Source organism: Bubalus kerabau, chromosome 3, assembly GCF_029407905.1.
Source record: "Bubalus kerabau isolate K-KA32 ecotype Philippines breed swamp buffalo chromosome 3, PCC_UOA_SB_1v2, whole genome shotgun sequence".
NCBI classification, from domain to species: domain Eukaryota; kingdom Metazoa; phylum Chordata; class Mammalia; order Artiodactyla; family Bovidae; genus Bubalus; species Bubalus kerabau.
The window spans coordinates 187,306,295-187,562,518 of NC_073626.1; the positions used below are offsets into that span (position 1 = coordinate 187,306,295).

At 50.3% G+C, this 256,224-nt stretch overlaps 2 protein-coding genes, 1 long non-coding RNA gene and 1 other non-coding gene across 9 annotated transcripts; all 4 read left to right on the forward strand.

Annotated features, from left to right (window-relative positions):
• Positions 1-2,203: 2,203 nt before the first annotated feature.
• Positions 2,204-140,436, forward strand: UBR4 (ubiquitin protein ligase E3 component n-recognin 4). 6 transcript variants are annotated; one of them, XM_055574305.1, is made up of 108 exons: positions 2,204-2,439; positions 12,116-12,213; positions 13,404-13,507; positions 14,542-14,671; positions 14,784-14,923; positions 15,689-15,791; positions 15,904-16,045; positions 16,197-16,321; positions 19,617-19,741; positions 20,339-20,398; positions 20,496-20,686; positions 26,713-26,812; positions 26,941-27,078; positions 27,862-27,979; positions 29,080-29,267; positions 30,728-30,887; positions 31,005-31,090; positions 37,798-37,967; positions 39,243-39,525; positions 40,227-40,362; positions 41,218-41,297; positions 41,791-41,919; positions 42,643-42,825; positions 42,966-43,088; positions 43,185-43,414; positions 44,816-44,937; positions 45,923-46,020; positions 47,987-48,144; positions 48,890-49,099; positions 51,315-51,416; positions 51,722-51,822; positions 52,077-52,275; positions 52,653-52,841; positions 53,262-53,325; positions 55,025-55,216; positions 55,760-55,830; positions 55,917-56,064; positions 56,502-56,729; positions 57,380-57,550; positions 59,192-59,374; positions 60,221-60,379; positions 60,714-60,866; positions 61,306-61,533; positions 62,128-62,285; positions 63,207-63,378; positions 63,635-63,836; positions 65,010-65,173; positions 65,606-65,822; positions 66,653-66,869; positions 67,631-67,663; positions 68,773-68,836; positions 69,261-69,395; positions 70,376-70,550; positions 71,257-71,340; positions 71,432-71,572; positions 72,352-72,473; positions 73,135-73,246; positions 74,984-75,114; positions 75,230-75,407; positions 75,868-75,972; positions 77,482-77,619; positions 78,324-78,498; positions 86,319-86,415; positions 87,062-87,169; positions 87,887-88,003; positions 88,959-89,168; positions 90,945-91,094; positions 92,274-92,501; positions 93,472-93,550; positions 94,043-94,288; positions 95,279-95,447; positions 95,963-96,107; positions 96,692-96,777; positions 97,306-97,393; positions 97,648-97,841; positions 99,453-99,692; positions 100,133-100,271; positions 100,830-100,955; positions 101,067-101,195; positions 102,041-102,384; positions 103,997-104,087; positions 104,440-104,524; positions 104,680-104,807; positions 107,354-107,483; positions 107,587-107,744; positions 108,790-108,899; positions 109,562-109,703; positions 110,338-110,419; positions 110,749-110,922; positions 113,104-113,225; positions 114,090-114,287; positions 115,174-115,254; positions 118,817-118,904; positions 119,371-119,498; positions 120,355-120,462; positions 121,384-121,503; positions 122,213-122,403; positions 122,834-123,007; positions 123,510-123,609; positions 127,089-127,307; positions 128,090-128,203; positions 129,091-129,233; positions 129,596-129,721; positions 130,821-131,015; positions 133,376-133,600; positions 136,649-136,739; positions 137,462-137,624; positions 139,849-140,436. In XM_055574305.1, exons 1-108 carry the CDS (start codon positions 2,264-2,266, stop codon positions 139,911-139,913), a joined length of 15,663 nt encoding a protein of 5,220 aa, XP_055430280.1. In that variant the 5' UTR covers positions 2,204-2,263; the 3' UTR covers positions 139,914-140,436. The 6 variants fall into 6 exon arrangements, with proteins under 6 accessions (XP_055430280.1, XP_055430282.1, XP_055430281.1 ...); XM_055574307.1 differs by having other exon boundaries at positions 137,465-137,624; XM_055574306.1 differs by having other exon boundaries at positions 74,987-75,114.
• On the forward strand, positions 83,751-86,302 carry LOC129647121 (60S ribosomal protein L30-like). The gene has a single exon (XM_055574312.1). It carries the CDS (start codon positions 85,513-85,515, stop codon positions 85,858-85,860), a length of 348 nt encoding a protein of 115 aa, XP_055430287.1. The 5' UTR covers positions 83,751-85,512; the 3' UTR covers positions 85,861-86,302.
• A 21,397-nt stretch (positions 140,437-161,833) lies between the features above and the next one.
• LOC129647970 (uncharacterized) lies at positions 161,834-162,391 on the forward strand. The gene is made up of 3 exons (XR_008712596.1): positions 161,834-161,876; positions 161,996-162,128; positions 162,327-162,391. It is a non-coding gene; the product is annotated as an uncharacterized LOC129647970 (long non-coding RNA).
• A 62,491-nt stretch (positions 162,392-224,882) lies between these two features.
• LOC129648145 (small nucleolar RNA U3) lies at positions 224,883-225,096 on the forward strand. Its single transcript, XR_008712728.1, has one exon. It is a non-coding gene; the product is annotated as a small nucleolar RNA U3 (small nucleolar RNA).
• Positions 225,097-256,224: the final 31,128 nt, after the last annotated feature.

The window sequence follows — 256,224 nt, forward strand, 5'->3', positions numbered from 1 at the left end:
AGGAGAAGGGGACAACAGAGGATGAGATGGTTGGATGGCATCGTCAACTAGATGGACATGAGCTTGAGGAAGCTCCGGGAGTTGGTGATGGACAGGGAAGCGTGGCGTGATGCAGTCCATGTGGTAGCAAAAAGTTGGACACAACTGATCGACTGAACTGATTATTTATTTATTTTTGGCTGTTCTGAGCGGTATGTGGGATCTTAGTTCTCCAACCAAGGATCAAGCCCCCCACCCCCTTGCATTGGGAACACAGTCTTAACCAATGGACTGCCAGGGAAGCCTGTATGTCATATTTTAGATTCCCCATGTAAGTGATATCATATGGTATTTGGTTTTTTCCTTCTGACTTACTTCACTTAGTACGATCATCTCTTGGTCCATCCATGTTGTTGCAAAAATATTCGCATTATAGGAGTCCCAGAAGAAGAGAGAGAAAGGGCCCGAGAAAAATATTTGAAGAGGTAATAGCTGAAAAGTTCCCTAACCTGGTTAAGGAAATAGTCACACAAGTCTGGAAGTGCTGTCCAGGAGATTAACCCACAGATATCCACCAAGATACAATGTAACCAAAAGGACAAAAATTGAAGATTGAGAATATTAAAAGCAACAAATAATATACAAAGGAATTCCCATAAGGATATCAGCTGATTTTACAGCAGAAACTCTGCAGGTCAGGAAAAGAGGGGCACAATACTTAAAGGAGAAAAACCTACAGCAAAGCATGCTCTATCCAGAAGACTCTTATTCAGATTTGATAGAGGAAAAAAACCTTACAGATAAGCAAAAAGAATTCAGCACCACCAAACCAGCTACAGTAGAGGAAGTTCTGTACCCAAAGGGATCTAATGTAATCCCTAGTAGCTGCTATTAACATAAGGGCATTTTGCATAATGGTTTATTTGTCTCTAAAAACGTGTGCATAAACGATCTCCTTGATGTTTGCAACAGCCTAGTGAACTTGGTAGGGCCCTGCATCCTCTCCACTGGGCAAACAAGGAAACTGCGACACAAGGAAACATATCCACCATCATTACTGTTCTATAAGACACATAGATACGCAGAAGATACATCCTGTTTTACAGAGAAATTTTGAGGAACACAAATTTTTATTTTTCATCACAGCTATCTGAAGGTTTAAAAGGAAAATGTTTTGTTTTGGTAATACATATATGATATCCTATATACTGGAAGGCAGTAGGTTATCATAGGGGTTCTCTGGTGGCTCAGATGGTAAAGCGTCTGCCTGCAATGCGGGACACCCGGGTGCGATCCCTGGGTGGGGAAGATTCCCTGGAGAAGGAAATGGCAACCCACTCCAGTACGCTTGCCTGGAAAATCCCACGGAGGAGCCTAGTGGGCTGCAGCCCATGGGGTCGCAAAGAGTCGGACACGGCCGAGCGATAGGTTCTAAACCAGCTTTACCACAAAAGCTAAAGGAACTTGTCTAGGTGGAGAAGAAAAGGCCACAACTAGAAACAAAATTATGAGAGGGAAAGTTTATATTCTTGCTTTGCTGGTAGAAAAAGGTGGGGAAGGGGGCCTTACACGGTAAATCAGAGAGTGATGCAAAGGCGAGCTGGTAATCTTACTTATGAGGGTAATCAAAACATAGAAGAGGGTTCAGTGCAAAAAGCAGTAAGGCCTGGTGATTGCAACGATAGCAGGAGGCGATGCGAGGAGAAAGAGCTAGGCGAGCTGTGCCGCACTGTGCTGCAACGACTGGGGGCCATCCGGGGGGTGAAGCCGGTGAGCTTGATTAGGCTACGACCTCCTCTTCGTGTTGGCTGTCTTGAGCCCGGGGCGTCATACTCGCCGAATGCAGGTCTACTTCGAAGCCTCGGTCTAGCCAACTGATAACCATGCTCCAAACTCACCTCCCTGGGGTGCCCACCGAAACCACGCAGTCCCCTACTTCAGGCAGGACTTCCAGCGCGCAGGCCCAGAGCTTAACACTGCCACCGCCTTCCGGAGCGCTGCGTCCTGCGCATGCGCAGCCCCTCGACACCTCCCCCCTCCCCGCGCCCTTCCCTACGACCTACCCCGCCCCTCTCCCCGCCCTCTGCCCCTCCCCGCGGCCTCCCGGGCGCGCCACGCTTCCCTTGCGAGAACGGAGGGAAGCCGGCCTCCCGCGTTGCGTATTTTGGTCGGCGACCGCGTCGCGCCCTCTGACGCGCATGTCGCGTCATTTCCGCCCCCTCCCGGGAGGCGGTGCTGGGCCGGTGGCAAGCTCCCGGAGGGAGCCGCAGGAGTACGACGGAAGATGGCGACGAGCGGCGGCGAAGAGGCGGCGGCTGTGGCGCCGGCGGCTGGCGCCCCAGCCCCGGCGGGAGACACGACCCCGGGCTGGGAGGTGGCGGTGCGGCCCTTGCTGTCCGCGTCCTATTCCGCCTTCGAGATGAAGGAGTTGCCGCAGCTGGTGGCCTCAGTCATCGAGAGGTACCGGGCGGCGGCGCCGGCGGGGCGGGTGCCGGGAGGGGGATGGGAGGTCGTGCCGGAGGGTGCGGGCCCACCGCTTCCCGACTGCCTCCTGCGGCTCGGGGACGCCCCGGCCGCGGCCCCGACATCGGGGCTCCCCGGCCCCGCGAGTCGAAGGCTTGTCCGGCATTCCTTCCGCCAGCCCGGGCGAGTACTCCGTGCCTCAGTTTCCCCCCCGAGCAAAACTTCTGAGGACGACTTCTCGGGAGGGCGCGGCCGGCCGGGCTGGGAGTAATTTTGCGGGACGTGTCGCCCTGTGAGGGGTCTGCCTTCGGGGCTGCCCGCTCTGTTAAGGTCAAAGCTCCGATGAGTTTGCATTTCTCGTCCGCGCTCATCCCCCTGGCCTGGCTGGAGCGGAGCCGCGGGGTTTCAATCCGGGACCTACCACACAATTTAGTAACGGTCTCCGTGCTGCGGTAATCCCTCGGGGCACGTGCTGTTTGTGCTCTAGGTATTCATGACTCTTTTTTTTTTCCAGGTTGCATTTATGGTATATTACTACTGTAACGGCCTTTGATTAAAGCCATGTTAGGGTTATTCTCAGAGGTCATTTCCTCCCTGACACCGCATACTCTCACTGCCTCTCAACTAAAGGATGTTCAGGCTCTTACCATCAGGACTGTTTATTGGTTAGCTGTTAACATGTTTTGCCCTTTTGAGATTCTTAGATTATGCGAGTTGTGTCATACAAGGCCAGGAATAACCAGAGTGCCTGGCTTTTCCTTTCTTAACCTTGCTCAGAGCGGTCTCTCGTTAGTTTAGTGGTAGCCTTTAAAGCCAGTCTCACTTTCATTTTTCTAGCCAAATGTGACTTCAGCAACTTTCCGCAGTTGCTTGCTGGCTCATTTTAGCTTCCTGCCAACAAGAGTATTACCCACATGTTATCTAGAAGGTTAGAAATTGCTATTTATTTCTCAGGGGAGGCCCATGATTTGACAGATGGTCTATTGCAGTGTTTGTTGTTACCTTTGTGCTACTTTGGATGTGGTATAAAAAATAAATTAGATTAAAATAATGGTTTGGTTTAGTAACTTCACAGTTACCTTTCAGATGGATTTTCCTGTCTAATTATTAAGCCAAGAAGGTTCAGAAGATGTAAACAGATATCAAAGATACTGCTCTCAAATTATGTAGCCTCTTTATATAACTGTTTTCAACATTTGGATTAATGGTATTTTCACAAATTATACTTGTCATGTTACTTAAAATGGACAGTGTTCCACTCTTTTTAGAGCACTTACTCTTATGTTTTTATGGACATAAGCTGTAAGTTATAAAGTCATTTGTTGACACACTCCCATACATCCAGTATTCGGGGCCTGTGTGTTTTAAACTGTAATAGTTAAGCAACTCCCTTCCACCTGTAGAAGAAGCCAAAACGAAACACATCAAGGTATGTTTGAATTTTGCCAAATAAGTGACAGGGGCCTCTCTTGCACCTGTGTAGCTGAGATAATCAAGAATTGCCTGTGTTTGCAGATGCTAGTGAGACCTCTTTTCATGGTTTAGTAGAGAAGTCCAAACTGATTGCTGTCGAATAGCACATCTTTTTATTGGAAGGTGAGACCCTTGAAGTCTCTGTGCTGGTTTTTGTGGCTCAGTCAGCTTTGGAGCACAGCAGTGTGTCCTCTTCAGGCTCTCTGAGAGCGATATGATCTTAAGGTTGCACTTATTGTCTGAGAGGTCATTTTTCCACAGAAGGCAGTTTCTCTCTCTCTTCCCCTCCCTCCCTCTATCTTTTCAGACTCTTGCACATGGGAGTGTTGATTGGTTTGCTGTCACATGGTTATGTAATTTCCAGAAGAAATATGTGGCTTACAGGTTCTTTACGGTTAAACACAGCCTAAACGTATCAAGTGCTCAGTTTGGTGTAGAGCAGAGATCAGCACACTTTTTCTGTAAAGAGTCAGAGTAAATTTAATTTGTGGGCCATAAGAGGGATGTGTGCACTAGTCCAACTGAGTCCTTGTGTGGCGAAAGCTGCCATATGCATATGTAAATAAATGGGCGTGGCTGTGTCCAAAGTTTTATTTATGGGCTCACCTGTGAATTTCATATGATATTTACATATCACAAAATATTCTTTTCATTTTTTTTCCCCCCAGCCATAAAGACACATGTAAAACTATTCTTAAATATGGCCTGAACAGAGTGGGGTGACTGGCTAGATTTGACCTGCGGGTCATAGTTTGCCAACCCCTGGTTTAGAGCATAAAGATTAATACCCTGCTATCAGTATCCTGTTTCTCAAAGGTTTTATTTGCCTTTCCAAAATAAAAAGGTCAGAATTGTGGAATTATTTCTTGAATGCCAAGGTACGGCTACTGAGTGTAGGACCAGGTCAGAGCCAGCCCTGCGCAGACACCGTGGGGCCCTTCCCTGGCTGCCTGGAGGTTTCAGCGCTGGTTGCTGCTTTGCTTTCACATCTGTGGTCCCTGCTCCCCCACAGTCCTGTGTTCCTTTCTATTGTTATGCCTCCCGAGTTTTTCTTGGTTGCCTCCAGGGACCTTCTATTTTCTGTTACAGCGCCTACTACTCTCTGCTTCTCTCTCCACACCCCGCCCCCCCTCTTCCCTTTTGGTGTCCTACCTCCATCATGTCAGCTCTTACTTCCTATCTGGTGGCTTGCTCATTCACTGAATTCCTCCCTTTTTAACTTTTGGGGATGATGAAACATGTTCTGAGATTCCTCAGTACTCCGCCATTCTACTTTCTGTCTTTATTTTTTCATACCTTTATAGTTGGAATTGGAGAAGTCAATGGCACCCCACTCCAGTACTCTTGCCTGGAAAATCCCATGGACGGAGGAGCCTGGTAGGCTGCAGACCATGGGGTCGCTAAGAGTCCGACACGACTAAGTGACTTCACTTTCACTTTTCACTTCCATGCATTGGAGAAAGAAATGGCAGCCCACTCCAGTGTTCTTGCCTGGAGAATCCCAGGGATGGGGGAGCCTGGTGGGCCGCCGTCTATGGGGTCGCACAGAGTTGGACAGGACTGAAGAGACTTAGCATAGTTGGAATTGACCTTTGGTTTGAAGAGAAGGCAGATGAACTATTTTGAGGTCCAGACCCTGTTTTGTTTTTGTTGTTTGGCTGCACCACACAAGTGAACCTGGGTCCTTGGCGGTGAAGTCACGGAGTCCTAACCACTGGACCTCCAGGGAATTCCCTGAACCCTGTTTGTTAAGTTTGACTTTGTAACCAAACTGAAACAAAGGAGGGATTCGCATGGATAAATTGGAAGGCATAAGTTCATTGCAAATAGATGGGGAAACAATGGAAACAGTGACAGACTTTATTTTCTTGGGCTCCAAAATCACTGCAGATGGTGACTGCAGCCATGAAATTAAAGGAGCTTGCTCCTTGGAAGAAAAGCTATGACAAACCTAGATAGCGTATTATAAAGCTGAGACATTACTTTGCCAACAAAGGTCTGTCTAGTCAAAGCTATGGTTTTTCCAGTAGTCATGTATGGATGTGAGAGTTGGACTGTGAAGAAAACTGAGCACCAAAGAATTGATTCTTTTGAACCGTGGTGTTGGAGTAGACTCTTCAGAGTCCCTTGGACTGCAAGGAGATCAAACCAGTTAATCCTAAAGGAAATCAATCCTGAATATTCATTGCAAGGTCTGATGCTGAAGCTGAAGTCTGATACTTTGGCCACCTGATGCAAAGATCTGATTCATTAGAAAAGACCCCGAAGCTGGAAAAGACTGAAGGCAGGAAGAGCAGGGGACAACAGAGGATGAGATGGTTGGATGACATCACCAATTCAATGGACATGAGTTTGAGCAAACTCATGGTGATGATGGTGGACAGGTGATGGTGATGGACAGGTGATGGTGATGGACAGGGAAGGCTGGCGTGCTACAGTCCATGGGGTCACAAAGAGTCGGACATGACTGAGCGACTGGACAACAACTCTATAAGTAATTTTTTTAAAAGAAAAAGATAATCTGAGTTTACTTAAAGCGGACTTCATTTCTGCTGCTTGTTGATAGCATGTCTTTTAGTAGTAAAGATTAAAAATCTTTTAAATACCTTTACTTTTCTAGACCAGAAATAAAACTAGTTTAATGGAGCACATGCTGTATGTAGGCTTAATTAGTGTAATTAAAAATGTAACTGTTCAGTTCAGTCGCTCAGTCCTGTCCGACTCTTTGCGACCCCATGAATCGCAGCACACCAGGCCTCCCTGTCCATCACCAACTCCCGGAGTTCACCCAGACTCACGTCCATCGAGTCAGTGATGCCATCCAGCCATCTCATCCTCTGTCGTCCCCTTCTCCTGCCCCCAATCCCTCCCAGCATCAGAGTCTTTTCCAATGAGTCAACTCTTCGCATGAGGTGGCCAAAGTACTGGAGTTTCAGCTTTAGCATCATTCCTTCCAAAGAAATCCCAGGGCTAATCTCCTTCAGAATGGACTGGTTGGATCTCCTTGCAGTCCAAGGGACTCTCAAGAGTCTTCTCCAACACCACAGTTCAAAAGCATCAATTCTTCCGTGCTCAGCCTTCTTCACAGTCCAACTCTCACATCCATACATGACCCCGGGAAAAACCATAGCCTTGACTAGACGGACCTTTGTTGGCAAAGTAATGTCTCTGCTTTTGAATATGCTATCTAGGTTGGTCATAACTTTTCTTCCAAGGAGTAAGTGTCTTTTAATTTCATGGCTGCAGTCACCATCTGCAGTGATTTTTTGGAGCCCCCCAAAATAAAGTCTGACACTGTTTCCACTGTTTCCCCATCTATTTCCCATGAAGTTATGGGACCGGATGACATGATCTTAGTTTTCTGAATGTTGAGTTTTAAGCCAACTTTTTCACTCTCTACTATCACTTTCATCAAGAGGCTTTTTAGTTCCTCTTCACTTTCTGCCATAAGGGTGGTGTCATCTGCATATCTGAGGTTATTGATATTTCTCTTGGCAATCTTGATTCCAGCTTGTGTTTCTTGCAGTCCAGCGTTTCTCATGATGTACTCTGCATATAAGTTAAATAAGCAGGGTGACAATATACAGCCTTGATGTACTCCTTTTCCTATTTGGAACCAGTCTGTTGTTCCATGTCCAGTTCTAACTGTTGCTTCCTGACCTTCATACAGATTTCTCAAGAGGCAGGTCAGGTGGTCTGGTATTGCCATCTCTTTCAGAATTTTCCACAGTTTATTGTGATCCACACAGTCAAAGGCTTTGACATAGTCAATAAAGCAGAAATAGATGTTTTTCTGGAACTCTCTTGCTTTTTCCATGATCCAGCGGATGTTGGCAATTTGATCTCTGGTTCCTCTGCCTCTTCCAAAACCATCTTGAACATCAGGAAGTTCACGGTTCACGTATTGCAGAAGCCTGGCTTGGAGAATTTTGAGCATTACTTTACTAGCATGTGAGATGAGTGCAATTGTGCGGTAGTTTCTGCATTCTTTGGCATTGCCTTTCTTTGGGATTGGAATGAAAACTGACCTTTTCCAGTCCTGTGGCCACTGCTGAGTCTTCCAAATTTGCTGGCATATTGAGTACAGCACTTTCACAGCATCATCTTTGATGATTTGAAATAGCTCAACTGGAATTCCATCACGTCCCCTAGCTTTGTTCGTAGTGATGCTTTCTGAGGCCCACTTGACTTCACATTCCAGGATGTCTTGCTCTAGGTGAGTGATCACACCATCATGATTATCTGGGTCGTGAAGATCTTTTTGTACAGTTCTTCTGTGTATTCTTGCCATCTCTTCTTAATATCTTCTGCTTCTGTTAGGTCAATACCATTTCTGTCCTTTATTGAGCCCATCCTTGCATGAAATGTTCCCTTGGTATCTCTAATTTTCCTGAAGAGATCTCTAGTCTTTCCCATTCTGTTGTTTTCCTCTATTTCTTTGCATTGATCGCTGAGGAAGGCTTTCATATCTCTTCTTGCTATTCTCTGGAACTCTGCATTCAGATGCATATGTCTTTCCTTTTCTCCTTTGCTTTTCGCTTCTCTTTTAACAGCTATTTGTAAGGCCTCCCCAGAGGGTCATTTTGCTTTTTTGTAACTGTATGTGCTATCAAATACAGAATTCCTTTTTTAACTCTGTGCAGGATATGCTGGTGAGCATGGTTGTCATTGAATAATTTTATGAGTCTTTGTAGATTTAAAAAGAAAAGTCCCTTTCTCTTGTGCTTCCCTTGTGGCTCAGCTGGTAAAGAATATGCCTTCAATGCAGGAGACCTGGGTTTGATCCCAGGGTTGGGAAATCCCCCGGAGAAGGGAAAGGCTACCCACTTAGATATTGTGGCCTGGAGCATTCCATGGACTCTATAGTCCATGGGGATGCAGAGAGTCAGACATGAATTAGCGACTTTCACTCACTTCCCTGAGCCAGTCCTTCCTAGGCTGTCCTGCCTTTCTTAATGATAAGCCTCCTCGAGTCTCTGCCTCCCAGCTATTTGATGAAACTTAGACCAAGGAGACCTACTTGGGAAGGCAGAAGCTGTTAGTAACATCCCCATTAGATAATGCACAGTCATTTTCTAAAAATCTTGAGAGGGAGAAAGGGGTACATTGGTGCCATCATCAGCTGAGTTTGTGATTGACCTACAGAAGACAAGCCAGCTCCCGAGTGAGAAGCCTGTAGGTGGTTGTGAGACAGTATCACGTTCGCCACAGGTTTGCTGAGTGAGAGAGGCATGTGAAAGCTTCACTTGTGTGACACACAGTAGATGTTCATTAAACATATATCTAAAAAATGTTTTCTGTATCTCAGTAATATGTTGTGCTTGTTTTTATAAGTGTGTCTTGAAACAAACCCAGTGGACTCGATGCTTGGGAGTTGGTGCTTCTGGTGAGGGGAAAGGGCTCCGAGTATCCCCCGTTGACGGCAGAGATACACCCAGCGGTGGCTCAGTGGCGAGGAAGCCGCCCGCCAGTGCGGGAGACGTGGGGAAGACCCCCGGGAAGGAAACGGCAGCCCATTCTAATAGTGTTGCCTGGGAAAATCGCAGAGGAGCCTGACAGGCTACAGTCCATGGGGTCACAGAGTCAGACACAGCTTAGTGACGAAACAGCAAGAGGGAGAGCGGCAGTGAGCCCGCAGTCTGTATTTTGCCCATCACACTTTTCACTCTTCCTGGAGAAACCCAGATATTTCCAGACCCTGGTTAGTTCTTTTTCACTTACACGTCAAGTTGGGTTTTTCCGACCCGGCTGCTCAAGTGCTGTTTTCCTTTGTACTCTTCATTGCATTTATTTTTAATTGGTATGTAATTTTACTTTAAAATGGAATATAATTGCTTCAGATTCCTTGTCCTTTCAGCAGTTTTCAGGCTCTGTGGTACTTTGTTGCAGAGTTTGTTAGGCGAGGCACATGTTTAAGGAAAGTAGCTTGACTGCCTGGAGGAGAAATATTTTCACCTTCATGTCCCTTGATTTTCTTTTGTGTCATAGTTGCCTTCAATTTCTGCATTCTTTGCCTTTCTTCTTTTTTTTTTTAATTTTATTTTATTTTTAAACTTTACAATATTGTATTAGTTTTGCCAAATGCCTTTCTTCTGAATGTCTCGCTCTCTGTTCCATTTTTGCATTTCTTTGCCTCCTCCGGTGACCTGGTGTCTGTCAGGCGCTCGCTCGGGGAATGAGGGTGGGGTCAAAAGGGCGGTGGCACTTCTGTGTAGGCTCCTCACGCGCGTCTCTTCAGGGTCAGAAGGTAGGACGACGGCCTTTGGGCCACATGGCCACCTGCCTACTCCCCCCTTTAAGTCTTTTAAAAACGAGTTTTCCCAGGTTTATCCTTCCTTGCCCTAAGCACATTGTGAGTGGAGCTCAAGACCCCTCTGCTCGTTTTTTTTCCTGTTGTCCACCTCCATCTTTCCCTAGAGGGTATTATTGTTTCTTGATTGGAATAAGGCAGTTGTATATATCTAGGGCAGGAAGAAGTGAAGTGAAGTCGCTCAGTCATGTCCGACTCTTTGCGACCCCGTGGACTGTAGCCCGCCAGGCTCCTCTGTCCATGGGATTCTCCAGGCAAGAATACTGGAGTGGGTTACCATTTCCTTCTCCAGGGGATCTTCCCGACCCAGGGATCGAACCCGGGTCTCCCGCATTGCGGGCAGACGCTTTAACCTCTGAGCCACCAGGGAAACCCTTGGTGGCAAAAAGAAGGGTTTGTTTAATCATAATGTGGCAGCCTTGAGCCACACAATTCATGTGTTGGCGCCTGTGTTTTGGGTGTGTTTTATCATCAGAATGAGAAGGGAAGCGGCAGAGTGAGTTCCTGCTTTGGCTCGGCAGTGATTCTCTTGGTCGTGGTAAACCTGTCCAGTTGAAAAACATGGGGGGCAGAGGGTGGCAGTAAGCAGCTCTGAAGTTCTGAAGTAAAGCAGAGAAGGGAAGTACTTCATAAAATCCATCAAATTACAGGGTGGGGGAACCTTAGAACTATGAATGCAGGGTGTCAGGATGGGAGTGAAGGAACAGCTCTTCCTAGGAGGTAGAAGCAGGGGTGGGGAGCTCTCTTCTGGGTGTGGTGGGATGCCCCCTGCTCCCACCAGTGTGATGGCCCCGTGAACTTTGAGTGTTGCTTGATGTTTTAAGGATTTTGTTTCTTTTGTCCATCCAACAAGTAGGGAGAAATGATCCTTGCTGGGCAGGAAGATTTTTGCACATCATAGGTACACCATATATGTTTTTCTTAGTGAGGGAGTTATTCCAAGATAAGGAACCTATCTTTGATAATACCTATTTTTCCTTGATGAATTCCCAAATAGGGAAGTGCTGTTTGAGGTGATTGATCACTCACATTAGCACCTTCAAGACGTGGAACTTGCTTTTTGGCTCCCATGTTGATTTGGCAAGTGAACTGAATCTAGACTCTGTTTCCGTTTCCCTTCCTAGGCTGATAGTTCTTGTTGGAGAATTAACTGTGGAAACTTTTAAAGCACATTGCTCTCTTTTTTCCATTTAAGAACATACATTTTAGTGTTTTTCTTTGCCGCCTTGTTTCATGGGTTGTGATTAGCGTCTAATGCAGTAAAGAGAATGACATTAATGTATCCAGCTTTTAGACATAGCTGGGCTCCAGATTTTCACTGAAGAAGCCATTTCTTCTGGTAAAGATAAGGGATGTGGTTAAAAATCACTTTGTCGTGATCTAACTATATATCCTGTGGATGTGGCGAGTGGGGTGGAGGACTGTGGTACCTGAAGAATTTTGGATTTTAGCACCCATCAGATGATTTCTTCCCTTGAAACGTTTATTCTTTTTAAGTTGCTGTGTTGTGGACTGGCCTTGTTTGGTCTTCAAAAGGTGTTATTCCCACTAACAGTGTTTTGAGTACTCTGCTCTCCCCTCTGTTGACCGGCTTGTGGCATTGTTAGCTTTTCGTCTTTGTTAATTATCAATACAGGACACAATGGTATCCTATTGGATTTTTACTTGTATTTCTTTAATTCTAAGTGAGTTGTAAAGTGTTTCCTGTTTGTTAGCCTTTGCCACTTACTAAGCCTGGTACCTCTAAGCTCCACTTTCTCAGTTTGAATATAGGGATGGTAACAGGCCTACCAAGTACATTGCTACGAGGAGTAAGTCAGGTAAGGCCTGTAGAGGGGTAGAGCATCCGGCCTGTAGTAAGCACTAAGTAAACGTTGGTTTTCGTTGCAGTGAATCCGAAATCCTGCACCATGAGAAGCAGTACGAGCCCTTCTACTCCTCCTTTGTTGCACTTTCCACGCACTATATCACGACAGTTTGTAGCCTCAGTAAGTATTGCACTCTTGCCACTCCCTTTTAAGGGCTCATGAACGGGAAATTGTGTGTCCTCTCGTCTGAACAAGCTGTTAATGACGCCTGTATTTCAGTTCTAACCTGTTCACCCAAGAGTGGAGACAACTGTCAGTTTGATAAGGCTTTGGGAGTTCCTTTACCGAGGCCAGCCAAAAGGGATTTAAAAACTGTTTGGTTTGGACTTCTATTTCATAACCATTAAGTTAACTTCCCTTGCCTTCTTATCGATTTTACACATGTAATTACTAATGTGCTAATTTGAGGGGGATGGATGGGATTGGAAGGTTAGGTGGGTATGCTGAGCTGGGGTTAGCAGCCACTGACTAAGGCTCTCTTCCTTATTTGGTTTTGGTGAGAGATTAAATTCTCCTTTTGTGTTCTCTGGTATATGAAGGGATTTCAACTTCAGTTCCCCATCTTTTAAGCTTTTCTCCCCCTAAAGTAACCAGTCCCTTACTTTGCACTATTTCTGATACTTAGCATTTTCATTTTTTCCCCCAAGCCTGATTCATGCAGTTCTGAAGAATTCGAATTATTTGTTTACTTAAGTAGTTTGCTAAGCAAGCAAAGTGAAAGGAAGTTGGAGGGCTGCTGAGGAAGCTCCCGGTGTCCAGTGCTGCTCGTCGAGGCGCTGGCGCCAGTGTGAGAGGCACTTCCGGCCTGGAGAGCCTTGGAGCGGGAAGCCCGCTGCAGGGACAGAGGGAGAGGCAGCACATTCTAGTGGGTAGCAGCGTGAGCTTCAGAGCCAGGCATCTGGATGTGATTCTAGCTGCGTGACTTGGGCAAATCATTTAACCTTTCTATGGTTTACTTTTCTTATCTTTTTTTTTTTTTTTTTTTTTAAAGAGAAGAGGTTAACAATATCTATCTCATAGCATCAGTTTGAGGATTAAATGGATTAACATATTTGAAGTGCTTGTTTACTTTCTGTGATGTATTTCCTATTATAATTCTTAATTTCTAGTAAATATAGAATAAATTGATCTAGAAACGATTCATGATTATCAGTCCAGGTTGCCTTTGTTTGCCTCATGGTTGTTGATTCTGACAGAAGGATACTGGGAATGTTGGACATACGGAGCTCAACACTTATTTGGTACATTGACTGTGAGGCTGAAGTGCGCTATAGCAGTCTGAGGTTGAGTAAAGCTTATTCCTTTCTCAGTTCCCCGGAACCAACTTCAGTCTGTGGCGGCAGCCTGTAAAGTCCTGATTGAATTTTCTCTCCTGCGTTTGGAGAATCCAGATGAGGCGTGCGCTGTGTCCCAGGTAAGAGTGGTGGGCCTGTTTCTGGCCCTTATTTTGAGGTAGGCTTGTGACTGACCCGTGGAATGATGGAGAAGGGATGGCATAGAGCAGGGATTGGTGACTTTCTCTGTAACAGGCTACACGGGAGATAATTTGCTGACCGTCCAGTCTCTGTTAAACTCTGACTTTGCAGTGTGAAAGCAGCCACAGACAGTATGTGAATGGATGCGCACAGCTGTGGTCCAGTCAGATTTATTCACAAAAACAGTGGGCTGAATTGGGGCTATGGTTTATCAGCCTTTGGTATAGAGAGCTGCAGAGGTCTTTTCTAGGATTACAAAGATACATGACCATGGGGGCCAGGCAAGTAACATAAAATGAGTCAAGTATGCTGGTTGAGAAGGGTGTGTGACCCAGCTATAAAGGGATCAATCACTGGCTCCAGCTGATCTTGTGCATTATTGAAAGAGGTAGGAAATCTGGATTTGTATGATAAACCTTCCATGTTTTAAAAAGTTAGCCATGACTTCCAATGTAAACAACAACAACATCACTGTGAGACCTGTGAGATGCCTGCAAGCGGGTGTGGCCTGAGGGTCATCAGCTTGTGATCTCTGCTTCCTGAGTTTGCCGTTCTTGGTTTGAACCTAAATTGGGTTTTGTGCCAGCTGCTGCTGCTACTGCTGCTGCTAAGTCGCTTCAGTCGTGTCCGACTCTGTGCGACCCCATAGACGGCAGCCCACCAGGCTCCCCCGTCCCTGGGATTCTCCAGGCAAGAACGCTGGAGTGGGTTGCCATTTCCTTCTCCAATAAAAGTGAAAAGTGAAAGTGAAGTTGCTCAGTCGTGCCCGACTCCTAGCGACCCCATGGACTGCAGCCTACCAGGCTCCTCCATCCATGGGATTTTCCAGGCAAGAGCACTGGAGTGGGGTGCCATTGCCTTCTCCGTTGTGCCAGCTAGAAGTCCCTAAAGAATAGAATCCCTAAAAGGCATATTTGATGTAATCCAGAGGAGGCCTCTCTAAAAGGCATATTGGAATTTGTTTTCTTTGCAGAAACACTTGATTCTCCTCATCAAGGGCCTGTGCACTGGCTGCAGCCGACTAGACAGGACTGAAATCATCACGTTCACAGCGATGATGAAGTCGGCCAAGCTGCCCCAGACAGTGAAGACGCTCTCAGATGGTGAGTGCGCCTTCACCAGACTTGGTTTCTTGGCCACTCCCCTCGCCAGCTATTTCCTCTTTTGTCTGCAGGTGACACTCCCCTCATCGCTCTCTTGTTTCATATTTTATAGTGGAAGATCAGAAAGAACTGGCCTCACCAGTAAGCCCAGAGCTGAAGCAGAAGGAGGTCCAGATGAATTTTTTGAACCAGCTAACGTCAGTTTTCAACCCTAGAACTGTAGCATCATCACCTGTAGGTCCACAGACTCAGGTGAGTTACTTCAGTCAGAGGACCTTGTCCTATAGGATTTGTTAAGATGATAATACTAGAAAAAACAGCTAACAAATGCATTTTATATTTGTGATATAAAATGATGTACCTGCCAAGGGTAGAAAGAATGTTGAAGAATACTAACTGAAAATGAGTAGCGTTCACCCCGATCCCTTCTGTTCACAGTTATTACTATTTGTTTTAATAATACATTTATTTATATTTGTATTTTTGACCATGCCTAATAGCATGTGGAATCTTAGTTCCCTGACCAGGGATCGAACCCATGCCCCTTGCATTGGAAGCATGGAATCTTAATCACTGGACCACCAGGGAAGTCTCTAGTGGTTACTATTTTGATGACCATTCTTCTGACAATTTCTCAGTGCAAGTAGACACAGAGCCTGTACTCGTACTGTAAAAGGCATCGCTCTGTGCTGGTTATAGAACATGTTTAAAGCTGTATATCCCACCACCTCCCACCCCCGCTGGGAGTCTGACGAGTGTCCTCGGAGCAGCTCTAGCTTGTACAGTTGGTTCTACTCTGAACTTGAGGACGACAATCAACAGATGACAGTATCTTGTTGTTCTTTAATTTATTTTTTGGTCACATCACCCATGGCATGTAGGATCTTAGTTCCCTGAATAGGGATTGAACTTGGGGCCCTTGCCTTGGGAACATGGAGTCTTAACCACTGGACCGCCAGGTCAGTCCCGGGGTGCTAGTATCTTCAGAGGCCTTTCACAGCCTTTGTTTCTCTTCAGGCGGAAGGAGAAAGTGAAGAGCAGTCATCCACAGATCAAGCTTCTGCTATCAAAACCAAGAATGTGTTCATAGCTCAGAATGTGGCTAGTCTTCAGGAACTTGGTAAGACTCTGTTGTCAAAAAGCTAGTTTCTCTGCTTTCAAAAATTCCTTAAGTGGAAAAGAATCAAGCAGCAGAAGCCTGTTTGTAAGGCTGAGCCTTTTCGTTAATTCAGGTGGCTCAGAGAAGCTCCTGCGTGTGTGTCTGAACCTGCCCTACTTCCTGCGCTACATCAATCGGTTTCAAGATGCGGTGCTGGCCAATTCTTTCTTTATCATGCCTGCCACAGTAGCAGACGCCACCGCTGTTCGTAATGGGTAAGGTACTCCAGGGTGCGCATGCTCTATGTTTTAAAACTGTTCTCCAGAAGAGAGAACCCGGTTAGTTTTTATGGCATGCCCACTTTCTTTAACAGATTACAGAAGCAAGTGAGTCAGAGACACTTGTGTTAATCTTGTTATGTTCCAGTTTTCATTCTCTGGTGATTGACGTAACCATGGCATTGGACACCCTTTCGCTACCTGTGCTGGAGCCTCTCAACCCTTCGCGTCTGCAGGATGTGACAGTGCTCAGCCTGAGCTGTCTGTATGCAGGTGAGACGTTGCATCTGATCATTTCCTCAGCCGCACAGACTTCCTGGAAACCGTGAGACCCTTCTGCGTGCTCTCTCCCTCTTTGCTTAGTTCCTTCCCCAAGGACCATCTAGCGTCTCATCTAGATGGAACAAGGTCTAAGTAGGAGTTCTATAAATTCCCTTATTGCTCAACTGCTGCTGTTGTGTTATGTGGATATTTGATTTCATAGTGTGTGCACATGTGAGTAAGTGTCTGCTGTGTGAGAAGCAAAATGCTAAGTGCTTTGGGGATATTACAATGAGCAACATGTAATCCTTGCTCTCAAGGAGCCTGTACCTGAGCAATGGAGGACAGATTGGACCACAGAGCGTATGTAATATGAAACAGGAGATGCTAAAGGCAGTAGAGATTCTAGGATATTACGGGCATGCGGAGAAGGGAGCGATGGCGCTGTGCTGTGGGAGCAGATTTGAGGACACCTCCTGGAACAGGTGGTATCTGTTTATATTGATAAATACAATGAGTGTTTTTCTCCATGCTCCCACAAAATCCCCTCCCTTCCTGTTGATTATGCTGCCTTAGAAGTGGGGCCTGACAGCTGGTGTTTATGCTTTTTTAAGTTATTGTTTCGGTGACTTTTTAACCCAAATCACTGATCCTGGTTTTAAATACCATAGTCCTGGTATGTCTTGGGAGGCCTAACAATTTCCGATGTTTACTGGGTTCTGTGAGTGAGGGTTTGAACAGTCTTAGAAACCTGACCTTGGGAGCATTAAGAAATTGCTGAGGTTATCTCCCTACATTCTTTGAATGGCTTTATTATAAACATTTCTGTGTAAATAGGCATGTAAAGATAAAGGTACGTTCATTGGGGAAGGCAGTAGTCACAAAGGGGTTCTGTCGACGTATCTTGCAGGGCAGGTAGGATTTCAGCTTGGCTATCCCTCGGCCAGAGGCAAAAGCAGGACCAAAAGTATCCTGGTATTTGGGGAAACATTTTGAGAGAGAGAGAGAGAGAGAGAGAGAGAGAGAGTGTGTGTGTGTGTGTGTGTGTGTGTGTGTGTGTGTGTGACTAGTTGGTGTTGTACAGCCGGTAAGAAGGTACAGCCTCCTCAAAGAGGGCTTCAAAATGCAGTCTCAGTCATTTGGACCATACCCTACAGACAGCGGAGGCGTTGGAGATTTTGGAGAGTGGTGTGGTCTGAGCTGTGCTCTGGAGAGCACTGGAGCAGCAGAGCGCAGGTGTCTGCCGCGGGGAGACCGGGGAGGCTGGGAGACCTGCTGGAGGGAGTTCCGGTCGTTTGGGCCTGAGCGAGAGCAGAGCTGTGGGGGGAGCGCCAAGGCTGCCTAGGAGCAGGCGTGCTCTCCAAGCCCATTCCCAGTGTTCACTCTCACTTCTCGGGCTTTGATTTTTGCATTTTTAAGTTTGGGGTTCATGAAGTTCAATTTTCAAGGAGTTTCTGAATATCCTGTGCATCTCATTATGCTTCGTTGGTAAGAATTAAGAGTCCTTAAAAATTCTTAGTTGTTAAGGTGGTCTAGTGGTTAAGACTCTGTGCTTTCACTGTCCGGGCGCTGGTTCAGTCCCTGGTTGGGGAACTAAGATCCCACATGCCTTGTGGGCATGGCCAAAAAAAAGTTCTTCATTGTTTTAAAGAGCCCCCAGATTTGGTTTGTTACTGAAATTCAATCACTTAGGATTTGAAGTAAAGAAAGGGATTTGGCCTAGATGTTTTTGAGAAATACTAAGTGTGAGATTATTTTTTTAATCATTGTAAAGTTTTTAAAAAATATTTTAAAAGTAATTTCAGTTTTAAAAACTTACTTGTTTGTTTATTTACTTTTGACTGTGCTGGGTCTTGGTTGCCGTGCAGGCTTTTTCTCTAGTTATGGGGAGCGTGCTTCTCCTGGTGTCTCTCGTGGAGTGTGGCTTCAATAGTTGTGGCTCCTGGGCTCAGTAGCTGCAGCTCCCGGGCTCTTGGAGAACAGGCTCGGTGACTGTGGGGCACAGGCTTAGTTGCTCTGCAGCATGTGGGATCTTCCGGACCAGGGATTGAACCCGGGAACCTGCACTGGAAGGCATATTCTTAACCATTGAGCCACCAGGGACGTCCTAGATATTTCATTTTTAAAGCAGCTTTAGGTTTGCAGAAAAATGCAGCGTTCCAGCCTCGGCATCTGGAACAGTACAGAGCTCTGTCCCCGTGCGCTGTCTCACCCCCGTGTACAGTGCCCTTGTTCACATACTGCATTCCCAGGCTGCCTTCGTTGTGATTGATGATCCAGTACTGACGCATAATTAACTGAAGCCTGTGGTTCACTACATTAGGGCTTCTTTCTCACATACAGCTCTGTGGTTTTTGACGTTGATACAGAATCTTTTCACTGCCTTCCAGATCCCCGATGTTCCACCTGGCAGTCCCTCCCTCTGCCTCTCCCCTAACCCCGGCCCCTAGAAACCACTGATCTTTTACTGTCTCCATAGTTCCCTTTTCCAGAAAGTCTATTGTTAGAATCATCGCCTTTTCAGACTGGCTTCTTTTGCTTGCGGGTGGGGCAGGGGGTTTCAGGACCTCCCCGTGGGTACCAAAATCCATGAATGCTCAAGTCCCGTGTGTGAAATGGTGTATACAGTTGGCCTTAGCATTTGCAGACGGTCCATCCACAGATTCCGCCAGCTGCATCTCCGGATGCAGGACCTGCAGGTGTGGAGGGCCTGCTGTGTGCAGTTAAGCTTCCTCTTTGTCTTTTTGTGCCTTGGTAGCTATTGCTTGAACTGTTGTTCAGTCGCTAAGGCGTGTCTGATTCTGCGACCCCATGGACTGCAGCATGCCAGGCCTCCCTGTCCCTTACTGTCTCTTGGAGTTTGCTCAAACTCTTGTCCATTGAGTCAGTGATGCCATTCCTTGTATGGCTACACCACGGTTTATTGATTAATTTATTGATTTATTATTGATTATTAGAGGACATCTTGATTGTTTCCATTTGTTGACAGTTGTGACTAAAGGTACCATAAATATTTGCATACAGGTGTTTGGGTGGATGGAAGTTTTCAGCTCATTTGGGTAAATATATCTAGGAGTGTGCTTGTTGGATCATATGGTCGCACATTTTTTTGTTATTTAGTTGCACAGTCGTGTCCGACTCTTTTCGACCCCATGTCCTTCACTATCTCCCGGAATTTGCTCAAAACTCACGTCCATTGAGTCGATCCCTGATGGGATTTCAGTCATCAGATCATGGAATTGCTTGTGGGTGGGTTATGTTCCTGTGTTTCAGTTTCTTGGAATGTGTGTCTCTTTTTTTTTCTCAGGTGTGAGTGTGGCAACTTGCATGGCCATCCTTCATGTGGGTAGTGCCCAGCAAGTGCGGACAGGCTCCACGAGCTCCAAAGAGGACGACTACGAGAGTGACGCTGCCACAATCGTTCAGAAATGTGTAAGCTCTGCCTCTGGGGATGGGGAGCCCTGAGGATTCAGTTGAGGGAATATGGCGGCTTCCACCTTGTTGCTCATTAGAGGGAAGGGCATGGAGTGCTCTCCATACCCTCCCCCTTGAGTAGTTGGCCTGGGACGTAGGCGTCTGGCTCGTTTGGCAGTTTGGCTAGCTGTGCCGGAAGCACTGCGACTTTGTAGTGCGGTGAACTTGGTGCAAGATGAGCCGTTGAGTCAGCGCACGCACAGGAGGCTTACCGTACGGCGCCAGTGTGCTCTCAGTGGGGCGGGTGTTGGAGACAAGGGCTTCTGAAGTGGCAAGTGCATTGGATGAAAGGCTGCGATAGAAAGTGATTTGACATGTCCTGGGTGTGTTGCTTTAGATGGGGTGGAGGGGACATGTTTGAGAAGGTGTCGTGAGCGGAATGAAAAGACAGAGTCAGCGTCACGTGAGGATCAAGGAAATTGTGATGAATCGTACCATTGGAAGAGGCTTGAGGACATTGAAGTCTTCACGCTAAAGTGTTTTGGGTCGGATTTAGCATTTATAATGAACTGTGTCACCTTGCTCAGATTTTTGTGCATGTTTACTTTTGGACAGCTTGAAATCTATGACATGATTGGTCAAGCAATCAGCAGTTCCCGCCGTGCTGGTGGTGAGGTAAGACGTCACTGCCTCCGTTTTGCCTGTAGTCTCTAAGATGTGTAGCCTGCAGACTCTCTGTCTGTGTATTTACATTTCATGCCTTTTTCAACAGCACTATCAGAACTTCCAATTGCTGGGTGCCTGGTGTTTGTTGAACAGCCTTTTCCTCATACTGAACCTCAGTCCTACTGCCTTGGCTGATAAGGGGAAAGAGAAAGATCCACTGGCTGCTCTCCGAGTCAGAGACATCCTTTCTCGTACCAAAGAGGGAGTGGGCTCTCCGAAGCTGGGGCCTGGAAAAGGGTATGTGTCCATTCGATGCCGCTCGTGTTGGTTTTCCTGCCATTTGCTATTGGTGGGGAGCCGGTCTCACGCCTCTCGTCTCCATAGCAATAGCAAAGTTTGCCTCCATCCAGTACCTGTGAACAACGAAGATGATGATCGTAGCTCACTGTCTCTGTGGCATAGCTATGTGATTTTGAGTAAATTGCTCATTCTTTCCAATCTTGTTTCCTTCTCTGTAAGAGGGAGAAAATACCTGTGTAATACACATTTTAGGACTTCTGTGAGGTTCATGTTAGGGCAGAAAAGTGCTTCTATTTTGTAAAATGGACTTGTTTGACTTGGACTTGGTCATGCACTTGCACGTTCAACCTGTAACATGAGGATTCTGTCTGGGCTCATGGCTTGCTTCCTGAAACATTTGCTGCTGTTTTGATGAAGTCTGGACAGAAAGCCTTGCTTGTCAGGAAAAAGTTAGAGATGTGATTTCTGTGTTGTTGAGGTTTTATTTTTGAAGCCCAGGCTTATTTCTGGATTTCATGTATTTTTTTCAGTGCTCTATCCAGGCATTGAGGTACTAATCAAAGCAGTCTCCTTGACTTTATAGAATTTGTATTCTTTTTTTAAAAATAACATTATTTATCTGAGGCTGCGCTGGGTCTCCGCTGCTGTGGTGTGCAGTGTTCTCGTTGCTGTGGCTTCTCTTTTTGCAGAGCACAGGCTCAGGAGTTGTGGTGCATGGGCTTAGTTTCCCCCCGGCATGTGGGATCTTCCTGAATCAGGGATCAAACCCATGTCTCCTGAACTGGCAGGCACATTCTTTACCACTAAGTCACCAGGGAAGCCCTGGAGTTTATTCTTTAACTGGAGCAACAGTGAGCAAACAGTAGTTTTATAACAAACAGCAGGTTTATAATCAATTATCGTGTATGAGTGCTGGGAAGAAAAATAAGCCAGAACAAGGGGTTAGAGACTGTCAGGGCCAGTTAGTTTAGTTAGCATAGTCGGGAAAGGGCTCTGAAAACAGGATGTAGATGTGAAGTGACAGATGAACCTCGAAAACACTTGAGGTAGAATTGTTCAGGTCTCGAGCTGCAAGTATGATTGGCATGTCTAAGGATCAGCAAGGTCATTGTGTCTAGAGCAGAGAAATTGAGGAGGAGAGTGGTAGAAAATCCAGTCAGAGAGGTTGCCAGGGCCAGATCACCTTAGGCCAAGTGTAAGCTGAAGATACCAGAGGGTTTGCAAGACCGGAGTGATAAGATCTGAATTGTTAGTGACGGAGAACCCAGCCCCCTGCGGAGAATAGTCTGTACGTAGGGTTGTAAGGCAAGAGGGAGCCAGAACAGGTGGAAGGCTCACGCCTTCCTCTGAGCGATCGAGGTGGGGTTTGGAGTCTGGTGGTGCTGGGAAAGGCAGGGAGAACGAGTCATGTTGGAAAATGATAGGAGTAATCCAAGTCTATGCCCCAGCCAGCAATGCTGAAGAAGTGGAAGCTGAATGGTTCTGTGAAGACCTACAAGACCGTCTAGAACTAACACCCCAAAAAAGATGTCCTTTTCATTATAGGGGACTGGAATGCAAAAGTAGGAAGTCAAGAAACACCTGGAGTAACAGGCAAAATTGGCCTTGGGGTACGGAATGAAGCAGGGCAAAGGCTAATAGAGTTTTGCCAAGAGAACGCACTGGTCATAGCAAACACCCTCTTTCAACAACACGAGAGAAGACTGTCCACATGGACATCACCAGATGGTCAGCACCGAAATCAGATTGATTATAGTCTTCGCAGCCAAAGATGGAGAAGTTCTATACAGTCAGCAAAAACAAGACCGGGAGCTAACTGTGGCTCAGACCATGAGCTCCTTATTGCCAAGTTCAGACTTAAATTGAAGAAAGTAGGGAAAACCACTAGACCATTCAGGTATGACCTAAATCAAATCCCTTATGATTATTATACAGTGGAAGTGAGAAATAGATTTAAGGGACTAGATCTGATACACAGAGTGCCTGATGAACTATGGAAAGAAGTTCATGACATTGTACAGGAGACAGGGATCAAGACCATCCCCATGGAAAAGAAATGTAAAAAAACAAAATGGCTGTCTGAGGAGGTCTTACAAATAGCTGTGAAAAGAAAAGAAGCGAAAAGCAAAGGAGAAAAGCAACGATATAAGCATCTGAATGCAGAGTTCCAAAGAATACCAAGGAGATAAGAAAGCCTTCCTCAGCAATCAATGCAAAGAAATAGAGGAAAACAACAGAATGGGAAAGACTAGAGATCTGTTCAAGAAAATTAGAGATACCAAGGGAACATTTCATGCAAAGATGGGCTCGATAAAGGACAGAAATGGTATGGACCTAACAGAAGCAGAAGATATTAAGAAGAGATGGCAAGAATACACAAAACTTAAAAAAAAAAAAAAAATACACAGAACTGTACAAAAAAGATCTTCACGACCCAGATAATCACGATGGTGTGATCACTCACCTAGAGCAAGACATCCTGGAATGTGAAGTCAAGTGGGCCTCAGAAAGCATCACTACGAACAAAGCTAGGGGACGTGATGGAATTCCAGTTGAGCTATTTCAAATCCTACAAGATGATGCTGTGAAAGTCCTGCACTCAATATGCCAGCAAATTTGGAAAACTCAGCAGTGGCCACAGGACTGGAAAAGGTCAGTTTTCATTCCAATCCCAAAGAAAGGCAATGCCAAAGAATGCTCAAACTACCGCACAATTGCACTCATCTCACACGCTAGTAAAGTAATGCTCAAAATTCTCCAAGCCAGGCTTCAGTAATATATGAACCATGAACTTCCAGATGTTCAAGCTGGTTTTAGAAAAGGCAGAGGAACCAGAGATCAAATTGCCAACATCCGCTGGATCATTGAAAAAGCAAGAGAGTTCCAGAAAAACATCTATTTCTGCTTTATTGACTATGCCAAAGCCTTTGACTGTGTGGATCACAATAAACTGTGGAAAATTCTAAAAGAGATGGGAATACCAGTCCACCTGACCTGCCTCTTGAGAAACCTATATGCAGGTCGGGAAGCAACAGTTAGAACTGGACACAGAACAACAGACTGATTTCAAATAGGAAAAGGAGTACGTCAAGGCTGTATATTGTCACCCTGCTTATTTAACTTATATGCAGAGTACATCATGAGAAATGCTGGGCTGGAAGAAGCACAAGCTGGAATCAAGATTGCCAGGAGAAATATCATTAACCTCAGATATGCAGATGACACCACCTTTATGGCAGAAAGTGAGGAGGAACTCAAAAGCCTCTTGATGAAAGTGAAAGAGGAGAGTGAAAAAGTTGGCTTAAAGCTCAACATTCAGAAAACTAAGACCATGTCATCCGGTCCCATCACTTCATGGGAAATAGATGGGTAAACAGTGGACACAGTGTCAGACTTTATTTTTCTGGGCTCCGAAATCAGTGCAGATGGTGACTGCAGCCATGAAATTAAAAGACGCTTACTCCTTGGAAGGAAAGTTATGACCAACCTAGATAGCATATTCAAAAGCAGAGACATTACTTTGCCAACAAAGGTCCGTCTAGTCAAGGCTATAGTTTTTCCTGTGGTCATGTATGGATGTGAGAGTTGGACTGTGAAGAAAGCTGAGCGCCGAAGAATTGATGCTTTTGAACTGTGGTGTTGGAGAAGACTCTTGAGAGTCCCTTGGACTGCAAGGAGATCCAACCAGTCCAGTCTAAAGGAGATTAGTCCTGGGTGTTCATTGGAAGACTGATGTTGAAGCTGAAACTCCAATCCTTTGGCCACCTTATGCGAAGAGCTGACTCATTTGAAAAGACCCTGCTGCTGGGAAAGATTGAGGGCAGGAGGAGAAGGGGACGACAGGATGAGATGGCTGTATGGCATCACTCGATGGACGTGAGTCTGGGTGAACTCCGGGAGTTGGTGATGGACAGGGAGGCCTGGCATGCTTCGATTCATGGGGTCGCAAAGAGTCGGACACGACTGAGTAACTGAACTGAACTGAAGTGAATGTTGAGTGTGAAAAATATATCAGAAGTTTCTGGCATGAGCATCTGGATTTGCGTAATTTACTGAGAGAGGGCACACCAGTTTAGGAATAGATTGAGGGACAGGAAGGGGAAGAAATGAAGGATTTCACCTGGGCTACGCTGCTTTTGAGAGGACCGGTAGGCCCCCTGTGAGATGCTGGGTAGGCACTTGGGTGTGTGAGTCTCGAGTTCAAGGAGGAAGTCGAATTCTGGACCTTAGCAAATTATTCACTGCCTTCTGTCCCAGGCTGTGTATGAGTTGTGGAATGCTGTAGTGGACAAACAAAATAGACGTTCTGAAGAGAGAAGAAGTTGATATTCATGCAAATATATGTCAGATTGTGTCTAGAGAGTATTATAATAAGGGCATTTGACCTGGCTAGAGATATCAAGGCAGGCTTCCCTGAGGACGTGTACTGAGCTGAGATCTGAAATAGGCATTGAGGTAGTAGGCCGTAGACACCAGGCAACGTAGGGAGGTAAGCATGTTCAGAGAGAACAACGGTTTGTGGTTTTTGAGTGTCTGTTGTTATACTTGACATTGTAAAGGGAATAGACTGCCAATAGGTATATCCTTTGAAGTTGAAGAAACATATAAAAACTGGTTGTAGTTTCCTGAGATTTAAAAGGAATGTATATGCATTGTGTAGGTAGAAAGTCATAAGAAAGCAAAAAAAGAAATCATCAAAAAATCATCTACCACCCAAATTGGTAAACATTTTTCCAGACATTTTTCTGTGCACATATGTTAAATAGATATCTTTAAGAAAATAGGATCACTGTTATTACATATTGTAGACATTTTCAGTGACACAATTACAGTTCTATGTTTTTAATGACTGATAGTATACCATTATATAAATATGCCATAGTTAACCAATTAACTTTTCAAACACTTATTTAGGTTGTTCCGTATAGCTTGTTTTGGTAAAGTGCACTTTAATAATCCTTCTGAAACAAATCTCTGTGCACTTGTTTAGTTGTCCCCTTGGGGTCAGTTCTAGAAGTATGATTGTGCGGACAAAGGGCATGCTTATTTGGTAACTGCACTCTGGCGTGCGCCCCTGGCTGTGGCGTGCTGTGCCGTCGCCCCTCCCCGTCCTCGCTGGTGGTGGGTGGCTTTAGCCCTCCTGTGTGCTGGTCTCACAGGAGAGAGAGGTTCCTGCAGGGCTCTCACTTGTATTGCGTTGAGTCCTCCTGTGATTGTGGTCATTTTCATACTGCCTGGATCATTTGCTCCAGTTTTCCCTTTGGTGTTTATACTTTCTTCTTACTGATTTACGGGAGCTCTTTGCATATTAGATATACTGACCCTTTGTCGTGTGGTCATTTGGACATCAAGAGAAAGTTCTACTCAGATTTAATGTAAACCTTTGTTTTTATTCTCTCCTGTCCAGATATTTTGTTTGAGTTGCTACTTTTTAGCCTTTTCTTCTCAAAAGAATGACTTTGTAAAAGAGACTCAGTTATGTGTTTCTTTTCGGCTGTGCTGGATCTCCTTGCTGTGGGCTTCGTCCAGCTGTGGCAGCCAGGGCTTCTCATTGGGTGGCGCCTCTCGTCGCAGAGCTTGGGCTCTAGGCCACAGGCTCACTAGCCGTGGCACACAGACTCAGCTGCCCTTCGGCACATGGGTCTTCCTGGACCAGGGGTCTAACACGTGTCCCCTGCTTTGGCAGGTGGGTTCTTACCCACTGTACCACCAGAGAAGTTCCCAAAAGAATGAGTTTTAAATGACAGTGTTTTTTCACGTGACTCAGTAGCTTGAATTGACAGTTTAAATTCCAGAGTTTCTTCTAGTCCAGGAGTTCTTAGCCTGAGGCTCTCTAGGCAGTCTGTAGGTGGGCTTCAGGGAGAGTGAACTTCTGAAATTATATGTAGATTTTATGTTCTTGCAATTTTTTCACCCCCTGGGGAAAGGTCAGTAGATTCTTAAAGGGCCTCAAAATGGCAAAATCCATGATTGTAATTTGTTGTGAGTTGTCTTAAAGTTTGTGTTTCCCTTTTGCTTTGTAGGCATCAGGGCTTTGGGGTACTCTCAGTGATACTGGCAAACCATGCCGTCAAGCTGTTGACATCTCTTTTTCAAGACCTGCAAGTGGAGGCTCTGCATAAGGTGAGGGCTGGTCCTCAGAATCAGCACGGTGGCTGCGGGCCCGTCTTCTGGCTTACGTGCGCTTGAGCCATCGGACTGGGTGCTTACTTCCTGTTGAGACCTAATGTTAACTCTCTCTTTACCATCAGGGTTGGGAAGCAGATGGTCCCCCTGCAGTCCTGAGCATCATGGCCCAGAGTACCTCCATACAGAGGATTCAGCGGCTGATCGACTCTGTCCCACTGACGAACCTGCTGTTGACACTGCTCTCCACTTCCTACAGAAAGGTGGGTGGGGTCATGCCGCTGAGAATCTGTAAGGTCTTCTTACGTAGCCTTCTTAAAACAAATGGGACGGACTGCATGCCTTACTCTTTGTAAACGTATCATTTGTGGTAATGGTTTTGAAGATGAGGAAAGCTCTTAATGATTCCAGAGATTTGAATTAGCTATTGATTATCAGGACTTTCCTGGTGGCTCAGACAGTAAAGCGTCTGTCTACAATGCGGGAGACCTGGGTTCAATCCCTGGGTTGGGAAGATCCCCTGGAGAAGGAAATGGCAATCCAGTACCATTGCCTGGAAAATCCCATGGTGGGCACTGGGCACTTTGTGACAGTTGGCGTGCTGAAGCCTTTCCAGCTCTTGTCCACGGTTAAGGTTTTGGAGTGCTTTCATAGCAGTGGTGCCCAGACTTTTGATCACCAGGGACCTGTTTTGTGGAGGACAGTTTTTCCACAGATCACGCTGGTGTTGAGGGTGGGGTGGTGTTGAGGGTGTGGTGGGATCTTAGTTTGAGGATGATTCAAGCGCGTTACACTTATTGTGCATTTTATTTCTATTACTATTATGTCACCTCCATCTCAGATCATCAGGCTTTTAGATCCTGGGGGCTGGAGACTCCTGTTTTAGGATAAAGCTATGAGAGTCCTGAAGGGAGCTATTAGGAGAAATACTTCACTTGGATTTAGAAAAAAGAGATGCAGAGAAGACTCTTCACATGGTGAAAGGGCTGAAGTAGGATGGCTCATTTTTGGGGTCACTGACTACAGACGCCTCGCTTGTTCCCCAGGCGTGTGTCCTGCAGCGTCAGAGGAAGGGCTCCATGAGCAGTGACGCCAGCGCCTCTACTGACTCCAACACCTACTACGAGGACGACTTCAGCAGCACGGAGGAGGACAGCAGCCAAGGTGGGCACCCTGCCCTCCCCCGGGGGCCCAGAGCACGGCAGGGCGCGCCCCCAGGAGCTGCCTGGCCACCGTCTTCTCTCACTGGCCCAGCCTGGGTCTTGACCGCCTGTGCCCTTAAAGGTGACCTGGTGGAGTAAGTGGAGGTTGACGACTGAGTGAGTGAAGCCACCGTCAGCAAAGCTCAGATGCTTTGGTTTCTTTTCCTCCACAGTCAGGATACTTATCACTTGTTTTTGTTTCTTTCTACACTGACTCATGTGGTGAACTCCCTCCTGCTCGCTGGTTCCTAGGAACAGGCTGTTCAGTTCAGTTCAGTTCTGTTCAGTCGTGTCTGACTCTGTGACCCCATGGACTGCAGCACGCCAGGCCTCCCTGTCCATCACCAACTCCTGGAGTTCACTCAAGCTCATGGCCATCGAGTCGGTGATGCCATCCAGCCATCTCATCCTGTGTCGACCCCTTCTCTTCCTACCCTCAAACTTTCCCAGCATTGGGGTCTTTTCCAATGAGTCAGTTCTTTGCATCAGGTGGCCAGAGTATTGGAGCTTCAGCTTCAGCATCAGTCCTTCCAAAGGACACCCAGGGCTCATCTCCTTTAGAATGGACTGGTTGGATCTCCTGGCCATTAGTAACTAGTAATTAGACCAGATTACTAGTAACATTCCCTCCTGCCTTGGTTTGGAGAGAGAGTAAATAAAATAACCACATCAGATTGTTTCTATCCAGGTGTATGTAGTATTGCAAAAAAGTGCGATTCTTATCTGGGGGCTTACAATTGATGACAAGTAAAAGTTTGCACTTGAGAACATTTGGCTTGTTGCCAGTAAAATAAAGTGAGGTGATTTCTATTCCTTCCTGGGGTTCTTTTAAAAAAATGTTGGTCTTGTTGAGGTATAACTTAGCACAATAAAGCACTTCATGTGCTTGCTGTATACATTTGTATCAGTTTTGACAAGTTTATGCCACTATGTATCTTCCACCATAATTTAGATACCTTGTATTCTTTTTGACTCAGGCACTTTTCCAAGGCAGGTGTACAGAAACAATTTGAAAATTGGATAACTTTTGTTACTTTGTTAATTTTTCTCTTTCCCTGTTAGATGAGGACAGTGAACCTATCTTGGGGCAGTGGTTTGAAGAGACCATCTCTCCCAGCAAAGAGAAGGTGGCTCCTCCGCCTCCTCCCCCATCCCCTCCCCTGGAAAGCTCGCCTCGTGTCAAGAGCCCCAGCAAGCAGGCTCCTGGTGAGAAGGGCAACATCTTGGCCAGTCGCAAAGATCCTGAGTTGGTAAGAGTGGATTTCTGAGTGGGGAAGGAGAAATGGGGCGAAGGCGTGTGAAAAGCAGATCATTGGAATAAAACCATTTTGTATGTTGAATCATTAATTTTCTGAAATTAATTTATTTTAATTGCAGGATAATTGCTTTACAATGTTGTGATGGTTTTTGCCATTCATCAGTGTGGATCATTAATGTTTAAAGACATTTTTACTTAGGGCTTAAGTATATTGATTATGTTTCATTAATTAACTCTTGTACTCCTGATGATGTTTCTCTGAGGGTTAGTAACATAGCGTTTCAGGTTAGATAGAAGTGAATTGAATCCTACTTCTGCATTTACTGACTTTATGACTTCAGGCAAGAACCTGAATTTCTCTGAGCCTGTTTTGTCTCCTGTTGTATGGGAGTGATTGTGCCTCCTGAGAGTGTTGTGAAGAATTAATGGGCCCGTCGCCTATGTCCAGTGTGTCATGATTGGTTGCTAACTATCCGTGCAGCCAGTATTTGTGGGTGGCACATTGCGTGTTATTCCCTCTCCCGAAGCCCTATCGGTAATCAGGTCAGATACGATCTTGGCTTTTACACAGCTTCGTGTAGTCAAGGATATGGATTTAAAACATTTACATAATAATTCAGCTTGATTAAGTTCACTCTAGTTAAATTATTACTATTCTTTTGGTCACTGCTGTGCAGCTTATCGGAGAAGGCAATGGCACCCCACTCCAGTACTCTTGCCTGGAAAATCCTATGGACGGAGGAGCCTGGTGGGCTGCAGTCCATGGGGTCGCGAAGAGTCAGACATGACTGAGCGACTTCACTTTCACTTTTCACTTTCATGCATTGGAGGAGGAAACGGCAACCCACTCCAGTGTTCTTGCCTGGAGAATCCCAGGGACGGGGGAGGCTGGTGGGCTGCCGTCTATGGGGTCGCACAGAGTCAGACGCGACTGAAGAGACTCAGCAGTGCAGCTTATGGTATCTTAGTTCCCTGACCAGGGATAGAACCCAGGCCCTTGGCAGTGAAAGTGCGCAGTCCTCACCACTGGACCGTCAGGCAATTCCCCACCTGAATTTTAATAGAGAAGTGAAGAACTGGGCATTCTAAATGTGTATAGTGATAATATAGGCTTCAGAATTGAATATATCAGTAATATCTTAGAGCTGGACAAATACAGAACCTTAGAGGAATGAAGGAAATGAGTCTGTTTGCAAATCCTGTCTTCGTACAGTACTCCGTGAAGTCTGTTGTATTAAATTGATACACCGTTGTTTGTAATTGATACAATCACATGAGAAAGCCTGTCATAATTAAACTTAGTCATATTGTCAGTGATTGAAAATCTGAGTCTTTGAGTCATTGTGTTTTTCTCATGAGATCTATGGACGTATTTTACTTTGTGTTTGTGTTTAGGGTTTGTGGGAGCTCTGGGCTTATGAACCTGGTATAACCTTTTTGTGTTCTTTTTAGTTCTTAGGCCTGGCTTCCAACATTTTGAACTTCATCACCTCTTCCATGCTGAACTCCCGGAACAATTTTATCCGAAACTATCTGAGTGTATCTCTTTCAGAGCACCATATGGCCACATTGGCCAGTATCATTAAGGAGGTGGACAAGGATGGGCTCAAGGGTCAGTAGACAGGATATGTGCCTGGCGGGTGTTTTTCTAGCAGCGTTTGGCTGCTGAAGGGTGGTGCACTGCATCAGGCAGGTGCTTGAGTAATTGGTCTTCCCGTGTGTCTTCAAGGTGCATCAGATGAAGAGTTTGCGGCCGCCCTCTACCACTTCAACCACTCGCTGGTGACCTCGGACCTCCAGCCGCCTAACCTGCAGGTGTGCGCTGCGACTGTTCGGGCCGGGAGCTCTCTGCGTCTGCACTCAGTAGGCTGTGCTTGTTTCTGTAGCTAGGGAACAGTTTGTCTTGGGATCCCCTCCCTGGAAAGAGTGTTGAGAGACTACTCTAGGATGTCCCTCTGCCTTAATTAAGATCATTTCAAGAATATGTGTCCTTGAGCCCCAACTCACTCAGTAAGTTTAAAGAAAAGGAAAAGCTACCAAACCCACTTCTGATAACTGTCCTAGTATAAAAGTAAATAGACAAGAGGACGTTTTATTAAAAAACAATAAATGGCCAACAATGTAGGAAATGTTAAGCGCCATTAGTAATCTGAGAAATATAAATTAAAACGCTTGTCTTAAAAGAATCAGGCAAATTATAGGAGGTGGATGTTCTTTTAGTTCTTAGGCCTAGCGTCCAACATGTTAAACTTTATCACCTCTTCCATGCTGAGCTATCGGCACAGTTTTGTCTGAAACTATCCAAGTGTATCCCTTTCAGAGCACTGTATGGCCGTGTTGGCCAGTATCATCCAGGAGGTGAACAAGGATGGAATCAAGGTCCATGATATGCTCCCATAGACAACCCACCACTGAAATCAAGTCTAGGATCTTGATTGTGGACTTCTAAACTTTGTAGCTTTCTTTCCTCAGTGAAGTAGCTGATATCTGGAATCCTAAATCTTAAATTCCTCATTTCATTAGTTTCATGTATGTATTTGCTTTTGGATTTAAGGAATATTTTAAAATTTAAACTTATTTGATTGCTTTTAGCAATGACATCACATTCTGTGCAGTTTTGTAGGCATTTTCCACTTAACATTATTTAGTACTTTACTATCAGAATTCATCTATGCGTTTGCACATTTCTGTAGCTTTTGTTTTGACTGCTGTGTGTATTTCACTGTGTTTGTGACTGAACCAGTTTATTCGTGTCCCTTCTGCTCCAACTAATGAACATTTGGGTTGTGTCAGATACCATTGTTATTCCAGGTGTTGTATGATCTCTTTTTTAAAAAGGTTAATTGCTTTGGCTGCACTGACTCGTGCGAGTGGGGGCTGCTCTGGTTGCCGCGCGCAGGCTGCTCATTGCGACCGCTTCTCTTGTGGTGGAGCAAGCGCTCCTGGCGCGCGGGCTCAGTTGCTGTGCAGCACGTGGCATCTTCCTGGACCAGGGATCGAACCCATGTCCCCTGCAGTGGCAGGAGGATTCTTAACCACTGGACCCCCAGGTGTCCTCCTGTGCTCGCTCCTGTGCGTGTCCCCTGTATGTCCCCTGTTGCAAGTGAGTCTCTTGGGAATATAAGCTGAAGTAGGATCGACAGGTTATGGAGCCCGTGACCTTGAGCAGATAACGCAGTGCTCTGTGTTGTGGCACCGAGGACTGCTCTCACCAGCAGTGTGCCAGGGGCATGGGGATTCACATTCTCTCCCAAGATTTGGCAATGTCATGTCCTGATAATAACTTTATTAGCATAGTTAGAGTTAGTGTTTCTCAGTCTTTAGTGTGCATAAGGATTCCTGGGGAATTTGTTAAAAATTCAGATTCTCAGTTAATGTGACCCCCCCCCAATATTCGCCACCAACTTTCCCCAACCAGCCCCAGTAGAATTTAATTTAGGAGATCTCCAGTAATTAGCTCTAAGCTTGGTTTTTTTTTTTTTTAATCACTCATAATTTTATTTTATTTTTTAACTTTACAATATTGTATTGGTTTTGCTGTATATCAACATGAATCCGCCACAAGTATACATGTGCTCCCCATCCTGAACCCTCCTCCCTCCTCCCTCCCCACACCATGCCTCTGGGTCGTCCCAATGCATGAGCCCCAAGCATCCAGCATCGTGCATCGAACCTGGACTGGCAACTCGTTTCATATATGATATTATACATGTTTCAATGCCAATCTTCCAAGTCATCCCACCCTCTCCCTCTCCCACAGAGTCCAAAAGACTGTTCTATACATCAGTGTCTCTTTTGCTGTCTTGTATACAGGGTTATTGTTACCATCTTTCTAAATTCCAGATATATGCGTTAGTATACTGTATTGGTGTTTTTCTTTCTGGCTTACTTCACTCTGTATAATAGGCTCCAGTTTCATCGACCTCATTAGAACTGATTCAAATGTATTCTTTTTAATGGCTGAGTAATATTCCATTGTGTATATGTACCACAGCTTTCTTATCCATTCATCTGCTGATGGACATCTAGGTTGCTTCCATGTCCTGGCTTCTAAGGTTGTTAATGAAAATATTTTTATTTCAGTGGTTTCTCAGAATCAAAACACAATTTAAGGACTTGTACTTGCCCCCAAAGGGGCAAAATCCAGGAACCTATTTCATGAAGTTAAAAAATTGATTCTCACAGGGAATTGGTCCACTGGCTGGGACTCCACGCTTGCCCTCAAGGGGCCTGGGTCCCCTGATCGGGGAGCTAAGATGCCGCATTGTGCAGCCAAAACAAAAAAATTCTCACAATCTCAAGCTATTTGAGAAATCCTGAGGCATTTCTTTTGTTGTTTAAAAAGGTAATTGTAAAACCTATTTATGCTTACTTAGTGGTACATGGGAAAAATTTTTTTAGCAGGAAAGAGACTATATCAATAAATAGAGTAGAAAAGCTATTGACCTGTTTAAGGTAAAGAGCAGAAAATGCTTCAGTTATGATATTGCCTGCAGTAACTTCTCAGAGTGAAGTTATTGCCAAAATTATCAGCTCCTTGCCCAGATCTGACTTTATCGAGAGGTTTCAAAGGTCATAGATTTGCACTTTTCTTGGCTAAACCTTTATGTCCAAATAATGGGGAAGAAATACTTTTCTTTAGAGAATATGGGTTCTTAAGACTCCTGTGATGATACTGCTCTCTTAGCATTTTAAAAATAATTACAGACCTCGTGTGGATGTGTAGCTGGGCTGCCCATAGCTGCTGACGCTGCAAAGGACGCCCTCAGATCGCCATTTTTCATTCCAGCTCCAGGCATGGAATTGTAAACTGTTTCCCATATTTCACTACTTTGAAGGATAGTCATTGTAGTCTGCTGTGGAGTGCCCTTCCCTTGGATATTATTTCTTTGGAGTAATGTGCAAAGCTGTCTTACTCAAGATGCCTGATTTAAGTTGCCATATACACAGTGTCTTGTAAGGGACGTTAATAAAATGTATTGTTACTGTTACTGTTTAATACTATATTTAATATTGCATGTAAAATTATCATAAGTGAATAACATTGTTACTATGGTGATCTGGGTTCATTTATAAGTATTCGTTGAAACTTATCCATGTTTCAGGTACTGTTACAGGAACTGAAGAAATAAAAATGAGTTAGTGTGGCTTCATGAGAAAGGGGAGACAGGGTAATTAAAGGACCTAGTGTAGAGATCTGGAGAAGGCAGTGGCACCCCACTCCAGTACTCTTGCCTGGAAAGTCCCATGGACGGAGGAGCCTGGTAAGCTGCAGTCCGTGGGGTCGCTAAGAGTCGGACACGACTGAGCGACTTCACTTTCACTTTTCACTTTCATGCATTGGAGAAGGAAATGGCAACCCACTCCAGTGTTCTTGCCTGGAGAGTCCCAGGGACGGGGCAGCCTGGTGGGCTGCCATCTATGGGGTCACACAGGGTCGGACACGACTGAAGCGACTTAGCGGTGTAGAGATCATGGGAAGTTGTTTGAATGAGGTGAGAGACAAGGAGAGTTTAAGAATCTAAGATGCTGCCAAATTTAAAACCCTTAAAACCCAAATGAGACAAGCAGGATGCTCTTGTCTTAATAGAAATAGGGAAATCAGGAAAGAGAGTTGGTTTGGGGGTAAAAGGAGTGATATTGAGAACTCCGTGGCACGTTCTTGGGGTTTAAGTCGACTCAGATTGTATTTCCTCATGCGTCACTTGTTTTTTCAGATTTCTGTTCAACATTCTTTTATTGAGGTGCAGTTGATTTACAGTGTTGTGTTAAGTACTGCTGTGCAGCCGAGTGGTTCCGTCTCGCGTATACATTCTTTTTTAGTGTGTTCTTTTGCATTACAGTTTATCACAGGATGTTGAGGATAGTTTCCCGTTCTGTACAGTAGGACCTTGTCTGTCCATCCTCTGTTAAAGCTTGCGTCCGGCAGCCCCAGCCTCGCACTCCACCCGTCCTCCAGCCCTCTCCACCTTGGCAACCGCCAGTCTGTCTGCTGTGTCGTGATTCTGTTTCTGCTTCATAGACAGGTTCATTTTTGTCATGTTTTAGATTCTCCATGAAAGCGGTACCGTGGGGCATTGGCCGCTCTCTTTCTGGCCTCGCTTGGCACGGTGATCCCTGGTCGCGTCCCCGTCGCTGCAGGTGGCACTGCTCCGTTCCTGCTTGCGGCTGAGCAGCGCCCCTGCGCACGTGCGCTGCTCTTGTTTTAGCCGTCTGCCGACGGGCGTTGAGGTTGCTTCCATGTCTCGGCTGTTGTGATGCTGCTGCTGGGAGCCTAGGGCTGCGTGCGTCTTTTTGAGTTGTGTCTTGTCTGGATGTATGCGCAGGAGTGGGGTTGTTGGGTCCTAGTTCTGCTTGTAGTGTCCTGGGAAGCTCCATGCTGTTTCCCACAGGGACTGCACCGACTTGCGTGCTCACGGGTCACTTAGTCACAATCACTCAGATGATCCTTTGGGTTCTTTAGGTACAGGAGGCACGATTTGCCATTTTCTGTTTTTAAAAATGAGTCAATGTCAGCCCTCCAAAGTGACTTTTAGGTCCTTGCAGTCGGCGAGCCTTGGAGTTGTTTTCAGTCAAGAAAATTGAATAGCTAAGGTGAAGCTCTCCTTTACCAAAGGAGTAAGCTGAAGACAGCTAGCGGGGGCATCGCCTATGTGGTTGTATTATTTCCTTTGCTAGTATGTTACATTCTGTAGCCCTTCTCAATCAAATGAGAAAAACTGTATTATCAGTATTTTAAACTTGAATAAAATAGTCACCATTACTGCTTTTGAAAAAAAAAAAAAAACAACACCACTTTAAATAGTGAAATTTTGAAGTGCCAGAGGGATGACGATGTCTTAGAAAATAGTGGGAAATGTGAGTCTGAAATTCAGGAGTTAGAAAATGAAGACTGATGCTGCAGCTTTGGGGATGGCCCACTGGGTGGCCGTCGGTGAAGTGTGAGAAACAGGGAGACGGTGGGCCCAGCAGGAGCGATGAGGCCGAGGCTCCCCTCGGGTACAGCGGGAGCGGCGGGGAAGGGCGCTTGGAGGGTGTCCAGGGGTGCGTCGGGCTGGGCTCTGCTCTGTCCTGACTCAGACTTGCTCCTTAGGAAGTCAGGTCTTCCTTGCTTATCAGTGCGAGGGGTGGGGAAAGCCGGTTCCTGAGGAGCGTCAGCTTGTACCGGCTCTGAGCCCTAACCCATCTGACACGAGGCAGACAAGCTCACTTAGCGGTGGTGAGCGGCAGAGTAGACGCAGCCACAGTCCTCTCGCTGAGCTCCTGGTTTCGGTGTTGCCGTGCTTCCTCTTGTCGTCCACAGAGGCACAGCTTTACAGCCATCAGAACGTCGATGTGTCCCTTGTTTCTGCTTTTTCAACTTTGTGATTTTGTATCTATGTGTGACATAACATATACAGAGCATGTTTTTATGTTCACTTGGTCTCTGCTTACTGCCACCATGGCTGCACGTGCCTTGATTTTACTTTTTATTACCAGCAGTGCTCCAGTGAAGACTTTGGCCATAGATCAGACATGTTTATTTATTTTTTGAATTGTTTTCTTGAGTCAGGAATGGAGAAGTTGGTCTTCATGTCTTTGTTGAGCATAATGATTAAGAATGTGGGTTTTAGAGAGAAACTTGGCTTGTCGCTTGGTGATCCTCTGGCTTTGGTCATGTCGCTAAGCCACCCTGAGCTGTGTGCCTCAGCAGTGCAGCGGGGCACCCCGGTTCTGGCGTCACAGCACAGCCTCCATACAGCACTTAGCCCACGTAACCCGCCAGTACATGGGAGCTACGCTCGATGTCCATGACTTTTTGAACATTATCGAGGAATAGGGTCCTCTCGGATGTTTTTTTACAAGAGTATAATTTAGTTTGGCAGACTTCAAAATGTATCCTATGTCCTGAGGTAACCGTGATTTGTGTTTTCTAAAGCCAGATGAGAAAGCAGGCATTTGTCTGGTTTTCCCACTGGCATCCTGCTCAGTTTGTGTGTGTGTTTGAGGAGATAAATTGCAGCTTAGATAACTGAGCTGAAAGTAAAGCTCATTTGAAAGACATGCTACAACTGGAGGCAGAGACAGCGACCTGATTAATTCTAGATGCCGTGACATCTTAGAGGCAGAATTTCTCTGCTAATGCTATTAATACAAGTTGTTGGCCCTCTTAAGTTGTTGGAGCTCCCCCTTTGGAGTGTTATTTGTAGTACATAACTAACTTGAAAGGAAAACTGTTAGCTATTACAGTTGAAGTTTTTTTTCAAAGACACTGTCCGTTGAAACTGACCCTGATTCTGCTGCCTCCGCGCACGTCTCCTTTTTGGGGGCCTGATTGCCGACACTAGTTAACTGTTGTTAGTGGGGTTAGATTAGTACTTTTGCCTTTGTATTTTTCTCATGTGTGGAATGACCTTTTGGGGCTGCTTCTGAATCTGAATTTCTGTGTCCTCCTTTCTCTAAAGGACTCTTTGTCAGTGTTAAAAAGCAACCTCCTTCCCTGCCGTTTTCCCTAATGGCCTCTTGTATGTCTTTCTTGTTAGAACACACTGCTGCAGCAGCTGGGAGTTGCTCCTTTCTCGGAGGGCCCATGGCCCTTGTACATTCACCCTCAGAGCCTCTCTGTGCTTTCACGCCTCCTGCTCATCTGGCAACATAAAGCCAGCGCTCAAGGTGACCCTGACGTCCCTGAATGTCTCAAAGTTTGGGACAGGTAAGATAACTCCAACAGAAGCCCTACGGAGAAGGCTGGTATTTAAAATTTGTTTCACTGATTTGTAATTCATCTGTGGCCCTGAGATGGTACTCTGATGATAGGCTTAAAGTGGCAAGGGTGGAGGAGTATGTTTCTGATGGGGGGATTTGGAAGGAGCTGGGGGGCTGTTTAAAAAACAAATATACATAAACTAGGGTCTGGAAACAGAATCTTCCCTTTAGCACATGGAGGATTTGATTGCAGTTATGAGAAAGAACCTGAATCTGGAACATAAACCAGTTTCATCCTGATCTGGTTTTTTTGAAAGAGAGGGAGCGGGGACGCCAGCTCTGTCTTGGTTATTTTGCTTTCGATGCAAAACCACTTAGAGTGACTTGCAGTCTTTTTTGGACAACTTTTAAAGAACATTTTTACTTGGGGGAAGCTCAGATTAATCATCTAAATCCTCTTTAGATGGACCTGTATTTGCCATTTTTGTTTACATGGTTGGGAGTCTTCAAAGCAGTTAGTTTTCCTAAAAGGCTTTGTTTTCCTCTTTCCCAGTCCATGATCAAATAGCTCTACTGATGGATTTGAGAAATCATAAACCCCCGTGAATGCCAGACATGCACTCTATTTTTCCTGGTGGAATCTTGCAAGAAGGCCAGAAGGTGGAGGGTAGGGAAGTGGTGAGGGAGACCCTTATTAGAATACAAGCCTCTCTCCTGATGGCCAAAGGCAGGGAAAATAGCTGGCACATTTATTCCTTTTTTGCATGAAAGGTTTTCTCACAAGTTCTCTAAATAGTGTAAATTATGTGTTGCTTTTTAATGCATTGAGTTATGTTCAACTATTACCATGTTGTGATTTTTAACCTGTAGTATGAATTCTCAAAATGAGAATTAATCTGTAGAATCAGATGACAGAGAAAAAGGTAGTTGAATTGTTTCTGTCTACCCGGATTTATTAATTAAAGAAAAAAAAAAGCCGCCTTTTGGAGAGCTTGTAGTTCTTTTTCATTGTCAGAAATGGCAGCGTGGGAGTTAACACTGCTGTGGCCACAGTTAATGTTGTTGAAGGGTTGTTGAAAATGCTTTTGTGGCCAAATCTAGCTTTTTTGTAGCCAAGATTTAATTTTTATCTTCTCATTACATGTAGCTTCTTGTCTCCCTTAATTTGTTCTCTTCATGCCTGGGTCTAAGAAATCTGCCTTTTCTGGCACTGGACACTGTAACTTTTGGGGGGTGTTCTGACTTTTCCCCACCAGACATATTCTCCTCTCCTCTGTGGTAGGTTTTTGTCGACCATGAAGCAGAATGCCCTGCAAGGGGTGGTGCCTGCTGAGACGGAGGATTTGAACGTGGAGCACTTGCAGCTGCTGCTCCTCATCTTCCACAACTTCTCTGAGAAAGGCCGGCGGGACATCCTGACGCTCTCAGTGCAGATCATCCAGGAGCTGAGTGCCAGCATGGACGCCCAGATGCGCTCTGTGCCTCTCATCCTGGCCCGCCTGCTTCTGATCTTTGATTATCTGCTTCATCAGTACTCCAAAGCCCCCATATATCTATTTGAGCAGGTACAGAGGAACACGTTCTTTTTGCTTTACAGCTGTTCCTGAGATCTTTGTTATTCTCAAATTATCATGTCCCAAACCAAAGTGACCTGTTCACTTGAGGTTTCGGGTGTCAATTGTGGTGTGTTTAAGTACCCTGAGGAGGACGCCTGGGACTTTGTCTCTCTAAACACTTTATGTTCAGCCAGAAGCGATACACATGCATTTATTTCATTGGTTGCGTTTGTTGAAATTGGATCATAGGCTCTGTTCACAGGTGTCCTTCTTCGAGCTGCCCCACTGTGTGTGTGTCGCGCGCAGCGCTGTGCGTGTCGGGCCCCACTGTGTGTGTGTCGCGCCCCACTGTGTGTGTGTCGCGCGCAGCGCTGTGCGTGTCGGGCCTCAGTTGGTTTACTAGTGGTTCAGTGATGGCCGAGCAGCACATTTGATGATTAGTACATTGCTTTGTTTCAGGGAACCAAAATGAGAACGGGAGGCCGTTTAAGGGTTGTTGCCGGCAGAGTTTCTGACCGTGCTTCATTACACACTGTTCCCTTTATACTCTGGCAAAAAGGTGCTTCCCAAAAGAAGTCACAGAAAAATCTAAAATTTTATTTTGGTTAAGTTTCCCAGACTTTGCTGTGTCAATCTGATATCATGCCTGGAGTGAGAAGCAGAATGTTGACTGTGTCTCTTTCTTAATTTGAATCTTTGTGTTTTAAAAGGTGCAGCATAACCTGCTTAGTCCTCCTTTTGGGTGGGCAAGTGGATCCCAGGACAGCAGCAGCCGCCGGACGACCACCCCTCTCTATCATGGGTTCAAAGAAGTAGAAGAAAACTGGTCTAAGCATTTTTCATCAGGTCAGAAAGAAGAGTGTCGATAAGAAACTCCCTGATTCTCATGGGAGGGGCTGAATTTGGAGCTTGGGGCATCCTTGAGAACTTTTGGCCATTGGTATAGTCTCAGATGCCTATGGATTCAAAACTCTTGGTGGAAACAGACCCTCACATATCCGACGTTTTTTAAAAAGCAAAAAACATCTGAGATGTGAGGAGTTGGAATCCTCTGCTCCTAGTGTGCAGTATGTATATTCTTGCCACTCTGGGTGATTGAGTTTAAATTTCTCTTAGGGACATGGTTCTCACCGAGAGGCTGGTTTCTTTGGGTCATGGTCTTCAGACAGCGGGAGCTGTGGTTTCTCCCCAGTGTTTCACACATGGCAGTGGTCCATGCTTTTGATAAGGCTCCTCTTATGTGCGTTGCACGTGTTTGCTTTCATCTGAGGGTTGTTAAATATAAAGTGTATTTGGTGGACATGTTCATCAAGCCCTAACTGAGTTTATCATCACTGGTATCTCTTAGTGGTTGGCCCCTTTGATATGGGGGAGTCAGCATTTAAGACTACCAGTCTCATGATAGTTCTGTCGATTCATGTGATGATCATAGAACAGAAGTTAACTCCTGGAACAGAAGTTGTCAACTGGGGGAGACATATTTGGTTGTCACAGCTGGGAGGCCGCTGCTGGCCATCGGGGGATGGCGCTCGGCGTTGTGCTGTGCAGAGGGTAGTTCCCCTCAGCAGAGAGTCCTCTGGCCCATAGTGGCAGTGGGTCATGCCAAGCGTGGGAAACCCTGGTCCAAAGTGTCTTTTTACTTTTCGTACTTGTTTGACTTAAGAGTGGAACCGTTCTTTCAGTAAGCACATTGCTTTTCAGATGCCGTCCCGCAACCCAGATTCTACTGTGTCCTGTCCCCAGAAGCCTCAGAGGATGATTTGAACCGACTTGATTCTGTGGTACCCAGAATTTAAAAATCCCATTTTGCATGTGGGTTAGGTGGTGTCCATCAAAATCAGGCTATCAGGAGGAAAGGGAATGATGTAACTTTCTGTAAGGAGTGAATTTAGTCTGTATTAGGATTTGAGCTTTTTCTAAAAGGAAAATGTTATCTTGAGATTTATTTGCTGGGCTCCAATTTGGCAGTAGGGGATGTCCTTCCTGGCAGTTGACATCTCTGACAGATTATTTCTAAAGCTGTCTGTGTTAGCGTTTTCACAGGCAGCTATTTTAATGGACAGAATAGTTGTTTCACTCTAATGCCTGCGCTTGTGTGCTCACAATATAATCCATAAGCTGCGTTGGTCCATGAGGGGGACTCGAGCTGCAGTGAGACATTAATAACTGTTTGGAATGAGCTGTTTGTCAATCCTGAGGTTAAGTGGTAGTGTATGGGTAGGGGAAAAAATATTTCACAAAATAAGAGAAAACGATTGTCTGTCTTGATATTAGGCCTGCGATGTCCTCTTCTCCAAGCTCGTCAAGTATGATGAGCTGTACACTGCATTGACGTCCCTGCTGGCAGCTGGGTCCCAGCTTGATACAGTCAGGAGGAAGGAAAACAAGAATGTAACAGCCCTGGTAAGACCATGGCAACCTGGGCTAATTATGAAGAGCTGGGCATGTGTCTGACTATTGGGGAGCAGTCTACCAGGAATTTCCCTCTGGGATCTAGTCAGCCTTTTTGGCTTTTCTTTTTGGTTAACATTGAGAGAAATGTGACTGAGAGGAAGGGTCACCTCAGTTCTTATCTCCTGATGTACCTCCTGAGTGCTGGTTGATATATGATATTGGAAGCCACACACCTGAGCTTTTTCTGTGGCCCCATGAATGTGTCTCGTACCTGTAGGGTTCATAACAGCAGTTAAGACCACAGAAAGGGCCTGCTGAAGGCAGTGTCTTGCTCTCTTTCAGTCACTTGGTAAATTACTGGGGAGCCAGGGACTCAGAATTGCTTTCTTGGCCTGTGAAATGTACAGAATGTGGGACAGATTTTATATGTATGTAAAAGGTGTGTTTTACCATTTTCTGCTTGGGGTGTATTCCCTGGGAAGACCCAGTGAGCTGACTTAAGCGCCAAATCTCAGTTGACAATTGGGACTGCACCCTGTTCTGCTTTAAAAATTATATTGATATTTGGATCAGTTTTTATTGTTAGGGAGATGTTGAAAGAGTGCAGTCGCTTAGTCGTGTCCGCATCTTTGCAACCCCGTGGGCTGCAGCCTAGCAGGCTCCCCCGCCCACGGGAGATCTTGCGGCGGTGCGGAAGCTCCTGCCTCGAAGCTGCTGCGTTGCTCCCTGCAGGAAGCCTGCGCCCGGCAGTATTGCTTCCTGACGCTGTGGAGGCTCCTGGGCGTTTTGCCACCATCGAAAACTTACATGAACCAGCTGGCCATGAACTCGCCAGAGATGAGTGAGCGTGACATCCTGCACACCCTGCGCTGGTCGTCCCGCCTCCGCGTCAGCTCCTATGTCGACTGGATAAAGGTGCCGCTGAGCCTGCTGCTGCGGGGTGGTCAGTCGGCAGGCTCTAATTCGGGAAACTTAATTTAAGTTTAAGGCTGAGGGGGATGCCTCAGACCCTGCCTGTTTTGCTCTCCTGAACACTTTTTTCTTGCTGTAAATAGGACCACCTTATCAAACAGGGAATGAAGGCTGAACATGCTGGTTCTCTCCTAGAACTGGCATCCAGCAAGTGCAGCTCCGTGAAATATGACGTTGACATTGTAGAGGAGTACTTTGCCCGACAGGTATGTGAGTTTGGGGTCCGTAACGACAGAACTTGGCCAATGCTGTGGGGTTTTTTTTTTGCCACAACTAACTAAGATCTTGGGTGTCTTTTAAAGATCTCGTCCTTCTGTAGCATCGACTGTACCACCATCTTGCAGCTGCATGAAATTCCCAGCCTGCAGTCCATCTACACCCTGGATGCTGCTGTCTCCAAGGTCCAGGTCTCTCTGGACGAGCACTTCTCTAAGGTGGCCGCCGAGACCGACCCGCAGAAGTCCTCTGAGGTCACCAAGAACCTGCTGCCCGCCACGCTGCAGCTCATTGACACCTACGCCTCTTTCACCAGGTGGGCAGGCCGTCTGCCCAGAGATGTCGGAGATGGGGAAAGTAAATGCTTGGGTGGTTTACTTCCCTGTGTAAATATTTTCTAGCATTTTTCTTGTATGGTGCAGAGAGGTAATGCAGTTTTTCCAAACACTATATTTCCTGTTATTCACTGAGGTGAAGCTCTTTAAACCTCATGGGACATAGGCAGAGAAGACATTTTCTTACTTATTTATCTGTTTGGCTGGGTCGGGTCTTAGTTGCAGCCCTTGGGGTCGTCCTCTGTCATGGGGGGTCTTTTGTTGCGGCCTGCGGGCTCCTTACTTGCAGCGTATGGGCTCTCTGGTTGTGGTGCAGGGCTCAGTTGCCCTTTGCCATGTGGGGTCTTAGTTCCCCGACTAGGGATCAAACCCTCGTCTCTTGCATTGCCAGGCAGATTCTTAACCACTAGACCACCAGGGACTTTGAAATCCTGAGAAAAACCTTTTCTTAATGAGTTAGAGAGTATTTTGAAACCCAGTCCTTCTATAATAAACATTGCAAATTGCACACCCTGTAGACTTCCTTTGTTTATTTTGCATAGTGTTTAAATATTTTAGAATTCACTTTCAGTGCATAAAAATTGGTAGTTTATTCACCATTCACAAGATGTCTGGCTTTTCTTCCATTGGAAGGACTGGAAAAACTGTGCCTGTCTTCGCATGTGACGGAGCACAGCGCTGCTAAGGACTGGCTCCTTCTCCTTTGCTGTCCTGACCTGGCCCCTTTTCGCTCGTTTACTTGTCTGGTCCCTGTAGGATTTCACTCTTCAGTTCCTGTTTTATGGGACGTTGTTGCTGAAAGGGACTTGGATCACTGTAAAAGTTAACGTGTCTTTTAGTGTGAATGCCTTGCAGTAGACAGAAGACTGTTGCTTGAGGCAAAACTTTTGGACGATGTGAGCAGTAAACCTGAGTAGCAACCATGAGCGCGCGCTGTGGGCCAGTTAGGTTTTCGGGCACGGTGGGTCCAGCGATTAGCAACGCTGTGAGTCACTGCCCTCTGAGAGTGTCTAGGATGTACTTGGCCCGTTGCTGATATTACGCATTCCTGGGCAGATAACTTTGGGAAGTGTTGTTTGTTTGTTTGTTTTTTAAAGAAAAAATAATACTTCTCAGAGCCTGTGATATGTACAGTGCCTGAGGCCAGGACAAGTAGGGTAGATAATGTTTTGTGAGCATTTCCAAGGATGGCATGTTCTTTGGGAAGTAATTAGCATTGGCATTCTTAGGAGACCCAAAGGGGCAGGCACTGGCAGCTGCACTTAGAGGATCAGGAAACGGAGCTGCAGGTCTTCCATTTGTCTGGGGTTGCTTTTTTTTTCCTAACCATTATGTCACTAGGTTCCTTCAGCTTTGACATAGTTCCTTCTTTTTTCCTCCAGAGCCTATTTGCTACAGAACTTTAATGAGGAGGGATCCACTGAAAAGCCTCCCCAGGAGAAACTGCACGGCTTTGCTGCTGTTTTGGCTATTGGCTCCAGTAGGTGCAAGGCGAACACTCTGGGTGAGTGGACGTGCTTCTGAACAAGACTGCAGACCGCTGTGGCTAGTAGTGCTGTTCTCTCCCGTGCCACCTGTTTCTACATTTACCATTTATTGGGATCTTCCTGTGTGTCGAGCACTGACATAGGTTTATCTGTTTTGATCTTTGCAATAATCCTATGAGGTAAGTTTTATTATCATCCTCCATTCTCATTAGGAAACTGAGACTTAGGTTATTTGCCCATATCCTACATTTTGCAAGGGGCAGAGCTGGAATCCAAGCCAAGATCAGTTGGTTCCAAGGCGTTAAGCTCTTTGACTGTTGCAAAGATCTTTGTTCTCCTTTCCATTTATAGAGATTAGGAAGACTATTGAGCTACTGCTTCGTGCTTGGGAAAACTTCTTCCTTGTGTTAGGAATGGTCTGGTAGAAATTTGGGATGGGAAAGCAGAAGGACTTGAGCAGGATTGGCGTTAAGTGCAATAGTTATCCTTTAAAATGTACAGGCATTTGTATATTCCTGTATTTCATGGTTTAAGTACCCTTTTAATGTTCAGATAGTCTCACTTTTAGAAATTTAATTTCATTACTTCATTGACTACTGTTCTTGATGTGCATTAATGTTCCCTGCCCTTAAGATCTGTTTCGGAGAAAAGAGATGGAAGTGCTACCTGTCCGTAGAGGGTCTAGATGTTGAATAGTGACTTGCAGTGACTTGCTGTCACTTTGCATCTTGTATTCAGTTGTCTTCTTTACTCGAAAAGTTAGAAAGTGAATATGATGGGGAGTGAAAGTCTTATAATTGAGATTGTTAGTTGTTAAGCAGTTAGTAGTTTCTTGGACATGGTGCTGCTATTTAAATATGCTTCTAAGCTCTCTTACTAATTACTTTGACAACCTGGGCTGTAGTGTGTTTCTCTCTGCATTGGGGTTGGCTTTTAAAATGCTGTGTGTTCTCTCTCTCTCTCTTTCTTGTGGTGATTCCTTGTCCTTTCTGTTGCCTCCAGGTCCAACGCTGGTTCAGAATCTGCCATCATCAGTTCAGACGGTGTGTGAATCCTGGAACAACATCAGCACCAACGAGTTTCCCAACATTGGGTCCTGGGTGAGTGTCCATCTGCCCGGGAGTAGAACTGTGGAGCCCTGTTTGGTTTCTGTGTTCTGTTCTTATTCTTTAGGCTTAAACTGGCTGCCAAGAGATCTTAACCTGCTGCAGTGGTATTTGCTGTGGCTGAACCCATAGTCAAGTCCTTGAATTACCCAAATGGCACTCGTGATCATTTTGCCAAGAATAAGAAGTATGTTATTGTGTTACAGGATAACCAGTTTATTACAGTGGAGTCTTGAGCAGTACAGGGCTGGGAACGGCGTGTGCCCGTTTACACACTATTGTCTTCACTAAGTCTGGGCTGCAGTACTAAATAATCTGTGGTTGGTTGAATCCACGGATGTGGAACTGCACGTATGGAGGGCTGATTGTAATGTTATACATGGATTTTCGACTGCATGGACGGTCAACACCCCAACCCCTGTGGTATTCGAGGGTCAACTGCTAGGACCTTCAGGTTCTTCATCTGTTAAATACTGGGAGGTGAAGATCAAGGATATTAAATGTAAAGTGCCTAGCACATTCTCTGGCACATGAATTGTCAGTAAATGTTAACTGTTTCCTTTCCCTTTTAGGTTATATGTCAAGAACCTGCTCCTTCTGTCATCATTTTATGGGGTAGCATTTAAGTTCTCTAGGCTTTCAGAAGACTGTTGTGTCTTCTGTCAGTTCCCTTGATCTTCCCATGTGCTGTCCTCAGGTTAACCTCTGTTAACAGATTATTGTCTTATTACAGTTCTTTGGAAAAACAAGTGTTGTAATCTTATTATCCTTGCTTTGTAATTGTGACCTCTATTTACATCACCCGGAGCTGTAGTGCAAGGATAATTAAGATATTTGTAATGGGGAACCAGATGCATTGTGAGATCCTGATCTTTCCAGTTATTAGAGGCAAACAAGCATAGTTTTAATATTTAATATATCCTAATTATTTGAAAAGTGGTATTGGGTGTCTTAACTTTGTAGTAACTAAATTTTAGCTCAACTTTAACTTTTCTGTTTAAAAGATCTTATCTCCTTGTGGCCGTGCCGGCTGCTCCTTGCTGTGTGGGCTTCCCTCTAGCTGCAGCGAGGGGGACAGCCCTTTGTTGCGGCGTGCAGGCTCCTCATTGCGGTCACTTCTCTGATGGAGCTCGGGCTCTAGGGCACGCAGGCCTCAGGAGTTGGGGCTCCCGGGCTCTCGAGCACAGGCTCCTCATTGCGGTCACTTCTCTGATGGAGCTCGGGCTCTAGGGCACGCAGGCCTCAGGAGTTGGGGCTCCCGGGCTCTCGAGCACAGGCTCCTCATTGCGGTCACTTCTCTGATGGAGCTCGGGCTCTAGGGCACGCGGGCCTCAGGAGTTGGGGCTCCCGGGCTCTCGAGCACAGGCTCCTCATTGCGGTCACTTCTCTGATGGAGCTCGGGCTCTAGGGCACGCGGGCCTCAGGAGTTGGGGCTCCCGGGCTCTCGAGCACAGGCTCCTCATTGCGGTCACTTCTCTGATGGAGCTCGGGCTCTAGGGCACGCGGGCCTCAGGAGTTGGGGCTCCCGGGCTCTCGAGCACAGGCTCCTCATTGCGGTCACTTCTCTGATGGAGCTCGGGCTCTAGGGCACGCGGGCCTCAGGAGTTGGGGCTCCCGGGCTCTCGAGCACAGGCTCAGTAGTGGCAGCACATGGGCGAGTTGCTCCCGGGCGTGTGGGCTCCTTCTGGACCAGGGGTCGAACCAGTGTGCGCCGCGCCGCGAGGCGGACCCTAAACCGCTGAGCCGCCGATGGTTTAAAATTTTAACTCAACTTGTACTAACTAAAATTTGCTAACTGCTTCCTTCACTCCACTCCACTCTCCTTCCCGGGGTGACTCAGTGTATACTGAATAGAGTCCTAGTCTATGAACCCCAGTGGGGTCTTGGATTTTCTCTTTGCTCGTGTAAGCATCTGGAGACGGGTGCTCTCTCCATTCATGTCTGCTTTGCCTCCTTGCAGCGCAACGCTTTCGCCAATGACACCGTCCCTTCCGAGAGCTACATCAGTGCTGTGCAGGCTGCCCACCTGGGGACGCTCTGTGGCCAGAGTCTGCCCCTGGCTGCGTCCCTGAAGCACACCCTCCTCTCCCTGGTCAGGCTGACTGGAGACCTCATCGTGTGAGTACCAGCTGCGTAGCCCTGCGTGCTCTCCAGGCCCGTGCTCTGTCATAGCCGCGGGAAGATGGTGCGGGTTACAGTAACTGCGGGATAGCGCTGCTGGTGCCTGCTTCTGCAGCAGAGCGCCTGGGCTGCAGAGTGTGGTGTCTCCCTGGAAGGGTTTTGAATGTAGATGTGGAGGGCTCCAGAGGACCTCCCCCTCTTTATTTGTAGTGTGTTTCAGAAAAAGCACGCTGGCTTTAAATCATATCGTGACGTGGAGGTGCTCTGGGTTTAAGCTTCCAGATGACGATGACGTATTTGAAGTCATGCTTCTCCGGGTTCATTGTGGAACTTAGATACTGCCAGCGTGGGGACTAGGGCAGGCTTCCTGTACATAGATCACGAGTAAAGTCCTGTATCTCATTGCCTTAAAAGTGATCCAGATTCTTGCCAGTTCTAGAAAGGTTGTCTTAGAGGGTTACTAGCTCAGGTTGCAGTAAATTTTCTTTTCTGAATATTACAGAATACATCTTATGTAATTAATTTAACATTTTAATAAGTTGATTTTTCAATTGGAAATGATTTTAACTTCTGATACAGTGATGAGAAAGGAGACCATGAAGTTGCATGACTGGGCCTGTTTAAAAAACAACTGTCCAAGGAAAAAAGCCCTTCTCAATAAATGATTGGCTTGCCCTCTCCTCCCCTTGAAGCTGTTCAGAGGAGTATATTCACTGATTTGATTCTGTTTTCTTTACTGAAGTTGGTCCGATGAGATGAACCCACCACAGGTAATCCGGACACTGCTCCCCCTTCTTCTGGAGTCGAGCACTGAGAGTGTGGCTGAGATCAGTAGCAACTCCCTGGAGCGCGTCCTGGGCCCCGCGGAGTCTGATGAGTTCTTGGCTCGTGTGTATGAGAAGCTCATCACCGGCTGCTACAACATTCTGGCCAACCACGCGGATCCCAATAGGTGAGCCTGCCTGGGGAGCAGCGTCCGCTTCCTGTGACCGCCTGCTGCTCTCAGTGAGATACACCAGCACTTGCTTCTCTCTCATTCATTAACAGCCTACGATTGTGCCTTTTTAAAAAATTTAATTCTGGTTCTGCTGGTTGCATTGGGTCTTCGCTGTTGCACACGGGCTTTGGTGTGAGGACTTCTGTCACAGTGACTTCTCATTGTGGAGCACGGGCTCTAGGGCACGGGGATTTCAGTAGCTGCGTCTCTCAGGCTTAGTTGGCCCAAGGGATGTGGGATCTTAGTTCCCAGACCAGGGATTGAGCTCGTGTCCCCTGCATTGGCAGGTGCATCCTTAACCCCTGGGCCACCACTGAAGTCCCTGGTTGCGCTTTTTAACAGAAACTTCGGTGCTTGTGTGCATTTTGCATTCTTGAGGACACATAGGAAGACTTATTTGGAATCCTCTTCTGTGATTCATTCTTAGGAATGAGCGTGCTGTACTAGATGTGGTACTGTCTGCAAAGGAGCTTGATACAGTTTCTAACATCTTTGTGACTGTGCGTGTGAGATAGATGTTCTGTGGCGTAAAGGTGATCTCATTGTGTTGTTTGACCATGCTGGTGTAGGCCATGTTGATGTAGGCGAGTCTTAAAAGAGCAGTTGAGTAAGTTAGTTTTATCCTACTGAGAACTATAAAGATGAAGGGTTCCAGGTATTGTGATTTCCTGCCTTCTTCTTGTCCAGCAGTCCAGGTTTTCGTGAGGGACTGGTTTTTTTTCCTCTCTCCCCACTTCTCTTTTGTCACCCCTCCCCGCCTGCCAAGGTGGGAGACATGGGTTCGATCTCTGGGTCAGGAAGATCCCCTGGAGGAGGACATGGCAACCCACTCCAGTGCTCTTGCCTGGAGAATCCCCTGGACAGAGGAGCCCGGCGGGCCGCAGCCCATGGACTCACGGAGAAGAGTGACGTGGCATGGCTGCACGTCACGCTTCCGTTATGCCCTCTCTCCCCCTCCAGTCCCGCCCTCCTTTCCCTCCTCTTCCTGATAGTTTGAGATAACAGCTCTGCTTCTTTGAACTCTTAGCTACTGACTGCGTCACTCATCTTAGATTTTAGGAATTTTTTGTTTTATTGCAGTTTTAATTCCTCATTTATTTAGCACCTGCTGTATGCTTACTCCTTGGAAGGAAAGTTATGACCAGCCTAGATAGCATATTCAAAAGCATATTCAAAAGACATTACTTTGTCAACAAAGGTCCGTCTAGTCAAGGCTATGGTTTTTCCTGTGGTCACATATGGATGTGAGAGTTGGACTGTGAAGAAGGCTGAGCGCCGAAGAATTGATGCTTTTGAACTGTGGTGTTGGAGACTCTTGAGAGTCCCTTGGACTGCAAGGAGATCTAACCAGTCCATTCTGAAGGAGATCAGTCCTGGGATTTCTTTGGAAGGAATGATGCTAAAGCTGAAACTCCAGTACTTTGGCCACCTCATGTGAAGAGGTGACTCATTGGAAAAGACCCTGATGCTGGGAGGGATTGGGGGCAGGAGGAGAAGGGGACGACAGAGGATGAGATGGCTGGGTGGCATCACCGACTCGATGGACCTGAGTTTGAGTGAACTCCGGGAATTGGTGATGGACAGGGAGGCCTGGCATGCTGCGGTTCATGGGGTCACAAAGAGTCGGACACGACTGAGCAACTGAACTGAACTGTATGCCAGGGTTTATGCCAAGCTTTGACAAAACAAAACTAAATATTGCCCTCAAGGTGTAGCCGTAAATAGACTTAGGATTTTTTTTTAATAGTTTAAAATTGGGTTTTTAAAAATATATTTTAAAACTTTATTTTCGGCTTTGCTGGGTCTTTGTCACTTCGTGGACTTTCTCTGGTTGCGGGGAGTGGGGGCTGCTCTCTCCTTGTGGTGACTTCTCCTGTTGGGGGCACAGGATCCAGGGTCCTCGGGCTTCAGCACTTGCGGCCTGTGGGCTTAGGAGTCGCACAAGCCAGGCTCCTGAGCACAAGCTCAGTGGTTGTTGCACATGGGCTGAGTTGTCCCATGGCAGGTGGGGTCTTCCCGGACCAGGGATTGAACCCGTGTCCCCTGCATTGGCAGGCGGGTTCTTTATCACTGAGCCACCAGGGAAAGCCGTAGACTTCTGAATTGTTAAAGGATTAGGACATCGAACTAGCCCTTGTTTCTATAGTTGATTTTTCTTTTGGATTTTCAGTGGACTCGATGAATCCATCTTAGAGGAATGTCTCCAGTATTTGGAAAAGCAACTGGAAAGCAGCCAGGCTCGGAAAGCTATGGAGGACTTTTTCTCTGACAGGTGAGCTGTGTTGTGTTCTCCTCAGTGCAGGTTTCTGAATGCCTTCCAGAAGCAAGGACTGTGTTGACCTGGTTGTTCTCCCAGGAAATACAAAAGCTTGCTTTGATGTTTGTACTTCCGGGAGGACTGGTTAACTGCTGGCACCTTGAAGTTATTGGTGAAGGGGGTTGTTTTTGATTCACTGGCATTGTTGACTCACAGGTGATCAGTTCTAGAGGGGATGAGATTGTGAGGAAATAGAAAAGTTCGCTTTTTATGTGACACTTAACATGATTCTTCCATTTTTTTCCCCTCCTGCCTTTCAGTGGAGAACTCGTGCAGATCATGATGGCAACAGCCAATGAGAACCTCTCTGCTAAATTCTGTAACCGAGTTTTGAAATTCTTCACCAAACTCTTCCAGCTGAGTGAGTGACAGCTTTTAATAATCTTCTTAGGGGAACTTTGTTGTCCAGCTAATGACTGTGCCTATCTTCTGCATGAGTGTAACTACAGCAGAAGAATGCTAACAAGTGGAGAGAATTCCTCAGAGAAAGTTTGGAAGGAAGTCGAAGGCTTGCTTGGAGCCTTTCCCCTTTCCCTGGCTCATGGTCTGGGCCTATTCCCTTCCCCCCCCCCCCCCCCCCCCTTCACTGACCGTCGCCTCTCGCTCTGTCCCCAGCTGAGAAGAGCCCTAACCCGAGCCTCCTGCATCTCTGCGGCTCCCTGGCCCAGCTGGCTTGCGTGGAGCCTGCGCGTCTCCAGGCATGGCTCACCCGCATGACTGCATCGCCCCCCAAAGATTCCGATCAGCTGGACGTGATCCAAGAGAACAGGCAGCTGCTGCAGTTGCTGACCACCTACATTGTTCGGGAAAACAGGTAGAGCACCTGTGTTCATATCACGTGTTCCGACAGCCCCAGCAACAGGGCAAGAGCGTTTGCAGCTGTGTTTCCTTCAGCCTCAGTCCTGAAGCATTTGCAGCGATCCCGTAGCTCCCTCTCAACAGACTTAAGGAATCTAGCATATCTCCTTGATGTTTCCCCTGAAAAAACTTTTGCAGTGGCTCCGTCTGTCAGTTGTAACACGTGTGGTTGTTTTATGGTCTAGTGGTCCAAGTGCACAGCTTGGCTTAGTGTGTATGGTCCTGCATTTAATGTTTAATTTTAAAGGCCTCTTAGAAATTCTAAATTCTTACAAATTTAATACTGCTGATTCTTACTGAATATTTACCAGTGTGATGTTTCTTGTCTACCAGTCAAGTTGGGGAAGGTGTGTGTGCTGTGCTTTTGGGCACCTTGATCCCCATGGCAACAGAGATGCTGGCCAACGGCGATGGGACCGGTTTCCCTGAACTCATGGTTGTCATGGCTACCCTGGCTGGTGCAGGCCAAGGCGCTGGCCATCTTCAGCTTCATAATGCTGCTGTGGACTGGCTGAGTAGATGGTAAGAGGATGAAATGGGAGGATCGCATCTGTAGTTTACACCATTGCTCTTAAGGGGGATAATTAATTGCAGGCTATTTTTTTGTAGCTCAGAGTAAGTTTAAAAGAAACTTGAAGCTCTATCTTTTTATTGGGGATTATTCACTGTAGATTCAATCAGTTCAAGTTCAGTTTGGATTTAATCTCTACTCTTTTATTAGTAGGGTTTCTTGTTCATTATTCCTAGGACAAGTCTTGGGAAAGTGTACCAACTATCTCTGATAGGAACAGAACCCCCTGATCGCTGATGACTCACATGATTTCCAAAGAATGCCTTTAGTTCACTTTGTCTACAAATTGATGCAGGAGACATGGAAATGCTTCCCTTCTTTGGTTCCTTAGATGATTTTGTGTCCCATCCCCCCCCTTTTTTATTTGGCAGCAAGAAGTATCTGTCACAGAAGAATGTGGTTGAAAAACTGAATGCCAATGTAATGCATGGAAAGGTAAGGAGAGGGAGGGGTGACAGCGGCCAGGGAGCGCTGGCTCCTGTCTGTGTGGCCGGGTGGAGGGGCGCCCGTCCTGTTGGTCTCTGCCCCGGCGCCTGCAGACGGGAAGGCCTGGTCTCTCAAGACCTCGGAGTGTGCCATCGTAGGTGCGTGCCCGCAGGCCTCTTCCTGGGGCAAGGAGTGATCTGGAGGAAGTGTTCTGCTAAACAGACATCCAGCAGAATCCTTCTGAAAACAGTGAATTACTGCTGTGTTTAGATATTGGTATTCTCTGGGAAATTGTCCGCTGCTCCTGCATTGGGATTGTGTGCTCTGAGTGTCAGACACGGGTTACCGTTTACCTCCTCAGCGCCAGTCCAGATGCTAGAATCGTTTACGTTATCTGGAGGTTCAGGCCACTGTGCTGAGAAAAAGGGTGGCAACTGGCAGAAATCTTGCATTTGAACATTTTCTGCCTCTACCCAACCTGCGAGCCTGTCACTGTGGCTAATTTAAATGTTTTTCACTAATGGTTAAAAAAATGATTATGGCAGGGAAAAAAGCCAATGAGAGGTTACTCATACTTTAATATAATCTTTTTATCTTTTTTCTTGAGGTATAATTGACATAGATATTAGTTTCAGGTTTGTATATATTGCAAAATGATCACAGTCTAGTTAATATCCATCACCATACGTAGTTAAATTTTTTTTCTTGTAATGAGGACTTTTAAGACCTACTCTCTTGGCGACTTTCAGATGTGCATACATTAGTATTAACTCTGGTCACCATGCTTGACATTTCATCTCCATGGCTTACTTATTTTATAACTGGAAGTTTGTATCTTTTGACTCACATCACCCACTTCACTGAATCACCCTCCTACCCCCTGCCTCTGGTACCACCACTCTGTTCTCTGTATCAATCTAGTTTTTTCTTGAGTGATTTTTCTGTCTATCTCAACTTTATTTTCCTGGTTTACATTGTACTTCATTTTCTAAGATTTTTTAAAAAATACATATTTATTTATTTAGCTGTGCTGGGTCCTTGTTGCTGCTTGGGCTTTCTCTAGTTACTGCAAGCAGGGACTGCTCTCTAGTATCGTTGGCCTCTCTTGTTGTGGAACCTGGGCCCCAGGGCTCGAGGGCTTCAGTAACTGCAGCTCCCAGGCTCTAGAGCACAGGCTCAGTAGTTGTGGCCCATGGGCTTTATTGCCCCGTGGCTTGTGGGATCTTCCTGGATCAGGGATCAAACCCATGTCTGCTGTGTTGGCAGGTGGATTCTTTACCACTGAACCACCAGGGAAGCCCTATTTTATGATTTTTTACAGAGTTGTCTTTGTGCTTAAGGGATGAATCATACTGATTCAGTACAGTTTAATTTTTAAAGTTTTTAAATTTTTTGGTCACCCCATGCAGCACATGGACTCTTAGTTCCCTGACCAGAGGTCAGACCTGCGTCCCTTGCATTGGACGTGCTGAATCGTAGACCGCTGGCCCCCCAGGGAAGTCCCAGTGCAGTTTATTGACCAGCCACTTGCTGTTGTAGTGCGAAGAGCTAAGGAAATAGATAATTAAAACGTGTTATTTTTCTTCTCTGCTTTTTGTGCTGTTCCTTTGATCTTGAGCTTTATCGGGAAAAGCATGAGAAAACACAATTTGCATGATAATGGAATATGGAGAACTGACCTTTCATGGTGTGGTGGTCTTCTTTATAGCATGTGATGGTCCTAGAGTGCACCTGCCATATTATGTCTTACTTGGCTGATGTCACCAATGCCCTGAGCCAGAGTAACGGGCAAGGCCCGAGTCACCTGTCCGTGGATGGGGAAGAGCGGGCGATCGAGGTGGACTCTGACTGGGTGGAGGAGCTGGCAGTGGAAGAGGAAGACTCCCAGGCCGAGGACTCAGTAAGTGAGGTCACCACCGCAGTCATGGCTGACCACCACTGGCAGAGCTCACGTTAACAGGCCTTTGGCCTTCTTTTTTAGCCCCTGTGAGCTTCAGGACTTTCCCCAGTCCTTGTTGCTTATTCATAGCTTTCATGATTAATGCCAGGCTGATTCTCCAGGCCTGCAGAACAAGTGGTAGGACTCTACCTCCTAGAGGAAGGACCCTTAAATAAGCCTGGGCCTTCTCCCATCTAGAGGCACGTGTCCTGCAGTTCCAACTGGCCGTTGCATCCAAAATGGAGTTTCAGAGACGAGTTTTTCAGGGGGATGGTGTGAGCTGCGTTGTAGAGAAAGCCTAAGGTTTATTTTTTTTCTTAGCCACAAAATCTTAAGGTCTAATTGGAAATTACATCACATTTATAGCCTGCAAGCTCTCTCCAACTGGAATAGGTTTCTACTCGTCATTTATGAAGTCAGCGGTTTATTTTCCATAGACTGTTTTTGTGGGTGCCTGTGTGGAAGGATGTATTCCTGATTAAAAAAAATTTATTATCTTTGAAGGATGAAGATTCCCTTTGCAATAAACTCTGCACTTTTACCATCACTCAGAAAGAATTCATGAACCAGCATTGGTAAGAGGAGTTTTTCCTTTCTGGCGGGGCTTCCAGGCCGTTGGTGTTGGGGACTTCCGGACTCACTGCCTGGCTCCTCTTTCCAGGTACCACTGCCACACTTGCAAAATGGTCGATGGCGTGGGCGTGTGCACAGTGTGTGCCAAGGTGTGCCACAAGGACCATGAGATTTCCTATGCCAAATACGGATCCTTCTTCTGTGACTGTGGAGCCAAAGAAGATGGCAGCTGTTTGGTGAGAGATTAGAACATTCTTTTGGCTCTAAAGGGTGACTTGTTAGGGATACAGATGTGTAAGCCAAACTGGGAACTTCCCACGTCACCCTCATGGTGTCCTGGGTCAAGGACCAAGTTCTGATTCTGTCAATGATCAGTTGCATAGTCATGGCCTAAACACTTCACTTAGAACAGTGGAACTTGCAGTATCCTTAGAGATCTTGCAGTTTTTTCGAAGACCTTACCCCTACCCCAGTTTTAAGACCTGTCGTTATGAGTGGGTAAAGTGTTAGCTATTAGGTGAATACCACAAAAATTAGAATTCAGGCTTTTGGATATTCTTTAAATGGTTAGCCAGTCTCCGCTTTGAGTCACATTTTTCCTCTGAGATCTTAGGCAGTATTTCATCTGTGCTTGTGACAAGAAATTGGGGGCCTCTGACATTTCTGTCCCTAGGCTTTGGTGAAGCGAACTCCCAGCAGTGGCATGGGCTCCACCATGAAGGAGTCAGCATTTCAGACCGAACCCAGGGTTTCAGAGAGTCTCGTGCGCCACACCAGCACCTCCCCGGCGGACAAGGCCAAGGTCACCATCAGCGACGGAAAGGTTGCTGACGAAGAGAAGCCCAAGAAGAGCAGCCTGTGCCGCACTGTGGAGGGCTGCCGGGAGGAGCTGCAGAACCAGGTGGGCCCTGGTGGAGGAGCTGCAGAACCGGGTGGGCCCTGGTGGAGGAGCCGCAGAGCTGGGTGGGCTCCGGCGGCGCACAGCGTGGGGGCAGAGCGTGGAGCCTGGCGCGGCGCCCTCCTTCCCGCCACACCAGTGGTGGTTTTGTCCTCCAAGGTTGCTGATGTCCAGCACGTGACTAGCAGGCGTGTGTGTGGTCCACCACTGCTTCATAGGGAGTGTGTGGCCGAGGAGTGTTTGGAGGGTTTGTGTGAAGGTGGGTTTTAGTTGTGTGATGCCCCGGGGCAGCCTTTCTTGGTGCAGGCCCCTCATCTGCAGCACAGGGCACAGAAAGCGGCGGGTGGTCGTTGGGTGGTGGTCGTCTCAGCCTCCCGAGGGGTGCGTGCCTGGACGCGCTCTAGACGTCTCACTGTGCGCGGTGGGTGTGTGGAAGCAGTGCTTACCAGCAGGGGGCCCCTGGTTTAGTGACCCAGTCGCATGCTGACTGGAACCAAATCCAGCGCTCAGACAGAGTGAAGTGAGGGCTGGAACACACACTTGAAGTGAGGAAGCTGGGTCCTGGGTTCTGTAGGTTGTTACTGGCAAGATGATGACGAGTGTGATCCGTTCTTTTTCTTTTTTTTTCACTTGTGTATTTGGATTTTTCTCAGGCCAATTTCTCCTTCGCTCCTCTCGTGTTAGACATGCTCAGTTTCCTCATGGATGCCATTCAGACCAACTTCCAGCAGGCGTCCGCAGTGGGGAGTAGCAGCCGGGCCCAGCAGGCCCTCCGGGAGCTGCACACGGTGGACAAGGTGGTCGAGATGACAGACCAGCTGATGGTGAGTGGTCAGCGTCGGGGCCAGGGGCACGCGGGAGCCAGCACATCCCCTGGGAAGCCAGAGGGCGCTCGATGCTCTGAGATGCAGCCTTAGAAAGTCACCTGTGGGCGCTCAGAGCCTAGACTGTAAGAACCCGTGACATCCAATGTGAAAAACACAGGTGAGGTATGTCTTCTAACGGAGGGAATCGGAGGTCACTTGGACTAACAGCGAATAAGTCTCCTTTTCAGGTCACGTAAATCTGTGAACCCCTGTGGGTGAGGAGTGACGTTTGGGGGCAACTTTAATAGCTAGGAAGGCCTTCTGTATGGAAAATAGAAGAGCTCCTTGTTGTGTCTTCTCCCTCGAGGTTGACATTGCATGCAGAAGTAATGCTGTCCTCTTGGGCTTGGAGCCTGTTAGGTGTCTTCCTTTAGTTCTTGCTGTGACGTGGGCGCTGAGTTCTAAGTCGTTGTCCACCGTACGCCTGCTGCCCAGCACTGACTGTAGGACTCCTGGGGTGGTCTGCTCGGCCTCTCGAGCAGCTGTGTAAAATCAAACAGTAGGACTTCTCTGGTGGGCCGGGGGGTGGGGGAACCCGCCTGCCAAGGCAGTGAACGTGGCTTTGATCCCTGGTCTGGGAACTGCCATGCCCCATGTGGGAGCAACTAAGCCCGTGTGCTGCGATTACCGAAGCCTGCAAGCCTAGAGCCCGTGGTCCAGAGCAGGAGAAGCCCTGGGGTGAGAAGCCCAAGCACTGCAGCGGGAAGTAGCCCCTGTTCACAACTGGGGAAAGCCTGTGTGTGGCAGAGAAGATCCAGGGCAGCCAGCGTTAAAGGAGAAAGGAAACTCGCGCACTTCTGGAAGGATAGTGTAACAATGAGCGAGGCGCACGGACGGGCCTCACAGGGTGGCTGCTGCTGGGGGAGACATGGGCGCGTGGTAGCACACACACAGACAGACACACAGACGTTCTGACGTTTTATTGAAAATCGGTCACCGTTGGGAATTCCCTAGGTTCCAGTCAATCGGACTCTGTGCTTCCACCGCAGGGGGCCTGCGTTTAATCCCTGGTCAGGGAGCTAAGATCCTGCAATGGCCAACCTCCCTCCCCTAAAAATCAGTCACAGTTTTAGAGCAGTGGTTTTAGACTTGCAGATATTAAAGATGAAGCTAGAAAGATATTGGGATGTGTTGGTGATCCATAAGGTTGCTGACTTTTAATTTTATTGGGGTAAATCAATGAAAAAAAAAACACTATCATCATTATCATTTTATTTTTTAAAGGGCATTTTGGAATTCCGTGGTGGTCCAGTGGTTAGGATTCAGTGCTCTCACTGTTGAGGGCCTGGGTTCGATCCCCGGTTGGGGAACCGAGATCCCACAAACCGTGTGGCTTGGCCTAAAAAGAAAGAGGTGCTTTTTAACACATAAAAAAAACCCAGCACTTAGGTTAATTTAGTTCTGTGCAGCGCTTACTGCATTGTTCTTATTGCACTGACGGTAATTGTGATGGATTCACTCTCCATGGATCAGAAATCGGAAACCGTTGCTCTTGAGTGAGTAAATTGCACAGTATTTCAGTCATACGAATAGTGTGTGTATGAATCCACTTGGTCTATTTTGCCTTATTACTGCCTACTCTGCGTCCGTCTTTGCCAGGTTCCCACATTAGGCTCCCAGGAAGGTGCCTTTGAGAACGTTCGGATGAATTACAGCGGAGACCAGGGTCAGACCATTCGCCAGCTGATTAGCGCCCACGTGCTCAGGAGGGTGGCCATGTGTGTGCTCTCCTCCCCGCACGGGCGCCGCCAGCACTTGGCTGTCAGCCACGAGAAAGGCAAGGTGGGTCCCCCAGCCCCCTCCCTCTCGTTGAGATCGTGCTTGTCTTAGGTGCCGAGTAGAACACATAGGGGGCAACACTCGGATGGCCTGCCAGGAAGACGTCTGTTTCTCTGAATTCTAGCAAAGCTTCAGGGACAATCTCAACAAGCTTTTCTACTGGAACCCTGAGTTACTTTATTAGACTCAGAACCAGTATGACTGGAACAGAGACTAAGAAGTCAATTCCCACTCTGTGAGTCAAACCCCTAGGCCAAGGTAAGGACTGGAGGTTTCGTAGGACAGTGTGGCTTGCAGTCTTTCTCAGGTTAGCCACGCTGGAGGACGCAGTGGAGAGAGGAGAGTCTTCCTAGGAGGGCTCGCTGGTCCTTACTTAGTTCTTCCCTGTGCTCCCAGCCCTCCTGAAGACCCAAGGAAGTTTATGGAATTTTATAGAACAGGAGAAGTTAGAGGAGAGTGTCTTAAGCTGTTCTGTTTTCTGGCGTCTTCATTTGTTTTATCTTTACATTAAGTGAAAAAGAAACTAGAGATAAAAGTAGCTCTAACAGACTTTCAAAAACATTTTTATAGAAAAACGAGAAGGGACAGTAGTATACGGGACCATTGAGTGTTTTATGGACAGACTGTGTGGAGTTGGCTTCTTTGGTCACCTCTAGAAAGAAGAAATGAAAGGCTTGCCATTCTTTAAGCCAGAGAAAATAGAGGCTGATACTGGTCTTGGGTTTTTGAAGAGACTTGCTCACAAAAACAGCCTCCAGATCAGTAGCTCTAGTGAAGGAGCTTTTGTTACTGCTGGTATTCTCTGAGAGGAAGAGGGTTGAGAATAAATTGGTAATTATTCCCTGGCAGATCACTGTCCTCCAGCTCTCAGCTCTCCTGAAGCAAGCAGATTCCAGCAAAAGGAAGCTGACTCTGACCCGCCTGGCTTCTGCCCCAGTGCCCTTCACTGTGCTGAGCCTCACAGGGAATCCTTGCAAAGAGGACTACCTGGCCGTTTGTGGGCTGAAGGTAATCCTGATCCAGTTTGGTTCTGTTGAGCTATAGGTCACTGTGACCTTTTCTCCTGATCTTAGCTCCACTTTCTCTTACTCATTGTTGAGATTGGAACTTAAAAGCCATTGGGAACACGAAAGAAGTCTCTGAATTTCTTCCACGTCATCCAGATTTCTCTTCTATTGGAAATAAGCTTTGTGTGTTGACAGCTGAACGTGTTACTCGACAGTCTGAGTACTGTCTGGAGGCGGGGAATGCCGGGGAAGAAAAGGCAGTGTTAAACTCTGAAATGAGTTAGCCTACTTTCCAGATCGCCTTTTAACCATTCTGTTCCTCCACCCATGTCCAGGACTGCCACGTGCTGACCTTCAGTAGCTCAGGCTCTGTTTCGGATCACTTGGTTTTGCACCCCCAGTTGGCCACAGGGAACTTCATCATCAAAGCCGTGTGGTTACCTGGTTCACAGACCGAGTTAGCGATCGTCACTGCAGACTTTGTCAAGGTATAGGTACAGCTCTTTGATCGTCTGGTCTTACAGTGGTTTTGCTTTTAAATTCAGAGGTCTCCATTACGTGTGCTAGCTTCTTTTAGACATTAAAAATAAAAAATCCTAACGTTTCGTTACTTTCTGTCCTGTTGCTGAGCAGGAGCTATGCGTGTATAGGTAATAGAGAATTGATTCTGGTTCAGTCTCTGCTGTACTCAGTGCACTGCTCTTAATTGCTGTTCTTGGTATAGAGTTTGTTTATGTGTCTCCTGTGCTCATTCCTTAAGAGAGAGTGGAGAGGGACCTTGTTTGTGCGCTCAGCACCTAGCACTGACGGGCGTGTGCTGAGTGGAGGAGCGCCCTCCCTCACCCCTGCCGCTCCCTGCACGCACCGGGAGCGTGTGGGCCTGGGGCTGAGGTCGACCTCCCTCATCTGACCTCTCTTCTCTCGCAGGTTTATGACCTGTCGGTGGATGCCTTGAGTCCAGCCTTCTACTTTCTCCTGCCTAGCTCAAAGATAAGAGACGTTACCTTCCTCTTCAACGAGGAGGGGAAGAACATCATTGTTATAATGTCCTCGGCGGGGTACATCTATACGCAGCTCATGGAGGAGGCCAGCAGTGCGCAGCAGGGGCCCTTCTATGTCACCAACGTGCTGGAAGTCAACCACGAGGACCTGAAGGTTAGAGCGTGCGGCGCCCCTTCCTCCCGGGCCAGGGCTCATCAGCCTAGCGGCTCTTTTAGTGTCTCTCCTTTAACTTTTACGTGACAGCAAAACTCTAGTTCTTAAGGGTTAAACTTGACGTTCCTTTATTCTCATAGTGTTTTTAAGATTTACCACGGGGGTCTCACGCTTAGAGAATGAGAGCCCTTAATCACGGTCTAGAGTGAATGACCAGGGGCATCCTGGTGGTCCAGTGGTTGAGAATCCACCTGCCTGTGCAGGGGGCATGGGTTTGATCCCCGTCTGGAAAGATTCACACGCCGTGGGGCAGCCAAGCCCACGAGCCGCAATACTGAGCCTGCCGCTGCAGCTACTGAAGCCCGAGTGTCCAGAGCCTGTGGTCTGCAGCGAGACCTCACACTGCAGCTAGAGAGCAGCCCATGTTCGCAGTTAGAGGAAGCCTGCATGTATCATTGAGGACCCAGCGCAGCTGGAAATCAAGAAAAGCACCTGAATACATTAAAAACAAACAAAATGAATGGCCCGTCATGGTGAGTGCCAGGGCCCAGGCGGCCCGAGGACTTAACGCGAGTGTTGTGTGTGTTGTGACAGGACAGTAACAGCCAGGTGGCAGGCGGCGGGGTGTCCGTCTACTACTCGCACGTGTTGCAGATGCTGTTCTTCAGCTACTGCCAAGGCAGGTCGTTTGCGGCCACCATCAGCAGGACGACTCTGGAGGTGTTGCAGCTCTTCTCCATCAACATCAAAAGGTGGGGCTCGGCACTTACCCTTGAACTTCCACAGCGCCCGTGTTCAACAGGGAAGCTCCGCGCCCTCCCGGGGCCTCTCCCCTCCCTGCCTGGGTCTCTACACTGGGCAGCATCCGGCGTCGCTGGGTTGGCCAGTCTGCATGGTTGGTCCCCCCAGGCTGTTGGAGGTAGTTTGTGGGGACCACTGTCACTCAGAAGGAAAAGCTGTAGTCAAGGTAGCAAATGTGATTTTAATTTGATGAGAGAGTTTTCAGAAGGGAATGTCAGTTTCTTTCTCCTAGACATTCCTGCTGCCCTTGACGTTTCCCTCCTGGTTGGGGTGGGGGTGGGGACTGATCAGTAAACAGAACACGCCGGCAGCACACGGGGCGTGCTGGGAGTCTGGGGAAGCGGGGGCTGCCATCAGGCTGCCAGAAGATAGGGGTATGTGAGGTAGAGGGTGTTTTATTTAAGGAGGAGGCAGAAAAGGTTTAAGGTTTCTTCCCCTTTTTTTCTTTTCTGCCACCGAAAAGCCATTACAGCACTCTCTCTCCACCCTCTATTTTGTGCATCAGCCGGTTTGGGGTGAAATAAAATGGATGCCAATCATTCATAGCTTGATATGCTTGGAAACTCTTAGAAGGACAATGGGTTGTCAGCCTTTGGCACCTCCGTGGGCCTGTGCAGTTGTTAGCCTTAGGCACACAGGGCCACCGATCCCCTCAGGCAGGGGAGAGCCTGAACCAGGACTCCCGCGGGGGCGTGCGTTGTGTGTGCGACTGCATGTGGCTCAGACTAAAACTGGGGCTCCTGGGTAATTTGAGCCCTCGGGTGGGTATGTTTCTCTGAGAGTCCAGTAGGTAGTGAGGATGTCCTTCGGGTCAACAAAAGAGCTGTTAGACGGTGAGTGACACCCTAACTGGCCACTTCTGTTGTCTGCAGTTCCAACGGTGGTAGTAAGACGTCTCCTGCTCTGTGTCAGTGGTCTGAGGTGATGAACCACCCTGGCCTGGTGTGTTGTGTCCAGCAGACTACAGGCGTGCCCCTGGTGGTGATGGTGAAACCAGACACTTTTCTCATCCAGGAGATTAAGACTCTTCCTGCCAAAGCAAAGGTGAGTGCCACGTTCCCCCATCGCTTGAGTAGACCGTGACCCTGCCCTATTTTTGTATTTGTATGTCCTGTCCCTTTCCCAGCTCTCCTGATGGAGGCCTACAGAAGAATCTGCTCCTGGACGCCTTTTCTTTGCCGGCCTTTTGCACTCCCCCCGTTGACCGTGAAACCAGTGGCTTCTCTGCCTTGTCTGTGTAGGTCTTGGGAACTTAGTTCCGTAGGTGTGGGAACTAACACAGCCTGTCCCCTCCTCCTAGATCCAAGACATGGTGGCCATCAGGCACACGGCCTGCAACGAGCAGCAGCGGACGACGATGATCCTGCTGTGTGAGGACGGCAGCCTGCGCATCTACATGGCCAACGTGGAGAACACCTCCTACTGGCTGCAGCCCTCCCTGCAGCCCAGCAGCGTCATCAGCATCATGAAGCCTGTGCGCAAGCGCAAGACAGCCACCATCAGTAAGGCCCTGCCGCCGAGGCGTGCCTGGGGAGGGGACTCGGGGTAGATGGTCATGGTACCCGTGAGCAGCGGGGCTGGGCCTTCTTCAGTGCTAAGGGTCTGCACTTCCAGGGCAGGGGGCGTGAGTTCAGGCTCTGGTCGGCTAAGATCGCAGATGCCTTGTGGCATGACAGAAGAAAGAAACGGGGACTGCCTTGCTTGTGTGGCTTATAAAGGTAGAGCTGGTGCTGGCTAGCTCCCCAGAAGCAGCGTCGAGGCTCCTGCAGCCACCCCCTTTCTGTGCAGGGCAAGCATTTGTTGGCGCTCCTCTGCAGACAGTAGTTCCTAGGTGCCCAGGAAAAAGGATGCTCTCTTGCATCTGGTTTCAGATAGTTTTCTCTGGGTTTAGGGAAAGTGGCTTACCTGATGCAGCGGGCAGGACGGAACTGGCGGAGGAGTAGATCATTCAGTTGGTTCATTCTCACCAAGTAGTGTAGAAGCCAGGTCTTCCCTGGTGGCTCAGCTTAAGAATCCACCTGCAATGCAGGAGACATCAGTTCGATCCCTGGATTGAGAAGATCCCCTGGAAGGGAGGGCATGGCAACCCACTCCAGTACTCTTGCCAGAAAAATCCCATGGACAGAGCCTGGCGGGCTAGAGTCCATGGGGTCGCAGAGTGAAGAGACTGAGAGGCACGACTGAAGAGACTGAGCACGCATGCATGCCGTGCAGAAGCCATCATAGGTGTCCGAGCTGGGAGTCTTGCTCCTGAGTGGTGAAGCAGGACTCTTGCAGGAGTGAACGCTTGAATTTAGGTCTGAGCGAAAAGATCATTACAGCGTTCTTCCCACTCCCTGGAGTCTGTTCTAGAGCCTGTGTTTTAGAAAATTGTGCAGCTCATCCTTTATAAAGAAATAGTTTCTCTTGTTTATTTTAGATAAGCCAGCTCTGAGAGAGCCTGTTGTGAGTGAGTGTTCTGGATCCTGACCCCAGATCTCTTTGCCCTGCAGGGTCATGTTGTGGTTGGGGGTGGTGACTGTTGGGCAGCTGACCACATGTAGGCATCATAGTGATGCCAACTGTGTGATCCCGAGTTGGCCTGAGGTTGGGACGCACGTGTGTGAGCTCGGGCAGAGTTGGTGGGGCCGCATTAATGATGATGCTCTCTGGCCCCCCGGCACTGCCCTCCACAGCAACCCGCACCTCCAGCCAGGTGACCTTCCCCATTGACTTCTTTGAGCACAACCAGCAGCTGACCGACGTGGAGTTTGGTGGGAATGACCTCCTGCAGGTATACAACGCACAGCAGATAAAGCACCGGCTGAATTCCACTGGCATGTATGTGGCCAACACCAAGGTGAGGGCCGGCTGCACAGCCCTGGGTGCAGTCCCTGGGAGGCAGGGCTCGAGAGCAGTGTGGTTTAAGGAACACATCTCCTGTCAGGGTGCGAGACTCACAGTCACTAACCCTTGACTCTAGTCTAACGGTCCCAGAATAAACAGATACTCTCAGCTCCATGCAGAAGGGGTCCTGCTCCCATGTTACCAGCAGGGTTACCGTACACAGGGCTCAGGAGGCAGTTAATGCCGGGGAGAAAAGGAGCCTGAAATGGAAGGGTCTCCTCCCTGCCTGTGTTTCCCGTCCTTGGAAGCCAGGCGTCATTGCCAAGGAACTAGAGGATAAAGGTGTTGTGCAGGGTCGCACGTGTGTCACTGTCTTAGGAAGGCCGGGAAGTTGGCCCTTCAGAGCTTGTGTTCATTTTGCCATGTGCGCCTCTCCCCGCTCCAGCCCGGTGGCTTCACCATTGAGATCAGTAACAACAACAGCACCATGGTGATGACAGGCATGCGCATCCAGATTGGCACCCAGGCAATTGAGCGGGCCCCGTCGTACATTGAGATCTTCGGCAGAACCATGCAGCTTAACCTCAGTCGCTCACGCTGGTTCGACTTCCCCTTCACCAGAGAAGAAGCCCTGCAGGCGGATAAGAAGCTGAACCTCTTCAGTGAGTCCCCAGCTCCTGGCACAGATTGTATCCGTCTCGCGATTAATTCTGACCGAGGGGCCACTTCTCTGTGGCTCTCCAGGATTCTGGGGTTCCCCCGCTCTACCGATAGCTCTGTGATCTCTGCCATCAGGAAGCGTTGAGCTTCATTTGAGATATAAAGGAGGCAAGGGATATACTTGAGAACGGGAGGGGTAGAGACGGGGCAGCTGCTTCAGGGCTCCCTTCTGTAGGCTTGGGTGACCTTGCCGATGGGGCTGCCTGCCTGTCTAGGCAGAAAGGCGGCGAGACTAACGCCTGACATCACAAAGCGCTCTGAAGGTGCAGTTGAGGGCCTCAGGGCACACGTCACCGAGAGGTGTTTAGCAGTGCCCTTAAAAGCTCAGAGTAGACATCCCTGGGCCTTCCATGAGGTTGACAACTTTCCCTACCATTTACTGGCCGGCCACCTGTCTGATACTCTTTCTTCCAGAAACAGTTGCTGTTAGTAGGAATGAAGATGATCTGTGCTTTGAACAAAAGGAGTGTTCCCTGGGGGTGGAGTTGGGAGACACGGTATTCTGATAGCACCAGAGGATCCCTGCACTGGTATTTGGGGTCTCTTCTTCGGAGAGACTTCACAGACTTTTGGTTCATGGAACTGTGTCTACATGTATTCAGCATCTGTACCAGGTGAAAGTGCTGCTGAAGTCTCAGGAGATAAAGTTCCTCTCTGACCGTGACCTGGATGTGGCTCAGCACGTGGTCCACACCAGTCTGGTCTGCTCTGGAGGGGGTGGTGTCGCCCGTCAGAGAGCGTGCTTCCTAACGGCTTCTCGTGCCTGTTGTAGTTGGGGCCTCGGTGGATCCAGCAGGCGTCACCATGATCGATGCCGTGAAAATTTATGGCAAGACTAAGGAGCAGTTTGGCTGGCCTGATGAGCCTCCGGAAGAATTCCCTGCTGCCTCCGTCAGCAACATCTGTCCTTCGAACCTGACCCAGAGCAACGGCACTGGAGACAGCGACTCGGCGGCCCCAGCCGTCACGGGTGGCACCGTTCTGGAGAGGTACCGCGCTGGCGGGGCAGCCCTTTGTTCTTGCTGGCTCCGCTCTCCCGGCGGAACCTGAGTCTTGAGAGACCCAGCCCCTCCTAAGTGTCCCAGGCCTGGCCTGTGATTTTCAGGATTTCACACCGCCCCCGCACGCAGGGTCTCCTGATGAGCAGACCGGGCTTGGCGGTGTGCTCAGAGCCGGCTGACTCCCAGGGCTCTGCCCAGGGGCTGCTGTCCCTTCCTTTCTCTTACTGCTCAGGTGCCCTTGGGAGCAGTCAGAGGCTGCTGACCAGACTACGCTTGAGCCAGAATTAGAGATTAGGATCCAGTCTTGCTGAAATTATAGGGAACATCTTCCCTTTCATTCCGATCCCATCCTCTTTCCATCTCTCTCTGCAGCAGGTACTCCTGTGGTAAGAGCACTGCTGCCCGGAGGCTGCCCCGGGCCTCTTGGAGCAGAGTCTACAGCCCCCTGCGGCGCCCCCCAGCGGCCTTCTTAAGCACTGCGCTTGGCTTCTTTGTGCTGGGGAGCTGCTGGTTTGCCGCGGTAGATGCGGTGATGCAGAATGTAAGATGTTCAGTGCTTACATTGAAGGTGTAAAAGTAGCCTGGCTTGGAATCACTGCCTCCCACCAGCAGCCTCCCCGCCCCTCCTTTTCTCTGTCTCCCCACGCCCTTCCCACTCTATTCTTATATTGTTTGCTTAGGATGTGTTTCCAGGTTTCTCTGAGCTTCACATTTTTTTCCTTTTTTTTTTCTTTTGCTTCTCCCCCAAGTTCTGAAACTGAGTCCCTAACCAAGCTGGACCGGTTAGTATGCCCTCTTTGATTTCTTTGCACGAGCGAGTGTGTGTTAGAGAGCCGTGTAACTGATGACGTGGCTTTGCGTTGATTCCGCTTCTGTGGACGAGTCCTGCTGCTGCTTTCTGTCCCCATCGTTGCATGGCTGCAGAGCTGTCCCGCGTCCCCGTGGAGAATGCGGGGGGTTGGACGTGCGCGCCTGGTGTCGGCCGCCCCGCCTTCCCCCACCGCCCTCTGCAGGGGTGAGGAGGGCGTGGGGCGCGAGTCAGTGGAGAAGGTCTGTCATCGGAACAGCCAGGGAGCTTGTTCTGTCCTCCTAGGTCTTATGCCCCAGGTCCCTCCCTACTGCTGCCCTCTGCCCCTTGACCTTTTTCTCACCAGCTGCCTCCTCCACACTTTGCCCTGTCTGTCCAGAGCCTCAGCCCTCACAACGTTGGTCTTGACTGTGCTGCCTTAAACGCACACGAGGGGGCCCTGGGGAGTGTTTCCCTTGGTACCCTTCAGTGGTTGGGTTTCTCATCCTTCCCTTAGAGAAAATTGCCCAGTTTCCTAAAGGGGCTTCATCGTACCCTTTGAATGTTCGTGATTGGCATGAACCTAAAAATCCAGTTGGTTCTCTTCCCCATACTGGGCGACTCCTGGGAAGTGCTTTTGTGCATTTTCTTGGAGGTGTAAGTCAAGTGTAACCATAGCTCTCCCAGTGTAGGAAGATGGCTTGAACCTTTCCCTTTGTGTATCCCCTTTGCCCACTGATCTCGGGGCACCTGAGCTTCGGGGCCTGTCACATCGAGACTGTTAAGCCTGTCTCCGTGATCCCTGCCACAGGCAGCAGAAGGAAGCGCCCTTATCCTCTTTGAGGAAGGAAAGCCCTGTCTTTGAGTCACGGATTATGAGCGTGGCCTCAGGTTGATCTGCAAGCAGGAGCCAGGTTCCTTCCGGCCTGTGACACAGGGAGCCACACGTGTGGTGCCTGTGGCAGGTCTTACCGTGCTTTGATTTCGTGTTTGGCATTCACTAGCTGTCCCTCAAGGCCTCGGGACTGTAGTCTGCGCAGGCTAAAGCACCAGGCGGAGGGAAGGGGGGCGCTTGTACTCAAGCCAGCTTTTCTGTCTCCCCAGGCTTGTTGTGAGTTCTTTAGAAGCCCTGGAAAGCTGCTTTGCTGTTGGCCCAATCATTGAGAAGGCAAGTCACTTTTTAAGCACATGGAAGCTTTCTGAAGAGGCAGGAGGTCAGTGGAGTGGTCAGAGGCCCCAAAGCCTTTCAGCTCAAGTACATTTATAGCATGATCTTGATTTGCAAAGGTGATCCAGAGGAGTCTTCAGCTTAAGGCTTTATGTCCTACTTCCAGGGGACCCATGGAGAGAGTGTTCTGTAAAACAGGACGAGTGCTAATTAAAGAGCACTGTTGCAGGAGTCCTGATCTTGGTCTCGACTGCTGGTGATGTCGTGGGAGGGTTGTAATCTCTGGAGTTCTTTGTTTTGTTCCCTGTGGCCCATGGAGCCCATGCTAGTCCTGGTAGCCGGGAAGGGGGAGGGCAGAGTGTGGGCAGCTCATCCTGCATGGACGGTGTGGGGTCAGTGGCAACCCTGCTGTCTTCTGCGTCAGGAGAGAAACAAGAACGCAGCTCAGGAGCTGGCCACGCTGCTGCTGTCCCTGCCCGCCCCTGCCAGCGTCCAGCAGCAGTCCAAGAGCCTTCTGGCGAGCCTGCACACCAGCCGCTCGGCCTACCACAGCCACAAGGTAATCAGGGCATCTTCTGTCGAGGTGGACGTGGTGGCACTGGCGGGAGAGCAAGTAAGTTGGCCTTTTGGACGCAGCAAGGGTGGCGCGGAGTCAGGCGGGGAGAGGAGAGCATTGAGGTCAGACCCACATAGCCTCTAGTTTCTCCTGAGAAATGAGTACCACTGAGAATGAGGACAGGCCTCTAACAGGCCCCTGGTTCGCGTTCTTTTTTTTTTTTTTCCTGTTAGATTAGTAGAATCGACAAGATCTAAGGAAGGGAGAGGGGGACATTTGAGTCAGGCTTCTCACTGGAGGACGGGGGAGGGGTGTCTCAGGTCAGGACTGCTGGCGTCGTCCCTCCTGCGGTCCCGTGCGGGCCTCAGGGAGGAGGGCTTACTTGTTTGGGAAGAATTTAGTGGTGAGTTGGTGAAAGAGACTCGGGGAAGTCTGGGGAGAGGGACTCTCACCTATTAAAGTAAGTAGCAATGGAAGACAGTAAGTTTGGCCAGTTTCTATGAATAGAAAAGAGTGTTAGCATTTCAGATCCATGAGGAGGGAGCCACCGGCCTGAATGCCTTGGTTAGCTTTTCTGCCTCCAATGCAGAGAATTGACAAATGTGAGTTTAACTTGCTGAACCTCTCAAGGAAAGGCAGTTTTGGAAATAGTTTTGGTATGAATCTGCAGAGAAATGACTTTGTAGGAAAGAAATCTGGGATGTTGCCATTCTGGAGAATTGGCTGGTTCTGGTTTTCCAGTCAGACTTTGATACTGATTTCATGGCTTTCAAATATTTTTAAGTGGCTTTAACATTTTATGTTTAAGAAATAGAACTGTGTTGGGCTGCCCTGAAGGTTTCTTTCAGGTAGTCGGTGGTAATTAACCTGTTCCCTTGAGAGGAAGTCGCCAGCCTGACAATCTGCAGTTCCTGTCTCCTCTGGGCTTTAGTACCCAGGCCTTCTTTGCCTTTGGCTCATCCTCTGTGATTCTTTGGTTGTAGGATCAGGCCTTGCTGAGCAAAGCTGTGCAGTGTCTCAACACATCGAGCAAAGAAGGCAAGGATCTGGACCCTGAGGTCTTCCAGAGGCTGGTGGTCACGGCGCGCTCCATTGCCATCATGCGCCCTAACAACCTGGTGCACTTTACGGAGTCAAAGCTGCCCCAGATGGAAACAGGTGAACTTGGCCTGTGTGGCCGCGGTCCTGAAGCCTGCCTACTCATCTTCTTTACTCTCTCACCTTCTCGTAGTTCTCTCTGGCCTCTGATGGACTTCGTGCTCTGAGATAGGGATCTCACTGGCTCGTCTTTATAGCTTGTAGGGCTTCTGACATTAGAGTTATACCATTTTAATAAATAGATACTCTTTCCAGTGCTTACCCCTTGGGTTACTCTTGAGTTTACTTAGTGTTCTGGACATCGGATGTAATCGGGCTCTGAAGTTACTGTCTCTTTAAAATCTTCAGGGGAAGGTTAAGCTTGTGCCCTGGTTGCTTTAAAGTAAGAGAATCAGTCATATCTTCTGCTTTGGCGCTGTTCTTTTGCCAGTATTTTGTTAACATGAGTAGCAGCCTGCCTCAGCGCTTGATGCTGTTTCCTCCTCTCCTCGTGCTGGCTGGGTACCGCACCTGCTTGGCTTTCATCAAATAGAGCTTATCGACGCCTTTAGGGTTCTGTCATTCACGTGCTCCCATAGGTTGTCATCGTCCTGTTCTTCCTCTAATACTATAATCTAGGAATCTTTTTAGAAAATCTTAGATGTTCCCCTAGGTTTTAGAAGTCGAACAGTTGGACCTCAGATCTCTGACTCTGCTGTAAGATCCTGAATGCTCCCCCTGCTACTTAATTCTAACATCACTGTTTTCTGTGATATTCCTTTCCCAGACTGTTTTTTTCCTAGATGTGCCTGCTGGAATCTAGGGATAGTTGGCATATTGATTGGGGCCCCACTTGAAACTCCCTCCCCAGGCAAGCTTCCTTGACCTGAGTTAACCTTAAAACAAATTAAATTCCATCTTCAATTTACCGTCGTTAATCATTTTTTTTTTCTCCTGCTTAGAAGGAGCAGATGAGGGGCGAGAACCTCAGAAGCAGTTGGAGGGAGACTCCTGTAGTTTCATCACGCAGCTGGTGAACCACTTCTGGAAACTCCACGCCTCCAAACCCAAGAATGCCTTCTTGGCGCCTGCCTGCCTGCCAGGTATCATGTTAAAAGGGACATTTGATAGTGAAACCTGATGTAAGTTCTTTCTTTGAACAGATTGTACTCTTCACCTTGAGCCTTCATCATCCATCTCTTCCAGACTGAATATTTAGGAAATACAAGTCTGTGAGATCAGTGTTCCTGATGGAGGAATTTAGCAGTGTAGCAGAGGAATGGAACTTTCTTGATCTCTCCATGTCGGGTTGCATACTTCACATAAAGACGTGTGTGTGTGTGTGTGTGCGTGCGTGCGTGCATGCCTCCTTAGTGGTGTTTATGATTGTTTTAAAAAATCTTGGAAAGCTTGATTCAAAGCCAGTTAAAAAGGTAAAAGTTAAACATCATCCTAGAGAATTACTGTATTTCTAAGCCATTGCTGCCTTTAGTGTCTAAGTCTTCACACTATCCCAGGGTTAGGTGGAAGGGCCAGCTCTGAATAGCTGGAAAAGTAGAAGGGCCCCTGCTGCTCACTTGTGTTTGGGTGTTGCTTGGGCAGTAAACCTCAAACGCGTGTTCAGGACGTCTTATCACCTGAGGTCTGGGGATCATTGGGAACATTTGGACTCGGCTCACCTCTTCACACTTGTCTGCTTTGTGTTTTGATATCTATAGAGAGTAGATCTATTTATTTCTGTGATGCAGGGTATCTGGAAAAGCTTTTGGGGCAATTGGAGAGACTTAGGAGACTGTTAATGGAACAGATCATAAATAATGCTGACGGCCTGCATTCTGTGTGTGTGTTTCGTTTGTTTCTCCCTGTATGTGCTCTCCTTTAGGCCTGACTCACATTGAAGCTACCGTCAATGCTCTGGTGGACATTATCCACGGCTACTGTACCTGTGAGCTGGACTGCATTAACACAGCATCCAGGATCTACATGCAGATGCTCTTGTGTCCCGTACGTATCCTTACCACCCCTGATAATCGTAACTAACCAGCCTAATGTCTGGAAAAAAATTTTTTTATAAGTTTGCTATCTAATGAAATGAAATAGACTTAAGGGAAGGCAGTGGGAATTAAGAATTTTGAAGATCAGTAAAACCTGTAACATCTTACTCATTCCATGGAAAGAAAGGTTGGAAAAGGGAATGGACTAGGTCTTGCTCATCCAGTTGCTGAGGAATATACTGATGGTTGTTTCGCAGTTCGTGCTAAGTGAGTCCTGATTAAATGGCCGCCTGGATGAGCAGCATCAGGGTCTGCTTGCAGCGGCTCGAGCGCAGAAGCCAGTGTTGAAAGGACTGGTTTTAGCACAGAGTTACGGTGAGCCTGGTCCCCTGAGGAAAAGGCAAACCTCGTGCGTGCAGAGCCGAGGGACTTCAGGGACAAGTGACCTGCCAGTCTCTTACCAGGAGCTAAGAGCAGGACGCAGTGTACAGGTCTTCTCTATGCCATGTCGGGGAGTGGACTTGGCTGCTGACCTGATGCAGCAGGTTGCAGGTGAGAGTAGGCAGATTTTCCACATGCGTGTAAGCAATGGTCCAAGAATGCAAAGTGTTTTATAGACAGTGTCATAAATAACATTAAAACCTAAGAATGATGGTTTTTTTCAACCTCAGGACCCTGCTGTGAGCTTCTCTTGTAAACAAGCTCTAATTCGCGTCCTCAGACCAAGGAACAAAAGGAGACATGTGACATTGCCCTCCTCCCCTCGAAGCAACACTCCAATGGGTAATGTGAGGTCTGAGTTTGGGCTCGTGTGAGCGTGGTGGGTGGGGGAGAAGGCAGACACAGCTTTAGGACATGCTGCTTGTGTGACCGAGGTCCTGGAGACTTCTGTTTCCGTGTCCATGGGCTCACTCTGCCTTATGCCTTGAAGGATTAAAGGTGGCGTGTAAAAAGCTTACGGCAAGTAGAATGAGAGAAAGGAAAGTTGAAGCCGAGGGAAGATAAAGGTGCAATAGTAAAATCAAGCCGAGGACATAAAATCTACACCACGGAGTCCTGTGTGGTAGTTGATGAAGTGCTTGTATTTGGCAGAAAGCTTCTAAAAAGCCATAGCAAAAACGAAATGAGAACAGTTCAAAAATCATAGTGACTAAAAAAACCCCGCATTTTTCAGGAACTGAAAAATTTCCTGGTATGAATGCTCTTATGTTAAGGGTCCATTTTGTCGCCTAATGGGTAGTATGCTCAATGAAAGTTTTGCCTCGTAAGATTGAAGGTAAATTTCACAAGAAAGTTCCCTCTTCATACACTTGCATACAAGTCAAGGACATACATTTAACATTTTAGTAAAAGCAGTTCTAAAAATTGTCCAAATCGTAGCCTTAGTATCTTGTGTAACTCTGGTTACTTGGTTTAGCTCAGGAGTAAAACTCCAGCGAGAGTCACATAGGCAGTTTAAGGTTTTATATTAGCCACTTGATAAAGAGTAAAAAGAAATACGTGACATGAACTTACTAATAATTCAGTATATAAAAAATATCATTTTAACGTGTTAATCTAAAAAATTAGTAGTAGTAAAACATTCTCCATTCCTAAAACAATTTTTGGAAGAGTTTTAAGCGGCTGGTGCGTGCCGTGTCCGTCAGCACCCCGTCCCACGGGGGCGCGCCGCGCTGTAGCTCGTGGCCACGGCTGCTTCGGTGCACTGCAGGCCTGGAGGCGCTCGCGCCGCTTCACGGCCTCCAGATGGCTCTCCTTGACCATCATTCACCTTACCTAAGTCTTTACTGCATCAGGCAATGATTTGTGCATCTTTTGTCTGAGGAGAATCTCGAGTGCGTCAACAGTTTGTTTCCGGTTAAGGCACATCCACGTGTGTTTTCAGCCCTTCAAGCAGAAGGCGAGGTCTCCGTCCTCTTCCGACAGTTAGGGGTCTAACCTAGGCGTCTCCGTTTCCAGGAGGCCTCTCCCCTCCACACCGGAGCTGGCTGGGGCAGTGCTGTCCTCAGTCTCATCCAGTGGTTTCACAGTTCAGTTGGCTCTTCTCATAAGAATTATGCAGTGTGAAAACCTCACGGACGCAATTGTTTTTGGGGAGGAAAAAAGTATAATACTCCAAGCTGCCATGAACGATAGCAGATAGGCAATCTCAATTGTAGTATTTTCCGTCTTGCCCAAGGACTCCTGAGGGTTGATGGGAGCTCTTGGGGTCTGCTGGTCTTAGATTTTTCTGCTTTATGGAATCCAAAATTCCACAAAGGATTTTGTTTTCCTTCATCGGCCAGAAAAGACTTATCCTAAGTGGGGCCAGCTGTCACTGCCAGCCCCCGCTTCCCAGATCCTGCGGGGTCCAGGAAGCAAGAGGACAAGGCCAGACATGGCCCCCTGGAATTTACCCTTGAGGCACAGGGTGCTAGCTGGTAGCTTGTCTTGGCTTTTGTTTGCTCTGTAGCTTGTCTTCCCACGTCCCGGGGGAGGATCACGCGAGTGCCTTCAGGTGACGGGGTTTCTCTGACTCAGGAGACAAGGATGATGACGACGATGATGACGCAGATGAGAAAATGCAGTCATCGGGGATCCCGAATGGTGGGCACATCCGTCAGGAAAGCCAGGAGCAGAGTGAGGTGGACCACGGAGATTTTGAGATGGTGGTGAGTCTGGCAGCAGGCGGGGAGGAGGAGCCTCGGCACACTCCTCCAGCTCTCGTTCGGGGCCTTGCACAAGCTCCCGTAGCCACGGGACACTGACAGAGCTCTCTCTCTGCAGTCTGAGTCGATGGTCCTGGAGACGGCGGAAAACGTCAACAATGGCAACCCCTCTCCCCTGGAGGCCCTGCTGGCAGGTGCAGAGGGCTTCCCCCCCATGCTGGACATCCCGCCGGACGCAGACGACGAGACCATGGTTGAGCTAGCCATCGCCCTGAGCCTGCAGCAGGACCAGCAAGGTAGAAGGCAGTGTCAGGAGCACAGCGGCCCCTTGGCCTGGCACAGGAAAGAGGGTCTGGCAGTTACTGATAACCAGCTGACCTAGCTTATCCCCAGACGTGGGGAGAGGGCGATCTGGGTGAGAGCTGTGCAGAGACACAGGTGGAGAGTGAGAGAGACTGAGCCGGGCTTCTCAGCGTGGGGGCCGATCTCATAGTGCTGGTGGTTTGGTCTTTAGGCTTGTTTCCTCCTGAATTGGAGAGATTCCTCCAGCCTGTGTCCTGCCTGAGCTGAAGGAAGCTTCCGCCATCTCTGTAACTGATTTGGTGGGTGGACAGCAGTGGCTGTTGAGTAGCTTCCTCTAGGCCAGAGTGGGTCACATGCTGGCGAGTGAAGGCTCTGAGGGCGGCAGGCGGCCGAGGCAGCGCTGTGGACGGGGTCTGGCGGGGACGCCGTGCTCACTCTCCACTTGTTTCCCAGGCAGCAGCAGCAGTGCCCTGGGCCTGCAGAGCCTGGGGCTGTCCGGCCAGGCACCCAGCTCTTCCTCTCTGGACGCAGGAACCCTCTCTGACACCACAGCATCAGGTAACTGTCCGCAGCAAGGAGTGCGGCTCAGGGCCCCAGGACCCTCGGGCCTCGTCTCCAGTGCTGTGAGAGTGTCATGGGCAGCTGCTTTGACAGGCCATTCTGGACTTCCTGCTTCTGCCGTGGCTTTAGAAATGCGGGCGCGGAAGGCCCAGCGCTGCAGCTCGGCAAAGTCGCTATGGCTCTGCTTCCCTCCACTTTGCATGCTGCCTGGCTTCAGCTGATTCCCCCAGAAGGGCCAGGAGAGCATCTTGCAGGTTAACCAGCTTTAGGGCTGAAAGCGCAGCTTTCAGGCTTCTTCACCAGAGTTCTAACATTTTAGACGAGATCAAAAGGGAGACAAGAAACAGAGCGCATACCTTTTAACTTCTTTCTCTTGATCTACAAGAAGCGGAGTGAACGCTTCAGGTCAGCGTGGGTCACCACCAGGGATCTGAGCTTGGGGGGGTAGGGTTTTTATGGACAATTCAAACGCATAGGAAATCTTCAGACTTCATTTTGTGTTTACTTTCAATGTCTTTCCTAATTTGATTAAAAAAACCCTCAACATCCTGAGTGGAGAGTTGGACCGAATAGAGGAGGATGGAGCATCTCAACAGTCTCCTGGAAAGTCAGCCCCTGAGTAATCGAAGGGTTGATGGAGAGTCTTCAGACTGACATGTCCTGTGTGTGTGTGTGTGTTTTCCTTTCTTTCCTGTTTGGCCTCTCATCCTCCGTAGTTGAGAAAGGGAGAAGCTGGCTGCCCCTCACCTGCTGCCGTGCCTTGCTGCTTCCCTGGGGCTCTTGAGTTGCAGTCACTTCAGGCTTGGCGGTCGCTGTTGTGCGGTGCGGTTATGTTCCTGCTGTGCTCTGTGGCTGTCTTGGCTTTCCTCCCCCGTGTATCTCATCCAGCATTATCCTCCTGTCTCAGCTCCGCCCTGATCCTGGATGCTGTGGCTGTCTCTGGGGAATTTCCTTGCTTCATTATTAGCATCTGATGAGGAAGTTTGAAATTTCCCAGTGAGCTCCCCTCTGAACCATCTGATTGAAAAAAAAAAACCAAACAACCAGGGTTGATTCAAGAGCTCATGATAAGTGATTTCCTAGCATTAGCGTAAATTGATTACAAAACGAATCTCCTGAAAATTCAGAATCTATGCTTTTGAGTGGTACTGGCTAGTTTCTGATCTCAGCAGGTGTCAGTAACACCTAGACGAAGGTGACCATGAAGCATTTTAGCTAGAACACTGTCCGCGTCACAGATTCTTGACTCTCTGCGCTGTTTCACTCACACTGTGACGTGGCAGCGAAGGAAATGCCCGGTGAGCTGGGTTTTCGCGTCTGTCTAAGAACCGTGTGCGACGCACCACGTAGTGTCTGTTCCTGTTAGTGAGTAATCAGCAAAGCAGACCTTTCCCTTTTTCCTCGGACGACAGGGTGTCTAAACTGCATTGTGTCCACCACGCTGCGTGGTCTGCTGCCTTCGCCCTGAGAAGGGTTTCCCTGTAACGGCTCTCGTTACTCTCTCAGCTCCAGCCTCGGACGATGAGGGCAGCACGGCTGCGACGGACGGCTCCACCCTGCGGACCTCCCCTGCCGAGCACGGGGGCAGTGTGGGCTCGGAGAGCGGGGGCAGTGCCGTGGACTCGGTGGCTGGCGAGCACAGCGGTAATGTGGCTGGAGGCCCTGACCTCCTTGGGCAGAGGGTGGGGGCAAAGTAGGCACCCTGCCTGGGCCCTGGGGTTGGTCTCAGCAGAGGGAAGTTTAACAGTCTGTTAGTGGAAGAAAGCAATGATGTACGTAATTCCAAATCATGATTCCTTTAAGACAACTATGGTATGACTTTGAAATCAGTCATGCTGTGGTTTTTTGCTTCTCTCGTTGCGGGGAGAGATTTGGGGCAGTCCTGCTGTTCACAGCCTGGTGTGTTAATAGAGCAGGCCATCTGTGCTCGCTGGTGGGGACGGGGCTCGAAAATGAGGAAGCATGACAGAGCCATTTTGGTTTGATCTTAAAAAATCAGTCTTTGTTTAAAAATTGGATATGAACTTTTTTTTGTGAAAGAGATACAGAGTAGCTGATAATTTTCTAGAGTCCCAAATCAGTATACGCTTCCTCTGAAATACGAGATGGAAATATATCAGCAGCTGAGATTAAGATTAGTCTTGTGGGTGGATCTTACATTCTTTGGGTACCCAGAAAGTCATTTTAGTCATCAAGTGTCACAGGGCCGAAATCGTGATTTCAATCCTTATTGAGCTTTACATAAAAGAAACCATTTTTCTAAAGCTACCACTCAGATAGCTTCGGAATGCACTGGATTTCACCAGGCTCTGCGAGTTTATTAGCTGTTTTTAAACCATTCCCTCTAGTGTCTGGCCGGAGCAGTGCTTACGGCGATGCCACGGCGGAGGGGCATCCGGCGGGACCAGGAAGCGTCAGTTCAAGCACTGGCGCCATCAGCACCACCACCGGGCACCAGGAAGGAGACGGCTCCGAGGGCGAAGGAGAGGGGGACGGGGAAGCAGACGTCCACGCTAGCAACAGGTCAGGGCCGGGCCGCCGGCGCGCAGGGGTCTTTGCTGGGGGCGCGTGTTTGGGGTTCGGCTGATACGCCAGTTGCTGGAGGTGGAGAGGTGACAGTAGCGTGTTTCTTTTGAAGTAAAGGTTACAGACTCAGAAACGGTTTAGAAATGGTGAGAAGCGCCCTAGGCCTGTCTCCTGGTCGTGACTGCAGTTGTATCAAGTCAGCTGCAGAGAAAGTATAAAGTGGTTTTTCTCATGAGGCCTGCCTGTGTCCCTTAACGTGATTGTCATAAAACCATGTGTCCTTATGCAAATGTTTCTTCTTTCGTCATTAACCGTAGACTCATCTTGTACCGTTCTCCTTATAAATGGCACTGTTCTAGGCTCAACAGTGACAGGTATGAAGTGATACGAGCAGTAACTCCTTGTTCAGTGTGTTAGGTGATAGAGAATTAAGACAGCAACTGTCAGTTTACGTCTAGAAATACCCCTGATGCGGCATTTGGCAATTTGAAAGTAATCCATAGAATTCCTAATCCAGCCCCTTTAGAAAATTTTGGTGGTATTTGGTACTGGGTTGGCGGGGTGAATGTATTCTTAACCAAGAGGAGATTAGAGAAATAGAAGAGAAGGAAGGAAAAACCCCAAGAACATACCCAGGTGGCAGTAGTGGTAAAGAGCCCACCCGCCAGGGCAGGAGGCGCAGGACAAGCGGTTTGGTCTCTGGTGAGGAAGATCTCCGGGAGGAGGAAAAGGCAGCCCGCTCCAGTATTCTCGTCTGGAAAACTGCAGGGACGGGGGAGCCTGGCTGGCTACAGTCCATGGATTTGCAAAGAGTTGGATCCAACTGAGCACACACACTTGTGACACGGCGTTTGTTAGCTGCTGCTGCGGCCCAGAGTGACCACCTTAGTGCAGGAGTCAGCGTTTTGAACTGAATGATTTCTATCAGGAAAAGAGTAACTGGAGCAGTCAGGTGTTGGAGGCGTTTTGAGAGGGCATCAAAGAGTATCTCCTCCCTCCCTGTATCCTGCGCTTCCACTTAACTCCTGCAGCACCCCTTTGGGGACGATGACCTCTGGTGGTTAACTGGGGTTAACCCCGTCCCAGCCCTTGAGGCTGTTGCAGAGCCCCAGTGTGAGTTCCCTGAGTCATGCAGCAGACCCCCACCGGCCGGCTGTTCCACATAAAGGGGTGTGTGTGTCTCCATGTTACTCTGCATCCCCCCCACCCTCTCCCCCACTCCCACCCCTGCCTCCACAGTCTCTTCTGTGCGTCTCCACTGCTGCCCCGCACGTAGGTTCATCAGTACTGTCTTTCTAGCTGCCATATATAAGTGTTAATAGATGATATTTGTTTTTCTTTTTCTGACTGACTTCACTCTGTATAAGAGGCTCTAGGTTCAGCCACCTCATTAAAGCTGACTCAGTTGCGTTCATTTTTATGGCCGAGTAATACTCCATCGTATTTATGTACACAGCTTCTCCATCTGCTCGTCTGCCAGTGGACATCCAGGCTGCGTCCGAGTCCTAGCTGGTGTGAACCGTGCTGCAGTGGGCATTGGGATGCGTGGGTCTTTTTGGTTACGGTTCCCGCAGGCTGTATGCCCCATAGTGGCTTACTGTGTTGTATGGTGGTAGTATTCCTACTTTTTTAAGGAGTCTCCATACTGTCTTCCGCAGTGGCTGTATCAATTTACATTCTCACCAACAGTGCAGGAGAGTTCCCTTTTGCCCACATCCTCTCCGGCATTTATTGTTTGTAGATTTTTCTGATGAGGGCCATTCTGACTGGTGTGAGGTGATAGTGACTGGTTTTGACTTCGTTTCTCTAAGAATGAGTGATGTTGAGCGTCTTTTCCCTGTTTATTAGCCGCGTGTATTCTTCTTTGAAGGAGTGTCTGTTTAAGTTTTTTGCCCACTTTTTGACTGGATTGTTTGTTTTTCTGGGATTTGTTTTTTAACTGCTTCACCTAAAAGGCATTTTCTATTTAATCTTTTGTTTTCCTCTTAATGTGATTTCTAGGTTAATTACGTGTGTTCAGATAATGTAATCTTTGTGATTTTTGGTTCTTTGAAGTTTATTTCTTTGAAATATTTTAAATCTAGTCTATTGTTGCTTTTTATCGTTGCTTAACTTTTGAACAGTTAAGTTCGCTTTTAAGTAATGTTAATCACTGATCTACTTGTGTTTGTTTTGCGCTTGTTTCTGTGTTTCTGTTTGTGGTCTTTGTAGCCCTCTTCTGGTTAATTTGCTCTCCAGCCCCACCTCCCCACCTCTGCAAGTTTGGAAGTTGTTCGCTCAGTTTCCAGTCTTGTAATAGTTGTGCTAATCATTTCAATATGCATACTTAACCCAAAACTCAAGTTAACAAGAGCTGTATATTCTTGTAGAAAATATATAAGACTTCTGCATTGAAGACTTTGAAAACTAGTTGAGAGAAAATAAATGAGCGGATATACTGTATTTATGGATAGAAAGATTCATTGTATAAAGATAACAATGTCTCTAAATTGATACATGTTCAGTATAGTCCCAGTCAAAGATCTCAGCTGGCTTTATTGTACGTGTAAGAATCGACAAGCTGATGCTCAAGTTTATTTGGAAGAGTAAAAGACTAAGGTCAACCAAGGCGGTATCGAAGAAAACCCACAGGATTATGAGGACTGCATAGCCGTAGCCTGTTGTAAAGCTGCGTGTTCAGTAAGACAGTGGGATTTTGGTTCAAGGATAGACAAAACAGATTAGTGAAACAGACTGGAATTCAGAAACGGAGTCACACATACACGGCCACCTGATTTATGGCACAGGTGACTCTCCTGTGCGGTGGAGGAAAGGGCGGTCTTTCAGTCAGTGGCAGCGGGTTGGTTGGAAATTAATCTGGAATAAAATGAGTCTTTTTTTCGTTTTATGACCTGATCGTAAACAAAAATCAGTTTCACTGTGGATTTAACCGCATAAGATAGCGCTTCCTGGGTGTCATGTTTTCACTACTGTGCGTTTTTCTTGCGGCGCAGCGGCTTTGCAGTGCTGAGTTAGTTTCTTGCGGCGCAGCGGCTTTGCAGTGCTGTGTTAGTTTTGCTGCACAATGAAGTGAGTCAGTTACACGCATGTGTCTCCTCCCTCTTGACCCCTCGCCCCAAATCTCATCCATCTAGGTCACCACAGAAAACATACTGGTTTTAGAAGACAAAATGTCCTCATAACTTAGGGTTGGCAAAGATTTCTTAAATAAGACACAAAAAGTATTAACTAAAAGGAAAAATAAACAGGACTGTGTTTCAGCAGCTAATGATTTTTTCCTTCTTCTCTCAGCTACTTTTTCCCACAGGCTCCTGGGAGAGGTGGTGTATTTCTGTTACTTTTAGACTCAGGCTGCTGCTTCTGTGGATTTTCCCTGAGGTTCTCACAGAGGACCCTCCCCACTTGCGGCAGAGTCTGGCTGGCCTTTCCCTATTCCAGATGCCTTGTAAAGTCCTAGCAGCCTAGTGCCCAAATTGCTTTCAGAACATCATAGCCTCAACTTTTCAGATGTCCTAAAATCAGTGTCAGGGCTCTCTGCTTACTGTTTTGGATTTTTCTCTTTACTCACCCCTGACCTAATAATTTCTTCATTGCTGGTAATGTCTTTATTGCTTTTATTTTAATTTTGTTTTCAGTGATCTTTCTAAATTCACTTAAATTCTAATTATAGATTTTGATAATTAGACTAATCCTAATTATGAGTTTGGTTATTAGATTAATTCTTATCACAAATTCTGCCTGAATAATCCTGTCTTCTCTAAATAATGACATTTAACTTTTTTCTCTCCAATCTTTATACCTTTTAATTGCCTTTTCTTGCTTTATTGTTTTGGGTCGGACAGAAGTACTGATGTGGAAAACCCTATCTCATTCCCAGAAAAAAGGTTTACCATTTTACTGTTAAGTATGATGTTAACTGGAGGGTTTTCTAGGATATTATCTATCAAATTTTGTTTCTAGTTTGCTGGGAGATATTTTACCTTGGAGATAGTGAAGGACAGGGAAGCCTAGCGTGTTGCATTCCTTGGGGTCACAAAGCGTCAGATACAACTTAGTTGACTGAACAAACACAGTTTTATCTCAAATTGGTTTTTGAAGCTTTCCAGTTGCTTTTGTTCAGAGAAGGCAATGGCACCCCACTCCAGGACTCTTGCCTGGAAAATCCCATGGACGGAGGAGCCTGGTGGGCTGCAGTCCATGGGGTCGCACAGAGTCAGACACGACTGAGCGACTTCCCTTTCACTTTTCACTTTCATGCATTGGAGAAAGAAATGGCAACCCACTCCAGTGTCCTTGCCTGGAGAATCCCAGGGACGGGGGAGCCTGGTGGGCTGCCGTCTCTGGGGTCGCACAGAGTCGGACACGACTGAAGCGACTTAGCAGCAGCAGCAGTTGCTTTTGTTGCACTTAGTTGATTATATGTCTTTTCTCCTTTATTCTTTTTAAGGTTGTAAATTACAGTAATTGATATTTTCCATTATTAAACCAACATTCTGGGGACACCTAATCATGGTATCTTATCCTTTGTATCACTGGATTTGATTTGCTAATATTTTATTTAGGCCTGTTCTTTTTCTTCTTTGAAACATTTTTGTCAGGTGTCGATATTCATGTTATTCTGGCCTCATAAAGTAAGTGAGGATATGTTTCCCCTTTTCTGTTCTCCACAAAATGTTGTATAAGATTGGTTTTATTTCCTCTATAAATTCTTAGAAAAATTGATCTGTGGAATCATCTGCATCTAGACTTCCTTTAAGAGAAGACTTAACTGTAGATTCATTCTTTAAATGATACAGAAGTATTTTTGTTCCTTCATGTGTCAATTTTTGTATATTGTGCATTTCAAGGAGTTTGTTCATTTTATTGTCATGAAGTTGTTCATAATATATTTTATTATCCTTTTAATGCTTTTAGGAATTGTGATGATACCCCTTTTTTTCATTTTGGGCACTGGTAACATTTTTTTCCCCCCAAAGTCAGTCTTGCTAGAAATTACCAACTTTATAAAGTACCAGTTTTTCTTAAGTTTTTGGCTTAGATTGTTCTCTGTTGTATACCTGCTTTCTGTTTCATTTCTACTCTTTATTGTTTCCTTTTTCTCTTACTAGCTTTTTCATTTTATTATCTTTTTTTTGGTGGTGGGTTAACTTTCCTTTTTTTTTTAAGCTTTTTAAGATGGTTAAATCATCCATTTTTAACCTTTCTTTTTCTATATTTATTTGAAGTTATATATTTCTTTCTAAAATTCCCTTTAAATATTATTTTGATGTGTTGTATTTTCATTGCTATTCAGTTCAAAATGGTCTCGAAATTCTTTTGTGATTAAAGTTTTGATCCATGGGGTATTTAGAAATATGTTGCCGAATTTCCAAACATTTGAGGGTTTTCTAATTATTTTTTTGTTATTGATGTATAGTTTAATTTACTGTGGCTGGGGAATATACTGTGTAATTGTGATCATTTGAAATTTCTTGAGACTCATCACGTATACAATGATGTTACGTATTTTTACTGTTTTCAGTTACGTTTAGCTAGAGGGTCAATTTAGGTAACTTCCCCATATTGCTAATGGAATTTGCTAAAGTTGTTTTAAATTAACGTTATATTTCAGGAATAAGTTAATTAGGGAATTGTTAAGTGACGTTTAAAAATAATATAATAACTGAGTTGCTTTTACTTGAAGTTGTGAGGAGGAAATTGTAATTTTTGGTACAGTGTGTAATTTTTTTTTCGTGAAAAAGCTCCATCTTAAGAGTTTGAAAAGTCAGTAGTCTGGCATGATCTTGGTCCAGGTCAAGACTCTGCTCGTTATGTTGACTTTTTCCTCTGTGTGTATATTTACATGCACACTTTCCAAACCTGAGGATTTTAACCTTTCTCAAAACTTGTGGCTTCACCCTAAAATATCGAGCTCTTGCTGTCATCTCACCTTCTGTCACTGGCGCCTCACTGGTTCCTTAGCAGTTTTTATTCATTTGTCTTCCCCGCCGAGCTGGTCTAATTATTCAAAGATGCATGCACGGGCTTTTGTGTATTACTGTATTCTGAAGGTCGTTTGGCTCATTCTTTCACGTTCTTTTTAGGATGATTGCCATTTATTATTCAAGTCTCTATTTTTATTCAGGCTTTTATTATTTTGAAAATATTTTGGATACCGGTTAGGGTATGTCATACATGATAATCACACTTTAAAAAAAATGTAGGCACATGGCTTCTTACGCACAGTCCGTAAAGTAAAACGAAGCAAAATGGTTAAATGAGAGTAAATCCATTAATTGATTCAGCAAATGCACTGTTGATCTGTGTAAGATTGTGTTAGGTGAGACGGCCACCCAGCTTGTTCACAACCCCCTGATTGATTTTCATGGTGGTCCTCTTCACTCTTTTTTAAGGATCTGTGTCTTTCCGGCTGAGCTGGGTCTTCGTTGCTGTGCATGAGCCCTCTCTAGCTGTGGCCAGTGGGGCTGTGCTCCAGTTGTGGCCTGCTGGCTTCTCGTTGGAGGGCGGCTTCTCTTGCTGCCAAGCGCTGGCCTTGGGGCCCATGGGCTCAGTGGTTGGAGTGCTCGGGCTTAGTTGCCACACAGCATATGGGGTCTTCCCAAACGAGGGACCACGCTGCTGTGGCCCGCGTTACAAGGTGAGTTCTTAGCAGATGGACCAGCAGGACCGGCCCGTATCGGCCCTCGTGAGCCGGCGTATTCACTGGAGCTGCCCACACACCCACCGCAGGAGCCCAGGTGTGTGTTGGCGCAGGAAGAGGCAGGGTCGTGGCCCGCTGTGTATGTGGGACGGCTCACGTTTCTTGTACTAATGTTGAGATTGAAGTTTACACTAGGAAAAGGATGGCTACGCTGTGAGAGGGCAGAGCAGTGACTAGCCTTCCTAATGACTTGGGAAGCAAGAGGAAAGGGTGGGTCACTGTGCAGCTGAGTGACATGAAATGTGTCGATGGGCCCCCGGCCATCTTGGCGGCGGCTCTTGGGTGGGGCGTCCCGCATCTAAGGCAGGAAGATGGTGGCCGCAAAGAAGACGAAAAAGTCACTGGAGTCGATCAACTCTAGGCTCCAGCTGGTTATGAAAAGTGGAAAGTACGTGCTGGGGTACAGACAGACTCTGAAAATGATCAGACAAGGCAAAGCGAAACTGGTCATCCTCGCCAACAACTGCCCAGCCTTGAGGAAATCTGAAATAGAGTATTATGCCATGTTGGCCAAAACTGGTGTCCATCACTACAGTGGCAATAATATTGAATTGGGCACAGCATGTGGAAAATACTACCGAGTATGCACACTGGCTATCATTGATCCAGGTGATTCTGATATTATTAGAAGCATGCCAGAACAGACGGGTGAAAAGTAAATCATGTACAATTTTTCTTTAATAAAACTGGCCAGAGCTTGTTTTAAAAAAAAAAAAGAAAAAAAAGAAATGTGTCGATGGGAGGATTCCAGAAAATGATGGCTGGAGGCAGAATAGGGCCACCCGTTGAAAAAAGCCATAAAGCCTACTGTGGAAGGTTTAAGTAGTGAGAACAACAAGGACCTGATTGCTTGAGCAATATTTTTTGGCTTTCCTGTACGTAAGTTTTCAGTACCATCAGTTGTATCTTGAAACAGTTTGGCTGCACTCTAGCAAAGTGAGGTTTTTCCTTCTGAGTTGCTGTTAATAGTATTCCAAAGGCTTGTCTTAAATGCTAGGATTGTACCTAAGAAGTAGGTTCTTTGTTTACCTTGCTGGCAGGAAGAAAGAACTATATATTCAGCTGCCTAGTGTTTGTGTATTAGCTCATGTTTTGTGTATCTTCCCTGGTCTTTTAGGCTGCACATGGTCCGTCTGATGCTGTTGGAGAGACTACTGCAAACTCTGCCCCAGTTACGAAGTGTTGGAGGTGTCCGGGCCATCCCGTACATGCAGGTATCCCGCAGTTCACCTGGGTCTGTCACATCATAGGTGGATATCGTTAAGCATGCTCACACTTCTCCCGCCGAGCCTCTGAGAGACTTTGTTTGGTATTAGGTCCTAGAATAATGGAATATAATTTTGAATTGCAGGTTACAGCCCTTCATTTTATAAATGAGAAGACCAAGGATCAGAGAATTAAAAATAATGTCTACAGCCACCCAGCTAGTTACTGACAGAGCCGGGAACAAAAGTCTGCTCCAGAGAGCCTTAGTGTCTGTCTAGTATGTCTTTCTTGATGTTAGTGTTAGAGCGAGGTCTGCTAGCTGCCTTGCTCTGAGGCAGAATTGTTCTTTAGCACAGCACAGTGCTGTATCTTAAGCCACTTGGATTGGATATAATGTCGGCTAGTCAGTCAGTTGTGCAGACTTCTTGCAGAACGTTTTCTGCGTTGCCAAGGGTAGCATATACCATCATTTGATTTCTCTGACTCTGGACCCTTCACCTTGGTTACCTTAGGATTTCAAACCTTTCCATGGACTGTAGTTCCAGTTGACAGGGCAGGCAGGAGGATTGGGATTCCATGTGAAACACTTGGTGTTTAGAGTTGTTGCTCTTTAGGGAATTGGCTTTCACGTTTTGCCTCTCTCTTGACCCGCAGGTCATTCTGATGCTCACTACAGATCTGGATGGGGAAGACGAGAAAGACAAGGGGGCCCTGGACAACCTGCTCTCCCAGCTGATTGCCGAACTGGGCATGGACAAGAAGGTGACATTTGAGAGTCATTGTTTGAGGAGCAGTAACTGAGATCAGTTTTTTTTCTTCCTCTCTCAGAGAAACTTCACCAAGTCACAGGGGGTGACTCTCCACTGAGGCCCCCAGTTTGCAGATCCATTAGAAATGTTTTCCGTGTGTACTTTGGCCCAGGCATACTTTTGTGGATCTGGCTATAAATGAGGAGCAAGGCCAGGTCATGGCCCTTGTGGCCCTTTTGTAGCTCCACGAGGTGAAAATGATAAATAGATTGTTTGTATCTTGGCCTCAGGCAGTGGCACCCCACTCCAGTACTCTTGCCTGGAAAATCCCATGGATGGAGGAGCCTGGTGGGCTGCAGTCCATGGGGTCGCGAAGAGTCAGACACGACTGAGCGACTTCCCTTTCACTTTCCACTTTCGTGCATTGGAGAAGGAAATGGCAACCCACTCCAGTGTTCTTGCCTGGAGAATCCCAGGGACGGGGGAGCCTGGTGGGCTGCCGTCTCTAGGGTCGCACAGAGTTGGACACGACTGAAGCGACTCAGCAGCAGCAGCAGCTGCAAGGTGTGTCAGGCTCCAGGGTGGCCAGGTACCTAGACCGCAGGTGCATTGGAGCATGTTTGGTCTGATTCCACGTGAGAACCATTTAGCGCTGATAGGAGGGCGGGCATCTCGTTGAGAGGGTGCCTCAGGTCAACGCCATCGTGGGCCCCTGGCCCCCCGCTTGCAGGACGTCTCCAGGAAGAGCGAGCGCAGTGCCCCGAACGAGGTGCACTTGGTGCTGATGCGGCTCCTGAGCGTCTTCATGTCCAGGACCAAGTCCGGATCCAAGGCTTCCGTATGCGAGGTGTGTTGCTCTGGGCTAATGGCTGCGGGGAAGCAAAGGGGATTGTGTGTTTGGTGCCAGGGCAGCGGGCAGAGGCGACCTCTCTCACCGAGTAAGGGTGTTGGCACTCGGGAGGAGTGAGAGTCTAAGCTGTCACCTCTTCAGGAGCAAAGCTTCCACCTTTTTCAGAATCCCTTCCAAGCTCTGATCTTTTCCAACAATCCCTCCAATGGAGGGGGTTAAAGGGTTTGGAAGTTCCATTATTGAAAAGCAGGAGACTGTTCTGCAAGCTGCAGAGTGGCTAAGAGGATTCCTCTGCTGTATGTTGCTATAAGGTATGGTAATAAAGCAGAGAGAAAGCAGTGCGTGCGTGGTGGAAAGGAGATTAACACAAAGCAGAGAAGGTAGAAATGGAGGCTGAACTGCATCCAATCTTAATGAGCTTATGAGCTGTGGGGGCTGCTGGGATTTGCAAGGCTCTCCTAATGGTTTTATTTACAGTAGCTTTTCCCCTGCCTTTTTATTTGTGTGATCACTCACCCCATCTCCTTTGGAAGGTAGTTCTGTGGGAAGAGCCCCTACTGGGAGGGTGGGGTTGCTGAGAAATGCCTATAGTGGAAAGTTTTCTCTCTTCTTAAAATAAATAGGCTTCTTTTCTAGGTGCCCAAGGAGCAAGAGAAAACCTCTCCCCTCCAGGTGGAAGGGTTATCTAATTCTTGCCTCCTTGGCCTCTGGCACATATGTGTTCGGAGATTAGATTTGGGAACTGGTGTGTCTTTATTTTCTCTTACCATGCTGTTGTGCAGAAGACTTGGGGAAATGTTTGAGCTCGTTGGGAAATTTTTAAATTAAGAGATGGACTCACTTTCACGACAGCTAGTTCTCAGAGTGTCGTGAGCGCGTTCCTGCTCTCAGGCTCAGCTGGACTGCACTCTGGTCTGCTGGCCGTTCTTACCTTCTCCCTGCTTCTCTGCAGTCGTCTTCCCTCATCTCGAGCGCCACGGCCGCCGCCCTGCTGAGCTCCGGGGCTGTGGACTACTGCCTGCACGTGCTCAAGTCCCTGCTGGAGCACTGGAAGAGCCAGCAGAGCGACGAGGAGCCCGTGGCCACCAGCCAGTTGCTGAAACCACACACCACATCGTCCCCGCCTGACATGAGCCCGTTCTTCCTCCGCCAGTATGTGAAGGTGAGGGCCATGCCTGGGCAGGGAGCCCCTCCTCTCCCTCCCCTGGGCTCCGTGTCATCACTCCCCCGGAGTGGCGCCAAAGGAGCCCAGGATGTCCCTCACTCCCCTGCTGTCACCACAGACGCTTTAGCACTCTGGTTTAGAAGACGGGCTTTTTCTGGTCGGATGAGTCTGGGAACACATCCCTGGGAATATGCGTTCCCACCTACCACTGTGAAACTTCCAGAAGTCCTGTCTAACTTTTACTAAGCCTCAGTTTGTACTTCTGGAAGATGAGCACACACAGAGTATCTGCTTTATAGAGCTGTTGGGAGCCTCGGATGTTTGGAAAGCACAGGGCCCAGCACATCCCAGAGCTCGCTAGATGTTAATTATCATCCCCATTCTGTCCCATTGAAATCCACACAGCAGAGCAGGATGGCCTGGGCTGGGTGTGCTGCTCACTGCATGCTCAGAACTGCCTTAAAGAGTACGGAAGTAAAACAGGACAGAAAATGTGAACCTGAGCACGTCCTTCTCTTTTTGTGTAATCCTTTGATGGTTTTCCGTAGCTCTTTGGCCAAAAAGTTCTTGGTAGATCCAGCTGTCTGCTTAACTCTTTGTCGTCTGCAACACTCCTGCATGCGGCGCCGCTGGTCTCTGCGCCTCCCCCAGGGTATATGCCCTTCTGAAGTTCTTTCCTCTCCTTCTGCATCCCTTCTGTCCCTCGTCAGTTCCAAGGCGTTCCCTGGTGGCTCAGGTGGTAAAGAATCTGCCTGCCATGCAAGAGACGTCGGTTTGATACCTGAGTCGGGAAGACCCCCTGGAGAAGGCATAGGCTACCCACTCCAGTATTCTTGGGCTTCCCTGGTAGCTCAGCTGGTAAAGAATCCGCCTCCAATGCGGGAGACCTGAGTTTGATCCCTGGGTTGGGAAGATCCTCTGGAGAAGGGAACAGCTACCCACTCCAGTATTCTGGCCTGGAGAATTCCATGGACTGTGTATGGTCCATGGGGCCGCAAAGAGTCGGACACGACTGAGTGACATTCACTTTTCACTTTTTAAGACGCAGCTCACACACTGGGTCCTTCCACAGCATACACTTTGCCACGCTCCAGTCTGAGCCTTTCCCTGGGTCCCAGAGCACCCTGACCACACATGTGGGGTCTTCCCCTCCAGGCTCACATCACGCCCCTGTTTTATTCCTCTTCACACTTCCAGTGTTTGGTACAGATCTGATAGCAACTGGGGATTGACTGCAGGGCACAGTGACTCTGCAGACTCTCAGGGAGCACACGGTTTGTAGGGTAGCCATGGTTCCCCCGTCCACGAGTCTCCCAGTGATCCTTGACACCCTGTTTCTTACAGAAGTACGATCATCATCGTATTTGGTTCGTATTTGGAAAGCTTTGGTTCTAGGGAATGGAATACATCTCTCATAGAAAGTCAGACATCCTTTTCCTTTACTCTTTCTTCAGTTTTTTCCTGTTCTAGCTCTGATTTTTGTGTAAGCAGAGTAAAATCAATCCAGTGTCAAAAACCAGAGTGCAATGTTAGAACTTTTAAGCGTGGTGAGATCTGTTGCCACTCTAAGCTCTGCATGTGATGGAATTGCCCCAGAGCCCAGGGTCTTCCGGGTTTGGGAACTAAACTGTCAGTCAGCGACGGCTCCAGCTTTGGAGGCCGCCATTTACTGTCTCCATCATAACGTGTTCCTGTGGAGCAGACCAGCCTTTCTCCTGGCTGCAGTCACGGAAGAGCCTCAGTCATGGCTTTTCCACACGTGTTCTTCCCCAGGGCCATGCTGCTGATGTGTTCGAGGCCTATACTCAGCTTCTGACGGAGATGGTGCTGAGACTGCCGTACCAAATCAAAAAGATCGCCGACACCAACTCGCGAATCCCACCTCCTGTCTTTGATCACTCATGGTTTTACTTTCTCTCAGAGGTAAGTGAGGGTCCCAGTCGAGGAGAGGACATGGACTATGACTGCCTCTGTGGGCCCCTTGCACCCCAACTCGCACGTGGTATTTCCCCCAGCAGAGCCCCTCCCACCACTGAGGTCGTGCTCCTCCTGAGCGTACCATATGGTGACGCCGTGGGAGCTGTGTGTCAGAACAGGCCATCCACTTTAGCGTCTGATTCTGTACCTTTAACATCCCCCACACGTGGTGACGATGGCCATGTTTAATAGCTGGGACTCTGTCTGGAAAACAGAAGGTATACTAGTTAAGTGAACTGAGAGATTTTAATATACAGAGTTGGTTAAACAGCCACTGAAGAACCAAGAAGATAACAAGGGAACACTGAGGTAACACAAAGGTAGTAACTGTGGGAAGCAGCTGCCGCAATCCTGCCAGGGAAGAGGAGAGCCCTGGTGCATCTGGCGGGGGCTGCTGTGGGACTGCAGGAGCTCTGAAGGGGAGTGAGGTGGCTGACTCTGGGAGTTCTGGAAGAAGCCCAGGAGCAGGACCGCCTGGACTTGGCCAGTCCTTGGCTGTGGAGACGCTGGAGGCTGCAGGGTGCAGGGCTGCCGCGGGGACAGCGGGTGGACGGGCAGGCGCAGGCGCAGGCGCCTTCTCTCCTCCCGCTCCCTGGTGTCCTCATCCCGTGCTCCCCGCCGGCAGGGCGTCAGAGGGGGCTGCTGCAGAGCAGCGGCACGGGCAGCCTGGTTCTGGACCGCACACCGCAGAGCAGGCTGGAGCCTGGAGGAACGTGGCTAAGTAACCCACAGAGCCCGCCTGGGGTTAACTCCACAAGAATAATGTTAGCAAACCCCAAATGACCAGTTCAAATTGTAGAGGTACAACAACCCAACTTTTTTCCCCTCTATTTAACCTGAAAGATTCTGAAAGTTTTTTCCTTGTAGTTTCACTCTGGGCGGACTGGAGTGGAGACCAGCTTCCTTGTAGATTCCTAAGTACTACCACGAGGAATAGCAGGAATATTGCCGTTTTTCCCTTTTTAATGTTTTTCTTTCTCCTGGTCCTTGTAAGGAATACAAAAGCTAGCTCAACTGTGAGGAAGTAGCTTGGTTCATGGTTTTTTTCTTTTGAAGTCCAGGGTGCCATGGCCGGTATGGATACAGTCCCTGAGTCCCTGACTCTGTGTTGTCTCTCCTCTCAAGTACCTGATGATCCAGCAGACTCCATTTGTGCGCCGGCAAGTCCGCAAACTTCTGCTCTTCATCTGTGGGTCAAAGGAGAAGTACCGCCAGCTCCGCGATCTGCACACCCTGGACTCCCACGTGCGAGGGATCAAGAAGCTGCTCGAGGAGCAGGGCATCTTCCTCCGGGCGAGTGTGGTCACGGCCAGCTCCGGCTCCGCCCTGCAGTATGACACACTCATCAGCCTGGTACGGCCGTGCCGGGGGTGGGGGGACAGGGAGAGGCTTGGCCAGGTGGTCAAAGGATGGAGCCGTGCACACAGGGCTTCCCGGATCAGGGTCGATCCATCGTACCCGACTGCTGTACCACACGTAATTGGCTTCAGGGTCTGCAGTTTCCCCTCCCTGTGTCCGCCCTCGCTGGGCAGTGGTTCCTCTGTCATGAGAAGGGTTGACTAACTGTGTCATTTGCTCACATTGTGGGCAGGATCAACCCATGGTTTGTGCATCTCTCGTTTTTGTCCTGGAATACTACAGAAATGATGTATTACCACCTAATACCAGTTGTTTGACTTTGGGGTATAGATTGCATGATTGCATAGGAAAATCTAGAAAGAACGTCTTCAGTATTAAAGACTCCTAAGGCAATGGCAACCCACTCCAGTACTCTTTGCCTGGAAAATCCCATGGACGGAGGAGCCTGGTAGGCTGTAGTCCATGGGGTCATGAAGAGTCGGACACTTACTGAATGACTTCACTTTCACTTTTCACTTTCATGCATTGGAGAAGGAGATGGCAACCCACTCCAGTGTCCTTGCCTGGAGAATCCCAGGGACGGGGGAGCCTGGTGGGCTGCCGTCTCTGGGGTCGCACAGAGTCGGACACGACTGAAGCAACTTAGCAGCAGCAGCAGTTCAGGGCTCTTACTATAGTGCTCTTAGCAAAAAAAAAAATAAACTAGATTATAGTGTTTGTGGTCCAAGCCTACCTTTGCTGCTGCATTATTTCAGGGGTTGAAGGACCCCTGAAAACAAAGGGCCTTTGTGAGGTGGGGCGGTAAATGAAGGGGGCTCAGTAGGGGCCGGAACGTGCGGGCCTCGGTCCTAGGTTTACTAGGGTCAACCTCGCACAGAGGACAAGGGTCTATAACCCAAAGCCGGGGAGAGGACCCTGAAGGCAGCAGGTGTGGGTCATTGCTTCTGCTCGGTTTCTGTTGCAGATGGAACACCTGAAGGCCTGTGCGGAGATTGCTGCCCAGCGCACCGTCAACTGGCAGAAGTTCTGCATCAAGGACGACTGTAAGCAATGCCTCTCCACTTGGTTGCTCTTCATTCGTTCATTGCTTCAAGAACTATTCATCGAGGCCCCTGTAGGCCAAGCATTAAACTGGGTGTTAGAGATAGAGCCATGAGCAAGCTAGACAGACAGCACTCTGCCCAGCAAAGAAGACAAGACCTCCAAGACTGAGAAGGGCCCGTAGAGAGAATGGGGGTGCTGTGGGGGCACAGGGTAGGTATCTGCTGGAAGGTCAGCAGTATCTGCTGTAGGTATCCGGTGATCCGCTGATGAGGAGAGTCACTGTCTTCGTAGAAGTTGGGGCTGGGAGCCAGTCTCTGAGTCGTTGCTGCAGGACTCGTCAGGGTCTCCACAGTTGTGAACCCTTCTGGGTGACCCCCCGTGCAGCCCTTGGGCAGGCAGCCAGGAGGAGGGGGGCAGCCTGGTGTCTGGAGCAGCCGCCCCGTGCCTGTGTGAGCCGCGTGGAGCTGAGCCCCCCTCTCCTCTGCCCGCAGCTGTCCTGTACTTCCTCCTGCAAGTCAGCTTCCTGGTGGACGAGGGGGTGTCCCCCGTGCTGCTACAGCTGCTCTCCTGTGCCCTGTGTGGCAGCAAGGTGCTTGCTGCGCTGGCGGCCTCAGCAGGCTCCTCCAGCACCTCCTCGTCCTCTGCCCCCGCGGCCGCCAGCTCTGGACAAGCCGCGGCTCAGCCCAAGTCGTCCACGAAGAAGAGCAAGAAGGAGGAGAAGGAGAAGGAGAAAGAGGGTAAGGACCACCTCCTTGGTGATGAGGGTGATGTGTTCTCATCTCTCTGGGAGCACACCGTTTATCCCCTTCCTCTGAAAGGGTTTTCACCCTCATCTGTAGAGACCTAAGACCCAGGTGCCCCCCGGGGCCTGCTCTTGGTCTCATTTTGAGTTAGGTTCAAGGTGACCCCGTAAAGAGTGTGACTTCCCATGGCAAGTGTGTGTAACGGGAAAGGCCAGAGGTGCGCTGAATATTTTCACCAGCCCCGGGTGGAGCGATTGTCAGCATTAAATGGAGCTGTGTCAGTTAGTAACTGTGCCTCGTAAGCTGCCAGGTGCTTTATAGATGGATGCTGTAGTCATCTTTAGCTGACTCCTTGCCATCAGAAAGGTGAAAGCTTTGCTGTGTCCCTGCTTTTCATGATCCTTGGAGGCCTGAGACAGGTGTGGAGATGGTGCACATTCCCCCGTTAATTATTCAGATGCCTCTGCGCAGGTCTGTAGGAATGTTGACTGCATTAGGTGGCAGGCTTTTGAAAGGAAAGTCCTTCAGCGTGACTGCCTTTGTTCAGGGCCAGGTTTATCCTCTGCTTTGATTGGTGGCATTATTTTATTTGGGGCTGACTGTTTGTCCCCTAGTAAACAACTGAAAAGTGAAAGTCTCTCAGTTGTGTCCGACTCTTTGTTGCCTCATGGAGTATACAGTCCATGGAATTCTCCAGGCCCGGATACTGGAGTGGGTAGCCTTTCCCTTCTCCAGGAGATCTTCCCAACCCAGGGATCGAACCCAGGTCTCCCGCATTGCAGGTGGATTCTTTATCAGCTGAGCTACCAGGGAAGCCCAAGAATACTGGAGTGGGTAGCCTGTCCCTTCTCCAGGGGATCCAAAGTTGTTTTCAAATTATAACCGTTTTGGCGAAAACTTTTAAGAGACCGCATCCGCTCTCACTCCACTTGAGGACCCTAGACCACTTCTTCCTCAGCCCTCAGCCCTGCTCTCATCTTGCAGGTGAGAGCTCAGGCAGCCAAGAGGACCAGCTGTGCACAGCTTTGGTGAACCAGCTGAACAAATTTGCGGACAAGGAGACCCTGGTCCAGTTCCTGCGTTGCTTCCTCCTGGAGTCTAACTCCTCCTCGGTGCGCTGGCAGGCCCACTGCCTGACTCTGCACATCTACAGGTGGGCCTGGGGCTTGGCTTCGGCAGGCCGCGTGGGGCTGGGCCAGAGCGCGTGGTGCGCTTCTGTCTTGTCTCCATGGCGCGCGCCTGCGGTGCCGTGTCAGCATTTACACCAGTCGGAATCCTCTTGACTATTGCAGATTTCTTCATCAAGTTGTCTGCTTCTTAGCTATTAAACTGATGTCAGAAGGAAGAGGTGAACTGTTGTCCACCAAGAAGACTATGTTTAAAAGTCTGTTAAAAGACCAGACTTGAGTCTTTAGGCTAACAGTACTCAGTTTTTGCCCTTGAGTAATGTCGGAAAATGGGAGTAAACCACCTTCTGAAGACAGGAAAGGATTGTGCTGGATCTGTTTGGGTGGATTGTCCAAAGAGCGGTAGCGCCATTCAGACTTAACCCATAGCTGTGGGGAAAGAGGTACATCACCAAAACAGTGCTTGGGCCTTGTTGATTAAAATGAAGGAACCCCTCGGGCTTTTTTGCTACTGATAAAATGAACTGTCATTTATCTCCAGAAACTCTAGCAAATCTCAACAGGAGCTGCTGCTAGACCTGATGTGGTCCATATGGCCAGAACTCCCAGCCTATGGTCGCAAGGCTGCCCAGTTTGTGGACCTACTGGGATATTTCTCCCTGAAAACCCCACAGACAGAGAAGAAGGTAACAGATAATTGATGGTCAAAAAGGCTTACTTGCCACATTTAACTTTCTTTTCTCTTGAATTAAGAATGTTAGGACTAACCTACATGGGGGTATATGGGTGAAATCTCTTTTTAAGTATGTATTGAGCACTCCCAATATGTATGTCACCTAGAAGATACACACTAGTAAAAAAGCACAATCTGAATTTGGCTTAGCCAGTAGACGTAGATAAAGTGGGGAAGAAAATGCATCTCATTAAAGTTGCTTGGGGAGAAAAGTGGTCCTCTGGTTGTCCTGGCTATCCTGATCACACACCCAAAAGCATTTCTGCAACGAGATAATCATTTCATAGCTTCTCCATAATAACAACATTTCTCTTTCTCCACAAGCTGTAAAAAGATGGCTGCTACTAAGACTGTGGAAACGTCTAAAGGAGATAGAATCCTTTAAACGATTAGGAATTAGGCTCAGCTTTGCGTGATTCTGAATGAGGGCTGGTACTTCCAGGGCAGTAGCAGCTGGAAAGCAGAGGAGAAAAGTCTTTTCTAGTAAGACTTCCCCTTGGGCTTTAACTCTGGTCCTCTGTTGACTTCTGTTTTCAGTTGAAAGAATATTCACAGAAAGCTGTGGAGATTCTTCGGACTCAAAACCATATTCTTACCAACCATCCCAACTCCAACATTTACAAGTGAGTTCTCTTCTGCTTTCTTTCTGTTTGAGGCTCAGTCAACAGTGCAATTGCTGTTTCCACGCTGATTGGCTTGTTACGAAGGTCTCTAGTTTCAAGGGTCTAAGTCTGAATCACATGGTTTACAGGAAATAGCTGCATTTAAAAGAAAAAAAAACCTTTGGAAGACAGTGTTGATTAAAATCTTTTATTGTTTCCCTGGTGTATTAGCAACTGTTCTTTTTTTTCCCCCTCTAAACTTTATTGAGATATAATTTACACACAACAATATGTACGCTTTTCAAGTATACAATTTAATGATTTTTAGTAAATTTAGTTGTGACTCTTGAGTCAAATTTTAATGTAACATTTAGGATTCCCCTGACCTCAGAACAGATCAGAAATAGGGATATCTCACATTTCCTTGTGTTTTCACTGGGGTGGGGCTTGCCTTGGGGAATAGTGAGCCATGATTTTCTTTTGACTTCTTTGTGAAGCTCCATGCTTTCTAAAATGAAAATTTAATGCTGAGACTGCTTTCTTCCTTAGCACCTTGTCTGGCCTGGTGGAGTTTGATGGCTATTACCTGGAGAGTGATCCCTGCCTGGTGTGTAATAATCCAGAAGTGCCGTTTTGTGTAAGTGATATCTCTCACGTGGATAGTCCTGGCTTCTGGGGCCGGGGGGTCTCTGGTTTCTAGAGACTGATGTTACTGCTTGGGTGTCCCTCTCCCAGTGGTGGGTCAGAGTGGTGTGAATTCTTACCTGACCAGCTACCTTAAATCAGAATTTCATCCATGGACAAAGAGTGGGTTACATGGATAGTTTTGAAGAGGACAGATGAGCTGTTACTTGCACTAACGCAGTGTTCTGTGCATGCCTTTACGTTTAGTACATCAAGCTGTCTTCCATTAAAGTGGACACGCGGTACACCACCACCCAGCAGGTCGTGAAGCTCATCGGCAGCCACACCATCAGCAAAGTGACGGTGAAAATTGGGGACCTGAAACGGACCAAGATGGTGCGCACTATCAACCTCTACTACAACAACCGGACCGTGCAGGCCATTGTGGAGCTGAAAAACAAGTACGGGCTTTTCAGTCTTGGAGAGGGGCAGCAGGCCCGTGAGGCTCGGCGCCTGGTCTCGGCGCTGATGGCCGGGGTCCCGTCAGGCGGCACATTCCCGGGAGCCTAGTGTGTGCTCTTGCGGCTCTGGTCGTGGCTGGGGACAAGTGCAGTGCCAGCTCTTAAGGGTGCTGGCGGGGGCTGTTTTGAAATCGTGTCCGTGGAGCCCTCGACGTCTGAGCTCTGCAGCAGCCTGAAGGGATGTTGAGCGCTGGGGCTCCAGGCTTCTCACACCCGTGCTAGCAGAGCGGCTCTGCTTTCACGTAGACTCTGCTGCAGGGAAGTAGTTGTTTGTTAGATTGAGACACTGTTCTCTTGCTCACCGAGCGGGCAGCAGTTCTCAAGGACCTTCTGTAGTATGAAGTCCTTCCGTTTCTGCGTGGTGCCTTTTGTCTACATATGCTGACACTGTAGACATATGTAGCTACGTATGCTACCTATCTTTCTAGCTTATCTGTCCTGACGTCTGAAACGAGGCCTGGTGTGTATGGGCCAAAGAAGGCACTAGCTTGGGTTCGTGTCGACTTTTACTGAGACAGACCACTTGAAGACTCAGGCGTTGCTCTTGGGCAGAGAATATGGGTAGAGACTGCTGGAATGCCAGGACTTGCAGTGAGTGCTGCTCCGTGCTCAGCATGGAAGTATTAGTATTACTCTGAAGGCGAAATAAAGCTAGCATGTACCGCGTGAGCAAACGGCCTCCGGGAGCTCTGCTTTTTAAAGCAGGTTTTGTCCTTTGAAAAGCATGGTTAACACTGGTGACCTGCAGGTAGAAGCTGCTCACCGGGATGACCCAGTCCCCTCTGGAGCAGGTGGATTTGGTTTGTGTTGTGCAGAGTTAGCTCAGCTGCTAGTAAAGCCCTCACACTCTGGAATGAGACTGTGGTTCACATCCCTTGGAGAATTTGTATAGCCTCTCTTTCCTTATTTGTAAAATGCAGAGAAGTCTACTTTCAGGGTGTTCTTTTAAGGATTAAATGTGTTAGCATATGTGAAATGCTGAGAACAGAGCCTGACACATAGTAAAATTTCAGTAAACATTAGCTCTTAACTGTATTAATATAATTACCTCTAAATTATCACACGCCTTTACTCTTTCTGACTCTTCTTGGCACGTGGTCTGGATCCTGGTGTGTCCCTCTGCCTCTCTGAAGCAACCTGAGCTTTATCCTTCCAAGGTAGTTGCCATGATAGGAACTTATAGCAGTCAACTTCTGGCATCATGGAGCCTCTTGGGAGTCCAGGCTCCAGCGTGGCATACTTTCAGAGTAAGGTCTTCCCTTGATGTACATTCCCTTGTTTTTCTGGAATCTCAGAAATTATCATATATAATGTCTTAAAACGCCTGTATGTTCTACCCTTTTTTTCAAGAGAGAAAGAATAGTGGAGACGTATCTTTAAAATTAAGTTGCTTTTATTTGTCAGAGTCCCTTTCCTTGGAATAACCATTTCACTGTCTCGGGAGAGCACGAAGGCACAGTCTTCTTTCCGTCTCATCAGACTGTCGTTGCTGCGGGTCTTGTGAGAGTCTCTCGGGCCCTCTCCCCGTCTGTCTGACACCGTCTCTCCTAGGCCGGCGCGCTGGCACAAAGCCAAGAAGGCTCAGCTGACGCCTGGGCAGACAGAGGTGAAGATCGACCTGCCTTTGCCCATCGTGGCCTCCAACCTGATGATTGAGTTCGCAGACTTCTACGAGAACTACCAGGCCTCCACGGAGACCCTGCAGTGCCCGCGCTGCAGTGCCTCGGTGCCCGCCAACCCCGGGGTCTGCGGCAACTGTGGGGAGAACGTCTACCAGTGTCACAAATGCAGGTGAGTGAGCCCTTGTCTCCCAGGTCAGGTGCATCCCTTGTATGTTTCAGGAAGAGTCTCAGTGTGGGCAGTTCCGCCGTGTGGTGCCCTCACGGTGGAGGATCATGGGCATCTAGAGCGTGGAGTTCACAGATAGAGGAGGCCAGGGCCGGGGAGAGTGGTGGGTGGCGGGTGGGGGTAGGCTCCCGAGTTTGGCTCCGGGCTCTGTTTCGGCGCCTGGTCGCCTGGTCGCCCGAGTCGTGCCCGCCCGTTTGCTGCTGCCCCTGCGAGAGCCTGAGGGTTCCCAGCGTCTGCAGACCTGGCGCGTGTGTTGCCTCTCTCCTCCGCCCTCTGCTGCCCCTGTGAGAGCCTGAGGGTTCCCAGCGTCTGCAGACCTGGCGCGTGTGTTCCCTCTCCCCTCCGCCCTCTGCTGCCCCCTGACCTGTACTCTGGGGTTTCAGATCCATCAACTATGACGAAAAGGACCCCTTCCTGTGCAACGCCTGTGGCTTCTGTAAATACGCTCGCTTCGACTTCATGCTCTACGCCAAGCCCTGCTGCGCAGTGGACCCCATTGAGAATGAGGAAGACCGGAAGAAGGTGAGGCCACGTCTGTGCGAGGCCCATGCCGGGCTCTGTTCGGAGCTTGGGGGCCGAGCTGGTGTGGGCAGCATGCTTTTCCTTCTCGCCCAAGTCTTCTTGGCTCAGCGTGTTTTCAGGGCTAAGCTTTTGAGTGGCAACAAATAAGATGGATTGGAACACGTGTTTCGGGTACAATTTTGGAGACATGTTGGTAATGGAAGTAGAGTGCCTCAAGCGGCACGTGGCGTGGCGGGGCTGCGGGTGGGAGGGCAGGGCAGGGGGCTGTCAGCACAGTCAGCAGCAGCGGCAGCCGGGCAAAGCGGAGTGGCGTCTAGCTCCAGAGTCAGAAGGAGGAACGTTCCGTTCCCCCTGTGCTTTTAACACTGTGTGACCTGGCGGAAGTCCCTGCCCTCAGCGTGGTTTATTTGGATGTGTGTCATACACCTTGCGTGCCCACCTCACAGGATTATTGCCATGAGTAGAAATACCGCGTGAAACACGGTGCTCGACCGGGTCACTGAGGGGAACCTTCAGTGTTGACGAGCCCGCGTGCACTCCCCGCCTCTTCCTGTCTAGGCCGTGTCCAACATCAACACGCTTCTGGACAAAGCTGACCGAGTGTATCACCAGCTGATGGGACATCGGCCGCAGCTGGAGAACCTGCTGTGCAAAGTGAACGAAGCAGCTCCTGAGAAGCCGCAGGTAATCCGGGTGACAGGGGCGTTGGGAGAGCGTTCTGGGTCAGAGGCAGAGACTGGCCCCGGGCGAGGCCATCTCCCGGGGGAAGGCTGACCGCCTCCCTCTGGGTTGCAGGACGACTCGGGAACCTCCGGGGGTATCAGCTCCACTTCGGCCAGCGTGAACCGCTACATCCTGCAGCTGGCGCAGGAGTACTGCGGAGACTGCAAGAGCTCTTTTGACGAACTCTCCAAAATCATCCAGGTACAGGCGGGAGTGGCTGGAGTGCGTTTTGCTGTGTGTTATCGACATTGTTTTCAAAGCAGTTCTTTGCTCTCCCCCTGCGGTTAAGCGCCAGCCACACAGCTGCTCACCTACTGCAGTTTCGGGTGCTTGGTAGAAAGCTGAGTTCTTACCAGAACGCTGAGAATCAAATGGAGATTATTGTAGATCAGGTTTTCTTGATCAGTCACATCGGTGGGTGGTATGTTACAGACCTCACCCCCATGGGATGGAAGACTGGCTGCAGACAAGAGCAGCCAGGGTCCTTGTCCCCGAAGTGGCTGGTAGGCCATCTTCACTCCATGTGCCTGTATTCCTGACTTTATTCTTTAAAGAAAGCATTATGTGGGTGTTAAGGACGTATGCCTGTGATCAGACGCTGAGGTCTAGAGTGCCCCTTACCTTGGTCAAGCCAGCCTCTCTAAGCTGTTTCCTCCTCTGTAAAACGGGGACAAAGTATCTTAGCTGCTAAGGTCATTGAAAAAAAGTTAGTTGCACAGTCGTGTCCAGTGCTTTGTGATCCCATAGACTGTAGCCCACCAGGCTCCTCTGTCCATGGAACTCTCCAGGCGAGAGTAATGGAGTGGGCTGCCATTGCCTTCTGCAGGGCACTTCCCGACCCAGGGATCGAACTCAGGTCTCCTGCACTGCAGGCACATACTTCACCAACTGAGCTGCCAGGCTAAGGTCACTGAGAGGGTTAAATTAGATAATACTGGTAAAGTGCTCTTCAAACCAAAGCTGATTTCTAATTAGCTTCCTTTTTCTTCCTCCTCGTTTTAATTGCTGAATTTTTTTTCTCCTTTGTCTTTTTTTTTCCCCCTCAGAAAGTTTTCGCTTCACGAAAAGAGTTGTTGGAATACGACCTGCAGCAGAGGGAAGCGGCCACCAAGTCCTCCCGGAGCTCGGTGCAGCCCACCTTCACGGCCAGCCAGTACCGCGCCTTGTCCGTGCTGGGCTGCGGCCACACGTCCTCCACCAAGTGCTACGGCTGCGCCTCGGCCGTCACGGAGCACTGCATCACCCTGCTCCGGGCCCTGGCCACCAACCCCGCCCTGCGCCACATCCTCGTCTCCCAGGGCCTCATCCGGGAGCTCTTTGACTACAACCTCCGCCGAGGCTCTGCGGCCATGCGGGAGGAGGTCCGCCAGCTCATGTGCCTCCTGACTCGGTCAGAGCCTGCGCCAGGGGCATGGGCCGGGGGCCGGGGGGCGGGGCGGTGCTGGGAGCGCTGGAGGGTGCAGGGGACTGTCCAGGGTGCAGCTGAGCGGACGGAGGAGCACGTGAAGCCCAGGTTCCCTTGTATCAATAGGCCGTGTGTTTGGCTTGTACCTGGTTGGTTCCAGGGGGGTTTCCTGAGGAAGCGGTTTTTGAGTTCCAGTGCTGGGAGAAGGGAGTGACCGGGCGCTTGGACTCAGGACTCCCTCAGAAGAAGACAGCTGGAGCAGTGGAGCCTAGGGCTTCGGAGCTTAGGTCTGGCTCAGAAGGACCCCGGTGTCTGATCCTCTGTGCCGTGTGCTGTGGACACATTTCTCAATGTGCTCTGAGCATAAGGTCTCCTCACCTGAGAAATAAGGGTGGTAGCCGACACTGTGACGGCTTGTGGCAAGAATGCAGCCACATAGTTCACGTGAGCAGCGGCTCGTACTTGCGGCGTCCTCAGTCCCTGCTCACACAGCACCCACAGCTGGGCTTCATTGTTTCCCGAGCGTGGGCCTAAGTCCTAGAACATGTTAGCTGGGTGCCAAATATGACTTGCTGTACAATGTATTCACTCATTTAACAAGTACTTACGGAGCATCGGCTAAATGCTAGGCTTTGTTCTGGACTCTGAGGATGCAGTGCGCGATGAAGCAGCATCCCTGCACTCGTGTGGCCTTCGCTCTAGAGCAGAGAAGAGCAGTGAGCAGATGAACGTGGCCTTCGCTCTGGCCTTCACTCTAGAGGGGAGAAGGGCAGTGAGCGGATGAATGTGGCCTACAGTCTAGAGGGGAGAAGGGCAGTGAGCGGATTATGGCCCAGTACAGCATCAGGAGGTCAGGTGTGAAGAGCAGTGCAGCTGGGAATGCAGCTCTGATTGCAGGCAGGGTCGCTGCAGAGGACAGGGTGGGCAGGGGCGACTGCTGAGGAGGTCAGGGAGTGAGGCAGGCAGGTGTGGAGGGCGTGGGCCGCACGCCGATACTAATAGCAGGTGGTGGGCAGAGAGGTGGGATGTGCCAGCTGTGTGAGGCCAGGGCCACGGGGAAGCCCGTGTGGCTGGAGTGGAGGACGCAGTGGGGACAAAGCGGAGGGGTTCAGTGAGACCAGGGGCCAGGTGCCGTAGGGCCTTTAGGGCACTGCGAGGTTGGGAAGCCTGAGACTGACGACGCGATTCGTGGTTTTTAAATTATTAATATGTACATTAATACAAAGGGACACGGATGGGAAATGTGGATGCCTTGTGGGAAATGAAGCGGGGGCAGTTGGAGAAGCTGAGGAAGGAGACCGAGAGTGGACCCCTGGGTTCTGGAGACTGACATACCGGGCGGGGTCCGGGGGCCTGGCAGCCCGGGCTGTGGAGGAACCCCGCATACCGTCTTCCCTCCGTCAGCCTCTCCTCCCCAGGAAGGCGGCTGGGCAGGCCCTTCTCATCACACAGCAGGGTTCTGTGGGGCTCGTGAGTCATCTTGCCCCTGGGAAGGCCGGTAGCCCTAGACGTGGATTTCCTTTTACCTGGGCTTTCTTGCGTGCAGAGGAGGGACACACCCAGCGGTGTAACAGGACTCTCTTGTCTGCCTCCCTAGGGACAATCCAGAGGCCACCCAGCAAATGAACGATCTGATTATTGGCAAAGTCTCCACAGCCCTGAAGGGCCACTGGGCCAACCCTGATCTGGTGAGCAGGCCGCCTGCCCTCTGACTGCCCCCTTCTCCCTTTTCCTTCGTTCCCTCGGCTCCCCCGCCGGCGTCGTGTTGTGATGACCAGGGCAGGCGGCGGTGGGGGTGGGGAGCGCGGCACGTCAGCAGGGCTCACATCCCAGGAGGACCTTGCTGAGTCAGCGTCAGGCTCAGAGAGCAGAAATGGGCAGTGGCCGTGCTGAGGGGCTCTGTCTCCCTTCTCTCTGACGGTCCGCTTGACCACACGGGTTAGCTCTGAGTTTCTGGGCCAGAGCATGGATGTGCGCCCTTGTCCGGGACTGACCCTGCAGACCCTCCTCTTCTCACATCTCTTCCTGTTGGCCCTCCAGGCAAGTAGCCTTCAGTACGAAATGCTGTTGCTGACAGACTCCATCTCCAAGGAGGACAGCTGCTGGGAGCTCCGCTTGCGCTGTGGTGAGTTTGGGGGATGTCTGGTTGGCAGCCGGCCAGCGAGAGGAAGGCAGCTCGGCGCGGGGCCTGTGAGGCCAGGGAAGCTGCCCTCGGGTGGTCACACAGCGGCTGGCGAGGCACATTTGGGACTGTGCCTCCACCCTGCCTTCCTCTCCCAGCGCTCAGCCTTTTCCTCATGGCCGTGAACATCAAGACCCCCGTGGTGGTTGAGAACATCACCCTCATGTGCCTGCGGATCTTGCAGAAGCTGATTAAGCCACCTGCTCCCACCAGCAAGAAGAACAAGGTACAGGCCTGAGAATGAGGTCGGGGGCAGGCTCCAGCCAGCGCCCACCCTGCTCTAAGGCCTCTGCTCACCTGAGCTCGCTCTCCCTGGGGCACCAGTGCTTCCTTGGTGGCACTCAGCGAGATGGGTTAGGGTTTCTGAGAAGGAAGGTTTCTCAGAGGCCCTCGAGCACCACAGGCAGGCAGGGCAAGCGCCTGCAGCAGTGGCCGTCCAGTCCCCTCGGACGGCTCGCGGCCCCCGGAGGCGCTGGCGCTCTTCCCTACCCGTGCCTTTGCACAGTGCTGGAAGCTCTTCCATTCCCTTGCACCGTGACTTGGGCAGGGATCGAACCCGTGTCCCCTGCGTTGGCAGGTGAATTTTCACCATTGAGCCCCCTGGGAGGCCCCTGGCCTTCAGCAGTCCTTTGTAAATGTGTGTGGCTGTGCGGTGTCTCCTCTGCCTGCCATGCCTGCCTCCCCTTTGTCAGCTGCTTCTTCAGTGATCCAGTTCTCTGCCAGGCTGGCCATGAGCTCCTCCAATCCAGGGACTGTTTTATGTTTTACTAAGGTTTTTTTTGGTCCAGTACATAGCGTGGTATCTCGTGTTATAATGAGTGAGTAGAGCCGAGTTTCTAGTTCTGAAGGTGGCCTAGCCGCAGATGGACTTGCTCATGCTGCTGTGAGAGCGTGTGGGCCATAGTGCTTTCCCTCGGCCCTGCCAGAGGCCGCCGTCTTTGTAGTCCTGGGGCCCTTCTGATGCCTGCTTCATCCTGGTGGAGTCTCTTGGTGGGAAACGCGGTCTTTGCAGGACGCTGAGTGGCAGGCACTACAGGGGAAGCTGGACAGGGAACAGTTTATGCTGTTTCCCTTTCTTGGTCTGCCCCGACCGTCCTCAGAAAAGACCCCCCTTCCTTCGCTTTGATGAAGGCTTTCTTCCCCTCAGAGCACATTCTCAGCAAATGAAAATTGGCTCTTGATTGAAAAGAGGAACTTCATCCCCACATAACTGTCATTTTTCCCACAGCGTGAGGTCACAGATTCCACCCGAGAGGGCTCTTAGCCTCTGAGCACTGAAGCCTCACATTTTGCTGAGTTTTAGCCTAGAGAGAGCAGCAGTTCTCAGAGTTTGGCTCATAGATCTGTGGGTGTTCCCAAGATGACTAGGATATCTGCGAGGTCGACATTCTTTTCGTAATTATCCTGAGACATGATTTGCCCTTTTCTTCTTTTGTGGCACTTGTGCAGATGGTACAAAGTCAATGATGGCGAGACTGACCAGGCCTCTGCACCACGAGGCATGCTCTTCCCTTGCAGCTTCACCCAGGAGCGTCCCGGGTGAAGCCCTGCAGAGGAGTTTAGTAAAGCACAACTCTGGACTAGCAGTCGTCTCATATTCAGTGAGGCAGCGCGGGAGGGAGGCGCACCGCAGGGCGGAGGTCTCCGGGGAGAAGCACTGGTGATGCTGAACCCGCTGCTTTTTTCACGGAACCTCATTTGTGCTTGAAAGGAGGGCAAATGAGCCAATTGTGGTTCTTCAGAATCGGGTGTTTAGCAGACGATTTTCTTGAAAAGTGAATAAAACGAGCCTGTCCCTTAAAGAGGAGGGGGGCCTGTCTGTGAACCAGCGTTGCCCAGCTGACCAGTGCGTGCTCACGTGCGAGTAGCAGATGGATTTTAGTGGAATGGGATAAGAAATGGTTTTGATTGGTTTCCACGTTACAACCAATCTTTAAGAACCTGTTATCCATTGAATTTTGGTTTAGTATTAATGTAAAATCCACGATTAATCGAAAAAGCTATTAAAATATTTTTTCTTTCCAACTATATACATCTGAGTGCTTCAACAAAACAACATACTGCAACAGTTTGAACTTAGAAGCAGTATAAGAATCTAGCTGTCTTATTAAGGTAGCCATTAAACAATTTAAAAAATGTATAGCAGTATAGCTCCTTTGTCTAGTTTATTTTTGTTTTGGGAAATAAAAAATGCTGTTTAGGTTGACAGATAATGTATTTATTTTTATTTGTAAGTGAGTTAATATTTTAAGAATTGCTAAACTTTAATTTTTAATAGATCCATATCGATGGATAGAGCTACATCATACACAAGAACTCTTTGAAGTCAGTAATTTTCAAGAGTGTAATGGGGTCCTGTGACTGAAAAGTTTGAGAATTGCTGGCTTAGAATCCTACTGGGGGCTCCCCTATGCAGGCCACTTGGGATTAGTAATGGTTCTGTAAATTTTAGAGTCTGTTTAGTGACCCCTTGAAGATTTATGTTTGGGGAAACTACAGATCAGCCTTGGGATAGGAATTGGTGTATGTAGCTGTAGGAGTGTCTGTAGGAAGCCAGTCACACACAGGCAACGTCAGCGACCCTAAGCTCAGCGTGGGGATGCTCCTGCTGAACTGAATCGAATGCTTGACAGGAACGCAGACGGGGCACAGAAGACGTGAGCGCTGGCCTTCTGATCTTGCCTGCGCTCGTCCCCGGGGCAGTCCCGCTGTGCTGCAGCGGCAGCTCAGGCGTGCCCTCGGCCCGCTCACCCGTCTGCCTTCCTCCTGCAGGACGTCCCTGTCGAGGCCCTCACCACCGTGAGGCCGTACTGCAATGAGATCCACGCCCAGGCCCAGCTCTGGCTCAAGAGGGACCCCAAGGCATCCTATGACGCCTGGAAGAAGTGTCTTCCCATCCGAGGTGTGTGTGTGTCTTTCGGGACTTGAGAAGCGGGCCCTTCCTGCCCTGGCCGACTGCCCCACCGTCTCCCCCTTACCTCTCCCTGCACCCCTCTGCCTGCCAGGGGTCGATGGCAACGGGAAGTCTCCCAGCAAGGCGGAGCTCCGCCACCTCTATTTGACCGAGAAGTACGTGTGGCGGTGGAAGCAGTTCCTGAGTCGGCGGGGGAAGCGGACCTCCCCGCTGGACCTCAAGTTGGGCCACAACAACTGGCTGCGGCAAGTGAGTGGCCGGCCGTCTCCTGGGCTCCTCGCATTGCGCTGGCCCCAGGTCCCAGGCGGGGTGTTTCCGCTCCTCACTGCATGTCTCCTCTGCTTTCTCTTTGTTAGCCTTGCTTCCTTTCTAATAGGTGGAGGCTCTCGGTTGCAGCCACCCGCGTGGTGGGTGGGCCACATCAGAACTCATTCTGCCCTTTGATCCCGCTCGTGCTCTCTGCCCTCCTCCCTGACCACTGAGCAGGGCGGAGCCTCAGTGCCTGCACTACTTTTACCGTCCACTTTTCATGTCTTCTGTCCTTTTCCTTTTTCTGGCTAATGCTTTTAAAGATTAGAGCAATGATATTTTAGAGAATTCATTTGTCCGTTGGTTATAACGTGAGCACTTGGTCTACATTTAACATAAGTGCTCAGCCTGTCGTTATTGTTCGGTTGCTAAGTTGTGTCGGACTCTTTGGGACACCGTGGACTGCAGCACACCAGGCCTCCCTGTCCTTCCCTATCTCCCAGAGTTTGCTCAAACCCATGTCCATTGAGTCGGTGATGCCATCCAACCATCTCATCCTCTATCGTCCCCTTCTCCTGCCCCCAATCCCCTCCCAGCATCAGGGTCTTTTCCAGTGAGTCAGCTCTTCACATCAGGTGGCCAAAGTATTGGAGCTTCAGTATCAGTCCTTCCACTGAATATTTAGGGTTAGTTTCCTTTAGGATTGACTGGTTTGATCTCCTTGCTGTCCAAGGTAGCTATCTCCAAAATAGAATCATAGACGTCTTTGCTAAGGAGAATACCTGCCTGTCTTTTTTCCTGGTTCTGTTGTCTTAGTGTGTCCTCCAAAGTACTTGTTGGAGAAAAGCTCCATGAAGATGGGACTCTTAGCCTTTTTGCCCGTCTGCAGCAGCCGGATCTTGAGTTAGCTGGTGATTTTTCCTTTACCCTTTTGCTTGTGAGGAGCTCAGAGCATTTCCCCTCGATGGGTGGCAGTGGACTGTGCCTGGCGGGGCCGGATGAGAGGCTGTCCGCTGAGCCAGGCGCTTCTCCCCACCCCCTGCAGGTGCTCTTTACTCCGGCCACGCAGGCTGCACGGCAGGCGGCCTGCACCATCGTGGAGGCGCTGGCCACCATCCCCAGCCGCAAGCAGCAGGTCCTGGACCTCCTCACCAGGTACCATCTGAGAGCGGGGTGGGCGGGGTGGCGGGACTTCATCCAGGGAGCCCTCCCGCTCTCCCGGGGGAGTCCTCAGGCCAGGGCGGCGGGAGGCACGCCTGTGCTGCAGCCACCTTGTTCCTTGTGGAAGGCCACAGAATCCAGGAAGCGCCGAGCAGCCGCGTGCAGTGGTCATACCAGCAGCGGTGGTCCCAGAGCCGGCAGCTAATGTCTTTTGAGGTCTTACAGAGCTTACAGAAACTTGCATGCATTATTGCATTTAATGTTCACCCGGGCTTTCAGTGCTTAGTTAACTTGTCCCCAGGAAGGCAAGGTTTCAGTCCAGGCAGTCTAATTCCAAAGTTATTGGCCACTGGACTCTGGTAAACTCGCCTTGTGAGCGATTCAGTCACAACACTCTCTCTCTGCCCCAGTAACCACCATTCATGTATTGGCGCTTTATTGTCCAAATGTGTACAGTGTGAGGCAGTGCATTACCTGCTGGGTGCTCTCGAGCTTTTCCCAGGTCTGAGGAGTTCCCAAGTGGGGGTCTGGGGTGTTCTCAGCCCTGGTCCTCTGCAGCGAGGCAGGGGGAGTGGGGGACCGCAGAGGGGCAGAGCCGGGGGGCCGTCGGGGCTGTGGGGTGGTGTGGGCTCGCTCATTGCCCGGCTCTGCGGCAGTTACCTGGACGAGCTGAGTGTTGCCGGCGAGTGTGCTGCCGAGTACCTGGCTCTCTACCAGAAGCTCATCACTTCAGCTCACTGGAAAGTCTACCTGGCAGCCCGAGGAGTCCTGCCCTACGTGGGCAACCTCATCACCAAGGTATGTCGTCCCGGCCCAGCCTAGGGGAGCCCCTTTGCCGAGCCCCGCTCTCCTTGTTCTCTTTCTCTAGATAAACTTTGTGGTGGTCTTTTGCGCCAGGAAGAAATATTTGTTCAAAATGCAGGCATACTTCGCTTTATTGTGCTTTTCTTTAAAAATAAAGGTTGTGGCAACCCTGTGTCAAGTAAGCCATTTTTCCAACAGCATTATTTTTTAAATGAAGTGTATATACATTGTTTTCTAGACATAATGCTACTGTACACTTACTGAATTACAAGAGAGTGTGGACATAAGTTTTACATTCATGGGAAAAAATGGATTTGTGTGGCTCGCTTTATTGTGATGACCACTTTATTACAGCGGTCTGAGACTGAGCCTGCAGTACTCCTGAAGTCTGCCGGGGGCACTTCTGTGACTTCACTGTGCTCCTCATGAGGGTATAGCAGTCTGTTGGGGACATTTAAACTGTCCTCCATTTCTAAGCAGTCCCTTAAGGTCTTTATAGCTCTCCTTGGCTTCTTAGAAAGGAGTTCTGCAAGGGTTCAGGGTGAGAGGGCATCCCTGGGCCAGTGGGGGAGCTGACCGGTGTCGCTGGCCGTGCCGTCACACTGACCTTGCTTGTCTTCCTGTTTAGGAAATAGCCCGCTTGCTGGCCCTGGAGGAGGCCACCCTGAGCACCGATCTGCAGCAGGGCTATGCCCTCAAGAGTCTCACAGGTAGAGGGAGCCTCCTGGCCCTTCCATTGGACACCCTGGGGATAGTTTGGGGGCTGCCCTTTGGTTCCCTGGGTGCTGAGGCTGACCTCCTCTCTCGTGCTGACCACACCGCGCTTTTTAAGCTCTGTGTGTTTTCCCTTGAGGAAGGGTTTCCATCTCTGAGCACCTGTTGTCTGTTGACCAGTTCACGTCGTGGAGCACGTGCTGCATGTCAGGCGCAAACGTGGCGTTTCCCTGCTTTTGAGTTGCTCATCGTCTTTTGAAAACATGGACCTTCTTTGCTTAATTCTCGTTCTGAACTCATGTGCAACTTTCTCCTGTCCCCACAGGCCTACTTTCCTCCTTTGTGGAGGTGGAGTCCATCAAAAGGCACTTTAAGAGCCGCCTGGTGGGTACCGTGCTGAACGGGTACCTGTGCTTGCGGAAGCTGGTGGTGCAGAGGACCAAGCTGATCGATGAGACGCAGGACATGCTGCTGGAGATGCTGGAGGACATGACCACAGGTAGCCCTGGCCAGCGGCCCGCAGCCCACAGGCCTGTGTCCCTTCTGGCTCCACTTAGGTGCATGGTCTGAGTTCCCCGGGTTCCTTAGACCCAGATCACAGGCAGCAAACATCTCCTCACGTTTGAGTAAAGGAGAAGACATTTCTCTCAAGACTGTTGGTGCTTAGAGTTGTAAAATTCCAGATCTGGCCTCAGTAAATTTGGACTTGTTTTTTTTTAATATTTTACTTATTTATTTTTGGCTGTGCTGGTTCTTTGTTAGTGCACACAGGCTTCAGTAGTTGGGGCACGTGGGCTAAGCCCTGTGGCATGTGGAGTCTTCCAGACCAGGGATTGAACCCTTGACCCCTGCCCTGTCCGTCAGATTCCTAACCACTGGACTACCAGGAAGGTCCTGGACTTTCTGTGTTGAGCTCACAGGGCAGGAAGAGGTCAAGAGTTCTCAGACTGGTGTCCTTCATTGGTTCTAAAAAATTCTCAGCCATTGTGGCTTCGGTTGCCTCTACTCTGTTCTCGCTCCTTGTCCCGGTGGGACTCCACCTCTCACTGTCCTCCGTGTCTCCACCTCCCTCTTTTGTAGTGTCCGTCTCATTGTATCTTTATGTTGATTTTGGATAATTTCTTCCATCCTTTATTTTTCTTCACTCTGTGTTATCTGTTTAATATACCCATCAAATTCTTGAAATTTTATGTAGACTTTATCGTCTCTAGTCTTTTGCAGACATTCTGTATCTGCTAACTCTAAAACTTGAAATATCTATTAATGTGATTCTGTTGTTATTCTGGCTCTTGCCTTTGGTGCTTTGCTTTAAATCTTGCATTTTATGTTTTTTCGTTTTTTGGTACTGCGAGCTTGTGTTTTGGGAGTTTTTTTGTGGAAACTCTTCGGGACCTGAGTCAAAGATGGGTTTTTCCGGAGATGATTTGTAGCTGCCTCTGTGAAGCAGCTCAGGGCATGGCCATCCCAGGGCCACCTTCAACAGAGTTCTGAACTTGAGCTTTCAGCTCTCCTAGGTAGTTTGAGCCACAGACCTCTGTGAGGGACAGCTTGTTATGAGTGCTCAGAGAAGACTTTTCTTCCCCTCTATTCAGTGCTGCATTTTAAGGGGAGACAGTGTGCTTTCATTGATTTGCTTCGGGGAAAGGAATAGTTGTTTCTAATTGATGCTTATACCAAAGAGGACTTCCCAGGTGGCATAGTGGTAAAGAATCTGCCTGCCATTGCAGGAGATGCGGGTTCCATCCTTGGCTTGAAAAGATCCCCTGGATTGGGGTGTTCTTGCCTGGAAAATCCCATGGACAGGGGAGCCTGGTGGGGCTATACTCCGTGGGGTCACAGAGAGTCAGGCGCAACTGGACACACCATACCTATACCAAGGATGTAGCTCTTGGGGGTACCAGATTTGTGTGTGTGTGTAGGTGGTGGTTCCTGCCAGATTCTCCCTCTTGGGAGATTTGGGGCTTTGTATCCAGCTCTCAAATCCTGGCAGGTTTTGGAAACCAAAGCTCATGGCAAAAGATAGCCTGAGTGCTTTGCTGCCCCCGGGTCCCTGATTCCCCGAGTTTGGAGCTGTGGCTTTCTTTGCCAGTGCAGCAGTCCACTGAGGCCTTTCCCCACTATCTTAGGTTGTTTTAAGTGAAGGAGTGGAAAGTAGGTCAGGGGACACAGTCTGCTTCATTGCCAGACGTGGACGTCCTTCTGGTGCCATTTTTAGCTGCCGTGCTGAGCTGGTTTGTGACCTTGTCAGCTGGACCCTTTGCAGGAATGTATGGCTTGAAGTTATCTGTTTGGCTTCTGGAGGGCCGTCTACCTAATCTTTTTGAAACGGAAAACTATAGCTTCCTTTTGCTTTGACAGAGTGCAGTTAGGATCACTGTTTCACGTTCTTGAGTACCTATTTTGGGCAAGAGGATGCAAGATTATAATTCTCAGAGGGAGGGAGACATGTGCACAACGAAGTGTGGTGTTCTGTGTCGCCTTGGGTGTGAAGGCCTTCAGATGGAATGCAGTCTCCATGTAGGAATCCATCAGCTTCAGGTTTCCAGTTGAAATATTGATGTTGCCACGTAGGATATTATAGACTCACCAGGCAGAGAGGATCTGCCAGTGATGAGTCTCATCTCAGCTTCTGTGTGTGCAGCTCCTTCCTGACTGACTTGGCCACATTGACTTCCGGCAGGTACAGAATCGGAAACCAAGGCCTTTATGGCCGTGTGCATTGAGACAGCCAAGCGCTACAATCTGGACGACTCCCGGACCCCTGTCTTCATCTTCGAGAGGCTCTGCAGCATCATCTACCCCGTGAGCACAAGCCGTGGTGCCTCACCGTAGTCGTGGGTCATCGTCCCAGCGGTGGCCCGTTCAGTCGATGTTTTAGGAATCTCCACACGTAAAGCAGAAGCAACCTCATGAGTTTCCCATTCCTAATGACGGGAAGAAACCTAAAACCCTTCCTTGTCCCATTTCCTAGATTGAAAGTCAAAATCAATCTTTTTCTTTTGAGCCAGGTCTAACCTCCCGTTACCCAAATCCTGGTGTTTGTCAGTCCACGATCCTGTGAAAGAAGCAGCCCTGAGCGGGCAGATGGACCTTTTCACTCTCTTCCTTTTTTCCCTGCCTGCGTTTTGTGCATGCCTGCACGCATGAAGGTGTATCTGTAGCCTGAACTGCATAGATCCCCTTCTGTTACTGAGGAAGGGTAGAGAGCATCAGTCTCATCAGTTAACAGTGAGAGACCCCTGAGTATCATGTGATACACAGAAGACCGTTTTCTTGACCAGAGGGCCACCAGTCACAGAGTCATCTGGCCCCAGACTGGTTAGCGTCACGTGGGACAAGCAGGAGGGGAGCCCCTCTCCCCTCATGTCAGTGATCCAGCTTTCGTGGGGCACTCCTCATCTGCGTATTTGGTTAGGCTTTCTCTCTCCTAACCCACCCTTGAGTTTCAGAGAAGATGCCTGCTCTTTAAGGCTATTTGAATTATATTTGGGGTTTTTGAATCACCTCTGAGCTTCCTTTAATCTTTAATCTTTAAGTGTATAAGGGGCTGGATGAGTCTGGTGTGTCTCCCTGAGTGTCCGTGAACAAGGCAGTGCGGTCTGAATGTAAGCGGTCTCTGCACACATACTCATGCCATCCCTCTGCTTCCTTCTCTCTGTCCTTCAGGAAGAGAATGAAGTCACTGAGTTCTTTGTGACCCTGGAGAAGGATCCCCAGCAGGAAGACTTCTTACAGGGCAGAATGCCTGGGAACCCATATAGCAGCAACGAGCCAGGCATCGGGCCTCTCATGAGGGACATAAAGAACAAGATCTGCCAGGACTGTGACTTGGTGGCTCTGCTGGAGGATGACAGCGGGATGGAGGTAATGAGCGCAGCACAGCCCTGCCGGGGTTAGGCTTCCTGTCCCGTAGGGGCTGGTCCACCCTGGGCATCTTTCAAGGCAGCTCCGTGATTCCCGCCTGCCTGCCTCACCTGCCAAGGGGTCTGCCCCCTGCCTGGCATGTGGTAATAAGCAGATGGCCGTAGCTTGTCAGGGCACAGGCTTTCCTTGTTCTTGTTGCTGTGGCAGAGGCCTCCAGTGATTCCGGGCTAATCAAGCTCCCTGCTGCTGCTAAGTTGCTGCAGTCGTGTCCGACTCTGTGCGACCCCATAGACGGCAGCCCAGAAGGCTGCCCTGTCCCTGGGATTCTCCAGGCAAGAACACTGGAGTGGGTTGCAATTTCCTTCTCCAGTGCATGAAAGTGAAAAGTGAAAGTGAAGTCTCTCAGTCGTGTCTGACTCTTAGCGACCCCATGGACCGCAGCCTACCAGGCTCCTCTGTCCTTGGGATTTTCCAGGCAAGAGTACTGGAGTGGGGTGCCATTAGCCCTGGTGCAGGTTTCTGGCCCTGTATCTGGTACCTTCTGGCAGACCACGCTAGGATCTGCTGTTACCATATACATGGTGAAAAACGCGTTGGGTGAAACAGAGAAAACTGCCCTTTTCGGTGCTGAGCTGAAATGGACTTGGGATAGAAGGTACCCAGCAGGGCTTTTAAACCTGGGAGTCCATGGTTTGGGTTAAAGCTATTTGGAACCCCTGAAATTGTGCACAAAATTCTGTGTTTTGTTCACACACGTGCATTTTTTAGAGAGGGAGAGTCAGTAGGTCCGTAACGCATAGACAATATGTGGTAAGGCACCCTTTGATCTTAAAATGTGCTTGCATGATGATTCTTTGGAGTAACAGCCTCATCTTTTTCTGTTCAGCTTCTAGTGAACAATAAAATCATTAGTTTGGACCTCCCTGTGGCTGAGGTTTACAAGAAGGTCTGGTGTGCCACAAACGAGGTACGTGCTTGCTTTCTCGCCTGAGGTGCGGGTGGACTTCCGGGCTTGTTGGCGGTCGCGCGCCCAGCTTGTAGCAGCACTGAAGGGCCTGAGCCTCCTGGTCGTGTGAGCGGGAAACGCCGTCGCCTGCCCTCCTCCTGCGGCCGCTGCCTGCGGAAGGCAAGGAGCTGCAGGAAGCGCTGGGCAGCCCTGGCTTCACAGCCGGGCGGCCAGCAGAGTGCGGAAGCCCTGTGATGCGGAGCGCCTGCTGTTGGGTTCCCTTTCCATGTGGGCACTAAGGTTGATTCTCAGCTTTTGATGGACTTGCTCACCTTTCAGAACATGTTTCAGTGTGGTGTCGAGGAGCATAGTTTCTGTTTTACCAGGAATTGAGACTCGAAAGGCGGTTGTTGTGAAGGAGTGAGAACGGGAAATGAAGGGAGCACAGCACGTTGGCCCTTCCGACCCCTCGGTTCTGTCTGTCCAATCGGAACAGTCAGATGGTCCTCTTCCCCACTCCCGCCTCTTTTCTTAGTCTCATCTCTACTTCCTGTCTCGCTCCTCCTCTTTTCTTTATTCTCTTTTCTTCTCTTAGGGAGATATTTAATAAATGAATCATGTAATTGAATTACAGCAAACTAGTGTGCCAGTGAAGTACAGTGAATTTTTCCTGCCCTTAGTCCTGAACATTTCTGTAGAATCTAAGAAGCTAAATCGGTAGCACTAACAGTATCCTTGGGCCTTCCACTTGTTACATGCTTGGCTTTCCTCTCTTCTGTTCTCCCACTGTGCTGGGGTCCTGGTCATTGTGTCCTGCTGGTCCACTGCCCATTGGGTTGATGCAGCACAGGAAAATACACAGAAGACTGCTCCATCCACCGCATCATGCCGTGACATGTCAGCCTCAAAACAGAATGGGACAGCTTTAGTCCCTGGCGCGCCTAAAAATTAAGACCAAGCTTCTACGGGCACCCTTGTAAATGGTGTATAGGACTGAAAGAATGCACATGGGCAGCCTCCCATTTTGAACCAGGAGGCAAGAAGTTGGGGATCATTTGTTTCTCATATTAATGCTTCATCCACCAAGGGTTTCTTGTGGCGAAGTCCAGAGTTGGGAGCATGCTTTTTATCCTGGCTTTGATCAGTTTCTCTTCTTACTTTATCCCTTATTTCCTGATAAATAGTCCACCTCTTCAGCTGCTGACCGGGGCCTGTTTCACGTATTTCTCTCTCTTTCTGTCCATGGTCTGTGGCTGTTCCCTCTCTTAGTTCTCACTGTGCTTCCACAGCTAGAAATGCTCTGAGACCTGGCCCGACAAGTTCTTTCCCTCCAAGATTTTCTCTCCTGAGGCTGAGCATGGCTTAGCGGCAGGCAGCGTGGATTAGTGTGGTACCTGCTCGCCCTTAATTTCCTGGAGTGTGACTTCAGTCCCCCATTTCTCACCTCCAAAATGAGGGTAATTCCTAAGAGCGTATAGGCTGGAGTGCCTACTCAGTACCTGGCGGATAGTGAAGTCTCACGATCCCTCAGTTCAGGAAGGTTGCTGTAATCTTGTAATTCACGACTTATTTCCAATCATTCTATTAAGCTGTAGGTTTTAGCTTGAGATTTGGATGAATCCAGCCCTTGTTGTGTGGTTATAGGTCTCAGGATCTCCATAGGCAAAGATGGATGTATTATGTTTTCTTGTTTTGATTTCTGAGACTTGAGTCAAAGCCTTTTGATCTTATTGACTTCCTTTGACCTGATTCTTTGAGTAGTGGTCCCTGTTGATCAGAGAGATTTTATAATTCTGAAGGAGGCACAGGCTTGGAATTAGTACCTGGCTTATAGCTGAATAACTTTGAACAAGCCGTGTAACCTTGTGTAAAAGAATAATATGAAGTGCCTAATTAGTATAGGCCTTGCGTGGGTGTCTACTGGCTAAGCTGCTTCAGTCATGTCCGGCTCTTTGTGATTGCAGCCTGCCAGACTCCCATGTCCATGGGATTCTCCAGGCAAGAATACTAGAGTGGGTTGCCATGCCCTTCTCCAGGGGATCTTCCTGACCCAGGGATTGAACCCTGTCTCTTATGTCTCCTGCTCTGGCAGGCAGGTTCTTTACCACTAGCACCACCTGGGAAGCCTTAGCATAGGGCTTCAATTCAGTTCAGTTCCGTCGCTCAGTCATGTCCGACTCTTTGCAATCCCATGAACTGCAGCACGCCAGGCCTCCATGTCCATCACCAACTCCCAGAGTTCACGCAGACTTATGTCCATCGAGTCAGTGATACCATCCAGCTATCTCATCCTCTGTCGTCCCCTTCTCCTCCTGCCCCCAATCCCTCCCAGCATCAGAGTCTTTTCCAATGAGTCAACTCTTCTCATGAGGTGGCCAAAGTACTGGAGTTTCAGCTGTAGCACCATTCCTTCCAAAGAAATCCCAGGGCTGATTTTCAGAATGGACTGGTTGGATCTCCTTGCAGACCAAGGGACTCTCAAGAGTCTTCTCCAACACCACAGTTCAAAAGCATCAATTCTTTGGCGCTCAGCTTTCTTCACAGCCCAACTCTCACATCCATACATGACCACTGGAAAAACCATAGCCTTGACTAGACGGACCTTTGTTGGCAAAGTAATGTCTCTGCTTTTGAATATGCTATCTAGGGTGGTCATAACTTTCCTTGCAAGGAGTAAGCGTCTTTTAATTTCATGGCTGCAGTCACCATCAACAGTGATTTTGGAGCCAAAAAAAAATAAAGTCTGACACTGTTTCTACTGTTTTCCCATCTATTTCCCATGAAGTGATGGGACTGGATGCCATGATCTTAGTTTTCTGAATGTTGAGCTTTAAGCCAACTTTTTCACTCTCCTTTTTCACTTTCATCAAGAGACTTTTTAGTTCCTCTTCACTTTCTGCCATTAGGGTGGTGCCATGTGCATATCTGAGGTTATTGATATTTCTCCTGGCAATCTTGAGTCTAGCTTGTGTTTCTTCCAGCCCAGCATTTCTCATGATGTACTCTGCATATAAGTTAAATAAGCAGGGTGACAATATACAGCCTTGATGTACTCCTTTTCCTATATTGGAACCAGTCTGTTGTTCCATGTCCAGTTCTAACTGTTGCTTCCTGACCTGCATATAGGTTTCTCAAGAGGCAGGTCAGGTGGTCTGGTATTCCCATCTCTTTCAGAATTTCCCACAGTTGATTGTGATCCACACAGTCAAAGGCTTTGGCATAGTCAATAAAGCAGAAATAGATGTTTTTCTGGGGCTTAGCACAGAGTAAGACAATAAATCACAGTTGTTAACGGCTGTTACATATATTTAATGAAACTAGGTGAAGTAGTGTCTATAAAGTGCTTCACACAATTCCGGGCTTCACACAATTCCGGGCCTATGGTAGACCCTACATAAAATGAGCTTCCTTTCCCCTAAGTGAGTTGTAGGGCATTTGGATTCTATATTCTGTGGTTAAGACCTCTCGAAGAATAGAAGTTGTCTACACTGCTGAAGTGTTCGTTAAATTAAGCAGACCAGGTGTCGGATCCTTTGCATTTTCTGGGCCCGTTTACAAGTCTTTCTCCAACCTCCTGCCCTAGGGAGAGCCCATGAGGATTGTTTATCGGATGCGGGGGCTGCTGGGGGACGCCACCGAGGAGTTCATTGAGTGCCTGGACTCCACCGCAGGTACAGCCTTGCCCAGACGCCTGAGGCGGGGGGCCAGTGGCAGCTCACGTTCTGAGGCTTCAGAGGTGCTCGGGGCAGGTACTCCAGGAATTCTCTTCAGAAGTGGGCATTGTTTCTTCTCTGAGGAGAAATACAGTCATTTACAGCCTCGTTTGGATACTTCTGGTATTGAGGGTGGGTGGGAACTTAGGGAGGAAATGAAATTAGCACCAAACAAGCTCAGGTTTATTTATTTAGGGCTTTTTTTTTTTTTTTAAGGTGGTTGTCGTGCTTATTTTCACATATTTGAATAAGCAATTTTAATTAACTTGGAATTTAAAAAAGAGCTATCAGGAGTAAGACAGTGTAGTTTAATACCCAGTATTGACCCCCTTTATTGAAAAGGAGAACAGCTGTCAGCCTGGCTGAGGGCTGTGCTTTTTCCGGGCTTCACCTCCATTTTCACTTGGCTTCCCTTCTCTCTCAGATGAAGAAGAGGATGAAGAAGAAGTGTACAAGATGGCTGGTGTGATGGCCCAGTGTGGGGGCCTGGAGTGCATGCTTAACAGGCTGGCAGGGATCAAAGATTTCAAGCAGGGACGCCATCTTCTAACGGTGAGTCGGAGGCAGCAAGACGGGACCAGCCCTCCTCTTCTGGAGGGGCCCGGCCGCTGCCGTGTAGCCCTAGGGGGCAGCATGGCACTGCGGACCCGTGCACGCCAGGGACCGACCTGGCCGTTGCCCTGGCCCTCCGTACCTCAGGCTCCTTCCCCCAGTGCTCTCTTCCCGACCACTCCCCCCGAACACCAGTGTGATAGCAGGCCTCTGCTGTGCCTCTCCAGTCACCTGTGGACACCAGTGTCTAATTGTCTGTCCACCCAAAATTGCACTGTGTCAGTTATTGTTATCATTATTTAAGTGGATTTTGTAAGTAACTGTAGTTTTTGGTAGGATTTTGTTCGGTCATTCATCCAGCTGTCTCGTGAGTGAGAAGTAGATGATTCTGAAGGCACCGTGCATATTGCACTGTTATTTTCCACCTCCAGGGGCCGTGAGAACATGTATTAACTGTTATACCCATGCCTTAGACGCCGTACATGGTTGTGAGCTCCCGTGGGTCATGAGCTTTGGGATCTGTTTGCTTACTGTTGGTTCAGGGTCTGAGTTAGTACTGGAGTTTCCCCCGAGGCAACAGGAATTGGTGTCACTGCCCTGTCTGAGAGGTGGTAGAGACAGACCCAGCCCACAGGAGCTACTGCTGGAGAACACTGCCGTTTAAATGCCAGCCCCATAGGCGACTGCAGCCACCGTATCGTATCTCCCTCCAGAAACGTCACCTTCCTGTGTACTTCAGGAGGAGTGTCTGCTGATGGGGACACGGCCCCTCCGCCCTTCTTAGGGTATTTCTCTCCCGCTTGTCCCCACCCCTTCATTGTCGGGAGGTCTCATGGACTTGGGCTTTTCTTGTCAGGTACTGCTGAAATTGTTCAGTTACTGCGTGAAGGTGAAGGTCAACCGGCAACAGCTGGTCAAGCTGGAGATGAACACTTTGAACGTCATGCTGGGGACTCTCAACCTGGTAAGGAGTGTGGGCTGCAAAAGCTGGGGAATGCGCAGGGCTGGGGGAGACAGCTCACCTCCGCCCCAGATGAAGTGGGTTTGTGACCTTTGCAAACCTCTCATCTGTCTGACTGATGGGCACAGAGGCTTGAATCATGCAGGCTGCCCCAGATCCCCCTGCTGGCTCACCCCTGCTGCTGCCACAGCGCACGGGGGCACCTTGTTTCTTTCCTGAGCTCAGAGGCAGGAGGCAGTTCGTCCCTGCCGCAGTCCCGACTGCACCGCAGTGGGGAATTGGTGCCACTCACCTCGGGGCAGCCAGAGAGAGACCAACCACACACACACACACACACACACACACACACTCTCTCGGGGTGACCAGAGAGGCCAAAATGTTTCCACTGTCCTCAAAAACCCACACGCTGTCTCTCTCTCCACGCGTGCCCATGCATGCACACCACACACACACACACACACACACACACACACACACACAGCAACACACACGCAGCAACACACAGCAACACACGCAGCGACACACATGCAGCGACCCATACACACATGCGCAGACACACACATGCAGCAACACACCCACACCCACGACACACACACCCACACACGCAGACACACGCAGCGACACAAATGCACGCAGTGACACACACAGCGACACACACACCCATGCATGCATACCACACACACACGCAGCGACACGCACACACACCCCCACACCCCCACAGCGACACACATGCGCACACACAGACCCCCCCCCCCCACACACACACACACAGTGACACATACACACGCAGCGACACACAGGCGCGCGCTGTGTGTGCACAGATTGCCGGGAACACGAGGTCACAAGGAGCGCCCTGGAGGAGGAGGCCGCGCTAGCAGCGCGTGGGCGCGGCCGCCGCCTCCGTGTGACTGGCCCCTCCCGCAGGCGCTGGTGGCCGAGCAGGAGAGCAAGGACAGCGGTGGTGCCGCAGTGGCCGAGCAGGTGCTGAGCATCATGGAGATCATCCTGGACGAGTCCAACGCTGAGCCCCTGAGCGAGGACAAGGTGGGTGGGGCCGGCCTGTGCATCCACAGGCACCGTCTTGTGGCCAGCCACTGGCTTACTTGGGTCCAGCTGTGTCAGCCAGGAATGATCGAACCTTCTCAGCTGGTAGGAATGGCAACCATTCCTGATGGTGACGTCATTGCATCGAAGCCTGAAATCCACAGATTCAGAGGAAACAAAGCGGCAGGCCCAGCTCACAGACGGGGCCTTAGTGCAGCCCTCGCTTCGCAGCCGAGGATGCTCCAAGCCCAGAGGAACGGAGCGCGCCGCTGGGTATCATGTAGTTGGCATCTTACTGTATAGTTAGACGCCTAGAACTCAGGTCTCCAGCTCCCAGTTCAGTTTCTCTCCACTTGGTGCCCCTGTGTATTCCTGTGGTCTTGTTGGTGCTGATGTTTTGGCTAGAGATACGACCAAATGAATACCAGGGAGCCTACACTGTCTTGGGGAAGGGAAAGCCTGTGTTGTATTTTGACCAACTGTATGGGTATATTTGACCACTAATAATAGAACCAGCACCGAAACTTAGAAACTAATTTATGAGGTGGAGCTCCCACTGCTGATTGTTCCCCAGGAAGTGCTGAGACACTGCTCTTCTGAGGCTACTTCTGGTGGCTCTGATGGAAGTGGATAAGCTTTCAGGGCCAGTTGTTGGCTGCAGCCAAAGTCCCGGCCGTGTTATCAGGACTTCCATCCTTTCTTCTTGTAGGGCAACCTCCTCCTGACGGGTGACAAAGATCAGCTCGTGATGCTCTTGGACCAGATCAACAGCACCTTTGTCCGCTCCAACCCTAGTGTGCTCCAGGGCCTGCTTCGCATCATCCCATACCTTTCCTTCGGGGAGGTGGAGAAAATGCAAATCTTGGTGGAGCGGTTCAAACCCTACTGCAGCTTTGATAAGTATGTGGCTTAGATTCAGACAGCTAACTGAGAGTCGCCGTGAAAGCCCTGAACCGGTTCTGGGAGACTAAGGAAGAATCACCTGAGTTTCTATTAGATTTTTGTGTACCAGTCTGGCCTTCTAGGGGATTGGTCTAACTGGGGAGGCAGAAAGTGAAAATATATTTTGTTAAAGCTTTAGTTGGTAAGGCAGAGAAGGCGAGCTGGTTGGAGGGACTCAGGTGTGCAAAAGCAGAAAATGCGACGGAAGGTTGGGAATTTGGAGAATGTGGCAGAGAAGAGGGACTATGGCAGGAGGCAGGTGGGAAGGGTCTCCTGTTAGGCTCAGGAGTTGGTGCTCTAGGACGTTGAGGCTTGTGAGCCAGGAGAATGACACGATCAGCTCTTGTTGCTCCTTTCACACTCTCAGGGTCTTTGCTCTTTCGTCCAGGTATGATGAAGATCACAGTGGCGATGATAAGGTCTTCCTGGACTGCTTCTGTAAAATTGCAGCTGGCATCAAGAACAACAGCAATGGGCATCAGCTGAAGGATCTGATTCTGCAGAAGGGAATCACCCAGAGTGCCCTGGACTACATGAAGAAGCACATCCCCAGCGCCAAGAAGTAAGCAGCGCCGCCCTCCTTCCCTCTTCCTGCTTCCTTCTCTCCTTCATCGTCTGGGCATCCCTCAGCTTTCCTTGGGGTCGCCCTCCCCTCTGGAAACTGTCCAGGGGACCATGCAGCCCTTGGGCCTGTGGAAAAGGATGGCAGTTTGTTGGCTTCTATTTCAAGTACTCATTTCTTTTTTAAAGACTTACTTATTTGGCTGTGCTGGATGTTAGCTGCGGTCTGCAGGATCTTTAGTTGCTGCATGTGGAATGTAGTTCCCTGACCAAGGGTCGAACCTGGGCCCCCTGCCTGGGGAGCTCAGAGTCTTAGCCACGGCCCATCAGGGACGTCCCTCAGGTACTCCTCCTCCCTGGTTTCTCAGCTGAGCTGGGTGGCCGCCGTGACTCTGCAGTGCGCTGGAAGGTGCGGTCGCGTCCAAACCAGCCAGGACCACCGGCCGGTTTCTAGGTGCCCTTTGCCTCTCCGGCCTGCTCATAGGCCTCTCTTTGCTTTGCAGTCTGGATGCTGACATCTGGAAGAAGTTTTTGTCTCGCCCAGCCCTGCCGTTCATCTTGAGGCTTCTTCGGGGGCTAGCCATGCAGCACCCTGCCACCCAGGTGAGTGACCAGCACGCACGGGGGCCTTTCTCTGGAGCAGGACACGTCGTGTGAGGGGACCACACCCTCTCTGCTCATCTCTCACGACTGAGTGAAGGTGACCGCCTCGATTAGCCTTGAGCTGGGAACTGCCCTAGTGTATCAGAGTCCCAGAGTAGACGGACTCTCAGAAGTCACTCGGTTCATCTCTCTGTGTGCAGAGAGGATTAAGTTACACTTGTGTTTTCCTCATTCAGCTCATTCTTATGTGGGGCTTCGTTATACCCCACGGCTCAGCTGAGCAGCATTTGTGAGGGTGTGGCTGGCCAGGGGGGAGAAAGCTGACTTCTGGCCACAGTCCCTGGGACATTTGTAACACCATCACCGCCAGCTTCTGCTCTGTGCTGGCAGCTGAAAACTCGGTTTGCAGGGAGGCCCACCCGGTGCGCCGTGTTGCTCATTCCTGATAGTCACTGGGTCGAGATATCTGTTACCCTCACGAATAATAATTGACCCAGACAGGTGGCCAGTCTGGATAACTTTGTTTTAATTAACCTATTATTTTGAGATAACTAGATTCAGATGCAGTTGTTGAGAAATATTACAGAGACGTCGTGTGTCGCCTTCACTTAGCTGCTCTCAATACTGCATCTTGCAAAACTGTAGTAAATCATCATAGCCCGGGCGTCGGCATCCACGCCGTCAAGCTTCAGGACCGCTCCGTCACCACAGGGCTCCCTCCTGTGGTCCCGCACAGCCGCATCCGCCTCTCCGGGCAGCCGCTGACCTGGCCTCCATCTCCCTAGATCTGGCCTGTCTAGGATGCTGAGTACAAAGTGGAATTAAGTGGCGTGTGACTTTTGGCCTTTTTCACTCAGCATACTGTCTGGCGTTCACCCTGTCTGCCATGTGTGCCAGTGGTTTGTTGCTTCTCGTTGCTGAGTAGTCCCCGGTGGGGATGCCCCGTGGCCTGTTTAACCGTCACCAGCTAAAGGGCATCTGGGTCGTTGATTGTGAATCAAGTGGACTAACTTCATGTACAGGATTCTGTGTGAACACGTGCTCATTTCTCTGGGTTGAGTGCCCGAGACGGCAGTTGCGTTGGCTTGTGTAGTGGTTGCGTTACTTTGTTTTACAAGAAGCTGCCAGGCTGCTGTCTGGAGGGGCTGCGCTGCTCCACCCTCCCCTTGGCAGAGTCTGAGCGACCCTGCCTTGTCCATCCTCGCCCGCATTTGGGGGTGCCAGTGTTCTTCGTTTCCGCCGTGCCGATAGACGGAGGGCGGTCTCGTGGTCTAACCTGTGTCTCTCTGCGGCTGGTGGCACGGGTCGTGCATCGCTCGTGTCCTCCCCCCCCCTCCCCCCCATCTGCAGTGACAAGCGCGTCTGTATTTCTTGCCCCATTTCTAGTGGTAGCGTCTGTTTTTGACGTTGGGTTTTGAGAGTCCTCAGGGCTGCCTTTTTTGTTGTTGTTTCCACATTCTCATTTAGTGATGTTTTCTGAAAACTCATTCTCAAAATGTGTTTAGCTGGCCGCAATAAAGATCTTCCATAGGTCTCGCTCAAATAGCTGTTGTTTTCAACTTTTCTTCAGTTCAGTAGTAATAGTCATAATCGGTGCATCTTTATGGATAATTCTTCCTGCGTAATCGTTTTCACTATTTTCCTCCCATCTTTGTAGCATCGTTATTTTGAATGTGGATAAATCAAGGGACAGAATTGTAATTTGACCAGTGGCAACACATTGACTTGAGAACTCTGGTCAGTGGGTTCCAGGCTTATTCTTAGTTACTAATTGGGTTCTTTTTTAAAATAAGGCTTCATCTAGGTAGATGCTTGGCATTCCTGCTCCCGACCACTCACTCTTCTTTCACCATGAGTGTGTGCAGTGCCCGTCATGCACCTGAGCTGTGCTAGGCTGAAGCAACGCTGGCGAATGAAACAGTCCCCGTGTGAGTCCTCCAGAGCTCGCTCTCTGGTGGAAGATAGAGCCCAGGACATAGGGTATCAGAGCACGGGGTACATATGCAGTGTGGAAGGGGTCAAAGGACAGGGGGTTTCTAAGAGGAGAATATGGTGCCTGCAAAGGCTCAGAGGTGAGAGAGCTAGAAACGTTCCAGGAACTGAGAGCAGTTCCAATTGGGGGAGGCCTGGCAAGAGTTGGTGCTGGAGACATCAGTGCGGGTCCACATCGCGTTCCCCAAGGAGAGCAGCGTGTGGTGTCTCCCGAGGGCGGTGCCCCTGGCCATTCCCTGGAGGACGAATTGCGGGACGATGATGTGGGAGGCGGGAAGGACAGTTTATCAGAATCTGGGTGAGACCCCTGTTAGTGAGGTGGACAGTGAGTGGATTCCACAGAGATCTGGGGGTGGAGTAAACGGGGTTTGGAGATTGAGTGCACATGGGCAGTGAAGAAGCTGGGTGAATCGAGAACTCTGCTCAGTGTGTGGACTGAGGGGTGCCACTGAAAGAGATGAGAACTCGGGGGTTTGGAAGTGAGTGAAGGGAGGGCAGTCCGTGAGACTCGATTATTAGTGTGTGGTCTGTCCTCCTGACCAGAGTGTGAGCTTCGGGCGGGCAGGGGCATCACGTGCATGGGTGTGCACACGCACTTGCACAGTACACACCCCGCGTGCACCGTTCAGTCGGCCGTTGAGCTACGAGTTCAGAGTTGTTGAGACGTGAGCCAACGTGTTGTGCTGAAGAACAAAGTGGACACGTACGTACCTGCTGTGAAGCTCGATTGATGAGCTAGTGACTCAAGTTGATTGCTGAACTTTAAGGTCACAGGTTGACTTAGATTTCGACTGAGTATCGGCTCTGTAGTGATTGGTGACCTGGGGAGTGGCAAGGCCTCACAGCGGGCAGACCCGTCTGCCCTCAGCGGGGCGATGCGCTCTCACCCCTGCCGGTGGTGGGCTGCTGTCATGCAGCAGCCGCCAGCGTTTTTAAGCACGGGGTCTTCTGGTTTGTATTTGTTTCTTTCTAAGCTCTTTCTCTTTCCTACTCCCACGTGTGCTTGTGCGTCTGGAATACTCCAGTTGAGAAAACGCCCGTGCTCCTGGGCTTGGTGGGCCTGGGGGCCCCAGATGCAGCACGCAGCGCAGCCCCTGCCAGTGTCGGGGGTCAGCGCTCCGCGGTGCGGTTGCTGAGTTCACCCTGAGGCCTTGTCAGGTGCCGCTTCTCTGGAGCGTCTGACCTGAGCCCTGTTCACGTTCACTGTGCTGGGTGCTCTACCTGATTCAATCATCACAGCGACCCTGGCCTGCCCCCGTTTGATAGCCGGGGGTATTGAGGACTGCAGAGCGTGGTGACTACTTGGGTCAGTGGCAGAGTCTAACCTCCACTTGTCCAAATCTCTCGAAGTGTAACATCACAGGGTGCGATCGAAACAAGCAGGTGACGTGAGACTGTGCACATTGGTTTCTTCCAACCTGAAGCTCCTGAGAAGAGCACGCGCCTGTGTACTTGGTGCCTGCAGCTCTCTGGTCCTTTCTTGGCAGGTTCTGATTGGAACCGACTCCATCACAAACCTGCATAAACTGGAGCAGGTGTCCAGCGACGAGGGCATTGGGACCCTGGCTGAGAACCTGCTGGAGGCGCTGCGGGAGCACCCCGACGTGAACAAGAAGATCGACGCAGCCCGCAGGGAGACCCGGGCCGAGAAGAAGCGCATGGCCATGGCCATGCGGCAGAAGGCGCTGGGCACGCTGGGCATGACGGTACCGCCTGCCCGGGGCCCCTACCTGTTGACAAGGGGGTTTAGGAGCTGGGGTCGGGCATGTGAAGATGCAGGCTGGGAGGTGGGTGGGGGTGGGGTGCGAGGCGCCATGCCCGACACTTTGCTTAGAGATGTGACTGTCACTGCTCTGCTCTGTGCTGCAGAGGCCAGACGGCTCAGATTTAGAGACTTTAGCAATGGAGACGGCTGTTGTAAGATTTTGTTTAAGCCCCTCATGTGGGTCTGTGAGGTTGACGTTACGCCCATTGTTCAGATGAGCTAGCTGGGGCTGAGAGGTGCAGTACGCGGGCCAGGGCACATGGCTAATACGTGGCTGGCAGGCGTTTGAACCCAGGTCTGCGTGACACAGGGGGCTCTGGGCTCTCTTCGCTGCCCCACCGTGGAGGAGGCCCAATCCTGCGAGACCGAACTCTGTCAGCAGATTTAAAACTCTCATGGGAACAGTAAAGGAAGCGTGCGCCGCAGCCCTCAGCAGCCGAGGCCTGGCTTGCTGGCACAAGGAGGGGGGCCTTACTGGTGGCAGGTGGCCACTGGCCGGGGTTCCAGCCAGATGGTTTCCTCTGCTTCAGTGGTTCCTGTAGGGAGAGAAGAGCAGGCGGATCTGGGTCTGCACCCTCGGTAGAAGCCAACTGAAGAGGCTTCCTTTCAGCGCAGCCGTCCTTTCCCCATATGGAGAGGGTCAGCGTGTGCCCGCGTGTCCTGGGCCCATGGGGAGGGTGGGTAGCAGCCCCATCTGACCCGCCCCCTGGGCCCGCCTTGCAGACCAACGAGAAGGGCCAGGTGGTGACGAAGACGGCACTGCTGAAGCAGATGGAGGAGCTGATCGAGGAGCCGGGCCTCACGTGCTGCATCTGCAGGGAGGGCTACAAGTTCCAGGTGCGCTGCCGGGCCCGCCGGGGCTCACGTCCGCGGGCCCGCCGTCCTAGCCACAGGCGGAAGGCAGACTGATCTGAACAGTCCGCAGCAGCGGCAACTGCCGCTGGTTGAGTCAGGCCCTGTGCCCAGAGCCTTTGTGTCAGTTGAGTAACTTTATCTTTAAACGTGTGATGGAGAGCCCTCACCTGTGGATGAGAAGACAGTGCCTGTAGCAAAGACAGATCTAGGCCAGTTCCGAGCCGGGGCGTTAAAAGACACCGTGCTGCCCCCGTCCAGGTAACCTGGCGAGGAGGTCAGGGCCTCAGCTTTTTCGGCGCCACCGGACTTGCTTTACCGCCTGGGAGCAGAGCAGCAGGCGGCCAGTTTGCTGCCCTGGGGCCTCAGGGGCGCCCTTTTCCTCTCCAGCTCGAGTTGACTTCCTCACTCCTCAGCCTGCTGACTGGCAGGCGGCTGGGGCTCAAGGCCTGTAAGTCCCGAGGTGACACAGGCTCCTTGGGGCTTTCTGGTCAGTTTTGAAAAAAACAAGCGAAAAAACAAGAAGGTGCTTTTTTCTTCATTTTCAGATGAATGCAGCAGAAAGAAAAGCACAGTTCAATCTTGCATTTCTGCCCCTCTGTCTGCGCAGCACCCAGCTTATTTTGGTTGCTCCCCACAACCCTCATTTCACCGGGGCTGTGCCCCGCCAAGTGCTGAACCAAGTGGCTGCAGGGCTCACTGTCCCGTACTCGTGAACACAGCCCTTCGTAGGAATACAGCCCCCGGGGTTCCTTCTGCTCTGCCTCCCCTCCTCCCAGAGCCTGCCGTGGCGCTCCTCCTCACCTGTCTTCCTCCCAGAGCCTGCCGTGGCGCTCCTCCTCACCCGTCCTCCTCTTCCCTCGTCTTTGCAGCCCACCAAGGTCCTGGGCATTTACACCTTCACCAAGCGGGTGGCCCTGGAAGAGATGGAGAGCAAGCCCCGGAAGCAGCAGGGCTACAGCACCGTTTCCCACTTCAACATCGTGCATTACGACTGCCACCTCGCGGCCGTCAGGTGGGCCTGCTTCCTGCAGCGTGGCCCCCACAGGCCTCCCCCCGCGTGCACTTCTTTCCCAGACCTGGGGGGCAGCAGGGAGCAGGCAGCTTGCGGGAGGCCCCGGCCTGGGAGGGGTGGGGATGCCAGCCCTGAAGTTTTAATTCCGTTCCTTAGGTTTTGGGAAGTAGGGTGTCCTGCCTTCAGCCATGTAGGTCCCAGAACCATTCCTGGGAAAACGCACTTGACTTTTGGCCCAGGGTTGGTGAGAGCAGTCTTGCCTACTGGAGGCTGTGGGGCCGGCGTTTACCACCTCGCAGTTAGAAGCAGCTGCTCCTCTGTAGAGTCAGTAGTCACTTGTCCCTGGTCTCCTCCCAATCCAGGCTGGCTCGAGGCCGGGAAGAGTGGGAAAGCGCGGCCCTGCAGAACGCCAACACCAAGTGCAACGGGCTCCTTCCGGTCTGGGGACCCCACGTCCCTGAGTCAGCTTTTGCCACCTGCCTGGCGAGGTGAGTGTGGAGCGTGGGGCGTGGTGGAAAAGAGGAGGTCGGACCTCCCTGGTGGTCCAGTGGTTAGGGCCTGTGCTTTCACTGCCAAGGGCACAGGTTCAGTCCCTGGTTGGGGTACAGAGATCCCACACGCTGTGTGGTGTGGACAAAGAAAGGTGGAGGGGGGTTCCCAGGAGGCAGAGGAAGATCAGCCATCGGCTCAGCCCCGTCATCGGAGACCCACGTCCATCCTCGCTTGCTCACGGGAGCCGCCTGGAGCAGGAGTGAGTCTGCTGAGAGGAGCCTGCTCCGTCAGCACTTGGGCCCCGGGAGGAATCTCTGGTTTTCTGCTGCCTGCCCTTCTTTCCTGATCTTGGGACTCAAGACACAGGACCCCGACTTGATCCTTGAGGCCAGAATTTCCCAGAGTTGACTTCCGTTCCTCTGAGGTTTAAATAATGAAAATAGCTTAACGGCTCAGGGAATATTGGTCTCCTTTCAAAGCTGCCCTTGTCCTAAAATCCAGAGTGGAGCAGCGGAGCCCTCTTTGAGGTCCTCATCCCCTAGGGTGCCTAGGACAGCGGTGCGCGTCCTGAGTCCTGCTGTTGAGCTCAGGGATCTGGTCCTTGGCAGGGTGACGCCGCGGGTCACACTGGGCCACGTTGAGCTTTTCACCGTGTGTCAGAAACGAGGCCCAAAGCGGATCGGGCAGAGCCCGCGGAGATGGCGACGCATATTGATGTAGAAAAGCCTTTTTTCTTTTTTATGGAGGTTGAATAGATGATTCTCATGGATAGATCACCTTGGCAGAGTGGATAAGTCCTACATTTCTTCTTCCGAAATGTACTTCCAGTTGTGGTCACAATATGTTCTATGACGTTAGTCTATCAAGGAGTGGGTCCCCAGACCAGTGCGTTCTCATCAGAGCTCGCAGAACATCTCATTTAGCGAGAGCAGGAATGAGAGGGTGCCGTGCTCGTCCCCAGCCCTGCCCCGTCCGCTGCGCTCCCTGTCTGTGGGTGTAACCTTTGCACCCATCTGGCCGGCGGGGGCCCTGCCTTCCCAGCAGGTCTTCGCCGTGAAGCTGGCTTCCACTTCGCCATATGTCCCCTTCTCCCAGGCACAACACTTACCTCCAGGAGTGCACGGGCCAGCGGGAGCCCACGTACCAGCTCAACATCCACGACATCAAGCTGCTCTTCCTGCGCTTCGCCATGGAGCAGTCCTTCAGCGCGGACACGGGTGGGGGCGGCCGGGAGAGCAACATCCATCTGATCCCGTACATCGTGCACACCGTGCTCTACGTGCTGAACACGTGCGTACCCGCCTGGGCCCCGGCGCACCGCAGTCTGTTCCAGAACTAGCGCTGGACCCCGGGCGGCATTTACTGAAGTAGGAACGTGTGCCTTTTTGGAGGCACTCAGGATGAAGCGGTAGACGCTTCCTTTTCCAGAGCAGTCTTATCTCCCTCCGAGGGCTGCATCCTAGGACTGACCTTGGGCCAGAGCGGGAGCAGGGAGCAGGAGAGGCCAGACCATCGAAGCTTCTGCTTCAGCATAGCCCCAGCTTGCAAGACTGTTCCCTTGGGTGGGGGGGCCCTGGGTCAGGGCCAGAGCAGACCGGCTGTTCCCGGTGAGGTGTCACGGCTGGAGGGCACAGCAGGACCGCGGGCCTGGTATCCGTAAGTGCAGACTGGACTTGCTGTCCCCGCTTCCTCTCCAGTGAGTGAGGATCTGGCGGCTGTGAGGGGAGAGGGCAGCTGAGGAGGAAGGTGGCCCAGGAAACAGCCCAGGTACCCTCACCTGTGTGTACACTGGGGGCGGTTAGGTGTTCCTGAGAGGGCAGAGAGTAGTCAGTCGTTCTGCCTCACTTTAAAAAGCCAGCTGAGAGATGGAATGTGCTTAGCTCCGTGATTTGATTGAAATGGTTTCACGCCTTCTAGTGAGAGTCTCCCGTCCGTGGGGCAGGTGCTGACAGGTGGAGAGGCTGAGTCCAGCCCACCCGAGGCAGCTGCACTCAGTTCAGGCAACAGAGCGATCATTCTCTTACCCTTCCTGGTCTTCAACAGAGTGATTTTCTCCTTCCCTCCCGTTTCCCCGTGAGGTAGAAGGCCGTTCTGGAGATGGTAGTCTTCATTGTTAGAGAGGCGCTGGCGGGTCTCCACCCATCATGACCTCACCCGCTCAGCTGTTTAGACCGAGGAAGCAGCCTGCGTTGTTGACAGCCTGAGCGTTCCCATCGCCCTCGTGGTGCCTCAGGCCCGAGCAGCGCTCCCCGCCCCAGCTTTTAAGGGGCCCTTGTGTCTTCTTGGCAGCCGTGAGGTGGCAGGGGCTGCCCTGTTCTCTGGGGAGTGAAGCGGGCCTGGAGAGGCCGTGTGCTTTGCCTGGCGGAACAGAGCCTGTGGCCTCAGGCGTCTCTGCGTCTCCCACGCCAGATGCGCATAACTCACGCTCCGGCCCCTTAGCTGGGGCGGCGTGGCCTGTGTCCCATTGTCTCAGTCCCTGAGGGCTGAGCTGGCAGCCACACAGAGAGGCCCCCCTCCTTCCTTCAGCGGCTCACGGCGTGTGAGCTTGGTCACGGGGGCTGCTTGAGCAGGGCGCACCGCTTTTGTATGTGAGGGCGAGTGTGTCACACGCACTGTGGGCCAGCAGAGTTGAGCGCGTCCTGCGATGGCTCGAAGCTTCTGGTTCCCGATTCTGAGTCTGGCGGCCCCTCCTGCCCCTCCGCGTCCCACCCGTGGAGCAGGAGAGGGCGTGCTCTCCCTGTGCCGCCCCCCCGCCCCGAGCAGTGTCCGCAGCGCCATCCGCAGGCCCGGTGGCCTGGCGTGCGTGCCCACTTGTGTTGCGTTTTTACTTCCCTCCAGAGAGTTAGGCCAGGGCGGCAAGCACTCTGGGTCTGAGAGCACCATCCTGGTCTTAAGGGGAGAGTGGCCTCCCAGGGCCCATCCAGGGGCTTGCGGAAGCTTCCTGGCCGAGAGAATGGGGATCCACGCTGGGGAGGCCGGGCCAGGCGGCCTGGTCGGAGCCCGGTCCCTCCCTTAACACGTGGTAGCTGTCCCCCTGGGTTGTTGCGAGGATCGAACGCGACAACCTTAGCACACACCCGGCGGTGAAGTTGATGATCGCCGTTGTTACTGCAGACAGACAGGTGCGAGAACGAGAGGTAGGGCTCGCTGGAAGAATCTAGTCTAATGAAGGAGACAGGACAGGAGAGCCTTAAGAGAGCGAACCAGAACAGCCTAGGAGAGACGCCGGGGGCAAACGCCGTGTGGACAGTTAGCGTACTGAGACTCATGGGGTCGGGGGCTGTGGGCCGTGGGCTCGGTCAGAGACTCCAAACCAGTGACTTGAATCACATCACCTCACCCCCCAGGCCTTCAGATACCCTGATAAAGAGGTGCTGGCTGTCACGTTCCAGGGTCATTAGAACACTGAGATGGTGGAGGGTTTGTGAAAGTGCTGGTCACGTGCATATTGGAGTTGTGTGGAGCTGGACTGGGGGTGGGCGAGGAGGATGCTGCCGAGCAGGACTTGGGGGGCGGGCTGCTCCGCTTGGAGAGGGGCGGGAGGGGCCGCCCGTTCAGGAAGTTTCCCGTGGGAAGCCGAGCACACCCTCGCCCCTCTTGCGGCTCGGGCCTGTGTCTGCCCTGCTCTCAGGGTGACCCCTGTCTTCCAGAACCCGAGCAACGTCCCGAGAGGAGAAGAACCTCCAGGGCTTTCTGGAGCAGCCCAAGGAGAAGTGGGTGGAGAGTGCCTTCGAAGTGGACGGGCCCCACTATTTCACAATCCTGGCCCTGCACGTCCTGCCCCCAGAGAAGTGGCGAGCCGTCCGTGTGGAAATCCTGCGGAGGCTGCTGGTGACCTCCCAGGCCCGGGCAGTGTCTCCAGGAGGAGCCACCAGGTTGGTACTTGCTTCGGGAAGCATCTGCTTGGGAGGTTGTTGCCTGGGCTCTGAAACGCACTCTGCAGGACTGAATGTCAGGTGCTGAGAGGAGGCCACTCGTTAGCCTTTGGTTGACCCTCACCCGGCTCAGACTGTCTTACCGAGAGTCTCGGCCTGGTGGCGGACAGATGCCGACTGCCTCTGGGACAGGTGTTCAGCCTCTAGAAGTGGAGCTGGGCTCACCTCTGGGAAATACCTCAGGGAGGAAGCCACCCAGGCACCGCATGAAGCCTCTCAGGAGAAGAGTTCGGGCCGGCAGGTGGCTGGGACAGGCAGTCCGGTTTTCCGAATCTTGCTAGTCCCGGCTTAAACTAGCCAAGCCTCAGGGCTGTGCTCGGGGAACTTGTTTTCTGACATTGAACGTGTCATCTCTCTCCTTGCTCTCTTCTCTCCCATCTGCCCCGCGTTCCATGAGCCTGTCCTCTGTCTCTGCTACTGGACACCTCCCGAAGAAGGGGGGCGTTTCAGGAAGGAAACGGTTTTCAGTTTCATGACCGTGTGTTGTGATTTGGGTCATCAGGGAGGTGTCTTGAGGGAAACAACTGCAAATGATAACATGGATTGTTGGGCCTACATGGATTGCCGCACGCCAGGTGGGCCCCGTGACATGGCTCTCGGCCTGGGGTGGCCCCAGCAATCTGCACACTCAGGCTGCAGAGTAGGGTGTGGGTTGGTGGCTTGCTTCTGCCCCTTGAGGGAGACCTGCTTCACTTTGGGGAGTACCTAGGATTCAAGGGGACATTTCCAACAAGGGCACCGAGGAGGAGCTTTGAGGCCCCAGTGGTGACAAACCACGTGGACACACGTGGGCCTGAATTTGCGCACCTGTGTCTCCACCTCCGTCAGCTCCAGTGTATCACGTCGGGAGTTGTGGGAGCTCTGCTGGTGGATCCAGCCTGCCCCAGCCTCTGTTAGAGTCCTGCCCAGCCCCTGCCCCCATTCCAGACCAAGCACTTCTCAGGGTTTCCCAAGAGCCTGAAGTATTAATAGTTAGCTCGTTTTGTTGTTGTTCAAGGATAGCTCAGGAATCCTAGCCCGTAGCTCGCTCCTAGGAATCAGAAAGTTAGACATGGGAGGTACTGAGCTCTGGATAAGAGGCTCGGCCTGCGCCCATAGCCAGAGCGGCTGTTCACTGGGCACAGGGCCTTGGTGACAGGTGTGAAATCCGAGCCCACAGGAGCTGTTCGGCTTTCACTTAGGAGACTGGAATTCATTACTGTCCCGGGCAGTTAAGGAAAAGCCGATTTGGTCACAGCTTAATTAGGAAATCCAGTGTGAGCTGGCTCACGAGCTGCCGTTTTCTCTGCAGCAGTTTAGTCACCTTCACTAATGAGCCTTAAATAATTAAGTCAGGCAGGGCCACCCCGGATTCCTGCCACCAAAGCAGAAGAGCAGCGCAGGCAGGGCGTGGGGGTGTGAGCGGGGTGGCCGGGCAGTGGGACTCCCCCGGGGAGGGCAGGTAAGGGGCCCCCGGAGGGCGGGGCGGTGGGGGTGTGAGAGGGACGGCCGGGCAGCGGGACTCCAACGAGGAGGGCACGCGAGCGGCCCCTGGAGGGCGGGGCAGTGCTGCCCAGAGGCTTCCTGCTGAGTCCATTGTCGGGGGAGGCGGCAGATACACGGGATCTGGGAATTTGCATAAAGTTGCTTTCTCCTGCGGGTTTCACATTCAGGAAAAAGTCTTCTGCGAGGAACTTGCCAGCATTTAAGCCTGGGACGTTCCTAGAAGTCCGTCAGAGCCTCCCTGTTGCCGCCTGCCAGCACGCAGACCTGCAGGGAGAGAGCTCTCGCCCTGCCTCCAGGCCTACCCCGCAGCAGGCCTCCCTTTAGACCACCGCGTGTGCACGCGCTGTGGGAGGGGAGGAGGCGGGCGCTCTGGAGAGGCTGGGGGCGGCGGGGGTACAGGTGGCATGCTTCAGCAAGCAGCGCATCTCCAATGTCCTTTTACTTTGGTTTAGAGCTTACATGCTCACTGAGTGTAGGTGTGGCTGGCTTGTCCCGTGCTCGTCAGCCCCTTCACTCGAGGCCCACATGGACACTGTGCTTTTAGCCTCTTAAATGAATGACATCTGTGCTTGTCTTAGAGCCTCGCGTTTATAAACACCTGTGCTGTGTGTGCACACACATTTTTGTACCAAGTCTGGTCCCTTTGGTTGCAAGCTCTGTTTCAAGGGGTAGAATCTCCATGACAAGGGCTTCTCTAGCCTTTCCAGACACCTACCCTAGATCTTGGGTCGTAGAGACCAAACCCTGGCACCGGCACTTCACCCCCTGTGCGGGGAGGACTGGCCTTCCTGGCTTTCATGCTGGCTGTGCCTTCTGTAACCATTCCTGAGGCCCAGAGTGTCTGCCGAGAAGGCAGTGGACACTGCGGCCGCCAGGACCCCCGGGTATTCCTGGCTGGCCTCTGACCCTGAACTGAACCACCGGATGAGGTGGCAGCGATGCAGCTCAGGAGCCGGGGGTGTGGCGAGCAGCTCCGGGGTTATGCGGGCATTCAGGAGGTGTCGGGTGTTTGCAGCTCCTGTCCCAGTCGTCACTGTTGCTCAAAACCAGCTTTCCACCAGCTTCTGTTTTTCAACACGGCACGTGGTTGATAAGTTACTGTGCGTGGCTGGTCGAGGTGGGATTCCCCGGGTGGAAGCGTGAGGCCTGAAGCAGAGCCTTCGTTTCCTCCCGCACTTTCTAGATCCCCTCAAGTTTGAGAGCGTGTGTGGGGCTGGACCCAGGGAAGCGCAGGCTCCGCCTCGTCTCTTGGGGGCAGTAGCCTTTTGGCTGCCGCGCCTGTAGCTTCTCTCCCCCTCTCCCCAACTCGGCAGGGTCACAGCTGAGGTGCCATGCACGGGACATCTTGTCTTGTGGTGAATGAGCCACGGGCCCTAGCGCCTCAGGAGCTCTGGCCCCGGCTGCTTTCCTCTGAGAAGATGGCTGAGGGGGGCTGGATTGAGGGGGGTGTGACTCCCAGGGTCCTTCCCTGCTCCCAGAGCGTGGGGCTTGACTCTTTTCCAGGCTGACAGACAGGGCGTTGAAGGACTACTCAGCGTATCGCTCTTCCCTTCTCTTCTGGGCTCTCGTCGATCTCATTTACAACATGTTTAAGGTAAGCAGCCCCTGGGAGCGGGGCTGGGCTTGGCAGGCACGTGGACGTCTGTGTGGCGGCTCTGGCCCTGCCTCGGCCTCCGGCTCCACCAGCTCCCCCGCCCGCCCGCCATGGGAGGGTTTCCAGTGGCTTAGGCCCTGCCGTGAGTGCATCTGTGTCCACGGCCATTCCGTCCCTGTGCCCCTGTCTGCTGCGGACCCTCTTCTTCAGGCGGGTGCCCCCCACCCCACCCCCACAGTCACCCTTCAGTGGTCGCTCTCGTGCCTTTCTTGGACCAAGTCGTGGCCTTGTGTGAGCGTAACTTATTCCAGCACAGCTTATATTAGCTTGGCCAAAAAGTTTGTTCCATGAGATAGTGCGGAAAAACCTGAATGCACTTTTGGTCACCCTTATAACAGGGTCCCTCCTCTCTGCCTTGAGAGAGAGGGTTTACGGCTGGCTCCTTCCATCATCTGGGTGAAACAGCTCTGTTAAAGCGTGTTGGCGAGCCCCTCTCCTGGGGACATGCAGGTGTGGGAGGAGAGAGTGTGTGCCTGTCGAGGCTCGTAGGTTCCCAGGACTCAAGCCTGAGGGGGGCTGCGTGAGCGGTGGCCGGAAGCTGTGCTGCTCCGGGAAGCAGAGCGCATGCCCCTGGGAGAACGCAGGTGTGACGGGAGGGTGCGCTCCCTCCCTCCTCGGCTGGGGCCCCAGTGACTGCCCGGCCTGTCTCCTGCTGCTTGTAGAAGGTGCCGACCAGCAACACTGAAGGAGGCTGGTCCTGCTCTCTGGCCGAGTACATCCGCCACAACGACATGCCCATCCACGAGGCCGCCGACAAGGCCCTGAAGGCCTTCCAGGAGGAGTTCATGCCGGTGGAGACCTTCTCGGAGTTCCTCGACGCCGCCGGTCAGTGTCAAGGTTTTTCATCTTCGCAGACCGTGGGGGGCTGGCCGTTGCTTTCATCTTCATACGCAGGGAGAAACAGGCGAGAACCAGCCTGTGGGCGACCACCACAAGGTCCGGGAGAGGTGTGTGCCTGCCAGCTCACTGGCTAACAAGGTGCAGCCGCGACGTGGGGCTGCGTTCAGCCCAGGCACTGTGTCCATCGTGCACGTGCTTCCCCGGTATGCAGGGCAGCTGGTGTGAGGTGGAGCTGTGGTTATCCCCATTTTACAGGTGGGATAACCGAGGCTTTGATGATTGAACAGGTTCCCAGTGGGAATGCCTGGAAAAATCACTGGAGCCCCCTTGGCTTCCGGACGGTCGACAGCAGTTCACAGGGTTAACGCGGAGCTTGCCTGCCCCCTCCTCCTCTCGGGGACCCAGGCGCCGTGTGCCACAGCGGCCCCGGGCGCTGAGGGCGACACCAACCCTGAGTCCTGAGACAAATAGGGTCGAAGGAGAGCAGAGAGCATCTCTGCTCGTAGGCGCAGGGCAGCACCTCGACCTGCCGTCACACGAGATGTCCCCAGACAGGTCCTCACCCCCCACTGGGAAAACTGAAGTCCAGTGTTGTCTCTGGAGTACAGGTTCTGTGGGCAACAAACCTGCCATCCTAATTGCGAGCATGAAAATGTGTTTGCTTTCATGACGCGGCAGGTGACAGCAGGCGGGGGGCCTTGGGCCGGTGCTGAGGAGACCCACCCGGAGTGAAGGCCCCGTGCGGGCCGTGGGCATGGCCGGCCTTTGCACGGCGGGGCTCCCAGAGCCAGAGCGCAGGGCTGCGCCTGCCTCACTCCTGTGAGCCGCTTCCCTTTTTGCCTGGCATTTATAATGGGAATCTTGTCAAGTGTAAGAGAAGGAAAAACATCTCCCCACACTGCCCTGTCTAGCGCAGGCCTCCGCCGGCATTTGCCAGGCTGTCTTCCAGGAGGGGAAATGCTCGAGCGTTGGAGGGTGCTCCGTGTGAATCCCTCTCTCTGCCCGCATGAAGTTCCCCAGCCTGGGCCCGCCTTCCGGGTCGGCCGTCTGTTGCAGTGGCCCCGGGGGAGCCCTGCTGGATGCGCCTCTGCGGATCTGCTGCCCCCCCAGTCGTCTGGTCATCAGGGCTTGGCACTGCTCACCTCCGTTTCTTTGTTAACTTCACTCGATGCCCTCAGGAGAATCTTTTCAGCCTAGACACTTCACCTTGGCTGCTCTCTTTGCTTTTCGTCAGGAATCAACCCTAACCGAGAGCAGGTAGCCTCATGTCTGTGTCCTTAGGGCCCAGCGCCGTGCCTGTTGTCCAGGGGTCTGGGGAGCATCTACAGAATGGCAGTCTGAATGGCAGTCTGAGCCAGAGGAGGAGGGGGTGGGCACGGGAAGGAGGGGCTTCGCGTCAGCCCCGGGCAGGGAGAGCAAGGCCCGGTCAGGCGGGGCGGGAGCCTCTGCCCCTTCCACTCCCAGCGCAGGCGTTCATAGCCCAGCTTTATTGCTTTGTTCAAACTGGTAGAAAATTTCAGAACATCAGACACACCCTCTTCAAATGCAAGGACAGAAGCATCTTCCAAAACCAAGAAGAACTGGTGGGAGCCGCTCTCCCTCCATTAGTGGGGCTGCTGGGAGACGCCTCCGTCTGAGCGTGGCCGGGCCTGCGGGTTGACAGCCCACGTTGGTCAAATGTGAACCCTGTTTGTGAGGGACAGGCAGGGCTGTGGGGGGCCCGATGCTGTGCCTACCGCGCTTTCCTGAAGTGGCCTTGTCTGACCCCTGGCCCCTGATCTGGCGGTGGAGGGAACGGGGCTCCCCTGGCTCCCTCTGGCACCAGACCCTAGACCCGGGCTTGGGTCCCACCCCCGAGGGCAGTGGGGTTGGCCTTTCTTGGCCCCCGGTCCCCCTGAGAGATGCTGAAGGCCGCAGACATGCTCTCCAGAGGCTCCTCCGTCGTGCACTGTGGCACAGTGGACTTGCAGGCTCCCTGCAGGGTCCAGGGACCCAGCTTTAGCGTCTCCACTCTTGGGAGATCACGAGTGCGGCGCCCCTGACCGACGAGCGAGAGTTTGCTCGGTGGCCGTCTCCCGGCGTCTCTGGGCTCCAGGGAGCAGCCGGTCGGAGCTCGTCGGAGCCCTGTGTGTCTCCACAAGGATGCGGCCGCCGTGACTTGGGCTGGGCCGTGCGTGCCGCAGCTAAGCAGCCCCCGCCTGTTTTCCAGGTCTCTTGTCAGAAGTCACGGATGCAGAGAGCTTCCTGAAGGACCTATTGAACTCAGTGCCCTGAGCCCCACGCGGAGAGTGGTCGACAGAGACGGAAGCTGCCTGCCTGTGCCCTCGGTGTCCCTCCTCCCGCGCCATCCCCTGGGGCGCCGCGTCACTGCTCCCCTCTCCGTCCCTCCTCCCGGAGCGGCCTGGGGTCTTAGGCTTCCCGTTGTGTCTCGTGTGTGTGGTGCGCTAGCTCTGAAGTTGTCTGTAACCCAAGCTGTCGAAGGACTTGCACATACCTGGGTGCCACGCCTTGTCCTGGCCCACTGAGCCCTGCGTGTGCACATGTTGAGAAATAAACGAGTGACTTCATACCCGTCGGAAAGGAAGGTGTTGCCTGTGCTCGAGCCCTCCTCAGTGACACAGGCCAAGTGCGTCTCCTTGCCTGCATGGCCCTTGCCGGCGTCGGCAGGGAGCTCCGCGTGCGTCACTTTTGCGGCCTCTTCTTGGCTCCAAATGGAACCTGTCTGTTCTCAGCCAGCAAGTTGGGGCACCTCGTTTGACGGCTGTGATCGTCCCTGAAATAAATGCCTTGGCTTCTCTTTCCGTTGTTTGGGCCTGAAGAGCTGAAGCCCAGAAACACATGATTTTCTAGTCCCCGGCCGAAGGTGGGCTCAGCACAGTCGGGCGCTGGTCTTTCTGCAGCAGAGGGTGTTTGGCATTCGAATTGACAACGCTTCGGCCACGTCTCTGCAGGGTCGCCACGTTGGGAGAGGCCTGAGGCAGACTTAGGGTGATGAGGAGCCGCCCTTTACAAGCGCCGTCTCTGCCAGGCCCGTGTGTCTGTGTGTGTGTGTGTGTGTGTGTCTCTCTGTCTCTGCCAGGCCCGTGTGTGTGTGTGTGTGTGTGTGTGTGTGTGTCTGTCTCTGCCAGGCCCGTGTGTGTGTGTGTGTGTGTGTGTGTGTGTCTCTGCCAGGCCCGTGTGTGTGTGTGTGTGTGTGTGTGTGTGTGGTTATTTCTAGTCTTTTCCAGCAGCCCTGCAGGAGGGCGCTGTGAGCGCGCGTCACTCGCTGGAAGCCCTGGCCGGTCGCTGCTGGCGCGAGCGCCTGTGCCTCTGAGCCGAGTCCTGACCCGCTGCGGCAGGTGCCTCGGGGGCTGGGAGCCCTGCCTCCCCAGGTCGGTGGGCAGGAGCGCGCTCGAGGCAGCAGCGCCCCCGTGAGCTTCTCCCCAGATCGCAGAGCAAGGCCAGGGTGACCGCGGGCTCGCGGGGAGGGAGGGCTTGCAGGGGCTGCCTCCTTCAGCTCCCTGTGGGCCGCTCTGCCTCCTGCCTCCCCGGGCTCGATGTCCACTTTGTGCGGCTCCCCGCTCAGGCCAGACCGTTTGGGACAGAAGGCACACCTAGGCGTCTTCGGAGGACTCCCAGAGCCAGGACTTCAGCCCCCGCCCGAGCCCCTGACCACGCACCACAGGCAGGCGTGCGTGTCGCCAGGGAGACAAAGGCGGTTTGTTGCAAGAGCCGGGCTGGAGGCCCTGGCAGGCGGGCACGAGTGTGTGCTGAGTGCACGGGGGGCCCGGGGGTGGGAACAGCGTTGACTTGGCCCTGGGCACCCACCCCTTCATTCACATCTCAGGTCTGCCCCTGGTGTCTCCACACTCTCCCCGCCTGAAATGCAGCGTCGGTCTCCACAGGGTAGGGTGGTTGCCCGGTTTACGTCAGCTTACTTGCTGCCGTGTAGTAAGGAAATGCCTGTCCTTGTCACCGATGAACTCATCTGCAGTCTATGGAACCTTGGCTTTAACAGACTCCGCGTCTCAGGTGGGGTCCACATACGTCGGGCTTTGAAGGTGGATGATGGGCCTTGGTCACTTGAGAACACTCGCTTCTCACCCCGAGCACAGCGATTTCATTCCCTCTGGCAGGTCCATCATCTCCTGCTCCCTGGTCTGTCCCGAGAGACCTCCCGGGTCCACGCTGCTATGTGGAGCTGCTCTTACGTAACCTCCTAGCAGGGAATGAGCTGGAGCAGCCACAGCTGGGCCAGCACGCCCCCGGGAGCGCGGGGGAGGGTGCGGGGTGAACAGGCAGACTGGACCTGCGCACCGGGCACCGTGGGAGGCTGAGCCGCACGCGTGGCCACACCTCAGGACCGCAGGCTGACAGGGCACCTTCTGGAGCTCAGCCATGGCCTGGTTCCTTGGGCCGGCAGAGCCGGGGTCCCCGGAGCTCCTGATGAGATGTTCGCTTCTTTTTCTCTGCCCTTTATTTTTTTACTTCTTGCAAAGGCCTCAGAACCTTGGCCCAGGCCATCAGTTGGCATCAAGCCCCTTGTTTGACAGCCACAGCTTTTCCTGGTTTCTTCCCAGGGTGCTTTCCAGGGGCCGCCTCAGTCACGGATGGCTGGCTGGCACGGAGGCCGTCCTGGTCTGTGACGGGTCCCAGGTGGGGCCCCTGGCAGAGCTTGGGCCAGGGTGGAGGCTGGCCGAGGGTGAGACCTCGGCTCCCCCAGCCTGCGTCTCCCAAGGGCAGCAAAGGACGTGACGTACCGGAAGAGCTGGTCCCCTCCCATCCTGAGCCATTTTCTGGGCTGACTGCTTCGTGGGTCCTTGTCTTTCTCAACAGGAGACCCCAGTGAGGGGGTCAGAGGACCCCAGGCTGGCCCTGCCTGATGGCTGCAGTGTTTAAGGCCCTGGACTCTGCCTTCAGCAATAAAGCCTGAGACGGGGCGTCAGCCCCTTCTTCTAGAGCGAACGGCTAAGGCCTCGGGGCTCCTCGGCCGGGTTGCGTCTTTCCTGGCCCCCGGCCTTCCGAGTTCAGTGCTCTTCTCTGTGGGGGGCCGTATCGGGGTCAGGTGCCCCCCGCCACGAGGCCCCTCTGTCTGCCCCCACCCTCGGTTCCATTGGCCGAGATGCCGGGACTCTTCCCATTGGCTTTCCCGCGTCAGCCCCATGGGTGGGGGCAGGCATTCCGCCTCTCCCCGCTCCCGGGTCAGGAGACGGCCAGGAAGTGGTCTGCCTGCTGGGAATCGGGGCGGGCGGGGGTGGGACTCCAAGTCCGCATCCACCTCGCTTGCCCATGTGCCCTCCGGTCTGGACTGTCCCCTTGGCGTGGGGCGCCGTGCAGGATGCCGAGGGCCCAGGGCCATGCCGACCGTCCGAGCGGTGGAGCTGAGACCCCCGTGAGCACGGGGGCGGTGGACCCGGGGCGGCGGGTCTGCGGCTCCACCGCTGACCCGCCGAGTTGTCACGGCCGTCCTGCTGGTCTTGCAGCGAACGCCAGTGGAGCCTGGCCCCAGGCGCGTCCTGCTGCTTTGGCCAGGCGGGCCCGGGGGCACTAGGGGCCAGCCAGAAAGGGAGATTCCTTCTGCCGTCTGGCTTTGAGTTGTAGCCTGGCTCTGGCCTCTGCTGTCCCTCTGCCTGCAGCCCTCAGCCTGCCTCCTCCCTGACCCCACGTGGCCTGGCTCCCGCCGCCCCTCCACCCAGCCCTCCACCACCCTGGCCGCCAGGACAGGTGCTCAGCAGCACACGTGGCCGTGCACGTGCCATCTGCACTCATGCCAGCCCCGTGCTTCGGTGATCGCTGTTTGCTCCAGGTTACTTGTGTCTCTGCAGCTCTGCGGTCCTTGCCCGGGGCTGCTCCCTTTCCCGCCCGTCCTTGTCTGCCGCCCGATCGTAATCTCAGAGCCTGGTGCAGGCTTGTGTGCTGCTAGCTGGCCCCCTTTGCTCCCACGTGAGCCTGGAACCTCCAGGCAAGGCATGTGCCGGGCAGGGCTCTTCCCCCGGGGCTCAGCATGTGGGCGCTCCCCTACCCTCCAGAGCCCAGGGCTGTACCTGGTGGCATGGGCCAGGCCGGAGCCCTCTGCCGCTTAGCTGTGCCCCTCTGCTGGCTTCAGAGCTGGGAAGGTGCCCTCTGGCCCCTCGACCAGGACAGTGGGGCACGGGATGGAGGCCTGCCCGAGGCCCCGCAGCCTCAGCCCTTGTCCTCTCCCGTATCCTGGGCCGACAAAGTCGGGCACTTAGGCGGTCACCCTGGGTGTGTGAAGGCTTTCCACGGTCTGGCCGACTCTGAAGAGAGGATAAAGGGGGCAGCTCTCCAGGGAGAGGGTGACGGTTGGAGGGTGGTGCCTGCTGGGCACTGCCCACGTGTGCCCACGAGCCTCCGCATCCAAAGCAGGCCCCGCACTTCTGGCCTCTCAGGGGAGAGGGTGGTTGCTGGGGTGCCCTGGGCGGGAGAGCTGCAGTCCCTGCTGCTGAGAGAGCCTGACGGGGGCTGCTGGATGGGGCCAGAGTCCACCCCGGGGTTTATGGGGGCATCAGTGAGGGGCCCAGGGGAAGTGCCGTCCCTGGGGTGGGCACCCTGGGTGTTGGCAGGGTGGGGGGAGACGGGGCCCTCTAGTTGCTCTGTTTTTATTTGGTTTTTGGTCACCCTGCGTGGTGCCAGGGATCTCAGTTCCCCAACCAGGGATCGAACCCACACCCCATGCGTTGGAAGTGCAGTCTTAACCACTGGACCATGAGGGAAGTCCTCTAGTGGCTGTTCTTGAGACTCTTTCTCCGGTCCCTCCGCCGTCTCTGCCCCAGGACCTTGTTAACCCAGCTCCAGCTGTCCCCTAGCCTGCCCCCGCCTCCAAGGGGGGCTGCGCGCCCCCCTGTCAAACTGTTAATGGGCTTAGATAACTGGGGACTGGAGAAGGCTCTTGAGAGTCCCTTGGACTGCACGGAGATCCAACTGGTCCATCCTGAATGAGATCAGTCCTGAATATTCATTGGAAGGACTGATGCTGAAGCTGAAACTGCAATACTTTGGCTACCTCATGCGAAGAACTGACTGATTTGAGAAGACCCTGATGCTGGGAAAGATTGAAGGCGAGAGAAGAAGGGGAGGACAGAGGATGCGCTGGTTGGATGGCATCGCTGACTCAATGGACGTGAGTTTGAGCAAACTCCGGGAGTTGGTGATGGACGGGGAGCCCTGGCGTGCTGCAGTCCATGGGGTCGCAAAGACTCGGACACGACTGAGCAACAACACTTGTTTACTGAGCCCCTGCCCGGGGCCCAGCACTGTGCTGGGCCTGACTCCTGGGCTCCTACGTACTTCCTGCCTCCCAGATGAGGCACCTGAGGCTCAGAGAGGCAAGCTCGCCTGCCCAAGGCCGCCTGGCCTGTAAGCGGGATCCGCTGCCATGTAGCCCGCCTGAGCCCCACTCTGTCACCTGGTCCCATTCCCCATCCAGTCTGGGCACGGATGTGATTGGGTGGGCCCAGCTCCCAGCTGGAGGCCCCGGCCTGGCCCCGCGCTCCCCGGGGGCAGCTGCCTGCTCGTTCAGGGGCCGGGGTCCCAGCCTCGGAGGCAGGGTGCCTGCACGCAGCCCGACGGCACCACTCCGTGCCTCTGCTGGCTCCGGAAGTGGCGGGTCCTTCACTCCGTGCGGACACCGGGCCTCCTCCCCTCCTGCTCCCGGCAGCTGAAAGGGCCCGGCTGCCTCAGGAGTGGACTCGGGGTCCCCGCCCGCAGGTAGCGGCCCCTCTACCCTTCACCCTTCCCTTCCTCTGCTCTCAGCCCTGCTGTTCCCGGGACTCTGCCCATACCTGACCGTCACTTCCCTTCTCCTGACTCGAGGAGGTGGGCATTGTTAGTTCTGTTACAAAGAGGACATTCAGGCTCAATGATGGGAGTCCTCACCCAAGGCAGGTGTTCTGATTAGGGTTGCCGAATGAAATTCTGGGTGCTGAGCCAAATTTAAATTTCAGATAAACCACAAATTTTTTTTTTTTTTTATAAATAGCCCCCCAGTGACTGCACAGAACAGGTTTTGTTTGTTTTAGTTTAAGTACAGCCCATGCCATACTTGGGATATAGTTATACTGAAAAAAAAAAATCGCTCATCATTTATCTGAAATTCAAATTTAACTGCACCGCGTGCATTTTTCTTTGCTATGTCTCACAACCCTAGCTCACGTGGTTGTTGAACACACAGTTTAAGCCAACTCAGGCTCTGACCACAAGGAAGCCCCCCTCCACTTTCGTGGAAGAGACATGACCCGTGGCAGGGGCTTCAAGGGAGCAGGCTGAAAGCTGGGAAGAGCCTGGTGTGTCTGGGGGACTCCAGGGTCCACGGACCTGAACTGTAGAGGGCAGGACCCAGGGGCTGGTGCGGAGGCTCCTCCTGGGGCCAAGGGGAGCCTGCAGTGGTGTGCAGGTGAGGCAGGCCTGCTGTCCAGCAGCCTCAGCTCCGGGGCGTCTGCAGCGGCCTCCCCATCACAGGAGGCTGCGGAGACCCTGTGGGCTGGCCCAAGGCCCTCCCCAAGCTGCTCAGGGTGGCAGTGGGGTGAGGGCCTGCGGGGGGGAGGGTTGGGGGGAAGGGCTTGGGGTCAGTCTTGGGTTCAGAACTGGCTGTGCAACCTCAGGCCACGCCCTTCACCTCCCTGGGCCTCAGTTTCTCCACGTCTGAGGTGAACACGCCTCTTTGGGTTAGCCACGCGGCTGCTTGTGCAGCCCCAGGCTCGGGAGGCTCTGGAAGTGTGAGTTGTGAGAGTCACCCCAGAAAGGCTTTCACAGACCTGGGTGGGTTCCCTCCACAGCAGGGCTCCTACAATGACAAGACCTGTTTGGAGGTAGCCTCCCATCACAGGAGACATCCAGAAAGAGGTTGGGTGTGCTGCGTGGAGGCAGGGAATGGGAGCATGAGGATGCCAAAGGTCATTTCTGGCTCTAAAGCCAGGACAGCAGGTGGGAGCTTTAGGGGCTTCGGAGTCAGACCACCATGGGTTTTCATTCTGGCTCCTCTGCCCCTTAAAACTCAGTATTAAAAAAACTAAGATCATGGCATCTGATCCCATCACTTCATGGTAAATAGGAGGGGAAAAAGTGGAATCATTGACAGATTTTATTTACTCAGGCTCCAAAATCACTGCAGATGGTGACTGCAGCCATGAAATGCAAAGACTCTTTCTCCTTGGAAGGAAAGTTATGACCAACCTAAACAGCATGTAAAAAAGCAGAGACATCTATTTGCTGACAAAGGTCCGTCTAGTCAAGGCCATGGTTTTTCCAGTAGTCATGTATGGATGTGAGAGTTGGACCATAAAGAAGGCTGAGTGCTGAAGAACTGATGCTTCTGAGCTGTGGTGTTGGAGAAGACTCTTGCGAGTCCCTTGGACTGCAAGGAGATCCAACCAGTCCATCCTAAAGGAGACCAGTCCTGGGTGTTCATTGGAAGGACTGATGCTGACGCTGAAACTCCAGTACTTCCACTTGATGCAAAGAGCCGACTCATCGGAAAAGACCCTGATGCTGGGAAAGATTGAGGGCAGGAGGAGAAGGGCCGACAGAGATAAGATGGTTGGATGGCATCACCGAGTCAATGGACTTGAGTTTGGGAACGTCCGGGAGATGGTGAAGGACAGGGAGGCCTGGCGTGCTGCGGTTCATGGGGTCACAAAGAGTCGGACACGACTGAGCGAGCAAACAGCGGCCTCTGTCCCTGGCAGGCAGCTTCTCCCCACGGTCGTCAGGCCCCTTTAAAGACCGTGAGCAGGTCATACTTGTGACCATGATTGTAAAGTGCCTAGTTCAGCATATCTGCCAAAGAACTGTGAGTTCTAGGAAGTGCCTGACTGAGGTGGGATCGAGGCTTCTGAGGCGCGATTCTCGGGGCCCTCCTGGCTGTGCCTGGCTGCCCGTCCTCGAGTGGGGCAGGGCTGCGGACAGAGGGGCTCTCAGGCTTCTCAGGGCCCGAGGGGTTCGTGGGGAGGCGGTAGAGCAGGCACCCCAGGGCCCCAGCCCTGGCTCACGGCGTCCGGTCACTGCAGACACAGGCCTGCCTGTGCCCCGCAGCCGGGGCCACCCCCGCCGACCCACAAATCCATCCCACACTCATCCTCTTTTCTTGGCATTCCTGGCTCTGCTTTCAGAGTCTGGGCAACCGGGCAGGGAGGCTGGGGAAGCAAAGGCCTTGGCAGCCTTCATGGAGAGTGAGGCAAGGCCCGCAGGACTTACAGGTGAAGACCCGAGGCCACAAACCAGGACAGCCCTCTCTGCCTGTCTTATCCGGCTTGGGAGCTGGGGACGGGAACTATGGGCAAGTTTGGCCTCTGTCCATGCAAGGTCTCGTCCCAGCCCCGCCTCTCAACACCCCTGGGGGAAGATGGCATCACAGCCCTGGGCCTCGGTCTCCTCATCCATAAAAAGGCACCACTCATCCCGAAAGCAGAATTAAACGATTATGACCATGAAGCCCATGGCACAGCGCTGCCCCTGAAGAGCACGTGGCCGCTCTGGGGAGCCGCCCCAAGCCCGTCTCAGAGCAGGGTCAGCAGACACATCCACCGGCACCCCCCCCCCCCCCCCGCCCCCAGTGTCCGAGCCGGGCCTCCAGGAGAGCAGAGAGGCCTGAGTCCTCGTGCACAGGTGGGGCCCTGAGAGAGGGAGAAGCCACCTCCGGTTAGGGGTGGTGTCCTGGCGTCAGGGGAGGGCTACTTGGAGGAGGTGGCCTTTGAGACAGGTTCCTGAGTGGACGGAGCAGAATCTCCAGGGAGTGGGGCAGCTGTAGGGGGTGGCGGAGGCCAGCCCCTGAGGGCCCGGGCATTCTCACAGCCAGCGGGGGCACTGCCCGGGGCCAGGCCTGGTGCCGGGCGTGCGGGCGGTGGGACCCGGACGTGCTGCCGGTGTGGGGCGCACTGGGGTGCCTGAAGGTGGGGGGCATACAGGGCAGGGGGCGGGTGGCCTGGCCATGGCAGACAGGACCTCTGTGGGACCAGGGCACGCCCCAGGCCCTGCTGGGCTCTCTCTCTCTCATGTGGGGGGATTGGACGAGACCAGGCCTTCCCTCAGTGCTCCTGGAAGCCCCCAGACAGGCCTTAACCCTCCTTCCCCAAGGGCCACTAGGGAGCTGGGCGATGAAGCAGATCCCCGGGCAAGCCCCCCACATAACGGGTGGATGTGAGGACGGTCCCGGAGTGGCAGGCGGCCCACTCCCCCAGCGGGCCTCCTTCCTCCCCTCTCCCCGCCCAACTCAAGCAGGCTCACCCCCACACTCCCTCCCGAGCCCTCCTCCTGCTCCCCACTTCTGAGCCTTACATGCCTCCACCCACTCAGCCACTCACGGCCCATTTCACAGATGGGAACGTGGAGGCCTGGGTCTCGGTGATACGAGGACCTTGCAGGGCAGGCCCTGGCGAATGGCTTCCAGAGGCTGACGGCTGCCTTTTTCTTCGGTCGTCTTTGTATTCTAGGAGGTCTCCACCCCCCCATCTTTTCCCCACAGCAATGGGGTTGTGCAGAGCCCAGGTTGGTGGTCTTCTAGAATGTTCCTCAGCAGGATCTGTCTGTTTCACTGAAGTGTTGTTGAACTGGTTCCTCTACCTGCTCCTGTCCTGTTACCAGAAGTCAGGTCGATGGACTGGATGAGGGTCCCGTGATAACCTCGCAGCACGCACGGCTGAGCCTGGGACCATGCCAGACCCTCATGTCCAAGTGCCGATGCTGTTCGTCCGACTGCCGGCCGCTCAGAGCTTCTGTCCCCTCCTTGGCCTCTCAGCACCTCCTATGTGCCAGGCCTGGGGGATGGGGACAGTCATGGATCATGTCCCTCCTGACGTTGGCCCCGAAGGAGCACGGTCAGCCCCGAGCCCCCGAGTAGACGGGAGGGTGGACCCGGTGATGGGGGGGACACGGTCTGGTGGGGAGAGGAGGCTGGGCCAACGGCAATGGGAGGAGATGCCTGGGCTGACATCCTAACAACCAGAGAGACAGACTGCGGGTTGGAGGGGCAGGGGGTGCATGGCAGGGGCAGCCGGGGAAGAAGGTTCCAGGCAGGAGAGCAGAGGCGTGAGGCCAGGGCAGGAGGAGTCCTTGTGGGGGAATCCTGGTGAGAGGGAGCCTCGGGCTCGCCCCTCGGGAGGGAAGTGCTGCCCGAAGCCTAGACGCCCTGAGACCGGGGTGGCTGTGAATGCACCCCCAGCCCTTCCCGAGGTGGATGCAAGGCCTCCTCCCGGGTGAGGACAGCTCAGCTGCCCCCCGGCACCCCCCGCCCCGTCCTGTCTCTGCTGTGACATCTCTGTGTAGTGCGCCTGCCAACCCAGCCGGCATAAAACTTGCTCAAAACGGCCCTCCTCCTCCCCCTTCCTCTCTCCTCCCAGCTCAGCCCCTCTCCAGGAAAGCCCCGCTGGTAAAACAGGAGTCTTTCCAGGCTCCCGATGTCTTGGCAGAAGGCACGTGGCCCCAGAAATGGCCTCTCAGGGTCCACAGCCCGGCGTGGGGAGGGCGGGCAGGCCCGGGAGCTCTGACACCTGGCACCCTGCCTTCAGTGGAAGTCAGGAAACCCGCCCGCCCCACCCCCAGGACCGCTGCCCCATCTCTCCCCCCAGAGCCAGCCCCCCGGCCAGAAGGCAGTAACCTCATCTCTTGTTGGGCAAGCTTGGTCCGCCAGGGTGGGGCCCCACCAGGTGGAGGCTGGCACGTGTCTGGGCACCTGAGCCCAGGCAGACAGGTGGGCTGGGACCCTCAGGTCCCTGTCTCTTGGGATTTTCCCAGCCTGCCCCAGGGCAGGCACTGGTCCTCTTCTGATGGCCTGGGGTCTGGTCTCCCCGAGGCAGAAATTCTCATCTGTGACTCTGCATTCAACGCAGAGGTAAGGACAGCTGAGTTTCAGGAGATGGAGGAAGCAGAGAATTTGCCGTGTTCATGCTCCTAGGGGCCAGGGTGGGGCTGTGGCAGGTGCCCCCAGGAGGCCATGGGGCTGTGTGGCCTGCGAGGGAACAGCTGAACCCACCCGGACCTGGCCTCCCCCAACAAGCTGGGCCCTTTCCAGCCCCAGGGCCTTTGCTCGTGGAGAACGCTCTTCCCTCAGATTCTCCTAGGATCCCGTGCCACCTCCCCCAAGGGGCCTTTCCTGGGATCTGTCCAACACTGTCCGCATCGCTGTCTACCGTCTTGCCCATTTCATTGTCTCCGCGGTACCTGTCATGCTCTGAAGTCGCAGGACTTATCCGCCGGATGGTGTGTTCACAGCTGGTCCTCCGAGTGCCCATCCCTGGGTCACAGCCCGTGCTGGCTTGGCGGGCATCGCTTCTGTAAGCATCAGCTCCCTGGCTCCCTGAAACCCCCAGGGGCAGGCATACAGTCCTGTTCTGCCTGTACCCTTGGCGCTGAACTGGGCAACCTGCAGGACTTTGCCACCGGCAGCCTTGCCCTTTCAAGGACGGGCACCTGAGGGAAACTGGGACAACTCTCAGCTCGTTTCTGTCCCCAGCCCCATCTGCTGGGCCTGGACTCGCTCCTGCCTGTTCACAGGCTGCAGGAACCAGGGGTTCGTTGTGCCTGCGGACGCCCAGTGCCCTGTGCTCGGTGGGGCTATGCCGTCCGGGTGCTGAATGAGCTTAACACGAGGGCGAGGGAAGGGGACTGGGGCACGGCCGTGCGGAGGGCTCCCAGGCTCCCCTGGGTCAGTCATGGTCACAACCTGATTGTTTTCCACCCAGACCCTAAAGGCCACCCCCTGCCCCCAACCATCCGCCCCCACCCCACAAATGAAGAGGAGCCCCAGGTCTGGGGACATGGTCCCATTGGAAGCTGAGGTCCCATCTGGTTGGTGTGTCCAGCCCTGTGCCAACGGGCCGCAGCTCCTTGGAGAACGGAGCAGAGACCATCAGAATCAATGGGCTCGGGGCTCCCCTGGCCGTCCAGTGGCTAATACGCCACGCTTCCAACTGCAGGGGGAGACCGGAGCTTGATTCCTGGTTGGAGAACTAAGACCCCACATGCTGTGCAGCACAACGGCCCCCCGCAAATAAAAAGGGCAAAACCCCAATGAAAACCAAGCAGAAATTCAGTTAGACAAAAATACCATTACATTTGAAAAAAAAAAAGAAACGCCCCATTTTACAGACAGGAGAGCTGAGGCAGCGTTGTGAGCTGGGGGCCAGCCGGCCAGTGCCCTGCAGCGACCCTCCCACTTGCGGTGGGCTCACCATGCCTGGGTGACGTGCACCCTCTGCCCACGGCAGCAGGCATCTGGCCTGGCCCAGCCTTCCCCGGGGCCAGAGAAGGCTTGCAGTGTCCAAGTCCAGGCTGTGATGGCCCCTCTTCTGGCTATGACTTTCTCTTTGATTCTGCGGGAGAGGGTGGCCCCCTGGAATCCATACGAGAGGGTAAGGGGGCTCCTTCAGTGGGGTGGGTGGAGGCCCACTGGCCGGGCATTCGTCCACTCACCCCAGCAGGTGTCACGGAGCTGGGGCCACGGCCGTGCGGGGACTCGGGTCCCCTTCTGGGGAATCTGGGGAGCAGAGACTGTTCCCACCGTGGGGAGTGGCACCCTGGCGGGCCGGGGAAGCAGCTCCGTGCTGAGCTCAGCTCAGGGCTGAGTCACGCAGGTGCCCCTCCCGGGCCCTGGAGGAGTGGCCCAGACTCCCCGGGGCTCCCATGCTGCGGCTCCGGGCCCCGGACACGTGCCTGCTAATGACTGTGCCGCCTGCCTGCCCGGCTGGCCTGCCTGCAGCAGGGCTGAGCACAGTCCCGAGCGCCTGCGCGGAGCCGCCCTCACGGTGGGGGCAGGGGGCCCTGGCCCCAGGCCTGCTGACCCCATGTTTGTCCCCCGACTGGGCTGGACTGGCACATCTAGGGGACTGGCTGTCCGGGGCGCCTGTGGGATTCACTGGGGACAGCGTGGCAGATGAGTACTAACCCTGCCCGGCGCAGACCACCCTGAGCACGCTGGTGCCCGTGAGAGCGAGTGGGCAACCGGGCTTGCAGGAAGGGACCCTGCGTGGCGCAGACCACCCCGAGCGTGCTGGTGCCCGTGAGAGCGAGTGGGTGGCCGGGCTCGCAGGAAGGGAGGGTGTGGGCACAGCCTGCCCCGTCGTTGGCACCGCAGCCGCCCATAGTGTCTGCCCCAGACCGTGGCTCCGAGAGGCAGATGTGGGAGTGCCCAGCCCTGCCACCTGTGACCCGAGCCAGGCCCTGCGGGGTCCTCAGGAGCGGCCCGGGCTGGGGGTGGCGGGGGACCTTCTGCGCTGAGCCATTCCCCGAAGAGGAAAGCAGGGCGGTGGGGCCTGAGGCAGGGCGGAGCAGGGAGGCAGAGGATCGGGCCTGAGTGCAGCTCTGATTCTGACACCCCTGGCGTCTGATACGGGCGTCAGTCGAATCTCTTCCCCAGCCTGAGCCTCAGTTTCACTGACTGTAAGATGGGTTTAAGGATCTCTACCTCGCAGGGAAGACTCAGCAGATTGTCAAGGCCTTCTGTAAGCTGTCAAGTGCTGAGAGAATGGTGAGCTGTTGTGAGATCTGCCTCGGGCAGGCCGCTCACTCCCAATTCCTGAATGTCCCCTGGGCAGACCGGAGCGCCCGGGGCTTCAGGAGCAGAGGGGCTGAGGTATAGCCCCGCGGGGTTGGGGGGCGGCAGGTGGGGTCCCCGTCCTCCCCGCCCAGCAGAACCAGTCCTGCCTGAGGCTGCACGCTCCCTCAGTTCTCTTGAGTTGGGTAAATTCAGGCGGGAGACAAAGTGTGCTCCTTCCTGGGCCTGTTTAGAGAACCAGCGACGAAGAGATGAGAGTCTGTGTCAGACAGCCCCGGGTTTGAACCTGGGCTTGGCTGCCTCCTCGGGTAAGGTGAGTGTCCACGGGGCAGCAGTGTCCTGGAGGACAGACAGAGCCGGGCAAGGGGATAAGGCTGCCCCGCGGAAGGGTGGCCTCGTGTGGGTACCAGAGCCCAAAAGGGCGACACGGTCATCCGCGAGGGGGCAGCGGGCTGTCAGAACCCCCCAGAGTGTGGAAGGTGGCCAGGCAAGGGGCGCCGGAGTCGGGCAAGTGAGGGGCTGAGGAGGGCACCCTGTGGGGGGTGGTGGGAGTGGGAGACCACCCACATACAAGGCGGTTCAGCGACCTGGCAACCGTGCTCAGGATCAGGGAAGCCCAGGCTTGCACAGCAGAGAAGGGAGTACAGACATGGAAAGGGAGAATGCGACAACGAATCCTGGGGCATCGCGCTGGGAGTTGAGGTATCGGTGTGTACACACAGCTTTCAGTATGAGAGAGAGCTAGAGTACAGATGTGGAAGTGTGCGTTATGTGCCTACCCTGCAGCGTACCTGTGTGTGTAAATAAAGGTGTTTCCTGCCCCTGCCCCCGCTCTGTCCACAGAGGGCCTGGCAGCAGCAGCCACCCAGTTGCGATGAGCACGTTCGCACCCACAAGCTGGCGTCCGTATACCACTCTCCACTAAAGGAACCTGGATTCCTTAGCGACAGGCTGATTCCAGGTGGGGAAAGTACGAGATGAAGCTGCAACAGCTTGTGGTGCCAGCAGTGAAGGAACCACTCAAACAACGGTGGCCATGTGCCCAAGTGCCCTGGGCACCACTCGAGGGGTAACCGCTGGCCAACTCTGGGGCAATTTGAGCATTAGCATAAGCATGGATTAGGCCAAACGGCTTAATGCAATAGGAAACATGAGTCCACCCTGCTATAAATAAGTGAATAATTGGACACTTTGGTGATAGGGACCCAGTCTCATAGCGTCTCCTCACAAAATACTCCTTAATCACAAAACGGAGAAGACTCGCTCGACGGCGGAGAAACCAGGCAGATACCACCTCCGTCAAGGGACCCCAGCTGACACGGGGACGTGTCATGATGAAACAAATTCAAAACCAAGCAGGTGCCACCTGGGAGAGTCCTGGCACAGATGAACCCGGCCGTGAGCAAACAGCAGCCAAACCCAAACTCTACAAACCAGCTGACCTGAAATCTTGAACGATGTCAGGGCTGTGAAAGGGAGCATGAGTAACTCGTCCAGAATGAGAAAACTGACAACTCAGGTCTGTGAACTGGGTGCTTTGGCTATAAAGGGCATCGCCAGGACCGTTGACAACCCAGCCCGGGGCCTGGTGAGCAGAAGATAACAGCGTTTTGGAAGCTAACTTCCTGATCCGATGGTTTTGCGGTGGCTGTGTAGGGAGACGTCCTTGTAGAAAGTAGACACCAGTGAGCTTGGGCTGATGTGGCATCAGTTCAGCAGCTTACTTTCCAAAGGAGCCAGAAAACAAGATCTTAGTATTACATGGGCAAATCTTCTACAAGTTTGACATTGTTTCAAAGCTTTAAAACTATTAGTATGCTGCTGCTGCTAAGTCACTTCAGTCATGTCCGACTCTGTGCGACCCCAAAAACGGCAGCCTGCCAGGCTCCTCTGTCCATGGGATTCTCCAGGCAAGAACACTGGAGTGGGTTGCCATTTCCTCCTCCAATGCATGAAAGTGAAAAGTCAAAGTTAAGTCGCTCAGTCGTGTCCGACTCTTAGCGACCCCATGGACTGCAGCCTACCAGGCTCCTCCATCCATGGGTTTTAAAGCAAATAAATACAATAAACAAACAGAAGACAAGAACTCCCCACATGAGACCATCTGGGCACAGCGCTTGGGCAACTCCTGACACAGTATGTGCTCACCTAATGTCCACAACGACGCTGATGACACTCGGGCGTCCTGCGTCTCCTGGCTGGCTCTTCTTTCTGCCCTTCCCTGTCACTTCCCTCCCTCAAAAGTCGCCTCCTCCAGGAAGTCCTCCATGAAAATGTCATTCATAATTGCTGGTAGAACCGGGAGTACGGGAGCGGGTTTGCCCTGGATGAAACTCCGGCCCCCAGCCCTCCTCCTGTTCTAGCCTTCCAGCCTCCTCTGATCCAGGTGTCTTCCCAGAAACCACTGGCCCAAGGTCCAAGCTTTTCTGTCGCTCCTGTCCCAGACCTACAGGAAGTCTGGGTCGCTGAGTGCATCCCCCTGCCCCTTGGCAGGCCGGTTCTTAGACTGGCTTGGCGAAAGGGGGCCTCGGCGTCTTTGTGCGTTTCCGGGGAACAGGGTTCCACACGCATCACGCAAACTGGCCTGATCGCTTGCTCACACACTCGCTGGGTCCCACGGTTGCTCGTCCGCGGGTCACGCCTGGCCAGGCGTGCAGAGCGCTTGCCCTGCACCAGGGGCTGAGCTGGGCGCTCCGTCTGTATTCGCCCATCGGACGCTTGCACGGCGTCAGGAGGGAGCCACGGCCCCACGGCCCTCTCACGGGTGAGGACGCGGAGGCGCTCTCTCCCTGAGCGCTTGGTGGCTGGGCTCTGGGCTGCAGCTTGATCTACATCTGCCCCTTCCATCCCCGCAGCACCCTGTGATGGCTCTTGCAATTCTAAGTGAGCCCGAAGCCTACTCAATTTGGAGAGACTCTAAGAAGACCAAAGCATCTTATTTTTGTAAATGGCCCAACACACGCCAGCTGGGTGGACCCCCTGGTGAACTCCCTCTCGGAGTCTCGGGGGGCTCTGTGAGCCTACGCTCCCTTGGCTTCCAGGAAAATCAGCCTGTGCTCAGAGGGGCGAGGTGACCCTCCCCGGGTCCCCCAGCTCATGTGGAAGAGATCTGACCCGAATTCCCGGGGAAACCGCCCTCTCCATGCCCTCTCCCCCAGCCACTCTCTCAGCCTTGCCTCATTCTCCAGGTGAACTGGGCCAGTGAGGCGGGCCTCCGTCTGGCTCTGGGGTGGGGCAGTCAGAAACCCAGACTTGGGCCTTCAGAATCACCCTGGGAGCTTGTCAAGAATCCATGGTCCTGGGCCTGCAGACCCCCAGATACAGCGTTAGTGGGTCTGAGCCAGGGCCTGGAAATCTGTATTTTCAGTGGGCCCCCCAGTGAGGCTGCTCAGCCACTCCCTTTGGGGATGTGCTGCTCCTGGGACACCCCCTTCTGCCCTATCGCTTGGCTGTGTCTGGCTCCCTGCCAGGCTGGGCCTGGCACCAAGGCTGAGCAGGCCTCATTTCTCAGGTATGCAATTAGCAGCCCCAAGAACAATACGCTGTTTTAATCATTACAGCTCCCAGCCCGTCTGGTAATTTGCTGCCTCTTTTACTGCAATAACAAGCTCTGGCTTGGGAACAGGGGCGGAGCGCCGGGCTTTCATCCCAGCCTTCCCAAACACCTGCAGTGGGGCCTGCGGGAGAGCCGGAGACACACCTCACACGTCGTGGACAACCCGGGAACGCTTCCCGGGGGAAGTGGCTGTGGGCTGTTCATCAGCAGGACCCAGAAAGGGGCTGGAATTTGGCCCAGCGCTGGGGAGATAGTGGTAGACACACGGTGAACACCATTCATGCCCTCGTGGGGCTCACCCTCTTATTAGAGACCGCAAAGTAGAGAAGCAGCTGCACCCAGAAGGTCACATGTGGCTGTGGTCGAAAGGGGGCCCCATCTCGGCTGCGGTGGGGGCAGGGTTCAGGGCAGGCTTCCTGGGAGGAGGTGGTGTCCCCGCTGAGCCGTGGAGGGAAGTAGGGCTGGGCCAGGCAAGGGGGGGTGGTTGGGATGGGCGGATGAGTTTTCTAGTCTGAAGGAAGCGCGTGTGCAGAGACCAGTGAGGAATAAGTGGGACCCCATCATCCAGGCTGAGGGCTGGAACCCCATCCAAAGGGGCCTGTGTCTCAGATTTTTTTCTTTTTTCCGAAGATGGCTATAGCATGCTCTCCAATCTCGCTTGCTCTTCTTTCAACGTGATTTGACATTCCTCCCCTCCAGTGCTGGGGTCTGTGTCCGCTTCCTTGGGCCCGGGCTGGGGGCTTCCTAGGTACACGGTGGAGCTTTGTGGATGACACTCTGTGATCTCCAAAGTCAGTTCATAAAAATGCTTTGCCATCTTGCTCTCTCAGGATATTTGTTCTTTGAACCCTGCTGCCATGCTGGGAGGAAGCCCAAACTCATCTGCTTGGAGAGACCCTGGGTAAGTGGTCCAGCCAACAGCCCTGCTGAGGTCCTGCTGATGGCCCGAATCAGCAACCAGGCATGTGAGCGAAGACCTCTCCAGATGGTCCCAGCCCCACCCACAGAGGCATCCAGCATTGAGTTTTCCCAGCTGAGGCCCCAAACATCACAGAGCGGAGTCAGGGCATCCCCTTTGGGCTCTGTCTGCTCTTGACCTACAAGACTCTGAGTGAAATAAGGTGGCGGTTGTATGCGGCTAAGTTTCGGGTAGTTTGGTGAAGATGGTGGAGGGATGTTCTCTGGAGAGTGGGTGGGGAGGGCTGAGGCTGGAGACAGGGGGTCTGCTAGTGAAATACATAAAACTTCTAACTCCAGCATTGGGACCGTGTTTGCCCAGCCCCCAGCAGTGTGGGAACCCCAGGTACACGGTGCCATCCAGCCTCCACCTGCACGCGGCCTCACCAGGCTGCCCTCCCCTTGGTCTCAGCTCTGAGTGTCACCGTGTTCTTTCTCAGGTCCAGTCGGCCTCTGTGTCCCTGCAGCATCCCCGTGTTGGCATCGCTCTGTCCTCAGAATTCCCATGCAATCCTCTCCTATTCTGTCCTTTGAGCACTTGCTGAAGGTGACGGTCTATTCTTCCACAGGAGCAGCAGCTGCGGCTGCGTCACCTGCTCCTCCTACGGCTTGAGCTGCAGGCACGGGCTCAGGTGGAAGCTTCGCCATGTCCAGCTGAGTGGCTTGGGCTCACCTACCCAAGTCTCTGCAGAGTTCTCTTCGGAGACAGGGATAACAACAGTGCCTGCCTGCCTCCTATCAGTACTGAGGGTGACATGAGTTGATAAGGTATTTAGCGCAGGGCAGGGGCTCCCTGGTGGCTCAGATGGTAAAGAATCCGCCTGTGATGTAGAAGACCTGGGTTTGATCCCTGGGTCGGGAAGATCTCTTGGAGAAGGGAATGGCGCCCCACTTGAGTATTCTTGCCTGGAGAATCCTGTAGACAGAGGAGCCCGGCGGGCTACAGTCCATGGGGTCACAAAGAGTCAGACACGACTGAGTGACTAACATTTTAACGGGGGCTCAGTCAATGTCAGCTCACACAATGGGACCTAACCCTTGCCTCGCTGCCTCTTGTGGCTGTTGTCAAAAACAGTTGAGCTGGAACTTCCTGGTGGTCCAGTGGCTAAGACTCCACACTCCCAGTGCAGGGGCCCGGGTTCAATCTCTGGTCGAGGAACTAGATCCCACAGGCTGCAACGAAGATCAAAGATCCTATTTGCTTCAAGATGTGGTGCAACCCCCCAGTGCATTTTTTAAACAAAAAAAAATTGAGCCAAAGAGCAGGAAAGAATTTTACGCACTGCAAATGGCCAGGGTAGGAGAGGGGCTTGGCTGTCACCCTTTATGATCATCTTGAAACAACTCAGTATTGACCTAACCTGCTCTGGGGACCAGGAAGGGGTTATGGGGACACTGGGAGGGCATTGTCCTTCAGAGTCAAAGGTGGCTCTGTTCACGGCTGTCACCCTGTCTCCCCCAGCCTGGCTCCCGGCCCAGCCGCCCACAGAGATAAAGTCTCTGCCTGTACCGTCCCACGCCCACCATTTCCTTGTCAGGGTGAGGTCATGGTCAGGGGCAGGGACTTTCTGAAATGGCTGAGGGTGCTGAGGGGCTGGGCCTTGGTGGGAGTGGGGTTCACAAATCCCTAGCCTCCCCTTTGGACACTGAGACCCTGTGGTTGCCACCTCGCCGTGTCCAGCGTTCCCTGGATGGTGTGCAGGAGAGGTGCAGGGCTCATGCTGACTCAGGTGGCCGTGGGCTGCCAGGGGTGGCGGGGACAGTGGGGCTCTTGGGGCCCCCATGGGGCAAGGAAGGGGGCCTGGAGGCCGAGGGGCCTCGCCCTTCCTCCACTTCCAGGACAGAATGTCCGGTTGGACCTGATTCACATAGTGCACTTCCATGTAAGAGTTTGAAAAAAAGTTAAAAAAAAAAAAAATGAAGTCAAGATTTTAAAACATTTACTCTAGTCCACTGAGCCTAGAAAGGGGAATGGATGGCCCAGGTCACATGACCAGGCAGCGGCAGAAATGGAACCAGAGCCTGAGAGAATAGAGACTTGCTCTCTGCTTCCCCAAGCATCCATCTCCCCTGTCCCATTTCTCTTACCAGAGCAGGGACCAAGGACCGGAGCCCGTGATTCAAACTAAGCCAATCGGTGCATTCTGATTCTCTGGCCAGAGAGAATTGGCCAGGGATTGGCTCAGAGGTGAACATGTGACCAAAGCAGGGCCAATCAGAGTGAATCCCAGGACTTGGAGCTGGGAATGCTGGGAGTGACAGGCTTTCTCCTTCCTACTCCAAGTGATGGAGGTGAGCCCCCATGGGCCAGGGCTGGGCCAGCTGGTGAGAGGGACCAGCCCTGCAAGAGGTTGAGAGAAGGTGCAGAGAAGGTGGGCCCTGGCTGGTTTTTAGAGCACTTGTATCCAGCCTCACTTGCTGCCAGAGATTTTGACCTCTTCGTTGATGTGATGCTTTTGAACTGAGGTGTTGTAGAAGACTCTTGAGAGTCCCTTGGACTGCAAGGAGATCCAACCAGTCCGTCCTAAAGGAGATCAGTCCGGAGTTTTCACTGGAAGGACTGATGCTGAAGCTGAAACTCCAATACTTTGGCCATCTGATGTGAAGAGCTGACTCGTTTGAAAAGACCCTGATGCTGGGAAAGATTGAGGGCAAGAGGAGAAGGGGACGACAGAGGATGAGATGGCTGGATGGCATCAGCCACTCAATGGACATGAGTTTGAGCAAGCTCTGGGAGTTGGTGATGGACAGAGAAGCCTGGCGTGCTGCAGTCCATGGGGTCGCAAAGAGTCAGACATGACTGAGCGACTGAACTGAACTGAACTGAAGTTTAAATCAGAGCCCAAGTTCAGCTACACAGCGCGCTAACTGAAAGGATCTTCCTGTGCAGCTATCTCTTGTTCCCAGGCCTGGGAGACTGCCATGGCCAACGGGGCGCTTGCAAGGTCATGGCCCTTTGACCTCTGCGCCTCTTCTCCAAGGTTGCTTTCATCCCTCACCCTCTGAAGCTTGCCGTGGAACCCACACAGGCACCCAGGGGCTCCTAGCTTGTCCCTTGAAACCGGCGGGGCTGTCTTTCTCACTGGGGCCACCCCGCCACAGCCCACCCACCACCCACAAGCCCCAGGCGCTTCTGACCCTGAATCATCCACCCTCAGAGGCCTCCGCACCTGAGCTATCAGGAAGACGCCTTCCCAGCCGAATTCCCCCGTCAACCTCTGGCTGGGAGTGGCACAAGGAAAGCTGAGGGCTGCCTCCTAGCTGGTCATGAGCCAGCTGTGGCACAGGCGTCTGGAGGTCACCCAGGGGCTCTTCTCCAGGCGAGGGCAGCGGCAACAGTTTAGTGCACGCTTACTGTGTTCCAGGGGCCGTGCCCGTCTCTTTCAGCGCAGTCTTTTGCTTAATCTTCACCACTTCCTGGGGAGACCAGGAGTGTGGACGTGGGGTTCAGCATAGGGCCAGGTGGTCCAGGTTTGAATCCTAGCAGTTCTACACATCGCTGTGTGACCTTGGGCAAGTTACTTAACCTCCCTGTACCCCAGCTCTTCTCCTATAAAATGGGGATGCTCCTGCTAGACTCTTGAATGAGAAGTTAATACACATAATGGTCTTAGAACAACAATGCCTGGCCCATGGTGTGCTATATAATGTTGGCTATTACTATTATTCCGTTTTATAGATGGCAAAACTGAGGCTCAAAGAGGTGCCTCAGAGCACACAGCTGAGTAAGCCAGGTCTGTGTCATTCCAGAATCAACGACCCATTTTATTGCCCCTTGAAGTAACCCCACAAATGTGTAACTTGAATGGTTTTCTGCAACTGGGACCAGCCAGGGCCCTGGGGCTCGACAGCGGGCAAATGTATAAGGAACCTAGCCAGGTCCTTTACTCTAGTCACATAGGTTTAGAGGAGACCCTAGAGCTTATCTATATCTAAGCTGTCCACCGTGGTAGCCACTAACCATGGGGCTGTTGAGCCCTGGATATAGCTGGTCTAAGTGGAGATCTGCTGTGAGGGTGAAGTACACAAAGGTGTGGCTTCCAAAGGCTCAGCACAGAGAACGTGAAATCTCCTTAGTGCCTTTTCTGGCCTCACCTTGCAGCATGCTGGCTCTTAGTTTCCCGACCAGGCATGGAACCCGAGCCCCCTGCGGTAGAAGCTCAGAGTCTTCATCACAGAACCACCGGCGAATTCCCTCCTGAATGCTTTTTATATTGAATACAGGATGAAGATGTTTTGGGTATGTTAGGTTAAATAACATTATTGAAACTAATTTCACTTTTTCATTTTTACTTTTCTATGTGGCTGCCACAACACTTACGACTCCCCTTGTATTTCTACTGGACTCTGCTGATCCAGGCCATTATTCCACTTTACAGATGAGGAAAGCGAGGCTCAGGGGTGTGATTTGCTTTCGGGTTTTTGTTGGCTGAGCTGGGCCTCCTAAATCCCACCCCAGGGTTCTTCCCGGGAACGCCTGTTGCTTCAGGAGGTAAGAGGTGAGCTGGGCCGCACAAGGACACTTGCCACCGTGGCTCCGCCCTGTCCCCCACGATCAGTGCCCTTTCCCGCCCGCACCTCCTCCCACACGCTCACAGCCTGCCACAGCCCTCTGCCCAAACCATGAGGTTGAAGAATCGCCCAGCGCAGGGATTTCCGAGACCCCATCATTCACCTCGTCTGCCTGCAGAAAACAGCGGTCGAGCTGCTCTAGATGGAAAACCAGCCTCTGCTTTGCAGGCCCACCAGGGGGCTCACGGGTAAGGAATCCGCCCGCCAGTGCAGGAGACACGGGTTCGGTCCGTGGTCCGGGAGGGTCCTGCAGGCCGTGGACCAACCGAGCCCTTGAGCCACAACTATCGAGCCTGTGATCTAGAGCCTGGGACCATATCTACTGAGCCCATAAACCGCAGCTACTGAAGCCCACGAGCCCTGGAGCCCGTGCTCCCCAGCAAGAGACGCTATTGCCATGAGAAGCCCCCGCTCACCGCAACTGGAGAAAAGACCATGCAGCCAAAAACCCAGCAGAACCCCCAAATAAATAATTTAAAAAAGGACCTCCTACGTACTCACAGAATTCTCCCTCGAGTAGTTGTGAGTAGGACTGAGGAGACAGAGGGCTGAGATATAGGATCACCCAGCGACAGAAAGAGCAGCACAGCAAAACTTGCTCTCAGCTTTCTGCCAGGTTAGTTTAATAGCCTTTATTGTTTCGACTGAGAGGTCCATTAATCTCCCCAAGTGTTACCTGACAGCAATTAACAATCAGCAGCAACAAAGTACCAGTAAGCGTGCAGAACAACAGCGGGTTTTGGTTCGATGGATCCCGTGGTCTGTTTGCGCTCTCTGTCCAAGTGCCATTGAAAAAGGAGCCACAGACACATCATCTTTCCTTTTACGGCTTCATTCATGATTTTCACCTTCAAGGAAGGGTTAAAAAAAATAAAAGAAAGAAATTTTAAAAACGACTTCCTGGATGCAGGCTGTATCGTCACGCCTCTCGCTCTGCTCCTTGTGGACTCCAGCACTCTCTGGTGGAAGTCTTCCCGGTGTGTGACCCTCATCCCTCAGCCTGCCGTGTAGCCTCCTTCCCCTGGGGCTGGCCTCCGGGATCAGCTGGGAGGTGGAGGTTCTGGAAAACCAGCCTGGAACATCTGGACGGGATGAGCTCCTGGTGGAGGGCTTCTTACCCCCTCTCTTGCTCTGAGTGTCCTGGAGGAGTACCCTATGCACTCAGTCCTCCCAGGAGGGAAGGAAGCCACTTTCCAGCAGCAGCCAGGAGACAACAGTGTGAGGCAATGACTTTTGAACGTTTTGATTAAACTCACTGTGAGAAATGTATTTTCATCGCCATTTTCCAACAACACACACACACACCCACCTGAAACCAAAGCTTTCTGAAAGCAGCCTTCCACGACTGTGTGAACTGCTTTTTGGTTTTTTTTTTGTTTTTTTAAGCTCTCTTCCACCTTATTTTATTAAAAAGTTGTGCTCAGGATCCACGACACTGATTTCACACCCCACGAGTAGGTAACAGCCTGCAGACTGAACAACGTGGATGTAAGTGAACAGGAACGCAGGCTCTGGGGACAGGCTTGCCTGTGCCTTGTCGCTATTTGTAAAGCAAGCACAAAGCTCCTGAGTTCACAGGGCTGCCGTGAGGGCTGGAAATACAGCGGGGAAGGCACGTGGCGTTCGGCAGCGGCACAGGGAGCAGGGCCCGGTGGCTCTTGCTGCACAGATGTGCCCGTTACAGGGTTAGGGAAGGCGGGCCGTCGCCTCTGGGCTGCGATTCGGGGGCACCATGCCTGAGTGTGTCTCTCCACCCAGCAGGATCTCACTGTCTCGCGTTAGAGAGTCGTTCCTTTAGACTGAGCATCGCCCCGCCCAGCTTGGGTGCCTTTCTGTGTAAATTTACCCTGCTGCAGGTTGTGACCTGGGTCCCCAATACTTTGGACAAATGAGTTTGTCATACTCTCCCAGCCCTGAGGGATAAGAGGGAAGGAAAACGGGGGCAGAGAACATGTCTGGAATGTGATGGGAGGGACTTCCCTGGTGGTCCAGTAGTTATGAGCCTGCCTTCCAATGCAGGGGATGGGGTTCAGTTCCTGGAAGGGGAAGTAAGATCCCAAGGGCTGCAATTAAGACCCAGCATGGCCAAATAAACAAATAAATATTTTAAAAGAAGAAGTTGATGGGAGACCTGGAAGGTCTTTCCAGACACCTGGACTTAGACCCTAGCCTATGCCCACCCCGCCGCACCCCACCCCACCCTGCCCACCAGCCCCCGTCTCCTTTAGACAAGAGACACTCTGTGGCGTGGGTCTGGCCTCCCCAGCCACGGGCTGAGTTGTGGGGTCAGTCCCTTCACTTCCCGGAGCCCCAGGTTCCCCTCTGCCATGCTGTGAGATTTCAGTGAAACGGTGCCGTGAAGTAGCTCACGCGACTGCTGGCTCTCAGCAGGACCCCAGGAGCCCTCGTTTCCTCTTTCCAGCTCATCTTCCCTCCCGACGTATTCCCTAAGGACCAGCTCTTGGGAACAGATCTGCCTTGCGAGGCGTGAGCTCCCCATCACTAGAAGAATCTCCCCAAAAAAGGCTGGAGAACTAACAGAGCCATGGTAGAAGAGATTGAGACTGTTCTGATTTGGGGCACTGAATAGGTGCTTTATGTGGAATAAATAACTGTGATTCCTGTATTGGGAAGGAGGTTTTTCTAGAACACTGCTGAAACCTGGCTACACATTAGAATCCCTGGGGAATTTCAAACACATGGATGCCTGGATCTCAGCGCCATGAATTCTGACTTAACTGTTCTGAAATGCAGTATGGGCATTAATATTTTTAAAAGTTTTCCAGGCGATCCCATGTGCAGCGCCTGCATTAGAGAACTGCAACACCAAGTTTCCTTCTAAGTCCAAGAGGATAAGTACGTGTTATAAAGTCATTTACATGCTAGCATAAATTTCAGTCAGAGGTATTTCGTGCACTGTGTGGTATATGATTTGTGGCTGAATAAGCGGTTTTAAAAATGTCATCTCAGAGTTCAGCCACGTTTCCTTTATAAGAAGCAGAAAGTGTTTGGACGAGCCAGTGAAGCCTTTCTGCTGAGGGTGAATGGTCCAGCACCATCCACGGAAGCGGGGCAAGTGGGTTCACTAAGCCCAGCCCGGATGCAGAAACTTCTGGGACTTCAGAATTAAAACAGGAACCTCCATTGGATGGGAGAGGCCTAGCCCCGGACTCAGGGAGTTCCAGTCTGATGGGGGAGGCACAGCCCGTGCTCCCAGGAGGATCCTAGTCTAGAGAGAGCCCTCGCCACTCTCAGACTCAGCCAGGGTTTCAGAGAGCGCCCTCTCTGCTCTAGGCTTCACCCAGGGTTTCAGAGAGAGCCCTTGCCGCTCTCAGCCTCAGCCAGGGTTTTAGAGAGATCCCTCGCCACTCTCAGCCTCAGCCAGGGTTTTAGAGAGAGCCCTCGCCACTCTCAGCCTCAGCCAGGGTTTCAGAGAAAGCCCTCTCTGCTCTCAGCTTCACCCAGGGTTTTCCAGTTTACAGCATGCTTTTCTCATCCTCAGCAAGTGATTGGTCTAATGAGGTGCAGCCCTTCCACTCTTGGGGAACTCAGAATTCTCTCCAGGATTCCCAGGCCGATGGAAGATGTGATTCCAGAGTGTCCTTGGGGAGTCGTTGCTCTGACGCCTCCCACAGTCCCCACCCTCTGGTGTCTGAACAGGGGGCAGGGAGGCCTAGTCCCTGTTCCCTGGGAGCCCCTGGGGCTACTGTGGGAGTCTGCAACCACGGTCCTCTCTCGCACACCCAGCTGTAATCATCTTGGTTGTTTGTCTCCTTCCCTGGAACGCGCGTTCCTAATGGGCAGGGACTCTGTGTTCCCTTTCTCTGGATACCCAGAAGGTTTGCTGACTGACCGATGGACCAACTCAGTCAACGAATGGATGACCTGGTCTGACGGTGGGAGTTGCATTCAGACCCTCAGGGTGGCAATGCCCCGCTCCTCTGGACAGTCTCAGAGCCCTCCCGCCCCTCCTGAGAGTCCCTGAGTTTCTGAAGAGGATTGCACACACTCTTGCGGGTGTGGGTTGTTCCAGCAGCCTTGTAAAAATACGCCAGAGAGCAGGAGGAGCCTGAGGCCCACAGGGAAGGCCTGCAAACAGGGGTGCCACGCACTTCTCGGGGACTCGTGCGGAACCCAAGAATGGGAGGGGTGATAGGGGCATCGCCTCTCCTCTCATCGGGGGGCGGTGCTGCCTGTCCTCTCCTCTCTGTGCAGAAAACCACACCTAGAAATAGCTGGAAGGAAAGGCGTCCAAATAGAACAGTTGTCCCGAGAAGGCACGGGGTGGGGGTTACATGACTGCTTTCTGCAGTTTCTGAAATCCCTAGGCCTGATCTTGATAACGAAGCGAAGACTGCAGACTTGCCCTGATTGTCCCTCCATGGCCCTGCCTGTCCCCTGGGGCTTAATTTCTTGAGATTCATGGGAACTTATTCCAGCCGCTGCCAGGGAGCTGCCCATGGCTGCCTGGTTGGCATGAGCTTTTCCTCTCATGGTGGGTTGGGAGTGGGGAGTCCAGGCCTTTCCGTGTTTGCTGGCACAGGGTCCAGGCCGGGAGTCAGCCCAAGAGAGCCTCAGGGGTTACCTAATAAATGTCTCTCGCTGATTGCTCCTCCCAAGGAGGGCTACAGCGATTCCAGTTCGCTGAGATCCTGGTGAAAGGAAAAGAGGGCAGAAGTCTCCCGCCCGTTTGCATCGTGCAGATTTTCTCACCAGCAAAGTGGGTTTGGGCATGTGCCTCCACTGGGCCGAGGATCTGTCTCTACTTGGATTCATTCATCGTGTGCGTGTGTGTGTGTGGCTGTGTCAGGTCTTGCTGTGGCAGGATCTTTCGGGATCTTTCACTGTGGCACGTGGGCTTCTCTGACGCTGTGCGAGGGCTCCAGAGCGCACAGGCTCAGAGGTTGCGGCACAGGCTTAGCTGCCCCAGGGCATGTGGGACCTTACTTTCCCAACCAGGGATGGAGCCCATGGCCCCTGCATTGGCAGGCGGATTCTTAACCCCTGGACCACGGGGGAGGTGCCCGTTCATTCTCTCGTTTTCCCGTGTGTTCAGTGTCTGACCACGCTTGTCAGATCTGCAGTGATGGTCCAGGGTAACCATGGCCAGCTCTTGCCTGGCCTTCCACACTGGTTTCCTGTCTTGCCTCCTTGGACTGTTTTCTCCCAGAAGGATTCGGCGTATACCTCCACCTCTGTGCTAGGTCCCATACGAGGCCAAATATTAGATCAAAAATCTCCGGCTTGAAGGAATGCATTATATGGGTCAGGAAGAGAGATGGGCAGACAGGTAATCCAGGTGAAACGTGTTCGGTAAAGGGACAGAATAGGAGAGCAGGGAGGCAGAGCCTGCCAGCGTCTGCTGGGTGCTCAGGAGAACCGGCCTGGGGAGGGAAGGGGAGGGAAGTCTGGACTGGGGGCCTCGGGGCCGGTGGGCTGTTCTCAGGCCCCACCACCCCTGGGCCATTCTCCCGTCTTCCCCTCCTCCCGCCCCTCACCTTCTCCCAGGCCCACTGTTCCAGGTCACCAGGTGTGGGCAAAGCGAGAAGGGGGGTCTCAGCCGGCCGCGTGGGTGAAGGCCCGCTGTGTCCTGAAGCTTGGAGCTGAAGTTGGATTTGGGGGATCACCGGGAGCTGCAGTGACCCCAGCATCATTGTCGTCTCAGTCTCATCCCGGCTGTGTCACCGGCGGTCGATGTGATGTCCACGATGACGCTGCGGGCAGGACCTCAGCATCCCAGTGGAACGGGCCCCTGTCCTTCTCCACCCCCATCCCCTGCTGCCCCCAGGCTAAGGGAGAGCATCCAGGACCCGGCGAGGGACGAAACGCATTAGCTCTCTGCAGAAGCGGCTGAGAGATCCTCCACCGTGAGGTGACCTGCTTCCCAGGAGGATCTGTTTGTCCTTCAGAGTAGAAATAAATAGAAACTGACTCTTATACCCGACGGCAGGCTCCGGCTCCCAGAAGGCACTGCCTGAGTATTCTGTGCTCAATGGTGGTCTTGCGCTCTGGGCGGGGGGTCTGGAAACCCTGGTTGATGTGACCTGAGTCGGAACAAAGTTGGACGAGGTCACAACGCATCAGGGAGGGGCTGTGACGGTGGCCAAGCCTCTCGGCTCCTGGCAGCTGCCTGTTGGCAAATCTAACATTTAGCCGGATTTGGCTCACAGTTGGAAGGACGTAGGGTTGGCAAGAGAACCCAGGAGTCCTGATCCAAGTTATCCTTTCTTCTTTTTTTTTTTTAAGTTTTGGGCCTCACCTCATGGTGCATGAGGGGCTTCCCTGGTGGCTCAGACAGTAAAGAATCTGCCTGCCCACGCAGAAGACACAGGCTGCATCCCTGGGTCGGGAAGATCCCTTGGAGGAAGGCATGGCAACCCACTGCAGTATTCTTACCTGGAGAATCCCATGGACAAGAGGAGCCTGGCGGGCTGCAGTCCATGGGGTTGCAAGGGATCGGACAGGACTGAGCAACTGAGCACGTGTGCACGGCATATGAGATCTTAGTGCTCCGACCAGGAATCAGCCCCCACCCCCCGCGTTGGACCCCCAGGGGAGTCACGACCCGAGCTGTACTGGGGGTTCCCACCCTGAGCTGGTCTTTAGGGAAACGAGGTGGTGGGAAGCCCCGCCCACTGCCCTGGGACCCCCCCACCATGGGGCCAGGCCTCGGGTCCACCAAGTGCTTGGCCTCGGACTGCGTGGGTCCCTGGCTGCCTGGGAGGTGTCTGGGCTTGCAGTGGGGTCTCGCCAGAGAGTTCTGAAAACAGGAAGGCCTGAGTGATGATTAGGGCCTAGTGCAAAGTGAGAACGTGGGCCCCTCTCCAGAAGTTACTAAGAATGTCAGGACGACGGGCACAGGACGTGATTCCAGGCAAGGGCTCTGTGCACACTTCCCACGCTCCCCAAACCCACTGTCTTCTTTTCTCGGGGCTCCTGGAACAAAGTCTCACAAGCCAGGTGGCTCTCAGTAACAGACTCGTATCGTCTCCCCGTCTGGACGCTGGATGTGTCGGGAGGGTCGGTCCCTTCCGGGGCTTTGGGGGAGTGTCTGTCCCAGGCCTTGTTCCCAGCTCCCGAGGTCTGGCTGGCAGTCCGTGGGTGCCCTGGGCTTGGAGCAGCAGCGCCCCGGTCTCTGCCTTCGCACGCTGTCCTCTCCCTGAGGGTTTATGTGTCGGTGTCCCCTCTTGAGAGGACCCCCGGTCGTGCTGGGTTAGGGCCCACCCTAACGACCCCATTCTAACTTGATTACCTCTGTCAACACCCTGCTTTCAAAGACGATCGATCGCGTTCTGAGATACCGAGGGTCAGGACTTCAAATGTTTGGGGGGAAGGTGCAATTCTGCCAGTGATCCTGGCCCAGCTGGAAGGCTGCCTCTAGTCTAGCTCAGCTGGCGGGGTTAACTGCCTTGTCCGTGCCTGGCTCCCCCGGGGCGGGTGAAGAGGCCCTGGGTGAACCCCCTGTCCCCACGGAACCTCCTGGTGGGAGACAGGGTGGCCCTCAGGTCCTGGTGGCTGGCGGCCTCTGCTCAGCCTTGGGAGGGCTGGGGGATCCGCCTTGGGGGGCAGAGACCCTGTGTGTCCCTCCGCTCTGTCTGTGGGGCCCAGTCGTCACTTGACGGCCACCAGGTCCCTGCCTGCCATGGTGCCCTCCCTTCCCGTCCCGTGAGGGGGCTCTGGGGAGTGACCACTGACATGTCCGTGCAGGACCAGGCCCCGTGCAGCCACTCACTAGTGTCGAGCTCCCCCTCTTCCCCAGTCTCAGTTTCTTCACCTTACTGTCGGGCGGCCAGGACCTGCCTCGGGGCTCTGCTGGGAGCTCTGGCGACCCTGCGTCTTGGATGCCCCCAGCAGAGCCTGGAATGCTGTGGAACCCGAGAGGCAGCAGCTCGGAGCCCTGGTCTAGGGTATAATGCCTTGGTGGGAAAGCGGAAGTCTGCCTTGGAGGACCAGAGGGCTGCAAACGCCCCCCGCCTCTGGAAGGGGCTGACGCATGTGGGGTGTGAGCGGTTTGGGGGGGGCGAGAGGATAACCCAAGGGGAGCTGGTGTCGCGGGCGCGGGAGGAGGGCCGGGTCCAGGGCTGTGGGTGGCACACACCTGGGGCGCTTGTTTTTGGCGCAAACCAGGGATGGCGTCATCCATTCTTTCCAAATGATCATTAATTACGGCTGAGAAGAAGTGCCAGCTCTGGGGTTTGAGCCTTTTCCCCTCCTATTTCTTTTCTTTCTCTTAATGAGTGTGATGGGATCAGCAGAGACCTGCGAGAGGAAAGCTCTTCCCTTTTTAGGGCAAGGCGGCTCCCCTTGGCTGACTCACCCGCCCCGCTTTCTGGCCCTCAAGCCTGCACCTTGCCTGTTAAAACTGTCCCGGGAGCCGCCCCTCCTGAGAAGGGCGGCCCCAACCTTCGTGTTTGCGGGGCTGAGTCAGCAGTGAAGTCACCCCTTGGCTCTGTTCTCAGACAAGCGCCTTCTTGCCTGGGCTGCTCTGCACTGGCACGCGGGCTGCACCCCGGCTGCACCCCGGCCGGCGCGTGGGCTGGGGGCTTGGCCCCTGGGCCGGTGGTCAGTGATTGGAGCTGGGCCTCGGGTCCGTCTGCCTGCCCCCCGCCAGCTTTCATTTACCCCTAACCCAGCCGCTGTTGGCCAAAGGCTGCCCCTGAGCCGGGCGTGGCGTGGGCAGTGGGGTCTGAAGATGGGCAGCCCTCATGCCTGCGGGGCCGGGGGAAAGGTGTACACAGATTCCCACTCCCCAGACTGTTTGTGCCTGACTCTGTGGGTATACTGAGGCGGCAGCCCCTGACTGCCCTTGTCAGGGACGGTGATCCTGGAAATGAGTCTTGGAAGCCGCCAAGCTTTCTAACACACCAAGCTGCCAGAAAAGGGCGGGGGAGCACACGATCAGAGGGAACAGCATCAGTCGGAGGCAGCAGCGTGTGCAGAGGCTCAGTCCAGTCCAGTCCCTCAGTCGTGTCTGACTCTGTGCGACCCCATGGACTGTAGCCTGCCAGGCTCCTCTGTCCATAGGGATTCTCCAGGCAAGAATACTGGAGTAGGTTGCCATGCCCTCCTCCAGGGGATCTTCCCACCCTAGGGATCGAACCTGGGTCTCCTGCATTGCAGGTGGATTCTTTACCATCTGAGTCACCAGGGAAGCCCCCCGGACCCCTTTCCAGCCTACAGTTATTGGAGCGTCTTAGGTTGCATTGAGGAACCCCCCTCTCCTGCCCTCCAGGACCTTCATGTCTGCTGGGGCATCCAGCGCCCATCTGAAAAGTGAGGAGCCACGTCTGTGGGAGGTTCTCCTGTGGGGCAGACGGCTGGTGACTGGCCCAGCCAGTGTCTCCTGCCTGAAGACCGGCCCGGATGCTCCGCTAAGGGCTGCTGTATCGCCTGCATTCGGCCCCCAGCGCAGGCTCCCTGTTCACTGTGGCTGCGTCTGCTGTGAGATCAGCCCTGGGGTCAAAGCAGACTCCTGTCTGCGCTTCCATTTCTCTGCTCCACCAGCCCTCGCTGCAGAGAAATGGGGCAGATATGTGATAAAATCATCACATTCTCTGTGACTGCTATAGGAGCGGTGCTTTGGACCCAGGGCACTGAGATCCATCCCCTCACAGCCTTTTTCATCTCTTTAATAAACCAACCAAGGATTTGGAGGCAGCAACCCATCTGCCCTCAATAGATATACCAAAGCTCGTTAGGCTCACGGTGATCTGTGTGACATGGCCACAATAGTGAACCCACCACCTGCATTCAGCAGCGTGGACTTGGACCCACGTTATTTTGTCAACTGAAAAAGCCCGTTACTACACAGTATGCAGAACCTAGTCCTATTTTGGCAAAATATACACAATATGCATGGAGGAGGGCATGGCAGCCCAGTCCAGCATTCTTGCCTGGAGAATCCCATGGACAGAGGAGCCTGGCGGGCTGTATTCCATGGGGTCGCAGGGAGTCGTACACGACTGAGTGACTAACACACACACACACACACAATACACATGCCCAAAAGGAGCCTAGCGAGAAAAACACCAAAATGCTGGCAGTGGTTACTTCCGATGGGGGTTTAAGGTGATTCCCATATTCTCATCTGTAACTCTGTGGCTCATCTAGAATCAGCGTTTTCGTACAGCCTGTGAGCTGAGAATGACTCTCAAGAGAGAATTAAAAGCAAACCAAGGTCAGAAGACTACGCTGTGGAGAACATAGGTGGGCCCCCAAACCTAAATTATTTAGGGAGATCAGTCCTGGGTGTTCTTTGGAAGGAATGATGCTAAAGCTGAAACTCCAGTACTTTCGCCACCTCATGCGAAGAGTTGACTCATTGGAAAAGACTCTGATGCTGGGAGGGATTGGGGGCAGGAGGAGAAGGGGACGACAGAGGATGAGATGGCTGGATGGCATCACCGACTCGATGGACGTGAGTCTGAGTGAACTCCGGGAGTTGGTGATGGACAGGGAGGCCTGGCGTGCTGCAATTCATGGGGTCACAAAGAGTTGGACACAACTGAGTGACTGAACTGAACTGAACTGAACTGATAGAAAAAGTTCACCAGCTTCTGGTCTAGGAAAAAAAAAAAACTCAGCACGCGCATGAAAACAACTCAGTGCGTGCATGTTATCACCGCCAACATAAGAAAAGCAGTGGGGGCTTTCCTTTCTGGAAGGCAGTAAATTTCTCCTTAGCAAGCAGATACATCTCGAATCATTTCTTTCTGTTCAACAACACCTCTGAGGAGCGGGCACCAGGCTGGGCTCGTCCTTCCCTTTCTTACATGTTTATTTCTTTTGGCTGCGCTGGGTCTTCATCGCTGCACAGGCTTTTCTCCAGCTGGGGTGAGCAGGGCTTTGACCAGGGAGGGAACCTGTGTCTCCTACATCGGAAGATAGATTCTTTACTGCTGAGCCACTAGGGAAGCACCCGCTCCCTCCTTCCCTTTCTTCTCCTTTCCCTGCTCCCTCTCTTCCATCTCCCAACTTCTCCTGAGCACCTTCTATGTGCCAGAGGCTCCAGTGGGGAAACAGGCCTGGGGTCAAGGCACCACGACCCGCTGGCCTGAGCTGCACTGTGCCTATGCGCCTCTCGGGGCTGGGGTCGCAGGCTTTGCCAGGGAGGGTGAAGGGTGCTTCAAGGAGAACTTAGCTGGGGGTCTCCTAGGATCACCCAGGAGCCAGGACAGGTCCCCAGAGGCGCGATTCAAGACCCCAGGCTACCTTGGCCAGAGTCCCCTGGATTGAGGTGACCATGGGTGGCTTGGGGACGAAGAAGAAGCTGGTTTGGGCATTTCAAGAATCAAAAGTCAACATCCTTGGGCAACAGAGGTGGAATCTTGGGGAGGCAGGAGACCTGCCCGGCCAAAGGGCAGATGAGATGGGGCCTGGAAAGGCAGTTTGGAGGAGCAGAAGGTTGGAGGATGAACCTGGGGAGTCACCTGCAGACACCAGGCGAGAGGCTGGGCTTCGTCGTGGAGTGGGGGAGCCCCCAAGGGCCTGAGGAGCGAGGCCAGATGCGGGCAGCCCCATGTGGGCGGGGGGCATGGGCAGGGCAGGACGCTGTCACATTCACGCCGGCTCCCGGCCCAGCCGGCTTCCTGCCGCCACTCCTGTGCGCCCACATGCCCCTCCGCCCTCTGTCCCATCAACTTGGTCAAACCAGTAGAGGGATTGGGAAATGGCCGCGTGGGGCAGGGGTGGGACGGCGCAGGGACACCCCTTCCTTCCTCTTAGTCACTCATCTAACTTTCGGCACATCTTTGCAGCCTTAGTCACCCCCGAGACGGTCGTGCCTGTCCTTACAGCCAGGGGAATTGGGGCAGCGAGCCAGCTGCCCACCTGCTGCCCCCTGTCCTGGTTCCGAGGTTTAGGGAATGAGCCCAACAAGCTGGCCAGGCCCAGCCTCACTGCCCTGGGACATCTGACAGCTCTTGGCTCTTGGTACCGAACTAGATGTGGTGCGGGGCTCGGGCAAGGCAGGCTGTGTTTTAAATCCCAGCTCTGCCTTGCTGTGTGACTTTGAGTAAGTCACTCGCCCTCTCTGGACCTTAGTCGCCTTATCCTTAAACGGGGATGATGCAATCACTTACCATGTAAGAACTGAAGGCTGTAACGCCCACAAATTACAGAGGAGACTTGCGGTAAACATTCCTCCCCTCCTTTGTAGGCTTATAAGGCAACTATGTGAAGCATAGGCTCTACCCTTAGGGGGTTACCCATGGAGCCAGGACAAAGCGACTCTGAGACAATTAGACACGGTAATGGAGCTGAATAACTTCGCAAGACATTGCCCTGCCCTAGGACACAGCAGTCTGTACCCCAGACCTCTGTGCCTCCTTTCTGGCGCTGCTCACACAGGCTTCTGCTCAGTTCCCAGAACACAGCAGGTCCTGCCACAGGGCCTTTGCACAGGTGGTCTGTTTGCTGGCAGTGTTCTCCTTCTTGCTACCTGCTCCCTCCCTGACCCCACCGAGAGTGAATCAGCGTCTAGGAGGCCGGTCACCACAGCTGCCCTCAGAACAGAGATGCCCCAACCCGGCTTTTTAGAATTATTATTAAAAGGAAGAGTGCTCCCTTTTTATTCCTTCTTTGCTGACCATGCTGTGCCTCCGTTGCTGCGCAGCCTTCTCTAGCTGCGGCGTGTGGGCTGCTCTCCAGTCGTGGCACACGGCCTTAGTTGCCCCCCCAACCCCCTGACACGTGGAATCTTCCCGGACCAGGGATCGAACCCACGTCCCCTGCATTGGCAGGTGGATTCTCAGCCACCGGACCACCAGGGAAGTCCCCAATCCAGTTTTTGCAACACCCTGCAGAGACTAATGATTCTGAGAGGTATCAGGGAACTCTCTAGGCAAGGTTACGTTTTAATACTTTAAGGAAAAGAGAAATGAGAGCCGTCCGGCACTTGGGTGGGCAGGAAGAGGAGGGAGAGCACCAGCCTGATGTCCCCACTGTCCCAGCTCCGAGGACGCCCCTGTGCTCCCCCGGAGGGCTCCCCTCTCCCAGAAAGGCTGATGCTTCTCTGCTCCGCGCGTCTGTGGATCTTAGAGCTCCGGTGAAGCCTTGCTGCATTGCTTTGAAATGACGGAGTCACATGCCTTTCTGCCCCACTGGATGGGGCACCGTCTCCATGGCAGCTCATCTTCTCAGCCAACCTTGACCAGGAAGCTGGCGATTCGTAGCACACGAATGTCAACCCAGATGTGACGATGGGTCAGAGCGTTGCTCCTGGTTCCCACAGTTCTTCATTCCATCACAAATTTCTTGTCTCCTGTTTTCTCACGGGCTTACTGAGGTTCTAACTTGCATTCCATACATTTCACCCACTTTAAGCAGACAGTGCAATGAATTTCGGTTCGTGTTCGCATCCACACCCACAGGCAAGGTTCAGCACACTTCTGACACTGCCCGAATCCCCTTGCATCTCTTTATGGGGCATCTCCAGCCCCAGGTCACCACTCATGTGATTTCTGTCCCTGGAGTTTTGCTTTTCTTTACGATCCCATGGCTCCTCCCTCCATGCTATTTTCCAGGCAACAGTCCTGGAGTGGGCTGCCATTTCCTTCTCCAGGGGATCTTCCCAACCTGGGGATCGAACCCAGGTCTCCCACATTGCAGGCAGACACTTCACCCTCTGAGCCACCAGGGAAGCCCCTTTCATAGCAATTCACATCAGTGAAATCAGACAGTATGTGGTCTTTGTTGTCTGGCTTTCTTTGCCGACTATAACTTTTTTGAGGTTCAGAGATTTTTTTCCTTTTTAAAAGAATTTTATTTTATATTGAAGTACGACAGAGGATGAGATGGTTGAATGGTTGGATGGCATCACCAACTCAGTGGACATGAGCAAGCTCTGGGAGTTGGTGATGGACAGGGAAGCCTGGTGTGCTGCAGTGCATGGGGTCGCAGAGTCGGACACGGCTGAGCGACTGAACTGATTGAAGTACAGTTGATTAACAAGGCTGTGTGAGTTTCAGGTATATTGAAAAGTGATTCCATTATACATATTCCTGTATCTATTTTTTTTTTCGAATTCTTTTCTCGTTTAGGTTACTGCAGAGTATTGAGCTGAGTTACTTATGATAGGCAGTAGAGCCTGGGTTATCTATCTTTAAATGTAGCAGTGTGTATACGTCAATCCCAAAGTCCCAGTCTATTCTTACTTCCCCAACCACAAATTCATTCTCTAAGCCTGTGAGTCTGTTTCTGTTTTGTAAATAAGTTTCATTTTTGTAACTTTTAGATTCTGCATATAAGTGATATCATATGATATTTGTCTTTCTCTAACTCACTTCCCTTAGTGTGATCATCTCTAGGTCCATTCACGATGCAGCAAATGGCATCACTTCCCTCTTTCCCGGCTGAATCGTATTCCACCGGTGCCACACCTGGTTTATCCATTCGCTTGTTGATGGATACGTAGCTCGTTTTCCTGTCTTTGTTGTTGGGAATCGTGCTGCTATGAACACAGGGGTGTGTGTATCTTTTTGAATTCTAGTTTATGGTTGTATGCCCAGGAGTAGGGTTTATGGATCCCATGGTAATTCTATTTTTCGTGTTTTGAGGAGCCTCCACATTGTTTTCCATGGCAGCTGCACCAACCTACATTCCCGCCAGCAGTGCAGGCGGGCTCCCTGCTCTCCACACCCTCCCCAGCACTTCGTGTTTACAGACATTTAAATCGTGGCCACTCTGACCATGTCAGGCAGCACCCCATTCTATTAGATTTGCATTTTTCTAATAACTAGCAATGTGGAGCATGTTTTCACGTGCGCATTGGCTATCTGTATGTCTTCTTTGGAGAAATGTCTGTTTAGGGCTTCTTCCCATTTTTTGATTGGCTTGTTTCTTTTCTGTTTCTGAGTTGCACGTGCTGTTTACATATTTTTGAAATTACACCCATGTTGGGCCCATCATTGGCGAGTATTTTCTCTCATTCTGTGGGTTTTCTGTTTGTTTTGTTTATGGTTTCCTTTGCTGAGCAAAAGCTTGTATGCTTGATTAAGTACAATTTGTTTATTTTTATTTCTATTGCCCTGGGAGACTGACCTAAGGAAACATTGGTACAATTTATATATGGAATGTTTTGCATATGAGCTCCTGTGGGAGTTTCATGGTGTCACGTCACATGTTTAACTCTTTAAGCCATTTGAGCTTATTTTTACGTATGATACGAGGGTGTGTTCTAACTTCTTTGATTTACATGCGGTTGTCCGACTTTCCCAACACCATTTGTTGAAGAGACTGTCTTTTCCCCATTGTATACTCTTGCCTCTTTGTCAAAGATTAGTTGTCCGCAGGTGTGGGGTTATTTTGGGGCTCTTTGTTCTGTCCATTGATTCACATGCATGTTTTTGTGCCAACACCATGCTGTTTTGATTACCGCAGTTTTGTAGCATTTTCTGAAGTCTAGGAGGATTGTGCCTCTTGCTTTGTTTTTCCTCCTCAGGATTGCTTTGGCAATTCTGCATCTTTTATGATGCTATATAAATTTTAGGATAACTTGTTCTAGTTCTGTGGAAAATATTATGGGTAATTTGATCAGTTCAGTTCAGTTTAGTCACTCAGTTGTGTCTGACTCTTTGCGACCCCATGGACTGCAGCATGCCAGGCTTCCCTGTCCATCGCCAACGCCCAGAGTTTACTCAAACTCATGTCCATTGAGTTGGTGATGCCATCCACCATCTCATCCTCTGTTGTCCCCTGCTCCTCCTGCCTTCAATCTTTTCCAGCACCAGGGTCTTTTCCAGTGAGTCAGTTCTTCACATCAGGTGGCCAAAGTGTTGGAGTTTCACCTTCAGTATCAGTCCTTCCAATGAATATTCAGGACTGATTTCCTTTAGGATGGCCTGGTTGGATCTCCTTGCAGTCCAAGGGACTCTCAAGAGTCTTCTCCAACATCACAGTTCAAAAGCATCAATTCTTCGGTGCTCAGCTTTCTTTATAGTCCAACTCTCACATCCATACATGATTACTGGAAAAACCATAGCCTTGACTAGATGGACCTTTGTTGGCAAAGTGATGTCTCTGCTTTTTACTATGCTGTCTAGGTTGGTCATAGGTTTTCTTCCAAGGAGCAAGCTTTAATTTCATGGTTGCAGTCACCATCTGCACTAATTTTGGAGCCCCAAAAAACAAAGTCAGCCACTGTTTCCACTGTTTTCCCACCTATTTGCCATGAAGTGATGGGACTGGATGCCATGATCTTAATTTTCTGAATGTTGAGCTTTAAGCCAACTTTTTCACTTTCCTCTTTCATCAACAGGCTTTTTAGTTCCTCTTCACTTTCTGCCATAAGACTGGAGTCATCTGCATATCTGAGGTTATTGATATTTCTCCCAGCAATCTTGATTTCTGCTTGTGCTTCATCCAGCCCAGCATTTCCATGAGGTACTCTGCATATAAGTTAAGTAAGCAGAGTGACAATATACAGCCTTGACGTACTCCTTTTCCTATTTGGAACCAGTCTGTTGTTCCATGTCCAGTTCTAACTATTGCTTCCTGACCTGTATACAGGTTTCTCAAGAGGCAGGTCAGGTGGTCTGGTATTCCCATCTCTTTTAGAATTTTCCACAGTTTATTGTGATCCACACAGTCAAAGGCTTTGGCATAGTCAATAAAGCAGAAATAGATGTTTTTCTGGAACTCTCTTGCTTTTTTGATGATCCAGCGGATGTTGGCAATTTGATCTCTGGTTCCTCTGCCTTTTCTAAAACCAGCTTGAACATCTGGAAGTTCACGGTTCATGTATTGCTGAAGCCTGGCTTGGAGAATTTTGAGTATTACTTTACTAGCGTGTGAGATGAGTGCAATTGTGCGGTAGTTTGAGCATTCTTTGGCATTGCCTTTCTTTGGGATCGGAAAGAACACTGACCTTTTCCAGTCCTGTGGCCACTGCTGAGTTTTCCAAATTTGCTGGCATATTGAGTGCAGCACTTTCACAGCATTATCTTTCAGGATTTGAAATAGCTCAACTGGAATTCCATCACCTCCACTAGCTTTGTTTGTAGTGATGCTTCCTAAGGCCCACTTGACTTCACATTCCAGGATGTCTGGCTCTAGGTGAGTGATCACACCATCGTGATTATCTTGGTCGTGAAGATCTTTTTTGTACAGTTCTTCTGTGTATTCTTGCCACCTCTTCTTAATATCTTCTGCTTCTGTTAGGTCCATACCATTTCTGTGCTTTATTGTGCCCATTTTTGCATGAAATGTTCCCTTGGTATCTCTAATTTTCTTGAAGAGATCTCTAGTCTTTCCCATTCTATTATTTTTCTCTATTTCTTTGCACTGATCACTGAGGAAGGCTTTCTTATCTCTCCTTGCTCTTCTTTGGAACTCTGCATTCAAATGGGTATATCTTTCCTTCTCTCCTTTGATTTTCGTGTCTCTTCTTTTCCTCAGCTATTTGTAAGGCCTCCCCAGACAGCCATTTTGCTTTTTTGCATTTCTTTTCCATGGGGATGGTCTTGATCCGTGTCTCCTGTACAATGTCACAAACCTCCATCCATAGTTCATCAGGCACTCTGTCTATCAGATCTAGTCCCTTAAATCTATTTCTCACTTCCACTGTATAATCATAAGGGATTTGATGTAGATCATACCTGAATGGTCTAGTGGTTTTCCTCTTTCTTCAATTTAAGTCTGAATTGGCAATAAGGGGCTCATGGTCTGAGCCACAGTGATTTCTCTGGGCATTGCAGTGTGCCTGTTTCGCCTTATCACAATCTAATTCAAATTAATAATGGCTAACTTTCACCAAATTTGTAGCACTGTAGTTCAGTTACCTCCTTTCTCTGTGCTATTTTATTATCATAGGTATTATATCTATATGGGTTTCCCAGGTGGCTGAGTGGTAAAGAATCCGCCTGCCAATGCAGGAGACGCAGGTTCGATCCTTGGGTCAGGAATTTCTCCTGGAGGAGGAAATGGCAGTCCACTCCAGTATTCTTGCCTGGGAAATCCCATGGACAGAGGAGCCTGGTGGGCTACAGTCCACAGGGTTGCAAAGAGTCGGACACGACTGAGCCCGTGTGTGTGCGTGCACATGCGTGCGCGCGCGCACACACACACACACACATCTATATGTGTTATAAACCTAGCTGCACAGTGTAATAACCTTTGCCTTGAACAGTCATATATTTTTGAAGGAAATTAATGAAACAAAAGAGAGATCGCATCACACCGCTACCAGCTTCAGTGGTCTTAGTTCCAACATGTGTGTTTGGATTATTTCACGTATCATTTCTCTTTGGTTAGACGTTTTTATTCAGTTTTCCTGTAGTTTTTAATATAATGCAGATCTTCTAGGAGCCAATTTGTTCAGTATTTATTTATCTGTACATGTCTTTATTTCACCCTAATTTGGAGGACAGTTTACTGCATAGAGAATTCTTTGTTGACAGGCGTTCTCTTTCAGCGCTGAGAATATGTCATTCCAGTGTTTTCTGGCCTCCATTATGTCCGGTGAGAGCTCAGCTGCCTGTCACATCACTGCGGTGCGTGTCATATCAATATGAGGCGTGTCTTCTTCTCTCGCTGCTCCCAGAGTCTTTATCTTGGTCTCTGAGCGTTTGACTCTGATACGTGTGATTCTCTATGCTTATCCTTCTTGTTGATATTCTTGGATCTTTTAGCCAATGTATTTCACCAAATTTAGGAAGATCTGGGCCATTATACGTCAAATATTTTTCTCCCCACTTCTCTCTTTTCTCTCTTGGGGCTCTAAGGAAACATATGTTGCAGTGTTCGATATTGTTCTAAAGATTTCTGAGACTCTGTTGATGTTTCCTCAGTCTTTCCTCTCAAGCTGTGCTTTTCAGTTTGGAGAATTTCTACTGATACATCTTCCAAGTTCATGGTTTCTTTCTTCCATTATCTCACATTTCATATGGTGCCCAGCTGGTGTATTTAAACATTTTTCTCCAGTTACTGCACTTTTTAGCTCTAGAATTTCTATTTGATTTTAAACTACTTTTTAGTTCTGTGTTCAGTTTCTATGTATTCACTCTCACTCAGCATATTTTTCTTTACTTTTTTGAATACATATTCTTGCAATTCTTTGAACATATGTATATTATTTTTCAGCTTTTGAAAATCTATTAATATATTCAACATCTAGGTCCACTTTGAATGAGTTTCTAGTGACTGCTTCCCTACCCCGCCCCCCTCCCCGCCCACCCCTGATATGGGTCACCTTTCCTGTTTCTTTGCCTGTATAGTAATTTTTGGTTGAAAACCTGATGTTGTGGATAATACATTGTGGCCACTCTAGATTACTTTGTTTTTCTGAAGTTGTTGATTTTTCTGTTTCGGTAGGCAATTAACTTGCCTGGACCCAAGCTGCAACGTCTGTCTCTCCCACAGCATGAACCTGCTAATCTTTTTTCTCACTTTTTTTTTTTTTTTTTTCTGTTTTAGCTTGGCTCCCTAGGGCCCTTCCCTATGTCTGAGTAGTTCAAGGTCAGCCAGTGAGTGGGCGTAGGTTATACGCAGACACCTCGAGCCAATAAAGGTTTAATCTTTTGAAACCTGAGCTCTGGGTGGGTTGAGGAGCTCATTCAAAGGTTCCAGGTTCAGGCTAAGAAGAAGAGGGAGGATGTTTTCAAGTGACCCTGGGCTTCCCTTTTCTCTGGGTTACCCCCCACTGATGCTTAGTTTACTATTCTGCTGAAGATGTGTGAAGAATTTGTTGTCTTAGCCCTCTGTGGTGTATTAGGGTTCGTCAGAGAAATAGAAAAGTGGGATATATAGATATAAATATAGATAAAGAGACGGAGAAGGCAATGGCACCCCACTCCAGTACTCTTGCCTGGAAAATCCCATGGATGGAGGAGCCTGGTAGGCTGCAGTCCATGGGGTCGCGAAGAGTTGGACACGACTGAGTGACTTCCCTTTCACTTTTCACTTTCCTGCATTGGAGAAGGAAATGGCAACCCACTCTAGTGTTCTTGCCTGGAGAACCCCAGGGACGGTGGAGACTGGTTGGCTGCCGTCTATGGGGTCGCACAGAGTCGGACACGACTGAAGCGACTTAGCAGCAGCATAGATAAAGAGAAGATTTAATCTAGGAGTTGGCTCACCCCAGAGTGGCAGCTGAGAAGTCCCACAGTCTGTCATCTGCAACCTGGAGAGCCAGGAAAGCCAGTGTGATTCAGCCCAAGTCCGAAGGCCTGAGAATCAGGGGGCGAATGGTTGAAGTCCCGGTCTAAGTCCAAAGGCCTAAGAGCGCAGGATGCTGGTGTCTGAGGGCCGAAGATGCATGTCCCAGCTCGAGCACAGAGAGCGAATTCCCTCTTCCTCTGCCTTTTTGTTCTATTCAGGCCCTCAAAGGACTGGATGGTGCCCACCTGCATTGGCAAGGGTTATCTTCTTTACTTAGTCTACTGACTCTCTTCTGGAAACACTCTCATAGACACATTCAGAAACAATGGTTTACTAGCTATCCAGTATGAAAAGGCAGAAAGATACGACACCAGAAGAATAGCCCCCGAGGTTGAAAGGTGTCCAGAATGCTACTGGGGGAAGAGCATAAAACAATTACTAATAGCTCCAGAAAGGATGAAGCGGAGGCGCCCAAGCAGCTGGGCCAAAGTGGAAACCATGCTCAGCTGTGGATGTGTCTGGTGGTGAAAGTAAAGTCCGATGCTGTAAAGAACAATATTGCATAGGAACCTGGAATGTTAGAGCCGTGAATCAAGGCAAATTGGATGTGATCAATCAGGAGATGGCAAGAGTGAACATCAACATCTTAGGAATCAGTGAACTGAAATGGATGAGAATGAGTGAAGTTTAACTACGGATTAAAGCTTCAGCTTCAGGACAGTGGCCACCTGATGTGAAGCGCCGACTCATTGGGAAAGACCCTGATGCTGGGAAAGATTGAGGGCAAAAGGAGAGCAGGTGGCAGAGGATGAGACTGTGAGACAGCATCACTGACTCGATGGACATGAATCTGCGCAAACTCCGGGAGATAGTGAGGGACAGGGGAACCTGGCGTGCTCCAGTCCACGAGGTTGCAGAGTCGGACATGACTTGGCAACGGAACAGCTACAAGCTACCTGGGTATCCCTGAGCCCAGTTAAGTTGAAATAAAGTGATCATCACATATGACTCTCTCATTTTCAGATCTCCCTGTTAAACACGCCACCCTTGAACCATGCCCACCGTCTTTGCCCAGTGAAGCTGTGGTTTTGTTGCCCTCTCTTGGAGAGACCTGGCCTCCCCAGGATAGAGGCCAAAAATTCAGTTCCTGGGCTCTGTGAGCAGCCTTTCCTGAATAATGGTTTTTCAAGTTGTTACCTGCCTTTGGTCATTTTCCAGTACTCTGTTAGAAGAATGACTTTGTCTAGTTTTATACTTGTTTTCTGTGAAGAAAAATTGCTCTATCTTCTCATGAAGACATTACTAGAAATCTTGCCCTTTGTAATTTTGCAGGACTGTATTTTATTATACAGCTCACCAAGTTTAAACATTTAGAAAATAAGATAACTTTCTCAAATCACTCATAATGATTTGCCAGAGGTAGTTATTGGTAACATTATAGATATAGCCTTTTATATCTTTTCAGCCATATACATTTTAAAATGGAATACTTTGATATATACTTTAATTATGGTACAATGCACATAGCACAAAGGTTTCCATTTTAACCATTTTTTGCATACAGTTCTGTGGCATTAAGTACTTTCCCATTTTTGTGCAACCATCACCATAACCCACCTCTAGAAATTTTTCATCTTCCCCAACTGTAACTGTGTGCGCAGGGAATTCTCTGGCAGTCCGGTGGTTAGCATTTTACTAAGTCCTGGGTTCAGTCTCTGGTTGGGGAACTAAGATCTCACACACCACCAGCTCGGCCATAAAACCCCACACAAAACAAAGCAAGACAAAACAACTGTGTACCCAGTCAACAGCAACTCTCCACCTCCTCCTACCTCAGGTAAATGTCCTTCTACTTTCTGACTCTGAATTTTACTACGCTAGCCTTCTAAGTAGGATCATACAGTATCTGTCTTTGTCACTAGCTTATTTCACTTAGCGTGACGTCCTCACGGTTCATTCGCATCGTAGATGTGTTAGAGTTTCCATCCTGTTCAGGCTGAATAATAATGTCCCGTTGTTTTGCTGTTTGTTGGTGTTCAGCCGCTCAGTCGTGCCCGACTCTTTGTGACCCCACGGACTGCAGCACGCCAGGCTTCCCTGTCCCTCTCTATCTCCCGGAGCTTGCTCAAACTCGTGTCCATCGAGTCGGTGATGCCATCCCACCATCTCCACTGTATGTATGGACAGCATTTGGCTTATCCATTCATCTTGGATTGTTTCACACTGAGGCTGTTTCTTCTTTTGGCTATTGTGGATAATGCTGCTGTGAATACGGGTATGCATATATACGTTTCATTTCTTTTGGATATATACGCAAAGAGGAATTGCTGGATCACATGGTCATCTGGTTGATTTTTTGAAGAATTGCTGTACTGTTTTCCACAGCAGCTGTTCCAGCAACGTACAAGGGTTCCAATTTCTCTGCATCCTTGCCAACATTTGTTATCTTTAGTTTTTCATAACATCCTAATGAGTGTGCAATGGTATCTTATTTCAGTTTTGACTGGAATTTCCCTAACGACAAGTGATGTCGAGCACTCTTCATGTGCTTATTGGCCACTTGTATGTCTTCTTTGGAGACATAGCTATTTGAGTTCTTTGTCCATTGAAAACTCAGGCTGACTTTTTGTTGTTGTTGCTGCTGAGATGTAGGGGTTATTTATTTATTTAAAATCGAGGTATCATTGATATGCAACATTGATTAGTTTTAGTTGTGCAGCACGATGATTTGATATTTATATACATTACGATAATCACCACAGTAAGTCCACTTAACATCCGTCACCTTATATGGTAACAGATATATTTTTGTGATGAGAGCTTTTTACTCTCTTAGCAATTTTCAAATCTGCAATACAGTGTTATTAATAATAGTCATCATGCTATACATAACATCCCCATAACTTTAGTTTGTGCTTTTTGACCCATCTCACTCATTTATTCCATCTTCTGCCCTCACCTCTGGCAACCACCAGTCTGTTCTATCTATGAGTTTCTTTTTTTGTTTCTGTTTTAGATTCCACATATACATGATATTATATGGCATTTCTTTCTCTGACTTATTTTGCTTAGCATAATGCCCTCGGGGTCCACTCATGTTGCAAACGGCAAGATTTCGTTCTTTTTAGGGCTGTATAGTATTCCACCCCACACCACATTTTCTCTATTCATCCACTGATGGACGCTGAAGTTGCTTCCGTGTCTTGGCTGTTGTGAATAATGCTACAATGAACGTGGAGGTGCATGTATCCTTTCAAGTTAGTGTTTTAGTTTTCTTCAGATAAATACCCAGAAGTGAGATTGCTGGATCATATGATAGTTCTATTGTTAGTTTTATGAGGAAACTTCATAATATTTTCCATAATGGCTGCACCAATTTACATTCCCACCAACGTCCACACCCTCACAGACACTTGTTATTTCTTGCCTTTTTGATTGTGACCATTCTACCAGGTATGAGGTGAAATCTCGTTGTGATTTTGATTTGCATTTCCCTGATGATTATTGACGTTGAGCATCTTTTCATGTACCTATCGGTCATCTGTATGTCTTCTTTGGAAAAATATCTATTTGGTTCCTCTTCCCATTTTTAAATTGGATGGTTTGCTTTTTCTGCTATTGAGTTGCATGAGTTCCTTATATATTTTAGATACTAACTTCTTATCAGATATGCGATTTACAAATATTTTATCCCGTGCAGTAGGTTATCTTTTCATTTGTTGATGGTTTACTTTTTTTAAAAAAGTTTTAAAGTTTTAAGTTTATTGGCTGCGCTGGGTTTTCAGTCTGTGCACAGGCTTCCGCAGTTGCAGCCGGCAGGGGCTTCTCCTGGGTGCGGTCGAGGGCTGCTCGTGGCGGCGGCTTCTCCTGTCACGGAGCACGGGCTCCAGGCTCCGGGCTCCGTAGTTGTGGTGCGCGGGCTTGGTTGCCTCTCTTTGGCATGTGGAATCTTCCCAGAGCAGTGATCAAACCCACGTCCCCGACATTGGCAGGTGGATCCTTAACCACTGGACTGCCAGGAAAATCCTGATGATTTCCTTTGAGAGGCTTTTATTTTTGGCTTCTGTTGCTTTTGGCATCAGTTTTTAAAAAAACCATCACCCAGACCTATGTCAAGGAGCTCCCTGAGGAGTTCTCTGTATATTCCAGGTATTAATCCCTTATTAAATATATAATTTGGAAAGATTTATTTTTCCATTCTATGTATTGTCTTTCTACTCTGATAATAGTGTTCATTGATGCAGGAAAGTTTTTACTTTTGATAAAGTTCAACTTATCCATTTTTTTCTTTTGTTATCTATGCTTTTGATGTCATATCCAAGAAATCATTGCAAATCCAACTCCATATAGGTTTCCCCCCGCATTTTCTTGTAAGACTCTAATAGTTTGAGCTCTGACGGTTAGAGCTTTGATCCATTTTCAGTTAATTTTAGTACATATAGTGTAGAGGGTGAGGTAAGGGTCCGACTTAATCAATTATTTTGCATGTGGATATCCATTTTTCCCAATACCACTTGCTGAAAAGACCGTCCTTTCCTTATTGGATGGTTCTGACACCCTTGTTCAAAATTATTTACCCAAACATGCAAGGATCTTCTGGGGGCTCTCTAGCCTTCCCGTTGGTCTGTGTGTCTGGCTTCATGCCAGCATCATGCTATTTTCATTGCTGTAGCTGTGTAGCATGCTTCAAAACCAGGAAGTGTGAGACCTACAATTCTGTACTTCTTTTTCAAGACTGTTTTGGCTACTATGGATCTCCAGATTTCATGTGAACTTCAAGATAGATTTTTCTGTTTCTGCAAAAAAATGTTGTTTGGATTTTGATAGGAATTGTGTTGAACCTGTAGATGATATGCACCATTTTAAACTATCTTTTTTCAATGAAATGTTATGAGTATATGAATGGTACATCAGGAATATCTTTTCTGTTCATGCCTTACTTTGACAACATTGTTTTAAGGGCTGCATAGTATTCCACTATATGGATATATTCTACTTTACTTAGTCACACTCTGTGCTGTGCTTAGTCGCTCAGTTGTGTCCAGCTCTTTTCGACCCCACAGGCTGTAACCCTCTGTCCATGGGGATTCTCCAGGCAAGAATACTGGAGTGGGTTGTCATGCCCTCCTCCAGGGGATCTTCCCAACCCAGGGATCGAACCCAGGTCTCCCGCATTGTGGGCAGATTCTTTACCATCTGAGCCACCAGGGAAGCCCAAGCATACTGGAGTGGGTAGCCTGTCCCTTCTCCAGGGGAATCCTCCTGACCCAGGAATTGAACTGGGGTCTCCTGTGTTGCAGGTGGATTCTTTACCAGCTGAGCTACCAGGGAAGACCCAATCACACTCTATTGTTTGGTATTTAGGCTATTTCCCATTTTTTATTTTCTAAAGAATACATGATAACTACTTTTGTACCATTATCTTTCCAAACATGGACTTTTTCTGGAGAGGGTGGTCATCATTGAGTTTTAACTATAGAGAGAATGTTGACCTGGGAAAGAACTTTAAAAACTATTTTCTCGGAACCTCTTCATTTTTTAGAAGTCTTTCTTGCTTTTGTTACAATATTGCTTCTGTTTGTGTTTTGGGGTTTTGGCCATGAGGCATGTGGGATCTTAGCTTCCCAACCAGAGGTCGAACCTGCAGCCCCTGCCTTGGGAAGCATAGCAGTAACAACCGGACCACCAGGCAAGTCCCAGGACCCTTCCATTTTACAAGTGAAAAACAAAAGGTTCCCGAAGCATTGGTGGTTCGCTCAGAACGCTAAGGCTCTTAGCTATGGCTGGGCTTGAACCCTGACTCCATCACTAACTAACAAGCTAGATGAGTTTGAAAGTGTCCGCCTGCCAGGCTCTTCTGTCCATGGGATTCTCTAGGCAAGAATACTGCAGTGGGTAGCCATTCCCTTCTCCAGGGAATCTTCCCAACCCTAGTCTCCTGAATTGTAGGCAGATTCTTTACCACCTGAGCCTCCAGGGAAACCCCTAGATGAGTTTAGGTAGCTACCTTAATCTTCCTTCATGGGTAAAATGGGAATAACAAAAAAAAAGAACGAAAGAGTAACGATACTCAGCTTATAGTGCAAATGAATTAGCTCAGAGCCCAGTATAAATTACACATTCGATAAACACTTCTCCCACTCTTTATCCCCAGGATGCCTGAAATTAGAACTCAGGATCTTTCTTAATCTAGTCTTTCTGTTACTAGAACAGAGACTGCAGATACTTTTTAAGATTTTTTGGCCATGTGGCATTCGAGATCTTAGTTTCCCTCACCAGGAATCTCACTCAAACTCCCTGGAGTGACAGCGTGGAGTCTTAACCACTGGACCACCAGGGAAGTCCCCTGAGATACCTTTTCATTCCATAGTCTCATTGGAAAGAAAGGAAAAGACACCCTTTCTCCTCCTTCTATCTAACCGCAATCCTTATTAATTAACTAATTCATATTTATATTAATTATATAATCTTATATATATGTACTTACATTAATTTATATTGTATACAATATAAAATTAGAGTTTATATTCATTATTTGCCAGGCAGTGTTCTAGGTACTTTATGCGTGATAACGCATTTAACACTTCCCAGCAGGGAAAGTGGAAACCGGCGTGGACTGAGAAGGCGCAAATCTGGCCGGCTGCCTGTGGGTCTGGAATGACAGGAGCAGGGCCAGCTGCAGAGGAACCAGGAAGCCATTCTCCTGCAGCCAGAGACCCTGCAGTTGTAAGACGCCATAACTCACTTTTTTCCTACTGCGATATAGCTCTGTGAAAACCAGTGGCTACCACACACCCTTTGCTGCATTAGATGTTATCAGTAGGAATCTTGGAGAAGGCGGGAATGAATGAAGCACCCTCGTTCTTGCCCCGAGGGTCTGAGTCACTGACACAGGGGAGCAGCCCCGCTCTCCAGCCCTGGTGCAGGGCCACAGCACTCCACGTCTATCTGCACCTTGTGGTTTCCATGGGAACAGGACTCTGTGTCCACATTGCCGCCTAGACCTGAGGTCAGTCCCTTCAAACACAGCCCTGCTTGGTTGTGATGCTATCAAAACATTTCATTCAATTCCACCTGAACGCCGCCCTTCTCCAGAGTTCTCCGGAAGCCTTATCTTTTCGTGTCTGGCTCCTTTGCTGTGTCCTCTCCCTCCCTGCAGTGGGCTGAAAAGCCTGCCTGTGTCACGTGATAGACCTGCTATCGATCAGGCCTTAGCTGGATTGGTTTGGGGCATAACTTTTTTAAAACTTTATTTTGATTTGGAGGATAATTTTTTACAATATTCTGTTGGCTTATTCCATACAAAAACGCCAATCAGCCGCAAGTATACGTATATTCCCTCCCTCTTGAACCTCCCCTGCAACCCTCCACCCCACCCCACCCTCGAGGCTGCCACAGGGTGCCGACTGAGCTCCCGGTGTGACTCAGCGACTTGGGACCTAACTTTTAAGCCTCAACTCTGAGGATGCCCTTGAGAAACCGGGGCACGTGTCACCTCAGTTCAGGGCTTGGATGTCAGGATCACCTTCGGAACTTGGTAAAGCACAGATGGCTGGCCCCCATGGGGGTGCTGACCTCCCAGGGTCTCTGATTTGGAACGTCCTGGTGGGAACCCTAGAAGCTGCATTTCTAGCAAATTTCGAGATGATGCTGATACCGCTGATTCCAAGGGACCACACTTTGGTCCCTTGGACCAAATTAACTCGCATCAACTTCACATAATAGCGTTGTAAGGATCAACTGATGAGTATATGAAGAACTTGATTCAAGATTTGGCATATAATAAGTGCTCAATAAGTATAAGCTAGCACTAGGATCCAACCAGTCCATCCTAAAGGAAACCAGTCCTGAATATTCACTGGAAGGACTGATGCTGAAACTGAAGCTCCAACACTTTGGCCACCTCATGCGAACTGACTCATTGGAAAAGACCCTGATGCTGGGAAAATTGTAAGTGGGAGGAGAAATAGACGACAGAGGGTGAGATGGTTGGATGGCATCACAGACGTGATGGACGTCAATTTGAGTAAACTCTGGGAGTTGGTGATGGACAGGAAAGCCTGGCATGCTGCAGTCCATGGGGTTGCAAAGAGTCGGACACGACTGAGCAACTGAACTGAACTGAATAAGTTCACGCTATTTGTCTTTCTCTGTCTGACCTACTTCATTTAATATGATAACCTCTAGGTCCATCCATATTGCTGCAAATTCTGCCCATTTCTTAATCAGATTGTTGGGGGGTTTTTTGGCGTATTTATTTTTTGCTATTGAGTTGCATGAGTTCTTAACATATTTTACACGTTGATCTCTTAACAGATACATGATTTGCAAATATCTCCTTCTGTTCCATAGGTTGTCTTTTCATTCTGTGTGTAGTTTCCCTTGCTGTGCAGAAGCTTTTTATTTTGATGTAGAGCCACTTATTTATTTTCGGTTTTGTGGCCTTTGTTTTTGGCGTCATATGCAAAAACATCATTCCCACGATCGACATCAAGGAGCCTACCGTGTTTCCTTGTAGACAACGTATACTTTGTAAGACAAATATTGCCGAGACCTGGACCTGAATCTCCTTCTGCGCTCAGAATGGAAGGACAGGAACCATGGCCCCAATGTGATTTCCTCTTTGGCAGCCACCCAGGGGTCCTCCCGGCCCCCTTCAGCAGCTCCTGCTGCCCCGAGTGCACTGTGCCCTGTGACTCAGGACCGACTAGCTGGGCTCACATGGGCCTCCTATGGAAAACTGCTCTCCTGTCCCCTGGGCTGACACAGTCTATCACTAACATCAAATCGTGACAGTGCTTTTTCGAATCACAGAAAAATAAAAGGAAGGGGAGAGAACGTTTTCGGTTGTAAGTTCTTCCATACCTGTTGCCTTTGGGCCACAATATCATCGAAGAGATGGTGGTGTCTGATTTTGCCCCAAGTTAAATCTCACCCACTGATATTTCGGAACGTCTCTGCAAAGCCAGTGGAACGCTCTGGGGGAAGAGCTGGCCTGGACCCTCCAGGCTGGAATCTGCCTGCTGGGCGCTGGCTCCACCCTCCCCGCACCAGCAGCCTGTAAGGCCCCCGCCCGCACTTCAGGCCTGCGGGCCTTCTGCCTTGCTGGGGACGACCACTGCGTCGTTCTCTCTCTGCGGGCTCTGCTCCCACCTGCCCTCCAGCTGGGGGATGCCAGGGAATGTTTTCCATATCCATCATCGCTCCTCCGGAGGCCTCCCTTGTCCTGCCCTGCACACCCTAGCCTGGGTCACCACAGAGCTCAGCTCCCATCACGGCCGCATTGTAACATGCGTTGATAGGATCATGTGATTCCTGTCTGTCTTCACCAGAATGTGACACTTCCCAGGGCAGACAGTGGGAACCGTGTGTGTGTGTGTGTGTGTGTGTGTGTGTGTGAGACAGAACACACGTATGTGCGCACATGTGTGTGTGTCGTTGCTGTCTAGTTGCTAGTTCAGTTCAGCTCAGTTCAGTCGCTCAGTCATGTCCAACTCTCTGCGACCCCATGAACCACAGCACGCCAGGCCTCCCTGTCCATCACCAACTCCCGGAGTCCACCCAAACTCATGTCCATCGAGTCAGTGATGCCATCCAGCCATCTCATCCTCTGTCGTCCCCTTCTCCTCCTGCCCCCAATCCCTCCCAGCATCAGAGTCTTTTCCAATGAGTCAACTCTTCGCATGAGGTGGCCAAAGTACTGGACTTTCAGCTTTAGCATCAGTCCTTCCAAAGAAATCCCAGGGCTGATCTCCTTCAGAATGGACTGGTTGGATCTCTTTGCAGTCCAAGGGACTCCCAAGAGCCTTCTCCAACACCACAGTTCAAAAGCATCAATTCTTCGACGCTCAGCTTTCTTCACAGTCCAACTCTCACATCCATACATGACCACTGGAAAAACCATAGCCTTGACTAGACGGACCTTTGTAGGCAAAGTAATGTCTCTGCTTTTTAATATGCTGTCTAGGATGGTCATAACTTTTCTTCCAAGGAGTAAGCGTCTTTTAATTTCATGGCTGCAGTCACCATCTGCAGTGATTTTGGAGCCCCCCAAAATAAAGTCTGACACTGTTTCCACTGTTTCCCCATCTATTTCCCATGAAGTGAAGGGACCAGATGCCATGATCTTTGTTTTCTGAACGTTGAGCTTTAAGCCAACTTTTTCACTCTCCTCTTTCACTTTCATCAAGAGGCTCTTTAGTTTCTTTTCACTTTCTGCCATAAGGGTGGTGTCATCTGCATATCTGAGGTTATTGATATTTCTCCTGGCAATCTTGATTCCAGCTTGGGCTTCTTCGAGCCCAGAATTTCTCATGATGCACTCTGCATATAAGTTAAATAAGCAGGGTGACAATATACAGCCTTGACGTACTCCTTTTCCTATTTGGAACCAGTCTGTTGTTCCATGTCCAGTTCTAACTGTTGCTTCCTGATCTGCATATAGGTTTCTCAAGAGGCAGGTCAGGTTGTCTGGTATTCCCATCTCTTTCAGAATTTTCCACAGTTTATTGTGATCCACACAGTCAAAGGCTTTAGCATAGTCAATAAAGCAGAAATAGATGTTTTCCTGGAGCTCTCTTGCTTTTTCGATGATCCAGTGGATGTTGGCAATTTGATCTCTGGTTCCTCTGCCTTTTCTAAAACCAGCTTGAACATCTGGAAGTTCACGGTTCACATATTGCTGAAGCCTGGCTTGGAGAATTTTGAGCATTATTTTACTAGCATGTGAAATGAATGCAATTGTGCGGTAGTTTGAGCATCTTTGGCATTGCCTTTCTTTGGGATCGGAAAGAACACTGACCTTTTCCAGTCCTGTGGCCACTGCTGAGTTTTCCAAATTTGCTGGCATATTGAGTGCAGCACTTTCACAGCATCATCTTTCAGGATTTGAAATAGCTCAACTGGAATTCCATCACTTCCACTAGCTTTGTTTGTAGTGATGTTTCCCAAGGCCCACTTGACCTCACATTCCAGGATGTCTGGCTCTAGGTGAGTGATCACACCATCGTGATTATCTTGGTCATGAAGATCTTTTTTGTATAGTTCTTCTGTGTATTCTTGCCACCTCTTCTTAATATCTTCTGCTTCTGTTAGGTCCATACCATTTCTGTCCTTTATTGTGCCCATCTTTGCATGAAATGTTCCCTTGGTATCTCTAATTTTCTTGAAGAGATCTCTAGTCTTTCCCATTCTGTTGTTTTTGTCTATTTCTTTGCATTGATCACTGAGGAAGGCTTTCTTATCTCTCCTTGGCATTCTTTGGAACTCTGCATTCAGATGCTTATATCTTTCCTTTTCTCCTTTGCTTTTCGCTTCTCTTCTTTTCACAGCTATTTGTAAGTTGCTAAGTTGTGTCCAACTCTTTCACAACCCCATGGACTGTAGCCCGCCAGGCTCCTCTGTCCATAGGGCTTCCCAGGCAAGAACACTGCAGTGGGTTGCCGTTTCCTCCTTCAGGGGATCTTCCCGACCCAGGGGCTGAGCCCCCTTCTCCTGCCTTGGCAGGCGGGTTCTTTGCCACTAAGCCTCCAGGGAAGCCCCACGTGTGTTACCTTACCTTGATTTCCATGGTCCTTACCACAGAGTTTGTACACGTAAGCACTCAATAGACATGTGTTGACTGGATGAGCATGTGGCGCTGAGTACTTCTTTAGACTCCTTCCAGGAGCAGTGACTTCATTTTATCAGCAGAGGCATGGAGGCCCAGAGATGGGGCTTGCATTGGCCAAATTCCCACAACTAGAAAGGGGCTGAGCTGGGACTCAAAGCCAGGCCTCCGACTCAGCCCCGTGCCCTTTGTCCAACTCTGAGCTGCCAGCTTCCCTTGAAGTTTGGCGTGTTAAACAGAAGCAGAGCGTTCAGAGGAAATTCACCGCAAGGCAGAGTGTTTACTAGCGATGACCTCACCTCCCCAGCAGTGAAAGGGCAGAAAAGAGCTGAAAAGAGAAAGCCTTTCCAGTGAACGCGCTGGGCCGGCCAGGCCCCGGCTGACTCACGGACAAGGTTTCACTTTATAAGGGCTTCTTGGGGGCACCCCCTGGGTGTGCCTTTCACCCCGAGTCCAGGTCTGGGAGGGGGCAGCTGGCAGGGCTCTCGACTTGAAGCCCCAGCTCTGCCAGCTGGGCATCCAGGGGCCCTTCCCTCCCCTTCTTGAGTACAAGTCCTTCTTTATCTGGAACCTGTCTCTCCAGCCTCGTGGATGAGCAGGCTTGTGTTAAAAGCACACACCCAAGTTTCGGTGGGTCTGGCTGCCCACTGCCCCTCGGACACCTGGCCTTCACCAGACTTTATCTGGTTGGGTCTGGGAGTCCAAGGGTGCCTCCTGGGCCCCCAGGGCTCACAAATCCTGGTTGCATTCATCAGCAGCCCATGTCTCTCGTTTTTGAAGTCACCGAGGCCCCAGTGGCCAGGGCCATCTGAAGGAATGGGGGGAGTCACTCCAAGAGCTGGTTTCCAAGGCTCCCGGCCCCCGCGGGGTCCACTGGGTCCACAGGTCCTGTTTCTGCAGAAGGTGAGGAAAGGCTGCCCTTAGCATCTGCTCACACCTTGGTGCCTGCAGCCAGAGCTGCCTGCCCCCCGCCCGGGCACCCCCGGGCACCCTCCACAGGGCACGCACGCAGTGCCACCGCGGGAGTCCACGTCCTGCCTCTTCTTCTAAATGGCACTTCTGCCCTCGAGCCCTCCCTGAGGCTCCAGGCCCTGAGCTGCTACCATTGCCGGCTAAGCCCGCAGACAGTCCTGAGCCCTGTTTTGATTCTTGGTGTGTGTGTGTGGGGGGGGGGAGGTTCCCTGAGGGCTCAGTGGTAAAGAATCCACTTGAAATAAGCCCGTGCAACTGGTGAGTCCTGGAGCCGCAATGAAAGATCCTGCAGGATGTAAGTAAGACCTGACACAGCCAAATAAATGAATAAATATAAACAGAACCTAGTGTCAGGGCCGGAGTCACAGAAGACACGTGTTCGATTCCTGGATCGGGAAGATCCCCTGGAGAAGGGAACGGCTACCTCCTCTAGTATTCTTGCCTGAAAAATCCCATGGACAGAGGGCTACCGTCCATGGGGTCACAAAGTCGGACACGACTCAGCACAGTCAGTGAGGACTGCAACCCTCCAGCCACGTCCACACGCTCCGAATGCTTCTCACGGTCACTGGAAGCTGTCACTCACCTATTGTATTTCACAAAGGGCTCCCTGTGCTGTTCAGCAGCTTCTCACTAGTTATCCCTTTTAGGCACAGTGCTGTGTATCTGTCCGTCCCCGTTGCTCAGTTCATCTCCCCCCCTTTCCCATTTGGTGTCCGTATATTTTTGTCCCTGTGTCTGTGTCTCTATGTCTGCTTCGCAATAGCTTCATTAGTACCATTTCTCTAGATTCCACATGTGTGTCTTGAAAGTGAAAAGCGAAAGTGAAAGTTGCTCAGTCGTGTCCAACTCTTTGCGACCCTATGGACTATACAGTCCATGGAATTCTTCAGGCCAGAATACTGGAGTGCGGAGCCTTTCCCTTCTCCAGGGGATCTTCCCAACCCAGGGATCGAACCCAGGTCTCCTGCGTTGCAGGCGGATTCTTTACCAGCTGAGCCACCAGGGAAGCCCAAGAATACTGGAGTGGGTAGCCTATCCTTTCTCCAGCAGATCTTCCCGACCCCGGGATCGAACTGGGGTCTCCTGCATTGCAGGTGGATTCTTCACCAACTGAGCTACTAGGGGTGTTAATATGCGATATTTGTTTTTGTTTTTCTGACTTGCTTCACTCTGTATGACAGACTCTAGGTCCATCCACGTCTCTACAGATGACCAAAATTCTGTTCCTTTTTATGGTTAAGTAACATTTCACACATATATATATACACACACACCACATCTTCTTTATCCATTCATCTCAGTGGACATCCAGGTTGCTTCCGTGTCCCGGCTGTTGTAAACGGTGCCGCAGTGAACACTGCGGGGCATGTGTCTTGAATTACGGTTTTCTCAGGGTGTGTGCCCAGGAGCAGGACTGCTGGGCTGTACGGCAGTTCTACTTTCAGCTTTTTTAGGAACCTCCATACTTCTCCACAGTGGCTGAATCAATTCACATTCCCACCAACAGAGCAAGGGAGTTAGTTCCCCTTCTCTCGCACCCTTTCCAGCACTTACTGTTTGTAGACTGTTTTGGCGATGGCCATTCTGAGCTCGTGAGGCGACACCTCATTGTAGTTTTGGTTTGATTTCCTCTAACAGCCTGTGGTGTTGGACATCTTTTCATGTGCCCCTTGGGCATCCGTCTGTCTTCTTTGGGGAAATGACTATTTAGGTCTTGGGTCCATTTTTTGGATTGGGCTGTTTGTTTGATAATGAGCTGCATGAACTGTTTGTATATTTGGGAGATCACCTGCTCATTTTAGTGATGGAGAAGCTGAAGCTGAGAAATCTGCCCAAATCTCAGCAGCGAGAGGGATGGGGCTGCTGCGGGAAGGGGCCTCTCAGGTCGCACCCCTGTGTTCATCCCCCTGTGAGCTGTCTGCTGTGGAGACGCACGTCCAGGAGCACACAGAAGGGCCTGAAATGTGAGCCCCAGGCACGCACGAGGGCGATGCCAGGCATTCCCGGCACTGCCAGCAGCTGATGGAAATGGCTGGGGGTGACATCATACACCGGGGCCAACCGATTGCCGCGATAGGCAGGTGTTTTCGCTCTGTCGGAAGTGGTTAATGATTTAGCCGAAGGCAGAGGGTCAGAAAGGGGAAGGAAGTGTGAATTTTGACCCAAGGCCACAAGCTCTCCACAGTGGAAGAGGACAGGAAGGAGCTGGAGCAGGGAACCAGCCGCCCCCCCCCCCCCCCCCCCCTCCACAGCCCTGTCCGCGGCTCCGCTCCTCTGGGTTGGGAACAGGCCGCATGCTGGCTTCAGGTAAACAGAACTGGGTTCCACCCCAGTACTGCCCTTTCCTGGCTGTGGTCCTTGGCCAAGTTCTCCCCTGCCCGCCTGAGTCTTGTATTCTCGTCTGTAAAATGAGACTGCCTACCCCCCTACTTCATAAAGGGGTCGGGAGGATCACAAGAGATGAGCCAGGCGAAGGGCTTTGCATGGAGTGCATGCTTCATAGATGTAGATTTCCCATCTCTTTCCACCGTATGGAATATCAGTACTAACTTCCATCAGCTTGAGAGAGCCACGAACCCTGGTTTGAAACCCACGTCTATCATTTCCTGGCTGTTAAACCTGGAGAAAGTCATTTCCCCTCCATGAAGCCCAGGTCCCCAACTAGGAATGGGGATGATGGGTGCCACATAGTAGGGTTTGGAGCAAGGTTCCGATCCTATAACAAGAGCTACTGTTAATGAGGCCCTGCTTTGTGCCAGGGGTCTGGGTTTTCTGAGGTTCTGCATTTCCAACAAGCCCTTGGTGGTACTGATGCTGCTGATCCAGGGAGCACACTTTGAGTCGTGAGGTGACAGATGAAGGTCAAGGGGTCATGGGGTTGTGGGGAGTGGGTGAAGCAGAGGCGCCTGCTAGAAGACTTTTTAGTGGGCTCTTGCCTGCAGGATGCCACTGTTTTGGGAGCAGTTACAGATGATCTTGCAATTTATTAAATCTGTTTATTTTTTCTGGGGGGGTGGCCATCAGTTCTTGGCCCCTGGGTGCCCTAGTGCAGGAGGAGACTGACAAGGATCTGCTACAACCTGAAGTGTAAGAACCCTGGTTGCCCAAGCACAGGCCCCCGGGGGTTCTGAAACAGGCTGGAGATCAGGCAGACTGCCTGCAGACGAGGGCCCTCAAGCTGGGTGTCCAAGGACGGCGAGGAGTCAGCCAGGTAGAGGAGGGGGTGGAGGAGGTGTGGTGTGGGGACAGGATCACACAGACCTGCTCCCGGGACATAGTCCACCTTCGTGTCATCATTTTACAGCCTTGTGCCGAGAAAGGCACCAAGGCTGGGAAGCAGGGAGGCCCGGGGTTTGCTGGCACGCAGCGTCACTGCCATGCTGGGTGACTGGATGTCGCAGCTTCTGAGCCTCTGCATCCTGTTCCATCGGGCGGAGGTGATGCGGACCGAGAGGGTAGCAAGAGGCAGCACCTGGCTTGTCTGACTTCCAGCCGCTGGTCCGCAACCGCGACGCCCTTTTCCTGGCAACACAGAGATCCAGTATCTGAGCAGAGAGGTCCTGGTCTCCCGGGGGCCCCCTTGGGTGGGGACCCCCTGTCCTTTGGGGCCCTACTTGCCCCCTTCCCGCCCCAACAAGCAGGTTCTCAGGCGAGGATGGGGAGCGTGCCAGGGAGATGGGTTTTGTCACAGACTCAGATCTTAACCCCCTCGTCACTGTCTGGCAAGAACCCAGAGACCTGGCTGAGATAACAGGGCTGTTATCGTGGTCAACAGACTCCTCTGGAATACAGAGGGAGGAATAGAACAGCCTCTGTTTGTCCTGGCCTGGCAGGTCAGCCAGCAGCCTCGGACCTCCCAGACTTAACTCAGCTACGGCGACCCAGGGCTGACCTGCCTTTGGACCTGCCCCTCCTCCGTACCCACCCACCTCCAGCCCACTTCCCGCTCCATCCCGACTTGCTTGCCTATGTGCTTATTTCTTCCTCTTGGGTTTATCTATTTACCCAGAGGCTGAGCACAGCGTGATAGCCTGAGACCTGGCATCAGGTCTGGGCTGGAATCTCTGGGATCCAATTCTTTGGGTGGGCTACTGACCCCACAGGTGACCAAACGTTCTAGTTTGCCTGGGACAGAGGGGCTCCTGTGACATGGGATTTTCAGTTGTAAAACAGGGACGGTTCCAGAAAAATTGGAGTCGGTCGCTCTGTTTACCTCTCTGAGCCTCAATTTGCTTGTAAACTGGGGGTGATTATCTCTGTTGAGGGGATTAAGTGGGATAACGGAAGGAAGCGCATCGCGCCTAGCACGCCGTGGGCCGTCGGTGATGGTGTCAGTTACTTCTCTGCCTGGAGGAAATCGCAGGACTTCCGCCCTGAATTTCTCACCTCCCTTATTCCCATGACCTTTTCAAATGGACACAGAAGCAGATCTGGGGTCGTGTCTGCACTTAAGAAATTGTTAAACCTCTCTGCAGTGCTTTTGCTCAAAATGCCTTTTGACTGACAAGCCGAAAGCAGATGAACAGAGGCGGTTTAGTAAAGAGAGACAGACTGGAAACCACGGGGCCGCGTCCACTTCGACTCTGCGATTAACTTGCTGTGCGACCTTTCACGGGTTGCTTTGCCACTCGGAGCTTCAGTTTTCCCATCTACAGAATAGAGGGTTCTCAGTGCAGCCCCAGCTCTAACACTACCGTCCTACACGCTGTGAGGGAGGAAGTACTGGGGATGGGACGGCTTGGTTGGAGCCAGTAAAAGGCTGAGGAGGAAGTGAAACTGCCCTCCTAGGTGGGACCTGAACCCAGACACACCTCAGGGTGGGACTTGACCCCACAGTCCCTGACTTGGGGGGGATTCAAAACCACTGTCTTTTAATTAAAACCCCTCACCTGGTGCCAGGACTTACTGAAGCTCAGGTTCTTTTGTCTCATCATAGAAAGAGCTCAGTGTGAGGCCAAGAGGTGAAGAGTGAGTTTATTGGCATAGGATGCTTGTGAGAGATTCAAGCGGGCCGCCAAGGGAGTGCAGCCCCGAGAACAATCGAGGAAAAAGTGGGAAGGGGAGAAGGCCACCCTCTTCCTCACTCTTGGGCAGACAGCAAGGCTTTCATCATTCGTTCTCCTTTGAGCCTATATGGTCTAAGCAAGACTGTCATGGCGTGATTGAAATCATATGTATATTAGCAAAAGGGCGGTAACATATAATAAAATATGGTAATTCACCTAGGGTTTCAGGGTAATTTCCCCTTTCCCCTAGTTTTTTCACCTTTCTCTTGTATTCCTGTATTAACTATACGCAGAAATGCTGCTTTTCAAGGACCCTTAACTCCCTGAGTTCATGTAGCAAGATTCAGACCCCACAGCTTCTGGCTTCTGCCTTAACGATCAGGGCTCGAGGCATGAGTGTGCCTGGCGCGTACATGCACCTGGTCTTCCTGCGAAGTAGTGTAGACCGTTGCTAGGTTACTGGATTCTTTTCCTGAGTGGTCACTGGCTTACAACAGTCTCCCAAGCTCCCTTAAAACCCCCGCTCTGTCTTTGATCCGGTAGTGGGACTCCTAAATGATCTGTTTAATTATCCTACACTATCCTTTTCTTTAGGAACCAAGATTTTGGTTCCTTCTTAAGCACTGACTACAATTTTGAAAATAGTGCAAAGTGGAAAATGACTAAGCATTTTATTGATAGAGCAGGTGATTGATGTCTGCACCGCAGGCTGGACATGGTCTTGTGATGCCAGGTCACTGGACATTCATTTACTCCCTCCTGTATTTAGCCGTTCATTCATTTCTTCCTTCATTCCTGCCTTTGTTCAGTCATTCGCTGAGTGATTCACACAGTGATTGATAGCACGGGTTCTGAAACCGATCCACCTGGGTTCAAACTCAAGCTCTGCCAATTATTATGTGAACTCAGCAGGTTACTCAGCTTTCCGGTGCCTCTGTTTCCCCGTCTATAAAATGGACACAACAGAAATACCTGGCTCTTGGGGGTGGATTTCACGTTAAAGGTCTTAACCCAGTGCCTGGCGCTGACAAAGTGCGGGGTACATGTGCGCTGTTACCGTCCATTCTGCCGCCTGTTACCAGGAGATGGCTCTGTGGCGGGCACGGGCTGGGCAGCCACTGGGGATCCAGATCCGAGGGCAGTCCCCTACCTTGAGAAAGTCATAAAGGGATAAACTGACAATTGTGAATTCATACGGTTAGTGTTGTGGTGTTGTGCAGGTAAGCACAGGGTGCTATGGGAACAGAGAGGAGGGACACCCAGTCTGGGTGGGTTGGGCTCACGCGGGGGTGTGTACCCAGGAAGGCTTCCTGGCAGAGATGTCACTTGATCTGAGTCTTGAGATACAGGTTCACCTTAGCCAGGAAGTGAAGAGGGTGGGGTGGTGGGAAATTCTGGCAGAGGAAACAGCTTGTGCAAAGACTCGGAGGGGAGAATTTGGATATTTAGGGAACAGACGTGGTTTGCTATGACTCGCTCGGGTGTGGGTAGGTGGTCTATGAAGCCAGAGGAACAGTAAAGCTTTAACTACGCTGGATATTCCAGAACTGCTAAAAAGTTAATATTTTATCAGCTAGGCCAGTGTCCCCAACTTTTAAGATCATACTCTAAAATACACACACACACAAAGGGTCCATTATATGGAGATTTATTCATGAATAAATTATATACATATACACACAAATGTATCATGTATAAGACACAAAAATACATGCATTTAATTGGATTGTGGTTTTTTTTTTGGCTATTGAATTGTGTGAGTTCTTTATACATTTTGGATATCAGCCTCTTATCAGGTATATGACTTGCAAACATTTTCTCCGGTTTGGTAGGTTGCCTTCTAACTCGTGGATGGTTTCGTTTGCTAAGCAAAGGCTTGTTAGTTCGACGTAGTCCCACTTGTTTTTTTTGCTTTTGCGGCCTTTGCTTTCGGTGTCAAATCATCACCAAGACTGATGCCAAGAAGCTCACCCCCTATATTTTCTTCTAGGAGTTTTATGGCTTTAGGTCTTACATTCAAGTCTTTTTTTCCCTTGTGAATAATTATTTAATATAATTTAGGTGATTATGATATTTTGAAAAGAACTGCCAGCAAAGATCGTTTTTAAATTTCGTTTATTTTCTCTTCGGCTGTGCTGGGTCTCCGTTGCTGCATGTGCGCTTTCTCTTGTCGTGGTTTGCAGGGGCTGCTCTTCGTCGGGTCGCGTGGGCTTCTCATGGTGCTGGCTTCTCCTGTTGTGGAGCACGGGCTCTAGAGTGTGGGCTCGGTAGTTGTGCCTCACGGGCTCAGTTGCCTGTAGCATGTGCGATCTTCCCAGACCAGGGATCGAACCCACGTCTCCTGCATTGGCAGGTGGATTCTTAACCACTGGACCACCTAGGAAGTCCAAAGATCACTTTTTAAGGTAGCTAACTTAAAAAAAGTCTAAGGCAGCATGAGAATCATGTAACAAAACACGTGAAGTTAAAACCAGAACTTAAACCGTTCATTCTATGTTGGAATCTATAATCCACTTTGAGTTAATTTCTGTGTAAGACAGTGGTCCTGTTCCATTCATTTGTATGTGGTAATTCAGTTTCCCCAATAGAAATAAAAACAATACATATAAACAGAAATCCTGGTACTTTCTCTCTTTTGTACCCAGTGGCACTTCTTGTGTATCTCCTGAAATGCATCTCCCTTCTCCCACTTTCAAGCGCACTACTCTGTACTGTGGGGTGCCTCAAAAGCTGGCACATGGAAGAGATGGGGATTTTTACTTTAAAAGGTCCTTTTGACATTGACACATGCTGGAATCCCTACAGTCATTAGAATGAAGATTAAGTTGTATATTACTAACATTGCAAGCTGTTACTATATTAAAATAATATATTAAAGAAAAGAAAGTGAAGTCACTCAGTTGTGTCCGAGTCTGGGACCCCGTGGACTGTAGCCTGCCAGGTTCCTCTATCCATGGGGTTTTCCAGACAAGGATACTGGAGTGGGTAGCCATTTCCTTCTCCAGGGGATTTTCCCAACCCAAGGATCAAACCCAGGTCTCTCGCTCTGCAGGCAGACCCTTTACCGTCTGAGCCACCAGGGAAGCCCTAAAATAATATATTGCAGAGTTGCAATTGCACTTTGCCCAGGAGAGTGCTTTCCCTGGGTGCAGGATCTTCAGTGCTAAAACGGGGACTGTCCTGAGCAAACCGGGTTACCCTAATAGCACATCTACTGCAATCCTATTGTGTAAGGAATATAAATGAATGTTTAGACAAGAGTTGGAAGGTAGCTCGTCCAAAACATTTGCAATGGTTTGATAATGGTGGGAAATTACAATTTGCCTTTACTTCTTTTTATTAAGTAACGTATTTGGGGTTTTGCTTCCCTGTATTAGAGCTTTTCTGTTGAGAAATATGCATTATTGTGTGACTTGAAAAAGAAATTGGCTGCACTGGGTCTTCTCTGCGGTCCTCACGTTTAGTTGCCCCACAGTGAGTGGGCTCTTAGTTCTCTGACCACAATCTAACCCACATCCCCTGCATTGGAGACTGGATTCTCAACCACTGGATCGACAGGGAAGGCCCCTCTTGTGTGACTTTTAGAACACGAAGCACATGAAAGTTAGGATTCCACTGGCAAGCAGGGCAGAGCAGAACAAGGAGAAGGTCTGGGGCAAGTTGGAGGCAGTTAGAGAATAAGGTGAGACATGAGACGGCTTGGACTTGGCCTTGGGGATGAGGGGGGAGAGAAAATACGGTTCAAGTGATTAGTGGGAGAAAAAGATTCACGAGGACTGTGATTAATTAACTCTGGGGACTGAAAAAGAAAGCAGGAGTTTCGACTACCCGCAGATTTCTGAGTGGTTCCATTGACTAAGACGAATATTTCAAGAGAGATAGAAGCTTTGAGAAGGAGGGATAAAGATAGGAGCTCTAGGGGCTGGTGTTATTCTGTTGGCTTGATTATGGACATACTGATAAGCTGTGGACACCCAAGAGGAAGTGTAGGGGTGGGTTTCTCACAGGCGCTCAGGGCACCAGCTACCTGCAGGCCTGTTTCTTGACTCAAGTCATTGTCACCAGCTACCTCCCTTTGAAAAGTTGTCCAGACCTCCAACAACATGCTCTACTGGCCTGGAAGTCCCTTCTGACACATGGCCTGATGTGAAAGGACTTAAGTTTTAAAATACACTGCAGTAATCCACAGCTATCACTTGTAAGCGGCGAAAAGATGACTCATTTGTGTTATACGGAAAGTTTCTCTTCTCTTTGAGTAAAAAAACAAAACCAAGAAAAACCCTGTACATCCCTTTATCTTTATCTCCCCCTCCAGCATCAGTGCAGTGATTCCATCTCTTTTAAACGTACTGATATTTATCGTGTGGGCCAGTATTTGGTGTACCTTGGTTTTGCTCTTAAAAACAAAGTGTACTTCATTATCGGGTGGAGTGTTGTACAAATGTAATTAGGTCAAGTTGTTTGACAGTGCTGTTCAAGTCTTCTGTATCCTTGCTGACTTTCTGTCCACTCCTTCCACTTCTTAATTACAAGAGTATTGAAATGCCCAGCTCTCGCTGTGGATTTGTCTATTTCTCCTTTCGGTTTTTGCTTCATGTATTTTTGAAGCTCTGTTATTAGGCACATATATATTTAGGAGTAATATATTCTCTTGATTAGTTGGTCCATTTCTCATTCATTAATCTCTGGTAAAATTCCTTGTTCTGAAGGCCTACTTTGTCTGAGTTTAGATAATTTACATTTAATGTAGGTATCAATATAATTGAGTTTAAACCTACTGTTCTGCTATGAGCTTTCTATTTTTCCCATCTCTTTTTTCTTCCTTAATTTTCTTCCCCTTGCCTGGTTATATGTCTTTTATAATCCATTTTGTTTTCATTCTTTCTTTTCCTTTTTTGTTTTTTGGTTACACTGCACAGCTTGTGGGATCTCAGCTCCCCAACTAGGGATAGAACCAGGGCCATGGCAGTGAAAGCTGGAATCCTAACCACGAGGCCACCAGGGAAATCCCTATTTTCTTTGTCAGTGGCTGCTTTGGGGTTAATTATATGAATCTTTAACTAATCACATAACACTTGAATACTTTGCATATTTATTAGTCAGCATTCAAACAGAGAAACAAAACCACTGGGAGTGATACTTAGCAAGGGATTTATTATAGAAATTTGATCTTATGCAATGATAGGGAGCTGGCTAAACAGTTTCTAAAAGGCTGGTTTCTTTGTGCCTGGTGCTGGTATATTACTGGCTGTGAAGGGAAAGAAATTGGGAGCGGGAGACGGATTTGAAGTCAGGGAAGAGTAAGGGGAGCAGGAACAAGCAGTGCCCACACGTCCTCTCTCACTGCCTGCAAGAGGCCATCTTCGATGATGTGAATGACCTAGAGGGGAGACTGGGGCTTCTCATCTTGAAGCTGCAGCACACCTGGACCAGGGATAGGAGAATCTGCAGGAGGATCCAGCAGGAGCTGGAGGGGCTGTGGGCTCAGCCGCTGCCTCGTGATGACAGGCTGACCCAGCTGTTAAGTTACAGCATGTTGCTCTGCACCTGGTGCCCCTGCACCAATTTTTAGAGTGACAAAAAAAAAAAAAGCAAGTGCTTGCTTCTTCACTGTGCCTACCAGATGTTGTATAAAATGTCTCTAGTGACCCGTGCCGACATGGAACTGTACAGGGAAAGAAACTCTGGGAATACAGCTCCAGCTTAGCTGAGTTGACACCACGCAAACCCACTAAAGCAGAGAGAGTAAGACGTTGTCTTTAACAGTGTGTTTCCACTCGCATTCTGTCCCTTGGGTGCTCCTATTGCCATACCTTTTGCTTTTACACATATTGCAAACACCACTGTCCACTGTTATCTTTGTTTATCTTTCAAAGAAGTCAACAGATGAGAAGTCACGTGTGTATTGTCTCTCTGTCCTTTACTCCTTAGTTTCGTTCAGGTTTCCATCGAGAGTAATCGCCTGTCACTTGAAGAGCTTCCTTTACTATTTTCTTGTAGGGCAGGTCTGCTGGTGACAGGTTCTCTCCGCTTCTGTTTTTCTTTTGTGAAGAAGTTATTTCCTTTTCATTGTTTAAAGGGTATTGTTGCTGGCCATAAAATCTTAAGTTGACAGTTTTTTTCTTTTTCTTTCAGTGCTTTGGAGAGGTTCCACTGTCTCCTAGTTTCTGATGAGAATGCTTTAAATTCTTATCATTGTTTCTCTGTGTATGACCCGTCCTTTTTTCTTTGTTTGCTTTTAAAACTGTCTTGTTATCACTTGTTTTCAGCAATTTGACTATGATGTATCTTGGTGTGGGGTTTTTATGTTAATCCTGACTGGAGTTTTTTTGACATTCTTGAATCTCTGTGTTTATAATTTTTCTCAAATTTAGAAAATTTCCAGCCATCATTTCTTCAAATGTATTCTTTTTGCCTGTCTTTTTCTCTCTTTCTCTGTCTTTCTCTCTCCTCTCCTTTCCTTCTTGGACTTCAATTACACTTATGTTAGACCATTTGATGTCATATCACAGATCACTAAGCTCTGTTAATTTTTTTCCCATCTACTTTTCTCCCTGGGCTTCAGTTTAGGTAGATTATATTGCTGTATTGAACATTTGGGTCAATTATCTTTTCTTCTGCAATGTTGATCTCATTTGATAAAATTCTCATTTTACATAGTCTATTTTTCATTTTAGAAGTTCTACTTGATTCTTTTTTATATCTTCCATTTCTCTACTTATTATGAATATATATATATTCAAAATATTTGTAATTATAATAACTCTTTAACATCTTTGTATCTAGCTCCATCATCTCTATCATTTCTGTGCCCGTTTTTATGGGTTGACTTTTCTTCTGTCTATGGGCCACAGCCTCCTGCTTTGGGGCGTATCCAGCAGTGTCCGACTGGACGCTGGACGTGATGGCTGTTTCATAGTTGAGTGTCTCAATCTTGTTGTCTTCTTTTAAATAATGTTGGGCTTTGTTGTAACACGCAGCTAGGTTACTTGCACACTATCTTTATCCCTTTGAAGCCTGTTTTCAAACTTTGCTATGGCTGGTCTGGACTAGCCTTCACTCTAGGGATGGCTTAGCCCATGGCTAACATGTGACTTCTGTGAAGTTTCCACTGAATATTTGAGGTTTTTACTGAGTTTTCACCACTCTGGCTGGTCGCAACTCAAATGTTTTCTGACCTGTGTGAGCTCTGGGAATGGTTCAGTTTGTCTTTGCTGTGTCTCGGGGACTTTTACTCTAGTACTCAACAACAACTCTAGAAGGTCCTATGCAGATTTCTGGAGCTCATTTGCTGCACAGCTCCCTCCTTTCTGGAACTTTGCCATACAACTTCTAGCTGTGTCTCTGGACACCAAACTCCAATGCTCAGCTCAGCAAGATTGGTATGTTCTTCTTGGGATTCCGTCTCCTTGGACCATGGTCTGAAGTATGACTCCAGGCAGAAAACCAGGACAATCAGCCCTCTCCCCCAACCCCCATTATATTTATCTCTCTTCTCTTACGGATCACATTCTGCCACACTTGCTTTTCATTGCTTGAAAAGCAATTGTTGAAAAGCAGTTGTTTCTTATATTTTGGTCGGTTCTCTAGCTGTTTAGGGTGGCAAGGCAAGCCTAATTCTTGTTCCTGCATCATAGTCCGATGCAGAAGTCAGGAACTGACATAAGGAAAAGCTCTCTAAAAGGCTCCTGTTAGATGTTACCCCTCTCTCAAAAAGCTTTTCTAAGTTTCTGCCTCTTCTGTGATTATTGCTATCACATTCTGCCTTGACTTATAATCAAAAATACATGTGACTATCTCCGTGGACTATGAGGGCCTCAAAGGTGGGCACAGAGTCTTTATTATCTTAGCAACTTCTCTGAGCCTAGCATGTGATGGGGAAGTGAGACAGGATTACCCTGTATGGCTTGACAGTGAACTGAAGTAACTCCGATGAGGCAGTGGCACCCCAGTCTGAAAACCTAGGAGGACCGGCTCTCTCCCCTGTGTGATCACCACTGGGCATCCTCCCAGGCAAAATCATGAAGGTGCACAATTGTCCCGTATTAGGCAGAGGACTGAGGGATTGGTTAAGAGAGTCCAAGCCTGCCCAGACTTGCCAAACACATCATCCTGACCCTAGAGCTCACACAGCCTCAGATCTTGACACAACAGAAGGGCTTGACCATAGGTGCCCTGACGGTGTCAGATGATCTCCCGAATGAGGCCAGACCAATTCCCAGGGGGCAAGTCCAGGCCAAGTGTCCAGGAGCTCAGGCTGCCGCTGCGCTTGCCCACCTTCCCTGGGCAAGGAGCTAGGATGGGAAGTGGCGAGGTCTGGGCCCCAGCCCTAGATCTGTGACATGATTATGGTCACATGATCACTGAACTTAGTTTCCCCACCTGCAAAATGAAGCTTCAGACAGCACGGCCTTTTCCTGCTCTGAAGAGCTGGGTTCTGGGTCTTCCCTGGTGGCTCAGTGGTAGAGTCCGCCTGACAATGCAAGAGACATGGGTTCAATCCCTGGGCTGGGAAGATCTCCTATGCCATGGATCCACTCAGCCCGTGTGCCACGAGTACTGAGCCTGTGCTGGAGAGTGCAGGGGCCGCAACTACGGAGCCCACACCCCACAGCCGCTGTGGCCCCAGTGCCCAGAGAACGTGCTCCACAGCAAGAGAAGCCACGGCAGCAGGAGAGCCCTGCACTGTGGCCGGAGAGGAGCCCTTTCCCCCAGCCCCACCACCTGCCGCAACTGGACAAAAAGCCTGTGCAACCATGAAGGCCCAGCACAGCCCTAAGTAAAGAAATAAAATTATTTTTTTATAAAAAGAGCTGGGTTCTGACAACTGATGGGTTGAAGGTCCTGGAAGTCTCTGGTTCACCCAGGTGGTCATTCTGGGCTTCCAATAATCGATGGTTCTGGGACATTGGCTTTTGATGGTTCTGTGATCAGAACAATTTGTAAACTCTCGAACTATCTGTGATGCTCCGGCCCTACCCTTCCATGGTGTCGATTCTGTGACTGTTTGTGGCTCTGTGACCCTGGGGGATCCACAGCATGGATCTTCATCAGCAGACCCAGCTTTCTGTCCGCTCAAGAACTTGAACCGGCTCCTCGCTCACTGTTCCCAGAGTCATTAACTCCTAGTGATTCACTCACAGGAGCTAAGGAGAAACAGAGGTGCGGGGAACGCTGGCCAGGCTGTCCTGGGACTGAAAGGGCTGATTGTCTGCCTGCCTGAGAGGGGCCTTGTGCTTGGCTGTCTGGTGAGGGCCTGGCAGGGCCGGGCCGGGCACCCCTGCGCCGGGCACCCCCACACCAGGCCCAGACCAGAGAGAGGTCTGCCCTCCCAGCCCATTACCTGGCATCCAGCTTCCCTGGTAACGAACCTATGTCCCAGCAGAAGGGGTGAGCAGGAGGGCAGGCGGGGGCCCACTGCTGGTTCCTGGGGCTGCCTGAGCCTGGGCTTGAGCCTGTCTGGCCATCCCTGGGCAGGGCCCCTGGTTCTCTGCCCGGTTTCCCGTCAGAGCCCGTCTGGGGCCGCCATGCGGCTCTCAGAAGTCCTCCGGGCCTGGTTATCTGGCCGAGACCTCTGAGCACATCCGGGGGAATGTCTGTTTCCGTTTCACTTCCCTCTAAACGAGGGTCCACATGCTGCTCCCTGACCATCAGCCTGTGGACTGGGTTCACACCCTCGATAAGCCTTCATCTCATCCCTGACCCATGGCCTCTCTAAGGCCAGATCCTGACACGCGGGCACAGGCTGGAGGAGAAGGGCGAGGGGTCTGAAGTGACCCCTGCTCTGCTCCTTGTTCCTGGGTGACGCCTCACGTGCCCTCTCTGGGCTTCGAGCTCTTTAACCTGTAAAACGGGAGTGTGATGCTGCCCTCACAGTGGCTGTGGAGAGAAATCCACGAGCACGGGTGGGCCAAGTGTTGATTATTGTGCTTCCCTGGTGGCTCAGCTGGTAAAGAATCCACCTGCCAGTGCAGCAAACTCAGGTTCGATCCCTGGGTGGGGAAGATCCCCTGGAGGAGGGCATGGCTACCCACTCCAGTGTTCTTGCCAGGAGAATCCCACGGACAGAGGAGCCTGGAGGGCTACAGTCCATGGCATTGCAAAGAGTCAGACACAACTGAGCAACTAAGCACGTTGCTGTGCAGACAACAGGGTTAGTTCTCCAGGTTCTCCAGCCTCTGGGGAGACAGTCCTGTGTGCCGGCCTCTCCCGGAGGGAGCACAGACACACACACGTGGATGGAGGCAGGACAAACCGGGGCCCAGGTGGGCACTGCTGCTGCGGGATTTACTTACAAAGGTGCCCTTAAATTTTCTGGCTGGATAGCTCGCACGTTTCCATTTCCTGAGAGGCAAGTCAGTGACAAAGCCAGCAGGGATGAGCCTGAGAGCATGTTTTTCCACTCCACTGATGGCCTGGGGCCTGCTCATGCCTTGCTTGTTGGCCCGCAGGGTCCGGCAGGAAAGGGTGTACTTCTATGCGGCTGCCATTCCTGCTCGAGTCCTCTTTTGACCTCTAGGGTGAAATACTCACTGTTAGTTGCTAAAAATGGTTCTCTTTTTACATGTTATTATGAGGGGTTACACACACCCCCCCTCCATGTCTCCCTCTCTCTGACATTGATGAGCAGGGTGAAGGCCAGCTCTGTAGGCTCCTCCCAGAACCCCCTGTTTGGCTGATACTCATGGCGGTCTTGCTGGTTCCCTTGACAACATGTACGTTGCTTTTTTGACTTTCATCATAGTCAGGACTACACATTTTCTGTTTGAGAGTTTTGTAACTTGTGGCATTTTGGCTAATGTTGTGTTTGCACTGTTGTGGAGAGTGAAAGGACTGTGTTGGATCAACCTGGATGAGAGTGCGAAAATGGAATAATAACGCCATTTGCAGCAGCGTGAATGGGCCCAGAGGTCATCGCACCGAGTGAGGCGAGCCAGACAAAGACAAGCACCATATGATGCCACTTGTACACGCGGACTCCAAAGAAAATAATACGAATGGGCTTACTTACAAAGCAGAAACAGACTCACAGAGTTTGGAGCCAAACGTACGGTGACCAAAAGGGAAATGTTGGGGGAAGGGATAAGCTAGGAGTCTGGCATTAATAGATGCACTTCTGTATGTAAAATCCACCATCAACACGGACCTCCCGTACTCAACACTCTATAACAACCTACGTGGGAAAAGACTCTGAAAAGAAGGGATGTCTGTATACGTGAAACTGAATCGCTTGGCGGTACACCTGAGACGAGCACGTTGTAAATCAGCCAGGGCTGCTGTTGAGTCGCTCAGTCGTGTCCAGCTCTTTTGCGACCCCACGCACTGGCACCTGCCAGGCTCCTCTGTCCACAGGATTTCCCAGGCAAGGATACTGGAGGGGGTTGCCATTTCCTCTCCAGAGGATCTTCCTGACCCAGGGATTGAACCTGTGTCTCCTGCATTTGGCAGGTTCTCTACCACTGAGCCACCAGGGAAGCCAAAATCAATTATACTCCAAAATAAAATAAAAATTAATTTAAAAAATAGAATAAAATAAGGGAAGTGATGGTGATTCCCCTGGCCAGGGTTGCTGGGAGGCCTGAGTGTAATCGGCTGTAGCCCCAAGTGACCAGCTTTATAGACGGCAGCTCTAGGGTTTAGCTGAAGGTCATGGGACTCATGTGACCTGTTTGAATCTCGCCTTAGCCACTCGCTGGCCGAGAGGCCTTGGGCCAACCACTTGGCCTTTTCTGCCTCAGTTTCATCTTCTGTCAAATGGGGCTGATACAGACATAGTGAGGATTAAATTTTTCAAAACGTAGGTCATGTCGCCCAAGGCCTGGCACACGGTTGACCTCAGTCAATGGAGCCAACAGCATTAAATATTCCTCCTAATGACCTGAGGACCCAGCCCGCCTGGACTTCATTCACGAACGTCTCAGAGAAACATGTGTACCTGGGGGGTGTGCAGGTGGCCTTGGGGAAAGACCCTGGCCACCGAGTGGACAGCACGTGTATTGGAGTTTGGGATTTCTTTATATGGAAGGAGGCGAGCATCCCACACCCCTTGCCCAGTTGGCCCCACCGGAATGTCTGGATTCCTAAGTCATTGGTGGAGAGGCTCCCCTCCTCGCCCCTGGAGTTTTCTGGGATGGGTTTGGTCTCTGTTTTGGTGCCTTGTTGTGGGGTTTCCATGGGGCTGCCTGAGCTTGGCGATTGCCTTGGTCTTGGCTGCAACACCCTTGGTACCAAAGCTGGTTCATCTTGCGGGGTGAGGAGGAGAGAGAAGGAGGGTGCAGCCAGCTCTGGGTCAAGGATGGAAAAACCTGTAACGGATCAGCGTGGTTGGGCCCAGGTGAGCAAGAGCAGAGGCCGGGCCAGGATGCTGTCCTGAGAGCCTCACCTGCCCGGCTCTGGGGCCAGCGTTCTGTCTCTTCTCTGTCCCAGAACCAAGGTCCAGCCTCCCAAAGGGACTGGGAGTGGATACGGACCTGGTACCTATCAACAACCTTAGATTTGCAGCTGATACTGCTGTAATGGCAGGAAGTGAAGAGGAACTACAGAGCCTCGTGATGAAGATGAAAGAGAAGTGTGAAAAAGTTGGCTTAAAACTCATTCTTAAAAAATCAAGATCCTGGCACCAAGTCCCATCACTTCATGGCCAATAGAAGCAGAAAATGTGGAAGCAGTGAGAGATTTTCTTTTCTTGGGCTCCAAAATCACTGTGGATAGTAACCACAGTCATAAAATTAAAAGATGCTTGCTCCTTGGAAGGAAAGCTGTGACAAACCTAGACAGCATGTTAAAAGCAGAGACGTCATTTTGAAGACAAAGATCCATACAGCCAAAGCTAATGATTTTCCAGTAGTCATGTACAAACCTGAGAGCTGGACTGTAAAAAAGGCTGAGCACTGAAGAGCTGATGCTTTCAAATTGTGATGCTGGAGAAGGCTCTTGAGAGTCCCTTGGACAGCAAGAAGATCCAGTCAATCCTAAAGGAAATCAACCCTGACTATTCATTGGAAGGACTGATGCTGAAGCTGAAACTCCAATACTTTGACCACCTGATGCAAAGAGCCGACTTTTTGGAAAAGATCCTGATGCTGGGAAAGACTGAAGGCAAAAGAAGAAGGGAGTGTCAGAGGATGAGATGGTTAGATAACATCACCAACTCACATACCTGAATTTGAGTGAACTCTGGGAGATAGCTGGAGAAGGAAATGGCAACCCACTCCAGTGTTCTTGCCTGGAGAATCCCAGGGACGTGGGAGCCTGGTAGGTTGTCCTCTATGGGGTCACGCAGAGTCGGACATGAATGAAGCGACTTAGCAGCAGCAGCAGCAGCTGGGAGATAGTGGAGGACAAGGAGTTTGGCATGCTGCAGTCCCTGGGGTTGCAGAGACTAGGACACGACTTAGCAACTAACCACAACCACCCAGACTCCGAAAACATGCATTTATTCCTTTATTCATTCACTCAAGGTTTCACTGAAATTCATCTGTTACACATCAGGCCCTTCTCTGGCATTTGGGAAAACAGTGGTTGACTTGCCCTCAAGCAGCCAACAATCTGGAGGACCTGGTCAAACGACAATGTGAGTGAGACACCCGTGTTGTGAAGACTTTCCTGTGTGTTTGTGGCATAGACCCTTTAAAGAGTATGATGGAAACAAAGAACCTTCTCCCAGAAGATGTAATTAGCACACGCATATGAAATTTGATCCAGAGTTTAGGATGTTCACAGGTTCCCCTGACACCCAGTCTAGAACCCAGATCAAGAGATGCTGAGTCATAATGGGAAAAGCTGAGCGGGCCAAGCAGGAAGCTGTTGAAGGGCAAAGCGAAGGAATGTTTCTTGGTCTAGGAATGCAGGAAAGACTTCCCGAAGGAATTCACAACAACTCATTCAATAAGCATTTATTGAACACCTACAAAATGCCATGCATTCATGATATACCAGTGAACAACAGAAGCAAGGTTCTTACTCTTTTGGAGATCACGGTCTGGTGGGGACAGACAGGTAGGGGGACAGATAGGTAAACACAGTGTTGGAGGTGAGGAGCCTGCTTTAGGGGGAGTGCCGGCGAGAGGGGACATTTTATGGAAGGGCTCTAAAGTGGGCACGAAAATGCAGTGCTTGAAGAATGCTTGAAAACAGGATTCTTTTTGGATATATCCCTTGTCCATGCTGGAGCTAAGCAAGTGGGATGAGATGGAATTAGAGAGACGGGCAAGAGACAGATGACACAGGCCTTGTGGTCCTGGGTAGGAATTTACTGTTAGGGGAATGGGAAACCATTTTTCTCTTGAAGTTTAAAATTTTAAATCTTCGTAAATTGAAGCATGCAGTCTTTTTATGCCTTCCGCGACAGCTCATTGGTAAAGAATCCACCTGCCAATGCAGGAGATGTGGGTTCAGTCCCTGGGTCGGGAAGATCCCCTGGCTAAGGAAACGGCAACCCACTCCAGTATTCTTGTTTGGAGAATCCCATGGATGGAGGAGTCTGGTGGGTTACAGTCCATGGGGTTGAAAAGAGTTGGACACGACTGAGCGCCTGAGCAAATTTTATGGGTGCCTTTTTTCATCCAAAAATGCTTGAGAGATGTTGAGTGAACTTAGCTAATTTGTTTTCAGTGCTATACAGAATTATTTGGGCACATGAATATCATATTTTATTTATTCATTCTCATATTGATAGACATTTAGGTTTCATCCTGTTTTTTACTATTTCAACTGATTCTGAAATGGGAGAATTAATGGGTTTGTGCATTTCCAACATTATAAGAAGTTACCAGATGGCTGTTTAAAGTTGGCATCCTAATTTATATTCCCATAAACAGCATCTGAAAGTTCCCACTTCTTTATATCCTTGCCAACTGTTGATATTGTCAGCCTTTTAAAATTTTGACAGTGTTTTGGGTGTAAAATGGTAACTCGCTTTAATTTGTGTTTTCAGGATTACTAGTGAGGTTAAACATGTAATTTTGTGTTTATTAGCTCTTAGAGTTTCTTGTGAATTGGCTGTTCATATCCCTTGTCCATTTTTTTTGACAAGGCTCTCTCTTTTTTTAAAATTTCTTTGTTTATATATTCGAGTTACTAATCCATTGTCTTTCATAAATGTTGCAAATGTCTTCTCCCATGCTGTTTGATGGAAGGTTTTAAGAAGAGGAGTGATGTGATCTGATTTACATTTTTAAAAGATCGCTCCGGCTGCAGGGTGAAGAAGGGAAGATGAGGGTGATGGTAAGAGTGGATACAGGAAAACCAGTGAAGAGGTCATCACAATACTGGTCCAGGGATGGAGGAGGGTGACCTGGAGCTGGAGAGGAAATGGAGAAAAGTGGGCAGTTCCAGAGTCCATTCTGGAGGTAGAGCTAGATGGGGAGCAGGGTGAGAAGATAGGAATCAGAATCACTCCTAGGCTTCTTTAGCAACTGGGTAGGTGACGGTGCCATTGACTGTGGCGGAGAAACAGGTTCAGGCTGAGAGCTGGGGAATAAACATTTCTGTTTTCAGCACATTAATCTTGAGGCAATCTGTAGATATCTAAGTGTAAATCAAGTAGGTAGTTGGATGTATTAGTCTGGAGTTCAGGGCAAATAGCCAGGGCTAGGGATAAATATTTGGGAGCCAGCAACACATTGATGGAATTTAAAGCCACAAGACTGGATAAGATGGAAATGACAAGAGATCCCTGGTGGCTCAGATGGTAAAGAATCTGCCTACAACGCAGGAGACTGGGGTTCGATCCCTGGGTCAGGAAGATCCCCTGGAGAAGGGAATGGCAACCTACTCCAGTATTCTTGCCTGGGAAATCCCATGGACAAGGAGCCTGGTGGCAGACTATAGTCTAAGGGTCACAAAGAATCAGACACGACTGAGCAACTAATACACACACACACACACGGCCAATATTTGGAGACTGAGCAGAAGTGGAGAATTGATAAAGGAGAGTTGCCCTAGAATATAAACTCCACGGGGCAGGGCCTTGTTCTGTGACTGCCTAGTACCTAGCATAGGGCTCAGCAAGTAGTAGGCTCTGAGTCAATATTTGTTGAAGGAGAGCATGAAAGAATAAAGGAACGAATGAAGAGATTGAGAAGGAGTGGTCAGTGACATAGGAGGAGGAGAAAAAGGTATCACAGAAGCCAAGAGAAAAGTTTCAAGAAGATGGGAACAGTTGTGTGGAATGTGGTCAAAGTTGCATAAGAGGTAGACAGAGAAGTGACCATTGGATTTGGCAACACAGAGGTCATCAGTGACCTTGATAAGAGTAGCTGAGACCTGAAAGATGAGGAGTTTGCCAGAGCCTAGGAGGCAGGGGGTAGAATGGGGGTGGAGACTGAGAGAGAGGAGATCTCCCAAGCAGTGGGAAATGCAGGGATGTGAAAATGCAGGAAGACAAGTGGGACTGGTTCATGTCACTACAAGTTATTCCAGCTGACGGGAGGGTGAGAGAGTGGCCAGGAGAGAAGAGGCTGCAAGTATGAGAAGGCAGGGTTTGGGAGAGGGTTGAGGACAGCCTCAACTAAGGAGCCTCTTGATGGAAGTGAAAGAGGAGAGTGAAAAAGTTGGCTTAAAACCTGACATTCAGTAAACTAAGATCTTGTTATCCGGTCCCATCACTTCATGGCAGATAGATGGGGAAACGGTGGAAACAGTGGCTGACTTTATTTGGGGGGCTCCAAAATCACTGCAGATGGTGACTGCAGCCATGGAATTAAAAGATGCTTGCTCCTTGGCAGGAAAGTTATAATCAACCTAGACAGCATATTAAAAAGCAGAGACATTACTTTGACAACAGAGGTCCGTCTAGTCAAGGCTATGGTTTTTCCTGTGGTCATGTATGGATGTGAGAGTTGGACTACAAAGAAAGCTGAGCACCAAAGAATTGATGCTTTTGAACTGTGGTGTTGGAGAAGACTCTTGAGAGTCCCTTGGACTGCAAGGAGATCCAACCAGTCCATCCTAAAGGAGATCAGTCCTGAGTGTTCAATGGAAGGAGTGATGTTGAAGCTGAAACTCCAATACTTTGGCCACCTGATGCGAAGAGCTGACTCATTTGAAAAGACCCTGATTCTGGGAAAGATTGAAGGCAGGAAGGGAAGGGGACGACAGAGGATGAGATGGTTGGATGGCATCACTGATTTGATGGACACGAGTTTGAGCAAGCTCCAGGAGTTGGTGATGAACAGGGAAGCCTGGTGTGCTGCAGTCCATGGGGTCACAAAGAGTTGGACATGACTGAGAGACTGAACTGAACTGAACTGAGGACAGCATCCCGTGGTTTTATTTATTTTTAAAAAACTTTATTATGTATTTATTTCGTTTCACTTTAGGCTGTATAGGGCCTTCCTTCTGCATGGGCTAATCTAGCTGTGGTGGGTGGGCTTCTCATTGCGGTGGGGCCTCTTGTCGTGGAGCGCTGGCTCTGGGAGGCTGGGTCTCAGTACTTGGGGCTGGCAGGCTCTAGGACCTGGGTTCAGTAGTTGCGGTGCAAGGGTTCAGCAGGCCCGAAGCAAGTGGAATCTTCCCCGACTGAACCCAGGTACCCTTCTCTGGTAGGCAGACTCCCAACCAGAGGGCCACCTGGGGAGTCCCTAGCCCAGCAGTTTTAGAAGACAGTCACTTGAGCCTGAGTTGAGGGGAATCATCAATTGTCTAGGTGGTGTTCATGATTCCAGGGTCAGAATTACGATTCAAACTGCTTTAAGCAAAAAGGAATTGTTTTTTCCCAGGGATAGATCCTGACTTGCAATGCAAGACTTGGCCTCTCTCTGGTCCTCCTTTCTTTGTGCTGCCTTCCTTGTAAGGCAGGCTGGTCTCTCCTGAGGGGCAGGAGGGCTGCCTTCAGACCTAGGCTTCCATTTTACGCTCTCCGTAATCCCAGGGAGGACGCCAGACTCGCTGTCAATCTTGCAATCAAACGGGCGTCTCATTGGCACTGCCTGGTGGTCATGTGTCATATCTGAGCCAATCACTGTGGTCAAAGGGAGGGTGCTCTTTTCTGATTGGCCAGGCCTGGTCATATGCCCATCCCTAGAGTTGGAGATGAGTGTAGAGGAGGCAGTTTTTTTTGGAACGTCGAGGTACATACCTAAGAACGTGAAAAGAACTACGATGCTGAAGAAGCAAACCTAAAATTCAGTAAAATTACCCAGCACTGTTGCATTGTCGAATGTTAGACTATTTTTTAAAAGGAAGTACTTTTAGAGATTCCCTAATCCAGTGTTGTCTGGTAGAAGGAGGCTCTGAGCTGCAGATGTAACTTTTAAGTTTTCTAGTGCCCACATTAAAAATGGAACCGAGAAGCAGGTGAAATTAATTTTCATAATGTCTTTTATTTAACTCATTCAGTTCAATTCAGTCACTCAGTCATGTCCAGCTCTTTGCGACCCCATGAACCACAGCACGCCAGGCCTCCCTGTCCATTACTAACTTACAGAGTCCACCCAAACTCATGTCCATTGAGTCGGTGATGCCATCCAACCATCTCATCCTCTGTCGTCCCCGTCTCCTCCTGCCCTCAATCTTTCCCAGCATCAGGGTCTTTTCCAATGAGTCAGCTCTTCACATGAGGTGGCCAAAGTTCAGTTCAGTTCAGTTCAGTCGCTCAGTCGTCTCCGACTCTTTGCGACCCCATGAATCGCAGCACGCCAGGCCTCCCTGACCATCACCAACTCCCGGAATTCACTCAGACTCACCTCCATCGAGTCAGTGATGCCATCCAGCCATCTCATCCTCTGTCGTCCCCTTCTCCTCCTGCCCCCAATCCCTCCCAGCATCAGAGTCTTTTCCAATGAGTCAACTCTTCGCATGAGGTGGCCAAAGTACTGGAGTTTCAGCTTTAGCATCATTCCTTCCAAAGAACACCCAGGACTGATCTCCTTCAGAATGGACTGGTTGGATCTCCTTGCAGTCCAGGGGACTCTCAAGAGTCTTCTCCAACACCACAGTTCAAAAGCATCAATTCTTCGGCGCTCAGCCTTCTTCACAGTCCAACTCTCACATCCATACATGACCACAGGAAAAACCATAGCCTTGACTAGACGGACCTTTGTTGGCTCATCCTATTATATCATTAATGCAAAAAGTGTTAATGAGATACTTTGCATTCTTTCTTCATACTAAGTCTTCAAAATCTGTATTTTACACTATCGCACCTCTTCAAATGCTAAAATTTCTTCAGAAACATTTCATCTGTGTTTGGATTTTTATCAAATTTACAATGAAGGTGGGACATCAGCTCCAACTCTAGCTGTGACCCTGACCAGAGACATTATTTATAATTCAGCCATTTAAGATAACACCTGTACTCATAAAGTCCGATACTTTTTTTTGGAAGGTTTTTTTTTGGGGGGGGGTGAACAAAAATAAATTCTAAAACCTCTGTGTCAAAACCAAAACCTGAAATTTGTTTGTTCCAAATGATTCTAATTCTCCAATGACTGATTGTATATCAGTTTTAAAATTCATGTTAATTAAAAACAAATAAAATCTTAAATTCAGTGTCTCAGTCTCACCAGCGGCATTTCAGGCGAGCGGCTGCCGTATTGGACAGCCAATGCAGCGCTAATGCAATAAGCTCGCCTGATGCAGGGGAACGTGAGGTCCAGGGAGGGAGCAGTCTGGCCAAGGGCACTGAGCTGAGTGGGGTCAGGGCCAAGGTCTGCTGACGCCGTCAGGGGCCTCTCACTCCTCTTCACCAAATGCCCTGTTTGGAGCAGGCGTTGAACACTGAAGCAGCAACATAGAAGTGGATTTAGAAGGAGAAGCCCTTCCTTGTTCCCACTTCTCAGCAGTGAGTCCCAGACTGCAGAAGGCACAGCCTCTGCTAGTAAGAGTCCAAATACTTGCTCAGACTGTAATTTTTTTCTTAATTAAAAAAAAATATTTATTCATTTAGGCTGTGCCAGGTCCTAGTTGCGACTCACAGGATCTTTAGCTGTGGCGTGCGAACTCTCAACTGTGGCATGTGGAATCTAGTTCCCTGACCAGGGATCACCCCAAGCCCGCTGCATTGGGAGTGCGAGTCTTAGCCTCCAGACCGCCAGGGATGTCCTCAGGCTGCAAACTTCTCTGTATTCCTTTATCTTACGTTCCTCTTACCTGTGGCCGCCACTGTCAGATGATAAGTGTCTGTGGAACGACATGCGTGACGCCAGTGTGTGTTTCCTGAGCACCCACTGAGTTCCAAGCGCAGCAACCAGCCTCAGCAACACCGAGGTGATGCTGGCCCAGCTCCTGCCCTCAGGGAGCTCACCATCTCATCCAGTGGTGAGCTCAGCATTTGGGCTGCCCACAAGGTAGTTCAGGCAGCGCTTGTGGGAGCGAGCACATTGCGAGCCTCTTGTTCAGAAACCAGCAAACAGCCTCCGGCACTGGTTGAGTCCTCGGGAAGATTCGCAGGGAGCCCACACCTGGCACCGCTGGGCGTTGGGCCTCAGCCTGCGGGTGTGGGGGTGTTTGGGTACCAGCCCAAGGTCTAGGAGGGGTTGTTTTGGTTGTTAATGATTAGAACTGAGGGGGCTATTGTTAGGTGATGTCTCAGCTTGCTGGTGTGTGGTGTTGGCTCGGTCCCATAGGGTGGGTGTTACCAGCAATTAGCATCGCTTCATTGATGAGAACATCACTTCATCTCTGCTGATCACTCACAGCAGCATCCTTCTCTCTCCGTCTCTCTCTCGTACACGTGCGCGCGCGCACACACACACACACATGCTACATAATCTAATTTGCAGAGCCCAGTGCACAATGAAAGTGCAGGGTCCCTTGTTCAAAAATGACAGGTTTCAAGCTGTCAAGATTAAAGCAGAGCATTAAGCCAGAAGTGAGTTTGCATGGAGGGAGGTTGGCTGCCCGGCCTCGTGACCTGTGCAGTCACCCGGGTTTCACACTCACAGGGTCCCTGCTCTTGGCATTGGGCTTGTGCCTTCCCTTCCCCTCACCTGCTGTGAACGAAGTCAAAAGTGCATCAATCAGAGCCAAGACTTGAGGTCTGTTATCTCGTGTCATCTGTCGACACCTGGTGAAGGCAGTGACTGTCCTCCTACCTTATAGACACAGAGGAGGGTCTGGCACTGGAACCCAGAACTCAGCTGAGGCCAAGGCTCGGGCTCACTTCCCCTGAACACCTGCCTCTAAGAGGAATAAGCCACTTCATTCTTGGTGTCCTTCCTGTTTTTTTCCTTAATATTCTTTTCCTCTGAAGGAAATGGGGAACCTGGTAGAATAATGGAATCACCAAATTCCTATAGCTGTGTGGGGGTCACTGTTCCCTTCAGTGAGTCCCCACCATGGGGACCCATGGTGTCCCCACCTGGACTGAATCACTAAGGATTCCCAGGGGTGTGTGTCTCTGACTCGCCTCCTGCAGCTGTCCTTGTCTCTGTAGCCCCACCTGGACTCAGAAGCAACTCATCTTCCTTTAACTTCTTCCCAAGGTGCCACTCATCTGAGCAGCACAGGCTTTTACTGAGATTTGGGGTCACAGAGGGAACTGCATCCCAGAAAAGCAGACAGCCGGAAGGTGCTATTGGATGCTCATCCTCTTAGCCACCTCCAGGCCTCCTTCCTCCTGGGCTCCTTCCTGATCGAGGGTTCCCTTGAGCACCTCCTGACTTCCCCCCCTTTCCTCCCCAGCTCCTAGGATGCCTTCCCTCCCCCTTTCTTGTGCATCCTTCCATCCGTGCATTCGCTGCTCATCAAGCCATCTATTAATAGTATGTGCCAGGCACTGCGTTAGGTGCTTAGATACAGGAAAGAAACGGTGGACAAGACTCTACCCCCACGGACCTGAAATATCAGAAACGAGCACACAGATAAGCTTCTGCATTTTAGTTGTGATGGGTGCCATGAAAGCAAAAGGTGAAAAATTAGAACAAGCTGGGAAGACCCATTTTAGACTGCATGGCATTTAAGCTGAGATCTGAAAGGTGAGTGGGCATCAGCATGGGAAGCATGTCCCTGATAGAGGGAGCAAGGTGGACAGGGACCCTGGAGTCCCTGGGGAAGTTGGGGGGTTTTTGTGGAGTAGAAGGGCAACCCGGATGTCTGGTAGGTAGTGAGCAAGGGGGAGAGCAGAGAAGAAGCCAGTGGGGGCAGGGAGGGCAGAGGGTGCAGGGTTCTGCAGCCCTGGAAAAGGGCTGGGGTGTAATTCCCGGTTCAGCAGGAAGCGATCGGAAGCCTCTGAGCGTGGGAGTGACAGGATCTGAATTGCATTTCAGGAAAGCTTCATCTGGCTGTCAGGTGGTAAATGAACAGGATTGAAAGGGCAAGAGTGGAAGAGGGGGACAATGGCAGAGAGTTTCAGGGCTTATGTGATGGATGAGGATGCCTGGGTCTCGAATGGTGGTGACAAAGTCAGAAGAGGCAGATGGAGCTGACATTTATTCTGGAGGTAGACCAGTAGTCTGTGTGTGGTGCTTGGTGCTGGAAAATGATTCCTGCATTTCTGGGACCTCCCCTCTCACCTACCGCCCACTCGCACTCCTTGCCCAGCCTTTAGACACATGACCCCAGCCACCCAGGGCACTGAGCGCAGAACTGTGAGGGAGAAAGCCTGCTGGACCCTTGGAGGACAGTAAAGACCCAGTCAAGTGTCAGAGGTGGAGGCCAAACAGGACAACCTTTAATAATCCTATTTTCTTACAAAAAATTTAAAAGATTGATGATGAGGTCGTGTATTGGCAAGGAGCAGGTATCTTAAATACCATTAGTGGGAAAATCCACAGGCAAATCTTATTTTTGGAATGTACTTTCAGTTCAGTTCAGTTCAGTTGCTCAGTTGTGTCCGACTCTTTGCAACCCCATGAATCGCAGCACGCAAGGCCTCCCTGTCCATTACCAACTGCCGGAGTTCACTCAGACTCACGTCCATAAAGTCAGTGATGCCATCCAGCCATCTCACCCTCTGTCGTCCCCTTCTCCTCCTGCCCCCAATCCCTCCCAGCATCAGAGTCTTTTCCAATGAGTCAACTCTTCACATGAGGTGGCCAAAGTACTGGAGTTTCAGCTTTAGCATCAGTCCTTCCAAAGAAATCCCACAACTGATCTCCTTTAGAATAGACTGGTTGGATCTCCTTGCAGTCCAAGGGACTCTCAAGAGTCTTCTCCAACACCACAGTTCAAAAGCATCAAATCTTTGGTGCTGAGCTTTCTTTACAGTCCAACTCTTACATCTATACATGACCACAGGAAAAACCATACTTTAGGGTTACCTATTTAAATTTAAAATGTGCATGACTATAGCTTTGGTTCCTTAGAAATCTCCTCTAGAGGGAAGTGGGAGGGGGGCTCAGGATGGGGGACACATGTACACCCATGGCTGATTCATGTCAATGTATGGCAAAAACCACTACAATATTGTAAAGTAATCAGCCTCCAATTAAAATAAATTAAAAAAAAGAAATCTCCTCTAGAGAAGTGAGTATGTACCTGCACGTATGTCAGCTTGAGTGAGGATTTCAGGGCCCCAGTGTTTGTATGTCGGAGACTGTAAACAACCTACATATCCATCAGTTATGGATGGGTAGACAAGTGCGATCCAGCCACGGAGATACTATGCAGCAGTTAAAATAACTGCACAGGTCTCCTTATACCAACACGGAAAGATCTCCTAGGTCTGTGGGTAAGTGAAAAAGCAAAACAAGTTACGTATCAGCACAGTGCATACATTATAGCATCTAATCTGTGAAAGCAAAACCCTGAAAGAATGCTGCCTATTTCTAAATGTGTTAAATGCACATACACTTGTGCAAAACGCATAGGGAAAAGATTCAAAGGAAGGACACTAAACTCCTCACGTGGTCGCTGATGGAGCAGGATGGGCCCTGGAGCGGGTGGTGGTTAGAGATCGGCTGACCTTACATGTTTCGTTTGAATTCCACATTTGTGCGTTACTGGTATAATTAAAAAGTTAAAACTAATCTGTATTCATTGCAAAGCCTCTGAAAGTACAGCTATGCAGATGAAGGGTAAAATACCTATATTACCTCCCAAAGATAGCCGTTATTAATATCTTACTACACATGCTTCTCGTTTTTTCTATAAATAAAAAGTTAACTATGAAACATACTATTTTATGACCTGCTTTTTAATGCTATGCTTTGAGTGTCTCTCCATGTGATCAATATTCTCTCAAGCCAAGTTTTTTTCCACTTTTTACATATTTTTATTTTCATTAATTAATACCAAAGTATAACTGATTGACAATATTGTGTTAGTTTCTGGCGTTAGGTGATTTAGCATACATACATATATACTTTTTTTAATATTCTTTTCCCTTACAGGTTATTACGAAACACTGACTGTTGTTTCCTGTTCTGCACAGTAGGTCCTTGCTGGTTACCTACCTCATGTTCAGTAGTGTGTATATGTTAATCTCAAACTCCTGATTTATCCCTCCCCCTCTTTTCCCCCATGAGTTGCTTTGCAATGTCTGTGGGTCTGTTTCTGTTTTATAAAAAAATTTATTTGTATCGCTTTAAGATTCTATATGTAGATGATATCATATGATATTTGTCTTTCTCTGTCAAACCAAGTTTTTTTCTAATGGGTGTATTTAATGGTCTGTGCTGCTTGCATTTACCGCCATGCATTTAAATCCTCACATAGCTCATTTATATTCTTTCTTTGTTATCTACAACCTTGTAAGTGTGTCTTAATTCAGCTGTCCGGTTGTTTATTTAGGATCACTTTATTCGGAAACTATGCGGGCTGAAGCTGTTTTAAAGCCTTTGATTTGCAGTGCCCGTCGCCTTCCATAAATGGGAACCCACTGCAGGCTGCCCAAGGCAGGATGTTTCCGACAGGTCCCCTTTGCCTCAAGGTTTTGCAAGAGCAGCTTCTTATCCAGAGAGCATCAGCGGCGTTTCCCTCATAGGAACCTTCAGAGACAGAGGAGATGTGTCTGGTCCAGGTTGCTCTTCAGAGGCAGAGTTGCCCAGATGACCTTTTGAAGTCCCTTCCGGAACTGATCTACGGTTGCAGTAACAGGAAGACAAACCATAAGACTATGCTTTCAGGCATCACGTCTATAGTTGGTTACTGGAGAAGTTTCTCTGACCATGTAGACCACCTGAAGCCACAAGGAGGAGATGCAGCGTTCTCTCCCGAGCGTGCAGCGGCTCTTGGTGCTGCCTCTCCAGCGGCCACTGACCTTTGATGATCATTTCTTCTCTTCCTTTGGGAGGGTAAGAGGGAGGGAATGCTGTCTGAGTGGGGGTGGGTGGGAGAAGGGACGGACCGTGCAGCCTGCGTCAAGGTTAGCTTTGACGTGTGGCTGGAAGGGCCAAGGCCCCTGGGAGCATCTTCAAAGACCCCGTCCTTGGAGATCCCAGTTCAGGAGTCAGGTTCCCCTGAGGCCCACAGAGACAGGGTTCTGACATGAATGTGCTTAGACGCTTTAACCGCTGAGCTACCAGAGAATCTCACTTCCAAGGGTAGCCACCTCAAAAGGTATGTTGTTGTTTAGTCACTAAGCTGTGTCCAACTCTGCAACCACATGGGCTGTACCCACCAGGCTCCTCGGTCTGTGAAATTCTCCAGGCAAGCATACTGGACTGGGTTGTCATTTCCTTCTCCAGGGGATCTTCCCAGACCAGGGACTGAACCCTCATCTCCTGCATTGGCAGGTGGATTCTTTACCACTGAGTGACCTGGAAAGCCCCCAAAGGTGTGTATACCTCCCCAAATAAGGGAGGGCCATTTTGAAGGGGCAGGGAGGAAGGGTTCTGCAGTGAGCCCCAAAGAGGACCAGTTAGACTCTGAGTTTTCTCAAGGGCTGGAGCAGCCTTGACCATGAGCTCTGGCGTCTGCCCAGGGCTCCAAGGACAGGCTTGGGGAAGACACCTCCAGCAAATCCTTGATTTCCATCCTTTAGACAACCTTTCCAATCCACTTTTCTCAGGGCAGTGCACACACACCTAACCATTGGACTTCCCTGGTGGTCCAGTAGTTGGGGATCCACCTGCCAATGCAGGGGACACAGGTTCAATCACTGGATCAGGAAGATTTCACATGTTGTGGATCAACTAAGCCTGAGCATCACTACTGCGGTACACACACACCCTAGAGTGTGTGCTCTGCCGCGGGAAGGGCCCTGGAGTGAGACGCTCACGCCCTGCCGCCAGAGAGGAGCCCTGGCTCATTGTAATGAGAGAAAGTCCACCGGCAGCAATGAAGACCCAGGGCAGCCAAAACAGAAGGACTCACCCAAGTAAACCAGTCACGGCATGAGCAACCGCCACCAGGTCTGCAAGCCCCCTCTGCTTCTCCTCTATTGGTCCCTGTGTGGCTTTCTGCAAATACTAAGTGTATTAAGAAATACAACAAGGAATTCCCTGGCAGTTCAGCAGTTAGGACTCAGAGCTCTCACTGCTATGAAATGCACACAGTGAAATGATGGTGTCGTTACTGACTCGCACCCCCTCCCCCGATTCAATCATCCCAAGCTGCACAGATCTCTCAATACATTCCTTTCCTCCTGTCCCCACGACCATCATCCACACTTACACAGACCTTATTATCATGGGCCAGGCATCGTTCTTCAGCATTTTAACACTCGTGATTTTGTTTGATACTCACAAGCGCCCAGAGGGGCAAAGCCTCGTGGCCGGGCTCCCCTCTCCAGTCTCTCTCTGGACTCCGCACCATCCTCACGGTTGCCAGAGAGTATGGGTGCCTGTGTGTGGTAGTCGCATTTCCTGTTTTATTTTTTTACAGTTTTGTTTGTTTGTTTTGGCTATGTTGTTTGGCATGTAGCATCTTAGTTGCCTGACCAGGGATCGAACCCATGTCCCCTGCAGTAGAAGCGAGGAGCCCTAACCAATGGGCTGCCAGGGAATACCCTGCGTTTCCTTTTTTAAAGGACATTCAGCCAATAAATCAAATCCCTTACGATTATACAGTAGAAGTGACAAATACATTCAAGGGATTAGATCTGATAGACAGCGTGCCTGAGGAACTACGGACGGAAGTTCGTGACATTGTACAGGAGGCTGTGATCAAGACCATCCTCAAGAAAAAGAAATGCAAAAAAGCAAAATGGTTGTTTGAGGAGACCTTATAAATAGCTGAGAAAAGAAGAGACGCTAAAGGCAAAGGGGAAAAGGAAAGATATACCCATTTGAATGCAGCGTTCCAAAGAATAGCAAGGAGAGATAAGAAAGCCTTCCTCAATGATCAATGCAAAGAAATAGAGGAAAACAATAGAATGGGAAAGACTAGAGATCTCTTCAAGAAAATTAGGGGTACCAAGGGAACATTTCATGCAAAGATGGGCACAATAAAGGACAGAAATGGTATGGACCTAACAGAAGCAGAAGATATTAAGAAGAGCTGCCAAGAATACACAGAAGAACTGTACAAAAAAGATCTTCATGACTCAGATAACCACGATGGTGTGATCACTCACCTAGAGCCAGACATCCTGGAATGTGAAGTCAAGTGGGCCTTAGGAAGCATCACTACGAACAAAGCTAGTGGAGGTGATGGAGTTTCAGTTGAGCTATTTCAAATCGTGAAAGATGATGCTGTGAAAGTGCTGCACTCAATATGCCAGCAAATTTGGAAAACTCAGCAGTGGCCACAGGACTGGAAAAGGTCGGTTTTCATTCCAATCCCAAAGAAAGGCAACGTCAAAGAATGCTCAAACTACCGCATACTTGCACTCATCTCACATGCTAGTAAAATAATGCTCAAAATTCTCCAAGCCAGGCTTCAGAAATATGTGAACCGTGAACTTCCAGATGTTCAAGCTGGTTTTAGAAAAGGCAGAGGAACCAGAGATCAAATTGCCAACATCTGTTGTATCATTGAAAAAGCAAGAGAGCTCCAGAAAAGCATCTACTTCTGCTTTATTGACTATGCCAAAGCCTTTGACTGTGTGGATCACAATAAACTGTGGGAAATTCTTCAAGAGATGGGAATATCAGACCTCCTGACCTGCCTCCTGAGAAATCTGTATGCAGGTCAAGAAGCAACAGTTAGAACTGGACATGGAACAACAGACTGGTTCCAGATTGGGAAAGGAGTATGTCAAGGCTGTATATTGTCACCAAGCTTATTTAACTTATATGCAGAGTACATAACATGAAACGCTGGGCTGGATGAAGCACAAGCTGAAATCAAGATTGTTGGGAGAAATACCAATAACCTCAGATATGCAGATGACACCACCCTTATGGCAGAAAGTGAAAAGGAACTAAAGAGCCTCTTGATGACAGTGAAAGAGGAGAGTGAAAAAGTTAGCTTAAAGCTCAACATTCAGAAAACTAAGACCATGGAATCTGGTCCCATCACTTCATGGCAAATAGATGGGGAAACAATGGAAACTGTGAGAAACTTTGTTTTTGGGCTCCAAAATCATTGCAGATGGTGACTGCAGGCTTGAAATCAAAAGACGTTTGCTTCTTGGAAGAAAAGTTATGACCAACCTAGACAGCATATTAAAAAGCAGAGACATTACTTTGCCAACAAAGATCTGTCTAGTCAAAGTTATGGTTTTTCCAGTGGTCATGTATAGATGTTGGACACTCACGTATGAGAGTTGGACTGTAAAGAAAGCTCAGCACCGAAGAATTGATGCTTTTGAACTGTGGTGTTGGAGAAGACTCTTGAGAGCCCCTTGGACTGCAGGGAGATCCAACCAGTCCATCCTAAAGGAAATCAACCCTGAATATTCATTGGAAGGACTGATGCTGAAGCTGAAACTCCAATACTTTGGCCACTCAGTACGAAGAACTGGCTCATTGGAAAAGACTCAGATGCTGGGAAAGATTGAAGGCAGGAGGAGAAGGGGACGACAGAGGATGAGATGGTTGGATGGTATCACGGACTCGATGGACATGAGTCTGCGTGAACTCCGGGAGTTGGTGATGGACAGGGAGGCCTGGCGTGCTGTGGTCCATGGTGTTGCAGAGAGTCGGACGTAGTGACTAAACTGAACTGAGCCACGTAAACATATAAATTAGATAATAATTATAAATGAATATACCCACCTTGCAACTTAGGAGAGCTGACATTATTAACTCCTGAAGCTTCCCCACGCCTCTCCTTGATCTGCCTCTTCCTCTCATCCGGAGGCAATAACTACCTTGAGTTTTAGATTTATCACTTCTTTGCCCCTTTATTTATAGTTTTCTCACAGATTGATGCAGTCCTAAGAAGCATATTGTCTAGTTTTGCTTGCCTTTGAACTTTGGAGAAACGGAATTGGGCTGTCTGCATTTTCCTACAGCACGCATGTTTTTGATCTACGTTTTGTTTATGAAACTCATTCATACGGTTGAGTAGAGCTGCCGTGCGTGCATTTTCACCCCCGTAATGCACTCTAGTGTACAAACAAGCTGCAGGTCGTGCCTCCGTTCTTCTCTTGGTGGACATAGGGCTGCTGCCGTTAATATTTATTGCACCCCCGATGCACATGTGTAAGAGTTTCTAGGTGAGGCACACGGAATAGAAATGCTGGGTTGAAAGATACACGCATCTGAACTTGACCAGACCACGCCAAGTTTCTCTCTAAGGTGGTTGCATGAATGAACACTCCCAAAGCGGTGCACAGAGCTTGCATTGTCCCACAACCCTGGCGACACTTGGTGTTGTCAGACTTTGATGCAGGTGCCAACCTGGTGGGTGTAAATTGGCATATGGTGGAGGTTTTAGGTTTGCATTTCCCTGATTCGTGACGAGATCGAATGTTTATTGGCAGCACTTGTCTCCTTGTGTGTGCAATGCTAGGCTACATTTCTAGTCTTTTTCAGCTGTGTCATCTTTTTCTCATTGATTCTTTAGGAGCTTTTCATATATTCTGATCTTGATCTTTTGTAAAGTACATGCATTTCAACTAGTCGTTTCCCAGTCTATGGCTTACCTGTTCGCTTTCTAAATGGTGTGTCTTGGTGAATAGAAATTCTTGTTCTTAATGTAGTGGAACTTATTGATGAGGTCTGTGCTTTTGGTGTGCTTTTAAAAAAGTCCTTTCCTCCCCTGAGAACATAGTTTCCTCTACTTTCTTCTAAAATTTTGCCTTGCATGTTTAGGTCTTTAGCCAAAGGAATTGATTTTATATAAATAAGGATCTAATTTCAGTTTTTCCCTTTCGGATAAGCAGCCGTTCTAGCTCTCTGTATTGAACAGTTCATCTTCTGTATTATTTTTGAAAACCACATCTTCTCTAGATCACATTTTCATTACGCTTGAGTCTGTTTCTGGACGTGCTCGTCTGATCCCCTGCCTATGTGTCTGTCTCTGAGCCAAGGCCACGCTACTCCAATGACTAGAGCTTTAAACCAAGGCTTAGAGGTCCCTGGATGTCGTGTGTGCTGATACCTGGGAGGCCAAGCCCTACTCCTTGTAATTCTTCAGAAATGTCTCAGCTCCTTTCGGCCCTTTGTCCTTCTTTATAAATTATAGAAAGAGATTGTCCCATGTCATGAACACCTGGTTGGGAGTTTATTTGAAACTGCGTTGAGTGATAAATTAATTTGTGCAGGTATTATATTTTATTTAGTTAACATTGGTTTATATTTCCCTGCATGGTTGCCCTTTTTTCCATTGTTCTATTTTATATTTCGAACCTTACATCTAGGATCATTTTCCTTCAACCTGATATACATTTTTTAAAGTTCCCTGGGTGAAAGTTGCTTTAAAAATTTTAATTGGTGCATAATTGGTTTACTATGTTGTGTTAGTTTCAGATATACGGAAAAGTGAATCAGTTATACGTATATATTTTTTCATTCTTTTCAGGTTCTTTTCCCATATAAATTATGACAGAGTATTGAGTAGAATTGGAGAAGGCGATGGCACCCCACTCCAGTACTCTTGCCTGGAAAATCCCATAGACGGAGGAGCCTGGTGGGCTGCAGTCCATGGGGTCACTAAGAGTCGGACACGACTGAAGCGACTTAGCAATTGAGTAGAATTCCCTGTGCTATATAGTACGTCCAAATTAGTTATTTATTGTATATATGGTAGGTATATATATAGTAGGTATATATTGTATGCGTGGTGGGGCTTCCCAGGCAGTGCTACTGGTAAAGAACCTGCCTGCCAATGCAGGAGACGCAGGTTTGACCCCTGGGTCAGAAAGATCTCCTGGAGGTAGGATACCACAACCTGCCCCAGTATGCTTGCCTGGAGGATCCCATGAACAGAGGAGCTTGGCAGGCTACAGTCCAGAGGGTTGCAGAGTCAGATACGACTGAAATGACTTAGCACAGTGTAGCACAGGACAGCTCAGTATGTATGTTAATCTCAATCTTCTAATTTATCATGTCCCCCTACTTTTCCCTTTTGGTAACCATAAATTTGATTTTGAGATCTGTGAGTCTATTTCTGTTTTGTAAATAAGTTCATTTGTGTCATTTTTTATTCGATTCCACAAGTGATATCTTATATTTGTCTTTCTCTGTCTGACTTACTCTTGATGAAAGTTTATTGGTGGTCAAGACACCCAATTTATTTGTTTGAAGATTTTGTCTTTGTTCTTGAAAGACAGTTTTGCTGGGTATACAATCTTAGGGGCAATTATTTTCACTATAGGACAATTATTTGACCTTTTGAAAACCTTATTCCACTGTCCTCTGGCTACAGGTGTTAATACTGAAAAGTTAGCTGTCCAAGCAGCCGTGTTTCTTGGTTAATCATCTGTTGTTTCCCCCCTGACTGTATCTTCTCTTTGACAATGGTATTCTGCAGGTGCATTATGTTATGCGTACGTGTGAATTTAAACTTTGACCTTTATTTAGCTTTACTGTGCTTCATGTATTACAATACATATCATTCATGTATTTCCTCAATTGTAAAAAATTCTTAGCTGTTATCTTTTCAGCTAAGCTTCTCTCCCACTGTATGAGTGTTCTCCGGTTGCTGTTAACAAGTGACCACAAACTTGGTGACTTAAAACAACAGACATTTATTCTTTCACAGTTCTGGAGACCAAAGTCCTAACTAATATGACTGGGCTGAAACCATGGTGTCGGCGGGGCCATGCTTTCTCTGGAGGCTGTAGGGGGAAGACCTTCCTTGTCTCTTACAGGTCCTGGTGGCTGCCAAGCCCCTTGGTTTGTAGCAGCATCACTCCAGTCTTCAAGGCTGGTGTCTTCAAACCGCTCTGTTTTGTCTTCCTGTAGACTTCTCTGTGTGTTGTCCAATTTCCCTCTGCCTCCGTCTCATAAGAATACAAGTGATAGCATTCAGGGGCTCAGGATAATCTATACTAACCTCCCTGTCCTCTGGCTCTTCATCGCATCTGCAAAGATTCCCTATATGGTAACATGTACAAGTCCCAGGCCTTAGGACATGGGTATCTTTTGCAGGACTGCTTTTCAGCCTCTTCATTGAACTCCAAAGAGATGTGTGTCATGCCCTCTCATTATATCCTCCATGTCTTTAGTTTTTTTTTTTTCCTGTACTTTATAATACATTCAGAAAACGAAGATCATGGCATCCGGTACCATCATTTCATGGGAAATAGATGGCGAAACAGTGGAAACAGTGTTAGACTTTATTTTTCTGGGCTCCAAAATCACTGCAGATGGTGACTGCAGTCATGAAATTAATTTCCTGCCTTGGAAGGAAAGTTATGACCAACCTAGATAGCATATTCAAAAGCAGAGACATTACTTTGCCAACAAAGGTCCGTCTAGTCAAGGCTATGGTTTTTCCAGTGGTCATGTATGGATGTGAGAGTTGGACTGTGAAGAAGGCTGAGCGCCGAAGAATTGATGCTTTTGAACTGTGGCGTTGGAGAAGACTCTTGAGAGTCCCTTGGACTGCAAGGAGATCCAGCCAGTCCATTCTGAAGGAGCTCAGCCCTGGGATTTCTTTGGAAGGAATGATGCTAAAGCTGAAACTCCAGTACTTTGGCCACCTCATGTGAAGAGTTGACTCATTGGAAAAGACTCTGATGCTGGGAGGGATTGGGGGCAGGAGGAGAAGGGGACGACAGAGGATGAGATGGCTGGATGGCATCACCAACTTGATGGACATGAGTTTGGGTAAACTCCGGGTGTTGGTGATGGACAGGGAGGCCTGGTGTGCTGTGATTCATGTGGTCGCAAAGAGTCAGACACGACTGAGTGACTGATCTGATCTGATCTGATCTGATAATTTTCTCTGTTCCACATTCTAGGTAAGCTTCTTCAAATGTATCTTTAGTTTTCCCAATTATCTGTTCAGTTCTACATGATCTGCTATTTCATCCAGCCATTGATTTTTAAATTTCACTTGATATATTTTTCACTCCTAGAAGTTCTGTTTGGTTCTTTTTCAAACGTCCATGGTCATTTTTATTATTATTATTGTTTTTAGGTGGCGTGGTGGAGGCGGCTGGTGTCAGATGAACCCGGATTCAGGATGACTGAAGAAAGTTGCACCTTTGCCTCCTCCCAGCCGAGAGCTGAAAGCCACGGTATTTTTTATAATCTCCCGCTCCACGTTCAGTTTGATTCTTTGAATTGATTCCGTTCTTTAAACTGAATGTGTCTAAAGAAACATCCAAAACTCTTCTGAGAAATTGTACCGTGAAAATGATCAGAGAAATGGGTCCACTGCTGGAGGGGATGCAGGGTCAAAAAAATAAAAATAAACTGTTGAGATATGACTTTACGGTGAGATAGAGATTTGTATGGTGATGAGAATGACCCAGCAGACAGGGGCCAGCTGACAGGGCGATGTCCTTGTATAGGGGAGGATACAGCTCCGTTGCACAGATGGAGAAAAGGGACTCAGGTGCAAGCTGGAGAGTTCACTTAACACCACGGTGGGAGTGCAGAGCAGAGTCACCTAGATTGGAATGAAGTGACGGATGGATGTGAGCCGTCTCTTTTGGTTGCTTCTGCTTCCTTAGCGTATAGGAAGGAAGGCCATTAGCTAAGGAGGAGGATGGGGAAGAGGTGTCTGAGCTTTGAGAGAGAGGAGGTATGAAATGCTCTTCTAGGAGAGCAGGAGAGTGAACGGGCTGGGAAGTGGGATGTGATGGGCCGGCAGCCACAGAATACCTCGTGGAGAGTCGTGGGTTACACTTGATGACATCGATCACCAGCTGGTATTTTCCTAAAGCACAGATTTGACCAAGTCCATCCCCATCTTAAAACCCTTATTCACTCCCACTGCTCTAAATTCCTCTGTATGGCAAGGTCCTCCATGACTCCAGCTTTACCAGATCCCGGGTACGAACTTCACACCAACAGCCTGAGCTGCTTGCAGTTCCGCAGATTTCGCGCCTCTCCGCCACGGCTCTTGCTGTTCCTGCTGCCCGGCACGCCCTTCCTGCCTCTGCCCTCCGATGCGGAGTCTGTCCATGTTTCCCTCTGCCTCCCGGCCCTCACCCCGCGATTCCTCGTACGGACTTCTCTCCTCTGTTACGGCTCCTGTAAAACGTCACTGGCGGCACTTCCCTGGTGGTCCAGGGGTTAAGAATCTGCCTGCCAGTGCAGGGGACCTGGGTTCAGTCCCTGCTCTGGGGATCCTACGTGCTGTGGGGCAGCTGAGCCCGTGTGCCCAACTGCTAAGCCCGTGCACCACAGAGCCTCTGCCCCACAACAGGAGAAGCCACCGTAACAAGGAGTTTTTGCACTGCGACCAGAGAGCAGTAGCCCCTGCTCACCACGACCAGACAAAAGCCCTCGAGCAGCAGTGAAGACCCAGCACAGCCAAAACAAGCTAAAAAGCAAAACCGTCACCGGCTCTCAACCCTTTATGATTCTGCCTCGTCCGCCTGTCAAGGGCACGGACCATATCCCGTCTGTTCCGGCCCCTGCTGTCCTTCTCTGAGCAGGCGCCCAGACGCTGTCTGCTGAGAGGACTGATCGAGGGGGCTTCTGGAGGAGAGCTGGCTCAGGCTGGCGGGCTGGGCCCCAGCGCCATCAGGGGAGTCACTGGACCATGGAGAAAAAACCAGAACAGGGGCCAGGAAGCCGAGCCAAGGCCTGAGGTCAGGAGAAAGCAGGCCGGGCTCCCAAGTGCAGGGCAGAGAGGGAGGCGGATGGAGAGGCTTTGGGAGCCAGGGGAGAGGGCAGGGTGCATCCACGTGGTCCGGGACACGCATCCTCCAACACTGAGGGCCTGAGAGAGTGACGCTGCTCTCACCGGGTCCTGGTGCTGTGGAGGGGCGCAGGCTGCTGGGGAGGGGCCAAGCGCTTTTCTTTCTGGGCATCACAGACTTCTAAAGGTAGAGAGATGTCCCCCAGTCCCCCTCAAGTCCCCCAGTTCCAAAGAGCCATTCAACTCCTAATAAGCTCCAAACATGCCCACAGGGAATAAGGTCAAATGGGGATCTGCAGGTGGCCCGCAGTGGTGCCGAGGGCAGCACTTAGGGGTCAGGCTCCCGGTCCCCCCACAAGCTGTGGTGCTATGGGCTCGCTGCTCTGCCTCCTTGAGCCTCAGTCCTTTAATCTGTAAAAGGGGACTGATGAAGAAGACACATAACCCAATTAAAAAATGGGCAAAGGAATCTGAATAGATATACGTCCAAAGAAGATAGACAGACAGCCAATAAGCAAACAAAAAGCTGCTCTACACCGTTAGTTGTCAGGGAAATGCAGGTCACAACCACAGTGAGACACGACTCACACCCACCAGACAATAACAAGGGTGAACAAGGGTGTGCAGAGATGGCATCCGCGTGCATGGCTGGTGGGAATGTGAGATGGTGCTGTTGCTTTGGAAAAGCAATTTCCCGAAATAGTAAACATAGGGTGAGCCTATGACCCAGTGACTCCACCCTTGGTCACCCACTTCAGAAAAATGAGAGCCTGTTTCCACCCCAAACTCACACGCAAATGCTCATCGAAGGGTTATTCATGATGGTCCCAAACCATCAATGCAAACGTCCATCGGCTGGCGGATGGAGAAGCAAAACCTGGTATTTCCACTCCATAGAATACAGACAAGATGGAAATATTGAAACCTCTACAAAATGAATGAACTCAAAAGCATGCTAAATGCAAGAAGCTAGCCTCAGATGACCGCATGTTGTATGATTCCATTTACATGAAACGCCCAGAATAGACAAATGTATACCGACGTGAAACAGTTCCAAGAATGCCTGGGGCTGGTGGGGGTGCTGCTGTGGGGAAATGGAGAGTGACTGTAAACGGGCAACATTCTAATGTTGGATTGTGGTGATGGTGGCCCGACTCTGTAAAATATAATAAAGCACACTGAATTACTCCCTATGGATGGGTGAATCTTGTGGTATGTAAATTACATCTCAGTTCAGTTCAGTCGCTCGGTCGTGTCCGACTCTTTGCGACCCCATGGACTGCAGCACGCCAGGCCTCCCTGTCCATCATCAACTCCTGGAGTTTACTCAAACTCATGTCCATTGAGTCGGTGATGCCATCCAACCATCTCATCCTCTGTCCTCCCTTTCTCCTTCCACCTTCAATCTTTCCCAGCATCAGGGTCTTTCCCAATGAGTCAGTTCTTCACATTGGGTGCCCAAAGTATTGGAGTTTCAGCTTCAGTATCAGTCCTTCCAGTGAATATTCAGGACTGATTTCCTTTAGGATGGCCTGGTTGGATCTCCTTGCAGTCCAAGGGACTCTCAAGAGTCTTATCCAACACCACAGTTCAAAAGCATCAATTCTTCGGTGCTCAGTTTTCTTTATAGTCCAACTCTCACATCTATACATGACTACTGGAAAAACTATAGCTTTGATTAGATGGACCTTTGTTGGCAAAGAAATGTCTCTACTTTTTAGCATGCTGTCTGGGTTGGTCATAACTTTTCTTCCAAGGAGTAACCGTCTTTTAATTTCATGGCTGCAGTCACCATCTGCAGTGATTTTGGAGCCAAAAAAATAAAGTCTCTCACTGTTTCCATTGTTTCCCCATCTATTTACCATGAAGTGATCAGACCAGAAGCCACGATCTTAGTTTTTTTGAATGTTGAGTTTTAAGCCAACATTTTCACTCTCCTCTTTCACTTTCATCAAGAGGCTCTTTAGTTCCTCTTCACTTTCTGCCATAAGGGTGGTGTCATCTGCATATCTGAGGTTATGATATTTCTCCTGGCAATCTTGATTCCAGCTTGTGCTTCTTCCAGCCCAGCATTTCTCATGATGTACTCTGCATATAAGTTAAATAAGCAGGGTGACAATATACAGCCTTGACGTACTTCTTTCCAATTTGGAACCAGTCTGTTGTTCCATGTCCAGTTCTGTTACTTCCTGATCTGCATACAGATTTCTCAAGAGACAGGTCAGGTGGTCTGGTATTCCCATCTCTTGAAGAATTTTCCACAGTTTGTTGTGATCCACAAGGTCAAAGGCTTTGGAGTAATCAATTAAGCAGAAGTAGATGCTTTTCTGGAACTCTCTTGCTTTTTCAATGATCCAACAGATGTTGGCAATTTGATCTCTGGTTCCTCTGCCTTTTCTAAATCCAGCTTGAACATCTGGAAGTTCATGGTTTGCATATTGCTGAAGCCTGGCTTGGAGAACTTTGAGCATTACTTTGCTATCATGTGAGATGAGTGCAATTATGCGGTAGTTTGAACATTCTTTGGCATTGCCTTTCTTTGGGATTGGAATGAAAACTGACCTTTCCCAGTCCTGTGGCCACTGCCGAGTTTTCCAAATTTGCTGGCATATTGAGTGCAGCACTTTCACAGCATCATCTTGTAGGATTTGAAAATAGGTCAACTGGAATTCCATCACCTCCACTAGCTTTGTTCGTAGTGATGCTTCCAAGGCCCACTTGACTTCTCATTCCAGGATGTCTGGCTCTAGGTGAGTGATTACACCATCATGGTTATCTGGGTCATTAAGATCAGCCAGGCAGCTGACCCACCTCCTTTGCATTTAGGTTTATGGGGACTCTGGTTTGGGGAAGCTTTGGTTTGCTCTGCCTGCTGCCATACTGGCCCTGAGCCCAGCTGTTAAGGACAGCATTTAGGTGTGTCTTTGGCTAGGCAGTTTTTTTTTTTTTTTTAACTGATTTATGGGGTTGAGGGGGATCCACTCTCAGGAGAGGGCCTGGTGGCTGGACAGGGAACAAGGACGCTGGTGTGGCCTTCTTTGAGGTCTTAGTGACTCAGGAACAAGGTAGGCGTCTTGATCTTTTTCCTGGCTCATAAACCAAGTTTATGGGGTACTCTCTTCGGATTTGCAATGGGCTGGAAGGGCTGCTGTGGAGGCAGCTCTCAGGGTAGCCCGGGGGAGCCTGGAACCTGCAGCCCTGGATTTGTGCTGGGGACCCCCGTGAGAAAGTGGGCTTGTACTTAGGCAGGCTGAGTGCCATCCTGGGGCCCGTTTGCTTTGTCCAGAGGGCAGTAGGGGTGGGGGTGGAGCTGAGGAGGAGCAAGGAGGAGGGAAATCGTTTCCTGAGTATCTCACCCCAATCTGCTGAACGGGACACAGGGGAGTCATGGAGACAAGAGCCATTTCCCGGCTCTCGCAGAACCCCCAGCACTTGGAGGGCTGACAATCAGAAACTGACAATCAGAATCACGGTGCAGTAGTAACAGGAGAGGTTGGACTTCCCTGGTGGTCCAGTGGTTAAGACTCCGTGCCCCCAATTTCGGGGCCCAGGTTCCATCCCTGGTCAGGGAACTAGATCCCACACGCCGCTGTGAAGACTGAAAATCCTGTGTGCCATGACTGAGGCCTGGCACAGCCAGATAAAAGAAAAGAAGTGAGGAAAAGAAAGAAAACAGCAGACAGTAATGGAGCCTCTCTCTAGGTAAGGGCTTCCCCGGCGTTCTTGCATCTAAGCCTCATAGTGATACCAGGTGCAGCCTTCTGTTACCGCCCCCGTTTTATAGGCAAAGCAGCTGAGGCAGAGCAAGGCTCAGTCACTGGGGCAATGACAGAGAACTAGAGCTGAGAAGAGCCAGACTGGACCCCAGACTGTCCGGAGCCTGCAGGCTAAGCCTCCCTTCCTGCTGCCTCACCAGGGCCGGGGGGCATGGGAGAGCCAAAGGGAGGGAAGGGTCTGCTCTGTTGGGGGGGGGGGAGTGGGGTATGCAGCAGTCTCCATACTGATGCCTGGTTGGGGCTTTGAAGGATGCGTAGGAGTTAGGTGCAGAAGGGGCAGGGAGGTTGTTCCAGCAGAAGGAACAGCCATGCAAAGGCAGAGAGGCCTGAGCTAACTCGAAGGGTTTGGGGAATTACAGGTGGTTCAGTCCTGCAGGAGCAGAAAGCAGAAGCAGGGGAGAGGTGAGGTGACCAGAGACGAGACGCAGGGCAAGGAAGGCCTGTCTTGTTCTGCTAAATTATTAGGACTCTGTACACGACACCATCCCCGCCCTCCAGGGCGTTTCCTGAGCTGTGCAGATGAGCCATGTCATCAAGAAATGATGATGGGAACTTCTCTGGCAGTCCAGCAATTAAGATTCTGCACTTCCAATGCAGGAGGCACAGATTCTATCCCTGGTCGGGGAACTAAGGTCCCATATGCTGTGCAATGAGGCAAAAAAAAGAAAAAAAAAATAATGATGAAAAATCTGCAGACACGCAGGTACCAGTGTTGGGAGGGGAGAGGAGGGAGGTCTGCCTTGGGTCCAGGAGGGATGGGCCATAGCAGAGACTTCCTGGAGGAGGGGCTATCCTGCTGGGGTTAACAGGAAGAAGAGGCATCTGAACAAAGGTATAGAGGTTTGAAAGAAAGTACTAGGTGTATTTGAGGCACATGAAGAAAATGAATGGGTCACAAGAAAGATAAGCAAAGCATACGTGATGTTCAACCCTGCCCACCAAATGCCCCTTTGGAGTCTGACCTTGGTTCAAATTCTGACTTTCTGCTGACTGGCTGTGTGACCTTGTGCAAGTCACTAAACCTCTCTGAGCCACAGTTTCCTTCTCACCTGTAAACTGGGTGGAAACAAATAATGAGAACCTCCTAGAGTTCTGAGGAGGGATTGACTCACTCTGTTACCATCATAAGATCTTGGCCATGTCAGCCAACTACCTTAACCAGGGGTCAGAAAACTTTTTCTGTAAAGGATCAAATAATAAATATTTTAAACATTGTGGGCTATTTGGTCTCTGTTGCAACTACTTAACTCTGCCACTGTGGCATGAGGGCCGCTGTAGGTAAAATGTAAATCAATAAACACGGATGTGTGCCAATTCAAGGGTTTGTTTCTGGACCCTGAAGTTTGAATTTCATATATTTGTCACATATCACAAAATATTCTTCATGTTTTATTCTCCACTCCTTTCCCCCAGACTGGGCTCCCTGTGTTATAGAGCAGCTTCTACATTTATTAAAAACATTTTTAGTTCATGAACTATACAAAGATGGGCAGTGCAACAGATTTGGCATGCAGGCCACAGTTTGCTGACCTCTGACTCAGATTATTATTTCTTTAATATTTTCTTTAGTATCATTGACATATATATAGTAATAGATAGCTAGTGGGTAGCTGCTATATAACACAGGGCACACAGTCTGGGGCTCTGTGATGACCTAGAGGGGTGGAATTGGGAGGGGGGCAGGGAGGCTCAAGAGGAAGGGGATATATATATTTATATATATAATTATGACTGATTTTGAGTTGTTGTGTGGCAGAAACCAACACAACATTATAAAGCAATTCTCCTCTAACTAAAAAAAATATTTTCTTTAGATTCACCTTGTATTACTTAAATAAATTCATTTGAAAAGGAAAATTTACATCCCTTAATAGAAGATGACCGTGAAAATAACCTAGAAAAGCAAACTGGCATCATTAAATTTTCACCAGGTCCAGCCCAAGGGTCCAAGCCTGGGGTCTGTTCTGTCTGTACTAAAGAGACATGGAAAAGTTCCAGGGACAAATACAGTGAGATAGACTTTCTCCTGGTCAAATGCAAAGAAAAGCATGTGGGAAAAGAATGAATAAGAGGTCATCTCACGGTTGAATGCCGCATCCTGCACGGCCTAACATCCTCTTGTGGGAGGAGCCATGGAGGTGCCATCACTGTGCCCGGCCCTGGTCATGGAGACCACTCATGGCGTGTGCTGAGTTGCCTCCGACCTGCTGTGAGCCGGCCTCGACAAGTGTTTTGAAATCGCCTAATGACAAGTTGATGGCCTGTGCAGGGAATTATTACCGTTAATAAAATACTAATCACGGTAATGGGGATGAATTTGGGCTGATGAGACCTTAGTGCCTGAAGGCCGCCAAGGATCTTTGAAAAGCATCGTTAAAATAATCATTAAAATTGCAGCAAGAGTGAGTCAGGGTCATGAAAGCAGCTGAGGCCCTGTGGAGGAGGCCGCAGAGAAAGTCTTGGGGTCCTACCTGCCCTGCTCCAGGCTGAGGCCTGCAGGAGGCTCTTGAAGATGAGATAAACAGAGTTGGAAATTTGTTGGAGGTGCTGAGGCCCCTAATGAGATGATGACTTTTAAAGATTAATTAACTGCGGTGCTCGATCTCTGTTGCTGTGCTTGGACTCTCTCTAGTTACGGGGAGCAGGGGCTGCTCTTTGATGCCACACATGGGTTTCGCATTTCAGGGGCTTCCCTTGTTGTGGAGAACAGGCTCTAGGGTGCCCTGTTCCCTTGTTCTGGAGAACAGGCTCTCTACAATTTCTATAGCTGTGGCACGTGGTCTACAGTGCGGGCTCAGTAGCCGTGGTGCACAGACTTCATTGCTCCGTGGCACGTAGGATCTTCCTGGACCAGGGACTGAACTCACTGTCCACGGCACTGGCAGGCAGATCCTTAACCGCCGGGCCACCAGGGAAGCCCCAGGATGATGACTTGATGCAGGGCCTCTCGTGGGGGGCTCCTGGGCCTTGCGGGGCTCATCTGAGTAATGCAGATAATGACACCTTATGTGCAGGAGGAGGGGCTGGACCACAAGAGCCCTGGCAGTCCTCGTCCCCTGCTGCCAGCTCTTCTCAGCTGGGAGACGGATCCTGGCACCCTGGTCATTTCACTGGCCGGGTGCTCTCCACCTGGGAGAAAACACTTAACTCAGGGGTTGCAAACTTGCTCCCTGGGGGCCAGATCTAGCCCTGAGATGTGTTTTTTTCTCACCGGTAAAGTTAAAATTTAGAAAACAGCCTTTGGGATTTATTACATATTATGAAGTAACAATAGCAGACAGAATCATACACGGCACATACCTTTATAGCTCATGAACTGTCACACACCAAACAGCTGCAAGCACTGGCCAGGCTGAGAGCTAGAGCCCCGCAGGCGCCCGGGACACCCCTGGGTCCCCTCCAATCGCTTGGCACCATTTAAAGAAATTCTTTAAATGACTGTGTGGTACTGTTTTTTTCTGACACCATACTGTGTGCTTTTCTCCCATACCAAGTTTACAATTCTTCAACCAGCTAAGCGTCCCACAATTCTGTTCAGTTCTGACATTGGGATTAGCACAGACTCCACAAGTTCAGGGCACGGACCGCCCAAGACTGCCCCCATTTCAGGGAACAATCACGAGTTCCAGGGGCCACCTGCACTTCTCCCCAACCAGGTATAAATCCGGGTTTAAATCCACAGCCTCCTCCTCAGGGTGGGGTGGGGTCGTGAGGGGAGTGGGACCCGCTCGAATCCTGGGGGAGAAGCTTTGTATTGTGGGGGCAGCACGGATCTGGGGGCCAGACAAGCCTGGCTTTCAACCTTTAGGCCACCCCGGACAAGTGCAGTCTTCTGGGCCTCAGGTTCCCTCTCTCTAACTTGGGCAGAATGACTGCCGCCTCACAGGGTCACTGTTAGGACTGAGTAAGTGCTGAGTAGAAGCTCCATAAATGGTTGTCACTGCATCCAGCCTAAGCAGAGGGGTGGCAAGAAAACAGGGGTGTCCCATCTCTGCCTCCTTCAAAACCAAGTTCAAGGCCACCTCCTTCAGGAAGCCTCCCCGGGTTCCCAGCGGCCCCACTGTCCTTGTCTTTGCTTTCGAATTCCCCAGGACTTTGGTTTATGGACAGCATCCCCTCCTGCCACTGCTGCTCCTGCCATCCTCCGGGAGCACTCTGCCCCTTGTCATGCATCACTTTTAATGCTCTATGAGTATCGCTGGGCCGCGGAGCCTCCTTGGGGGCGGGGTTCTGGGAGAGTAGACGGTAGGGTCTACAGGTCCTGCAGACCCTCTCCCACCCCACGCCTGCTCCGGGGCTCAGCAGAGGGCATGCCTTGCTGGTGGTGGACTTTGGTCTGTCTCTTGTCCCTTCTTGGCAAGTAAATATAAGGGGATGACTTTTCTTTTGCCAAAGAATATAACTGGGGGTTGCACACCTGTCTCGTTTAACAGCCCCCAAGGTTTTTTTTTTTTCCTAATGGTAAAAAAAAAAAAAAAAACCACAAAAAACGATGTATAGTTTTATTTTGGTAAACTATACATAACATGTGATTTACCGTTTGAACCATTTTAAGTGTACAGCTCAGTGGTATTTAATTCATTCATAGTACTGAGCACCTGTTACCACTAACTGTTTCCAGAATTTGTCATCATCCCAAACCGATACCCTGGACCCATTAAATACTAATTCCCTGCTCCCCCTGCCTCCAGTCCCTGGTACTCGCTCTTCCACTTTCTGTCTCTGAAGCCTGTTCTAGATACCTTACATAAGTGGAATCGGGCAATGTTTATCCTTTCGTGTCTGGCTTATTTCACTTGGCATAATGTCTTCTAGATTCCTCCGTGTGACAGCGTGTGTCAGAGTTTCCCTTCTTTTTATGGCTGAGTAACAGCCCATTGGGCGTCTTTGCCGCATTTTGTTTACTCATTCATCCGTAGACAGACACTTTGCTTGTTTCCAGGTCTTGGCTACTGTGAATAACACTGCTCTGAGCGCTGGTGAGGATGTCTTTTAGTCCCTGCTTTCAATTCCTGGGTACATACTCCTAGGAACGGAACTGCTGGTAGTTCTATGTTTAACTTCTTGAGAAATTGCTGAACTGTTTCCCATCATGTCTGCACCTTTTATATTCTCAGAAGCGGTGCACGAGGGTTCCAAATTCTCTGCATTCTGGTCAACACTTGTTATTTCCAGTCCCCCCCCTTTTTTTTGGATGATAGCCATCCTCGTGGGTATGAAGTGGTGTCTCATGTGGTAACACTATAATTTTAAGGGTGGCTCTTAGAGGCCCACTTTACAGTGAGGGAAACTGAGGCTCAGAGAAAAATAACTTGACGTCACACACTTGTGTAATAGGGAAGGACCTTCAGATGCTATTACAAGTTAATCACGAAATGGATGTTACCCATAAACTTAAATTATACATAATGGTCCGTCTCTGGGAACCCTGCCTCCCAGGTAATGACATTAAGCCAAAATACCTTTGTTTAGCTCACAGATTGCATCCTGACCAGGCCCACCTGTGAAAGACTCTGGCGGCTGACCGGGACCAGGAAATGTTTGACTTGACTCCCATCCCTTTTATATAAAGGAGGCCTGATGGTTCTCTGGGGCACGAGTCTACCATCTTCTCGGTCTGCTAAAGTCGCTATTCTTTGCCCCAGTAACTTGTCTCTCAGTTTATCGGTCTGCCGTGTGGTGGGCAGTGCCAGCTTGGACTTGGTAACACTTGGCGCTGGGGTGTGGACAGGGTTGGGAGGTGACTGTCCCCGCCGCCCCACTCGAATTCCTTGAGGGTAAGGACCGTGTCTTCCTGTTCCTTTTTGAGTGCCAAGAAGGAAGAGAACTCTATCCTAGAACTACCTAATCTGGGGGGAGCTGAACGGCCCCGCGAGACTGTCTCTCCCGAGCCCCCCACCATGTTTTAGCTGGGAAGTCTGAGGCTCTGAGAGGGTGACTCACACCTGAGTGAGCAGCAGGACAGGGACAGGCGTCACTGGCCCTGGGCCGCGACCCTGGGCCCACAGCGTTGCCATTCGAGGGTTGCCTCTCCAGCTGCTCGCCACTCTCCTATCTGAGCCATGGCATGGCTGGGCACTGGGAGGCTGGCCTGGACTCCAGGTCAGGGGACCAAAGTCCATCCAGGTCACAGGGGGTGAACTGTGCCTCCCCAAAGCCTCCTCCAAAACAGACGTCAGCCCTGACTGTGGGCCGGGGGGCCTGACTTTCCCCTGACAGGTGAGGACGGTGGCTAACCTCGAATGGGACCCCCAGAGGAGGGCTGAGGTCTGAGGACTCCTGACCACCGGCCAGACAAGCTCTTTCCCCCAGACAACCTCGGTGGTCATCTCCAGAGGAGGCCAGGAGGTCCCGAGGATGAATTCCAACCCAATGGCAGAGGCTTTTCTTGGCTGCCTGGGAGGTGGGGAACCAGGGAGTAAAGGGAGGCGTCTGTCCACCCGCAGAATCGGGGGGCATGCGAGTCGCAGGGCAGCCCTGGCTGGGCCACATGCTAGTTGTGAGATGTTCACAAGTCATTTGAGATTCCTGGGCCTCCGTTTCCTCATCTGTAAAATGGGGACGTGAGCATGTGCTCATATCATCGGCTGAGGGTCAGATGACTGCCTGTGTGAATAAAGCGGAGGCAGGTAAGCGCCTGATCCATAACAACTACTCAGCGACGTGAGCTACAATTAATCGCCATTTTCTGCCTCATCTTGAGCTACCAGCATTGGGCTGGGTGAGAAGCTAAATGTTAGGGTTGTGTCCGAAGTGACCTTTCGTCCCAGTTCAGGTTCTTCTGGAAGAGGTTCTTTCCCCTCCCTCTGAGGCCTGATCCCTGGATCTCCATCTCTCATCGTTACCTACGACACCATCGCCTTCATCTTTCCAAAGGTTGGCAGACGGAAACCAGCGGTGTTACTCTTCTTCCCAGGGATGTTTACATTTCAAGGCTGGGGGCGGTCCTTTAAAACCCTTACCAGCAAGGATCAGGCTGTTGGCTTCAGAAGTCTTTGCAGTGCAAAGTAATATGAATAACAATACCGACCATTCATTACCCACCATTGGTCTGAATCTCTTATATGCCTTCCCTTCCTTGTCCTAACAAAAGCCCGAGGTTGGGACTTTTATTATCACCCCATTTTATAAATGGAGAAAGTGAGGCACAGAGACCATTCGTAACCTGTCCAACTATCACACGGTAAGATAGAGACAGGGCAGAGAAGGGACGCAAGCGCAGGCAACCTGACTCCAGAGTCCACTGCAGCCTCTATTTAACCGAGCACTCGGTATGCATCAGGCCTGTGTTCCAGACGCCTTATAGGCATGACTGTCTCTGGTGTCTGTACCTGGCAACATGTTGGGTTTCTCTTTTAACCCTCACACGAGCCCTGTGGAGTATATTGCCCCCCAATTTAAAGGTGAGACAGCGGAGACCTGGAGAGAGAATGGCTGCTGTTGCCTCTTCTGCTGTTGCAGGATGCCCTCAGAAGCTGCCTTGTCCTGACCGCAGTCCCCTGGGGATGGGGGGAGTGTGGGGAGTGGGAGAGAAGGCATTGGCTTTGGAGACAGAATTTCAGATTCCCACCTGTGCCGCTGCCAGCTTCGCAGCTCTGGGAAAATCCGAGCCTTGTAGAGCCTGGCTGTTCTCGTGAGCACAGCGGTGGGAGTTGTGCCCATCGCAAGGGCTGTTGTGAGCCTGAAATAGAAGATGCTCTGGGCAGAAGGCACATAGTAGGTGCTCAGTAAATTGTTTCATTGCCCCTGAAGTGACATGTTTTGCTCCGTGTCCTTATAACACTATGCCAGCTGCCTGTCTTGGTCCTGCTTACTAGAGGTGAACTCGTGTCTAGTTCTTCCAGGACCTGGGGCTGCAAAGTTCTTGAAGTCAAAGTCCACACCCCACACATCTTTAGATCTCCCACTTGGCCCAGTGCTTTTTATTTTACACAATAATCTTGGTTTTTTTTTCCTCGAAGTGAAAATAGCTTTTCTATTTCTCTCCTTTTAAAAGTCTGTGCTGTGCTAAGTCATGTCCGACTCTCTGTGACCCTATTGCCTGTAGCCTGCCAGGCGCCTCTGTCCATGGGATTTTTCAGGCAAGGATACTGGAGTGGGTTGCCATTTCCTCCTCCAGGGGATCTTCCCGACCCAGGGACCGAACCCCTGTCTCTTATGTCTCCTGCATTGGCAGGCAGTTTCTTTACCACTTTGTACCACCTGAGAAGCTCCCTTTTAAATGTAATAAGGGCTCATTTTAAAATTCAGGTAGAATTTGACCAGCTTTGTCAAATGACGTGAGGTTTAAGTGAGATAATGGTGTTGATATCCTTACCACTGTGGTGACTTGCAACTGCTTTTATATGTGTTACACACACACACACACGCGCACACACACGCCACGCACACGCACGCACACACACACACGCACACACACACGCACACACACACGCACGCACACACACACGCGCGCACACACACACGCGCGCACACACACACGCACGCACACACACACACGCGCACACACACGCCACGCACACGCACACACACACACGCACACACACATGCACACACACACACGCACACACACACGCACGCACACACACACGCGCGCACACACACACACGCACGCACACACACACACACACACGCACGCACATATATATTAGTTCAGTTCAGTCGCTCAGTCATGTCTGACTCTTTGCGACCTCATGGACAGCAGCACACCAGGCCTCCCTGTCCATCACCAGCTCCCGGATCTTGCTCAGACTCATATCCAGCAAATCGGTGATGCCATCCAACCATCTCATCCTCTGTCGTCCCCTTTTCCTCCTGCTGTCAATCTCTCCCATCATCAGGGTCTTTTCAAACAAGTTAGTTCTTCGTATCAGGTGGCCAAAGTATAGGAGTTTCACCTTCAGCATCAGTCGTTCCAATGAATATTCAGGACTGATCTCCTTTAGGATGGACTGGTTTGATTTCCTTGCTGTCCAAGGGACTCTCAAGAGTCTTCTCCAACACCATAGTTCAAAAGCATCAGTTCTTTGGTGCTCAGCTTTCTTTATAGTCCAACTCTCACATCCATACATGACCACTGGAAAAATTATAGCTTTGACTAGATGGACATTTGTTGACAAAGTAATGTCTCTACTTTTTAATATGCTGTCTAGGTTGGTCATAACTTTTCTTCCAAGGAGCAAACGTCTTTTAATATCATGGCTGCAGTCAACATCTGCAGTGATTTTGGAGCCCCCAAAGATAAAGTCTGTCACTGTTTCCACTGTTTCCCCATCTATTTGCCATGAAGTGATGGGACCAGATGCCATGACCTTAGTTTTCTGAATGTTGAGTTTTAAGCCAACTTTTTCACTCTCCTCTTTCAGTTTCATCAAGAGATTCTTTAGTTCTTTATCTGTATATGTTCTTATTCAGAAAACACTGAAAGGCGTGTAAAAGAACAAAAACCGTCAGCTGACCTTTGGGATGTCCTTACAGAATTTTTCCCCATGTATATACACGTGGACAGAGCCACAGACCAAAGATGAATACTTTAAAAGTGGGATTTTATAGTTGTATTCATGTTTAATTGAAGTATAGTTGATGTGCAGTATTACATAAATTACAGATGTACGGCACAGTGATTCACAATTTTTAAAGTTTATGGTTCCTACACAATATTGGCTGTATTCCCTGGCTGTACAATGTATCCTTATATACACAATAGGGTACCTGTGGCCCCCCAACCCGCGTCTCGTCCCTCCCCTCTGCTCTCTCCCCCACTGGTAACCACTAGTTTGTTCTCTGTATCTGTGAATCTGTTTATTTTTTGTTATATTCACTAGTTTTAGTTTTTAGATCCCACGTACAAATGATATGGTTTTATAGTGTTTTACAGTGGTGCCTTTTCCCTTCAGTGATAACTGGAGGACCTCCTTCGTGCCAATACAGATGTGTGTGTTATCCTCAGGATTTCTTGAGTATGACTTCTTATGGACATGTCACGACTTAAGCAGTCAATCCCCGTTGCTGGACACGGATGTGACGCCTCTCATCTGAGCTATGCGGGAAGGTGTAGGGCAGGTTGTGGACCAAGGAAGCCTTTGGCTGGCTGAAAACTCTGCAGTTACGAAATAGCCATCGGGAAAGTCACCAAAGCTGACATGGTGACTTCTGCGGCGAGTCATTTCAAACTTGCGTTCAGGACAATTAGGGAGCCGGTCCTGTCATCAGGGTCTGGGATGAGTTCAGACGCATTCCTCCTTTTCATGGCCCTGGAAGAGGCAGGCCTCCGGGAAGAAGGGCTTTGACTCATTCCTTGCTGGCTAACCTCCCGCGAGGTGGCCCCATGACTGGGGTGTCTGTTTCAGCAGAAACAGGACCACGAGGCCACAGAGGACCTGCCTCCTCTGAGTGCTTTCCCTGGCAAGTGAAAAGCTGTTTGCAAACCAGAAATCGGAGGTGGGTTATGTGGGAATTTACCCAGCTCATCTCTTAATGGGAGCAAAGCAAGCCAGTGGAGGAGACAGGAGGGTCCCCACGGGGTGAAGACGCCCCTGTCCTGCCCCATCTTGCTCCTGGAACTCCCAGGGCGTCCCTGGCAACAACCCACACCCTGCAGCTGCAGGGTCCTTGCTCATCCTGAGGTCGATGTGGACATTGCAGTGTCCAGGCAGGACCTGGCTTAAGGTTTTGGACCTAAGATTGCCAGGCCCTGGGACAGGGGAAAGAATCTAGCTTTTCCTCTCCAAGCCTCAGTTTCTCCATCTGTAAAAGCGGAATGAGAGCCTTTCCTCAGATTGATGAGGTTTGGAGAGAATGAGGTGATCCATGTGAAATGATGCCTGGCCCATAGACTAGTTCTACCGGGACGGATCTGAGAAGGACAGCATGAGGAATGAGCGAAATGCTGGGCACGGAGCAGAGAGAAGTACCTGTTGGTTCTTGGGGTCAGAGGCCTGTCTCTTCGGGCAGAGATGGACGTGTTGCATCATGCAGCCGGGCACTTTGTAGAGCTTTCTGACAACGAGAACAAGGAAGCCTGGGAGGTCATCTCTGACAGAGGGTGACAGGCTTTCGAGTGACTGCAAAGAGCCACCCACCTCTGTCAGGCTCCCTTCCAGGAACGTAATAGTGTTTCATTTAGCCCCTACCACAGCCTCATAGGGGCTCCTCCAAATGGCTCGGTGGGTAAAGAATCTACCTTCAGAGCCGGAGCTGCAGGAGACGTGGGTTCAATCCCTGGATTTGAAAGATCCCCTGGAGGAGGAAATGGCAACCCAGTTCAATATTCTTGTTTGGAAAAATCCCATGGATGGAGGAGCCTGGTGGGTTACAGTCCATGGGGTTGCAAAGAGTCGGACAGACTGAGCACGCACAACGCACAACGCGACCCCATGGGGCAGAGGCATCGTAGCTGCTTTATAGACAGAGAAACTGAGGCTCAGAGGGCCCACATCACACATCCAGTAGGAGCCATCTCATTAAGCTCAGGGCTTGAAATTGCGTAGGGCGCATCAGAGAGAGGGCCCTGCATCCTTGGGCCTGGACTTCCGGCTGCACTGGCAGAGGGCGAGTGGCCTGGGGCTGGGGTGACAGGGCCTGGCTTCTCCCTTCCAAGGAGATAGATGGTTTCCTTCCCTCCCTTAAGGAGCCCTCGCTTCCTGCCATGAGGGAGACAAGGAATTAGTGGGAATGCTACGGACAAATGAATCTACAATAGGGAAGAGCGACAAGAGGTCCCTACCTACCCTGGTTCTGAGGGTGCAGAGAGGTTCTAGGGGAAGTGCTACCCTTAAAATAAAAAAGCACTGATTACGCTAAATATGTTTATGGAAGTAGAGTTGATTTACAAGATCGTGTTGGTATCAGGTATCCAGAAAAGTGATTTTTTGATATATTTTTTCAGATGATTTTCTGTTGTAGCTTATTACAAGATATTGAATATAGTTCCCTATGTTATACAGTAAATCCTAGTGTTTATCTCTGACTGTACTAAATATTGGACTTCCCTGGTCAACCCTGAATATTCATTGGAAGGACTGGTGCTGAAGCTGAAGCTCCAATGACTAATTGGAAAAGACCCTGACACTGGGAAATATTGAGGGCAGGAGGAGGAGCGGGCAACAGAAGATGAGATAGTTGAATGGCATGATCGACTCAATGGACATGAGTTTGAGCAAACCCTGGGAGATAGTGAAGGACAGGGAAGCCTGGCGCGCTTCAGTCCATGGGGTCACAGTCAGACACAACTGAGCGATTGAACAAGGAAACAGCTGGTGGCCCAGCAGGAGACTCAGGAGATGGGGTTCAAGCTCTGGGTCAGGAAGATCCACTGGAGAAGAAAATGGCAACCCACTACAGTATCCTTGTCTGGGAAATCCCATGGATGGAGGAGCCTGGCGGGTCACAGTCCATGGGGTTGCAAAGAGTCGGACACAACTTAGTGACCAAACAACAAGACAATTAGCTGGGATTTGGAGCAATCTGAATTCTCATATGTTGCTGCTGGGGGTATACATTTAGATGGCCAACTTGGAAAACTGTCTGGCTGTATCTCCTAACTCTAAACATACACAACCCCTGCCACACAGCAATCCCATCCCCCAGTTTCTACTCAAGAAGAGCAAATGCTTATGTTCACCTAAAGACAGAGATGAGAAGGCTCTTAGCAGCTTTACTTCAAATAGCCCCAAACTGGAAACCACCCACATGTCCATCCGTGGTAGAATGGAGAAATACACTGTGATGTGTTCATAGCACGTGATATGACCCAGCAAAGCAGCACAAACTATGTGGGTGGATCTCCCACAGATAAGACTGAGCGAAAGAAGTGAAAAAATGTACTGTCCGATTCTGTTGTCCATGAGGCTAGAAAGGAATCCATGGTGAGAAACGTCAGAGCCCAATCACCTTTGGGAGGTGTCACTGGAAGGGGTCACCAGGGAGATTTCTGTTTGAGGGAAATAAACTGGGTGTGGAGTACCCTAGGGTGTGCATGTGTAGGAATTCATCAAGCTGTACACATATTTGTTGAATGTACATCATTCCTTAATGCAAGGTCAAAACAAGACAGCAAATGAAGAACTGCTGCTACAGCCGGATCTGGAGGGTAAGTGAGAGCTAGCCAGCGAGAAGGGGACTGGTGTCCCTGGAGGTGGGACCAGCATGTGTAAAGACCCGGAGGTGGGAGGGTGCGGTGTTGCTTCTCATCGTGGCTCTGGGCTCGTCTGACGATGCCCCTGCCCATCACTTCTCCATGCCCGGTTCTACTCACTTGAAGGCCAACACCATGGGACAGGATGGTAGAAATCACTTCAGGGGCTCACTTCTCAGATCAATGCTTGAATGTTCCATTTTTGGGTGGTCGAGGAAGAGGCTAGAGCAGGAGCAGAATGGATGGGACTTGGAGTTCAAAGTTGGGTTCAGAGTTCAACTGTGCTGTGAATTGTGTGTTTTGGGATAGGCTCTTTACCCCCTGAGCCTCAGGCTCCCCATCTGTAAGAAGGGTCTTTAACATGCAGAGGTTTAGTGATCGAGTGGGGGTAAAGAAGATACTGGGCTTCCCAGGTAGTAAAGAACCCACCTGCCAACACAGGAGACATAAGAGATATGAGTTTGATCCCTGGGTGAGGAATATCCCCTGGAGGAGGGCACGGCAACCCACTCTAGTAATCTTGCCTGGAGAATCCCCATGGATGGAGGAGCCGGGCAGGCTACGGTCCATGTGGTTGCAAAGAATCAGACACAAATGAAGCGACTTGGCACCCATGCAAAGAAGATGTTTAACAGGCGCAGTTATTTGGAAATGACGGAAGAAGGCCTAAAAGCAAGGGCCTCTCCAAAATTGTGGCTCCCCCTAGAATGATCCAGCATGGCCCTGGTTAGGCTTCTGCAACCCTCAGCCTTTACTTCCTGTCACATGGAGCTCAAAGACCCCCCGCCCCCAGAACGGTTCCTGGCAGGGGGTTGAGGAATGTTGATTCATGATAACTGGCACTTAAAGCATGCCAGGCACTGCTCTCAGCCATGTGGACTTGTTTCGTCCTCACGGTAACCCCATAAACTGCTACCATCCCATTTTACAGAGGGAGAAACTGAGACCCAGAGCAGGTGAGTAACTTGCCCACAGCCACACAGTGAATCGATCGAGCCTGGCCCTGCACGCCCTGCTCGTAACCACACTGCCATACCCGGCTGGCCTGCGTGAGAGAGGCCCGGAGAAGGCGCTGGGAGCAACCAGACTTCTGCTGACCAAGAAGAGGGCTGTCTGGGCAGCCAGTGGGACACTCTGGCGCCCTGACGTCGGTGAAACCCACGCCCTTTTCGAGGAAGGCAAACCCACCCAGAATAATTGTTGAGCCAACAGGTAGCTTAAGCCGCCTGTAAGCCTGGAGGTGCCCAGGAGGGACGAGGCTGGGCAGCGTGCCGTGGCTGCTGGGATGGGCGAGGATCACCCTTTCTGCCAGCTCTTTTTTTTTTTCTGGCTGTTGTTATTGTCTGGGGGGAGGAGAGATGGGCCCTCTCAAGAATTTGCCTGTGCCTTTTAAAGGATTAATTTTCACCTGGAGCTCCATGTGGGACTAATAACCACTCCCTTTTCTCCGTGCCGCCATGTTTTACTGCTGTCTTTCATTTCCCCGTGAAGACACCTGATGGGAATGTTCTAGAAACTGCAGCCTGGGGGTGGGAATGGGGGACGCAAGGGAGAGGGCAGTTCATTCTTCCTGGCAACAGAACTGGGCTCAGATGACAGGGAGGGCCACTGGGTGTGGGATCGTGGGAGAGGCTTATTTTTTGCCCTGCTTCTTGAGACATTTATGGGCTTTTCACACTGGCATAAGCAAAAAGAATGAAAAAGAAATAATGGTGATAATAGCTAACATTTTACTGAGCATTTACTGCATGCCGGCTTTATATGCATTAAGTCATTTAACCCTTAACCACCCTCCCAGGTAGATATTCTTTTTTTTTTTAAGTCTTTATTGAATTTTTGTTATAATATTGCTCACTTTATGTTTTGCTTTTGTGGCCCAAGGCATGTGGGATCTTAACTCCCTTACTAGGGACTGAGCCTGCACCCCCTGCCCTGGAAGGCGAAGTCTTCACCTCTGGGCCACCAGGAAAGTCCCCGGGTAGATATTTTTATTAGGCCCATTTCCAGATGAGGAATTGATGTGCAGAAAAGTAAATAAGGTAATGCAAAATTCAAACTACCAAATTTTAGAAGCGGTTGGCAATAGAAAGGAAGGTCCTACGGATGCTATAATGTGAATTTGAAAAACACGAAACTTGATGAAAGAAGCCAGGTGTGAGGGATCACATATTGTATGATTCCATTTATAGGAAATGTCCATAAAAGGCGAATCTACAGAGATGGAGAGACAATCAGCAGTTGCCTGGGGTGGGAGGCGGAAACAGTAACAGTAAAAGAGATCTTACTGGGAGGGATGACATCTTCTGAAACTGATTTATAGTGGCAGTTGTACAATTTGGTTAATGTACTAAAAACCATTGAAATGGGTGGATTACATGATGTGCAAAAAATGCCTCAATAAAGTTATCAGACAAAGAAATGTAATTAAACTGTGAAACCCTAATACGTATTGAATACCTCTTAGGTACTTCACAGGGATTTTTTCCAGTGCCAACAGCTCATCCAGTTGTTTACCTAAACTCATCTTTGTTGACCACCTATTACGTGCCAGGCATCATGTTGGGATATGGAGGTACAGTGCTGAACTTGACCTAGTATTGGCGCAAGATCCTTGAGCTAATGGAAGGTATAGACTAGCAACTGTTGGGGGTGAGGTGTTGTCTGTCTCCACGAGCTCCCCCAGGGTTTCTGGAGCTCTTGCGTTGTTTATGGCTGTTTCCCCAGAATTAGCGCAAGGTCTGTGCTGAATCAGGAGGTCAGTAAATGATCTTGGACTGTTTGGGTCTTTCCAGGTCCAGAACAGAGTTAGGTGCCCCCACCCCACCCGGCCCCTCCAGGAGGGCTTCACACCCTGATTCCAGGGCATTGCGGTTAGCAGGACAGATCTGTCTGAGAAAAGGTGGCAGGGAACCGCTCCCCAGGTGTGGCTTCTTAACCCTTTCTGTGGGTTAAGGCCCTTTGGGCATCTGGGGAAGCCTGTGAATCCATCTCATAATAATTTTTAAAATATTGCATTCAGACACCAGTGACAATTTTACTAAAATACAACTATCAAAATACTAAAGAAATGTGTGATATAGTAACATGTTTATTAATACATTAAGTAAGATTTACTGGTGAATTGAATATGATATTAAGAGTGTGGTAGCTTAAACGATACTTTGAGATATATAAAAACTGAAGGTGATGTGAAAATATCTGTGATTTCTATTAGTAATAACATCACAGGGACTTCTTGTTGCCTGCATTCATGATCAAAGGAAATACTACGTACCATTCAGGCAAAGAGTTGGACATGACTGAGCGACTGAACTGAACTGATTCAGGTACTGTGAAGTGAAGCTCGCTCAGTCGTGTCTGACTTTTTGCGACCCCATGGACTGTAGCCTATCATGCTCCTCCATCTGTGGGATTCTCCTGGCAAGAATACTGAGTGGGTTGCCATTTCCTTCTCCAGGAGATCTTCCCAACCCAGGGATCGAATCCGGGTCTCCTGCATTGCAGGCAGATGCTTTACCAGATTCAGGTACTAGTGAAAATAAAAATGTAACTTTTGTCTATATCATGGACTTTGTGGAATTCTATCCTTAGCAATCCCCACCCCACCCTGGGGAATCCGTGAACTCCTGCTGTAAGGCAAATGGCTTTGATTCTTTAGGTTAAATAAACAAGAAAATTACCAAGAGAGGAGAGAACAAAGACCGAAGAGCAGTGATCACATCTGGTTGGGTGAGGCAAAGAAAGATTTTAAGACAGGTGAGTGTCTGCTGGGGGTGTTGGAAAGGTGAGCCTATTTTTGGAATGGAGCAAGGAGCCGGGGTTGAGGGAAGGAGACCTGGGGTTTGCTCTTGTGACTGAATCAAAAATAGCCAACTAACATCACAGCTACGACCTCACCCCAGAGCATGCCCGTGTTTCCTTTATGTCTCTTCTGTCATTGAGAACATAAAGCCTTTGTCCCTCTGAGAAAGGGGGCCTGCCCTCAAGCTTACACACAAAGAGAGAGAACAAACACATTAAGTTAATAGGACAAAAATTTAATTGCAATTCAAAACATGCAGCCGAAAGAATGTGGAACATGCCACGTATCTGGTTAAATGCATACAGCGCCAGCCACAGGCGTTCAAATGTGGGGGTCACCTCCCCCTGAGGTTTCGACTGGGGAGATGGACAAGAGGCCAGCAGCATTGCATAGGCAGGTTACAGTGTGTGTTTAGGGGTGGATCACTGCTCCACTGCTCTCAGCGACCTCTGTAATATTGGGATACCAAGTATGGCACCTGATATATACTTAGCATTCAATAATGGGAACTACTGTCAGTATTCAAAAAATAATCAGAGATGTTTGCAAACTGGTTTAAGAGACACCAGGTTTCCCTGGTGGCTCAGTGGTAAAGCATCTGCCTGCAATGCAGGAGAGGGGTTCGATCCCTGGGAGGGGACTATCCCTT

What these genes read in the sequence shown, in the direction of transcription:
- LOC129647121 (XM_055574312.1), top strand. Translation starts at nt 85,513, where the DNA reads ATGGTGGCCGCAAAGAAGACGAAAAAGTCACTGGAGTCGATCAACTCT.
- UBR4 (XM_055574305.1), top strand. Translation starts at nt 2,264, where the DNA reads ATGGCGACGAGCGGCGGCGAAGAGGCGGCGGCTGTGGCGCCGGCGGCT. An exon ending in TGCCCTCAAGAGTCTCACAG is followed by an intron (nt 110,420 to 110,748) that starts GTAGAGGGAGCC and finishes CTGTCCCCACAG; the next exon opens with GCCTACTTTCCTCCTTTGTG. An exon ending in GTGCCTGGACTCCACCGCAG is followed by an intron (nt 118,905 to 119,370) that starts GTACAGCCTTGC and finishes CTTCTCTCTCAG; the next exon opens with ATGAAGAAGAGGATGAAGAA.